The 204,166-nt window shown below is 48.6% G+C and overlaps 2 protein-coding genes and 2 long non-coding RNA genes across 26 annotated transcripts; 1 reads left to right on the plus strand and 3 right to left on the minus strand.

Annotated features, from left to right (window-relative positions):
* The first annotated feature begins 3,165 nt into the window (after positions 1-3,165).
* Positions 3,166-163,507, plus strand: EVL (Enah/Vasp-like). 14 transcript variants are annotated; one of them, XM_070593209.1, is made up of 15 exons: positions 36,761-36,982; positions 47,305-47,425; positions 100,181-100,349; positions 108,529-108,706; positions 141,824-141,887; positions 145,184-145,245; positions 146,952-147,181; positions 147,974-148,095; positions 151,615-151,675; positions 154,939-155,002; positions 156,793-156,859; positions 156,955-157,017; positions 160,496-160,562; positions 161,000-161,057; positions 163,006-163,507. In XM_070593209.1, exons 3-15 carry the CDS (start codon positions 100,215-100,217, stop codon positions 163,041-163,043), a joined length of 1,209 nt encoding a protein of 402 aa, XP_070449310.1. In that variant the 5' UTR covers positions 36,761-36,982; positions 47,305-47,425; positions 100,181-100,214; the 3' UTR covers positions 163,044-163,507. The 14 variants fall into 14 exon arrangements, with proteins under 14 accessions (XP_070449309.1, XP_070449315.1, XP_070449312.1 ...); XM_070593210.1 differs by lacking the exon at positions 36,761-36,982 and adding an exon at positions 43,938-45,876; XM_070593208.1 differs by lacking the exons at positions 36,761-36,982; positions 47,305-47,425 and adding an exon at positions 3,166-3,409.
* LOC139079285 (uncharacterized) lies at positions 54,089-81,876 on the minus strand. 3 transcript variants are annotated; one of them, XR_011532768.1, is made up of 3 exons: positions 81,606-81,876; positions 62,200-62,338; positions 54,089-54,670 (listed from the first exon to the last, which is right to left on the minus strand). It is a non-coding gene; the product is annotated as an uncharacterized lncRNA (long non-coding RNA). The 3 variants fall into 3 exon arrangements; XR_011532766.1 differs by lacking the exon at positions 62,200-62,338; XR_011532767.1 differs by lacking the exon at positions 81,606-81,876 and having other exon boundaries at positions 62,200-63,190.
* Positions 163,203-183,924, minus strand: DEGS2 (delta 4-desaturase, sphingolipid 2). 5 transcript variants are annotated; one of them, XM_070593221.1, is made up of 5 exons: positions 183,860-183,918; positions 175,011-175,121; positions 173,304-173,595; positions 167,787-168,529; positions 163,203-166,313 (listed from the first exon to the last, which is right to left on the minus strand). In XM_070593221.1, the coding sequence occupies exons 4-5, from the start codon at positions 168,501-168,503 to the stop codon at positions 166,167-166,169; spliced, it is 864 nt and encodes a 287-aa protein (XP_070449322.1). In that variant the 5' UTR covers positions 168,504-168,529; positions 173,304-173,595; positions 175,011-175,121; positions 183,860-183,918; the 3' UTR covers positions 163,203-166,166. The 5 variants fall into 5 exon arrangements, with proteins under 5 accessions (XP_070449322.1, XP_070449319.1, XP_070449318.1 ...); XM_070593218.1 differs by lacking the exon at positions 173,304-173,595 and having other exon boundaries at positions 183,860-183,924; XM_070593217.1 differs by lacking the exons at positions 173,304-173,595; positions 183,860-183,918 and adding an exon at positions 181,774-181,885.
* A 223-nt stretch (positions 183,925-184,147) lies between these two features.
* Positions 184,148-201,804, minus strand: LOC139079284 (uncharacterized). Of its 4 annotated transcripts, XR_011532763.1 has the most exons (6): positions 201,521-201,785; positions 201,065-201,318; positions 189,736-189,882; positions 186,142-186,472; positions 184,922-185,061; positions 184,148-184,462 (listed from the first exon to the last, which is right to left on the minus strand). It is a non-coding gene; the product is annotated as an uncharacterized lncRNA (long non-coding RNA). The 4 variants fall into 4 exon arrangements; XR_011532764.1 differs by lacking the exons at positions 184,148-184,462; positions 184,922-185,061; positions 186,142-186,472 and adding an exon at positions 188,618-189,427 and having other exon boundaries at positions 201,598-201,766; XR_011532762.1 differs by lacking the exons at positions 184,148-184,462; positions 184,922-185,061; positions 186,142-186,472; positions 189,736-189,882 and adding an exon at positions 199,292-200,278 and having other exon boundaries at positions 201,521-201,804.
* Between the last annotated feature and the right edge of the window lie 2,362 nt (positions 201,805-204,166).

Genomic DNA, 204,166 nt, shown 5'->3' on the forward strand with positions numbered 1-204,166 from the left:
TTTCTTTTGATGATTTGTGGTGAGTCAGGTTTGTTTTGGCAAAGCCCAGTAATGGAGGAGATGGTCCATGAGGCTGGTTCCCCAGCAGTAACCCCGGGCTGGAAAAATGTCAAGAAACAGGGAGGGAACCTGGGGGAACACGAATGGTCCTGGGATGTGGAGTCTGCAGAAACGCGTGTTCATCCAGCTTTTCATCCACTCACCTTTGTGACCTCTCCGGGCCTCAGTTTCACCCTCTGGACAAGGAGTTTAGACAAGACGCCCTTGAGAACTTCCTAGCTCTCTTACATGTCTGTGGCTCGACGACTAGCCTGGGCTCAACAGACAGCAGAAACTCCATCTTTCCTGCCTCCCCCACAAGTGAGAAATCCAGTCCAGGAGGGCCTCGGAGCTGGCCCAGGGTAGTCAGCGTGGCCACCGGTCCCACACCCACACACACCAGGTGTCACAGTCACTGAGCTCAGGGAGCAATCTTTTCGAATCCAAGGAATGGTAACCTCCTGAAACAAATCATTTGAGGGTCACAGGTTCAAAAAATGTTAATTTTCTTTTTATCAGAAGAATGGAAAATGTGAATTTATGTACTTTTAAGGAATGCAGTCTTTATTCACTAGATGGGAAACATGCTAAATAGACTGGTTTCAAAAGATGCACAGCAGGGGGCCGGCCCGATGGCGCAGCAGTTAAGTGTGCACGTTCTGCTTCGGCAGCCCCGGGTTCACCAGCCCGGATCCCAGGTGTGGACATGGCACCGCTTGGCAAGCCATGCTGTGGTAGGCGTCCCACATATAAAGTAGAGGAAGATGGGCACGATGTTAGCTCAGGACCAGTCTTCCTCAGCAAAAAGAGGAGGATTGGCGGCAGATGTTAGCTCAGGGCTAATCTTCCTCAAAAAAAAAAAAAAAAAAGATGCACGGTGAAGGGAAAGGGGAGGAGAGGCGAGAGCACGAGCACTGGAGAAGGGCAGACAGGCTCTTTCTCAGGAGTCTCCTCTGTGTTGATCCTCAGCAGTGCACGAACACGGATTCAGGAGTCCCGCCTGTGGGTGAGAAATGGAGGCTCAGAGAGGTCAGGGCTGCTGGGTTAAAACGTGCAGCTCTGCCTTTCCCAAGCATCCTTGAGCTGTTAGACAAAGACCAGGGCCCATTCCTGGAGAAGCAGGGCTTAGTTTTAGGGCACAAGTAGCCCCTACCTGTCCCTCTCAGCCCCTCTCGCTGCTCATGAAGCCCTCTGAGGAACAAACATCGGATGCAAGAAACGACCTCTCCCGGAGCCGGACACAGTTGATGTCATGAATTCCCTGGCTGATGTTAAGCCACTTTCCCTTTCTCAATGTTCCATGCCCCTACCCTTTACCTAGAGAAGGATTTGCAGATCCTTTCCAGCATCTGTATTCTCTGATCCTCCTCAAAGGAACTCGAATGTCCTTGTTGTTCTAGGGGATTGGTGGTTAGCAGGAAAGGTTGGTAGCGGGTATGTGGCCGTCACCTTTATATTTCCCCACGAACCTTCTTCCAGTTACAAGACTAACACCTTGTCAGACTCCAAGGCAGCAGAGAAAGTGCCCAATCTGGAGTTCAGAGTGGGCCACATGCTTCCATAAACCAGGCTGAGAACAAACAGGCCAATAGCCCTGGGGCTCTTCGGATAGTCAGATATGCACCGACCGGGGGGTAACACTGCCTCTGCAGAGCACACCTGGACGTCTCCAAGTGGCCTGGGGCTTGTCTATTTCAGTAATTTTCAGGGAATAACAAGTCTCTTCTGTAGCAGAGCCAATCTTGACCCTGGGAATAGAGGACAAATAAGGTTAGGAGGGGCTGAAACCCTCTGGAGCTGTTAACAGGACTACAGGGGACCAAGGTGCCCTTTTGTTTGAAGACTCCTGCTCAAACAGCGGATAGAAAGTGGAAATGTGACAACCAGTCTCTGAGCATCTCTGATGACAAGTGGATGGTGAGGGAGGGGAGAGGGGACAGGCAGGGGGATAAACCGGCAGAGACCCAACCTGCAATCGGTGAGGATGATGTTCCACTGCAGCAAACTCGAATGGAAGGCGCTGGGATTCTGAGTCAGAAAACCCCTGGCATGAGAACTGGCTCCACCACTTCCTGTATTTTGGGCAAAACCACGTAACTCACAAAGCCTCTTCTCAGTCGGGGCCAGGAGTAAAACAGCCGCCCTCCACTGCCCTCCTGCTCTACGCCAGACACCGCCAAACGCTTGATACGCTCTTGTTCAGACCCAATTGTTTAAGAGGTAGATGTGATTTCAACGTTGCTGTGATAGAGTGAAAAGGAGCATTAGCGGTGACACTGAGAAAACACAATGAACTGTGTGTCTGCTTTAGGAAGGATGGGGGTTTAACAAGCAGAGACAGCTGGACGACCTAGTGTTGTCACTGTGATTTTTCACAAGATGCGGTTTTGGGGCGCCAGAGGCGGCCCTTGTTGGGCTGGGGAAGGACCTTCAGGTACTATCAAAAAGCTGCGACTCCAGATCCCAGCCTTGGCTCTTTATTTACAAAAAGAAGGGTCAGCCGTTGGTGACCCCGACGCCCCTCGGATCGGGTGGCCCGCTGCGTCCGAGCAGGCGGAGCACACAGCAGGGCGGGGAAATGGGGATCTTCGGGCCACTGCACAAGGACGCCGGCGCACTAAGCAGCCTTTGTGAGTGCGTGGGGCGACCCGAGCGGGCAGGGGGCGCAGCGCTCCACGTGCCGACCCGACGCCCCGCCCCTTTAGACCCCGCCCCACCCACGGCCCCACCCCTCACCGCTCGCCCGTCCTCCGAAGCCCCGCCCCTCGCGGCCCGCCCCGCCCCCGCAGCCGCCGGCGCCCCTCTCCCGGAGGCGCGGGCTGTGGGGCCCCGCGCCTTTTGTGTCTGGCTCGGACCGCCGCGCGCGTTCTCCCCTCAGCCGCCGCGGGCGGAGGGACGCGCGCGCGCCCACTCCCCTCAGCGGGCGGAGGACGCACCGCCTCAGTCTCGGCCCGCGGGCTGAGCTCCCCTGCGCGCACCCTCCGGTCCCGCCCTCGGCGGACCCGGAGCCGCCCGCGCCCGCCCGGGGGCCACCGCCCCCAGTCTCGGGAGGGCGCGCGCTCCCCCCACCCACGGCGGGCCGGGCCCCGGCGGCGCTCGCCCCCTCCCCGCCCTCCGGCGGCGCGCGCACACGCCGGCCCGGGCACGCGCCCGCCAAGATGGCAGGGGCCGGGGCCCAGCTGTCAGGCGCCGCCGCCGCCGCCGGCCGTCCCCGCAGCTAGCGGCCCCGACGCCCGCCCCGAGAAGATGAGCCCCCGCCGCCCGCCGCAGCCCAGCGAGACGCGGAGCCGCCGCGCGCGGGGCCGGCTCCCCCGCTAACGCCCGCGCCGCGCCCCCGGCCCCGCGCGCCCGCCCCGGCAGCGACAATGAGGTGAGTCGGCGGGCGCCGCGCGGGACGGCGTCTGGGGGCTCGGGGGCGCCGGGAGGGCCGCGGCCGGGTGGGCGGCGTTCCGGAGCCGCGCGGGGGCGGCCTTTGCCCCCGGCGGGAGGCGCTCGGCGGGGGCGGGGGTCTGCGGCGGGGGAGTCCGACCCCCGCGGGCATCAGTGGCGGCGTCCGGCCGCGCGGTGGCCCAAGCTGCGGGGGCGGCGCTCGGTGCCTTCCAGCCGCGGGGGGTCCGGCGCGAAGCCCCTCGCCCTCCCTCCCGGGCTCCCCGTCGGCCGGGGCTCGGAGCCCGCTTTCGCCTTCCGCGCGGCGGGAGTTTCCTTCCACCCGGAGCCGCTCCCCTTCCCGGCCCCTTTTCTTTTCTTCTTGCACGCCCGTGGAGTGCAAGACCCCAAGTCACTGCGCATTGATTTATCGCCCACCCCGGGGCGGGAGGTATCTGCTGGTCCTCCGGTCAGGAAATAAAACACTGCCAGCGCCCAGGAGCCCGGAGTTCCTTCGCCCGAGGTAGCCCCATCCTGACTTTTGGGGGAATAATCGTTTCCGTGCCTTTTTTTTCTGTAATTTAACCTTCTAAACACATATCCCATAAAAACTTCAGGGTCTGTAGTTTCATTTTGCCTGATTATGGAAGTTTACATAAATGAAATAATACGATATATATTCTTTTGTGTCTGGCATCTTTCACTCAAGCGGCTTTGAGGGTCATCCGGTCTGTTCTAACTGTTCATTTTTATTGGTCTGTAGTATGAATATCCACGGTTTATCCAGTCCACGGTCCCGTAGACGTTTGAGTTGTTTCTGGCTTTTGGCTATTAATAATAACGCTGTTATGAGTATTCTTATGTCTCCTGGTGCATTCCTTTCTGTTGGGAAGATACCGAGCAGTGGCATTTCTAGGTCAAAAGACATGCATATCTTCAGCCTTAGTCGATAATGCCAAGTTTCCGAAGTGTTTGTACCAAAGTACACTTCTCCCAGCAAGTGTATGAGAGTTCTTGTGCTCCACATCCTTGTCAACACTTGGTCTTGTCAGTCTTCAATTTTAGCCATTCTGGTGACCGTAAAATGGTGTCCCATCGTGTTTTTAAATTGCAGTTTCTTGTTGACTATTGAGGTTGAACATCTTTTCATGTTTTTTGAGATCCTCTTTGATGAAGTGCCTGTGCAGATGTCTTGCCCAGTTTTCCTTTGGGATTTAGCTGTGTTTCTCTTCCTAATTTGTAGGACTTCTCTTCCAAAGTCAAGAAGATAGTTTCCTATAAGGTCTAGAAGTCTTACTGCTTTGCCTTTCAAATTAAGCTCTATAGTCCATTTGGAATTGATTTTTGTATAACTTGTGAAAAAGGGGTCAAATTTCATTTTTACCAGGACCATTTATTCAGCACTGTTTATCAAAAAGGTCTTTTCCCCAAGGCTCTGCAGTGCCACCTTTGTCATCTTCCAGTTTTCTGTTTAGGGTCATGTTTTTCCACCTGAAGAACACCCTTTAGTATTCCATTGGTCCAGGTTAGCTGGTGACAAATTCTTAACAGTGTTTGTTTGCAAATGTCATTATTGAGCCTTCATTTTTTAAAAACAACTTTATGGAGATATAATTCGCATATCATAAAGTTTACCCATTTAAAATGTACAGGTCAATGGTTTTTAGTATTTTCACAGAGTTACGCAACCATTACCACAACCCAATTTTAGAACATTTTCCTCCATTTTTGAAGGGTCTTTTTGGTAGTTACAGAATTCTTGGTTTGCCATTGTTTTCTTTTAGCACTTTAAAGATGTCTTATTATCTCTAACTTGGATTGTTTCTGTTGAGAAGTCGCTTGTCAGTCTGTTGTTCCTTTGAAAGTACGATCATGCTCCACTGATGATGCTTTGGTCAACGACGGACTGACTATACGACGGTGGCCCCATAAGGCTAGTGCCATCTAGCCTTGGTGTGTAATAGCCTCTACCATCTAGGTTTGTGTAAGTACACTGGGTGATACTTGGACGGTGACGAAATTACCTGATGATGCATTTCTTACAACTTCTTCCAGTCATCAAGCAACGCATGGCTGTAGTCTTTTTCTCTGACTGCTTTTAAGGTGTTCTCTTTGTCTTTGGTTTTCAGCAGTTTTTCTATGCTGTCTCTAGGTTTTTTTTGTCTTTTCTTTTGCTTATACAGGCATACCTCAGAGATTCTGCAGATTTGATTCCAGACCACCACAAAAAAGCGAATATCCCAATACGAGTCACATGAATTTTTTAGTTTCCCAGTACATATAAAAGTTATAGTTACACTATACTGTAGTCTATTAAGTATGCAATAGTGTTATGTCTAAAAAAATGTACATACCTTAGTTAAAAAATACTTTATTGCTAAAAAATGATAACCATCACCTCAGCCTTCAGTGAGTCATAGTCTTTTTGTTGGTGGAGAGTCTTGTAGAAAACACAATTATTTGGGAAGCGCAGTAAAGCAAGTGCAGTAAAAGGATGTATGCCTGTAATTGGGATGCTTAGGGCGTCTTGAATCTGTGGCTTCATGTCTTTCATTAGTTTTGCAAGTCATCAGCCGTTTGTACTTCAAATATTGCTTCTGGCCCATTCTCTCTCACTTTTCTTTCTGGGACTACAATTATACATATTAGATCATTTTGTTATATCCTGTGTCTCTTAACTTTTCTTCTGTGTTTTCTGTTTGTCTCTCTGTGCTTCGTTCTGGATATCTCCTCACTCATCTTGTTCTCTTCTGCTATAAATAATTTGCTGTTACACCTATTGAGTTTTTAATTTCAGTTATTATATATTTTTTTGATTTCTTTAATTTCCATTTGGTTGTCTTTTTTATAGTTTCCAGTTATCTGCCAAAATTATTAATCTTGTCTTTTATTTCCTTGAATATAGTATTATAATTATCTTAAAGTTTGTCTGATTATGACAATATTCATGAATCATTTCCAATGTCTGTTTCTCTTGGTTTTCATTCCTATTGTCTCCTTAAATGCCTGCTTGTTTTGTGTGTATGTGTGCTGGACCTCATATTTGCAAAGTTGTTTGTAGAAATGATTTGAGGCCTGAGATGTTGTTTTTCTCTTCCAGAGATAATTCACATTTGTTTAGTCAGGCAAATGGGGCACTTACAATCTGGAGTCACTTCAGTGGAGTCTCGGGCGTTGAGACGTTTCTAAGAGGAGCTGCAGTCCTTGTGGGAGCCAGCCTGTTGTGTTCCGCTCTGTTCCTTGTGTTCAGCTCTTCACCAGCCCCACCTCTCCCCAACCCAGCACAAGCTTTCAGCGTGCCCTTTGGAACTGGCAAACACACCCAGGGAAGAGTAGCCCCAAATACTGAGCTTCCCGTCCTGAGCCTCTCACATGCCTTCCTCCCCCAAGCCTCCAAGCAGATGTTTATTAGGTCTTTTCCCTGCTTTTCTAGTTCTCTTCAGCTGGAAGATTGTTCTGGTTTACTTAGTCCATGGTTACTGGAAGCAAAAATCCCTGATGTATGCATGTTAGGGGCAGTTTGAGTCCATATTCAATTCTGAAGGAGATTTAAGCTGCCAGGTTACAGAAGTGGTGGAGAATAATAACACCTGTTTTCTTGTGTTATGTCATAACTATGTTAGATTGTCTCAGTTTGTGAAATGCTCTTAGAATCAAGATAATTTTCAGAATATATCTTTATTTCCTCTTAATATATAACTAATTGAAAAAGTGACAGTTTAGTTCAGAGCGTTATTGTGAAGCAGGTGCTTTCCTCTCTTCTTTCCATATTCATTTCTTTCTCTTGATATCTTTGTTAAAAATTATTCTCTATCTGGTCCTCTTGAATAGAACATTGAATTTTTTGATCAATAAAAGCATAATAGCAGTCTCAGATCCCATTCTTTTGGATCAGATAAAAAGGCATGAATGTACAAATGAAAGTTCTTAGATGATTTTTCCAAAATGAATCATTCAGTTATTTTTTTCTATAAGTCATTTGTTTTTTACAAAGGTTTTTTTAAAACGCTGCTGACCATTTAACAAGGTTCTCTGTCGCAGACTGTTTGTAGTTAAACATTTCTATGTGCATGTTTGCATGTACTTCCTGTGCTTGGCTTTTGCAGATGGACCTAAATGAGTCAAGGGGATCTATTCATTACCTCTGTCATCAACTCACTCGATTTGGATATTTATAAGCAATTTGGTTCATCCATGAAAAACACTTTCTGTTTTGTTCATTCGTGAATTTTTTAAACGAAAAATAATGCATCATTTTTCTTCCTAGGTAATCTCGTGGGAGCACTTAGAAGTGACCTATTGATAAAGGTCTGAAATGTAGTCTCCAGCTGTCCCCCTTAAGGAGTCTCTCGGAGGGACATAAGGCTGGCAATGCATTCCAACAAATAAACTGAACATCTGAGGCCCATGTCCACATATTTTAGCAGAAAAGCCCTGTTGAATCAAATTACTTGGATAACTAAGGCTGTGTCTGAGTTTTTCTGTATTCTCTAGACTACTGCCTGAATTATTACCCCTTTCCTAACAGACCTTCTGTATTTTCCTGTCTTCATTCAGAAATCATTTTTTGAGTGCATACTGTTGCCTGACAGTGGATGAAGTAGGTGAGGAGGTGCAGGGGACCAGACCTTTCCCTCCCGCAAATAGCTCTCATCCCTAAAGATTTACAGAAATCTACTAGATCGCTTGCTGCATCCTTTTTTCTACTTCAAACAAACAAACAAAAGAAAACACCTATATACACAATATACTATATATTTCTGTTTATATATTTTAGTCATTTATCTGTTGGGGATGTTCTCTTATGTGAATTTCCCTATCTGCCTTTTATCTTTTAAAGATTTGATGTATAGAAGTTTAAGATTTTTATGTCATTAAGTCATTTTCTATGTGACTTTTACATCATTTCTTATATTTAAAATAGCATTCTTCCAGAAGTTTGGTAAGAATTAAGTTGTTTTTCTGTTTTATATATAAAATTTGTTAACAGTTCATCCTTCAAATTGTCTGGAATAGGAGGTGAAGATCAAAATTACATTTTTCTTCAGAATTGCTGATCAGATACTTGACTATATCAGTAGCTATATGGCAGAGATATCAGGAATGTTTTCTAAGTTGGATGGCAGTACAAATATCTGGATCCCAAAGTCCTCTCCAGGGGTGCATGATTGTAGCTAATCACTTCTGAATGTGGATCAGCTCCAATCCTCAGAAAGCTTGCCTTCCCCCACCAGGGCCAGCCTTATATGTGTAAGGCATGGCCAGTCTAGCATCTTGCAGTCTGGTTATGTGCCAAGGAACCACCTCGTCTGGGCCAAGGGCACTTTATCAGTCTTGGAGTGATACAGAATGCAGTGTGATTACAGGGTACGGTATAAGATACAGAGACACAAACACAGTCCTTGTTTGTCACCGTTACCCTGCACTAAGGTAACACATTTGGGTCCAAGTACTTATCTGAACTTAGTGCTATGGAATGGGGACAAGGGAGCATTTCTCCAGTTGTCTTTAGAAGTCATGCTAGGGAGACAGCTGTAGGGCTTCTGTGTGTCTATCTTTCTAGGCTCTCTTCTGCTGTTCCATCTGCCTGGTTTTAGGCCAGTGCCATTACCATATTTATATTTACCTTGTGGATGATGATTTTTAATATGAGCGACATCATCCTTTTGTTAAAGTAATGTCGTTTTGAATTTTGCTGGTTTGGTAGTTTTGTTTGTATCTAGTTATATAAGCGTAAGAAATTTAAACTTAGTTTTCTAATTGTACATAAATAAGCTGCGTGAAAATAAATTAAATCAGCATTGTTTCACATAGAGATTTTTTCCCTTTAAAGGAAATCTCTACACTCCCCGAGTTTGAACTTAGAATAGAGTATCAGCTTGATGACTCCGAGTTGTTAAATGGCTGTGTCCTCAGTGCTGCATAATGTGATGATAGCTTGGAAAAGAGCGCCTCCAGCGACATCAGAGTGCCTGGAAAGGGCAGTGGTCCCCTCAGCTAACAGCTGTAGGTAGAGTTTTCTCTTTCCTAACCTGGAAGCAGAAGAGCCCCATAGAAATAATTTCTAGTGGCAATTTTCTCTTACTTTTTAGAAATTGTGTTTTCTGATTTAAATATATGTATTTAATATGGAGAATTTAAAAACATAGAAAAGTATAAAGAAGACAATAAGAATAAGCATTGATCTTGCAGTTTAGGGATAACCACATTAAATGTGGGGTGTCATTTCTTTATCTTTTTCATATGTAAGTGTAACATTTTCACAAAATTGATATTATACTGTATATTTGTATTGGACATTTTATGTTTACCATGTATATATTTCTCCTTTGTTAAATATTCATTGAAAATGTTTTAAATAACTGAATAATAGTCTATCAGATGATATGTCATAAGTTATTTACCGGTACCCCAATTTTGGAACAGTTAGCTTGTTTCTAGTATTTCATCATTGTAAATAACACGATGTCTGTGCACATAAATCTCAGGGTGCATCTCTGATTATTTCCTTAAGATAAATTAGCAAAACAGTGTTATTACTGCTACGAAAGGGTATAAACATTTAAAGACTATCAGTACATATTATCAGAATGTTAATTTTAAACAAACAGATAAAGTTAATGAAAGGAAGTTTAATCTTGGTCTCAACTTGGAGGTTCTCTCCCAAAAGCAAAGGGCTAGGAAAGGAATCAGAAGTAAGTGGTGTGGTTCCATCTGTACACCAGTTGGGGGAGCCCTGGCCCCAATCCCTCTCTTGGAAGGGTGTAGGAAGGCGGGCTCAGTCTTTGTCTTTAAGGCCGTGTGAAAGACATCTTCTCCTCCTCAGTTTAGAGTTACCGTAGGTATGTGAATGGACTTTTTTTTTTAATTGTGAATCGGGCCCATTTTGCCCCTGTATTCTGAGCAGCCTGGATTTTAGAGCTAGGCCGACCTGGCTTCGGCCTCAGAGCCACTCTTTAACAGCTGACGGACTTGCAGCAAACTACTTAACCTTCATGAGCCTCCATTTTTCTCAGATATAAATGAGGACAGTCCTACTTCCTTCTCAGGATTCTGTGAGGATCAAATGGGAATACATAAAAAGTTCTTAGCGTATGGTGTTCACCAAGGGTTATTTACCTCCCCCACCCCAATTTGTTACATCTAAGAGGAAGATAAACCCTGGAAAGTCTGGGACAATTTGTTTTCAAATATTCAGCCCTTTTGTCAGATCACTATATAACTTATCTACTATATGTGATAATTTTTTGGTTTAGAAACAACAGTTGCTATTGATGCTTCAGCTTGTGAAAAAGATTCAGAGACATTCTCTATAAAAGACAGAAAATGGAACTTTTGAAATATAGACCAAATAGGAGGTATGTTTTTTGGAGGTAGAGGAGGTAATTATACCAGAAAATTAAAATTAAGAAATATTTACTGCAGTTGAACACATTTAGCTGTGAAATTCATGGAAGCCATAGCAGAAAGGGCAACGCGCACTGACACGTGCCTCTCGTTGTGTAGTACAACAGAGACATGCCTGTGTAGAGCACTGAAGACGTGTTTTCTGAGTATCTTAGTGACAGTGGACAACTTGCCTTACACAGTTTGGTTTTGGAAGCCTCTTGCCTACCTTCTCCAGTGCTTTCCCCCTTGTGATGTATTTGCTGTGGGCCCCTTCCTTAAAACCTGCCAGCAACCTTAAACCTTATCTGGGTCCTGCTCTCCACTGTGGGCTGTCTTTGTGGAGCTGTGTCTATTGCTCTGATCTTCTCTTCTCCCTTCTCTCTCAGAGCATCCTTAAGTAAGAAAAGATCTGATAGGCTAATTCAGGAGTTGACCAAAACTACTTCCTTTGCCTCTTCACTTTGCTAACTTCTTAGCCTTTGAATCTTAATTTAAATGTCACTTCCTCAGAGAGGCATTCCTTGACCCCTACTCTGTTATTTGCCTCCATGGCATCCCCTGTTTCCTCTTCTGTAACTCTTTTATTTGTAATTACTTACATTTTTCCTCCTGTACTTCGTAAAGGATTATGCCTGTTTTGATCTCTGTTGGATCCCTAGAGCCTACTGCTGTGCCTGGCCCTTGGTAAATGCTTAATAAATATTGACACTGCCACCTATACCTAAAATGCGTGGTAAATTACGGCGGTCATTCCGTCTTGGCATGGGTCCTTCCAAGTACAACATTCCAAGCCCCACCCCCAGCAGCTGGAGCTGGCATCCAAGATGAAAGCTATTTCATTATGTGCTTAGGGAATTCATGCATTACTGGGGTGACAGTGCTTTGAGTTATCTTACGTGGCACATTTGTTATATTCATGATTTATGACTGTTGGTGTTGACCTTGATCACCTGGCTGAAGTAGTGTTTGTCAGGTTTCATTATTGTAAAGTTACTCTTTAGTTCCCCTTTTCATACTGCCCTCTTTTCAAGAAAGTCACTCTGCACAGCCCACACTTACGGAGTAAGGAGTTATGCCCCTCCTGATGAATGCTTTTAAAATTGTTATAATTAAGCATTTATTTTTATGTATATTAAAAAAAAATAAGTGGATCGAATCCATGGTATTTTAACTGGTTTCCCCAGAAAGCTGTACCTTAGACAAAGGCTCATGCAAGAGGAGTTTTGGAGGGCAGTGTTACCTCTGGGAGCAGGAGTGAGGGGGGGAGTGAGGAGCAAGGAGGGGGAGCCAGTGCAAACATTCATGTTGGTTATGCTCCTGCTATAAGCCAGCTAACTGGCTGCTCCGTGGCACAGGACTGACATTTGGGGGGAGAAGGAGAGAAGCATATACCCTTAGCTGCTGTCTTCACTTGACAAAGGATCGCCTCGCCAGGAATCGCCCCTGCACCTAGAGTTGTTCAGGCGTGGGTAAGAGGGGATGCTCCGGGCACCCCCTGGGGCAGCAGCAGAGCACCCTGAAGCAGGGGGCAGGAAGCAGGTCAGAGCCTGAGCAAAACTGGTTGCCTCCAGGGTGGCTGGAGTAAGAAACAGAGAAGGCTGGCGGAGCTGAAATGTTGCAGAAGAGGTGCTCCGAGCACGTGATTTTGTGGATATTGTTACTAGATAGAAAGTAAATAGATTTCTTTTTTTTCAGTCTTTTCACTCATTGCTTCTTGATTTTCAGTCATAGCTGGAAAGTCTTCTGTGCTCTCAGCTTGAATTCGCTTATGGTTTTTCTCATACTTGTGTAGTTTCTTTTTTTTTTCTTTTTACTTGTTCAAACCTTTAAATCTCTGATCCATTTGGAATGAAATATATGGTTTGAGGACTGGAGCCAATCTTATCCTCTTCCATATAGTTTTTCAGTTATCCAAATACTGCTTATTAAAAATTCCATTTTCTCCTGGTGTTTTGAGATGTCTTCTTTCACCATATTTAATTAATTTGACCTATTTCTTGATTTTCTATTATGTTCCATTGGTCTGTATTTATTCATATGCCAATACCTCACTTTCAGTTAAAGCGGCTCTGTAATATGTTTTAATATTTAGTAGGGCTAATACTTTGTTATTGCTCTAGAGAGTTGATTTTAAAGAAGAGCACTCATGTTAAACAGACATGACAAAAACCATGAATGACCAAAGTTTGGGAAATAGTGCTTTAACCCAAAGGACTGTATCCAGAATGGCATGATTTAGGCATCTGTACGCCCCTTGGGGACAATTCTCATTTATGACATGACACATATGGCTTTTGAATGTGAATCCAAGGAGGCCTGAGTGAGGCCACAGGTCACTCACAGGCCATATGACTTGAGGATGGGATTGTTAGCACAGTTGAAGCACCCGCTACCCCCAGTCACCCTCCCTCCAAATTATGATGAAACCACAGTTTACTTTGGAGCTTTTGACTGGTAAAAAATACTCATTTATAAAACCCTAGAAAGTTAGATTCATAAACGTAGACATTCTCTAGGTCCAGAGGTTGTTAACCCTCACTGGGTGTCAGAATCACTTGAAAAGGCCCTCTTCTCCGCCCTCCTCCCGGTGCCAGGGCCCTACCTCAGAAATCCCCGTAGTCTGGAGGAAGGTGTTCTGTTGTTGGTGTGTTGTTTTAAGTCTTGAGGTTAAGTGTGCAGCCAGAGTTGAGAACTGCCGGCCTGGTCCTGAGGACCGGAGCAGGGCTGGATTATTGGGCACTGTAGTCCCACCCCCAGCAGTGTCCCTGAATGCAGGAAGTGCTGAATAAATGTTGGCCGAAGGATGCATGAGTCCCTCATTCCTCAGATGAGAAAACAGACAGACTCCAGAGGTCACCTGCCTAGGGCTCACAGGGAGTGGAGTAATAGGAACATGAAGCTCAGGGTTCTTGTCTCCTAGTTCTTGTCTTTTTTTCCCACTCTCCTCCATCTATATTTTCCTCTGTAGTATAGGCAAAAGTAGGCAGGAGCATTTGCTGTCTTGACTCACGTGTTGTCCATTTTTATGACCTTCATCCCAGCTCCTTCTACTCAGTACAGGAAACACTTGGGCATGAGCCTTAGACTTTGTAGTAATGAGATTGGACTGGATGAAATTTCAGCCTGTGTTCAGTGTCAGCCCACTTCTAGGTGGGGAGTGGAGAGGGACAGAGGAGAGGGAGGCAAGGGCACAGGGAACCACCATTCCTGTGTATTTGCTGGGCGCCGGCGCCGAGCCTAGGCGTTTACAGCCGTCTTGTTTTATAAAGGGAGCTCTACACCCCCAATTCCACAGTGAAGCCTGTTAGAGTTTAGATTAGAATGGATAATGACATTACTTTTGATTAATCCTTTATTTTAATTAGGGTTTTATGGTTTTCTGTTAGTCAGCAGTAATTCCAAATCTGTTTTCCCACACCCTAAACTGCTTCATCCAGTCTTAATTTGGGTAGTCCCCTGGGAAAGACTCACATTTCAAAACTGCAAAAGTTGTGGAGACCAACTAGAAAAAACTTAAATGAAATTATGAGTGATTTATGTTAGAAAGTTCCCCTCTGTCTCAGTTTAAACAAAAGTCGTGGTGAGTTGTGTTGGATTTGGGGGTTCTGCTTCTGGCAGTGCTTTGTCAGGTTGTTTGGACCAGTCCTGCTAAGAAGAAGAGAAGGTGAAAGTTAAAAACGAAAATCAATTTGAGGGCATAGCAGAGCTAGGTGGCAGAAGGGATTTGCAGAGCCACGATTTGGGAGAGGATGGACAAGCAAGCCTCACATTTGGCACTGTTTCTTCCCTTGAAGTAGTTGTCATTGCTGAAATTGTCAACGGAGAAGATAATTAGAGCTCTAGGCAGATTCATGGGACTCGGAAGATAAAAATTGGTGTTCAGAGCATGACAAGGAGGAGGAGCCCTAACAAATAACTCAGGTTTTTCTTAAAGGCTCTGCTTAGGGAGAGGGGTGAAACAGAAATAGACTGGTCCTCTCGGGAACTGAAGTACTGCTTTACTCTTCTCAATATCTGATTATATTAAGGTAACCTGGGGTCGTTTGTACCCCTGACCCACCTGCCTGTCGGAAGCAAAAGTAAATCCTCTCTGAATTATCTATAGTTTTCAGATACAGTGAATGGCACTCAATCAGAAATTATCACATGTATGAGAAGATAAGACTTAACCAAAAGCCAAGAGAAAACATAGACAATAGAACAAACATAATGAAATCATCAGACTTGGATTTTGAAAGAACTATGATTAGTCTGTTCAAGGAAATAAATCGTGTGCACCTTTCCTTGTTCATCATGGCTGTCCCAGCTCAGAGGCTAACTCAGGCTCCAGACAAGAGGGTTTATTGTTTGTCTGTGGTGGACAGGTGTCTGCCACTTGTCCTCGGCTGTATTTGCATGCTTGCAAACATCTTTGCTTAATCCCATACTAGGTAGCTTTGAGGATGGGACGGGAGAGAAATTGGACTGATGGTCACAGGCTTTTAGAACTTAGAGCTAGAAGACCCCCCTGGAGGTCAGCACTTTGACCTTAAGCTTTTTATCGTTGACAGGGGTATACATTGTGATTGATTTAGGCCATCTAAACACATGTGGATCTTGTTTATACCATAAAGGTGGTGTCAATTAATGTAAACATGATTTCTGTAAATGTGAGTACTTTAAAAATATTTTAAATTTACTATAGTAAATATAATTTTTTTAAAGTATAGGCTTCTCTGTATTATACATACGTAACTTCTCCTTATTTATCTCTTTTCATGTATCATATCTGCTTAAATTTTTACTTGAAAGATGTATATTGTGACCTACCATATGCAAGACAGTGGGGTTAGGGATAGGGCTACAGACACAAGTGAGAGTCGGGCCTTAAGGAATATAGAGCCAAGAAGGGGAGCATGTGGCAGAAAGTGCCAGAAAAGAGGTATGAGGAGTGCAATTTTTATTGATTGATTGATTTTTATTATTATTTTTGCATTTGCAGTGGGCCTAGGGGAACTGGCAGAATTTTGCCTAGGCTACGTGATATTATCTTCTGTTCTGGTTCTTCCCTTTTGTAGTTCTTTGAACTGGTTTATTCTTTCTTCCAAATTGGCTTTTCAGTTGCTTGAAGACAATGGTCTTCAGAAAATCTTGCCTTATCTTAGTTATATGTCCTCAGTTCTTCCAGTTACTTATGATTTAGCTCTAATAAGTGTCCTTTTTGAGGCCTTCCTTTCACTGACCTGCTGAAGTCCCATTAGCAATTTAAACATTTAAATTCTTTAACTTTGGCTTGAACACAGAAGGATGTTGTGCCCGGCACACAAATAAAATCCTTTATGCACAATAGAAACATACCATACCTCTGAGCCTATGTGCCCGTAGACAGGTCAAAATCAAATGTATCCACTGGTACTGCTTCCTTGTGCCAGCTGAGATTTCTAACGGAGCAGCTTTAGGGTACTGTGTATAAACACTTCTTTTCCTGAGAAGAAGGAAAATGCTCTCCTTGATTTGTGTCACTATGCAAAATAGAACTGTAAGCAACAGACTGAATCAGCTAAAGAAAGAGTCCCAAATAGAAGAGCAGCACTAGAAAGAGAGCCAGCTGGTCCCTTCACAAGAGCAAAGAGTGCCATGCTTCAGAGTGTCCAATTCTGTGGATGAGGAGGCAGCATGATTGTGAATCTCACAGATGGATAATCATTCACCAAATATTTATTGACTTTGCTGTGCTGTTCCTGGGCTGTGAGTAGAAGACGTGGTTCTCTGTACATGTAGCTTAGTCCCAAGGAGATAGAGCACAGGTACCTCAAGTTCAACATGTCTAAAACGGGGCTCACTACTGCTACACTTATGAGCAATTGATTTTTGACCAGGATGCCAAGACAATTCAATGGAGGAAAAATAGCCTTTGCAACAAATGCTGGGACAACTGAATGTCCACAAACAAAAGAACAAGGTTGAACCCCTGCCTCACACCATATACAAGAGTTAACTCAAAATCGATTATGAGCTTAAATGTAAGAACTAAAACTTTAAAAATCTTATAGGAGAAAATATAAGAGTAAAGCTTAATGGCTTTGGGTTAGGCAGTAGTTTCTTAGAAATGACACCAAAACACACATGATAAAAGAAAAAAAGTAGGTAAATTGGATTTCATCAAAATTGAAAACTTAGGTGCTACAAACCATGCTATTAGGAAAGTGACAAGACAACCCACAGAAGGGAGGAAAATATTTGCACATCATATATCTGATAAGGGACATATCTAGAATATGTAAAGAGTTAGAACTCAATAATGGAAAGACAAGTAACCAAGTTTAAAAATGGGCTAATATCTAAATGGACGCTTCACCATAGAAGATATACAAATGGCCAGTAAGCACATGGAAAGGTGCTTAGCATCATTAGACATGAGGAAATGCCAACCAAAACCACAATGAGATACCACTTCACACATTAGGATGGTTAGAATAAAAAAGACGGATAATAACTAATGCTAGTGAGGATGTGGATACCTTTACACATTGGGTAAGTGGCTATGTGGATAAATCTCATATTGGAGCCCTCTTACATTGCTGGAGAGAATGTAAAAGAGTGCAGTCACTTTGGAAAACAGTTTGGCAGTTCTTCAAAATGTTAAACATAGAGTTTCCCTGTGTCTCAGCATTTCCACTCCCAGGCATATACTCGAGAGAAATTAAAACATACATCCATACAAAATTTATTCACAAATGTTCATAGGAGCATTATTCATAATAGCCAAACAGTGGAAACAACCCAGATGTCTATGCACTGATGAATGGATCAACAAAATGCAGTGTGTCCATACAGTGGAATATTATTCAGCAATGAAAAGGAATGAAGTACCGATACTGATACAATGTGGATGAGCCTGGAAAACGTGATGCTAAGTGTATGAAACCAGTTACTAAAGACCACATATATGATTCCATTCATATGGAGTGTTCAGAAAGGGCAAATCTGTAGAGACAGAAAGTAGATTAGTAGTGAGAATGAGGAGTGGCTGCTAATGGGTCTAAGGCTTCTTTTGGGGATCATGAGAACATTCTAAAATTAGATTGCAGTGTTGGGCATAGCATGTTGTGTATATACTAAAAAAACATTGACGTATAGTTTAAATGGGTGAATTTTATTAAATAAAAATCAGTTTCTCAGTAAGTATGTTTTTTAAAAAAAACAACTGAACTCACTGCTTTCCTTCCCAGACTTGTCTCCTTCCAGAATCCTCATTCTCAGTGTGGTGTCCTCTGTGATCCAAAATAGAAACTTGGAAGCTTGATGGAGTCATTCAGTTCCCTCTCGTCACATCCAGGTGGACATGTCATTATCATTTCTTCCTGCTTAAAATCTCTTTGTCCCCTTCTCTCCAGAGCCATGATACTGATCTAAGTCAGGTCTTCATCATTATTAAAATGCCATAATTACATTACACTTTTGTTCTCTACCTCTTAAAATGTCTCCTCTGCACTTTGTTAAATTGTTAATAATCGAATCTGAGTTAGTAGTCCCTTCCTTAGTTTCTTCAGGATATTTCTATGTCTTTCTGGATAAAGTCATGACTCCCTAGCATAGTATGTAAAGTTATTCGTGAACTGGCCTCTCTCTGCCTCTCCATATTGATTTCCTCTGTTCTCCATATTATAAGAAACTTCCCCACATGCGTTTTTTTCATATGATATTCCTCCTGATTGTAATGCCACATTTCAGATTATCAGCAGCCACATGTAGCAGTTGACTGCCATGTTAGCACAGATTATAGAACACTTCCATCATTGCATCATAAGCACTCAGTAAATATTTGTTGAACGAATGAATGTAATCATAGCTATTATTTATGACAGGCATTGACCCAACTTCTGGTTTAATATTTTCAGTGGTAAGGTGTTCCTTGGGTTATGAGGCAGCAATTGGATTACTAAACCAGCCCTAGCTATCTCTTCATCCTTTTTGTTACACTTACCTGATATTTGCTTCTCTGAAATTTCTACTGATTGATTCAAGTTTTACATCGTCCATAACAGCACCCATGTTATTAGCATATGGCAGTCATTTCCTCGAAGTCTACTCTGCCCTAGGTTAAACACTTTGCTCACTTGAGCCTTGAATAACATAGTCAACGGACTCCAGTTTATCAGTGGTTCCTACAAATCGTTGACTCCAGATACAGTATCACCAGTGCTTTATCAACTCTAAAATTAAGGGCTTTATCAGCTTTCTTTCTGATATGTACATTTCAAGTTGTGCAGCTGTAATTGTTTTAAGTTTCTGCACCTGGCACAAAGTTCAGTGCCAGTAACAAGCCAAAAGAATTATTCATTGAATGTATGTTGTATTTAAGACTTTTAAAGATTTTTTGGAGAGCAGTATTTCCTGTCACTGAGTTTGTGATCAAATTCTAATCATTCTTGTCTGAAATTGTTTCTTGCTTCACTGCTGTTAAGGCACTTCTCTTTTTTGAATCATAAAACTATTTGATCATTGTAGAAAATTTAAGGAATGTGGATAAGCAAGAATAAGCAGAAAAGTACTCGTTACCATATCATCCAGAGACAGCCACTGTTAACTTTCTACTCTGTATCCTTCTTTTCCTATGGCCACATGTTAAAAAAAATGTATATGTCACACATTTGTACTATGCATACAGCTTTGTAACCTTTTTACTATACTGATACGTCATGTTTAATGACATATTTGTGTCATTAAATATTTTAGAGCTTAACTTTTTTCAACATTTTATTGTGCAAATTTTCAGACTCAGAAAAATTGAATTATCCAGTAAATACATATATACCCACTACCTTTTCACTGTATTTGCTTTGTTACTTCTCTAGCCACATATCCATCTCTCTCTCCTTCCATCAATTTATTTTGTGTTTTTAAGATTTTAATTTTTGTGTGTGTGTATGAGTAAGATCTGCCCTAAGCTAACATCCATTGCCACTCTTTTTTTGCTTAAGGAAGATTAGCCCTGAGCTAACATCTGTGCCAGTCTTCCTCTACTTTGTATGTGGGACACTCCCACAGCATGGCTGATGAGTGGAGTACGTCCGCACCCAGGATCTGAACCTGTGAACTCCAGGCTGCTGAAGTGGAGGATGTGGAACTTGAACCACTTGGCCACAGGGCTGGCCCCAAGAGTTTAATTTTTTAATAACTCTATGTCATTGACTGGAGGTATCTAAGTTGTTTAACCAGTCCTTATTGTTGGATATTTAGCTTTTTTTCCATTTAAATTGTGGTTTTTTTTCATTGTTGTTTTGAGATTTCATTGCATAGTCTGTTTATAAGTCATTTATCAGATATGTGATTTGCAATATTTTCTCTCAGTGTGTAGCTTGCCCTTTCATTTTCTTAGAGTGTCTTGAGGCACATGTATTTTTAATTTTGATGAACTCCAGCTTACCAATATTTTCTTTTATGGATCATTCTTTGCCTACCTCAAGATCAGAGAGATTTTTCTCCTATGTTTTCTTCTAGAAGGTTTATGGTTTTAACTCTTACACTTAGTCTGTGATCCATTTTGAGTTCATTCTTGTGTATGGTGTGAGGTAAGGGTCTAAGTTCATTTTTTGCATGTAGATTTCCAGTTATTTCAGCATGATTCATTGAAAAGACTGTCCTTTCCCCACTGAGTTGTCTTAGCACCTTTGTTGAAAATCGTTTGACTATCTACTCATTCTTTTTTTTCCTTTGCTGAGGAAGATTTGCCCTGAGCTAACATCTGTGCCAGTCTTCCTCTATTTTGTATGTGGGTTGCCGCTACAGCATGGCTGCCGATGAGTGGTGTAGGTCTGCACCTGGGAACTGAACTGGGCCCACGGAAGCAGAACGTCCCAGACTTAACCACTGGGCCACAGGGCTGGCCCTGCACTCATTCATTTTTAGCTTGCTACAGCATAGAATAAATCTCTCATTTCTGTTTCATTCTGCTTTGCCTCTCTTCCTGATGGCTTCAGTCATACCAAGCCTTTTGGAAACAGTCCACTTCCCATGGTGGGTCTCATCTGGATTGTTGATGATGGGTGGCAGAGGTATGAGAGTTGTAAAGAATCGAGAAAATACGAGTGGGAGGGTTCGCTGCTTCTTGCCCCTTCTCCCTTCCACCGAGGTTGGTTATTTGCCTAGGAAAGTAAGTGATGACTATATAACGATATCTAATTGGTGAAAGTCTCACAAGAACAGCAATTGAATAAACGCTTTGGCTATGAAAAAACATCTTCTGGCATGTGGTAGGATATTAGCAAAGCTAAGAAAACTTCCGTAAGGCTAAACGTTAGTTTGTCCCATACTTTCTCTTTTGAAGTCAGCTTTCTCTGGGAAATAATTTAATCCCTTTCTATAGTTTGTGAAAATGTGATAAAATGTGAGCTCTGAGTTCAAAAGTGCAGCTTGGTAAGAAGATCTGAACTCTGTTTCTTTATTAATGTGCTTAATAGTCATAACAACAACAATAGCTTGTATTCAGGAGTATTTTTCACGTCAGGCACTGTTCTAACCGCTTAACACGCATTGCTCATCGAATCTTTGCAGGAAGCCCAGAAGTAGTTGCTATTACTGCTCTCTTTTAATGGGGAGAGGCCTAAGGCACAGAGGGACAAGTGACTTGCCTGTTTGGTTGGAAATCACGGGCCCCAGCAGGTCCCAGGCTGTGGCGTCACAGTACCATGTTGCTCACAGCCTCACAGCACTGGGGTTCCAGGTAAACCTGTTTAACCTGCACTCTAGGCCTTCAGTTTATGCTCGATGTTCCTCGTCTTTGTTAGCATGTTCACTTTTTTCATCACTTGTAAACATAGTTGTTTGCCTAAGTAAACTCCTTTGCTGTTTCTTGTATGGCTAACATAGATATCTGGCTTCTCATTGAGAACTTCAAGCTTTCAGGAAGTTAGGAAGCCAGAAGAAAAGGATAATGTGGATGTTTAGTCGGCACAATTGAGTCTCTTTTGTCCATTGTTATTCTTGCCGAAAGGGCAGGGCGATGGCTGTCCTGTGCATGTGAGTGAGCGTGTGGGCTCATCTTCATGTAGTAAAGGTCAGGAGACTGGGGTGTTTTACTGCCACAGTTGGGCACGAGGTATTTGCTCAATGTCCGTTGACCAGGATGCAGGATTTTGATTCTGGGAGAGGAAGGGATTAGGACCAGGAGGGTACTGGGAATGGAGATGAGAGTAATGGAGATAGATTTGAAGTCAGTCATTTGAGGAAGCGAGTGAAGAGAGCGCTGGGCTTGGATTCAGGGCAGAGAGGGTCTAGGCTTGGCTCTGCCTGAGCTCACTGGTGATACTGGTAAATCACTAACCTCCTCTCAGCCTCATCGTTACCCTCTGTTTGTGAAAGGAGGGGATTGACCTCAGTGATGTCTAAGAACCCTTCCGCTTTGGTAGTCTCTGGTTCTGTGCCTCTTTGACTCAGGAGAACAGACCTTTTTGGGGTGTGAAACATCCAAAATTAGGGCAGAACAAGTCACGCGGGGCCATAAACATAAATATCTCCTTTTCTTGGTTGTTTGTGTTAGGGAGAAGTGATCCTGATGTAGGCAAACTCCAAACTCTCCTCCCTGGTGTCAGCCTCTGGCCCTCCTCTTGATTAAGTAGGGTTGAAGGTGCAGCTTTACCTTCCTCTCTCCTCACCTTTCCCAAAGGAAAATACTACTTACAGTTCCCTTTCTCTCATCAAGCATGGTTTTTGGGAATGTGAAACTTGACTTTGATGGAGTTCACTTAACCTCTTGGATCCATCGTTTGCCCTCTGCAAAATAGGGAGAGTAATGCCTGCTTGGCCTACCATGGCAGGTGATTCTTTGGCTGAAGAAAGCAACGCTTTTATGAGAGGTGCTTTTAAAGGATTCTGTAAATGTTATATATTATCAACATGCTACACAGTGGGACCATAGATGTGCCAGTTATGTAAGGGTGTCAGCTGGTGGCACCTCAGATCAGTTAGCACTTTCTCTTAAACAGTGAGAAGAAGCAGGAGTTGCTGTCTTTATCATTGGGAGAACAAAACGGAGATCACAGGCACCCAGCTCATGTGCTACCTCGCTCATCCTGTGCTGTGCAGTCAGAACAACGGGCTGAACCAGACCAGGGTTTCTTGGGAAGCAGTGAGTCAGTCAGATCGAGGTAAACTTTATTTCCAGGTAGACAGGGACTAGGCTCTTCTGGGAAAGCTCAGTAAATTGTTACTAATTAATAAAATCTGCATGTTTGTCAGAATTTAGAGGCTACCTAAGTTTAGTTTATTGGAGCCAAGAGGCTATAAAATAAACTGCCCCCAAAAATTCCCATAATAATCATAGTAAGTTTTCTTTTTTCTTTTCTCTTTTTGTTTTTTTTTAAAGATTGGCCCTAAGCTAACATCTGATGCCAGACTTTTTTTTTTTTCCTTCTTCTTCTTCTTCCCAAAGCCCCCCAGTACATGATTGTATATTCTAGTTGCAGGTCATTCTGGTTCTGCTGTGTGGGATGCTGCCTCAGCATGGCTTGATGAGCAGTGCTAGGTCTGTGCCACGGATCCGAACCGGCAAAACCCCAGACCGCCGAAGGGGAGCGTGGGAACTTAACCACTCGGCCACAGGGCCGGCCCCTAAGTTTTCTTATTTATACTATACAACAAGCTTTTACCTAATTATCTGATCATCCCAAGAGGTAGGTGAGCATGATTCTCGTTTTCTAGGTGAGAAAACTGAGGCTCAGAGAAACAGCTCATCCACCGTCACACAGTTTGTCATGGGCAAACCTGGAACCGGGGGAAAGAACTCGTTTTTATTGAACTTCTCCTAAATGCAAACTGCTTTCATATTTACTATCTCATTTAATTCATATGATAGTCATATGAATTGGTACAGTCCCATTGTATGGATGAGGAAACTGGAGGTCAGGGGGGTTAAAAATAAATTGTTCAAGTTAACAGCTAGGAAGTTGCAGAGCTGATGTTTAAATCCAGCTGTGTTTGCCTCCAGAACTCAATACTGCTGCACTGTATTGCGTCTCAATTCATATGTTCCTCCATTCATGCAACAAATGTCTGTTACATGCCTCGCAGCGTTCCAGGCCGAGGAGCTGACTCTCCCCAGCTTCGCCTTTCTATTTCCTGTGGATCTCTAATTTGAGATATTGCCTATCACATTAATGCTATTGGAATAGAGAGTGTCGTCTTATTGTCCAATTGTCTGTATGCTGGGAAGGTATGTATAAAATTGTGTTATTGTTTTTATAAAAATCATACCCATTCATTATAAAAATTAAGCAACAGAGAAAAGTACAAAAAAATAAAGTGCAAATGACTAGAGATGTCAATCCCCTGGAGATAAGCAGTTGATAGCACTTTGGCTAGTATGCTTCCAGACATCTCTTTATGCACATAGATACACACACGCATAATAATAATGGAACAGCTGTGTTTACCAAGCTGTTCCACAGTGGCTCTGGGTTGAACAGCTTCACATGCATCATATCATTTGACTTTCACCAAAACCCTATGAGATAATAGTGTTACCCCATTTTACTCAGAAGGAAACTGATGTTTAGAACAGTGAAGTAATTTGTCCGAAGTCAAGTAATGGTGAGCTCTCTGAATCTAAAGACCAAGCTTGTAACTACTGTGCTATGTTGTATAAAATATATGTGGTTTGCCTAAATGAGAATACACTGTGTATACTTTTCTATAACTTACTTCTCTGTTTGATTTGTGGAGGTGTTTATTCAACAATAATTCATAAATTGTAATAATCCTCTAATATGTTTTTACTCAGTAATGGTAATGCCTCTGCAATCAGTGAAGGTCTGTGTTTATAATGACTCTTTGTAAATACTATACTTTATTTGACCAATCCCTTGTTGGTAGATATTTAGTTATTTCCAGTTTTTTGCTGTTTTGTCATACAGGAATAAACATCTTTGTGCCCTTTCTTTTGGTTTTAACTTGTTGTCTATAGTGGTTAAGGGTACAGACTCGAGTCAGGCAGCCTACGTCTGAGTATGATTAGCCGGCCACTTTTGGACTGTAATGTTGGGCAAATTATTTTATCTCTCTGTTCCTCAGGTTCCTCATCTGTAAAATGGGAGAAATAATAGAACCTAACTCCGTGCCGCTTCCCCGGGATTCAGTTAACTGACCCCCGTAAAGTAGGTGGGGCAGTGGCTGGGACACAGTTGCTGCTCCGTAAGTGTCAGCCCCTCCCTGTGGGGTGGGGGGTGGTGGGGATAGGAGTTCACTTGAAGTGCCACGGATCACGTCTGGGGAGATGTCTGGGTCCCTCCAGCTTACGGTGAAGAGGGGAGCACCTTCAGAGGGTGACTCTCTTGCCCTGTGAGGCCATCGGCATGAAAGTTTCTGTTTTCTGGGATCAGCAAATGCACTCGGGGCAAAAAGGGGCTGCTGCGCTCATTTGCCTTTTTAGACTCTTTTTTTTCTCTTCCATTTTAGCCTAGAAATTCCTTACTGTCTTGACAGCAATTTGATGCCTTTAGAGGTGTTGTTTGTTTCTCAGCTGTTTTTCCTGGCTTTTGTGGTTATTTTCACTAGAAGCGTTCATCTCTAAAAGCTTATTCACCATTACTGGCAATGGGAAGTGGCTCTGACTCTCTCTTTAAATTTCAGTGCTGATCTGTAAGCTTTAGTCACATCGTGGCACTCCTGGAAGACGATAATACTTGTGTGGCACACTCAGGAATTGGATGTAGCTGCTTGCGGTGAGAGTGACTGGCTTCGGGGGCTGGGGCTCTGGCCTCACAGACAGTGGGGGCTCTGGATGCCAGCTCACCTTGCCTAGTGGAGACACACCAACTGGGGAGCACAGCTTGAGTGGATGCAGTTGTGAAGAGAGCTAAAGCTCCAGCTAAAGGGACCAGATGCTTTCTAGAGAGAGACCGCAACACTGACAACTTTTCCTCTCTCTTCTGCCCTCCCAGTAGTACATATAGAGCTGTCTTTCTCCACCTCGGCACCATTGACATTTTGGGCCAGATAACTCTTTGTTGTGGGGGACTGCCTGCACACAGTAGGATGTTTAGCATCATCCCTGGCCTCTACCACCAGATGCCAGTAGCACTCTCCCCCCCCCCCCCCCCACATTATGACAGCTAAAATTATCTACAAGACAGTGCCGAATGTCCCCTGGGGGCAGAATCACCCCCCAGCTGAGAATCGCTGGTGTTAGAGCAGTCAGTGGTTCTCGAACTTTGGCATGCATCAGAATTCCCTGGAGAGCTTATGAAAACACAGGTTGCTGGATTCCTCCCGAAGTCTCTAATTCAGTTAGTCTGGGGAGGGGGCTGAGAATTTTCAATATGACGAGCTCCCAGGTGATGCTGATTTGGCTGGTGGACGACCCTACTTTTTTTTAGATTGGCCCTGAGCTAACATCTGCTGCCAGTCTTTTTTTTTCCCTTCTTCTTCTCCTCTCCAAAGCCCCCCAGTACACAGTTATATATTCTAGTTGTCGGTCCTTCTGGCTCTGCTATGTGGGACACCACCTCATTGTGGCCTGATGAGCAGTGCTAGGTCAGTGCCCAGGACCTGAACCAGCAAAACCCCAGGCCACCAAAGCTGAGTGCGTGAACTTAACCACTCGACCACAGGGCCGGCCCCTACAGGACCCTTCTTTTGAGAGCCACTGGTGTAAAGGAAAAGCACTTAAATTAGAAATCAGGAGACTTCAGTTCCAATTCCATCTCTGAGTGTGGTGTGACCCTTGGCAAGGTGCTATGTTTTCTCTTTCTGTGGTCAAAATGAGGAGATTGGACTGACATTTTTCTTAGGTCACTTACCACGTTAATGAAATCTGTGAAACCCTTCAAAATCCATATTCTTCTGATGTAAAACAGTGATTCTCCAGGTTTGGCTCATTCAATGTCTGTGTCCTTTTGCGCTCTTTTCTCTTTCCTTCTTTTATTCAGTATCTCCTATGGGGTCCAAGTAAGGTACTGTCAGAGGAGAGAAGAATGGTTTGAGAATGAGCCTTAGAAGATAATCAAGTCCTCGTTTTTTTCGTGTTAGCAAGAATATGTCTTTAAACAGAGAACTGCAGTTCCGATTTAGTCAACTACCTAATAAATCCTAGCTCAGCAGTAGCAATCCATGGGAAGGTCTCAGTCAGTGTGTCCTCATCCCTGTTGATTTAAACACCGGGTTCTAGGCTGGGTGTCGGAGCTTTCTGTAGGAAGGAATATAAACACCATTGCAAGACTCATGCAAATGGACCTCTTGGAAACTAAGAAGCAGTGCTATTTTGGATGAGGAAAAACACCACCTTGTACATTTTAGTGGAAAATCAGAAATAGAGAAAGCCTGATTAACATAAATAAAATGTGAGAAAGAAAAACTAGCTTCTTGAGAGAACAAAATACATTTATCTAAAGCAAGACTCCTCAAATTACAAGTCTCTTAGGGATGTCTCTCTGCAGTTTCTTTATCATTATCTCTGCCTGCCTTCTAACTCCTTCTCCAGTCAGAACATGTGTTAAATGGCTCTCCTTTTTCGTGCTTGTAGATTAGGAAGGGGTGGCATGGTCAGGATTGGTGCCTCGACACCAGACCTTCGGTACTCAAAACATAGGAACGCTACTGTCTTTGAGGCAGCCTGGGTGCCTTCAGACCTGTGTGCTTTGATTTTAGGTGTGCATACTTATACCCTTCCTTTGCTTCTCTGCCTTCAGAATAAGATACCCTCATCCCTGCCCTGCCAGCTGGAAATTCCCACAGTCTTCATTCATTTGGTCTCTACTGTGGTCTGAATGTCTGTGTCCCCCCAAAATTCACATGTTGGAATCCTGACTCCCTATGTGTTGGTGTTAGGAGGTGGGGCCGTTGGGAGGTGGTTAGGTTACGTGGGTGGAACCCTCATGAATGGGATTAGTGCTCTTATAAAAGAGACCCCACAGAGCTCCCTAGTCCTTTCCACCATGTGAGGTTACGATGAGAAGTCTGTGACCTGGAAGAAAGCCCTCTCCTGACCATGCTGGTACCCTGATCTCAGACTTCCAGCCTCCAGAACTGTTAGAAATAACTGTTTATAAGCCACCTAGTCTGTGGTATGTTAGTATACGACGGCCTGAACAGACTAAGACAGTCTCCATTTCTGAAGGGTCCCACTGGACCAGTCCCCAGAAATTCCCTTCCTCGCTTAGCTTCTTGAAAGACATTTAACATGCCAAAGCCTTTGGAATCCATTCATTCTTTCAGTTCTTTGGAACATTTAATTAGTTAATTTGTTTGTTTATTCATTCCAATTCCCTAGCCTCTGTGGAAAATACAGATATGAACAAGACATTTTCTGGTTCATTAGGTTTCTTTGACTTCATATTATTGTGCCGGTTAGTGTGGGTTGGGTTTATATGGGTCGTTGTAGTGGGTTTGGTTTGTGACTTCCAAGCACTGTTCTATTGGAAAGAAAAGGATGATGGGAGTGGGTTTGTGAAGCTGGGGAGTTAGAGTTAATCATGGTAACTGCCTCAGAATAGCCAGAGCCTAGGGGAAGGGCTCTGTGAATCAGCACCTATGAATCAGATGTTCTTTTTTCATCTTTAAGAGACCCACAAGTGTGATAGTGACAATTCAGAGAAGCACTGAAGGCTGGAAATTCTGGAAAACAGGGCCCCCAAATTTCAGGATGATTTGACCTAAGAAGACTAAGCAGTAATTTAGAATAGACTTCAAGCATTTGAAGATTTCACAAATTAAGAGGATGTAAATGAGGCAGAAGCAAAAATGGACCAGATAGGAAAGAACTCCCTATCAGCCAGTGCACCAGAACGGATAATGAGCTATACTTAGGTATTTTAAGGATATTTGAGGAAAATTATCTAAAACTGGGAAAAATGGCAGAATGATTATTGAGTGTCCTTTCAGTGTCAGTCAAGAGCATTGTCTAGCAAGCCCATCTAAGGGATGTCTGACATTCTTGGAGAAGACTGACTTTTATAAAGTTAGATGTTAACCTGTAGAAAATTGCTAAGTTACAAACGACTTTTGTCCAGTAGAGATCTAAATGATTTCTGTTAAGTAGAAAAAATAACTTCAACGGTTATGTTTTAGTTGCTCTGGACATTGACCAGTTTTGTACCTAACTTTCTGCAAGGTTATTACAGCATTCTTTTTTTCCACTGTCTCTGTATTTGTATGTTTCTTGTATTACCGTTGAACCAGCTTTGCTGTCCTAATGGTCCCCTCATTAATGAGCTAAATCAGTCCTTGACACATACATACTGTGTATTTGTATGAGGGTTGTGTTTTTAGCTTTTTGAAAATTATACTTTGTCAGAACTGAGTACATATTGAGGGGCATCTTAGGTGGCTTACCCGGGAGTGGGGTTTGACTATTGACTTCCAAGTTGTTCAGCCCTGAATTCCCACAGTTATAAGTGTTTATCTAAATTCTTTTGGTCACTTGGATGGTAAGTTGCCTTTATGGATCATCTCATTATATGGTCTGGATGACTGTTTAAAACTCCTGCCTTGTTAAGATCTCAGATGGCACAGAGTGGAAAAGTATCATTTCTTTTGTGGTTAATAATAGTACTATTATTTATTTATACAGCACTTATAGTTTATAAAACACTGGCACACCTACTGTTGTATTTGATCCTCTTGATTTTTTTGTTCGGGAGCAGGACAGGAATTATTACCCACATTCTGTAAGTGAGTAAGCTGAGACTCTGACAGGTAAAGTGACTTGCCAGAGGGCACTCAGCTGGTAAGGAGTGGAGCTAGGACCACAGCCCAGCTGTTCGCACTCCAAGCTCGTGGGCAACCGCGTGACGGAACCAGGATTCAAGAGGATCTTGATAAGAATAGTGAGTTGAAGTGGGAAAAAACCTGAATGCTAACAGAGTAATCCCGTGCCACAGCTTCAGACACCTTGCATATTGATTTATCATTCCTGCCTCTCATTTTAGCTTTTTGAGTTTATGTGGTCTGTTCCTAATTGTTGGCATGCCTGACCTGTCTGTGAATCTTCTTTCACCTCCCTCTCCTCTCAGGGATAGAGCAGTGCTTGTCACACAGCAGGTGCCTGGTCAATATTTCTGGATTGAAGATAGGAATTTGTTTTACGTGCTTTTATCTTCTTGATTCTTCTCTATTCCTAGTAGGACTTTCTTGGCAAATTTCTGTCTATCTGGGTGACATTGGAGCAGCTGCACTTGCTCATTCAAAAGGATAATCTGCCCTTTTATTTGATGCTTTCACCGGAAAGCGGACTGATGACTTAATCCAATTTCGTCTTTTTATGAAATCTCTCTAGATCTACAAACCGCTGATTCGTTAACTCAGCAGATATTTATTGAGTAAATCTGGGTGCCAGGCCCTGGGACAGAACAGTAAGGATGAGGCAAGAGCCTTCCTGTCGTGGAGGTTACACTTCCTTTGGCTCCTGGTCCTGCTGGTTCATAGTATTTCTGTTGAAATATTTTCAGTCTTTGCTCTGCTTCATTATTAATCTCATGAAACAACTGAGTTATGAGAAAGACTCTCTCTACAACATGCCTAAAAACCATCAACTTCTCTCCATTGGCTGCTGCCATCCAAGTCCACACCCAGCATCCCTTACCTGGCCTGCAGCAGCAGCTTCTCCCCACTTCCGTTTTTCTTCTAAAGAATGAAAATCAGGTCATGTTACTCCCTTGCCTCAAACTCTCCAGTGGCTTCCCTGGCTAGTAAAGCACTGCTTTCCTCTTGGTCTTCATCTCCCTCCCCTCTCATCCTTACTTCCCCATTTCAGCCACGTACCGCTGTATGAGAGACAAGTGCCAGGGTGTCTCCTCCCACTTTGGGCCTTTCTACCAACTCTTTCCTCTGCCTGCAGTGATCTTGCCCTGATATTTGCACACCTGTCCCTACTTGTCATTCAAATCTCAGCTTAAGTACCACTACCTGTGAGGGGCCTCTTCTCAGTAGCCCCCAGTCACTCTGGTACATTGCCTTGTTTTATCATCTTTTCTTATTCTTTCATTTTTCTGACTCCCTTCATTAGAACGTGACCACCGTGCCTCTGGGGGCTTTAGCTTACTCGCTTCTCTCTGCAGCACCTAGAATAGGGTCTAACACACAGCAGCTTTCAGGTGTTTGTTGAGTGAATGCAAGGATAATTTTCAGTAAGCTGGTACAGATATTTAGAGAGTGCTTATTTGGTGAGAGAGATTGATACAGACAGGAATGCAAAAGTAATACCAATAAACTCCTACTTTTGAGTAGTGGTAGACTGAAAAATGTATTGTAAATGTGTTTGCTTTATGGTAGAATTTTTTGGGGGTAGCTTTTAGTTTAAATAGAATTCCCAAAATGGAGGTAAGGAATGGCTTTATTTAAAACTTTTGTTTTAAAGTTAAATGTCACTGTAGAAGTTCAGTTGAATTATGTAATTTGGGGGAAAGAATTGGTTCAAAATGTAGGACTCACACATTTCCTTTTGATTCAAGATGTGGATTTTTTTGTTTGTTTTAAAATTTTTGGAAAGGTTAATTCAGCTGGAATAAAAGTGCATTCAGTGAATTCAAAAGTTTTTGACCAAAGACCTTACTATATGCCTAAGAGTGTGCTGTGCCTTATGAAGCCTTAGAAAGGACTAAAAACAAGCCCACTGCTAGTGCGCTACCCACAATTTCAAAATGGAATTTGGGATGGTGGTCCACAGTTATGAGGGGTTTCTCTTGAAGCTGTGATTGCATGGCGAGCGTGGTGTTTTTACTTAGAGTGTATGTGTATTTCTGATGGGGGTTATGAGGAGCTCAACTCCTCGGGTCTCCTCTTGCCAGCCCCCCTCAGTCCCTGTCCGCAGCGACTCTCGTCTGGTCAGAGGCCTAAGGCATGTAACGGACAAAGGTGACTCCTCAGTACAAGATGATATATGAGATTTTTGAAAGCAGCTATTGATTATCATAGGAATTCCAGAGTTTTAGAGATGACTGCAGGCTGGTTTTGGTCAGGAGGGGAACTCCGTGGGATTTTGAAACATGTGGGATAACATTAGCCACAATTGATTGTGATTGATGTGTGCCTGGCATTTCATGTCTGCAGTATCCCTACAGAGGTGCTATCGTCCCATTTTAAGATTAGGAGACTGAGGCTTAGATGGGTAAGCATTTGCCCAAGGCTTCTCAGGTGGGTAGTAGAACTGGATTCAAAACCGTGCGTTCCTTAACTGTTGTGAGAAAAGGCAGAAGGCACTGTGGACACGCATGAGTAAGCGTGCGGGGTCAGTGAGGAGACCACCCTGGGTCCGGGTTGGCGAGTGTGGGAGGTGTATGGAGGAGCTTTATGCCATGCTGGGTTGCTGAGACTTCATTCTGCAGACAGTGAAAAGGACCTGTTGGTTTGTAAACGAAGGTGCTAGGGCAGGTGACTGTGTGGGAAGGGAGTAGGACAGGCAGGGAGGTCAGGCAGAGGGGAAGAGAGTCTTAATTAGGGTGCTGGAGGGCAGACTAAGAAGAACTGGGCCCCAGAGGACGCTCTCGACTGCGTCTTGTTGCCACTCAGCCCCCTGCTCATTGGAAAAATCCGCGACTGGGCCATGAGAAAAGAATCATATTTTTAGTCATGACCATAACTGATTTCCATTTATGTCTCCTATTTGGTCTCCACACAGCACAGCAGTGAATATGCGCGTCCATAAATGTCAGAAGAACATTCCTGTTTCCTTGATTGGAACTTTAGACTTGGTTCTGTAGCACATTCATCATGGCTGTGTGCCTATAACCAAAAAAAGTAGGAGAGGAAACCTTGGTTGTGAGGCCTCAAACCCAAGGACATCAGGGCCTTAAACTCACAGATTGTCAGTCTTCAAAGGAACTGTGATGAGGATTCAGTACCAACAAATCATAAGTTCACTTTCTTGGGAAATTGTTTCATGTGGAAAGACATGTTGCTTGCACAACTAAGGTACATGTTAAGCTAAGGACACTGGTTTCAAATATTCTTCTCATTTAGCTTTCCCAAATTGTCAGGGGCCTGGGGACACCTCTTGTTAATGATCGTGTTCTTATTCAGTATCTCCACATTTGTTTCTCTGGAGAAGCCTCGGGCAGCTTCATGTCCAGTAACTGCAGTAGGACAGTGTTCTGTCATGACAGCAGGCCCAGTCAGGAGGCTGCTGTTCTTAGGATGAGGCTCGAGAGGACGTGAGTCCAGATTAAGTAGGCTGAGTGTGATGGTGTGTAGCTCAGAGAGCCCCTCCAGATGTCAGCTCTGGTGGGCTGCCGGGTCATTTAGGCCAGGTGTTTGCACCTGGGCCTGTCCCTGGTGCAGGGAGGGGATGGCCTAGCAGCAGGGACTCCTGGGCTCTTTCACTCCTTCTTCAACCAGAACCGTCTACTTTCAGCAGTTTTATGTTGCATGTAAGTGATATAGAAAAGAAACAAAAGGCTAAAAAATTAACATCTCACTATTCCTTCATGTTTCAAAAGGAACGTAAGTCCTGGAGTAGGAACGTGTTTTGTCTGAGCCTTGAGTCGTTGGTAGATGACCTGGGATGACTTTTTAAACATTGTGTGGTCACAGAAGGGCCATTCAGGAGAGGAGTGGAGCAGTCAGGAGCCACAGACCCTCACTTGTGTCCTTACTCCTGCCACTTTGGTGTTATCATTGCTCAAGTGGTCAAGTGGCAGTTCCCAGCCTTTGAAGCAGACTGCATTCCCTGTCTGGTCCCAAGGCCGTGTGACAGCTCAGGTCTCTACCCCTTACTTCCTGGGACACCTGAGGCTCTGTCAGCCCTTTGTGGTCTCTTGCCTGGCCATGAACTCTGGGGATTAGCCAGGGCCAGCTGGATGAAAGAAGCCCAGAGTGTCGCTGTGTCCCAGCCCCGTCTCTGGCCTCAGGCTGCCTGACAGTCTGTGGGATAAGTCCTCCTCTAGAGACAGCCTGAGTCAGTTGGTATTGGGCCACCAAGAGGGCACAGGGGTTAAAACGTTGGCGTTAAACTGTTCCAATCAAGAAAACTGGCATTAAACGGTCGGAGGCATTGCTCTGCCTCTTAATAGCAAGATGACCTTGGGCAAGTTACTTAACGACTTTGGCCTCTGTTTTTTTACGAGTAATTTGGGGAATCTCATAAAGTTATGTCTAAAGTATACTTGGTGCCTGGAGATTTTTCACCATTTCTATCAACTCTGCTTTCTACCAGAACCTATGAATTGCCCTGAAAGATTTAACCAGCTCTCCAAGAGGAGATTCTTGAGTCACTTGTGGAAAATAGACACTAAGTCCAGAGGTTCTCCATCCCACTGGGCCTCTGTCACACTGGACCTGCCTGGTGGCCAGGGTAAAGCACGTCAGGCCAGTTCCCAGCATGCCAAATGGCTAGGAGTTAAGACCTCTGCTGCTCTCTCCATACCTTGCAACGAGTGCCAGGAATGTAGGTTTCGACCTTTGGACCATCCAACAAATCCGTCAAGTAGTTATGGAGTGTCTGCTATTTCCTAGTCCTGTCCTTCACGCTGGCAAGGACTGGTAATGGGATGCTCTGGGATCTCCCTTCCCTCGAGAAGCTTGCATCTGCTTGAAACCAACTGCCCCTACCCCATCCATCTATGACTATAACTAGGTAGTAAAAACAGCATATAATTGTATTTGTTGTGAGCGAATTGTTCTTCCTAAGGCTTGGGCAATCTCTACCATTTTTTTTTTTAACTTAGGATTTAGGACAGTGATTTTATACATACATCCATACATATTATGTATGTGTGTTTGCATGCATGTGTGTGTGCACGCACACACACACACATACCCACACCCACACCCCTTGTCCTGAGAATCGCAGGACAGAACTATCTGGCCCCGCTTCCCCCCCCAAAAAAAATTGAGCTACGAATAAACAGGCAGAACACTTCAGTGAGGAGAGTGGCCTTACCATAAAGAAGAGCCATCCAGCCGTCAGTGCTGTCACTGGAGACCACCTTGTGAAGTAATAAAGATGATGAAGAGTGTTTCTATAACTTTATATACTTGATCCACGGGTCCTACCTTGTTGGGTCCCCACAACTGTCCTGTTTGAGAGAGGCATGGGCAGAGTGAGCATTATTCCAGTTTTACATAAGGGAATCCAGGCCTCAGAGAACTTAAATAGCTTGCCAGTGATCACAGAGTTGGTAAGTGACAGATCTGAGACCTAAATTCGGGTTATTTAGTGACTGTGACTCGCCCATGTTTTCTGTTGTATCACGATTCTGCCAAGAAGCTGCTGTCACTGGAGGGTCTCAGGCAGAGACTTGTCAGGAATATTGTGGGAGGCATTCTGGATCAGCTTGGTTGATGATTGCTCTATGGTTTGAGGGACCACAGGACTCCTCAGACTATCTTCCTCACTAGTCAGTCTGCCTCTGGTGGCTGTTATCACTTCGTTTCTTTGAGTCAAGCTCTGGACTCTCACTTCTTTTCAAGGTAGAGATAACGTATGAAGAGGGGTGCATCCATCCCAGGGCATCTTCGCGTGAGCACGAGAACTAGATCGCTTTTCTCTCTGATGGAAAGCGGAGGCAGAAGGCAGTTCATTCAGCAAGCCTTTATTGAATAACTCCACTTTGTCAAGCTCTGTTACCACACACTGGGAATACAGAAATTAAGCTCACACAGACCCTGCCCTTGAGGGCCTCGTAAATGTGTGGGGCAGGCAGAATGCTGTAATGCGGTACAGTTGGCAGCAGAGAGAGCCGCTGGGTGTCCTGGGGATAGTTCAGGCTCCTGGGGACAGAGCAGCCGAGGGAACAGTGTGGGCCACATAAAGGGTGCAGGTCATGTAGAGAGCAAGGAATAATCTGGGCCAGTTAGGCTATGGACCAAAGAAAGGAGGTCCTGGCATATTTTGGGGACTGAGAATGGGTGAATTTTTGGGTTTGTGAATGGGAGAAAGAGTTGGAGAAATAGGGGTTTGTATACTGGGCTGAGACATTTTTTCTTAATCCTGTGGGCACTGAGGAACTAGTGCAGGGTTACAATAAGGGGACATCAAAATCAGATCTAGAAAAATGGCTCTGGCAGATTTTTAGAGAAAGGATAGAACAAGAAAGACCAGGTACTAATACAGGAAACTCACTGAGAAATGTTGAAGGCTTGAGCCAAGGCGTGGGCCTGGGGGTGGGGAAAGGGTCAGATTCAAAGAAACCTTTTTGAGGTAGAATCAGAATTAGTGACTGCTTATACTTGTGGTGTGAGGGAGAGGAAAGTCAAGAGTGACTCACAGGTTTTTATTGGAGATCTGTCTCTCTTATTTTCTAAAGATTTGCAGTCCACATGCTGAAGGTTCTCCTTAATGGCAGCTTTCAGAGTACAGCCTCAGTTTTTTTGCCAGATCTTGCCAGCTTGGGCTTTACAAACTAGTAAACATTTCTCTTTTATTGGCTGACATCTCGTTTCCTTTTTCTTAACTTCTGTTCTGAAATTATTATGGCAATTTTTGTACTTCAAGGAATTGATAAGAGCCTGGTACATATTAGACAATAAATGAATAATCAAATCAATGAGATACTCATCACGGTTGACCTACAGGGTCGTGTTGTTAGTGGTCAAGTAGTGGGCATAAAATGTGACTTCTGTGATTCTAAAGCAGCTTATGCATTTGTGCTAAAATAATGTGTGGTAGTGAAAGGGTAAAATACAGAATTCTGAAGAATTTTCAGTAAAATGTAGCCCGGTATCACTCTACACTATGTTCATTGACCACGCTGGTCCTACCTGATCATTATAGCAGCAACAGCCACAGGAAGGTAAGGCATTTGGGTAGATCGCAGTGGAACAGGTTGCATTCTCATTCCTGTAAGCTTTTGCCCCCCACCCCCAACCTGCGCAATTCGGGGATGAGGGGGTGGATGTGTTAGGTGATTTACCCAGGATCCCAGGCATGCCCAGGGTTCGACTGATTTCTTTGGACTAATCCAGCTCCCAGCCTGGAGCCTAAGCATACACTGCATTAATCAGACTTGCTGGAATGATCACATGGTTTTCTAGCTGCCTCCCCTGTTAGCTGCCGCTTGTCAGCAGCTGGCGGAGCTGGAGGCTGCAGGCCCCTGTCTGCAGAAAGCCTTTTACTTCAGAATATTGGGGGGGGGGGGGGGGGTTGTGGAAACCCCGCCTCCTTTTTCTGCACTTTGCACCATCTGACTGACTAAATGGTTGTCCTCCAAACCAAAAAGGCTACCAGACAATCTAAGGCAATTGTCTTTGACTAGGTCATGTTTGCATTTGAAGAATTCAGGTATGTTCTGGGTTTCCTACATCAGTCTGCTGCTGGGTTTTTGTTCTCGCTGGGTTTTTGCTGTGTAATGACAGCTTAGGCTCTGGCTGGTTCTCGCAAAAAAAGGATTCTTCTCTGCATTTGGTGGGGTTTTCTCCCGGCCGTGGGGTGGGAGGTGCAGAGGTGCTGCAGGTCTAGGGTGTTTACTGCATGCACGAGTGCAGCGTGGGTAATTGATTTGATGTGTGTGAATTCGCCGAGAACCCCACCTTGTGCCTCATTTGCGCTGCTGTTGCTGGTGTAAGTTCTGAATACAGAATAGCAACTGTTTATCCAGAATGAGTCTCTTGCTATCTTTTGTTTTTCTTCCTTTGTCAAACTCATGGAGCCTGCTGCTCTTTTAAAAAATGCTAATTCTAGCAGCGAAGGTGAAAAATTCTGCAAGTCTGTCTGGTGAGTTGAGGTTTGCTTTTCCTCATTGTTAATAGTGATCTCATGGCTGGGCAGTTTTCTGGGAAGTGCCCTAATAATGTTTTGTTAACGGGGTCCTTCTTTGCTTTTGTAAGCTTTTCAGCTGCTGTAATTATTAATGCTCCAAATTAGAGTCTTTTGTGAATCTTATTGCTTCTCGTTCCTCCATCTCTTCTCCGGGAATCTGTCTGTGGGTATGAATGTGGGAGGGGATGTTCCGGCAGAGATAGTTTCTAAGAAATGAAAATAAAGGAGGTGGAATGGAGGGTTATCTGATCATTCTTGAGCCTATTTCTACCTCTCTGGAATGTAGGGAAGAAAGTATAAATATGTGTGTGTCTGTTTCTAACCTCTGATGGGTTCTCATGTCTCAAATGGAATTTCTGTGTATTTTAGAACTGAGCATAAATACTATATTGATGGGCGAAGAAGTGATTGTCTGGGAACCTCTTTATGCCTTTTTCGTTCCCTCCAAATGTTGCTGCAATAGACATTAAAATGATACTAGAATGACCACCTTTCGTTATGTGTAAGAGGAGGCTAGAGACCTTTCAATCAAAATCAAGAGGGTAGATGAGAGGATCATCAGATTTCCACAAAGAAAGCGGAGCTACAAAGGGTGTCCCCCGCCTGTTCTGTAAACTTGGGGCTTTGCATCCAGGAAGTTATCCTTTGTTTAAGAGCATGTCTCTGCATTATTTCTAACGGATTGAACTTGTGAAGAGGACATTCTTTCCATGTGGCAACATGCTCTGATGACATGGGGCCTGTGCCCTTACACAGTGACCAGAATTTATTATTTTATGATAGTTCTGTTAGATAAATAACAAGAATTTATTTAATTCTTGACATGTTACAATAGATAGATCCTCAGGGAATGAATCGGGAGTCCTTGGTTCTAGTCCTAGTTTCAAAACTAGCTATTCTGATCCTTGTGAGAGTTGTAGAAGAGTTTTGTAAATTGTAGCAAGTAGTATAATCATGAGGTTCGTATTTTATTTTTAGCATTTATTCTGGATGGAGGCAGCCTTAGCTACCACCTTGAACAGAGCTTGGAGCCTTTCACTGCCTTTTCTATTAGAGAAAAGGGATGTGTGTCCACAAACCCCTTCCCATTGTGGTGGACTCCTAGCCCAGAGTCAGGAGCTGGGTCTGTGACATGGGAGGGGGTCATAGTAAAGGCCACTACACTGCTGTACCAAGAAAGTAGAGCCATCTGTGGAAAGTAGATCAGAAAGGAGAGGTCCCCCACCCCTGCTTCAAGCTTCTGCCTAAGCTTGCCCTGAAGAGCTTTGCTGGGTATGATTGCATTTTGTGGCTGCAGTATAGACTGACTGCTTTCTTGTACTTTTTTTTTCTCTCTCTTTTTTTGAGGAAGATTAGCCCTGAGCTAACAATCTGCCGCCAATCCTCCTCTTTTTGCTGAGGAAGACTGGCCCTGAGCTAACATCCGTGCCCATCCTCCTCTACTTTATATGTGGGACGCCTACCACAGCATGGCTTGCTGAGTGGTGCCATGTCTGCACCCGGGATCCGAACTGGCAAACCCTGGGCTGCCAAAGCAGAACGTGCAAACTTAACTGCTGCGCCACCGGGCCAGCCCCATGGCTTTCTTCTTTAGGCTTTATGTGTGGGGACCAGGTGATCACAGTGGAGCAGCCCAGGCAGTATAGTTTTTAGCATAGGTCAAGGTGGCTCTCAAGCTGTATCAGGCCACAGAATCACCTGGAATCAGAATCAGGAAAATGAAAATTCAGAAACCTGGGCCCTACTCCCAGAGGTCCATATCCAGAGAATCTGCATTTCTGAGAAGGTCCCAGGGGATTCTGATGCTGCAGGTCTGTGGACCAGACTTTGAGAACCATTGGCTTAGGAAAAGCAGACAGATTGACGTTGAGGTGGATAGTCTGAGGCAAAAGCAAGGTTCAGGTGCAGGTAGGAAAGAAGTCAGGAGCCAGAAACAGCAGGTCAAGTTCAGGCAGGTGGACCAGAGCAGGGCCTGCCCACAGGGAGGTTAAACTATGACTAAGTCAGTCACCACAGCCCTCCTCCTGGGGGCTCTTAGATCAGTGCAAAGCAGGACTAGGACGAGAGTGGGGGGCTTGTTTTATAACCCTGGTTCTGCCGTGTGGTACCTTTGTGGACTTGACAAGTCTCTTGATCTTTGTAGTCTCAGTTTTCTCAGCTGAAACATGGGGATAGTAATTCTTACCAAGAAAATCTTTAATGCTGCTAGAATTAAATGAGATGACGTGAACTTACTTTACAAATTAAAGTACTCTTTCTACATAATATAAAGGAAGGAGAGGACCCTGGGGTGACTCCATCAGCTTATCCACACGTGTTTATAGGCCTCCCGTGTGGATACACACATGGCAGAGAGCACAAGGGCCACATTCATTTGAAAAAGGCAGTCTGATTTTGACAGGAACACGTGTACATGCTGTTCTTGGACTATGAGTTCCTTGAGAGCTTTCATGAATCCTTTGTTTTTAACTTTGTTTCCTTCGTACCTAAAAGTGCTTGACACACAGTAAGACCTTAGTAGGCGGTTGATGCAATTTGACACAGTTCATTTTCATGAAGATTTAACAATGAAGGACAAGCAAGCAAGCTATCTGGCTAGCCCGGTGCAGGCCTGATTTGGTGCCATGGTGCCCACTGAGTGTGCTAGTTCAGAAGAGCATGTGGGAAAGCTGACAGCTGACCTGAGAAAAATGTGAAGTGTCCTCGGCACACCCCAGTTGCAGGAGTGCCAGAGAACTGCCATGGCATTGCATGAGAACTCTCTGTAGATGATCTCACTCTAGAACGTGCTGGTTATGATGATGGCCTGGGGCCTGGTGCCCAAGCCCAGAGATTTGCAGAATCCCCAGAGCCTGAGAGCTTGGAGCAGCCTTTTCCAGCTGGTTCAGGGATCTCTGCCTGCTCTTGGCTAGAAGACTGTGTTGTTCTGATACCGGGCATCTGTCCTAGCTGGCTGTGGTGGTAGACACACTTCACTTGTGGTTTTGCCTTTTTGACAAACACTTCTTAGACGAGACGTATACAGAACTAAGAGTTTAAGTGAACGTTCACCTGTTCTGCACACCGTGGAGCCTGGCCTCCGAGCGCTGCTGGAGGCAGCTTGGTGGGGTACTGTGTAGTTTCCTTCGCCTCTAGACCCCGAGCAGTGACTGCATTCCCTTACCATCCCCAGAATAAAGTTTTAAATGTGGGTTTTTGCTCCATAATCCCTCAAGTGTGAATGGAACTCAAATCAAAAATCGCTGTGTCTCGGGATTCCTGCTACTTATTCTGATTTATTTCTAGAAGGAATGTAGTATACCAACTCCAAGATTTAAAATCCGTGGTTGGAATGTGTCGGTCACGTGAAAGTGGGAAGTTACTGCTTTGAATCTGTTTTGTTTTATTTTATTTTTCTTTTAAACAAAACGTTATCATGGAAAGATTGGGCTCAAACTCCATCTATCTCTTGCTTTATTAATTCACATTTATATCTGGTCCTGGGAAATGTTATAACTTGTTTTGCCCTTTCACTGGAATATTGAAATGTGTTAAAATGAGTGGTATTGGGGAAGACCTGAAGTTCACAAGCCAGGAGAGCCCACCTAAATGTCAAGAGCCCAGGCCAGCTTAGTCCCTCTTGTTCCCAGGGTGCTGTAATCCCTTGAAGAAACAGACGTTTAGGGACCATGACTGTCACGCTGTGGTGAGGAAATCAGTCTCCAGTCTGTAGCACATGGAGGCAGGGCTGGGCAGGGAGGGCAGGCCCAGGTCTCACTCGCTGAGCACCTGCCGGGTACCAGACACTGCTGGTTGCTTTGCCTGTGGTAACTTTAACCCACGTAACATCTTATAAATGAAAACAGAGGCTCAGGGAGACAGACAACCCAAAACGTATACCTCCAACCCAGACCTTTCCCCGAACTCTGGGCCCGTATATCCAACTGCTTGCTTGACGTCCCTATCTGGAAATCCAACAGGCATCTCAAACTTAGCGTGCCTAACACCGTTCTCTTGTTCATTCCTCAGCTGTTCCTTCTACAGTCTTCCACAGCCCGGCAAATGGCAGCTCTTCCTTCTGGTTGCTCTGTCAGCGACTCCTTTCTTTCTCTTGTGCTCCTTCTCTTGTCCATTGAGAGAAGTCCTGGCAGCTCTACCTCAAACTATTCCCAGAGGCCAACCACTTCTCACCATCTCCAGTGCTGCCAGCCCAGTCCAGGCTGCCCCCGTCTTGTACCCTCATCACCACAGTAGCCTTGTAACTGGCCTCAAAGCTGCCTGCCCGCCTGCCCTGTTCCTCTATTCTCACTTCTTCCGCTGTTTTTCTTTTTAAAATATAAAATCAAATCACATCACTCCTGTGTTCAGACCTTCCAATGGCTTCCCATCTCACTGAGCCAGAGCCCACGCTCTGGCCGTGGCTCGCTGGGCCCACTCAGCCTGGCCCTGTCACCGCCCAGATTCCGTCTCCAGCAGCGTCCCCCTACTTTGCACCACTCCAGCCACACTGGCCACGTGCTATTCTTGAGCATGCCGGACGCTCTCCCTCCTCTGAGCTCTGCCTCCCAGATGGCCACGTGGCTTGCTCCCTCATTTCTTCAGGTCTTGGCTCAGCCGTGCCCTGACCTCCTTTTTTAATATACCCCTCCCAACACTGGGCACTCCCTTTCCCACTTAGTCTGCTTTCTTTTTTCACCAAATCATATATCACCATGTACGTACTGTAGATTTTAACTTTGTATTTGTTTATTGTCTCCCTCCAGCAGAATGTAAGTGCCACAAGGGTCAGTTTTTTTAATCTGTTTTTTTTTTCTCTGCTGTATCCCTAGTGCCTTACACATAGTAGGTATCTAATAAATATTTGTTAAATGAATGAATAAAATGAGAACAGAGGCTCAGAGAAGTTAAGTAATTTGCCTGAAGTCACTCAGCAGTTAAAAGGGTCCAGTTAATTTCAGTCCAGTCCATCTTTCCCAGATACTCTGTGCCTGTAGTGCCATCCTGTGAATTGACCTTATGTCTTCTAGCCAGCACAACCTGTCTGAGTCTGTCCTCTGGGCCCAGAGCCTCTTGTAGTGCTTGGCACTTGGCACACCTCCATGTCTGTGGGAATCATGGAGAACAGAAGGGGAGTAGAAGATGTCCCCACCTAGGGTAGAATGGACTGACCCTCCTGCTAAGTCCCACGGCTCTGACGTCCCGTCTCTGTGTAGGACTTACTGCAGTGCGATTGTTTAACACGTGGTTTCTGTCGTGTCTACTGCCCTACTAAAGTGTGAGCTCTTTGAGGTCAGCTCCGGGAGCACACTTAGTCATCTTATATCACTGCCAACCACCAGCACAGTGGCAGCTCAGGAGGGATGATTAAATGTTTACGATACTGATACTGTAGCTGTTGAAGTAATTTGAATTCAATAAGTCACAGCCCCTAACTGAGGAGTTTATGAGCACTCTACCCTTGAGCCCCCAGGGCCTATGAGAATGCACACTGTGTGCGTCTTAAAGGTGATGGTAGGAGCCCCTGGTTGGTGGAAGTGGGCGGAGGATGGAGAACTGAGGGAGAGAAAAACAGCAGGAGGCGGGGAAGGACACGCGAATTTCATTGACTTGACAGTTCCGCCAGTGTTTGTCTGACTAGCCACAAGCAAAATGTGATTTTTGGAAACAAGTAATTTAGCCGTTAAGATAGCAAAGCAGATATATTAAAAATACCAATCTATCCTCCGTTATTAACTAAGTGTTACAGTTATGGTTGAGTTCCACGCAGAGAGGCAGCGTGATGGACCTGCAGCCCAGAGACTTGGCTTCAGTTCCTACGATGTGAGCTTGAAAGGTGTGGCCTTCGTTAAGTCAGTGTTTCTCCAGGCCTCAGCTGCTTTGCTTAGAGGAAAAGGGCTGCTTTGAGGATAACGTGTAGGAAAGAGGTGTATAAATTATAAAATTTTGCTGTAATGTTTGTACTTTATGTTTTGGAATCACTGGAAAGCTTTAGTCAGTTATTATTTAACCAGTTCAGGTACTACTTTCTAAAACAGTTCTGGTTTTCATTCCTCATTCCTCTTTCCTTAGCATAGTAATAGTCTCTTATGTTAAAAGCAACAAAACTAAGAGAGAAGAATTTAACTAGACTTATTACCTAGAAGAATGAGTCCTGGGACGGGATACCAGCCTGGAGCGTATGACTCTTGCCAGCTACTTAGGATAGTTGCAAAAGTATCTTCAACTGTGTAGGTTCTGAAAACTCTGTGTATGTCTTGAACGTCTAAATGTAAGCCACAGGAGAAAATGCAAATAGGTGTAATCCTTAGTTCTGCCTTCAGGAATTTGTTGTCCTCCTAAGGTACTGAACCAACACCAAAGCGTGAGGTGGGGTAGCCAAAGACAAAGCGAGCCCACGTCTAGGTAGATCGATTCCCCAGGGATACAGATAGGGCGCTGTAGGCCAGGAGGAGGACGTGGTTTCGCCACACGCAGGGGGCGGCCTCTCTTGGGGTGGCCTGAGGAGCGGAGGGTTTGGGTGCGTGGACACGTGTGCCGGGCGAGTCCGGAGCTGAGGCATGGGAGCAGGGCCACAGCGTGCTCTCAGCCAGGCCTTGTCTGGCCAAACCTGAGGAGAGGAGACTTCAGGTGATTCTCCGGTTTGTCTTTTCCTTCTGACTGGTGACCCCTCTCTGCCCTGAGGTTCGCTACTGTGCAGAGGTAAACGCTTCACCTCGAGGGAGTCATGGGAAGTAGTATTCATGGGAAACTGCTGGAGGCTCTGCAGTGCTGGCACCTTTGATTTTCCACTCGTGTTGTTAACTGCAGCAAGCTGCTTAGGCTCTTCGTGCTTTAGTTTCCCTGTTACTACCTCCCTCCCAGAGTTACTGTGTTGATTAAATGAGATTACTTATGTAAAGCATCTAGCACGGTGCCTGGCGCTTAGTAGATACTCAGTAAATTAATTCCTTTAATTTCCCTTAAGCAGCAAAGCATTTAATTAGACCCTCATCCTGGATTAGAAACTGCATAGGAGCCAGGAAATAGGCCTGACACACTCTAAGAATGGAGCCCCTTGAACTCCCCGTCTCACCGAGTGTTCAGACTCAGAACGCTAGAAATCAGTCCTTGGAAGATAATCCTGTTTACGCCTGAAACGTTGATGATGTAATGAACCAACATGACGTGACTCATCACCTGGGAGCTTAGGGCTTGGCTTGCTCGACATGGGCATTCACTCCTCTGAGAGGTTAGTTAAGTTCCTTGCAGTTGGTCCGCTGGGCCTTGGAGTGCTTTCTGTCTGAAGCACAGCCGGAGCCCGCCGCCGAGTGTCGACGTTTTCCCCGGTGCCTCCATTCGTAGACCACAGCCCGCTCTTCGTTATTCTGCGTTCCTCTGTGCCATGCCGCTTTATTTCCAGAGCTCTTGAACTAATGTGGACTGCACTGGACAGGTACCATGTGTGAGGTCTCTTCCGTCAGGGGGACGGAGTGAATTACCAGCGAGGACTCAGTGGTGAGCACCCTTCCAGCAGGAAGGAGCTCTTGTAGATATGATGGGATGCATTGTGCGGTGGTTCTGTTGGACTTCAGGAGGTGCTGCTGAAGAGCTTCAACTTCGGGGTCCTGTGCCATGGTCCTCACCTGGGGGAGCCCATCAGTGTCCAAACACAGGTGCCCGGGCTGCTCCTCACACCTGCTAAGTCCAGATATTCAGGGGTGGGACCCAGGCTTGTGCATTTTTTAAGGCTCCACTGATGATTGTGAGGCATACCCCCAGTTAGAGTTTGTGGGGAGAACCTGAGCTTGAGAACCTGGAAACCCTAGTTTTAATGATACCTGTTACTTTAGATAAGTCACTTAACTTCACTGGGACTTGGTTTGTCCACCTAGAAAAGTAGAAATAATATTTTATTTACAGAGATGTGATTCAGAGAGAATGAGGTGATGGCCACGTGGGAACCTTGGAAAGTCAAGAGCCCTGGATGCTGAAAGGTGCTGTTACATGTGCTTCTGAGTTCAGCTGGCGCCTCCTAAGTCAGACTGAATCCAGATGTGTTAAATGGGTGGCTTGTACAGGCTACAACATTTGGTCCGGAACTGAACCTGTGCTGGCTCGTGGTCTTTCTTGGGTTTGCTAACTGCACAGCTGGTCACTTGGGTGTCAGGGGTTTGTTTTGTCCTCGTTTACATGTGAGAGGAGTTGTTTTCACTCCAGTCAGCCAGTTCTGAGCCTGCCAAATGCCAGGATTCATCTCGCTGTGCATTCTTTGAGATCAGCCTGTCCTCCACCTTCATCAGCACAGGAGCTGGAAGGGAGAAGAGAGTGCGTGTTCCCATGCGGAGGCCCTGGAGAAAACATGCAAACTTGGACCTCCTCCATCTTTCAAGATCGCCTCTTGGCCACTGGTGCGCAGGCTGCGCTCAGGGGACGCCAGGGAGAAAACCAAGAGCAGGAAGGTGGGCATCCCCTCCAGGGCTCCGTCCTGGCTGTCCAGAAGTTGTGTTCTGTTCTTCATTTTTCACTGTATGTGGTAGATCAGAAGCTGTGTGTTAAGTCAAGGTAGAGCCTTCTTGACGGAGATGGGTAAAACTCTGTGGTTGGATGTACTTTTATGAGCAGGACATCAAACAAAATTCTGTGATTTAAAGAAGTGTTTGTACCCTGGTGATGAAATTCCTTTTCTTGGAGAGAGGATGCTTTCATAGTCAAACGAACCTTGGAGCACTTCCAAGGCCAGAGTGAAGACAGTGTCCTTTTATTATCTCCCACTCATTGAAGAGTGAGGGAAGCAGAGATTCCTGAGGTAGAAGAAGGTAGACACATTTTGCTGCTGTTGGTAAAATTTTTTGTTTTCCTGGTCTTGGTTGGGACGTTCGTAATAACCAGATTCTGGTGTGAACAAAGTGCAAATCAGCTCGTGCCTGCCCTGACTGGAACCGGAATTCCGCCTGCCTCAGAGAAAGCTGGGAAGTGGGAGGGGTGGGCCCTGGGACTTGGGGGTCGCTCCTTTACGGGTTTGTAATGGAGCTCCGTCCGTTGCCACTCCGGCTCCTTATCGTCTTCTACCAGTGAGGCCCTCCGTGGCCTGACCGCACGCTCTCTCTTGCAGCTCAGTGGCCAGGAATCTTCCCTCTGCTCCAAAACGTTGATTTAGTGACGGATCTGCACATACTGCTTTGCTTCCTCGTCTCTAAACCTTGTTTTCGCCCCATGAAACCCTTCAGAACCCAGCACTGTGCACACTTCCCTCAGGAAACCTTTTCTGACCTATATAGCCCACTTAAATTTCTCTTTTTTTCTGAACTCCCATACAACACTTGAGGTGTAAACACACAATCTAATATTTAATTTTTCTCAATCTCATTTTCTTGACTAGCTTGAGAGTTACTGGAAAGCAGAAACAATGTTTGCTACATCTTCATTCCATCTGTCTCACTTGAACAGAGCTGGAAGCATCGCGGCTTCTCAGCACTTTCTATTTATTCGTTTTTATTACCTTGTCTTTTCCCCCACCTCCTGCCATATGCCAATCATTGTTATGGGCCCTAGAAGGGGAAATAGCAGGAAGGAGGACAGTGGCTGCCTTTTGGATGGCTTTTCATTTCTAAGCCTGAAGGCGTGATTAGGATTTTGAGAGAGTGAGCCCAGTGAGCAGGACTAGCTTTTCAGTGGGCAGAAGGGTCCAGGCAGGGGCCAGCAGGAAGGCCTAGGAGGGCCAGGTGATGGATTTTCAGAGCTGTAGGCATCCACAAAAGGGTTTGAGCTAGTAAAAATGCCTGTCAAGTTTAAAAAGTCCGTACGCATTTAAATGAAAAATTTCTGATTCTTCTAGATTCAGATACAAACAAGCTAACACATGTGCAACTGTACCCACTATATTCCAGGCACGTCTGTTATTACCTCTGACTTTCATGACCGTCCTATGAGCTAGTCATTATTATTACCATTGTACCTGAGAGACAGTTAAGAAGATCACTTCCTCAAAGTCACTCATCTGCCTAATTGGTAAGCTGGAAATTGGGTCTAAGTCTTCTAACTGAAAAGGTAATGCTTGTTGTTGTCATTCCATAGCTGCCTCCAACCCTAATTTTGTAAAACAAGGAAAATCTGTCGGGTATTCTAGTGATATTTATTTGATATGTTTTGTTGAGTAAAGGAATCTATCGCATTTGTTGAACTTTGACTATGAGCATTGTAACCTGCTAAGCACTTTATATGCATAAACTCGTGTACTGCCATCCTCATAAGGATCTTACGAAATAGCTGCTGTTGTTGTCATATCTGTTTCACAGATTTGAAAAAACAGTTCCTGTGCCGGCTTAATAACCTATCTAGCATCACGCAGAGCTGGCATTTGAACCCAAGACCATCTGACTTTGGGACCTGTGCTTTGACTGCTGTCTTAGTCCTACAAGGGCTTCATGGGGAACAAAAGTTATGTGGTCAGCTGTTTGAGAAAAATTGTACACCCACTCCCCTGGAAGAGGACAGTGCCTGGTGGTGTGAAGGCTCTGAGAGGTCTTGCCGGGGCAGGCTGGGCGTGGGGGAGGTGGGAATTTTGCCCCTGAGTTTCTCACATTTATTTGATGTAGGAACTTTATTGCCTAACACTTAATTTTCAGTTTATACTCTGGAAAATACTGCTGTAGTGGAAGAAGAATCTGAGCCTGGGAATTTGAAATGGGGGAAAAAAGAGAAACTTCAGGACAAAATACATAACTGGAAGACGATAAAAGAGCGTAAGATTCGAAGTCTCATTTGAGTGTGAGTTCAGGATCCTGCTTTTATTGGCTGTCTAATCTGGGCCAAATCATTTATTCTTTTTGGGTCTCACTTGCCTTATCTGTAAGGTGGGGTTGTGTGAGGGAAAGTGTGATTATATAGGCAAAAATGCTTTGTAAACACTAAAACTCTTAAGTTGTTGTTTTTAATTGTTATTTACCAAGTTCATTTCTGTCCCAGTACCTAGAACAGCATCTGCCAGCTATTTGAAGGACAATTAACCATTGTTGGATGAATGATTTTCTCTTCTGTGCCTCTGGGTTCTATTCTGATATGTTACAACTGAAGAATTATTTTCTTTCAGTTTTATTGAGATATAATTGACACACTGAAATTTTTTTAAATAACACTTTGTTCCTTGAATTCTCCTTCTACATTGTGTTTTTGCTGGTTTTTATGTTCTTGGAGTTTAATGAAGTCACTCAGTTGGAAAATCAGGAACCATGTTTCTCACATTCACTTTGTTGTACCCCAATTTGGACTGCTAAGACAGTTTATTTTGTGTTTTTCTGACATGTCCCTGGCAGCAAGAAATTCTTGGACAGTTCCAAAATGGTAAATTTCATTCAACAGTGTGCATGTGTTGGGTTTTTTTGTTTTTGTTTTTTTACACTGCTCATTCCTCAGATGTGCCCATCTGTGTGTGTGTGTATTTTTTAAGGAATTTCTAACATTTCACCCTCTTGATGTAGTTACTCTTGATGTTTCCATGATAAGGTCTGGCTCTTTTTAAGGACTGTCAGGAAGAGAAACCTGCAATTTTGCATACCAGGGCAGTTCTTACTGCTGGAGCATGCTGAGAGGTGTGAGGGCCTTCTTTACCTGCTTTAAATAAGCCATTTGGTTTTCAGCATCTGGCCAAAGAGACAGATATGAGTTTGAGATTATTCCAATAGGTAAGACGTTGCACAAAGATCAAGAAATTTAAAAAGAGAGGCAGTCAAATCATTTTCTAGCAACCCATTTGTTTGCTGGAACAGCATTATTCCTAGAAAGATACTGCATTTTGTCCAGCAGCTGATTTGGAGACAAGGGGTTGGATAGAGGGGAACTAGCAGTCCATTCCACAGTAATCTGACCTGGTCTTGTGGTTTATGTGGGCCTAACCCCTCCCCGCTGCTTTGAGGGTAGCACATGACCCAGGCTTAGCCTGGCCAAGGCTCAGTCCTCTGGCTCTGGTGGCTGGTTTAGGGGCAGGTCTGCCATCTAAGAGTTCCCCATGGGACTTGGGCTAGAGCTGCTAGGGAAGATGCCGGGTTTTCCTGGGATCAGGAGCTGTCAGGATCATGAAAGCCTCAAGTCATTGGTAGCCTTCTTTCCACCATAAGGGAAAAGATTATCTGATAATGAAGCCAATGGAAGGGAAGTAGAGTTCAGAGATGGCCAAGGAAACCAAATTCTCTTGGCATCACTGAGCCTGTGCTTCAGGCATTCATGCCCTGCTTAAGCCAGGCTTCTCCATGAGCCTTTATTTTTTTTTTTATTGTGCTATGTGAACTGATAAGTTCCATCTTTTCCCATTAATATCTGTAAGTTACAACCAAAGAATCCCAAATAATACAAAACTGCAAGATAAATAAAAAGTATACTAAAACTCGTATCATTTTTACCTCCAGAGGACGTCACCATCCCAGTCATCTTCCAAATTGTCAGACCACTTTCAAAGTGTTGGATTCCGTGTAGGGGTTTAACAGAGGACTGCGGCCTAGGACGCTCTTATAAACTGAATTGTGTCCTCCCAAATTCATGTATTGAAGCCCTAACCCCTAATGTGACTGTATTTGGAGACAGAGCCTTTAAAGAGGTAATTAAGGTTAAATGGGGTGATAAGGGTGGCGCCCGAATTCAATAGGACTGGTGTCCTTATAAGAAGAGGAAGAGACACCAGGAACGCTCATACTCACAGAAAAGGCCATCTGTGAGCCAAGGTGAGAGGCCTCAGGAGAAACCAGACCTGCTGACACCTTGATATGCGACTTCCAGCCTCTAGAACTAGGAAAATAAATTGCTGCTGCTGAGCCACCCAGTGTAGGGTATGTTGTTATGGCAGCCCTTGCAAACTAATCAGGCACATTTAGAAGAAAGAGGAGCATGGTGAGGGGACTCAAGACCATGTCTGAGGGACAGTCCAGGAAGGCTTGGGGTGTGCTCTTAGAAGAAGAAAAGGCAGTGCTAGAACAGGAAAAGCACATCAGCTATCCTGGTGCAGAGCTCTGGGAGTCAGTTTTTTGGACATAGTATTTTATTTTTCACTTTCCTGAAGCAGATATCTCAGAGCCCCTTGAGGCATCTCCAGTGGGGAAGAGAAGTGATATTTACTGAACACACTCTGTATCCCAGGCAGTGTATAGTAATCTTGTGTTCCTTCAGAGCTAGACCTTAGGGATGCAGCTGGGGTAGCTTCTGTTTATTCAGTTATTAAGTGCCGAGAGCTCTGTTTACAATATATTATTTAATTAACACCGCGCTCAGCAAGTTAGAAATTAGCTCTCTCTTACAGATGAGGAAACAAACCTAGAAAGGGTGAGAACTTGATCGTGGTCACCAGGGTAGTTAGCAGCAGAGCCAGGACTAGAATTCATATCTACGGATTCCTGTTCTGTTGGGTTTCTTCCCTTGCTCTGTAATGAGGGGAAAGTGTAGACCAGGGAAGGCTGGCACAGAAATCAGTCCTGGGAGATGCCCACAAATGGCGAGCTGAAGGCAGCACAAGGGTCCTAGACCCTGGATACCCGCCAGGAGAGCCAGAGGCACTGGCAGCCAGCTCTGTCGGTTTATAAAGTGCCACATTGGCCGTGCCTTGTAGAATTAGGAGGAAAAAAAGAAATTAAAATCTAAAGAAGTTGTGGCAAGTGGAGCAAATTGCTCAGCATGGGCAAAGCAACTATGGCAGGTTTTAGACAAACTGATCGTATCATGCCATTCTCTGGACAGGTTGCTAGCTCTGTTGGGCTGTAAATCCCTGACTTGCAACGTCAAAGAGCAGGAGCCGCGGACCGAGACTGGCAGACCTGCTAAGCCCACACCACCTCCCCTTGTTTAATGCCCACACAGTCTGGACGGCCAGGGCTCTTAGTCCAAATCAGTTACTATCTTAAAATGGCAAATGGGTCTGGGCCCCATTTGCATTTCACTTGTCCTTTTGCACCCTTAAACTTTTTTCTTTTTAATAAGCTAGCTATATTAATTGAAAAGTTAATAACTGCTCACAATAAAAGGCTCAAACAGAATAATGCTGCAGCTTCATTGGGATCCGTAAACATTCTCCAGAGGCCAGAGCTTGAGTGAGTAGCTGTCTGGGACAGTCTTGGGCACAACTTAGGACCCTGTGTAGCCTGGGATTTCATTGTGTGTGTGTGTAATGCTGTAAAGAGACAATATGGCTTTGTTTACTCACAAAGATTAGAAATTAGGTGGCAAGTTTTGGGTTATTTGTTACTCTTATGACTTCGTTTGGGTTCTCTTGAATATATGCTGACTCTCCTAAAAGCAGAATTCCTCCAGAACAGGGACTGTGTCTCATCCAGTCTTTCCCCAGGGAGCCTGGAAGTGATCCCTGCAGATAACAGTTCAGAAAAGAAAATGGGGTCATTAACCAAGACACCAAATAAGCATGAGAGCTGAGGGGAAAAAGGATAGTAAAGAAAAAGAGCGGCGCTTCTCCAAGTTAAACTATGGGGGCAGAGACCTCACAGATAATAAACACTTTTTAAACAAGAGTCCTCATATAACTACCCCATTTCAGTTTTTCCAGCTTTTCTACTATTGGTTAGGATGAAGTTCACTCATTCTCTAATTAAAGCAATCTTTGTCAGGCTTCTTAAAGTGGAACTTGAAATAAAATAAATAACTTGGGTATACAGTATGGATAAAAGAATTAGGTTTATTGAAGTGTTCAATAAACCACATGCAAGGAAGTTCTAAATAAACAACCGTGAGTTCCATCCCCCACCTAAGGGTGGTGAGTGGTTTCCTGGCCTGGACTCCGGCACATCTTAACCCGCTCCGCTCTCTCTGGCTGGTGTGTCCGGGCACTGGCCTCGCTGTTGTTCTTACTGGTTTCTCTCCTATCAGTGTGCTTGCTTCTGGCACTTAGACAACTCGGCAAATGGCTCAGTACATGGTGCTTGTGTTAATAGCAGTTTGCTCCCTTCTACAAATTCTCACAAACTCCTTTTGTTTCTCTGCTTTCTCTCTGCTCCTTGTTTTTGTGCACTTTTTAAATTACCGTGTGCTTTCCTCTTCTGAACTCCTCCTTACTCCTTGTTCATGATATGCTGTGTGTTTACTCCTCTGCCCCTGGCTCCTCTCCCTCTGAGAGCCCCCTCTCTGGTCTGCACTCAGGCGACACCTTCTCTGCATTTGGATTACTTCTCTTTCCCACTATTTTTCCCGTGATTTGACTTTAAGCATTGAGGCAGAGAGAGGGTAGTGTGGCTATTTACCTGCTCCTCAGAAAACTTGCCTGGACCAAACAAAACAAAACAGAACAAAACAAAACCTGACTCCTACACAGTGAACACAGTTCACGCCCAAGAAATTCAGCCTTTAACGGGTGTTCCTGTCCTTTTGCTTTTACATTTCCCCAGTCTGCACCAAAGGGTCTATACATCAGGCAGTGGGATGCCTCCCCTGGAACGCGAGAGACCAAGAGGAGCAGTTTCTGCTCTGCTTCTCCGTGTAGCTGTTCATGACTTGTACTACCTGTGTTGTTAATTTCTTTGGTCCATAAGTAGCTCTGAGAGCTTTCATAAAAGTCACTTCACTGTTGTATGCTTGTTTCTTCCTCTTTCAAATTAGTATGATACTGTAGGCATGGAAGAGCAAATGAAATAATGGGTGTAATAATACATAAAATATCACACTATAATTCATGGTGCTGTTACTACAATAATAATGTATGGATATATCATATGTGGTAGTATGTGCGTTGTCATTGAATATGATTCCTGTTGACAATAAAGGTCCCCTTCCATTGTTCCCTTTAACTCCGAGACTAGGAAAGCAATCAGTAGTAATTAAAAAGAGAAAGTTACGTTTGGTAGAGTGGAGAAGATGCGTTTGAAAGAATATGGAACTTTGTTTCAGAACTCCTAGGTGTAAGATTATGCTCTACCAAGCTGTGGGATGTAGGGCAAGTCCTTCATGCTAGGCTTTCAATGACCTCCTTTTAATATGGTGATTGATAACCTCCCTGTCTGCTTCACAGAAGAGTGGATGAGTAAATGATATAATATATCTGAAAGAACTTTGTAAACTGTAAAGTGTGATGCAAACGTAAAACAAGGCAGAATGTTGGCAGAGGGAAGGCTCGGGGAGGGTGTGCTGTGGTACAAAGACCTGGGTTCAAGGTGGCCTGTCACTTACTAGTTGAGAGGCCTTGAGCCTCTCTCCAAGCTTCAGCTCTCTAGTATTTAAAATGGAAATAATGATAATAAACGTGAAGAGCCCGGTACGCAGCGGTGTTTGGTAAATGTCTTTAAAAAGAGATGACTATTAGATGTACATCCTGATGTGACATTTTCAACTGGGTATTGCCAAAAGGCCTTCACCACAGACGTAGACTCCCTCAATCAGTTAGTCTGACTTAGTGTACTTGCCCGGGTATTATTGGGGAAGTGTTTTTTATTTGTGTGCCAAAATAATACCTGACTCAGAAAATCCTCACTGGAAGTTTTGCTTTTAATTTTCAAAGAATAGAACATTTCTAAGATAGGAATTAATAATATGTCTTTGATGAGGAACATAAAATAGTGAATAATGGTGCCCCATTCTCTAAAGCAGCTCTGTCCAATAGAAACATGGCACGAGCCACAAAAATGAGCCACTGAAGAATTTTAAATATTTAATAGCCCAATTAAGAAGAGTAAAAAAGAACAGATAAAATTAATTTAAATGATGTATTTATTTAAACGATTGTATCCAAAATATAGCTTCAACATGTAATCAGTATAAAAATGATTAATGAGCTCTATTAGCTGACTTTTTTACTGAGTCTTTGAAGTCTGGTATGTCTTTTACATTAACATCACTTCTCTGTTCAGCCTGGCCACATTTCAAGTGCTCCTAGTCACATGTGGCTTGAGGCTGTCGCATAGGACAGTGCAGCTCCGATAAACTGAGAGACAGAAAGTAGCTCAGAGATCTCTATTACATTGTTGCATTTAGCAAATGGACTTCAAGGCGCTGGCCAAATAGAATTTCCAGATTTATGCAGTAGTCCTTGCTCTGTATTAGATTTGCATCGATGCTGAAAGTTTCCGAATACTCTGAATTGCTCTTGCTTTCTCTGTTACTGACGAGAGCCCAGTGGAGATGCTGCCTTCTTTAACCCCTTCATCTGTGGCCTCAGAGAGCTCTGAGCAGAGTGATCATACTGGGGCAGTGGCTTCAGTAGCAATCACTGGGCTCCGGGCAATTCACGTGCTTTTTATGATGAGAAGGTCTCTTTTAGGAGATCAGGAATACCTTTGAGAAATTATCGGAAGTTATTAACACAATCCCCTGAAAAAGTACAGCATGCTTATTAAACTACAACACTGCATCCAATTTCAGGGGGTGTATGGATCCCTGAAGGCAATCTGTGCCCCTCAGGTTCAGAACAGGATGTGTGGTGTGCACCCATTTGTGAGGGAAGAAAGGAGTTAGGGATTCACAACATGCGTGAATGAGTGTACGGTAGTTGGGAAAGAATATGCACAAAACTAGGACCAGTAGTTGCCTCTGGAGGGAGCTAGGATAAGAGGGAGATATTTTACACTCTTGTTAAATATTTTAATTTTTCATCGCATGCAACATTCCTAAACATAGAGATTTTGCTTAAACACACACAACAACGAAAACAACCTGTTGCTCTAGAATCACACATTAAAACTATCCAGAAAGCTTCACCCAAAGGCTGGAGGAAAATAAACATGGGTTGAACACTTTCCGTCAGCCAGGTGCTGGGAAGATAGAAGAATAAAACATGGTGCCTGCCCTCCGAGAGCCCATGGTGTAAAGACAGACCCAGAAGCAAGGCATTGTAGTTACAGTGCGATCCGAGCAGTGCCACAGACACTGGGTGGGGGTGGGGATCTGATGGATAGGCCCCAGCTTCATGAGTCATGAAAAGCTGCGTGCAGAGACAGCCTAAACTGAGTCTTCTCACATCAGCGGGAGGTCACCAAAGCAGACGGCCTTCCCTCCAGCCTGAGTGGAAAGTGAGAGACAGCGTGGAGTGTGCTGCTGATAAGCTCACCAGCATGGTGGCTTTCCCACAGGAGTGGGTATCTTCACAGAGTTTTATGTGGGTGCATGACGTTGTCAGATTTGCATTTTATCTTGATTACTCTTGGAACTAACTCTGTGGAAGATGGGTTTGAAGGAGCTACAACTAGAGGCAGCGAAGCCAGGTAGGAAGCTGTTGAATTAGCCCAGCTGGGAACTGCTAAGGTTTGATCTGGGTTATCAGTTCTTGGCAAATAGATGTAGACAGGGAGGAATAGGAAAGAAATTTCCAGATTGCCTGCCAAAGAAATTGTGGTAGCATTAATTAAAATAGAAACTACTGGAGGAAGAGCTAGGAATAGAGACGATGAAAGAGTGAGTAATGCCAGCCAGCGTGTTAAATGCTGTCACGGGGTGGTGAGCCTCCTACATAAGAGGATGGGAATTAAAGCAGCCTGTGAACTCTTCAGTGGGGAAGGGCAGGGAAGCGAGCGAAAAGAGGGAGACCACCGAGGAGCCATCTCAGCTTGCTCAACCTGAAGGCAGGAGCCAGCAGGAGAGGGCTTTGAGACCCTCTGAGTGTATCCCTTCGCTGTTTATAGGGACACTGAGGCCCAGAGAGGGGACTCACTTGTCCAAGGCTCCTAGAGGACTGACAGGAGAGCCAGAGTCTCATGCCTCCTGGGCCAGGGCTCTTTCCTCCATGACTTAAAACGAGTGTCTCCTAAGCTTAGCTTTATGCAAAATGTTACCACATGGGATTAGCCTGGCACTGTTCATGTTTGCAGGGTAAGAAGCACCCAGCAGAAGTTTTAATTGACAGTTGCTATCCCAAATGCCAGGCTGTACGAGGTGTTTTAAAATAAAAGCAACTCCTCACGTTTGCACTTGCTTTATAGTATACCCATGGCTACCAGGTCCACTATCTCCACATCACTCCTATGGCAAAATAAGGACCCATCACCTCATCTTACAGGAGATGAAATAGGCCAGGTTAGAGAGGGGATGAGATTGGCCTGGAGTCCCACTGCTACTAAGGACAGAGCTAGGACTTTCTAGGCCTTCTGGGTCCAGGGTCAGGCCATTTCTCTATAACGGATTGTGCTTCCCCTGAGTCAACCTTCCTCCATCCAGTAATCCTCCATTTATACAATAAAAGCCGTGTCTAGTCCGTGTTGGGGCCAGGGGCTGCAGAGATAATAAAACAGAGTCCCTACCCAGCTTGCTCAGTGGGTGGTGGAGCAGCCAGTCAGACAGATCATTGAAAAACATCACCTCGGCCATGTCCTATAGAAGCATTGTCCATGGGCTGGCAGGGCAGCGAGAAGAGGGAAGAAGGTAACCTCTGGCATAGCCGGGCAGGGTTTCTCACAGGACATCAGTGCTGCGATCGACAGTGATGGATGTTGCAGGGTGGTCTGCCCCTCCATATTCCCCTCGCAGGGCTCACAGGTATGTCTCTTCTGAATCAATTTGGGCAGGACCTTGATTAAGGACACGTTTACTGGCAGCGAACTCAAGGTTGAGAAAGAGACTGAGGTTGAGTGGGCAATAGTGGTTATGTGTTATTAGCAGGAGCTAAATGTTTTGTGAAGAGCTGGAGTTTGTAAACTCCTTGAGAGTCTGGCAAATGGATCTAGTCACTGTCTAATTGGTGACTTAAAGGCCAGTGACTTTGAGGCATTTCTACTGGAGTGTTGGATGAGTGAACATCCAGAGAAAGCAAAGCCCAGCGAATTTACATGCCTGTTGTTAGTATGGAAAGATTTTAGTGGCGTGTGTCAAAAACATACATTTGTTCATGGAGTCCAGGCCAGGATGATAAGATTAAAAAAAAAATTTTTTTTAACCTTGAACTCTGTTATTAGCTAGATCCAGATTGATGAAATTAAAGTAGAATACAGTGGAAGTTGAAGGGAGTCCCCCAGACTGGGAAATGACTGTCAGAAGGGTGGCAGTCGCTTAGAGGGTGCACATTCAGGGTGGTGTGGAGTGTAATTCCACCCCTCTACTAAAAAGATCGTATTTCAATGTAAGTTAGAGAGAATGATGTCATAGGGAAAACTTTGATTTGGCTTTATAATGGGGAAAAATGTAACTCTTGCAAATGTTGATACTTCACAGTAATTCCTTTCAGTGCAATTTTCTGTAGAACTTCTCCTGACATACCGAGTTGCAGTTCCTTAGACGCAAACTACGGCTAAAAATCCCTGTGCATGAGTGTGTTGGTGTCAGTATAAATGTCTCTTAGTGTTATTAATAAAGCAAGCTCCAGATCTCTCTGACAGCCTTCTCTAACAAATGAAATGTTCTTCTTTTAAATAATCTCTCCCATTCATTGTTTGATTTAACCTTCATAAGAAGAGCAAAAATGAAGAAACTGAGATTCAGACCAGTTGAGACTTAAAATACAGTCATGAGTTGCTTAAATATGGCGACACGTTCTGAGAAGTGTGTTAGGCAATTTTGTCGTCGTGTGAACATCATAGAGTGCACTTACACAAACCCGCACAGTGCGGCCTGCTACACACCTAGGCTATATGGTGCTAGTCTTATGGGACCACCATCGTGTTTGCGGTCCATTGTTGACGGAAATATCCTTATGCGGTTCATGACTGTGGTTTGAGAGAGTCAGTGCTGGGACTGCACAGGTGGCCTGCTAATCCAATTCCTACTGTTAAAGCTCTGGGACGGCGAGTAGTTTTCCTGAGATGCTAGAGCTGATGTGGTTTGTCTCCTAACTCCTGGCTCAGTGCTCATTCCACAATGCCCTGCCACATCTGCAAGGGCTGCCAGCTGCCCCTGGCCACTTGGCACACGTCAGTGCATAATTCATAGGACAGATGTTAGCATGAGAGGGAATTAAAGCAGTCATCAGCAAAATTGCTGGAAACAGCAGTCAGGAAATTTGGACAAGATATTTTTAAGGATTCAGTTTTTTTGGAAATTAATTCATTAACAAAGTATTTATATTTCCTGTCAACCTAGACTAAGGAACTGAGCTACACCAGCTGCCTTCCTAGTAACAGTTTTTGTTGGCCACACTTGAAAGCAGTTTCCTGGCTTCAGGAAAAGAGAATTTTATAAGAGAATGGACTCTGTTTTTAGAGCAGGGAGTGCTCTCAAAAGTGATCTTGTGGATCTCTCACTGTCAGGACAGGCAGTATGCCCAGGGAAGCCAGGTGACTCGCCTGAAGTTAGACACCTGGTCTGGAGAGCAGCCTAGGTCTGCAGCCTCTGCCTCGACGCTTCCGTGCATCAGGAGGGTTTGAGTGCCTGCCCTTCTGCAGGCGCTGTGCCGGCCGTCTCCTGGCTCACATGTTGTCTCCTTTGGCTCACAGAAAAGCCCTTTCAGAGAGACCATTGGCCCCCTCCCTGGCCTGCAAGGGAGCCAAGGAACAGGAGGCTAGTCTCAGGCTGGTGTGAGGCTCCTCCTGCCCAGAAGGGCATTTCCCATTGAGTCCTGCCTCTCCACAAAGCTCTGGGACCTGGGTGAAGCGTTTCACTCTTCTAGGCTTCAGAAAATAAGAATGTTTGTCTTTGCCTCCCCCACCTCACTGGTGTGGCTGTTGTGATGATTGAGAGTGTGAAAGGAGCTTTTTTAGATGCAGATCCCTACAGAAGTGTTAACGGGTCAAGAGTCGGAAGTGTCCTGATGGCCGCCCACTTCTTCCTCTGCTTGTTCTTCCCCCTTTCTCCTTCCGTGCTCTCACTGCTCGAGGTCTGTTGGTGGTGCTCATACACTAGGACTCGGGTATTTCCTCTCGCATCAGTCAAGCTCCTGCCGCAGCCCATCATCCTCCACGCTCCTTCCTTATGCTCCCTGAGGACCCGTGTAGGGGATCACCTGGGAAACTCGTGTGTGGTACCAGGTCACCGGAGGCCTGCTGCTGACTTGCTGTGGCCTTTTGGACTTGTTGCTTCTCCGCTGCAGGCCTCAGTCTCCTTTACAGCAGGCTTCTCCCCTCGGCACAACTAACCTTTGGGGCGGGGTAACCCTTTGTTGGGGTGCTGTTCTGTGCACTGTAGAATGTTGAGCAGCATCCCTGGTCTTACCACTAGGTGCCAGTAGACCCTCTCCCCCTCCCTGGTTGGGAGCCACCACTTGATAATAAAATTCATGCCCACTTTACAGATTGTTTCGAGTATTAAATAAAATAAGGAGAGTGAGATATTTTCTAGAATCTTGTACATTCCTTTTCCTGCCGTAAGTCTCTATTCGTGCCACCTCTTCATAGTCGTCTCTTCCAGCTTGTGTTCTCACGTCACCCTGCACTCTTCATGGTCTTTTGCTGCACTGTGTTCTGTCTGGTTGTCTCTTGAGTGCCAGGACTATATTTTATTTAACCTTATATCCATGGTGTTTAGCATGGTGCCCAACACGTTTGTTAAGTGACTAAACCTATCACCTGGGTACAGTGCTTTTCAGTGTAAAGTACTGTCCCATCCATCATCTCCTCTGATCCTCACCAGCACTCTGTCAGCTAGAAAGGACTGGGCTTATTTCTTCTCTTGCACACACCTGAGAAAGGAAGGTGGGGACTGTAACCCTTGGGTCCTGGCTCTCCTGCACCACACGCCTGCTGGAGGCGCCTGGGGAGGGGACCAGCAATAAACTGAAGTGTTGTCATTTTTCTGCGTGGTGCTGCCCTGAGTCTTTTAGTAAGACTAAATCACTCAGTGATGTTTGTTCTCCCTGTGCGTCTGTGTTTGTGGTTAATCAGGGGGATGAATTATGGAATGAATCAATGAATTCCTGAAATGCTCTGAGGCCACTGTGGACACTGATGATCTTAAGTAGTCTTGACAAATTTTTCCTCCAGCCATATCCTGAATCTCGTGAAAGCCAGGTTTATTTCCAGCCTAATTAGAGTAGTAGGTCACCCAAAAGCCGCTCAGAGCAGAAATAAAATCTTCAGAAGAGACCTGTCTGATTTGATATGATTTTTTTCCCCACCTTGTCATTGAAAAAAAGTGTTGAAATTTCAAATTGTATGGTTCTTTTTTCTTTAAAGGCCTCTGAGACAGTATGCCTGCAAGACTGAAAGCTCAAAGTCAGAAAAACCCAGGAGACAGAATGTATAAGGAGGCACTGAGTTATTTATTTTTCAGCAAACAGGGTGTTGATTAAGAATTTTGACAAACAGTAAAAAGGAGTCCTGGACTAGGCATCAGGAGGCTTGATTTCCATGTTCAGTTTTGCAACCACTATTTTGAGACCTTGGTTAGATCTCTTTCTTTCGCATGATCTCACTCTCTTCATGAGGCCATTAAACCCAAAGACAGAAACAAGTCATTTGTTCAGAATTGTCAGAGTTCTTGGGCCATCTTTGGCAACCATGCAAAGTCACCGTCAAAGCAAGTCTTTTGATCCAATCTCCTACCTAAAGCAGATGTACATTATGCTTACAATTGGCTGGATGGCCAAGGTCAGACCAAAATAGTTTTCCCTGTGGCTTCCCTTGCTGAAAGCAAGAAGCATATCTTGTCCATCTCTGGACTCCCAGCACCTAGCACAAGGCCTGGCTGTAGCCACCAGTCCTAATCATCTCCCTTGGGATCACATCCAAGGATTCTTTCTTTCCAGTGAACTCCCTTTCATAGATCCAGAGCTAGTGTTCATTCTCCTTTCATCTCTCCTGGCCAGAAAGCTCCATTTTTCTCAGCCAGTCCTCATATGTTATGGTTTCTATTTGCTTCATCATCTGTCACTGTCTCAGAATGCTTCCAGTACCTCTCATATTGTGATATCAAAAACTGATCTGAATATTCCTTGTGTAGTCTAGCCTGAAGAGAGAATGGGTTACGTACTGCACAGCCTGTATCACAAAATAAATGAATCAAGTACCCAGTCACTGTTCCTGATTCAGGTTCTGAGTTCTGGTGATGAGATATGTGTGATACCAACAAGCCTGCCTTGTGATTTTTCAGGATGACTTATGGAGATGTTGGACACTTGGGTGGAAAGCCCAGAAATAGGTCCAGACAAATATGTCAGTTGATGTTTGACAAAGGTGCAAAAGCAATTCAATAGAGAAAGTATTGTCTTTTCAAACAAATGGAGTTGGAACAATTAGTCATCAATATGCAAAAAATGAACTTTGACCTAATCCTCACACATTGTACAAAAGTTACCTCAAAGTGGATTCTAAATCTAAATGTAAACTATAAAACTTCTGGAAGAAAACTTGAGATAATCTTCATGACCTGGGGTTAGGCAAAGGATTCACAGATACGACAGCAAAAGCACCATCCATGAAAGAAAAGGTAAATTGGAGTTCATCAAATTAAAATAATTTTGAATTAATCAAAACTGAAAACTGTTACTCTGTGAAAGACTCTTAGGAGAATGAAAAGACAAGAGATAGACGTGGAGAAAATATTTGCAAATCACATAGGACTTGTCTTCAAAATGTATAAAGAACTCTCAAAACTTAACAGTAAGATAGCGCAGTTTTTTTAAATGAGCAAAAGAATAGATATGTCATCAAAGAGGATATACTGATGGCAAACAAGTGCATGAAAAGATATACAGCGTCATTAGTCATTAGAGAAATGCAAATTAAAATTACGAGATATTACCAAGTACTTACTAAAAAGGCTGAAATAAAATATTGACAATGCCAGTGCTGGTGGGATGCAGAGCAACAGCAACGCTCCTACATTGCTAGGAGGAACAAAAATGGTACAGCCACTCCGAAAAACAGTTTGGCAGTTTCTAATAAAATTAAACCTATAACCCAGCGATCTCAATGCTAGATATTTACCCTATAGAAATGGAAACTTACATTCACATAAAAACCTGTGCATGTGTGCATGACTGCTTATAGCAGCTCTATTTATAATGGCCCAAAACTAAACAACGCAGATATTCTTCAACTTAATGCATAAACAGTTGGTGGTACATCCATACAATGGAATACTACTCTGCAAAAAAAGAAAAAAAGAGCAAATTATTTGATAAAGACAGCAAGTTGGGTGAATCTCAAAGGCATTATTATGCTGAGTGCAGGAAGCGTCTTAAAATCATACATACGGTATGGTTCTGTTAGCATGACATTCTACAAAGGAAAACTGTTAAGATGAGAAGAGATCAATGGTTGCTGGGAGTAAGTGGTGGGGGGAGGCTGTGACCACTAGGGGATAGCTAGTGGGAGTTTGGGGGGTGATGGAACTATATCTTCTGATTGTGGCAGTGCTTACGCAGATCAATACAGGTGTTAAAGTCACAGAAATGAAATAAAATCCAAACCAAAAATTCTGAGGAAAAAACAAATAAAAAGCTCCAGTAGTTTTAATAATGAAAAATGGATTCTCATTATTACCTTCGTTTGGATTTATTTGATTTGTAGTTAACCAGATCTAGCTAATGTGTTCCATTTTCTTTAAATGCTCATTAAAACCATTGGAAATCATTGAAAGGAGGCAGTTTAGAAACATCAGAATTCTCAGCATATAGCTTGAGAAGTGAATAGTTCTCACGTTAAGTTCACAGGCTTGCCTTGAAGCCTGAGCATAGTTGAAGTTTATAGGAATTGCCGTGAAACCGGAGAACACGTACACTGCACCTGCTGTGTTCTGGGGGAGCCCTTTTAGTCAGACGTGCCCCCGCTTCATTCTATTTCTTCTCCACTTTCGTTTTTTTTAAAGATTGGCACCTGAGCTAACAACTGTTGCCAATCTTCTTTTTTTTTTTCCTGCTTTGTATCTCCCCAAATCCCCCCTCGTACATAGTTGTATATCTTAGTTGCAGGTCCTAGTTATGGCATGTGGGACGCCACGTCAACGCAGCCTGACGAGCAGTGCCGTGTCCATACCCAGGATCCGAACTGGCAAAACCCCAGGCTGCCACAGTGGAGTGCGCGAACTTAACCACTTGGCCATGGGGTCGGCCCCTTTTCTCCACTTTCTAGAAAGCTAAAATAACTTGAGAGTTGTTGCCCTGGAGAAGGTCCTTTCTACTGAGTGTTGTTTCTGGCGTGAGCCAGATTGGTGGGATGATTTTCTTCAACAGTCTCAAAGTCCCCCTGTTAATTCGTAACCCATTTGAAAGCATTATATTTTCGGTCTGCATTTGGGGCGTTTTTTAATGATAGCTTTATTGAGGTATACTTTACATGCCATAAAATTTAACCACTTAAAGTGTGCACTTCAGTGGTTTTTAGTATATTCAGTCTTGCCACCATCACCACAATGAATTTTAGAACATTTTTGTAACCCCAAAAAGAAACTCTGTACCCATTAGTAGTCACTCCCTGGTTTCTCCCAAAACATTCTCCCTGGGCAACCACCAATGTACTTCTGTCTCAATGTATTTGCCTATTCTGGGCATGTCATATAAATGGAGTCGTATAGTATGTGGTTCTTTGTATCGGGCTTCTTTCACTTGGTCTAATGTTTTTAGGGTTTCTCCATGTTATAGCATGCATGCACCACTTTTTGAGATATTACGTTGCACAAGTCCCTGTCTACAAAGTAGGACTTACTTTAGTCCATACCCCTCAAGGGGACACAGATGTAATGGAAGCAACACTGGAATGTGATCAATGAGTATTATAACCCCCTCCCCAAAGAAATGTTTTCCCCAGTGTTAACAATGGTCATCTTTGGGGAGAGAGGCCCAGGGGAGATGGGAGGGGCCTTAATTTACCTTCTGTATCTCTCTGTAGTTTGAGTTTTCTGCCTTTAAACAAATATAACTTTAAAGCAAGGGATATCTGAATGGGGAGCTAATGCCACCCCACTTTTTTTACTTTGTATTTCTCTGTTTTACAAAATAAGAAGTCGTATATTTTAAAATTTTCACTAGGATTGTTTATTTAACTATCCCCAAAGTTTTTCAGTTTACTTTACATAATTGAGGCTATATTACATGCGTACATGCTCATGATTATTTTTCTAGTATTTAATATTCCTTTAGATCCTTAATCATGTTTTTTTTCCTTAAATTCTATTTATCTGATATTAAGATTCCTAACTTGGTGTTCTTTTTATTTATAATTGCCTTATAGCTTCAAAATTTTAATTTTCAATATGGAAATATCCTTTTAACTGTTTTTTGTAGACTGCATAACTCTGCTTCTTGTTTTTTGTCAAATCCAATAATCCATGTCTCTTGACCATTGATTTTAACCCGTTTATAAGAGGTCATTACTATTACATTAGCACAGCTGTCTTCAAATGGGGCCACGTTTATTCCTGGGGGTACATCAAGACTTCTGCGATGACATTGGCAAGGATAGTTTTAAAGGAATTAGTTTCCTGAGTTCCCGCTTCCATATATATTCCATCCTAATATTGATCTGTCTGAAAGTGTGCCTGTGGTGTGCTGCTTCCCCTTCCTCACATCGCCTTTCACAATTCCTCCTTTCTCGCTGAGTAGATGAAAGGCATGTTGCCTGCCCTTTCCAAATCGTAATTACGAAGATTCATTGCCTCAGGCTATAATAACCTTCAGCACAGCAAACCAAACCGGAATAATTTGAGAATGCATCAGTCCTGAAGGAGAGTCTCCTGAGAGCAAAGAAAGCATCTATAGAGGGTATCGAAGAGGGCAGCTCATATTTCATCTAGGCTCCCAACTCCTGCCAAAGTGTCATGTCTTATCTGTCTAGTTGTCTGGTTAAAAATAAGAATTCAGAAGTGATCTGCTCTCAGTGTGATGTGTATAAGCATGTTTGAGTTGGAAAATTAGTCAAGCTTCTTCTGATGGAAAATAAATCTGATTTGGCGGAATGGTTTGATGGAGCAAACAGGCTCTGCCAGTTAAGTTTTATGGCAGATCTTTTTCATAAATTGAAAGAGTTTAAGTTCACATATTAAATTACATTTATAAATTTAACATATTTAAGCTTACATATTAAATTGAATTTATAAATTTAACATTTATTGCACATATGCCATATATAATATTTCTAAATATTAAATCCTTTGCAACTATCTGAATTCATGAGGCAAAATTATAGATATCACCTTAAAAATATGCTACAGGAGTGATGTCAGCATCATGGCAGAGTGAGCTCTCCCCATAAACTCTGCCCTCTAAGATACAACAAAAAGGACGTTCATATTCCAAGAGGACATCCACACAACACAGAACACGTCTGAGAGACCCACACAGCAGTACGTTGGAAGATGGACGTGCTGGAGCTTGTTTTTTCTAACCACAGCCCCCACCACCACCGAGGAAGTAGAACAAGGTAAGAGAAAGCTTCTCTTCTTCCCAAAGGACAGCAATCCAGGGATTGTGCACAGCTTCCAAGAGGAAAGGGGGGAGGGAGTGGCAGCCCTCCACCAGAACACCATAGATCTCTGAGGCCCCTCACAGCCCAGGGGAAAGCCCCACACAGAGTTGACTAGCTGTCATGGGGGTGTCTTCATCAAGCCAACACCCCAGGAGACCAGATAGTGAAGGCAGAGTGAGAATCCCCCGATTGTGCAGGAGAAATAAAGCACACTTCCTCCCTGCCTGGCACCCCAGCTCAGCACCAGGGAGCTGTGCTGCAGATCACAGCAGGCTGAGAATAAGCAGCTCTTGACCCCCACCCAGTGGTGGCAGGTGGAAGCAGCAATCAAATACTACCACAATGCAGAAGCAGAAATTCACGCCATACACCAGTATGAAAAAGTATATTAAATCTCCAGAACAGAAGGAAAATGACAAGTACCCAGAAATCAATCCTGAAGACACAGAAATCTGTAACCTAAATGACAGAGAATTCAAAATAGCTATCATTAAAAAACTCAACAAGTTAAAAGAAAATACAGATAGTTCAATGAATTCAAGAGCTACTTCACAAAAGAGATTGACCCTATCAAGAAGAACCAATCAGAAATATTGGAGATGAAAAACACAATGGATGAGAAAAATAAGAATATGGATTTCCTGGGCAATAGAGCTGATATTATGGAGGAAAGAATCAGCAATGTTAAGGATAGAAATATAGAAATGCTTCAGATGGAGGAGAGAGAACTAAGACTAAAAAGAAATGAAGAAAGTCTCCAAGAAATATCTGACTCAATTAGGAAATGCAACTTAAGGATTATGGGTATTCCAGAGGGAGAAGAGAAGAAGAATGGAGCAGAAAGCTTGTTCAAAGAAATAATAGCAGAGAACTTCCCAAATCTGGAGAAAGAGATGGAAATCCACATGAAAGAAGCCAACAGCTCCCCCAATTATATCAATGTAAAAAGACCTACTGCAAGGCACATAGTAGTGAAGCTGGCAAAAGTCAATGACAAAGAAAAAATACTAAGGGCAGCAAGGCAGAAAAAAATAACTTACAAAGGAACCCCTGTCAGGCTTTCAGAAAATTTCTCAGCAGAAACCTTACAGGCTAGGAGAGAGTGGAATGATATATTCAAATCTCGAAAGACAGAAACTTTCAACCAAGAATACCCTATCCAGCAAAAATAGACTTCAGATATGATGGAGAAATAAACACTTTCTGAGATAAACAAAAACTAAGGGAATTTATTACCACAAGAACCGCCCCCCCCCCCCACACACACACACAAGGAATCCTCAAGAAGGCCCTCATACCTGAAAAACAAAAAAAGAAGAAGAAGAAAGGAGTTATAAAGTCCTGAGTGAGGAGATAAATAGGTAGACAAAATCAGAAAGTTGTAGCTATCCATTAGTACAGGGTAGTAAATACTCAAGTATAACATTAAAGATAAAGGGAAGGAAAACACCAAAAACAAAGATAATCTTGTCATTTTAACCACAAACTCACAACACAAGATGGAATAAGATGTCACTGAAACTACTTAGGAGGGGAAAAGGAAAGGGACTGAATTGACTTGGTGTAAGGAAATAAGAGGTCATCAGAAAATAGACTGTCTCATCTACAAGATTTTGAATACAAACCTCATGGTAACCACTAAACAAAATGTAGAACAGAGATACAAATAGTAAATAAGGAGAAAACTAAGAAAACAAGCATAAAAAACTACCTAACTGAATTGGTCATACAAAATACACAGGACAAGAAACAGAGGAAATGCAGGAAAACCAGAAAACAAGCAATAAAATGGCAACATTAGGCCCTCATATATCAATAATCACTCTAAATGTAAATGGATTGAATTCTCCAATAAAAAGACACAGAGTGGTGAGATTAATTAAAGAACAAGACCCAATAATATGCTGCCTCCAGGAAACACAGCTCCAATGACAAGCACAGGCTCAGAGTGAAGGGATGCAAGACGATACTCTAAGCTAACGGCAAATAAAAGAAAGCTGGTGTTGCAATACTTATATCAGACAAAGTAGACTTCAAAATAAGACAGATAAAGAGAGACAAAGAGGAGCAGTATATAATGATCAAAGGGACACGCCACCAAGAAGACATAACACTTGTAAATATCTATGTACCCAACACAGAAGCACCAAAGTACGTAGAGCAACCATTAACAAACCTAAAAGGAGAGATTAACAACAACACAAATATAGTAGGGGCCTCAACACTCCACTCACATCAATGGATAGATCCTCCAGACAGAAAGTCAACAAGGAAGCAGTGGAATTAAATGAAAACTAGACTAGATGGATTTGATAGATATATATAGAACACTCCATCCAAAAACAGCAGAATACACATACTTCTCAAGTGTGCACGGAACATTCTCAACATGTTGGGAAACAAGGCAAGCCTCAGTAAATTTAGTAAGATTGAAATAACAAGAAGCACTTTTTCTGACCATAATGCTCTGAAACCAGAAATTAACTACAAGGAAAAAGCTGAGACAGGGACAAAGATGTGGAGACTAAACAACATGCTACTGAACAACCAATGGATCATTGAGGAAATTAAAAGAGAAAATATCTGGAGACAAAATGAAAACATACCATGTCAATTCATATAGGATGCAGCAAAAGCAATACTAAGAGGAAAATTCATTGCAATAGCTTAACAAACAAGAAAAATAAGCAATCTCAAACTACCCCTAGCAGAATTAGAAAAAGAACAAACAAAGCCCAAAGTCAGCAGAAGGAGGGAAATAATAAAACTCAGAGCAAAAATAAATGTAATTGAAACAAAAAAAGTAGAAAGGGTCAGTGAAACAAACAGCTGGTTCTTTAAGAAGGTAAACAAAATTGACAAACCCTTAGCCAGACTTACAAAGAAAAAAAGAGAGAAAGGTCACATAGATAAAATTAGAAATGAAAAGGGAGAAGTTACAATGGATACCACAGAAATACAGGAGATTATAAGAGAATCCTATGAAAAGCTATATGCCAACAAATTGGACACTCTATAAGAAATGGATAAATTCTTAGACTCTTACACCTCCCAAAGCTGAATCAAGAAGAAGTAGATGATCTGAATAGACCAATCATAAGTAAAGAGATTGAAAGAGTAATCAAAAAAATACAAGCCCAGGACCAGATGGCTTCCATGGAGAATTCTACCAAACATTCAAACAGGATTTAATATCCATCCTTCTCAAACTATTCCAAAAAATTAGGGAAGACAGAACACTTCCTAACACATTCTACGAGGCCATCATCACCCTGATACCAAAGTCTGACAAGGACAACACAAAAAAAGGAAAACTACAGGCCAATATCGCTGATGAACATAGATGCAAAAATCCTCAACAAAATATTGGCAACCCAAATACACAATACATCAAGAAGATCATATACCATGATCAAGTGAGATTTATATCAGGGTCACAGCGATGGTTCAGCATCTGCAAATCAATAGTATGATGCACCACGTTAACAAAATGAGGAATAAAAATCACATGATCATCTCAGTAGACACACGGAAAGCATTTGACAAGATCCAACATCCATTTATGATTAAAAGAAAATTCTTAGCAGAATGGGGGATAGAAGGAAAGTACCTCAGTATAATAAAGGCCATATATGACAAACCCACAGCCAACATCATACTCAATGGGGAAAAACTGAACGCCATCCCTCTGAGAACAGGAACAAGACAAGGATTCCCACTCTCACCACTCTTACTCAACATAGTACTGGAGGTTTTGGCCAGAGCAATTAGGCAAGAGAAAGGAATAAAAGCAATCCAAATAGGGAGTGAAGAAGTGAAACTCTCGCAGTTTGCAGACGACATGATCTTATTTATAGAAAACTCTAAAGGATCCAAGTGGAAAACTATTAAACATAATCAACAACTACAGTAAAGTTGCAGGGTACAAAACTAACTTACAAAAATCAGTTGCATTTCTATACTTTAATAAAAACGAACTTACAGAAAGAGAACTCAAGAATACAATTCCATTTACAATCACAACAAAAAGAATAAAGTACCTAGGAATAAATTTAACCCAGGAGGTGAAGGATTTATACAATGAAAACTGTAAGACGTTATTGAAAGAAATAGATGATGATATAAAGAGACGGAAAGAGATTCCATGCACATGGATTAGAAGAATAAACATGTTAAAATGTCCATACTACCCAAAGCAATCTACAGATTCAGGGCAATCCCAATCAGAATCCCAGTGACATTCTTCATGGAAATAGAACAAAGAATCCTAAAATTCATATGGGGCAACAAAAAACCGTGAATAGCGAAAGCAAGCTGGAGGAAAAAAACAAAAGTGGAGGCAGCACAATCTCTGACTTCAAAATGTACTACAAAGCTGTAGTTATCAAAACAGCATGGTACTGGTAGGAAAGCAGGCACACAGATCAATGGAACAGAATTGAAAGCCCAGAAATAAAACCACACAACTATGGACAGCTAATCTTCGACAAAGGTGCCAAGAACATACAATGGAGAAAAGATAATCTCTTCAATAAATGGTGTTGGGAAAACTGGACAGCTACATGCAAAAGAATGAAAGTAGACCATTATCTTATGCCATACACAAAAATAAACTCAAAGTGGATCAAAGACTTGAAGGTAAGACCTGAAACCGTAAAACTTCTGAAAGAAAATATAGGTAGTCCACTCTTTGACATCAGTCTTAAAAGGATCTTTTTGAATACCATGTCTACTCGGACAAGGGAAACAAAAGAAAACATAAGTAAGTGGGGCTTCATCAGGCTAAAGAACTTCTGCAAGGCAAAGGAAACCAGGATCAAAACAAAAAGACAACCCACCAGCTGGGAGAAAATATTTGCAAATCATATATCCGACAAAGGGTTAATCTCCATAATATATAAAGAACTCACACAACTGAACAACGAAAAAACAAACAACCTGATCAAAACATGGGCAGACGATGTAAACAGACATTCTCCAAAGAAGATATACAGATGGCCAGTAAACACATGAAAAGATGTTCAGCATCACTAATCATCAGGTAAATGCAAATCAAAACTACACTAAGATATCACCTTAAACCCATTAAAATGGCTATACTCACCAAGACAAAAAGTAACAAATGTTGGAGAGGTTGTAGAGAAAAGGAAACACTCATACACTGCTGGTGGGAATGCAAACTGGTGCAGCCACTATGGAAAACAGTATGGAAATTTCTCAAAAAACTAAAAATAAAAACACCATATGACCCAGCTATCCCACTACTGGGTATCTACCCAAACAACTTGAAATCAACCATCCAAAGTGACATATGTACCCTTGTGTTCATTGCAGCACTACTCACAATAGCCAAGACATGGAAGCAACCCAAGTACCCATCAACTGATGATTGGATAAAGAAGAGGCGGTATATATACAATGGAATACTACTCAGCCAGAAAAAAGACAAACTCATCCCATTCGGAACAACACGAATGGACCTGGAAGGTATTATGTTAAGCAAAATAAGCCAAACAAAGAAAGACAAACACCATATGATTTCACTCATGTGTGGAAGATAAACAACCACACGGACAAAGAGAACAGTTCAGTGGTTTCCAGGGGGAATGGGGCTGGGGGGTGGATACAAAGGGTGAAAGGGAGCATTTATATGGTGACAGACAAATAATATTGTACAACTGAAATTTCACAATGATGCAAACTATTATTAACTCAATAAAAAAATAGCAACAGGATACATAACTTTTCTAAATATTTCTAGAGTGTACACAAGCAGAAAAATTTGGAAACCAGAGTAATAGCACTTATTTCTGCTATTTTCTATTTTTAATGCTTTTTCTCCTTATTTTTTCCCTCCTGCCCTGCCTTCTGGGCTATATATTAAATTTTCTTCAATTGACTTGAAAACTGTAGGTTCTGTTTTCATTCTCCTGATTGCCACTCCTAACTTATCGTGGCCCATACTTATGCTTATCTTTCATTACCATTTTGTTTTAAGGCTTGTCGGTGTCTATGGCTTCTCTGAGTCCTAAGCTTCTCTTACTTCCTTCTGTTCCTCATAGAGTGATACTCACACACACAAAAGCTAGTGTATCTGTTATTTTTATTCAAAGTTATAGATATACTTTCCTTAAAGATGGTCATCGGGGGCCAGCCCCGTGGCATAGTGGTTGAGTTCATGTGCTCCACCTCCATGGTACAGGCTTCACAAGTTTGAATCCCAGGCACAGACCTAGCACTGCTTGTCACACCACGCTGTGGTGGCATCCCACATAAAACAGAGGATGATTGGCACAGATGTTAGCTCAGCAACAGTCTTCGTCAAGCAAAAAGAGGAAGATTGACAACAGATGTTAGCTCAGGGCCAGTCTTCCTCACACACACACACACACACACACAAAAGTCATTGATTATCATTGCTTATTCATGCATAATTAAACCTCAGCCAATAAGAAACTTTGTTAGATTTTTGCTCCCCCCAAATTTTCTAAACTATTGTTAAAACCATTTTAATCATTTTGCAGTGTACACTTCAGTGGTATTCAGTGCATTCACAATGTTGTGCAGCCATCACCACTATCTAGTTTCAAAATATTTTCATCAGCCCGAAAGGAAACTCCATTCTCATTAAGCAGTCTCTTCCTGTACCTCCCCCCCATTAATTATATTTTTTATGTTTGATGTTTCAACATCTTTGAGGGGCTTTACTGGCTGGAGAAAGACTGCCCCTCCCAAGGCTAGCTAATTCCTATCTACAGTAAACTTGTTGGTGAGCCCACCTTTCATATACAAAGCAACCAGTCCCAAGTCCATACCCCTAACCACCTCCTTTATCTAAGTCTCACAGACCAAGCCGCTGTTTCCCCTGCCCTAAATCAACCCAGGACCAGGAACCACACAACTAGGAACAGCACTGTGCTCCAAAGCCCGCTGGAATTGTTCAAACTAGCCAGTTCTAATCTGTTTACGCTGCCCTGCCTTTCCCACGGAAATCTCAATGAAGGCTGTGGCCTCTGCCTTCCCCTTACTCCTTCCTGCCTCCTGACCAACACTGGTGCTTCCCCAATACCATGCCCCTCATTTCACGGGGAACTGTGAGTAACATTAAACTTTTCTTTTAATGGCGTTGTCGTCACTCAGTCGCCTTTATAGATTAAGACACAGGCACAAATTACCACCACCCCCCTGTCACAGCACTCGCCTGTGTTCTGTCCTATGAATTTGCCTATTCTGGATATTTCATATAAATGAATCATACAATATGTAACCTTTCATGTCTGGTTTTTTTCACTTAGTGTAATGTTTTCAAGATCCATCCATGTTGTAGCATGTATCAGTAAATCCTTTTTACGTTGGAATGGTATTCAATTGTATACTCCCACTTTTCATATCTTGTTACAGTAGTCCCCCCTTATCCACGGGGAATACGTTCCAAGACCCCCCATGGATGCTTGAAACCACAGATAGTCCTAAACTCTATATATATGATATTTTCCTCTGTACATACATGTCTATGATAAGCTTTCATTTATAAATTAGGCACCATAAGGGATTAAAAACAGTAACTAATAATAAAATAGACCAGTTATAACAATGTACTGTAATAAAAGTGATTTGAATGTCGTCTCTCTCAAAGTATCTTTTTGTGCTGTACTCACCTTTCTTCTTGTGATGATGTGAGATGATAAAATGCCTATGTGATGAGATGAAAGGAGGGGAATGGTGTAGGCATTGTGACGTAGCATTGGGCTACTGTTGACCTTCTGAGATAGGTCAGAAGGAGGATTATCTGCTTTCAGACCACAGTTGAACTCAGGTAACTGAAACTGGAAAGTGAAACCTCAGATAAGGGAGACTACTGTATTTCTTCCTACCTACATTTTCTTTTGTGCCAGAATATATCCAGTAAAAGTTCTTCTAAAGAAGGTCTGTACCTGGAAAACTTTCTGAGATCTTGTGTACCTTCTGAAAATATATTTATTTACCACCATATTGAAATAATAGTTTGGCTAGGTATGAAATGTAAGGTTCAAAGTTTTTCCTCCAGCATTCTGAAGATAACATCCTATTGTCTTATTGCAGCTAGGATGTACAAGTCTGGTCTGGTTTTTCTTCTTTTATAGATGAGCTGGTTTTACTTGGAAAGCTTTTTAGAATTCTCTCCTTGATGTTCTTAAATATTATAATCCTTATGTGTACACACATGCACACTTACGTTTTTTACTTATCAATTCTATTTGTCACTCTGTTAGCCTTTTCAGTCTGAGCTTTTACATCTTTCTTGAATTCTGCAGAATTCTCTGTCATTATTTCTCCAAATATTCCAACTCTTTGTCTGTCTTTCTTTCTGAGATGCCTTTTTCACAGAAATTGATACTTCTGCTTCTGTCCTCCCTGTCTCTTTTTCCCTTCCTAATGTGTCTAGGTCAGTTTTTGGCCTGATTTTATGTTTTTCATCTCTCTCTTCTTCTGCTTAGCCTATTTATTGAGTTCTTTATTTCAACAATTATATTTTTTTTTTTTTTTAAAGATTTTATTTTTTTTCCTTTTTCTCCCCAAAGCCCCCCGGTACATAGTTGTGTATTCTTCGTTGTGGGTTCTTCTAGTTGTGGCATGTGGGACGCTGCCTCAGCGTGGTCTGATGAGCAGTGCCATGTCCGCGCCCAGGATTCGAACTAACGAAACACTGGGCCGCCTGCAGCGGAGCGCGCAAACTTAACCACTCGGCCACGGGGCCAGCCCCTCAACAATTATATTTTTATGTAAAAAAAATTGCTTGGTTCTTCTCCCTCATTGCTTATTCCCACCTCATATTTTAAGTATCTTCTCTCTCTCCAATGGCACTTATTATGCTTATTGAGTTTTCAAATTCTGTTTCCCATGGCATAGGCTGTCTAAAGGAAGAACTTACTTCTGCCTGTTTCCTTTACTCTCATGCTACTCTACTACACTACTTCACTTTTGACGCCAAGTATGTAGGTTTTCCACACATCAAGCAGTTCTGTGACTCCAGCTGTGTATATTACAGTTTAACTCAATTCTGATACTATGTAGCTGGAGATAGCCTCAGATCCCGCAGGTGAAAGGCTCAGTCCCACGTGACTGATCCCCACCTCCCACTTCAGATACCAATCGCAAGTCCAGGTTGTACCTGTACTTCTGACCAACTGGCTGTAAATTGGAAGCTCCCATGACCCCTTTCTTGGGTTTGATTAATTTGCTAGAGCAACTTGCAGAATTCAGGAAATCGGTGTACTTGCTAGATTACTGGTTTATTACAAAGGATATTAAAGGATACAACGAACAGCCAGATGAAAAGATAGAAAAAGTGAGGTTTAGAAGGGTCCCAAGCACAGGAGCTTCTATCTTTGTGTTTAGGGTGCACCACCCTCCCAGCACATGGATGCATTCTGGTTCACCTGTCTGGAAGTTCTCCAAACCCTGTTCTTTTGGGATTTTATGAAATCTTCTTTACATGGGCATGATTCTGCTCTCCCTGGAAGTCAGAGGTCAAGACTGGGGCCGAAAGTTCCAACCCTCTAATGGTATGATTCCTTCCCCTGGCGACCAGCCCCCATTCTTAAGGACTTTCCCCGAAGTCACCTCATTAAACTCAGGGGTGGTTGAAAGGGGCTTGTTTTGAAAAACAAAAGACACCCATTTCACTTTTATTACTCTGAAGTTATTTCAGGAAATGAAAACAAAAGACCAAATATTATGACAAAGGATACTTCCATTGCTCTTATGCTTTGGAAATCTAAGGGTTTTGGGAGCTGTGGCCCAGAAACAGGGATAAAGACCAAATATATATTTCTTATCTATCACAGCTTGCTTCGTTTGTTGTCGTTCTTTTATAGTGCTTGCAGTTCTCAGAGGTGCTATAATTTTCCCCTGTAAGTTCATCGTTATTTCCTTGGAACATTCAAGTGCTTTGGCTAGTAATGTCTACTTCTGCTGCAGATGAGTTTGGCAAGGAGCTTGGCTGGGATGGAAGTTCCTCGGGACAGAGCACCGTAGTATTGCAGACTAGGCTCAACCAGTCCCTTTCCAAATGCTGAGATTTGAAAAACAAGGCCATATCTGTACCCTCTCTGTACCTTTAGTAGTTCATACACTTCTTAAGTCCCAGTCTTTTCAGCAGAATAGCTTAACAAATATTCTGAACACCCACTATATACCAAGAATTGTGCTGGGCACAATTGGTTAAAAAGATGAATAAAATATAATAGCCTCTATCTAAAGGACAATGATCTGTGACAACTAAACTGATAATATTGAAAAATACAGAAGTAACAGCAGCAGGAATAATTTTCTCTATCTTAGGGGTTCAGTAAACAGTTCATTGAAGAGGTAATACGTAAATTGGATCTTGAAGAGCAAACCCGCGTTCAACTACAGCTGGTCATGCAGTATTCCTAACAGGTTTTCATGAGTCAGTGATGGTAACTAATTCTGTGTGGCCGTTTCTCCATCCCCATTTTCTCCACTCCTAGGATACAGGATCTACTCAGAACACCCTGCCTTCTTTTTAATACAAATTCTTATGAAAAGCCAGTATTATACAAGCATAATTTTTTCTTATATTTCTTACTCAAAGACCTTTTTATGCTTAAACGTTCCAGGAGAGGGTAGAAGAAAGATTAGTCTGTTTACAGGAAAGGTAGCTAAGATCCACAGAAGTAGGATGACTCTCCCAAGCCACACAGTAAGTCTTTTGACTAGATCTCCTAAGTAGAGTGTCTTTTAGTATAGCTACCTGATTTGTTGTCAACCATTCTGCTTTCCATTGAGATCTAGACACATGGAAAACACCTCTTTCAATCCAAGTCATTATAGTTTTCATTTGTTGAGCATTTGCTATGTTCAAGATCCAGAGCCAGATGCCTTAGCATTTAATATCCTGTGTGAGATTTGGTGCCCTTGTCTTATTCATTCATTCATGTATTCATTCATGCAGTCAACATTTACCATGTACGTACTGCATCCTAAACAGTACTAGGTGCTGAGCTCTGTTCATAGTAACACATTATAAGGCTCTGCCTTAAACAGGACGTTTCTTAACTCTCTTACTAAATTACTCTTCAAGTGTCAAAGCTCCTATCCTATTTTTCTTACATTTTCTGTTGCCCTGACATGATTGATTTAGGAATTGATGCTATACCTGCAGTCCATAGTTATTAATACAGCCAGTCACTTCATTGAACAGATGAGGAGGCCAGGGTCGTGAGTGGGGAAATGAATGCCCAAGGACATAGACCATGTCAATCATAAAGCTTGGGCTAGAACCCATATCTTGTAACACCCTGGCTGGAAATCTCCATGTTTCTTACTCCTCATAATTCTACTCAAGTGCCTTATTAAAGCTAGATGGTAGAATTAAAAGAATGTCCCCAAAAGGTTCACTCTTACCTGTTACCTACTTATTGAAACCAGCAGAAGATGGTAGTAATGTCTGTGAAGGACAAGAGGAAATGAGAGATGGAAGTGAAAGGCCCATTCTCACAGTGAATTCTCACACTCAGGCTAACATCTTCAGGAAATGCTGAGAAAATGAAAAAGAATACCCTTTGGCCCTTTAATAATCATTGTTCACTTCTGCTTCTGGCCATGACAGAGTAATGGTAATGGACTTGCTCTCTTGACAAAAACAACTATGACACTGAACAAAATATATGAAGCACCTGAATATACAAGGGATACTGAAACTCACACAAAATATTAAATTCTTGCTGTTCTCAGGCATTGACAGGCAGGACAGGACTCTGATCTTTGAGTGAAGAAACACACATAAGCGCCACAATGGCTGTGACCTTCTGCCTGGAGTCTCTTTCTGATCTTGGCACAGAATGATAGAGCTCAAGCTAAAAGCTGATTTTAAGGAGCTCAAGAGGCAAATATTGGAATTCCAGGCTGCTGAAATAGCTAGATGGTTGCAAGACAAGGAAATAGAGAAGTGGAAGCCTCATGGTAGGAGCAAGGATAGCAGAGTTTTGTGTAGGGATTCACTTTGGGTTGTTGGCTGAGGGCTGGCTGTGTGTGTATGGATTGAAACTCTCCATGAGGCCTAGCACAGATTGCCTGCTGTAGTGTAAGAACTGAGTGATGATGCCAAAGGCCGTGCAGTGCTGGGAGATGTTGGAGATTCCAGTCAACCTGAATGAAGAGACCTCACTGAGTACCTTAGGCATTCAGTTGAGACCCAGAACAGCCACACCTTATGAGTAAGGACTGCACCCTTGAATAAGGGCCAGTCCCTAGGGCTAAGTTCAAAATGGAAATAGAACTTAAGAAAGAATTAATGCAAGCTCAACAGCACCAAAAGGATCTGCCAATAATTTACCCACCTGCCAGGACAAACTCAATACCTTTAAAGGAAGACAGCATAATCCATATTCTCTACAATGTATCATAACAATGTCTAACATACAATCATCAATTAGTGGACATGTACAAAGTCAGAAGATGTGACCTACACTTAAGGAAAAAAAAGCAATTGATAGACCCTGAGATGACTCTGAAGTTGGAATTAGCAGGCAAGTACTTCAAAGTTGCTATTATAAATATATTCAAAGACTTAAAGGAAAAGATGGATAAAATGAGCAAATAGATGGAGAATCTTGACAGAGAGATGGAAATTATAAAAAATTTACCAAATGGAAATTCTAGTACCACAAATGAAATTTAAGAATTCACTGGATGAGACTAAAAGTGGACCAGAGACTGTGTTAGAAAGGGTTGGTGGACCTGGAGACTGATCAATAGAAATCATCAAATCTGAAAAACAGAGAAAGAATATTGAAAAAAATTAATAGTGACTTGTGGGATAATACCAGGAGGTCTACATATGTGTAATTGGAGTCCCAGAGGGAGAAGAGAAAGAGAATGGAGCAGAAGAATAATGTTTGAAGAAATAATTACCAAAAACGTCCCAAATTTGGTGAAAAACCTTATATCTCTAAGAATCTCAGCAATCCCCTAGCAGGGTAAATACAAAAAAGCCACACCTAAGCCCATCATAGTCACACCGCTGGAAACCAAAGAAAAAGAGAAAATATTAAAAGTGACCAGAGGAAAAATGATATATACAGAGGACAATAGTATGAATGATGGCTGGTTTCTCATCAGAAACCATGGGTGCCAAAAGAAAGTAGAACAACATTTGTTTAAGTACTGAAAGAAAAAAAAATCTCACAATTCTCTATTCAGAAAAAAGTACCTCCAAGTGTGTAGGCAAAATAAAGATATTTTTCAGATGAAAAAAAACTGAGAGAATTTATTGCCAGCATATCTGATATACAAGAAATGCCAATGGAAGTTCCTCAGGCTGAAGAAAAATGATACCAGGAAACTCAGATGTTGAAGAAGGGATGAAGAATACTGGAAAAGATAAATATATGGGTACATATGAAAGACTTTTTTTCATAATTAAGATATAGATGAGTGTATGTGTATGTATGACCATTTAAAACAAAAATATATAACATTGTATTGTGAGTATGTAATATATATGACCACTATACCATAAAGGATGGGAATGAATTTATGCAGTTGCAAAGTTCTTAGATTTTACGTGAAGTAGTAGAATGTTAATTCTAAGTACACTGTAATCCCTAGAAAGAACTCTAAAAAATAGTATAAAGAGATATAGCTAAAAAGACAATAGAGAAATTAAAAAAAGAATTCTAAAAAATATTTAGTTAACCCAAAAGAACAGAAGAAAGGAACAGGGAAACCAAAAACAGATGAGACAAACAGAAAACAAATAGCAACATGGTAGAACCATATCAATAAATTACCTGTAAATGGACTAATACTCCAGTTAAAAGATTGGGATTGTCAGACGATTTTTTCACCATGTGTATGTATATCAAAACATCAAATCATACACCTTGAATATACGCAATTTTTGTGAATTATACCTCAATAAATTTGTTTCATAAACTATAAGTTACAGCACCAATAGAAAACCAGTACAGGATGGAAAAAGATATAGCAGGCAAATAGCCTAAGAAAGCTTGAGTGACTACGTTAACATCAAATAAAGTAAACTTAAAGAGTGTTAATAGAGATAAAGAGGGAGATGTCATACTGATCAAAGAGTCGATTCATCAGGAAGATATAATAGTCATAAAAGTAGATGTACCTAACAAGAGCTTCAAAATACGTGAAATAAAAATTGACAGAATTAAGAAGAGAAATAGACAAATACACAACCACAGTGGGAGATTTTAAACCTTTCTCTGAAAAGTTGATAAGCAATTAGACAAAAACAAATCAACAGCAACAAACCAGTAAAAACATAGAAGATCTGAACAACACTTGAGCTAACTGATATTTTTAGAACATTGCACCCAATTTCAGAATATACACACTTTCCTTTCTTTTGCGCATAGTCATTCACCACGATAAACTGCATGCTAGGCCATAAAACAAGTTTCCATAAATTTTAAAGGATTAAAATCATACCAGGAAAAACAAAAGAAGAAATTATACTAAGTGTGTTCTTTGACCACAGTAGAATTAAATTAGAAGTAAATAACAATAACAGATGTAGGAAAACACCAAATATTTAGAAAGTAAACAAAATACTTCTAAATAATCCATGGAAATCACAAGGAAAAATAGAAAATATTTTGAACTAAAAGAAAATGAAAACCACAATGTGTAAAAATTTGTGGTTTCCACCTAGAGCGGTGCTTAAAGGGAAATGTACATCTTTGAAAGCCATTTAAAATACGTTTTCAACATTCAAAGTGCTTTCAGCTCTCCAGTTGCAACTTATCTTTTTTTTGTACTGTACTCTGTACAGCTATTTTTCACTATATTAATAATAGCATTTTAACACATCTGTTTGCTAACATATCAGTCTCTTCTTTCCTAAACTGTAAAAGGCCTTTAAGGATAAGAACTGCTGCTCTTTTCGATGTTTTCTTTCTAGTTTCTGGCAGAATACATGACATTTTGTGGGTTCTCAGTAAATTTTGAATGAAAGATTGGGAGTGGTTCTTATCTTCATGAGAACTCTGTGGAAACAGGCAAAATAAGGATTATTAGCCCCATCTTACAGTTGAGGAAACTGCAGCCCAGGCTCACCTCATGAACTGTGACAAGCCCAGGTTTCCAGTGTTCCTCAAACATTTTCCTTTCAGGCCCTAAATTGCTGACTGAAATAGCACCATTAGAGAGAAGTGTCTCCCCAGCAGAAGTGCGAAAGTTGACCAGAGTAAACTGTTAAGCCTTTTTCAGCTATTAAAACATCATCATGTAGTCTTTTATTCTCTGGAGGATGAACAAGGATGCTTTTGAGTTCTTGGAGCCTTTTCATAAAGGCCTTTAGGAAACCATCTGAGCTGACCCTCCACTTTCTATAACGGATGAGAAAGCCGAGGCCTAGACCTTTCGAAAGACTTGTAGAGCAACTTGGTGGAGCCGGCCCCACAGCCTGGTCCCCACCCCCAGCCCAGGCTGCCTCTGGCCTTGCAGGAAGCGCTTCAAGGTTTGAGGTTGCCAGCCTTGGGGGTTTCAGGCCGCGCAGTGGCTCTCAGCCACCCACGCTGGTGGGGCTCTGCTCTGTGAGCCTCTTGTTTCTCTATTCTCTACCTAGCTTTCAGTTTTTAAATGGGGTTTGTTTCCCCTTTGTCTCTGGTTTAGCTTCCTTTTCCTGTTTGGTTTTAAGTAGTCTAAAGATCAAGTTGCTGCCATCTCAGGGTCTGTGGTCCTCTGAGCAGCGTAGCCTGGTGGGAGGACAGCACTCACCTCCTCAGGGTTCCGTGTGCTAAAGCCTTTCAGCCATGGCCACGGGGTGAGTATGGGGACCAAAATGGGGACAGAGGGATATCAAGAGGAAACCTAGAATCATAACGGTGTAGAGCTGAAGGGGCCACAGAAATCATCCCAGATACCCTTGTTATACTAGTGAGAGATCAAGGACCCGAGGGCAAAGGACTTACCCAAGGTTGCACAGCAAGTTAGCGGCAGAGCCCACTCACTCTCCATCTGCTGGTCTGTCCATTACACGGGCCTGTGCCTCTCAATGCCTGTGAGATTTAACGGCTTCTGTGTCAAAGCACTGACTCAGAAGTCAAACACCTGTCTCGGATGTGGAGGGGTCTGAACTATGTAAAGGGTTGTGGTTTGGCTTAGAGGTGCTGTGGATGGGTTCTGGCTCTCCTCTCTAGAATGGTCCAAAAACATTCATGTTGTTTTCTCTGAATACTGGGCAAAGAGGAAGAACGGAGGTTCCTTTTATAGTAGAAACTTCACGGACTGTAATAGCAGTGTCTTGCTCTTCTGCTTGGAAGACTTGTGACTGGTGTAGGCCATAGGTCACGTAGACTGTTGCTGTTTAGCCCTTGTGTCAGCTGCAGCCGGCCTCCCTCATGCACCTCTAATTGTGAGTGTTCTTTCCAAAGGTGGGGTTACGTTTTAGACATGACTCCCTTCTGCCCTAGACTCCATGAAAGACTGCAGGTGATAGGACAGAGTTTTGTCCTCCGGGATATTTGGCATTCGCTTGATTGACTCATTACAGCTTTGTGTCTTAGCATAAAATTATAATCCCCCACCTTAAACAGCTTCCAAATTGCTGTTTCACCAATTTTCTTATTTGCTTTTTTCAATCCTGCTATAAAAACCTGTTGGGTAGATCAGGAAGGTGTTCTCTCCTGTTTGGGGATGAGGAAGCCCCACCTCTGAAAGTTGTGGCAGTAGCTCAGCATCGCATGGCTGGGTGAGGAAGGCCTGGAACTGGAACCAACCGGGACGGTTTCGTCCGGTGTTTTTTCCAGGACGCTACACAGGCTCTCTAGAAGCATTTTGTAGTGAGTTATTAAAATTGGCATCACAGTGAGTAGAACTGGTCTGATGCTCCTGGTCAGCAGAAGAGGGCTTTGGTGAGGGAGCATGGCTCTCCCTCGGGGTGGAGTCTTGGCCGCGCTGTTGGAATCACCTCCTCTAGGCCCCAGAGTCTCACAGGGCCAGGGAAACACCCGGTTTTTTTATGCTTGGCTTTGTTCCTGCTCCTGTGCAGCCAGTTTCCTATCATTTTAATAATTTTCCTTTAGCGTTAACGGATTTGTGGAGCACAGCATACTTTCCATTTCAGAGGCGGGTTAACTTCCAAAGTCATTTTGAGTTGTAAATTACACTATGAAAGCTCGGGCAGTTTACTCTATCCTGTCAACTACTGACTGCAGGAACTGGTGCCGAAAGAAAATGGGGAGGAGACAAAGCAGCTGTTTTCAAGGTCTTTGTAAATTGTGGAATCTTGGAAGTTTCCATCTGGAAAGGGCATTAGAGACCGTCTGCAGTAGGACATTGAGGTTAATGGTGCTTCAGGCATCTCACTCTCCTCTTCAACCAAATTAATTCTCTTTTATCTTTTTTAAGTATTCCTCTAGATTTCTTTGAGGAAAAAAAGTTGTATTGTTTGTGATGATTTTGAAGTCTGAAAACTACCTAGCTCTGAGGTACACAGATGAGGATATTAAGGCCCAGAGTCGGGGCAGGACTTGTCTTTGGTGAATTAATGGCTCAAACAAACCCAGAGGCGGGTTTTCTGTGCTTCCCTTGACCGGGGCAAGGCTCTGGCCTCTCACAGGACTGCGGGAGCAGCGGCAGTGGAGCTGCGAGTACCATGCTATAAAAACTAAACTTTTTGGTTTTCTTCATACTGACATAATGGGGATATAATATCTAGATTCCTAAGTCACATGGTGCCTCTGGTGAGGATACAAAGGGTCTTCGTATCGGGAATACCTATCTTAGCCCCAGCTCTGGCCATCCATCAATCAAGAAATGTTTTCTGAGCCTTTAGCTCTGCACCGGGAGCTGGAGTTCTCTTGAGCGCATGGCAGTGTACGGCGTGCTCTCACTGCATTATTTCATTTAATTCTTACAACAATCCTGGAAGTGGCAAGTATTGCTTCCATTGTTCCCTTTTCATAGAGGAAGAAACCAAGGCAGAGAAGGAGTGAGTACTTGATGGGAAACGTACCTTGCCCCCTGACTGCAGCTTTGTCATTTGGCCCTTACACACCAAATTAGAGCTGATCTCTGCCTGGAGACGTGGAGACTCTCAGAAATGGAGAGACCACGAGGCACAAGTGCCACACGGTATAGACAATAAGCAGCGTAGACAGGAAAAGCAACAAGACTTGAGAAGTTGAGGCCATCAGGAAAGACTTCCAGGAGGAAGTGGGATCTGGTAAATTCTGAAGGATGGGGTGATTTTAAAAATGGACTGACCAAGTGTCTCAGCGTCACACAGGGCCTGCTCTAGGTGCCAGGGATACAGAGGTGAACGTGACAGGCAGTCTTGTCCTGGAACTGTGCTGCGAGCAGGGTGAGGAGGGAGAATACAGTCAAGAAATCATAAATAAGAGGTGAGAAAAAGACAGGCTAAAGCAATGCAATAGAGAGTGACTGGGCCACTGCCTTAGCTAATGCTCATAGTGGGGACATTGACTTTGAGACCTCAGTGGTGACAGGGGGCAGCTATGCAAAAATCCGAAGATGAAAACATGAGATGGGGAGCACGCAGGGAGGGACTGCAAGTGTAAAGGCCCCGAGATGGGAACAATTCAGTGGGCTCAAGGGTCAGAAAGAGAACAGGGATCCCGGCTGAAGCTACATGAATAAGGGGAGGGTGAAGGGAGACAAGAGCAGAGAATTAGACAGGCCTTCCCACACGGAGCCTGCGAGCCTGGTGAGGACTGTAGATTTTATTCTTTGTGTCATGGGAAGCCTTTGGAGGGATTCAAGCAAAGAGAAAGACATCTGATAGAGGATAAGAAAAATTACTCTGGCCACTGGGCGGCTAAGGTCTGTAGCATGATGAGAATGGAGGCAGGAGGACCTCCGGGAGGCTGTTGCAGTCGTCCAGTAAGGGGTGGTGGTGGTTTGGACTAGTGATAGCGCAGTGGGTGTAGGTGGGAGGAGTAGCTGGTTTCCAGATGTGCTTTGAAGGTCTAGCCTCCACGACTTCCTGATGGATGCGATGTGACTCTGAAGGAAAGGAATGAATCAAACCTGCGTCAGGTGAACAGTGATTTCCTTTACCACAATGGAGAAGGCTTGCTAGAAGCATCTGGAGTGCTAGCTGGGGATTGGTAGGGTTTTTTGAGCCTGTGCAGAACAGGTTCCCAGTGATTGTAGAACAAGGCTGAACTAAGCAGGCAGCAGCTGATATCAGAGTGCAGCAAGAAAAGCCACATGAAGGAGTGGTATGTCTGAGCCTTTCTGCTGGAGCCAGCCAATGTCAGTCCCTTCCTATGTCTCCGTCTTGTCCTTATCGTGCTTGGTGGTGGTTTTGCTTTGTTTCTAAAGCACTTATCACCTTCTAATGTATTACATAACTTTTTTATTTATTGTTTTTATTCTTTGTCATCTGTCTCCCCCTCTCTGGAATGTCAGTTCCAAGAAGGGAGGGACTTTTGTCTCTTTACTCATCGATGTATCCTCAGTGCCTACAACATTGCTTGGCAATACACATTTATTAAATTGTTGGATTTGCTTAACTCCTTCTGGTTTATAACACTGGAGATGCCTGGGCTACCAAAGTTCCTGCTCAGTGGAGCTTCCTGCCGTGGCATGTTAGAGAAGAGGCCAGAAAAGCAGACATTCCGCCTGCTCTCAGGTAGTGAAGGCTCCGAGGCCCTCTGCACAGTCGATTGATGGCTGCCTGGGCACAGTAATTCCTGCTTATTCCACTGTCCTGCAGATGCTGAATATGTAAAGACAGAAGTCTCCCATAGCCTAGGTCCACCCCACAGTCCCTCCAGCCCCCACCCTTGCCCCTGCGACGGGTTTGCAAGACAGTCTCTAAGAGCAGCTGGTATTTCCTTTGACATATTCTTGTCCTCACAGACGAGTCAGAGAATCCTGGAAGCTTAGAACCGAACAAGCCCTCAGAGAGCATGTTGTCTTCCTACTCTTCCCCTGGCCCGTGTAGCCAGATCATTTGGAGAGCTTCCTGAAATTTCTCTATCTTCGTCTATTACAAAGGATCCAATGTGCCTCCAGTTGGGAAACATTACCGTAATGATTCTAGGTTATTCTCACGAGAGCATGTTGTGTTCCTCAAGTGTCCTGGGGCAGAAAATGCTTGGGAACTGTCCAGTGGCTTCACTGTGGTAACTGAATCCAAAAGGAGAAAAATAACAACAGCTGCGCTGTTTTGGAGTGTTACATGCTCAGCGTTATGCTAATTATATTATATGCTGTCTTTTGTCTTCGTCCTCTGAAGTGTTGCATTGTCCTTCCCATCTTACAGATAAGAAAACAAGGCAGCAAAGTTAGGTTACTCGTTCTAGGTCACACTGGTATCACTTCGCAGAGTTGGGATTTGAAGCCAGATCTCTTGTGTTTTCAAAAGCTAAGCTTAGCTGTGGCCTCTTGAAGGAACTTGCCCAAAATCGCAGAGTCAAGGTTAGAATCAAGGCCTCCTAATCTCTGTTATCCTTTGCAGTCTCTGATTTACACTGTTAATACTGGGAGAAACAGTCCTTTGTCCTCCTGTAGTACCTCATGCTTGTCGCTGTCAAGCTTCTATCCTTCACTGTCTCCCCTCCAGCCTAGAGCACTTTGAGGACAAGACGCGGTGTCACTCATTTCTGTCTGTCCCTGTGCCTAGTAAACGGTGTGCACGTACTCGGATGTGTATTGAGTTGAGCCGAATTGCCACATATGCAGATGATTTAATTGGGGTGTTAGCTGGGGCTCACCCAGGTCTCATTCTCAGGCTGTTGATTTACCCTCGGAGATGAGCATATGGCCCCAATCCTTTGCCCAGCGGATCTCTACTGCTGTCCCGAGGCTGTGTGGGGACCCCTTCCACTGCCACAAGTGATCAGAGTCGCAGACTCAGGGGACACAACATGTATCAGAATGTAAATGTTTTTAAGGTTAGAGGAGCCTGAATGTCCATATGGCCTATCAGATGGCTCCCTAAGAAAAGGGCCACACTGGTGGCCTTGAAAGCAGGTGTGGGAAGTGGGGTGAGACAGGTTCAATCTAAGAAAATCAGACTCTCTCAACAGTTGGTTGGAGTGTTTTTTCCAGTTTCTACTGGACTGCACAGAGAAGTGGGGACCAGCTGTCCAGGCATCTGGGGGGTGGCACTAGAGTGGCGTAAAGGCAAACGTCTTGATTACACGTGTCAGACGTCTGGTCCTCCCAGCAATGTGGACAGAAGAGAGGATGTCTGGGTTTAATGAGTTTAGGCTTCATTTCTTTAATTCCAACCCTCACAAAATGGGGCTCAAAAGTCACCATTTGAGTTTCTGCATGTTAATATATGCAGCTCTAATTTACTGTTTTCATTACTGTAATGTAGCAGTTCTCAAAATGTGGTCAGGAGATCTACCCTTTTAGGGGTCGTAAGTCACAACTATATTTATAATAATGCTGAGACATTATTTGCCTTTTTCACTCTTGTCTCACAAGTGCACGGTGGAATTTTCCAGAGGCTACCTGACGTGTGTTGACATTGTCACTGTGACAAGAAATGATATGTGCCCTTTGTGTATTCTTGTGTTTTAAAAAATTCCCAGTTTTAATTTCAAACATGGTAAATATGGATAGACTTAATCTACATAAACAGAAGCTTTTTGACATCCTCAGTAATTTTTATGGGTATAAAGGGGTCCTGAGACGACGAAAGTTTTTAGGACCACTTCTCTAAAACATTGTTATATGACTGCACTTCAAAAAGCGTGCACAGAACTGGTAAGTGCCCTGTTCAAGATGATGACTCCCACTGATAGAGAGAGGGTCCTGGGACTGGAAGAGGATGCAGGGGCTTCTCTTGAACTAAACAGCTTTGTGAGGTAACTTCACATTTCCTAGACTGAGTAGTGGGATCACGGGAACTGACTTCTTATAGGCATGGAATATTTCATAATAAACATTCTAAGTTTAGAAGACAACATTAAACCTGTTTCAAGCCTGTTCCTATTAAGAAAAAGTATCTGTCACCCTGTGGATGATTTACTGATTTACTAATTGCCAAGGGTTGAAATGCCTCTTGTTAGGCAGCCAACATCATGTGCTGCCTGATGCGGTGAGATAGAATGAGTACCCACGGTCACCAAGGAGTGCTCCTGCTCCTTTCTCTGAATTTAATCACTAGGAAACAATCCAGAACAGGGTCAGCCTGCAAGACAGCCTGAAGCCTTCACACAAAAAAATCAGTATCAGTGAAAAACGAAAAAGTGGCCTCACATTCTAGCTTAAAAGAGAATAAGCAGACAACCCAACCAGATACAGTGCCTGAGTGGATCCTGAATCCATAAAAACCAAAAAAATTGGGGGAGAATTGGGTAGCTTAATACGGGCTCTGTATTAGATTTATTAGTAAATTATTAATTTTCCTAGATGTAATAATGGTATTTAAGTTATATGTTAAAATGTCCTTATTTTAAATAAATGTGTGCTAAAAACCTTAGGACTGAAGTATCACAATATCTGCAATTTACTTTCAAATGGTTCAGAAAAAAATGACATCGAAAGAGAAAATTCATGTGGTAAAAACGCTTTACTGAGCAGAAAGCCCTGTCTTGCAGCAGAAAGTGAGATCTGTACTCTAGTCCCAGCCCTTCCTCATGCTGGCCCTGGGACGTTGGGAAACTTACTTCCTTCTCTAGGCCTGTTTCCTCCATCTAAAAAAAGTGCTCCTGAATGTTTCTCAGCTCTGACAAGGCTGTGATTCTCAGTCTCTCTGTTTCTCAGTCGCTGAATTGGGACATGGTGACAACATCTGTGGTGTGGGTTTCCTCATTCCCCTTGAATACATGTTGAGAGGTGACAGGAGGCCCAGGGTGATGGCTGAAGAGGCTGCGCTCTCCCCTGTGACTTCGCTTTGCCTGAAGTGGTCCACTGCCTCCTGGGCAGGATGACGTATGCCCTTCTCTTGCACCGGTGGCACTTTGTTCACACCTGGAGGCGGCACTCACAGCATTGTGGGCTGTTTGCTTGTGCATGTGTGCCTTCCACTTGAGGACAGAGACCGCATCTTTTCTTCAACAGAGAGTTGCGTTTCTTTTAAGTACTAGGCACGAGAATATATTTGGTACATAGTCTGTCCTCAGTAAATGGGATGTTTTCTCGGTTTATTTTTTAAATGAATGCAGAAAGAGAGATAGAGAAAGCAGAGGTAGCCAGATCTCAGGTGAGTCATGCTTCCCCCCACAAAGAATCCTCAGAGGCTGAGATCCCTGGCAAAGAACTAGGCAAACTCAAAAGCAAGCGTTTGTTCAGAGATATTTACTGAGCAATCACTAGATCCCAGTTACTGGGCTACAGAGATGAATAATATTTTTAACAAACCCACCCCAGAAAAACCTGCCTCATGAGAGGAGAGAGAGAAAATAAACAGACCTTCAGTACAGCGATGAGTATGAGAAATGGTAGGAAGAAAAGTTAAGCTGAGTCTTTCCTGTGGGGGTAGGGAATCACTCTGGCAGGAGGTGACACACGAGGAGTGTACGAGGGCAAAGCAGGACTTGAGACCTGTGGGGGATGATGCCCCACAGTGAGGCCTCCCCTCCAGTGGATGAGCCTCAGCACTGGGGTGCTCCACACAGACAGGGCTGACAGCCTGTGTCCTACCTGGACGCCCAAGGCGATGCTCCAGGCCCCGTTGAGGAACCTGCGACCTTGGTTTTCTCCTTAGAGGTTAAAAGACTAAGAGTAATAACAGCTCTGCATGTGGACACAGAAGATGCTTCATACTGATTCCACCTTAATCCTCACCTCATGCAGATTTGCTCTTATTTGAACCAGCATTTTCCTTATTCAAGATAGTATCTTCAGTGCTAGTCCTGTTTAGTAAACTGCACTCCTGTTTATTTCCTCAGTCTTATTCGAGCTCCAACAAACTTTTTTTTTTTCGGTGAGGAAGATTGGCCCTGAGCTAACATCTGTGCCAATCTTCCTCTGTTTTGTATGTGGGATGCCACCACAGCATGGCTTGAAGAGCAGTGTGAGGTCCACATCCAGTATCCAGGCCACTGAAGCAGAGCACACAAACTTAGCTACTATGCCACTGCGCCGGCCCCTCCAACAGACTTTAAAAGCTAATCAAGAAAGATCATTACCCTCATTTTACACAGCATACACTGCCTTCCCTGAGGTCCCGTGGTTAGCAAATGACAGAGCCAGGCCTGGGCATTGCTCAGACTCTGATCTAGTGCTCCCTTTACTTTCCCACACTGTCTCCATGAGTGACAGCATTAATTAGATGTTCATGAGCTGTGTTTCTGGTATATCTCTGGTCCCTGACAGGCACCAGCCAATCAGACTTTCTCTCTGGCCCTGTCCACCTTGAGAAAGAAAGTGGTCAGAAAAGGGGCAGTCCAGAGACGAACCAAGCTAGCACTGTCACAAGAGCCAATGGAAAAGTGTCAGAAAGGGGACTAAGAGGACAAGCACGAGGGCAAGCCTGTCAGCTCTGGTGGCCAGAAAGTCACTGCTGACCTCAGAGAGATCAGCTGGAGCAGAGTGGTAAGAGGGCCTGGGACCTGGGGAGATGGCGTGGTGGCCTCAGGGAGAGAGGAGTGGAGCGTGTTTGTGAGTGGAGGGCAGAGTTCAATAGGTGAGTTGAGAACACTGAAGGAGTGAGACCCAGAAGCCGCAAGGAGAGGCCTCTAGAGAAAGGAGGAAGAGGACAGGGTCCCAGCCAGTGGTGTCTCTTACTCCCTGGGTGACTCCAAACAAGTTGCTTAATATAAAGGGATAAGTGTAATCACTGCCTCCTAACGACTGTTTTGAGCATCACGTGAAATCACACAGTGTTTGGCCTACAGAAGGCCTACTGCACTAGCAGGAGGTGCGCTTCCGAGAGACTGGAACTTGGCAAAGGCGAGGCCCTGTGTCCTTGTCCCCACTGCTCCTTTCCTTGGTGTCCAGGAGGTAAACACGAGCTCACTCTGTCCTGGAGCACCTGGACAGGTTTTCACAGCCCTTGCTTCTCAGTGTCGGCTGCTCTGCTCCCAGCTGAGAGGCAGCCTTCCAGATGATTCTCAGCCCACTTTTCAAGTTCACTTTTATTGCTTGTATGTTGAAAGTAAACAAGTCAGGACTTTACAAACTGCCTCAGAGACTGGCTCTGTTTCTGCTTGGTTTGGGAACATTTATTTATAGCCACTTCTCTCTGGCCTCCTACTGTTCCCTCACTTACTTATTAATTCCCTCGCCAGCTATTGAGCCCACGCCTGCTGAGGTGGAGGTAACATGCTGCACCGAGGAGGTTAGGCAAGGGATCTTGATGGCTCAGCCCTGGGCCTGTCCTCAGGAGGCTCATGGTCTCAGGAGGAAGATAACCTCTAAATAACTATCACGAAAGCCCGAAAGTGATCAAAGGCACACAGGGCCTCAGAGTGGGGCGGGGGGCAGAGGCAGACATAAGAGGCACATAGAATGCACTGGATACTGGGCACCTTCATATATCTTGTTTCAGTTAATCGCCATAGGAAAATACTTAAGTTTTATTAGCTCTGTTTTACAGACGAGAATTATTCCTCAGAACCCCCCGTACCATCGGGTACCCATTTTGTAGCTGTCTTATCTGTTTTTCCTGTAGACTTTAATCTCCTTAAGGGCAGAGCATGTCACTTTCATTCCCAGAGCCTAGCAGAGTCCCTTCCTCTTAGTAGCTATTAAGTGAATGGGAATGAGTGGATAGATGTTTTCTGAAGGCGGTGACTTGACCTGAGCTTGAGAAAAGATAAGATGCAAACCTATAGGTGTCGGAATGAGAAAGCATCTTAGGCAGAGGAAGCATCTTTCTTCTTTAATTCCTTGAGTAATACCAGAAAGTCATTTTAATTAGCCCAAATATCAGAAGGATGCTTTTGCTCTCAGACCTGGCTTTACCACCAGTCTGCTGGTTGGGCTGTGCAGACAGACTGCCCTTTTCCTTACTGATTTCCGCCAGGCAGGGTGTGGACAGCATCAGTTCCTGGAGAGCAAACAGGGAGGTTTCCTGGGCCAGCAAAGAATCTGCCCTATTGTCTTGGACCTCCAAGGATTAACAGGTGGGAAGGGAACTGTGGCCCAGACCTTTGATCAGCTGAAGGGAAGGAAGCCTGTCTTGAGGAAATAGTCCTTGCCGTGGTGGCACTCACACCCAGCAGAGGGACCTAAAGTGGACAATTGTTGCAGTACCCTGTGGTGGGAGCAGTTATGGTGCTAAGGCACGGATATGCTAACAAGGCTCAGAGGACCATCTCACTCAACCTGGGGCTTCAAGGAGGGCTTTCTGAAGGAGGAACATGAGCCAGCCCTGCGTGGTTAAGATTTGGCACTCTCACCGCTGCAGCCTGGGTTCATTTCCTGGTCGTGGAATCACACCACCCGTCTGTCAGGTAGTTGTCATACTGTGGTGGCAGCTCACATAGAGAACTATACTAACAGCTAGGATACACAACTATGCGCTGAAGCTTAAGGAAAATATTTTTAATAATAATAATAAATAAAGACTGAACGTATATCTGAAGTCTTCAGGATAAATAGGAGTTACTGGTAAGCTGGGCTGGAAAAAGCATCCCAGGCAAAGCTGGAGCAGAGGGGCCATGGAGAAGAGGGCGTGTGGGGGGTCCTGAGTGTCTCCACCAGGCTAAGCCCAGGGTTGGTGGGTCAGCTGTGAACAGGTAAGTGAGGACCAGCATGTGAAGGGCCACAGGTGCCTGCGAAGGAGCTGGCATTGTGTCCTGTAATAATAGTGAATCGCATTCTTCAGCACTGTTGGGTGCCGGGTATGGCTCCAGGTGCTGACACACCTTAAGTCTTAGAGTTCTCACTACAACTCCGTGAAGAAGGTAACGAAAGAAACAGATGAGGACACTGAGGAAAAGAGAAGCTCAGTATTTGTCTGAGGTCACGTGGCTGGTAAGTGGCAGAACTCCCAGCGGGAGAAAGGTGCAGTCAGATTTGCATTTTATAAAGGTCTTTCTGGTGCTGATGGTGAAAGGTGAGTTGTGGGGGCATGAGACTTGAACCTGGAGGCAGGCAGAATAGCCAGGAGCCTGCAGTGGTGGTCTAGATGACAAATGACACAGCAACAAGGAGAGAGAGAAAGGAACAGATCTGAAAGAAGTTTAAGAAGTACAAGAGATGACAGCCATAGACGGTGAGGCGAAAAGAGGTGTCTGGAACGACTTTCCAATGTCAGACCTGGAGACGGGTTAGGGTCCTGCCGTTCCCCGCAGCAGGCAAAAAGAGTTGTCTGGAACGACTTTCCAATGTCAGACCTGGAGACAGGGTAGGGTCCTGCCGTTCCCTGCAGCAGGGAAACTTTCTGTTTCCAGCACGTTGAGTTTGGAGGTCTCTGAGGTATGTCCAGGTGGAAACGTCTGGTAGTGAGAAATACAGCTCCGTAGGTTAGAAGAAAGTTCAAGATCAGAGGTTCAGCATGATAGGATTTGTCAACATGTTGGTGATCGTGTCAACCCCAGCCACAGGTGAAAGAGCCCATGGAGAGATTTGAAAGTCAGTGTTTCTCGAATTTACTTCGTGCACCCTTTGCATCAGAATCAGCAAGAATATGTGTTAAAATCAGAGACCCAAGCCCCACCTGAGACACACTGAATGAGAATCTCCTAAAGAGGGATTTGAGAATCTCTATTTTAATAGACACCTCTCCTGATTCGTCCGATGCGCACAGTTTTGAGAACCATGGGCATGGAGTGAAAAGAAAAGGAACTCTAAGTAGTTCACGTTGGGGAACATCAAGATTTAAGGTGGCTTTAAAGTCTGTTTTGGAGCAAGACCCATTGAAGACACAGTGAAAGCCTACTTTGGAAAAAGCTTGCACTCTCACTTCTGTAAATCGTGTCAGGGGATTCTTAGGCTCTTTAAACCTTTCCATGGACCCCAGTGGAAGAACCCCTGATGTAGGCGGTGAGCACAGCAAAACCTATGAAGGAGGCTGTGAAGGACTCACCAGAGAGAAATGGAGAACCAGGAGAATCAGACTGGGGTCAATCAGGAGAGATTTTCAGAATGAGCGTGTCGTCAGCAGTGTTGAGTTCAGGAAGAGAGATCAAGTGATCTGAGAACTGAAAAGCACCCTCTGGAGTTGGAGAGGGCCGAGTCGATAACCTTGTCTGGAGTGTTCGAGTGTGTATTAGGAACTGAGCCGGGCTCCGCTGGGACTCGGGGAGGGAGTGAGTGGTGAGGAAAGGGAGAAACAAGCAGATAGGAGCTGGAGGGAAGAGAAAAGAGCTGGAGGTGGCAGCTCGTATCAGCTGACATCAGCCAAACTCCCATTCAGTGGGTGTTGATTAGGTGCTTACCCCTGGGATGGTAACTGTGGGGAGAGAGGCGCTCCCAGTCAGGTTACTACTCACCCTGGTCTGCCTGGGACTATCCTGGTTTTAGTGCTGAATGTCCTACCTCCCAGGAAACCCCTCAGTCCCAGGCAACCTGGGTTCCTGGTCCTGCTGGGAGACAGGATCTGACAGTGTGGTGAGTTGTTCTGTCTGAAGGGGGTGACGAAGTCAGGGCATTGGGCTGAGCAGGACCATTGTGCCAGTGCTGCAGGAGAGAGGGAGGCGCTGATCCTCATCTTTCCAGTAAGAGATTCAAGCAACAGAGCATGTGGCTCCTAGGCCAACCCCCAGAGGGGCTGAGGAGGCAGCCCGCGTTTCCCAGGCTGGCCCTGGAGCCGAGGTGCCTTCGCAGGCCGCAGCCCCACTCTGCACAGTAGGCCGCCCTCCGAGCTGTGCTTTCCTGGCTCTGCGATCCCAGGCTGTCGTGAGACAGGAGGCTGACAGTAATCTGTAACGGAGGCTTTTATTTGGCAGCTACTCTCTCCCAGAATAAGTGGAGTAGGATTGTAAGTGGAATATTCCCATGGGTGCACAATCATAAATGACTATTCCCAGTTAGTCATTAATTCCACACACATTTATTGGTGTCTACAGCATTCAAGGAACTGGGTTTACCAAGGGAAAAACAACAGAGACCCCGCCTTCAAGGAGCGCACAGCCTCGTGGGGCAGACAGATGCTAATGCAGATGTTGAGAGCAGGACAAACTGATGAGTGCTGTGCCAAGAGGCAGAAATGAGCAAGGTGCTGCAGGAGCCGGTCTCCTGTCTTACAGGTCTAGGTGCTTTACTTTTCTCAAGCTCAACCCTGGACTCAGTTTTCCAGGAAGCATCTTGTAGTTAGCCCTGTTCCTCTCTCTTCCTTTTCTGGCTTTACATCCTTCTGCCCTTTGTGAATTTACACTGCATCCTTCAAGTTGTTGTAGTAAAGGCCTGGAAGATACGTGTAGGGTGGGAAGCAATTCCACGTTGTGCACAGGGAAGAGCATGGCTGGATGGAGTGTCTGTGTTAGCCTTCAAGAAGTTCAGAAACCTCATTCCCGGGCATGCAGGGAATGGTGAAGCCAGAGTCCGACAGCTGGTGAGGCGGAGTCTGTGCTCGTCCAGAGGCTTCAACAGAGGGAGAGACTGCGGCTGCCTTCACTGTGTGGTGTGCCGCAGGTTTCTTCCCTGTGTGTTAGTTCTCTCTCCAAATGCATGAGTGGTTTCTTATGTCAGGTCCAGGGAGATCCTGATTAGGTTTCACAGGTATATGCAGAAAGTTTGGGGTGTGTTTTGCTTTTTTTCTTTTTAAGTAAGAGATTTCAACAGATACTCAGTAGTGGTCTCTGATGTATCGTCTAAAGGACTGAACTGCGACCAGTGGCAAGGCCTAGACTCGGCCTTGGTCGGGACTGGGCTCTTGGGCAGAGCTGTGAGTACTCAGCGCTGTCTGAGGGACCACCAAGGTTGGACTAGCTTTGTACAGACGAGGAAACTGACCCAGAGTCACACAGTCTTTGTTCTCTAAGCTCCTGACAAAGGGCAGTCCAAAGCTTTGTTAGCTTATGTCTCATGTGCCACTGGGAGGGAAATTACAGGCTTGAATTTTTTACACTGCCCACAAATACCTGTACAAAAGCCCAAATTGACAGTGGAATTGGACTGCTTGTTCTAAAAGAGGCTTCTTCTGCGAGAGAAGCTCTGGCTGTACCTACTGCTCAGAGCAGCTTGTTAGGTCCTCGGGGGAAAACGTCCATCATCCTGGTAGTTCAACACCGTGTAGAAAAAACCAAACAGTGTATTTTGACAGATTTTCCCCGGTAATCAACTGGTTGTTTTGATCATATGAAGGCAGCCTGTCAGAGATGAGCCCTCGTAAGGCTCCGCCTCAGCTTTCCTCTCCAGCTGCGTGTGGCTTGGTGTTCCTTGGAGCCAGAGGACAGTGGGGAGCTCTGAGGCCGTGTCTACACAAGCACAAATTCTATGGGGCCTGTGGCCCATACAGGGGGAGTAGGGAGTCTTTTTTCATTTAGTAAAGGAAATTTTGTGTGTACATGTTCAAAGAAATAGTTCACTCATTCAATAAATTGTATTTTTAAAAAGAAAATATTTGTCTATCAAATTCACTTTCCTCAAACGATAACTGATTTAGACAAACAGCGTTTATGATGCCTGTGGATATGTGTGTAGTACAGAGTTTGCATATTCATCCAGGAAGATGTTGAGAAGACAGTTGAATGAACGGAGCTCAGAGGCAATGTCTAGGCTTGGTAGCTATCGAGATTCTATTAAATCCGAACAAAACAAAAATCCCAAAAGGATAATAAGCAAGATGAATCTTCAGTAGGATAAATGAATATTTTCTTGCTTTTAGGTTTTGTTAGTGATAATAAAATAAGCAGACAGACAAGTGATACTCAAATGGGAAAAAAGAAAACAGGGTTTTTTGGTTAACCACAAGTTCAATTTGAACCTGAAGTGTTAAAAACAACAACTAAAAAAGGAACCTGTGGCAATAATTACAATAAGAAACAGAGTTACTGACATTTAAGCACCCACAGTAGTGGGTGCTTTCTTTCTGTCCTCTCTGTCCGAGCAGCCTTGGGTGGTGTGGCATCCCCAGGTATGCTTCAGCCCCTTTGGGCTTGCAGTTCCTTGCCTACACACTCTGCTTGCCTGCCAGCCTCCGCAGGCTGTAGCCTCCCCCGCCTAGAATCCCACATCCCCTTCCTGAATTCGCTGGGGGCTGAAAGCTCTTCATCTCTGAGCCTACACAGCATTTTCTTCAGAAAGTCTCCCCTGCTTCCTGCAACCCCTCCAGGCAGAGTAAGGGGTGTAGTCATTTGTCCCATTTCCTGAGTAGCTGTGAGCTCACTGAGAGCAGGGACTGTCACATTCATCTCATCACTAAATATTTTCTATCTCACTGGCATCTGTGCCTGTCAGGCTGAAATGGAAGTATCATACCCAGTCGTAGGACCCAGACACTAAGAGAAAATGTGACAAATTGGGACGCGCTAGAAGAGAGCACCTGGGATGGCAAGGAGGCTTGTAGCTTTGTCGTATGAATAATGGATGGAAGGACCAAGATATTCCTTCCGTTGTCCACTGGGCTGTCATAGGCTGTCCAGAGCGCCTTTGTAACTCCGGAGGGCAGGAGTGGAATGTAACAGAACAAGGAGGGAGTACCTCACTACTAAAGCCATTTCACAACGATAGGGGCTGCTTTGGAGAGCAGGAAGTTCCCGTCCCTGGCAGTTTTCGTTCAGAGGCTCAGTGTGCACTTAGGGCTGCTTTCAGAGGCATGCTGTATTGACCTGAGAGGGGATTAGGTCCTCTCTAGAGCTCTTTTTAGCCCCGAGATTCTACAGTGAGCATTTATTAGGCGCCTGCTCTGTGCCGGGTTCTGGAGGCACAGCGGAGAATGAGACAAGCATGCCCCTGCCCTCAGGGAACCTGCGCTATATAACAGTTTGTGCTACTTTGGGTCTTTCAAGAAGCAGACACCAAGACCTTATGGAGGGTGAGAGTGCAAGAGGTCTATCAGGAACATCAGTGAAGGATAGAAGGAGCAGGAGCCGACAGGGAGAGCCTCAGGCCATGATGCAGGTTTGCTGTCTGCGAAGGAGAAAGCGCAGGAAGGACTGAGGAGGAAGTGTCTCTGACCACACAGCGTACAGGCTGAGGAAGGGGCCTCGAGTGGAGGTTTCCCCCATGGAAGAGCCCCACGTCCAGAAGGAATGGGCCGGCGCTGATAGCCCTGCCGTGTTCAGTCATTGCTGGAGCGCAGGCCTGGAGAAGCATGATCTGTTGCAAACCAGTGGGCGTCCAGAGAGGCCGTAGCTGGGACCATTGGTCAGCTCTGCTCCCATAACAGGCTCTCTTGGAGGAGATCTGAAGGGCACACTTCCATGGCTGCTACACAGGATTCTAGAAAGCATCGCCCTATCACACAGTACCTTCCTGGATTTACTCCCCCAGAAACATCCTTCTGTGGTCACATGCCAGCAAGTGGTAAAACTGGGATTTCAGCTCAGATCCCTCTGACTTAATGAAGTCCATGTTTCTTAACTAATACCGTGCTGTGTCTCAGGCTCTCTCCCAGCTCCTGAGACAGCAGCTGGAACACACACCTACTGTCACAGTTAGCAACTTGGTAGCAGTAGCACTAGGTGACACAGCTTAGACCAGAGCTTGATTTGTCGTCGGTGTATGTTGGGATGGAACTAGGATTTGAACCAAGGTCTCTGTGACTCTATGTACAGTTTACTCTAATTTCTACTAGATTTCATGAGAACAGGGCCCCAAAGACTTAGGGCAGAAGCAACTCCTCCAAAGCATATTCTCTTAGAGGATACGTGGTTTCGGGCTCGAAAACTCAGAGTAGGCAAAGCATAGTACTGTTTTGGGTTTTTTTTCTTTTTTCTCCCTGCCAGTATAATATAGCTGTCTTCTGAGAAGACCCGTGCCTGTTTTGATGGTCACTGATTTCCCCTTAAATATTTGTTGAATGAATGATGAACTATGGAAAAAAAAGATGCAGCACAATTGCACAACAAAACCCTTATGATTCACTCCTGGTCCATCTGTCCACAGACAGAACCCTTAACACAAGGCTTGGACAGCTGATGTCAAGCGTACCCTAGCCTCCTAAATCCCAGAGCAGAGCTGAGGGGTCAGCAGCAAGATTGAGACCCAGCAGCATAGGCATTCGGAGTGGGTTTCAGACCCAGCACTGGCACATTAAGTCATTGGCTGGACAATCAAAACGTACGTAGGGATTCAGGTAAAGTAGGTGAGAGAATATGTGTGGAAAGGCTTGTGTATGCGCTATACACAGAATTCTTGTGAAGATTGTAATAATCTGTCCGCTGGATCATCCACCATCCCTGAGTCATCAGAGGGCTGGGTCCAGAGGAAGCTCCACCCTCTGAACACTTTGGAACTGACTACATGGGCCGAGTTGAGGTTTCCAAGTCACTGAGGGCTAATCTCCTAAAAACCACTATTTTCTCACCCGGTGACTATTGACTGGGTATAGGGATCTTTTTCAAATACTTTGTTTACCTGCCTTCTTAAATATGGTAAAGTGAACATGATGTGACTTTTCTCTTGACTGCTGATCTCATCATTATGATTATCTGTTATTGTACATACTTCTGCTACTATATTAATTGGCCCCAAATTGTTGGGCTTCAACTTCTTGTTTCTAATTCTCCAGTTGTGTTTGTATGCCTTCCTTTCTGATAATGGCCGCTCCTCCCTGCTGTTGGTGTGCCTACCTTTAACAACCACATCTTACCTTTTTAATTTGAGAATTCTAATATTCTGGAGACCGAGAAAGTAAACGTTCAAGGTTATTAGGCTGGCGTGTACGTGGAGAGGCCAGTGGGCTCTGAGAGACGTCCTCTGAATACAGTGGCAGGAGTTGTAATGCAGTGATTTTAGTGGTGACTCTTTTCTCTGTGCAGGGACTTACTTTGCTTTTTCCCTGGTTTTCTGTCATAGTCTGAACAGATGAAGTTGCTATCTGCATGTCTTCAGCAAAGTGGGGAGCAGCCATCTCTTTATTTTGATATATATCGCTCTGTTCTCTAGAAGATCACCCAATCATTTTATTGTTGACATAGCTTGTGTGATGCTACCCTATCATAATCTCATAAATTGGGCATTTTCTTGGATGTTGTAAAGAATATTATCTATGTCTTACAAGACATAGTCAGACAGAACTGGTTGGAAATCCCAAATTTAATCACTGAATTATGTGAATTTGTATAAATCTTTCCGAGTCTCTGAGCCACCCTTTCCTCATCTCCAGAATGGGGGTAATAAATAGCTACTACCTAACTTGTGGATCTTAGGTGCTTTATTGCATTGTCTTGTTTAACACAATGTCTAGAATACTGTAGACAGCTGGCAAATTGTAGCTGTAATTCCTTTCTTATTCAAGCGCCTTTTCTCCTGAAGGCAAAGCTGTGAGTCTTTTTCATGCTATCAAAACTTTTTGGCACAAAACCTCTTCTTCACTCCCCAGAGTCTTTAGAGAACGAAAGCTCATCATGTCACAGAGCAGCCCTTCCATAAACACTTGAGAGCTCTGGCAATTAGAAAGTTCCTTTGTGTCAAGTAGCAGTTGGTCTCTGTTTTAGAAAAGGGCAAAGCCAGCTTCCACTCCTTGTAGCTGAGGCTGACGCTTAAGTTTTCTCTTGCTCTGCAGTGAACAGAGTATCTGCCAAGCCCGGGCTTCTGTGATGGTCTACGATGACACCAGTAAGAAATGGGTACCAATCAAACCTGGCCAGCAGGGATTCAGCCGGATCACCATCTACCACAACACTGCCAGCAACACCTTCAGAGTCGTCGGAGTCAAGCTTCAGGATCAGCAGGTGAGTGCTGGAGTAACAGATTGTACCCACGAACCCGCACCACACACACACAAGTATAGTGAAAAGAGGTCAGAAAAAAATAAGGGCAAGATTTAGAGTCAGAAGGTTTGGGTTCAAATTCCAACTCCATATTCTCGTACTCCGAGGTACGAGACCTTGAGCAAACTATCTTTTCTGAGCTTCATCTTCACATCTGTCATATAGAGACAGTAATCCCCACCCTGCCTACCTCACTATAGTGTTGTCGTATTAGAATAAAATAATAGATGTGAAACAGCTTTGAAAAACATATTGTACAAATGTGTTAGTATTCTTCTATGCCTACATATCCATGAGTAATTTGGCTATGAAGATTTTTGGTTCATCAACCCCTTTTGTCTTACTTCGGAGGGAATATCAAGACGATTTGAAGAATTTGGGATCATTTCTCTCCCTAGTAGTACATCCTGGGCTAATCAGATGAGATAATTTGTGAGTCTACCTGGTAAGTACCTGTGCAAACACAAGATAAATCCACCTGTGTCAGGAATAGCCATGCACGCATGACCAAGACGGAGTAGTGTGGTGTGACATGGACGAAAATAGAGATGTGGAGAAAGGAGTTGTGCACTTAACCACAGTGACGTTGGTTAGTGCTTCAGTGCTCTCCCTCCAGCTCTCTTGTTAGAGATTGACAAGGACATTTTTAGCAGGAAAGTTAACAGAGCTGTAGTTTTGGTATTTGTGAAAAACTTCACCTAAATAGCATCTTCTGACATCCTGTGTTGGTGTAGTGTTGGCTAAGTTGAGCAGCAGGTTAGCTGCTATCTCTGCAAGAATCAGCGTGCTAGCATTTAGAAAGGAGAGAACAGAAACTTAAGGCTCTATTTTTAGTATGTTGCTTGTTGAATAGGTTTCTGCGTTAGCCGAAATAGCCCTATTAAGTTTCAGAGTCTTGTGGCTAAAAGGGATATCCCCACTTCAGGACCCCTGGTTAGAAATAGTCTGTCTAACCTGGAACTCTTGGTACCTTCAGGGGGCATCCCTTTCTCTTGCTGATGAGCCTTACTGGTAGGAAGGTTTTTCTAGAAACATTCTAGAAGCTGTTGCCCTGTTCTTCCAATTCATTGATTCTAGCTCTGCGTTTTAGAGACACACTGCCATACATTGCAGGATATAGCACCATTAGCCCCAATTATGGTGACAACCCAAAACATCTCACAAATTTCCATAACCCATGGGCAGAGGCTGGTGTGGCAGGACGACCCTGGTACTTGCCTTTGACATGAGGTTCATTACCTAGTTCAGTTCCTGAATCATAGTGGCTATTCCCTAAGTGATTTCTTTTATTGTGACAAGTTTTCCATTCCCTTCATGCGTCTTGGCTGTGCTCCAGGGCACAGTAGGAAGATAGCATGGTGTGCTGGAGAGGGCATAGGACTGGAAAACTAGATTGCCTGAAACCAACACGCACCTTGTTCTCAGGAGCCTCAGCACCTCACTGCTCCTTCAGAGGAAACTGCATGCTGGGGCTCATTTGGGAGGAAACCTTTTCCCCATGCAGAGAGGGCCTGGCAGCAGTTCTCAGTGACCTCCTGGATAAATTCAAAGAGGCTGTGTTGACTCTAACTTAGAGATTTCCTGGAATCTGACAGAGTAGTTACCAACACAGCCTTCCACTTGGAATTGCGTGTTCAAGAGACAGGCTTCTAGAATGGGACTGAGACTCCCTCCCCAGGTGGATGGGGCATGTTAGCTGGGAACAGGCGAAGTTCTCAGTAAACCACGGCATTGGAGAAAGTGGCAGGAAGCCTGGTCCATGATAACTTTTATGGACCTCAGGAGAAAAGATGATTTTCACGGGTCTGTTTTCCAGTCAGTATGGATTACGAGGCAAATATTTTGAGAGACAGATTCCTGATTTTATGACCAAATAGGAATATCTTATGTGTTAATGCTCTTTATGGCTTGTGGAGCACTTTTCATGTCTATTATTTCAGTTTCCCAATAATCCCACGAAGATAACGGTACAAGAATTATCGCCCCTTTTTGCTAAATAGGTGGATATAAAACCAGGTGAAGGGGCTGGCCCCATGGCATAGTGGTTAAGTTCAGCATGCTCCTCTTTGGTGGCTCAGATTCTATGGGTTCGGATCCCGGACACTGACCTACACCACTCATCAGCCATTCTGTGTCAGTGACCCACATACAAAATAGAGGAAGATTGGCACAGGTGTTAGCTCAGAGCTAATCTTCCTCACCAAGGGAAAACAAAACAAAACAAAACAAAAGTGATCATTTGTGGGGAAGAGGACTGGTAAGTTATAGTATCATTAGACAAGATGTAACCTGAATCTCACGTTGAGGATGGAAAAAAACAGATGATTTTTAGGTGAGAACGAGTTATGGCCACCAGAAATGTTAGCGAGTTCTCAGGCTGAATTAATACAAGTAGAGATCCACAAGGAGGGAGATTATAGTCCTTCTCTGTTCTGCAGTGGTCACACTTCACCAAGAATGTTGGGACCAAACCTGAGTGCTACAAACTGGAATCTCTAAGGAGGAGGGCATCCAAACTGGTGAGAGGTCTGAAAGCTGCATAATAAGTGGAACAATTGAAGGAGTAACGGGATCTTTACTTGGGGAAGAGAAAAACTGAAGGGGGCATGGCCACAGTTTTCAAATCTCTGAAGGGCTGCCGTGTAGAGGAGAAATCTCACTTTTTCTGTATACTCCAGAAAACAGAACTAGGAATACTGCATGAATACTGTAATGAAGAAGATTTGAATGCAGTAAAAGGAAGAACTTTCTTACAAGCATACTGTTGAAAGATGGAATGTATTGCTCTGTGAGCCTATGAGCTAGCTGGCCATTTAGTAAGAATTCTGAGAAGGACATTCCATCATTGGGTGGAGATTTGGGTGAGATGAGACCTCAAAGGCCTTTGCCAACCTGTAGTCTGTGGCTTTTAGATCAAGGTGAGTAAGTGGATCAGGAAGACAGTTCTCCACCATCAGTCTTTTTCTGTAAAGGGCTCTTGAGTATTTTTACTCGGAAGCCTCAGAAACGTGTTGACCAGTATTTGGAGTTGCAAGGCCCTCCTTTAGAAGGACCAGAACAGCACTCCCACTTATTCCTGCACTCCCCAAAATAAGACATGTGCACACTGTCACTGGGGGCTGCTGTGCACAAAGTGTGACCTTTTAAAATAAGCCTATCCTTCAGGAATTGTCCAGATTAGTCCTACCAAAGCTTGGAGAATTACTTTTAAAATAAAGCTAATAAAGACACAGGTTGAAAGTAACAGAGTGGAAAAAGATAAATCTTATTAACACTGACCAACAGAAACTAGTGTAGCTATGTTGATATTATACAAAATAGACTTTAGGGGAGAAGTCTTACTAAAGATAAAGAAGGACCTTTTTAATGATAACAGGAAGATGTAACAATCCTAAATTTGCATGTATCTAATAATATATCTTCAAAATATATAAAGCAAAAACGGACAGATCTAAAGGGAGAAGTAGACACATCCAGAAGCATAGTTGGAGATTCTAACCATACCTCCAAGAAACTGACTGAACAAGCAGATGGAAATAAGTAAAGACATAGAAAATTTTTATAGCATTATTAACCAACTTGACCTAATTTACATTTATAGAAACTGTGGCCAACAACTATAAAGTATATAGTCCTCTCAAGTGTACATTGAACATTTACCAAAATTGACCATGTGCTAGGCCATAAAGCCAGTCGCAGTAAATTAACAAATATTAAAATCATACAGAGTATTTTCTTTGACCACAGAGGAATTAAGCCATACATCAGTAACAGAAGGATAACTAGAAAATCTCCAGATGTTTGGAAATTAAGCAGTACACTACTAAATAAGCCATGGGACCAAAAAAAAAAATCACAATGTAAATTAGTAAGTATTTTGAATGGAAGAATTATGGAAATGCAGTATAGCAAATCTTGGGGGATGCAGCTAAGGCAGTACTTATAGGGAAATTTATAGCTATAAATCCATATTTTAGGCAAAGGATGATTGAAAATCAGTGGTCTAAGTTTCTATCTCAAGCAGTTAGAAAAAACAAAAGCAAATTAAACCCAACAGAAGTAGCAGGAAAAAATGAAAACAAAAACTAAAATCTAATGAAATAGCAGATACACAATAGAGAAAAACAAAATGTTTTGGTTCTTTGAAAAAAGAGTCTAGATAGACCCATACATGTATGGTCACTTGATTTATGACAAAGGCACCCTTGCTTTCGGTGAGGAAAAGATGACCTTTCAACAAATGATCCCAGAATAATCAGATATCAATATGAAAAAAATCTTTTAAAGTTAAGAAATTTTCTTGGGGCCGGCCCAGTGGCTTAGTGGTTAAGCTTGTGTGTTCTGCTTCCGCAGCCTGGGGTTCACAGGTTCAGATCCCAGGTACGGACCTACATACCACTCATCAAGCCTTGCTGAGGTGGCATCACACGTACAAAATAGAGGAAGATTGGCACAGATGTTAGCTCAGAGACAATCTTACTCACCAAAAAAAAAAAAATTTCTTTATCAAAAGACACCATTAAGGGCTGACCCAGTGGCGTAGTGGTTAAGTTCACATGCTCTGCTTTGGCGGCCTGGGGTTTTCAGGTTCAGATCCTGGGCACAGACCTACACACCACTCGTTAAGCCATGCTGTGGCGGCATCCCACATACAAAATAGAGGAAGATTGGCACAGGTGTTAGCCCAAGGCCAATCTTCCTTACCAAAAAAAAAAAAAAAAAAATTAAATACTTATAAATGCAATAACATGGATGAATCTCACAGACAGGATATTGAGTGAAAGAAGCCAGAAACAGAAGAGTACATACCATTGAATCCATTTCTGTGTACTTTGAGAACAGGCAAAAGTAACTGACAAGAGTCAGAAACTGGTGACTAACTGGTGATGAGTCAGAAATGTCGTCCTCTCTGGGGAGCAACATTGGGAAAGGGGTATTAAATGTCTGGTCCACACCCCCAAAGGGACTTGCAGTCATGCGCACGTTCTAAGCAGTGTACACAAAGGAATGGAACCATTAGCTAGGTGCAGAGATTTTATCAGCCCAAAAGGTCTGTCTGGCAGTTAATGAATGCTAGCTACCTGTCGTCAGATGGTCAAGTGACATATCGGCTGGGTGTCATCTGCACATACATCCAAAATACAGTGCGTGAGTTTCCTTTTTTTAGAAGGCAGCTTAGAAGTATCTTTTCAAATAGTAAATATGAGTTTTTAAATGGTCATGTCCATTGATCCAGCAGTTCCACTTACAGGAATATATCCTATAGAAATATGTGTTCGCATGGATATATGCACAAGGATATTCAGTGGAGCATTATTTATAATACTATCTTCATTTTACCTGTGAAGAGGCGAATGTCAGTAACTTGTCCAAAGTTATTCAGCTGCAAAGTGATAAAGCCAGACTTTTAACCCAGAACTATTTGACTCAAAACCCACTGCTCGTTCCTTGTACCTAGTACCATAGTTGTCTTCAGAGCAATCTAGACTGTTGTGGGCTGTGTCTAACTAGCAGACAGCAGCACTTGGTGAGCAGCCCCTATACTCTCGGTATAGACAGAACAGAAATGGCAGTCCCGAGAGCTGCAGTCAGATGAGAGACCAGCCATGTGCAGCAAAGAACCCAGAAAACTTCTAGAACAGGGGTGCAGCCTCTAGAACAGCTCCATCGCACTCTCCCGACCTAATATCTGAAAATCTTCTCCAGAAGTAGGGAATCAGTTCATGAGGCTCCAGGGGTTAGAGCTGGGACCAGAGAGGGAGTTATGGGAAGAAAGATTTCAACTCTTTATACTGGCAATCAGAAGCAGCACAAAGTCCTGGGCTACAGACTTGGCTTCTCAATTCACTTCTGCTGTTAACTGACTGTGTAACTTGGGCAAGTCACTCATCCTCTCTGGGCCTCAGTTTTCCCAAGTGTAGAAAGAAGATTGTGTTAGATATTCTCTGTGGTCTCTTTCAGTTCCTTTCACTGGTTCTTTTGGCCATACTGTTTCCTATTCTGGATAGGCATCAGCCTCCCCCAGTTCCCATGCACCCTAAGTCCCCCTCCAAGAACATCGCCAACCAGAAATTTCAAATTATAGGATTCTAAATCTCGCCTCCCCAGAACATCCCCTCCAGTACCTGCAGATGGTATTCGTGATACCCTGAAGAGTTTCCTTTCGTCTTGCTTCAGGATCCTCAACCATTCGGAGCAGAATGTGGTTTGCCAACTTTCTTCCATTTAAAACATTTCCTTCTGGCTTGCTCCGGTTTGTCAATATCCACTAAAAGGCAGCACCAAAAACAAAAACACTTGAACACAGAACTCCTAATATGGACTTACCACGGCAGAAAGGAACAGGGTCTTAACCCTCATTCTGGCCACTACATGCTGTTAATGTATCCTCCAATCTTAATTGTTTAACCAGAAGTCACTATGCTTCTCATCATGCATGTATGCCATAAAACTTCCAGCCCTTTTTCTGATGATTAAGAGCTAAACCTAGAGAGAGAAGCACCCCAGGAACCTGAGTATAGATGCTGGTCAAAATTTCTGTGTGTCAGTATGTAACAATTAAGTTATGAAACATTCGCATTTCTATAGCTGATTTAGAGCACACATTCTCTTTCTTGCTTGCTCTTTCTCTCTCTTCACTATAGAACAACCCAAACCCACCTTCTGCCTGGCTAAGACTTGGATAGAAGCTGTTCTGGATAGTGCCCATATTTGCTATCCTCTGGCCTTATTTTATCCGACAGCATAGCATTATAGAGCAGTAAAGGAGAGCAATACATCAGCGTTCTCATCTTAGTGCCCCCCCAACTAGCAGAGTGTCTTGGCCACGTCCCTTTGCATCTCTGCATCTTTTCCAGAGCTCACCTTCCTGACGAGAGCGACAGTAAACGGTTATCTCCAACTTCAGATCACAAAACCCTGGAGCCTCAAAGCCAGAGGAGAGCTGAGAAATCATCCTGTACCTCTCCTAGAGCAAAAGTCCCTCCATCACCTCACTAGCAGCAGGCCATTTAGCTTCATCCGGACTCTGCTTGCATGCTTTCATATCTAGGGACCTTAGTGATTCTCAGTTAACACTGTTGACAACCTGCTGTGTGCCAGCAGCTGTGTTAGGTGCTTTCACATGCATAATTTAGTCCTTACAATGCGCTCTGAGGGTGCCGTGCCATAGCCACATCACGTTCTTCCTCATTTTACAGTTAAGAAAACTGATAACTAATGAGTTCCCTGATGTTAGATCATGTGACTCCGAGCAGAGGGGATAGGGACCAAGAATGATGGCTCTAGGCCTCCCACTGCCTTCACTGAGCCCCACTTACTAAGTGTAGTCTTGAAGAACTTTGAAATAATTCTCAGTTAAATGTCTGAAAGAGCCAAGTTTAGAGGTCAGGCGGACCTGGTGTGGAATCCCCTGACTGCGTGTAAGCACCTGAACGTCTGGATTCTATCTTAGTCTTCTCTGTATCTTTCCCTGCTGAGGGAGTCTAGCATTGCTTCCTGGCAGTCAGTTGATGTTTATTGATTGATTAATAATAAAGATATTAATAACACTGTACATCTGTGTGACATTAGCTTTTCCAAGTTATCCTTTTAGCTAATAACCCATTTATTAATACATTCTAAGTACTAGACACTATGCAGAAGGCTATGGGAGGCATAAATATGAATCAGAAAAGACTCTTGCCCTTAAGGATCTTTATATCTAGAAATCTACATTAGATATGTATCGCAGTGTGACCTCTGCAGTAACCCTGTGAGGTCGGTAGAGCCAGGATTATTATCCTGATTTTTTAATTGGAGAAAGTAAGCCTTAGAGAAGTGCAGTGACTGCCTTGGGTGACTCGGCTAGGAGGCAGGACCAGGGCCAGGACCCTGGGGACCTCACCCCCAGCTCAGGTCTCTCATCTGGAGGTTGTGACTACACAGCATTAGTAAAGGAAATAACTGGCTTTCAAACCCTCGTTGTTCTATGGGTCATGCTGAAAAACTGCCTGGTCATGCTTTCCCATTCTTCTGACCCCATCCTACTCTCCCTGTCCTCTTGTAGCCGCAGGGGACACAGTATCCTTGCCGCATAACAGCTCCCTCCTGCTCACCTACCTTTTATTTATTTACACGTGTTTCTCTCTTTCTCCTCTAGGTTGTGATCAATTATTCAATCGTGAAAGGGCTGAAGTACAATCAGGCAACACCAACCTTCCATCAGTGGCGAGACGCCCGCCAGGTCTACGGCTTAAACTTTGCAAGTAAGGAAGAGGCGACCACGTTCTCCAATGCCATGCTATTTGCCCTCAACATCATGAATTCCCAAGAAGGAGGTAAGCGGGGCTTTGTCTCGGCCTGGCGCCAAGATCCTCTCCTGTTCTACCTCTGCCCTCCCGAGGCCCTGGCTCTCAGGATGTCCCGGCCTCGACTGCTGGAGCTGATGATATAGGGGTTCTCAGAGAAACCTCCTGCCTGACTCTAGATTTAAAGAGACGTTAACAATTTGAAGGAGGAGAGAATGATGTTTACATCTTTTTTTGCCCTTTGTGAGATACAGATTTCTACTGATGTGTTCCTAAAGCTGTCTATCCAGATGTGTTTTACGTTTGTCGTCCTGCTTTGTATTCTAGAACACATATTTAGCAGAGCTTGGAGGGAACAAGTGACAGTTTATTCAGTTATTAAGTTATTCATTCATATGTTTAATAAACTTTTACTAAATATTTACAGATGTAAGAAACTGGCCATGCAGAATAGATAAGAAATGGATAGATGGAGTCCTTCCCCTCAAGTCACTTGGTATTTTGGAATAGATTCATAAGCTGCTAATTATACCGTGTTGTGATAATCGCTCTAACAAGGCATGAGCAGGGGACTAAGGAGCACAGAAAGGGAAGGAAGCACCTGCCCATCTGGGCTGCCGAGGGAGGCTTCTCGGGGCTGGTGACATTTGAGCTGGAGTTCTGAAGGGTGAAGAGTTCAAGGCAGAGGTGGGCATGGGCTTCCCAGGCAAAGGGAGCAGCAAGTGCCAAGGACACGGTCATGAAAGCTCGGCACATGCTGGGACAGAGTCCACTGCACTGTTTCTGGGGCCTCGGGTGCAGACAGGAGAGAGGTTGGAAATGGCATTGGAAGGGCAGTGGGCATTGCACAATGAAAGGCTGCAACCTAGAAGACTCTGGGTGGGCTGGATACTCGGTATAGACAGTGCAGGGGTGGCGGGTTGGTGCTAGCAAGAGTTTCTAAGCAGGGCAGTTAAGCACAGAAGCAGAAATACATGTGACTTTTATTGGAAATTTACAGTGTTAGCTTCAGAGGGCGGACGGAGGCTTTCCAGGGCACGGGTGTCTTGATGGCCACGGACATGATCCTGCGCTCTGCTAGAGATCTGACCTTAGTAGAGCATCGTAGTTAAGAACCAGGTTTGGGGTCACAGCGCTCAGTGTGAGTCTTGATTCTGCTACGTTCTAGCTGAGGAACCCTTGGACAAGTTACTTCATTTTTCTGTGGTTCAATTTCCTTATCTATAAACTGGGGGTGACATGGGATTATTTTCACATTTAAATGCTCTAGAATGTAAAATGTTTATCAGCCTGCCTGACACATATTAATCACCCAGTATTAGTATTTGTGAGTATTATTATTCTCATTGCTGCTGCTGCTGCTGCCAGAATTGGAATGGCAAGTGAGGAGACATGGTACTTGAACCTGGAGGGAGATGGCTTTTAAATATCTATTGTGCCTGATATATTGGAGCTTTGGGATCCAATTTAAACCCTAGGAGAATGTTTTTAAGTAGATAAATAACGCGTTTTGAGGATGCTTCCCATAGGTCATACACAGAATGGGTGGGTACTTGTAGAGTGCTTTCCCACCAGGGAAAGGCTCCAAGGTTTGGGGATTTTCTGCTGAGAACTGGGATGTGTAGTGAGGAAGCTGCTCGACCACAGTGGCACTGAGTGACGAGCACAGGGCCCAAAACGTCAAAGGCACCCAATAAATGTTTCTTCGGCTGTCTGTTTTCCACCCAAGAGCCTGAGCTTCACGGTACAGCGAGCTAAGTGTAAGGTTCCCCATCTGACTACCTCACCTGCCCCAGGATGGGAGAGTCAAGCTTTATTTTATCTATGCATATGGATACATCGAGGGACAAAAAAAAAGTTTTAATTTAATCACACAACTAACTCTTTCAAGCAACTGCTTAAATTAAATAAAAACTATTAATTTCTTTATTAAATTCACCATAAAATCACAAGGAAATCAGTTAATCCACTGTTATTTTCCAATAAGAAAACTGTGACCCATTATGAGGAAATAACTGGCTGGTGTCAGGTAGTAACTCAGATTCAGAGCCCTCCCTCCCACATCTCCTTTGGGTTGAATAGATATCTTTGTTGGTGTGGGAGTGAGGGTCCCCATCTGGTTTTGGGTGTGTGGTCATGAGGTGAGAGGGGCCTGATTTCCAGCTTGCATCTGGAGTAGCAGTTGCTCCTCCCAGTTTCTTGGCCGTGGCCTGACCTCCTGCTTCTGCGGGCGTGACCTTTGGTGGAGGGGAGGTCCTGGGCCCACTGAGAATTAAGCGTTTTCTTCACCTGAACTGTAACCTGCCAACACTGCCATGCAGAGAAGGGTGCAGCTCGATGAGCTTTTAGACGTATGCACGCCGTGTCCCCCCACCAGGTCCTGATGGAGGCGGTAGCCCTCCTGCCCCCTCCCCGAGGTCAACGAGGATGTCAGCTTCTGCAACAGCAGAACACTTTTGCCTGTGTTTGAACTTCACGTGAATGGACTCGTGCAGTGTGTGCTTTTGTACCTGATTCTTTCCCTCCACGTTATATTTGAGGCATTCGTCCCCAGAATCAAGTGTCTCCATAGGTGGTTCTTTGTCACTGTGGTGTGCTGCTCCGTGATGTGCTGTGCCTCGTAGATCCAGCCTCTCTGCTCCATAGTTTAGCCTTTAGAGCTCGCAGGCAGCCTCTTGACCACCCATCTCTGTCCACCAGCTATGGCAGAAGCCCTCTTGCTGCCACATAGTTGTGCTGCTTTTCATTAAAGCCTGTCAGTATCGGGCAAGTCCATCCTACTCCCTCGGTGGGAGGCAATGTGCTGTAGTCAAAAAAAGTACTTGTTTGGGGCAGGTGGATCTTATATTAAGTCTTTGCTGTGCCACCTGTGGCCTTGGGGTAATAAACCCTACTTCCTGGGGTGGTTATGAAGATTAAATTTTGAAATGTTTATAAAGCACTTAGCGTATCGTGCCTGGTATGTGATAAGAGCACAAATAATACTGGTTCTTTCCCTTTTGGTCTTGTGAAATGTGGTTACTTTTGTAAATTTCAGTGTCCTTATTTGTAAAACAGGGTCATAAGTCCCACTTACAAAGTTGTGGAGAGCATCCAAGGGCCCGGCGTGGCACCTGGCACTTGTAAATGCTCTCTCACTGCTTCTTCTCTTCTCTGGCGTGTCCTGTTCTGTGGTGGGAATCTGGGGCGCTCAGATCGTGGTGTTTTCTAAGACTCACCGTCTCCTCAGGTTGGGTCTTGCTCGTTGTTTCCCGCCTTCGCTCCTCATGTACGGGCAGACACTAGTGGGGCCTCCTGTGGGGTCTTCCAAACCTGGCAGATACAAGACACTTATATACAAACCTGAAAGCAAATCAGAGAAAATTGTAGATGCCGAGGACGTTGGACTGAATGGTTTCACATCCCCCTCTCTTACCTGATTCTCGCCACAGCCCTGGAGGTGACATCCCAGATAACCTCCCTGTTCCCAAGATCAGGAAGCCAAGGCTCAGAGAGGGAAGTGACTTCCCTGTAATTCCACCTCCAGAGAATCAGCTGCAATCCAAACCCGGAACTTTACTCGTTCACAGTTTGCACTATCTGTGTGCTGAAGACAGGCAGCGAGCTGTACTCCGCGCTCTGTCTTTGTTCCTTCCTGCCTCCCAACCTAGTGGAGGCTACTGTTGAGCCAGGATTCTTGATGTTGTTCTACAGAAAGAATGGGGATAACAGAGAAATATTTTTGCTGCCTAATTTCTACATGGAAGAGAGAGTCAGGCATTTGACCCTTGAAAAATCTGTTTTTCTGACATTGTTCCTTGGCACCCACAAAATCTGTCTGTTTACAGCAGTGAGCTTTGGATACTCATTCTTCAACTTCAGGCCCAACCTGGGGAACCTAAAGTTAATTTAGCAAGTAAAATAGTCGTCCGGGGGCTGGTGACTCCAGTTCCCTGGATCAGGGACAGGAGTGCAGAGCCAGCTTAAGATTCTCCTGGGCCCCACAAGGCTCGGGGTTCAGGGGTTACCTCAGTGGATAGGGACAGTCACTGGGTTATGGGGGCTTTTTCTAGAGAAACTAACATCTGGAGGTTGTTTTGAGGGGCAAGGAGGAGCTGTCTGGTTCCTAATGCATGCCTATCTTCTGAGGAAAGGAGAAGAAAATCGGTGCAAATGCAGGGCTGCAGCCTTCCTATGGTCGCAGCTGGCTGTGTGCATTGCTGGCCCCCTGCTGTTTGCAGGCTTGGCTCACAGACCACGTGGCCCAGCTTTTCTGGGTTCTGGCTGCTGCGTGACAAGGTGTGATGGCCAAGGATGGTGCATATGCTTAGCTGGGAACTCAGAGTGGGGCTTCTTTGGCCAGTTGATTGACAAAGATAATGATTATAGTGATACTAATAATATCTAGACTTTCTCTTCAAAGCCTAGGCTTCTGTTTTTTACCAGGTTCCTTTTCCCATATGCCCCTTCCCTGACCTTCTTAAGGAAAGGCTCCCACTAACCAAACAGCCTCGAGGATGAGGGCCCAGCAGCCACACAAGACCTTGTCTGGCTAAGGAAGTGCTTCCTTATACTCTAAAGTGCTTATAATTTGTCTTTAATTTCCAGTAGGTAGCCAGGCCAGCTACTGTTATACATATTTATTCAGAGAGGGGGTTGAGATTTTAAAAAGTGACACATCTGGGGCTGGCCTGGTGGTATAGCAGTTGGGTTCGCACGTTCTGCTTGGGTGGCCTGGGATTCACCCGTTCGGACCTCCGCACCGCTTGGCAGGCCACACTGTGGCACGCGTCCCACATATAAAGCAGAGGAAGATGGGCACGGATGTTAGCTCAGGGCCACTCTTCCTCAGCAAAAGAAGAGGATTGGCGGCAGATGTTAAGTTAGCTCAGGGCTAATCTTCCTCGAAACAAACAAAAAAAAAAATAGAAATGTTTGTGAGAAAGTAAATCATTAACTGAGAAAGTGTTAGAAAAAAAAAGTGACACATCTGCCAGCATCTTCCAGTGGAACTGAGACTCAAATGTAGGGTTTCTGGTTTAAAATCCATTGGTTTTTTTCTACTACTCTGCACTGCCTCAGTAGGTCAGAGAGGAAGGTCAGGAGGCTAGTGTTCCATAAGCCCAGCCTGCACCCACAGCTCCAGGCGGTCCTCTTACTTTGGGGATCACAGGGTCTTGGGCGTGGCAGTGAGTGGGGCTCGTGGCAGGGTGCAGCCACTTGCAGAAGGATGACCGAGGACACGGGCCTCAGTGTCGGTGGGTCTGCACCATCACAACTCCTGAATTGCTGATGTCAACTCCAGAAAGCACTTACCTAGACTTCCTCTGTCTGCTGTCTTTAGTGGCCAGTTATCAGACGGGGAGGTGGGGGGAGAGGACGGGGCGGAATGTTTACAGGCTGCGCTCCACACCCCAGCCTAACTCGGCTTCCCTCCCCTACGCGTTCTTCTCTTAGCGGGTATCCGCTCACAATTTGGTAGCCTTATAACGGCAATTGCTTCCTCGTGCTTTAACAGGAGTCTGCTTCTGACATAATGTGACATTAAACAGGCCACTTGTCTGTGGGTTTCAGTGTCCCCATCTTTGGGAGGAGGGATATGGACTTGATCAAGATCTCTGCAAGTCCTCCCAGCTCAAATGGCTTATGGTTTGATGTATGTTGTCTGGGCAGGAGTGAATTCTAGTTCACCACTTGCAGATATTGTCACTTGACCGTTGCTAGGAATGGGTAAAACGCTGTGAAGAAGCTAGAACAGCAGAATGTCCTTCTTTACCTCCTGGAGGACCCCAGCACATCTGGAAGCCAGGCTCCCTCATCATCCATAGTTGCTGAGTCAGTCAGTCTTTGTGTGTTATTGAAAAGTAGAAAATACAGACAAGCAGACAAAAATTACCTCTATTCCTCCAACTGCTATTAACACATATACCCTTCCAGACTTTTTTGTGTTCATATGTGAATTCATAGCTATTCCCCAGAAGTAGTCTATAGATTCTGTCTTATAATCTGCTTTTCTCACTTCACTCTATGGTATGAATGTCTTTCCGTGTCAAAGAGGTCAGATCGTCAGGCCGTTTCAGTGAATACCATATAAAGATGTTCCATAATTTAACCAGTCTTCTACGTTTAGACGTGCAGGTTGTCCCATTTCACATTATTATGTTTATGTAGTAGAGGGCTTTTTTGTGTGTTTATTTGTACACATGCTTTGTATCTGATGTGTCCGTCTTTGCTCACCTGTCCAGTTATTTCTTGGGCATATTTATGTGTCCAACAATATATAAATTTTTAAAGCTTTGATATATCTTGCCAAAATGCCTTCCAGAATGAGTGTACTAGTTTATGCTCTGTCCAGCACGCACGACAGTCACCCACTGCCCCAGCCTTCACCAGTCTAGGCATTAGTGCTCTTAATAATCTTAGTAAACTCAAGGGAAGGGAAAATATATCATTTTAATTTGCTTTTTTTTTTTGAGGAACATTAGCCCTGAGCTAACATCTACTGCCAAGCCTCCTCTTTTTGCTGAGGAAGACTGGCCCTGAGCTAGCATCCGTGTCCATCTTCCTCTGCTTTATATGTGGGACACATACCACAGCATGGCTTGCCAAGCGGTGCCATGGCTGCACCGGGGATCCGAACCGGCAAACCCCAGGCAGCTGAAGCAGAACGTGTGCACTTAATCACTGTGCCACTAGGCTGGCCCCATACTTTGCATTTTTGATTACTAGTATGGATGAAGATTTTCGTACACTGGTTGGTGATTTCATTTTTCCCATTGTTTTCAGCAGTAGCTTTAATTAAGTGCAGTACAGCACGGAGGAACGCATGCCTCTTGCACCTTTAGTCACATCTCCGTAATTTCCCACTCCCAGAATGTGTGCGTCCTCTGATGACAAGGGGACCTTGTGTCTCCTTCGGCGAGTGAGTGGAGGCTGTCTGGTGTCATATGGTGTGTTTGAGGTCATGATGGATAATAAATACATGGGCCTCACCAAGCTGCTGTAAGGCAGCATCCACACTATCCGTGTTTTATGAGTTGTCGTTGTTTGTGTTCATCTGCATAGCCAAAGAAGAAAACGCTGGCCTGCGTTCCCGTTCATTCGCTGGACCTTTGCTTCCGCTGGAGGAACTTCTTCACCTTTAGTATCTAGAATCATGTTGGTAGGTCACAGAGAGATTCCTTGGCTGTTCCTTCATTTGGCTTCTTAAAGAAAGGAAGAGGGGTCTTGGAGTTGAAAGACCTCGGATTCTGCCAGAAGCACCAGCTGGAAGGTCGGGCGGTTTCCTCATCAGTGCAGCCCCTACTTACCTTCCTCCTTCTCCTACAGGGTGCTTCTGACCAGGGTATTTCTCTGCTGCCTACTGATCCGGGCACCCACTGTCCTACTGTACCCTACTTTTAGAGATGGACAGGAACCAGAGGGATGGGATTCCATGGCTCTGGGGTTGAGAGGGCTGGAAAGCTTGTAATTTTAAGTTACCCAGGGATTTTTTTTTTAAAAAGAAGAAAGGATACCAAAAGTGACAAGAAGGGCACACAGGGAGCCTTCTGATGAGCTTGCGTTTTTTCCAAAGAATATGGCAACGATAGAATAAGGGCACACAGCCAAGGACAAATCTAGAAAGGGCAGAACCCCGTAGGGGTTGGATGCCAAGCTTTTTCAAATGTCCCCTCCCTTGGAATGTTTTCTTACCATCTTTACTTATCAAAATCCTCCCCAGCCCTGTCCCCTGCTAACTCTCATCTCAGTAATTCTCATCCCACCTTCTCGGCCCCCTCCTCTGGCCTCCTGTGATAGGTGGCTCCTGCCTCTCTCTCTCTCCATTTCTTCTCCATTCTGCTGTCTTGGGTGCTTACCTTTTCTCTCTCCCTGGATGTTGCCTTCTCTGGGAAGATTTCTGGGCCCCCTCGTTGCCCCACCCCAGGTCTGATGAGGTGCCCCTTCTGTGTGCTCCCAGTGCTTCCCTGTCCACATCCACCACTTGTGAAGTTAAAGCCTGGCTGCTAGGAGGGGGGTCACGTCTGACCTGTTCCCCAGCGGACCCACAGCACCCATCGCAGTGCTTGCCGCATCAGCAGCACTCAGAAAGAACTGTTGAGTGCCTAAATATGTGTTCCTGAGAGCAGGAGTCACATGTTAGCCGCTTCTGTATTCACAGCCGCAGGTTGGTTTGTGTGAATTATGTAGGTGTTACACACGTACGTGCGTGTCGTGAGCTTACGCCTCTGTGCCCAGTCTCCTGAGCCGTAAGATGGGATGGTGGTGCTCGTGCCAGGCCTCCCAGGTTGTGGGGAGCATTCACTGTGCTCATCCCCATAAAGTGCCGAGGATGGCTCGTGACACGCTGCGTGCTCGGTAAGTGCACGCTGTCCTTTAAAGCCCACTCTGACCTTTCCAGGTGGCACTGGGCTGGGAGCGAGTGCGCAGGTCGCCTCTGCATTCAGCGGCCTGAAGGACTTCCCTTATCAAGTTCTCCTAGGTGTTAGGGGAGAGTGTTTTGTATCTCCTTCCTCTCTGTCAGACTCTTGGCTGTGACTTCTCACTGTTGATCAGATCCCTGGCTTTGGGACTCCTTTTCTCGTATTTAGTTAATTGGTTGTTAATGTGGATAATACTGTCTCACATTGTGAGTTATTTCCTCCTAACTGGCGAAGTTGGCTACTCGGTTTATTTGTGAAAATTCCACAGCAGTGTGAGGACCTCAGGCAGCAAAGCCCTGGCACCTCTAGCAGGTGCAGCTCCAAGCCGGTGAGAATCTGCCCTCACCTTTCCTTCTCTCCTATTCTTTTCCTTTTTCTTAGACCTCTTTTTATAATTCTTGCAAAGCTGCCATTATGATGGGGATGAAGTGGCTATACATTAAAAATAATAAAAACAGGAGGCCGGCCCCTTGGCCGAGTAGGTAAAGTTCCACACTCCGCTTTGGTGGCCCGGGTTTTGCAGGTTCAGATCCTGGGTGCGGACCTACTCCACTCACCAGCCGTGCTGTGGCAGCGTCCCAGTGCAGGGTAGAGGAGGATGGCACAGGTGTTAGCTCAGGGCTGCTCTTCCTCCAGCAAGACCAGAGGAAGATCGGCAACGGACGTTAGCTCAGGGCGAATCTTCCTCACCACCAACAAATAATAATAATAATAAAAACAATAACAGTAGTAACGGGGATTTTTATTTCAAGCTATCAGGAGTCTGGGTGCCCCTTTGGGAAGGTTTTTCCCTGAATGATTTACTGCAGTAATGTGAAAAAAAAATGGCTATTCCCATTGGAAAATCAAGTGTGTAGAGAAATAATTCCCTCACCGAGCTATATATTTACATTTACTATATATTTATGTTTACTTATATTTAGAAATAAATTTAAAGATGAGAGGGATCTTAGAGCTATTTAGTCCAGTTTTTTTCACCTTTGGAGCTACTTCTCTGGCTGATGGGGAAGGATAGAGAGGAGCTGACCTTGTGGGGGGCTTTGTGGAGCTGCAGGCTCCAGAGAGCACAGACCTTGCCGGTCCTGCTAACACCCAGGCCGCACACTTGCTGTATGCCCTTCTGCCTCTTAGTTTGGGCAGCTGCAGCCAGCACCCTTGGCCCCTGCACATTCACTCCACCGTGATGCTTAGCCTGTTTTATTCAGAATACCTCTGTCGTGCCTGCCCTCCCACTAGACCGCTAGTTCTCCTGTAGTAGGACCGATATGGTCTCAGTCACCTCTGCCTCTCTAGAACTAGTGCAGGGGAGGCACATGGTGGGAACTCAGGAAACGTGTGAGGGCTACATCGACCCTTTTGACCTTCTGAATCTCAGCAACCCTGGAAGGAACAGAGTCCCTGAGTGCTGTTCTTCTGGATGGGAACTTGGGAGGCCTGGCTCTGGTCCTAGCCCCATTGCTCACTGACTATGTGACCTCGATCAGGTCCAGTGACCTTTGTGGGCCTCAGTTCTCTCATCTGCAAGAGGAAGTGCTGGTTGTCCCCCGAGGTCTCCACCAGGCTAGAGGCCGATCGTAGCCCTTTCTTTGTGTTGCCAGGTGAGCTGCCATCTGCTCTGGTGAGGAAAAGGCTGTGGTGGCGAGGAAGTCAGCAGACCCAGATGTTGGGCCTGGCCATGCCACTTAACTACATGTGACCAGGGCAGATCACTTCCTTATCTGAGCCTCGGTTTCTTCATCTGTAAGATGGGGTGGCATGTCCGCCTCACAGCATGAGAGTGCGAGGAGGTGCTGATACAGAAGGGTTCTGAGGTGTTCAGCATGCCGCAGCAGATGTGACAGGCTGCGATGGGGACCAGCAGTAGTGGCTTGGCTAAGTCCCATTCAACTGAGGAAAATACCTCCCCTGCCACAGTGTCTGAAATTCCTGAGAAAATTTGACCCTCTGGGAGTTTCCTTGAGTCTGCGGGAAGAGCCTGGTCTAGAAGCAGGAGTCTGGTTCTTGGCCCGTCAGCCACTACCTTGCGTGTGACTTCAGGCACGTTTTATCTCCTGCATAGGCGCTGGTGTTTACACCCTGAAGGGGCAGGGCTGGACTGGACAAGTAGTTCTCAACAGGGACAGCATGGGAGGGGCGAGGAGCTGTTTGGAGACTCAGACAGAGGGGCCGGGAGTGCTGGGCCTGGTGCAGTGTGCAGGCTGTCCCGCATGGTGAAGTACTGTTTTGCATGTCCCACCAAACACGTGGAAGTGAAAAACTTAATCATCTTAGCCAGAACCTAACTCTGTTTTAAGAAAAAGCACTGTTGTTGTTTTTTTACCAGTTAATATGTGCTGAATTTCCTAGGAATGCGACTACCACATACTTCAAGTTAGAATTGTGCTTTAGTTTGTTTGTAACTTTACTGGGAATTGTTTTCTGTTTTGGAAGCATTGTCACTGTGAGATTTTTCATCATCCACACAACTCCCCTTTGTCAGATCTGTTTGTAGCGGTCGCGTGCACTGAGTCTGCGGGTATGTGCATGCATCTGACCCATTCTGTCTCCCAGTGTAGCTGTGTCTGTGCTTTCTCATGTTGCAGTATGTTATACCATAGATCACTTCTCTCTTATCTCACCTTTATAGTACACTTAAGGCATTATTTTTTTTTCTCATTTATGTAGGTAGGTTATATCTATGAATTTCACTTCAAGATAATACAGGGAACATTACAAAATGTTTGTAAGAAAAAGGGGCCACTGAGTCTAACAGGGTAGACTGGGAGCTCTGTGAAAGTAGACTAGCTCCTTCTCGCATCACATCTCTTGTCCCATTTCATCACCACTTACAGTGCCAGGTGGATAGCACTGTGTCTGCGCCCATCTTACAGCTGAGAAGACTGAGCCCCCGAGGGGGGAAGTGAGGACTCGGCCCACACCACTTACAGACAGGCAGTAAGAGAAGCTGCAATTAGAACGCCTCTTCCTCTCCTCCAGAGAGAAGGAGCTGTCATAGAAGCAATGTGGTACTGAGGGAAGAATGCGCATTTTGGAGCCAGGCTACCTTGGGATGAAGGAAAACAACTCACTCCTCCTGTGTGTCTCCTCTGCTCTTGGGACTTGACTAAACACAGCTTCACTCTGATACACATGGTGTGTTTTCCGCACACTCAGCAATTCTGCGACACCAGCTTGGTGTCCTACAATTTTACTCAATTCTGACCTGTCTGCCTGGAGATAGCATCAGATCCCACAGGTTAAGGGCTCAGTCCCCAAGACTGCCCGCCCAGCCACCTCCCATTTCAGACACCAGTCGCAAGTCCAGATTGTCACCTGTGCTTCTGACAGGCTATAAATTAGAGGTTCCCATGACCCCCTCAGGTTCAATACATTTGCTAGAGTGGTTCACAGAACTCAGGAAGACATTTTGCTTACTTAGATGACTGGCTTATTGTAAAGGTACAATTCCGGAACAGCCAGGTGGGCCACATGCCGAGGGCATGGGCTGGGGGAAGGGCGCAGAGCTCCCCTGCTCTCTGATGCACCACTCTCCACTCTTGGGTTCAGATTCTGCGCTGCTGCTTCTACGCAGTGTGACCCTGAGCAAGGCACTTCATCTTGAAAATAGGTGTCATAATACTATTGATTGTTGAGGGTTATCTGACACAATACCTATGTAAGACCCCTTGTACCTGTAGGTGTCCAGTAAGTGAAGCTTGTCTCCTTCTGGCTGCCCTCCACTGGGCTCCGCTTTTTGTCCTCAGGTCCAGTACTCTTCTTTCAGCTCCTTTAAGTTCTCTCCAAACTTACCACAATCATTGTACAGTCGTCTCCCGTTGTTCCAGGAGAGCAGGGCCCCAAACTGATGGGATCCAGCCACCTGGTAGGAGTGAATTTTTGAGAAAACTTTCTTCCTCAAAGCCTCTGTGGTGTGGAAGACAGATGGTTGAGGCCCAGGTGGGCCTGATGAGTGGGACCCAGAGAAGGAACAGAGCGTACATTTACAGATGACAGAACTGAGACCCAGTAAGGGGAGGGTCACACAGCAGTCAGGGGCAGAGCCGGGGCCTGCACCCAAGGCTTCTCCCGCTATCCCAGACAACCCAGGTTTGATACACCCGTTCCTTCCTAAAAAGGAATTTTCCCTGGGGCCTAGGACCAGGGTGGGACTTTAGGAAGAGCGCTGAGGAACTTGGAAGTCAGTGCTCAGGGAGGCTTGCGTTAGCTTGATTTTGCCCCATTTTTTCCCTTCTGGGTCTCTAATGAAATCCAGTCAGACCTTCCCAGTGTGTAGAACAATCTGCCCTTTCTGGCAAGCTTCTCCACTGTTCTTGCCTTCAGCTCACTCTCCCACAGCCTCACCTTTCTTACTCTCAACTCAGGACAGAGTGGGGAGACCCCAAACCAAACAGAGGGTTCACTTTCAACTCCTGCTAAGACCCCAAGAAACTCTTTCCAGATCAGAAGATCTGGCAACCCCTAACTCATCCCAAAGTCATAGACGTTCCCAGTAGGTCTCTGGGAGTGACGAGGGGAGCTGGCCAAACTTCGTGTTGTGATTGCGCCTGAATGTGTGGGGAAGAGTGGAAGAGAACCCCTTCCCACCACATATTAGGCCTTCCCCGTGAACCACTGGGGTCTGGGGCCACTTCTAGTAGACAGCCATTGTACCCAGAGCTGGAGGAAGGAGCCCCTTTGCCCCAGAATCTTAGGACTTCTGGAGCCATGGAGCCCCCCAGGAGCGGGTACCAGAGTGCATGTGCCCCAGTGCCTGGACTTCTATAGCAGGACTGGCCTCCTGGAACAGTAGTTATCCTGCTAGACGATAGGGTGAAGTTGTGTTCACAGGGTAGAACAGGGTAGTGGCCTGGCTGTTGCAGACAGGCTGTCTGACCTTGGGCAAGACAGCTCTTCCCCAAGTGTCAGTTTCTCCATCTATAAAATGAGGTGGTAATGCCTATCTCAGATGAGGTCATGGGGCGCAGCAAAGCACAGTACTGATGGCAGGAGCTCTGAAGACTGGCTGGCGAGAACAACCTCGACCTGGAAATTCAGTTAGCGCCTCGTGTCCCCAAGCTGGAGTGCAGATCTCCTTTAAAAGCGTTAGCCACAAGATCAGACGTGTGCGTGCCTCAGAGCGTTAGAGCCTGGTGTTGGAGGGGCAGGCAAGGGGTGGCACAGAAGCATGTGTAGTCAAAGGCAACTTCGTCTACAGTTTTTTGGGTTGAATGCAGCAAATTTCACACTGGTTATTTTGAGGAGTTCTAAAGGTCCACCTGGGTATCGGATGCAAGCAGAATAGTTCTGCTTTATCTGTTTTGTCCTTTGGGACTCTGACAGAAAGAAACAGAAGAAAAACCTGGCAGCTTACTGGGAATCCACGTGAGGTGGATGATGTGCTTAGTTTCTTTCCCATGATGAAGTGAACACGTGATGAAGTGCTTAGTCTCATTGGCCTCTCCGAACATAACAGTGTGTCTTTTTCTTACTTGGTTTGCTTGTAATAACATCATTGGTATATTTCAAGATATGACTCTCCTGGTGCTGGATGATAAATGTTTTCCCAGTTTTTCCAGTGTCCCACGTCCTTAATCCATGCCCTGTGCAGCATCAACATTAGCAGGGGAAGCTGTGCAGGCAAGGGGCTCCTACACAGCCCAGCCTTCTCATGAAGAGAGGCCCAGTGCCGTTCCTCACGTTGTTCCACCTCACAGCTACTTAGAGTGGGGCCAGATTTTGCTTCTCATAGACCTTTCTGTTGAAAATTCCCTACGTTTTTCTCCTAAAAATATACCTAGCTGTCTTCATCTGCCTCCTGCTGAGGCCATTGGCACTTTCTGCCCCACCAGAGATAGAACCAGAACAACCAGAAAGTAGACGCAGCATGGCCCCATTTAAAAGGATAGGACAGCTGCTCGGCACGGCCTCATCCCCTCCTGACTGCCCTCTGGTGGCCACTTCCTGAGCACCAGGCAGGCTGGTTCCTCACCAGCCTGGGATTAGTCAGGGCCCTCGACCTCATCGGTGCCAACAGCTACACAGGGCACGCCACCACACGTTCCCCAGAGTGCCCCCTGACGTTGTCCCCTCTCACTTTTCCCCACATTTACAAGCCCCATGCCTCCTCTCACAACGTTGCTACTCAGATGAAGCCTTTTCCAGCCACCATAATGAGATCGCTCCTTCCTCTTACCCCCACATGCTGTCTTTTTGCCTCCATTATAACTTAGGTTGACACCACTTGGCATGTCCTATTGTTCCAGCATGTGAATGCAGTCAGGCTGGGGAGTCAGAAAGTGTCCTGTTTGTCTCTGGACTCTCAAAAACCAGCACAGTGTCTAACTTAACCCTTGCTGTATCCATACCACGTTGGGTGAGCAGACCAAGACTCAGGGGCTTGCTGGGTCTTGGGACTCTCAGCCCAGGCCCCCAGCTCTGTGTTGGGATTGCACTGGGCAGTTTGTACTAATGAAGGGTGTGTTCTGGGCCTGACCCCAGACACACGTGTGACTCCTCGTCTCCTCCCTGGCACCACCTCAACCCCATATACTCATTGTTTCTCCATTGAAGGGTTGTAGCAGGACCTGCCTGATCAGCCTCTTTTCTCCTTCTTCAGTCTATCCTCCTTACTGGCACTTCTAACGTGACCTTTCCACAGAACTCAGGGCAATTTCACAAGCCCCTTCATGGCCTTGCTCCTGCCTCACTTATGTTCTGCTCATACTTTGTGCTCAGGCCACACCAGGCCATGCCGTGCTCTCCACTCCCAGTGCTGTTGCACTTGAGGTCCCTCTGTCTGCTGCTGACCTGCCCTCCTCCACATTACTGTGCTGGGGATCCAGCCCAGCGCCCCAGCAGACCATAGGGCGCCTTCCCTAACTCTGGACACACTGTTGTCCCCCAGTTGGAACTCGTGATTTGCTTGTCTAGACTGTGAGCCCTGGAGGACAGGCACTGTGCTTTCCAAGTCTCCGGCACCCTGAAGAAGGGCTGACCCATCCTAGGTGTTTGGTGAGTGAGCAAGCATGCCTGTTGTTTCCCGTGTCTGTCTGCGTGCCTCATGTAGCCTGGAGCTTCCTGCCATCGCACCATCCTCTGCAGACCAAGACGACGTTCCTGAGCCAGCAACGCTCCCAAGCCTGTGAACCTGGGCACAAGGTGAGGGGTGCTATCTGTGATTGAGGGACATGGCAAATAGAATTGTCTCACACAGAAATCGCACCCGTCACCTTGGCCCGCCTACCACCACTAAACAATGGAGCGCGCCTTCCCCAGCCAGAGGCCTTGTTTCCATGGACCCACAGCTCTCTGTGGCCCCGAGGTGTGCCCGTCAGATGTGGAGTCAGACACATCTGGAATCAAGCACTGCTTGTGCCAAGGGCGTGCCCTTGGGCAAGTTGCTTCACCTTTCAGAGACTCAATTCCTCCACCTGTACAATTGGTTAGCCAGACCTACCTCACAGGGTTGTTGTGAGGATAACGAGATGATGTTTGTACAAGTTCTTTGTCAGCTTTAAATAACTGGAACAATTTGAAGTTACTCTTTTTATTTAATATTTGAAAAGTCTAACAATGTCAGCTCCAGTGGTGATACTCACAGCCCATGCTTTGGGAGACAGAGGGAGGCCAGGCTGCTTGGGCTGGGCTGGTGAGGGGGCGGGGACGGGGCTGGAATCAGGCCTGCAGGATCGAGGGTGGTTGGGGGGGACCTGACAGTAAGGAGGATGGGGGCACAAGCAGATCTTGGTGGTTTGGGACTTCAAATCAAGGTCTGAGAAGAAGGTCTGCCTGAGCCTTGCGGTCTCCCGCTGTGCATTGGCAGTACTGTGTCCCCCTCTTGGGGGTCCCTACTTTCTGAGCATCCCACTAGCCGCCTGCTGTTGCTGTTGTCTTCCTTTCGGAGCTGCTGGTTGGTTTGCAGTTCACATCCTAGAGAAAAAAGACCTCCGTCCACCGGCCCCAGGATCATCTCCCAAACACTAATGGGAAGATTTCTCTGGAGCTTTTAGTTTTCCATAGATATGGCCTAGACACTGCACGCCCAGTTAGGGCTTGAGCTATCAAATGGTCCATTACAGAATGCTGTCTCACCAGTTCCTGCCTGATACACCTCAGCTTGGGGCAATGATGAGCAGCCTGTGGGCAGCACATATGATTGACAGAAATGGCACAGACTACGGGGGCAGGTGACAGAATGTCATGCCCTAGCTTTAGGCTCTGTCACATGTAGCAGTTGTGAAACCTTGAGCAAGCCGTTTCAGCACCTTGAGCCTTAGTTTCCTCATCTTTAAAATGGGTGTAATAACTGCCTACAAAGTTGCTGTGAGGCTCAAACGGTAAAATAGATGAGAGTGTGATTTGTAAGCTGTGAAGCACCATAAGAATACCAGGTGTCATTGTTGTTCCTGGGGCAACCAATCCCAAAACACTGTCCTACTGGCACTGTCAACAGTGGCCAAAGCCATTACTGGTGGGAGGAGAAGCTGTGACACTTCCCTGGGGCTAATGCACATACTCCATAAGGAAAGGAACGTGTCCTCTGTTGTACATGCCCCTCTTCACTGGGTCTTCACAGCATCGTCCTGAGACTGTCAGGGAGACTTAGGAATTGTTGTCCCCACTTGAAGCATGAAGAAGCAGAGGCTCACAGCAGTAAGTGACTTGCCCAAAACCACGCTAGCGAGTGACGGAGTCCTGGTCTCCTAATTTCAAGTCCAGGTCTCTGTCCATTGGACCAGCTTGCCTCTTAAAAGAGACCGTGGTCAGCTGGTGGCCTCCATGCTGTCTGAGTCATAGCCCAGCTTGTTCACGGCTTCATTATTCTGGGCATTTATCCTGGCCCATCTTTATAGCCAAATACCTGAAGTTAGTCAAATGTTCATTAGCATCCATTTTCTTTTTTCTCACTTAGCATGTATAATATCTAGAGAATGATATATCATCCTAAAGAATGTTAATTTCACAAGTCAGCCTTCTGCCAAGTTTAGCTCACACAGGATAAGAACCAGCTCAGATATCTTAATAAGTAACCATTCCAGGGACTCAGAAACCCACGTGCTGAAATTGGGCTAGGACTTGCAGTTTCTAGAGTGGACAGGGTGTGAGCATTTGAGGCCCTGCCCCCCAACTGCTTGTGCTGCCTGCCTTGATTCCTCCATTTATTCACTCAGCAGACGACTGGGTTTTCACAATAGACACCTACTCAATTTGCCTGCTTCTGCGCTTAGCCTGCCATAGTCTGTTCTCCACACAGGAGCAGATTGATCTTTTCAAGTCTAGGTTAGGTCAGGTCAGCCCTTGCTCAAGATATTCCAGGGACTTCCAGTCTTGTTCAGAATAAAATCCAAATCCTTGCCAAGGCCTGCATGGACCACAGGGCCCTGGCTGCCTTCCTGATTCACTTCCCACTCTACCTCACCTATTTCCAGTCGCACTGGCCGCCTCATTGTTTCCCCGAGCATCCCACGCATGCTCCCGGCTCAGGACCTTTGCACCTAACCTCCCTTCTCCCTAAAATGTTCTTACCTCCAAATACCATGGCTCCTTCCCGCACGCCTCTGCTCACGCATGACCTCATCGAAGAGGTGGGACCCACACACCTGCCACTTCAGTTCTCTTCCCTGCTGTGTTCTTCTCACATGTTGTATCTTTGTTGCTTGCCTCTCCTCTCTAGGACCTAAGTTCAGGAGAGCAGTTTGTTGTCCCCACTTTAAGGATGTATCCCCAGTGCCTCGCACAGTGATACATGTGTGATGAACGAATGAATGAATGGACATTTACTGAGCATCTATTCTGGGCTGTGCATCAGCACATAAAGATGAATAAGACATGCTTCCTGCGTTCTTGAAGTGCAGTCAGGTGGGGAAGAGAGACTTGACAGTACAGTGTGGCAAGTGCTATGACAGAGGGAAGTACAGGGCCCACAGGAGCCTAGAGAGGAGGCCTGGAAGGCAGGCTGAGGTGTAGGGACAGAGCTATCAGGAAAGCCTCGGGGGGTGGGCGTGCCTAATCTGCGTCTTAAAGGATAGATAGAAGTTTGCCAGTTAGAAAAGAGAAAGGAACAGTCCGAAGAGAGGCAGCTGCACATGCAAAGACGCAGAGATGTGTTTGAGAGTGACACCGTGCACAGGAGCACTACCCGTCCTGGATGATGTGGGAAGGTGGGTGCGGTGAGGAATAGGCAGGGCCAGGTCTTGAAGGGCAGCCTTTGAGTATAATATTCTAGGCTTAGACCTGCTCTTGGAGCTGTGAGGAAGGAGGCCCAGGCCTTTGTAGCCTCCTCTCTCTGCCAGATAGCTCTTCAGAGGTGAAAAATCACAGCCTGGATATCCCTGCCCTGGAGCCACGGCTCTTAGCAGGGCTTAGAGAGCCTCCCGGCAGAGTCCCAGCTGGCCTGCAGCTTTCTGAGGCCTGAGCGCTGCGGGCTCTGCCTCCCCGCCCGACTGCAGGGCAGCTCCGTGAGTTCTTCCTGAATGGGGTCAGTGATGGTTTGCTCTGGCCAACTGGCTCCATAACCACTGTGCATGGGCAGCACCCCTGCTGTCTCCCGGCTTCAGAGGAACACAGAGTGCTGTTTAGGGTGGCAGAAAGGCATAGCTGAAAGAGTCCTGGCCTGACCCGGCTTTACCACCAATTCGATGAGTGATTCCTGCCTCTGAAACTCCATTTTCTGGTCTGTTACATGAAGTGATAATAACAGCTTGTCAGATTGTTTTGAGAATTAGACACAGTGATGTGGAAGCATAAAGGTAGGCTATTTCTCTTATGCAAGGTGCTCCCAGTCCGGCAGGGGCAGCAGCCTGGGCGCCGGGCAGGGCAGGGCTCAGAGGAGGCGCCTTCTCCGGGAGGATGTTAGGAGGCGCTTCGTGGAAGTCCCTGAGCAGGCCTCAGAGGATGCTGGGGCTCGTGAGGCAGAAATGGGAACATGCTGCTTCACAGGCACAGGAACCACCAGAGAAAGGCAGGAACGAAGCATTTCAGGAAGAAACGTTGCACGTAACCTACTGAAGGACAGCAGAGGTCAGGCAAGAGAGCAGCTGGAGGCTCAGCTCCGAGTGTGAGTCCAGGGGCCTTGGATGCCAGCCAGAGCCTGCTTTCCTGGGGCTAGTGTGTGGTGTAGCCCAAAGAGACCCCCCAGTCTCCAAAGTCCTTGGAAGTCTTGTGCTGTATTGTAAAAACTTACACAGGGGCTGGCCCCGTGGCTGAGTGGTTAAGTTCGTGCGCTCCGCTGCAGGTGGCCCAGTGTTTCGTTGATTCGAATCCTGGGCACGGACATGGCACTGCTCATCAAACCACGCTGAGGCAGCGTCCCATATGCCACAACTAGAAGGACCCACAACGAAGAATATATGACTATGTACTGGGGGACTTTGGGGAGAAAAAGGAAAAAATAAAATCTTAAAAAAAAAAAAAGCTCGCACAGATGTTACATTCTACTCCATGATAGATCTGTACTTATTTCCCTATTTTGAATTATTTCCCATTCAGTAAAACCGATGCCCCGGAAGGGTAGTCAGTGTTCTCCCTGTTTCTCCACACACCCCTAGAGCACACCAAGCTGTTGGGGTTCCCACTCCCAAGTTGGAAGGATCTGCTCGAGGCAGAGGGGCCTATTTTGGGCCTCAGTAGCAGAATGCAGGAGGGGCCAGCTTAGAGAGACAGCCAGCTGCCAGGTTTGACCTCAGGAAGCCGGCACAGCAGAGATCAGCCAAGCCAAGCATAATGAGCAGAGTGTCTTTACGTGATCTGGTCTGGAAATAACTTCCCTCCACTGCCTTCCTCCGTTGAAGTAAAAACTTAAGAATAAATACTGGTTAAAGAAACAAATGCATTTAATTACCTAGTTCTTAGGCTCATAGTGTCAGAATGGGCCATATCAGCCAAGAGTCTAGTTTTATTGATGGAGAGACTAGCTCATAAAGTCAACACTGGCAGAATCAGGGCTCAAATCCAGCTGTTTGCTCAGTTGTGTTTTGGTAGTGCACATCCTTCCTGATTCCCTTATGCAAACCCTGATATTGAAATTTCACTGCTCGCCTCCTGGGGCACCAAGCACCTAGAAATAGAGCTGGCAGCCCGGTCAGGATCTGAGCCGTGCTAGGGGATGTGGGCCCTGCCCACCTGGGAGGATGTGAAATTCCACGGATCCCATCCGACACATTTTCTTCAGTTGGAAGTGACGGAGAGACTGAAGGTTTGGTTCCTACTTCACCTTCAGTTTCTCCAGAGGCTTTTTCCCGACACTTACCACTCTTTTAAGCAGAAGTGGTCCACTGCTGGTGGGCAGGCCTTGAGTTGGGTTTCTGACCAATGGATACCAAGGAGATAGACTGCTCCTGAAGGTCTCTCCTTTGGGCAGCTTTCACACATAACTTGTTGTGGAGGTGACCTCTGAAGAGACAGAGGAAGCTAGTTGTGACAGGGCACGCGATTGGAAGCTGCAGGACCTGCTTCTGGTTCTGACTCTCACTCACTAATTTGACTTAGGCAAGTTTTTAATCTCTGGGCATCCCTGGCCTGATCAGATAATGATAATAGCACTTGTGACCCCTTCATGGGGTGTGTTATGAAAATTTAGTAGAAACAAATACAAAATGTTAATCGCTCAGAATTGCCTAAGTAGGAGAGAAAACGGCAGTGTGGAGTTGTAGTATATCAGACTCTAGGCTGACACTAACATGTCATTGATCCACCCCCAAGACAAACCATGTTCTTGTTATGTTTCGAACAAGAAAGCAGAGTTAAAGAGATTCAGCAACCTGCCCAAGATCAATGAGACAGAGCCAGTACTCAAATTTAGCTCTAAGTGGCTTCAAGTCCACTTGCTCAGAGCAGGGCCTGGCATGCAGTGAGCACTCCATAAGTAGTGGGTGCTGCTGTCACCATCATGGTGCTTCCTCTCTAGTTCAGCCCAAAGGTGGGAAAATTCAGTCCCAAAGAGGGAACGTGACTACCGGCCCAAGGGTCCAAAGCCCGCTAGGATCCATGTGCTAATCATCCAGTGAAGGATTTGGACAGGCAGGGCCGTGTGAGCCCTGTGTCAGGGAGGAAATAGAGGGGGAGTTGAGATGCCAACCTTCAGGTGCCCCTCCTAGGCAGCAGGCCTGGGGGGATCTCAGATTCCTTTGAAGGCCAGTGTTGTACCTTACAAATACCTTTGCATATTTTACATATTTGCATTTTAGTCTGAGGAAGTAAAGAGGGAACAGTCAGTACCCATGAGGAAAGACTCCAAGGGAGACGGTGCCTGACCCAAGTAGGTCACTCCTAGGGAAAAAGGGGACTGGAGGAGGGGCTGGGGGCTGGGCCAGCAAGTCAGAGTGTAGGAGGCCTCAGGTCCCAAAGTAAGGATTTCCCATAGGAACCAATATGTTCCTGACTGGGGAACAACAGGAAGAGCTATGCTTGTGATGTTTCATGTGAAAACCTGAGCTTAAGGGGCCAGGCCGAGGCAGACAGACTAGTTAGGGGCTGCTGGAAAGACCCCCAAGTGAGGGAGCATGAGGCTAGGATCTAGACAGGCCAGAGAAGGTGGACCTGAGAGACAGTTTGCGGGAGACAGCATTTCCTGTCCAGTAGAGGGCAGAGAGCGAGAGAAACCAAAGTCAGACTGGGGAAATGGGCGTTGCTTTTGTGAGAAGATGCTAACTTGGGTTTCCAACACAGGGTTGGAGGTGATGCCGAATTTGGGCACGTCCCACAGATGTTCTCTGCACACTTTATGCCAGGCTCTGTGTGGGGCGAGACGTGGCATTCACTCTCAAGGAGCTCACAGTTCAGTGGACTAAACAGAAACTCAAAAATTGGCAGTGAGCACATTCCTCAGGACACTGAGGTACAGGATACTACAGCGGAGCAGCTGGGGAGAAGAAGAGGAAGCTGCCCACACTGCCACCTGAGGAGCCAGGGAGGGCTCCACAGGGACAGAGACCCACTTAAGCTGGGCTTTATGGCTTTATGGGTCCTGGGGGGTTGCCAGTTAGGGAAGTGCAGACAAGCCTTCCCAGCCTCTGTGCCTACACGCGTGATGGCAGTAAGGGTCCCAGGGGGTTGGAAGAGAGGCATGCTTGCTAGCAGGTTGAAGGACTGATTTCCTGCAGGCCTTGGAGCTAACTGGGCTGAGACAGAAAACAGGAGTGGCAGAGATTGGATAAGAGAGTAAGCAGATGTGATAGCGTGGACAAGAAGGCCAAGGACAGCCAAGCAGGACCACCTGGAGAGAGCCTGGAAGAATGGGTGGCTGAGTTGAACAGTGACTGGGGACTCTTCCTTTGTCTGGTCACCTCTTCCCTTCTGGCTCTGTACCCACCCTGTCCTATCCCATCATCCACAGGGGACAAGAGGAGAGCCACGACAGGAGATTTCTTCTGGCAGACACCTGGTGTCATCAAGGTCCATGAGCTGGCCCCACGAGGGGTCTGGACCCTCCTCCAGGGCCCCAGAGCTTGTTGGAATCAGGTAGACAGGAGGGTTCTGATAGGTTAGCTGGGAAGCCTCATTAAAGATTGAAGCGGTGAAGTCCATTTGACGGCTGGCTGGCATATCGGTTTCCCACTGTGTAAGCCAGGCAGCTGAGGAAGGAGAGGTAAGTCGCCAGGATGCGAGAAGCGCAGCTCCCAGACTGCACCAGGGGCCAGCCCGTAATGGTCAGCAGGGAGTGGACCTGCCACTGCTTCTGCTTCTGCCACTGCGACTGCACCATGGTTTGCAGAGTGAACTGTAGGTGACGGGAGCTCCTCCCTCTCCTTCCTGCTCCTCACGGGCCTCTCCTTTTGCTCCCAGCTGCTCTGGGGTGGGGGCGGGGAGGCATGAGCTCTGGATCCTGGGATGAAGTCCCTGTCCTTGAGCAGTGAGAAGGTTAAGATGCTGTTTGGCACTGAGGCCTTGCAGAAGTGGTGGGCAGAAGCAGCAGCATGCGGACTGGGCATCGGGAGGTATGGGTTCCTGTCCCAGCAGCACCCTTCACTTGAGGACGTGTAGCCTTGGACGAGTCACTCACGCTTTCTGAGCCTCAGTTTCCCCATCTGTAAAATAGGTCTGATAGGCCTCACCCTGGATGGTTGAGCAGATTAATCACAAAAATGATGCAAAGGTACTTTGTCTCACATGCTATAAAGGCGTGACTAATTTTTATTGTTCTTTATTCTGTTTGAGATTCTTTTCAAATGTGTTATGCGTCCCAAAATGAGCTTATTAGAAAAACAGAACAAGTGTTTTACTAGGAAAGTAAGTGGCCCGAGGACCACAGTCTGAGTAGGACCAAGCAGGCTGGTTGGCAGTGTCCTGGCCTAGAAGCCGGGAAACCTAGGTTCTAGCCCTGCTGACCCCGGTTTAGGACATGTCCCTCCCTTTCCCCAGGCCTCAGGACTGCCCTACGCAAGGAGAGGGACAGGGAGGTGGTGCTGCTCACTAGCACCCAGGACGGCCCGGCGGGCCCACTGCTCTCAGTGTCAGAGTGAAAAGGCCGTTCCTCTCCACCCTACCACGTTGGTGCTTAATTGCTAGAGATGGTAGGTGCTTCCGACCGTGTGCCTTGGGCAGTTAGCCCCTCTGACTTGCACTCTCCATGTCTGCACATGCTGACCTTCCAGGTCTACAGGTCATTTAGACACTGGCCTCTTAGACACAGCTTTAACTCTTTGTCACCATGGGGTTGAACCCACAGATGGGGGTGTATTACAGGGTTGTAGTGGGGATAAGTCAGCTGGCTCTGGTGATCTGAGTAAAACAAACTGCTTCACATATCGGCCCGCTGTGAGCCTAAAGTCATTAGCAAGAACAGAGCAGAAAAGGCACTAGAAAATTCACCCAGGGTAACGTTAAGCAAGCAACTAAGCTGGCATGAGAGCAGGGAGGTGGCAGTCAGGACTTGTCTGCTGCTGAGCTGAGTGCAGGAGGCGGGTTAAGTACCACTGCCTTGGCTTCCTCAGTGCGGAGGTTGGGAGGCAGCTGCCTGTCTAAACAGAGCTGAGCGGCAGTGTGCTGGGGTAGACAGAGCTCTGGGCTGGGAGACGTTTGTCCTGGGCACTGGTCCCAGCTCTGCCACCAATTCCTCTGTGACCTTGGCAAGGTGACTCTGAGACCACGACCAGGCCAGGTCTTAGGCCCAGGTCACAGACTCCGTTCCCACCTGGACACTTGCTTGCTGGGCAGTAGGAACCTTGAAACAAGGAAAGGCGTGCTGGGGACTTGGTCCAGGGACAGCTGCACCCCATCTCAAAGTGTCACTCTAAGTCAATCCAAAATGGAGGGACCCTCTGGAGAAAGGAGAAGGAGCTGACCAGAGAGATGGTGGAGGGGAGAGGGGGACTCAGGAGGGCTTGGGACAGTGCCCAGCCCAGACCAGGTGGCTGTCGCTTGTTGGCCATAAATTCCATCAAGCATCACTGAGCAGGTGCTGGATCCTTTGTCTGTGGCACTCCTGGGATCTCAGGTTCCATCTTTTCAGGAGGCCCAGGGGATGCCTTTCCTATAAAGACTAACTGGAAACTTAGTCTGTCCCTCTGTCCCAGAGGAGCTGGGGGCTGGTGTCCCAGAGCCTCATAAATGTTAATGAGTAGGCAGGAAGACGGCCTTTCTCAGGAGGAGGTGTCAGCAAGGCCTCGCCTCCTCTGCCAACCTGAGGCTGTAAAACTTCAAGTGCAGTGCCTGGGACAGGAGCTGTAACAGCCTCTGCCTGCCCTGCACTTGCCACACTCGCGGGGATGAAGTTACAGAGGAGTGCTTGTCCCCTCTGTGGGGACTCTCAGCCATTTATCTGTGTGTTATATGGTAATGCATCCTACTTGTGCGTAATTTGGAAGTTCAAAAAGAGGAAAATAATCCCACAATCCAGAGAGAGCTACTGTTTACATTTTGGTGTATTTCCTCCTTTGCAGAGATTTAGAACTAGATGATCCTTGGTTCCATCCTTCTAACTTTATAGGAAACTGAAGCCCAGAGAGGACAGGGTCTTAACTACTTAGCAGCAGAACTCCAACAAGAACTTGGGTCTCCTGGTTCCAAGTTCGCTCTGAAGGGGATTTGTATAACTGGAACAGTCCAAAAGAGGCCAGCCAGGAAAGAGGAGGGACTGCAAAACAGGAGTGAGGCGCAGTGGGAGGACTGGGGCTGTTTCCTCGGTGAGAACTGGATGGGGAGCGTGAGCACTGTTCTCCACTGTCCCAAGACCCAGCAGGCCATCACCTGAAAGGCCGCCTATCTGGTCCTGATAGGGACCATTGGGAACAGTGCTAGCAAGATGGATTTCAGCCCATGAGGAGGAAGATTTTGTGGCAGGAGATCTGCCCCTACACTGGGACTGCCTCCAGGGTTTCTCCTCACTGGGGCAATTAAGCCCCTTCACACGTATCAGCCCATCACTGCGAGGCTGGGCCCTTCAGGTTCCGTATAGCTTTGTGAGCCTGGGATCTGGATCTTTCTCCAGGGACAGGAACATCTGTTTGCACACTTGATCCAAGTACTGCGTGGACGGGGCACCGAGGCCAGGACAGGCAGGATGGCAGCTGGCAGGCAGACCCACTGTCTCACTTTCCAGGGGCCATTGGGTGCTGAGAGGCAGCCGTGTGGGCGGGGCTCCTGCCGAGAAAGGAGTGCGCCAGGACGCTTTGAACGGCAGTCCTCTGCCTCCTCGCCAAGGCAGCCTCTCAGCACCCGGCGCTTTCTTTTGCTCAGCTCTGCTTGCTCCTCTTGAGGACCCTCCACCCCTCTCCTGCCAGCTCCTCTTCCCCACCCTTCCTTCCTCTGGAGGTGGAGAAGTTCAACAGCCCGTGTCTAACATGTGCTGAAGTCACGGTGAGCCAGCGAGGGGCGTTCGCTTTAGAGTCCTCTGTTCCTGGGTTTAAACGTGGTCTTACTGTTTACCTGCTGAGTGGCCGAGAAGATGTCACTTAAGTTCTCCAACTTTCCAGCTTTCTTATGGATAAAATACAGATCATACCAAGGCTTCCAGGACGAGTGTGAGGATTAAGTATCATTTGTGAAGTCTTTGGCACAGGACCTAGCACATAGCACAGTGACTACTCAGTGACCATGAGTTCTCACTCCTCTTATCGCCTCCCATTGTATTTTCCAAGTACCACCCCTGTTGGGGACCTGCAGTGTCTCACCTGCTCTAATGTCTCAAGGCTTATGAGGCACAGTCCTCAGCAAAGCCACTGACTGTTGCGAGCTGTGAGGTGAGAGCTTCAAGAATATGTCACCTGTCCCAGTCTCAGCACCTGGCTGGAGACCTTCAGACAGTTTGCCTGGGGCCCTATCATTCATTTACTCAATAAATATTAATTATTGACCATATGCCGAGAACTACATTAAGTGCTGGGAATACGGAGGAGAACTCAACAGTCGTGTCCCCAGAGATGACAAGTCCAGCCGCCCTGTTTGCCTGGGCTCTTTTCACTGTCTTTCCTGGTGTGTACGGGTGTACCTAATGTGTCCTAGTGGGCGAGGGGCTCGGCACCAGCGGAGTCCCCATGAGGAGGTGCCCCCTGCACGCCAAACCTGACTTAGGCCCTGCCTGTCCCTGCCCACCTCTCAGCCCCGCAGCAGGTCTAGGGGGAGGGGGCGTCAGCCACATCTGGTGCATTCTCCTGGAAGCCTAATCATGTGCAACCAAGTTTTCACTCCCATCTGCCCTCCCCTGCCCCTTCCTGTTAAACAAGGTCAGCTTTCGCAAAGATGGTCGTGCCTTGTGTTGGAATCCTTTGTCCAAGACAGAGGCTGTAAAGGCCTTTAGAAAGGGTGCAGTACCGGTACTGAATATGCTCTCATCCCACCTGGGAACAGCCCACCTGTGAAGGATGTGGTGACCATTAACACCCGCTCACAGGTGAGGAACTGAGGGGAAGTGGCCTGCCCCAAGTCCTCGGAGTCCCAGGTACAGGTACCGTCAGCCATCTCACCTGCATGTGCCACCACTCAGAGGTGACTTCAGACCTCCTGGCCCCACTTTCTCCCTCAGGCTGGCCAACAGCAGTGCCTCAAGTCAATCATACTCTCCCCTTAGGTCCTTCAGCATCTGCGGTGCAGGGCCAGCTCCCATCTCCTGTGGCTGGCGTCACCTCCATTGCCCCCTCCCAGGTATGCTCATGACTGGAATGTGGCCAGCCTCAGCCCGTCTTTGAGTCTGATTTCCTTCTCTGTGTTCCCTACCTCATGTCTCCCAAGGATAAAAGACCTCCTCCGAGTCACCACCGTGTTTTGTAAGAGTAGATGTTTGATAGGACTTAGACCTGAAGCTGGAAAGTGGGCCTCAGAGACAGTGAGAAGTCAGTTCCTTCCCCAAGAAGCATCATGGTCCAGTGGGACTTAGAGCAGATGAGCCTGGATGCAAGTGTCATTTGGGGTCTTGCCCCCTGTTCCTTGCTCCTCTCTGTGTTCGGACAGGAAGTCCGTCAGGGTATGTGTCACTCTCTGCCCTGGTCTGCCACCAGGGTGTGAGCTCTGATGCCATGGGCCAGACCCACCAAACAACAGTAATTCACAGGCACCCTGCTTCTCCTGACATTTGTTTGATGTTCCACCTTAATTTTCCTTTCCTCTTTCCGTGTGTCTGTAATGTGAATAGGCTCTTGATTTTGACTCTGGCGAAACCTACTTGAAGTGGGTGAGAAAAGGATAAGAGTTGTCTTAGTTGGAGGCTCCCCAGTGGGTGGGCCAGACCTCTACCTCTTGCAAGGTCAGCTGCCAGAATGACAAGCTTGTGACACTAAGGCCAGGATCATGAGCCTCATGGCCTTAGGCAAGTCCCTTTGCCTCTTGGAGTCACCACCACTCATTCTGTGTACCTCCTGGGGCCAGGGTGGGACCTGCCGGGCAGTGAGGGCAGACAGCAGGGGGTCGGCAGAGATGAAAGCGCCCTGGGAACAGGCTGAGGGGCCTCTCCAGCAGCACCAGCAGACCTGGCTGGGGGCGAAGGGCCATTCCCGTGTGCAAGTCCACACGTGGGTTAATGATTAGCGAGAGAGATTTGACTCAGTGGAGAGGTCCACCAAGAATTTGTTCTACATAGTACTAAGAGCTAACACTGTTCAGGGCTTTATGGGTTACCAAGTGCTTTTTCTCACGCAGCTCGCTTATTCCTCACCGCAGCTTTGTGAGCTGCCACTATTAGTATTAGTATTAATTTCGTATTTCTATTTTATAGATGAGGAAACAGGTGGATTTACACAGGCGGCACAGCTAACAGGCGTGGGCAGAGCTCAGGCCAGTCTTCGTCCTCACTCCCGCTGCCTGTTCAGGATTGTCGTACCTTGTGGGGACAAGGCAGTTAAATGTGATCTTCAAACGAGTGTCTCCATACGTTTGCTTTACAAAGAGGGGCACTGCATGACTGCAGAAGGGGACTGCAGAGTCAGCACGCAGCTGCAGGCAGAACCGAGGGTTGTCCTCTGCCAGCGAGCACGTCTGAAGCAGAGTGCCCTGCCACACAGGCTGGCTCAGCAGCCCCATCTCTTGGGTCTGCCCCAAGGCCTCTGGTCGGCAGTGGGTTCCTGGTGCTGGCAGTGAAGTTAGCCGGGAAGTGTCCCTTGGTGAGCCTCCTCTCCAACAAGCGTGAATTGGGGGGTCCCTGGGTTTCTGTGGCTCACCTCTGGTTTTATTCTCATATGAGCCGGTTCGGCCCCATTCCTTCACCTGTGCTTTCCCCATTCTTGGTGATTGCAGGTTCCCTATACCCTTCCCAACTCTGTGCGATAAAATATACCAAGGATCTGATGTGAGCCAGGCCTTGAGCCTGGAGGGAGGAGTAAGAAATGTGGTCTCTGCCCTCAAGAGGCTCAAGATCTCGTAGGGAAGAGAAGACATACCCTCAAATCCCCGTAATATTAGTTAGAAAGTTGCGTTATGAGAGAGGCCCTTGGGTATTAGGCAGGAGGAGCATGAAGACAGGGGAAGACTTCCTAGAAGAGGCAACTGTGGAGTTGGGCCTTGAAGGCCTGGCAGGTGAAGAAGGCGTCCCGGGTGGGTTGATAGCCCACACAGAGACAGAGAGGTGGGAAGCCCTGCCTGTCACCAGGCTTAGGGAGCAGATGCAGAGGGTCCACGTGCAGGAGGGTCCGGGAGGAGCGGCTGCAGGGTGGGCTGGAATCTTACTCGGTGGAGCTTGGACCTAACCTCACAGGGGTCAGGCCTGTGTTTTCCAGAGGTTACGGAGGCTGCGATGTCAGTGTGGAAGACGGACGGGGGGAAGGGGAGACAATGGAAGCAGAAGGTCCCGTTGGTAGACTGAGGCATCCGTCCAGGAGAGAGATGCTCAGGCAGCCACGTAGGAGAGACGAATGAATTCTGTAGGGATCTCAGACACAGCAGCCATAAGACTCAGTGGCTAACGAGACATGGGAGGTGGAGAAGGGGGAGCTGGGGTTCCCACCTACTCCCTCAGCTGGATCCTGAAGGCAGGAGTATGGCTGGCCTGAGGTGTGACTCCATCTTTGCTTCTGATTGCACCATGCAATGAATCATTGGGACTAACTGGACACTGGAACAAATGAGAGTGATGACCAGCCACCCACATGCTCCCACCCTGATATTTCAACGCTGAAGAGGCGCCTAAATGGGCCGCTGCCTGGTATTCCCCAGGGATCCTAGACAGTTCTGAAGGAAAGACCCTCCTCCCTGTCTTTGCCATTGGTGCAGCTGTGGCCGGTGAGTGGACTAGGCCAGGAGTTTGGAGACAGTGGGAATCTCACACCTGCTGCAGATACCCTGCGTGACGCTGGACAGACCCCTTCCCCAAGCCTTAGCTCCCACCTCTAAAACAAAGGGACTTTGCTTCCTAATGTTTAGGACCCTCATAGCTCAAAGCAGACTAACGTTTTCTTAGTTTAAGAAGAATGAAAGGCTTCATGCAACAAGTGTTGTCTCTTTCTGCTCTGTAGAATCTAACAGTCCAGCTCTCTGGTTTTGAAATATGTCTCAAGTGCAGGGGCCAGAGCCCCCTGGGAGCAGCGAGGGCTTCTGTCAGACTTCGCCCACCCTCTGGAGGAACAGTCTGGCTGAGGGGGTGGGGAGGAAGTCCAGCCCAGCAGAATGAGGACCCCAAGTGCAGGGCCGCAGCAGACCACCATGGAGGTAGCTGGCAGCCATCTGGAGTCCTGACACACAGATGGGAAACGAGCCCGGGCCAGGCCGGCAGGTGCAGAGAGACCTCTGCTGCCCTAGCATTGCAAGACCTCGGTCCTGGCCAGGGGACGTGTGGGCTCTCGTTCTCAGACCAGGTGCTAGACAAGGTCTGCAGAATAGGGCTCAGCCCCTGCAAGAAGGACAGAATCCCAATTCAGGAGTGGGCCAGGTCTTAAAACAAAACATAATTCCAGTTGTCTGACCTGGAGCCCAAGGCCCAGGCCGAGCCCAAGGCTGGGGCCCGGCGAGGGGCAGAGCAACTCGGGCCTGAGCCCCAGAACGCTGGGCTGAGACGTCTTGAATCCCTCCTGCCTCAGCCAGGATGCGTGGGCACAGCACACAGCCTTTGGGGGACACGTAACCACTGTGTGCACACCAGGCAGGGCCTGAGAGCACCACCGAGGGCTGCAGCCCCTTGTGCCCATGGCTCCTCTGGCAGCATGCCAGCCTCCCCCTCAGTCTTCATTCTTCAAGCCAGTCTCAGTCGAACACCAGTGTGATTGAATTTAAGGGAGAAAGTGGCATTTTGTAGGTAGTTTGAGTCTGGCTCTGCCACGTGCTGTCTGTGAGGCCCTTGGCAGGTCACTTACCCTTTCTGGGCCATTTCCTTACATGTTACAAGTCCTGTGGGAGCTGTCTTATAGGGTTTGAGAATTTAAATAAATTTAAGTTAAATTAAGAAAAGTGCCCTGGCACCACTGTAAAGTAGCGTTCTCGTATTCTTGCTCTGGTTTCCTGGAACGAGGAGAGAAGGAGCCCTCACACTGGGGCCTTGTGAAACAGGAGAGAGATCCCCTGTTGGGGATTTTTTTTTTAATTGGGAATCTTTATTTTCTTTATTAAACTTTTACACTTTCTAATGTCTATACTGAAAATATATTACATGTTATTTATAGTCAGAAAAACCAATTTTTTAAAAAGAGCAAAATTATTATATGTTAAATAAATAAAGCAAAAAGAATGTGTTTAGAGATAGGGAAAGAAAACTAATCTTTATTTCATGCCTCCCGCATGCCAGGCCACCACGCCAGATACTGACATAAGTCATCTGTGTATGAAGTGCCCAGACATCTTCTCTCCTGCCCGTCCTCTGAGAGCACAAGGGGTGCTGAGCAAGGACAGGGTCAGGCAGGTCCACCCCGGGGAGGACTTCCTCCTCAAGTGCTGGGAGGCCTACTTCTCCCCCCACCAAGCAGCAGGCCCACTGCCCACCATCTGGAGCCTCCCCTTTTCCCACCTGAAACATCCACATTGGGGCCAGGAGCGCAGCAAAGCATAGCTCACTGGAAACTTGGCTGAAGCAGATACTGGGGCCCAGGACAGCGTGTCCTGAAAGCGCCCACTATGGAAGCCAGCTTTGGGCATGAGAAGGGCACTCAAGCACAGAAAAGGGTTCCACCCAGGTTGTGTCACACTTGATGTGGAAACAGGACCTTCAATGGGTGGGTAGATTTGGGACCTCAGTTTCAGAAAGAGCTTGGTCACCTGGAGGTCACAGCTTCCGTTGCTGAGATTATGCTCAGAGGGCCTGCCTGGAAGGCACAGAGGGTCCCGGTGCTGGGCAGGAGGTTGCTCTAGAGTCAGATGATCTGTTTCAGCTTTGAGACTCTGTTACTCTCTATCCCACCGTGCCCCTGATCTGGGGACAACCTGCTAATCCCACAGCTGCTCAAAGCACCTGCGGGAGAGGCCTTCTGCACATCCTGGATTGTGTGTAGGCTGAGTGTTCCTGTCAGCTCATTCCAGAGAGGAGACAAAGCCCCTTCCCCATCGAGTCAGCAAGGCGTGAGCAGCCTGCCCAGAGTCCCTCCCCTGTCACTGCGACTCTGTGCAGTTCCTCAGTGACACCTGAGCTGGCAAAAAGGAACAGTCGGCTCTTTCTCAGGTTGGGGCAAAAGCCTGGATTTTCTTGTAAATGTGGCACAGCACCAGCCCCCGTCTGAACACGGGGTTCACCTGCTCTGGGGCCCACCCTTCAGGGTCCAGGGTGAGGGTGTGGCCTGGAATCTCCATGGGTGCGCTGTCAGTGACAGCCTCTGCCACCTCTGCTTCTGCCTGCTCCTTCCCACCCCACAGCTGCAGGCCCCTAGAGGCGGGAGGAGGGCATCACATGGCAAGGAGGAACATGGGCTGGGGCTCAGACAGCCCGGTGCTAAACCCTGGCTCTGGGACTTACCTGCTCTAAGGGTCACTCCTTTGCTCAAAAGTGGAATAAAATGGATCTACTGGGTTTGGTAATGCGAAGTCCACAGGTGATTTTAGTTAGAACAGCTTCATGAGACGAGGAGAGGCCAGGGCCAGATGTTAGAGGGTTGAGGCGACAGTGGCAGGTGAGGAAGTAGAAACAGCAAGTGCACTTTGAGAGGGAAGGAGAGAGGGGTCGATAGCTGAAAGGGATGTTTTTGAACCATGTCAAAAATGTAATCCCATTTATTGGCTCCGAGAGAAGAGCCATGAGATAAGAGAGAGAGAGGGATGACTGAGTGGACAAGATGGGGACGGGGTCACACGGGACAGAGAGCTAAGCTAGAAAAGTCAGGGCCCGTCTTGTGGGAGCAGGAGGGGCAGAGACGGGTGGCGCCCCAGGAGTGTGCCGGGGCCTGTCCTCTCCGCTAACCACCGTGCTGCTGTGCTTCTCTGCCCGCAGGCCCCTCCACCCAGCGGCAGGTGCAGAATGGCCCCTCTCCTGAGGAGATGGACGTCCAGAGAAGGTAACCCCCCACCCGGCGAGGGCCGGCCTCGGGGCCCGAGGTGCCCTTCAGTGAGCAGAGGACACACCTGTGGCTAGAGCCAGGCCTCCCAAGACACGGGCAGGGGGAGCAGGCCTGACCAGGAGGAGGAGGAAGCAAGTTCACTGCTGCTTTGCTAGAGCAGTGATGGTGTGTGTGGTTCACAGAGATAGAGCACCGCTGACTTCGAGCCAGGCAGCCCTCGTGATAAGCCAGGTAGTATCCTGAGAGCTGTCCGTTCTTACTTAAGTCAGCCCTCCCGAGTGTATCAGGAGGTAGCTGTCAGAACTGGAGGGTTCACTAACGAGGCGAAGGCCGTCCTGCTGGAGATGGGTAGACACGACCCACCCGGGTCTGTCTGGCTGAGGCCTTGGCCTTCACCCCGTCCATGCTGCTCTCCTCACATTCTGTCCGAAGGTCTTGTGAGCTCTGGTGCTGCCGCTCTCTCGCTGGAAGCCTTGGGCAGATCCCATGGCCTCTCTAGGGCCTCCACCCACTGCCTGCTAACCTCCCAGTGAGGTCCAAGCGGGCAGAGACCGTGAGAGCACTCTGTGAGCTGAGCTGCACTTCGATGGCTCGGCCAGGGCCGTGTTGATGTCGTCGTTGGGCCTGCCTGTGCAGGAGGCAGCTCCCCAGGGATATGGGCCATGGGATGACACCCACCCCTTCCGAGGAGCTTCTGCAGGGTTAGAACCAGGGGGTAAGGCCAGTGCTGTTGTGTCCTGAAGTTACAGAAAAGGGCATGGTGGCCAAGGAGGGAGCAGCCTCCCCTGGTCACATTACCAGGAGTGGCAGGGCCAGGGCTTGAACCCCGTCCGCCATCGCCCGGCAGGGGCTCTGACTCTCCGAGAGGCTTTGAAGCCCAGCTCTGTGGGAGCTGCGCTGAGGAGGGACGCCTGGTCAAAGCCATCCTCACCCAGGGTTCCTGAAGAGGGAGTGATTCCAGGGGCCTGTGGCTAGATCAAGTAGAGCCCAGGCTGTGGCTGGGGAGGCACTTGTTCCCACCCCTCACCTAGCTAAGAGGCCCTCTCAGGACGTTCTTTTCTCTACTCCCACCCCACTTTGCGGAATGAAAGCCAAGGGTGAGTGCTCTCTGGGGCGCCTTCTGGCTCTGATGTCTTCGTGACCTTGGGCAAGTTACTGCTCTAGGCCTCACTTTCCCTGTTTGAAGATAACGATGTGAATCCTTGCTCTGCTTATCTCAAGCACAGGAGGTACACGTGTGAATATGCCTCCTAGAGAGTCCTTTTTATTAATTCCCACGTGTTTACTGATCCAGTGGGTCTGGCCTGTCTTGTAGCTTCTCAGGAATACAGGACACTGCAGTTTTTCAAAGGGCTTTTATACGCTTTGTCTCCTTTTAATCCTCACACTAACCCTCAGGGGTTGCTGTTACTGGTACTGCTTCTCACGTGAGCCAGCTGAGGCTCAGAGAATGGAAAGGACTTGCCCAAAGTAGCCAGGAGTTAGAGGCAGAACCAGAACTGGAAGCCTGCTCTGGCCCCAGCTCAGCCCTCTGCCGGGTCCCAGGGCTCCTCCACCCAGAAAAGGGCATGCATGAACCCCACCAGACTCAAGGAATGAATGTACGGGGGCACACAGGTCCCAAACAGATCCTTCAGTTGCTCTCTCAGCATTGGTTAAACACAGCGCTGCATTATCTTAACCCCATCCAAGTCCAGGATGCCCAAGGCTGCTGGCTGCAGAGGGCGGTTCAGTGTTGCCTGCAGTCCACTGTCACAGGCCAGAACGCCCCCTGGGTGTCAGTGTGTGAACTGCAGGAGTCAAACCACGGAACAAGGACGCAAACCACAAACCCTGGTCCCTGCGGGTAACACAGGGGGAGCCCCAGGAGAGAGACAGTTGGTGCTGGGCCGCACAGGAACCTTCCTGTTTTTACAAAAACAGTATCATAAGTTCGCACCTGATTTTTAAATATTTCCAGAAGTCCTCATTTGGCAAGGGTTTCTAAGCATGTGGCTCCTGCTGGGGAGGTTTGAGTTTGGGTGATGTTTTGGCAGTTAGACGGAGAAGCTACTGCAGATGCTGCTGGGAGGTTTTCAAATACCTTTAATGCCAAAGGGGTCTTTGCCAATTGTTTTCGATATCAGGAGTAATCCTTACAAGAACCCATGAAACAGGTGTTCTATGCTTATTTTACAGAGAAGAATCTGAGGCCCAGGAAAGGGAAATGACTTGCCTGTGATCACAAAGCCGTGAATCCCAGAACGGGAACCAGACAGCTCTGTACCTCTAAATGGTCTTTGCAGTCAACTTGGGGTCCCATTTGACCTTCCTCTAAGATGAAAGCAGCTGGACAAGATTCATGTATTTATTCCTTCACAAAGCACTTAGCAGCTGCTGTGTGCCAGACACAGTGCCAGCACCAGAGAAACCCTAGCTCATTGCAGGCCAAGGGTGCAGACACATGGCCTGCAGCCTCACGTCCTTCCCGCCCTCCCTGCCGTGGCAGAGACCACTGCTGGCCTCCAGGACCTCAGACACCCCTCGGCCTCGTGCACCATTAGCAGGCACTTAGAGTTGGCTCCACACCAGTTGAGGCCTTGCTGTGACCCCCCCTGCTCTGGCAACTCAGTCCCTGGTTCTGTGGATGTGTTTATGGGTCGGTGTCTTCACTCGACCAGCCTTTACTAGCACCCTGAGGCCACTCTGCCATAAGGAACTAGGATGTTAGTTCCCACTGGGGTGCTCAGAGCATTGCAGTGCAGCGTGCCAAATGGCCCTCTAAATAGAGGCCAGGCCTGCGCCTAGATCTGTGGTAAAGAGAACGAGGACATGCAGCCGTATGTCCACTTCTGACAACTAACAATGCCTGACAGTTGTTCCAGGGAGCTTAGCCAGGTGCAGTAGGAATGGGTGATCCTGGGGTCGGATCTGCTGAGGCCATTGGCCCCAAAAGCCAGCTGAGCCCATCCAGCCTAGGGAAAAGCTTGGTCACTCAGCCAGACAGTCACCCAAGTCGTGGTGAGGGGCTTCCTGTTCACGAGTGCCTGAGACTCAGAGGGCTGCCCCACTCACCTGTTTGGGGACCTTGAGCCAGTCACGTGCCCCGCCTCTATTAAGTGAGTGCAGCAAGCTCAGCAGTTGGAGCCAGGGGCGGGATGAGAGGAGCTCACTGCCGAGTGCCCAGCCCAGGGTGTGCAGGGGGCTCAGGAAGTGCTGGCAAAACCTGACTCTAAAGCCAGAGCTCTGTGGACACAGCCGCGTTGTTCTCGGCTCTGAGAAGTCAGACCAGCTCTGATATTGTTGCTTTTCAGACAAGTGATGGAGCAGCAGCAGCAGCGTCAGGAATCTCTAGAGAGAAGAACCTCAGCCACAGGTGAGAGCCCCTCCTTCCTGTACCTGTGCCCGGTTGGCAGCCCCTTCACTTGGATGGTGCCAGGGGCACGTTGGGCCCTCTGTGAAGAGCTGTTGGTTGCAAAGGTCTCAAAATGTGGCAGTCACGTCCGATGAAAGGAGGGGAAGAAGAGGACAGAGGAGAAGGTGGAGGGTGAGCTCAGCTTGGTCTGGCCCTGCCCACCACACATTCCCCGAGTACCTGCTGTGTCTCGGGCACCATGCTAAGTGTGGGGACACAGCGATGGACGAGGCAGGTACAGCCCCTGCCCTGGGGAGCCCACTCTTCAGCCAAGGAGACCCTGGATCATCACTGAGCACACGAGCTGACCAAGTGAGGCTCAGAGCTACACAGAGAAGGGCCCAATCAGCCTGGGGTCAGTCCTGAACATTGGCCAGGGCTCAGCACAGTAAAGCAGAAGGGTTGTCTGGAAAATTGCAATGTTGGTTAGTAAGTACAGCACTTTATAACTTACAAAGTGCTTTCATATCCTGTCTTACTTAATTCTCTCAAATGCCCTGGGAAGTAAACAGGTGAATATTATCCTGTTTTACTGATGGGAAAACTGAGCCCTCGCTGGTTGCAGGCACCCCTGCTTATGAGAATGCTGGCTGATACCACCCCCTCTCGGCCTCCTGCTCCAGCGCTGGTCTACCCTCTGCATTTCTAATGTGGGTTTGACCCTGTCACCCCTTCCCAGTCACTCCTGAACAGCCCGACCTCCTTGGCACAGCCTGCAGGGGCACAGGCCTGGTTCCTGCACACCTCCTGCCCAGCTCTCCCCTCCTGGTATCTGCTTTCGGTGCCTCCAGTGCCTGTGAGCCTCCTCTCGTCCTCTTCCTCCTTCCTTGCACTCACTCCCCCTTCACCACTGAACTCCTGCTCTTCCTCGCGTCCCGGTGCAGTCAGTACTTCCCCAAGGAGGGCTTCCACGAACTTCTGGCCAGGTTGGAGCCCTGCTTTGTATGCCAAGATGGCATTGTGTGCCTGCTCTTGGTGGCACTTGTCAGCCTGCCCCAGTAACGATTGTGCGTTCATCTGGGAATGCTCGATTGCTTCCCCACCAGGCCACAAGCACCGTGAACAGAGAGCCTGTGGCCATTTTTCCCTGCACCTGGCACAGTGCTGGGCACACAGTAGAGGCTCAGACATCGTGGGAGGGAGGGCTGGTTGGAGGGATGGACAGGGGGCAGGGGACAGCCCAGCACTCACCATTGCTCCCTAACATATATGCCACAGTCAGCCCTGTGACCCGCAGTTACCTGCCACAGCCCCTAAAGGCCAAGGGTCGGTCACAGCCGCATCTCAGGAACCAACATCTCCCAGTGCCTAGGATGGTGCTAGGTACTGAGAAGGAACAGAGAAGGAAAAAAAGGTACACTTTGTGCCACCAAAGAGCTTCCCCTCCCACTGGAAGACCATGATTGGAGCAAAGGAAAATTAGCTGAGCTCAAGGCATGTTAACCAAGTGTGTAACATTGTGGGTCAAGCCTGGCCCCAGAATTCTGGGGAGACCAGCATAGGGAATGACTGGAACAGTGCCCAGCACATCCCACAGGGGCTTCCTGGAAGAGGCAACCTTGAGCTATTCCTCATCCCTTGGAGGAGCAGGCTGCCCTCTGTCCCTCCTCCCAGGACAGCACCAGCTAGGGGCTAGGGACTGACTGAGCCCCACTGTTGTGTTTCAGGACCCATCCTTCCACCAGGGCACCCCTCATCTGCAGCCAGCGCCCCCCTCTCGTGTAGCGGGCCTCCACCCCCTCCCCCACCCCCTGTCCCACCTCCACCCACAGGGGCTACCCCCCCTCCACCACCCCCACTGCCAGCTGGAGGAGCCCAGGGTGCCAGCCACGACGAGAGCTCCGTGTCAGGACTGGCCGCTGCCCTGGCTGGGGCCAAACTGAGAAGAGTCCAGCGGGTAAGCATCCCCAGGCGCATGTGGATGGGTTGGGGGACCAGTTTCTAACTGCCAAATGGACAGAGCCTTCCCATGTCACCTGCGAGAGACAGAGCAAAGCACCGCCCTCCCCCAACCTAGACAACACCTCTGCTGGTTGTTGTTAGATGAGAAAACACAAGACAGCGCTGTGTAGACCATAAGGTGCTTTCAGTTATATAAATTGCCCTTCTTGAGTAGGGCAAGAAATATTTCCCTCTTTATAGATCAGGAAACTGAGGCACAGATGTTTAAACAACTTGTTCAAGTCACGCAGTTTATCAGTTGCAGAGTTTGGACTCAGGCCCTGGGTCACAAACTTAAGTCCATCTCTCTTTCCACTGTACCAGGTTCTGTCATGGAAATCAATTCCATCAGACTCAGCTTCTCTTCCCCAGCCCTTCCACAGATGTCCTGGAAGGTGGAACTTCTGGCATACACTACGTGTGGCTGTGGTTCTAAGAATACCTCTTCCACAGAATTGCCTCTCCTCCCCCCTCATATCACACCGTCTTGGCATGGACACTGACTATGAGCCAGTAGACCTGGGGAGTGTCTGCCCATGTGTGACCGGCCAGTCCTGGTCTCGCTCTGGACTCTGGTTTTGTTGCCTGTGGGGTTGGGGGAGATTGGACGAGATGACTTCTCCCTCAGGCCTCTTCCAGCGCTGCCAGGATGAGAACACACATCCACATTCACACACATGCCCTTCACCCTCTCCAGTAATGTCCTGCCACAGAGAGCAGACATAAACGCTGCACCCTTTCCCCTTAGCCAGAAGATGCATCTGGAGGCTCCAGTCCCAGCGGGACCTCCAAGTCTGATGCCAACCGGGCAAGCAGTGGGGGTGGAGGAGGAGGCCTCATGGAAGAAATGAACAAACTGCTGGCCAAGAGGTAGGTGTTAGTCTTCCCCAAACTCAGCTCTTGTCCGGAACACCTGTGCCTTAGCATCGTCCAGCAAAGCCATTGTCACCTGGGCTAGCCAAGCAGGGGAACTGCAGATCAACTTCTCCCTTCTTAAGGGGTCACTCTGAGGCATCAGGGCAAAAGGAGTCTCTACTCTAAACCCTCCTTCATTTCTGTATGACAAGTGGTTATTGAAGCATCTTCCACGTGCTGGCCCTGTCCTGAGCAGAGAGAAATTTGGAGATAATGTCAGAGATAAATTCAGAGGGAAAAGAGGAGTATTCCCTGAACTTAAAATCGCACCGTAAACAAGGTGTGGCCCCAGTGCTTGAGCTGCTCGAGCACAGCGTGGTGAATGCAGGCGAGGGGCCAGTCCTACAGGGCCGATAGGGAGGACACAGAAGAAGGAATTAGGAAGGGGCAGGAGCCCAGGGGTCATGACCCCTGAGAGATGGAAGAACAGTTCCATCCACGTCATGGTTGGGCTCTGGGTGCCTCGTCATCCACTTATCCATCCACACTAGCAGGTGTGGCTCTAGCTGGCCCAAAGCCATTAGCCTCTCACTATGGCTCTTGGTTGTTTCCCAACTGAAACCTGAGCAAGTGGAGAAATCAGACAGCTCCTTCTCAGAAGAGTTGCAAAGCTGGGATTTCACTTGTAAATGTGGCCTGGTAGCAGGAATGTGCTGACATAGGCTACCAGTGCCATAGCTCACCTGGGCACCACAGGGCCCAGGAGCCAGCCTCACCTGTCAGAACGCTCCTTCTTGTCCAAGAAAAGCCGTGGCAGGGGCCTTGCTCCAGCAGTGACCCTCCGGCCTTCTCTCACTCTCAGGCTCTTCCCGCTGCCCTCCCAGTCACTAACCCTTGAGTGTGAACTCGCTGTGGGCTGGGGTTTTCACCTCATTAAATCCACACAGCTCTGCGAGGAGGAAGGGGGACACAGAAGCCCACAAAGTGCAGGTGGCTGGTCTGGCGCTTCATGGCAGGACCAGAGCCACTTTTCTTGCCCAGGGCTTCTGTGCACACAGCAAGGGACGGCACAGAGGAGAGCCTACCACAAGCGGCAGAAGGAGCAGTGAGGTTGATCCACAGCACAGGCCTTTCCTGAGCCTCCAGCTGGGCGTGAGCATATGTAGGTAACCAAGGCAGGGGACAAACTTCTGAGCACTTGTCATACAGCAATGACTGGACATGTGCAGGGTGACTGTGGCTGCACAGTGGTGGGAACAGCTCCCTGGTGGAGAGAGCTAGGAGGGCTTCACAGAGGAGGTTCCCCATGTGCTCAGCCTTGAAGGTCGAGACCGATTCTCCAAGCTGAGGTGGGAGAGGAGCACATTCATGCAGAAAGAAGAGCAGAGGTGCAGTGGGCAGTGTTAATGTACCTGGGGAGGCTGAGGTGTCCACTGTGCCTAGAGCAGGGGTCACAGAGGAGATTGACCAGACATCAGGCTGGAATAGGGAGCCTCGTTGTGCAAGCACAGGAGATGCCATCTCAGAGAGGTGAATGGGGCCTCATCATAGGTGGTTTCTCAAAAAGAAAATGTTAACGCTTTCCCCAAGTCCAGAACCAACCCATTAACAATAACAGCTTGGCCTAGGTGGTTGAGACCTAGGGAGAGGAAGTTCCTGAGAACAGGAAAAGGCCAGTGTTGCCAGGAGCCAGGGAGACGGCCAGATGCTGGTAGAGAGTCAAGCCCCTACTGAGAACAAACACACTTTGCACTGCCCAGCAAGGATCAATGAAGCCGCTCTTTGAAACCCCCTTGTGATGGCTGCTGGGCGGAGCTGACCCTGAGAATGCCCTTGCAGACTCTTTAAGGAAGGTTCTTGGGATGTTCTGCTCCTCCCCGAGGGCTGCAGTTGAGTCTTTGTCCCGGCAGTGGAGCACGAGAGGGAAAATCAGTATTGCTGAGAGCAGCTCTGTGATGAGCGCTTTCATGGACGTTTAGCTCGTTGAACCTTCCCAGGACTGGAACGGCCTGGTCTGCTTTGTATTCTTAAAAGATTAAATGCTGGCTCTGGGTAGGAACAGAACATCACGGGGCGCAGTAGCAGTGGGCAGTGGTGAGGAGACTGCTGCAGACCAGAAGAGATGATGGTGGCCTGCACTCGGTGTTGGAAGTGAAGATGGGAAAAGACAGACTTGAAGTCGAATGCAGGTGGAATTGGCTGGGCTTTCCTGTGGTGAGGAAGAAGCTGGTGTTGAGGATGATCCCAGGTTTGTGGGAGGAGCGTTGGTGGGTAGATCTGTGCTTCCTGAGATGAGAAGACTGAAGAAGGAGGCCCCTGTGGGGCTGAGGGAGCTATGGGGGGGCCCGTCACTCGACTGCTGACGGCCAGCCGGCAGCCCTCACCACTCATCAGGCCAACCTCCCTCTCGATGGGCAGCTCACCTCCTGAGTTCTGAGAGTCATATGCTCTGGCAGCTTCACAGAGTTGAAGATCCCCAAAGGCATGTCTTTGGGGAATATTAAGGGTCTGCCTGTGTAGACCTGAGAGTTAGCAAGGTATGGGTGACCTCTGGGGCCAAAAAGTGTGAGTGAGTTTTTAGAGTACATGGAAAGAGACTTCTTGCCTGTAGGGGAAAGGTGTGAATTGACTACAGGCGTCAATTTGCGCTTATTCAGTCTTTCCTTTCTGAGCATGTCCAGGTTATTGGTGGCGTTCCAGATTGGGAAGAGTGTGGCTGGGTAACTGAGCTCCAAGATAGGAGGAGCTTTGGGGCCGGCCTGGTAGCATAGTAGTTAAGTTCATGAGTTCCACTTCAGTGGCCCAGAGTTCATGAGCTTGGATCCTGGGCACAGACCTGCACACTGCTCATCAAGCCGTGCTAGGATGGCGTCCCACATGCAAAATAGAGGAAGATGGGCACAGATGTTAGCTCACGGCCAGTCTTCCTCAAGCAAAAAGGAAGATTGGCAACAGATGTTAGCTCAGGGCAAATCTTCCTCACCAAAAAGAAAAAAAGATAGGAGCTTTAGGGTAAGAGAAAAAGGGTTCTTCTTCCCTCTCACAAGGTGGTGGGGTCTGCTTACTCAATCCAGGCAGCCTGCAGACAGAACATTCCCGCAGCCCTGACCTCTGACAGCCTGCGGCCCAGAGGGGCACCTCTCCCTGTCCCATGTGGCCAGGCCTTGAGTGTCCTGGAAGAATAGCTGCCACCCAGCCAAGCCCAGGCCCTCCCGGAAGCCTAGAGAGGGCACAAACCAACTTCCTCCAGCCTTCAGCTGCTGTAAACAGAGATGGCAGTGTCCCCCAGACTCCATCCTCTCTGCCCAGGCCACTTCTGTGTCCAGGGCCATGGGACAAGCACAGAAGGCCTGGACACTCCCCTGCGCATTGCCATGGACCACATGGGGGCTTGGACAAGTGCTTCCTTCACACAAAGCAAGGGGCAGACCCTACCACTGGGCCGTCTGAGGACCATGCTGTCTCCAGCACAGAGGAGACATCAGTGTGAAAACCTTCAGGAGCTGATGTCTGTCTTCTTCCTCCTTGCATTAGGAGAAAAGCAGCCTCCCAAACAGACAAGCCAGCTGATAAAAAGGAAGATGAAAGCCAAACGGTAAGGGATGCCCACCCATCACCCACCCCTGCAGTGTGAGTAGACCAGGAAGGTTCTCCGGCCTCAAGCCAGGCCTTTGGGCACCGAGGTGCACGTGATGTGGACAAACACATGATAGATACTTCACCAGGTGATTTGTAGGAGAGCAGGGGACATGCCAGGTGGGGAGGTAGGGGGCAGCAGGACAGGAGGGCCTGAGGAGCCCTCAGTTGGCACGCCTGCACTCACCGAGCATCTAGCAGACACTGGTCTGCTCTGGAGCTCGCAGCCTCGCCACAGAGAGTGCACTTGCAGTGGGGAATGTCTGCTGGCAGACCAGGGCAGTTTTTATTTTCAAATTATTTCTGTCCTTAATGACTCCACCTGAGTCCATCAATTCCAGCAGGAGCTGCAAGTGAGCTAGGTGGAGGAACCTGGACTCTGGCTTTTGTCCTTAGTGGGCATCCTGGAGCCTAGTCTGGCCACACTTAGCTCCAAGCATCTGCTTCCACTTAGGGTGGCTAATTCTCTTTTCCTCTGTGTTAAGCTTTCCCTATAAAAATAGACTCCTATTGAAACTGCTAAGTTTAGACCTTAACTACAAATGGCAGACAGGTTACATCTCAGTGGCAGAAGGAGACAGAAATACAAACACCAGGCACCAGTGCATACTTGCTGACTTATCTCCCCCACCAGCAGGGTGAGGCTAACCTGGGGTGACCCTGGGCTCCAGCCCTGCCGGCCTGTTTTCCCTTCCTCTGATCCCCACACCTGGACACATGCGGTCTGCTTGGCCCCACTGGCTAACTCCTCCTCAGCCTCCACTTCTTGGCGTAAACATTACTCCCTGAGAAATAGCCTCTCAGATCCCCAGGCTAGGTAAAGCTCCCCACTGCTTGATCCCTAGCCCCCACCCCGTTCTTCTCCTCGGGCCCTTAGCACATGCATTTTTCTTGTTCAGACTCGCTCATCCCTGCTGGATCCTAAGCCTTGTGAGGGCCAGGCCTGAGGATTCCACTGTCCCTGTGCCTTGCACCGAGTCTGGAGTTCATCCAACTGACTCACCATGAGTTTCTAAAAGTGCAGAGGCCTGTCTGGCCGTGAGCCACAGGATGATCCCAGGTATCAGAAGGCTGAAGGCTGTGGCCTTGTCTCGGCCAGTGGCCTTAGAGCTCCAGCGCTTCTCAGGCCACTGTGGTGCTTCCCAGCCACGGTCCCCACACACCCAGTCTCCCCACTGCAAGGGCTCCAAGAGTAGTGGGTTTCAAGTCCCAGGGACTTCCAGAAGAAACCTTCACCGCTAAATGTGTTCTTTCTTCTGACTCCCACTTTTCTTTCCTTTTTTAGTAGGCCTCCTGGCCACTGCTAGTTCCATTTGCCTTGGTCCCACGCACGGTCAGGAGGCCCTTCCCACACCTGGGACGAGGGTCTCAGGGGAGCGGGGCTAGGAGAGCGCCATACAGCAGAGCAAGCGCAGTGTAGGCAGGCCACTGACGGGCGGCTTTCTTTTTTATACTTTTCAATATTTTCCAAATTCTCTTCATAGAACATGTGCTAGCTTTATAACTAATGGAGAAACAAGCAAACATTATTTAAAAGACGGCAGGAGCCCCGAATGTGGAGTCAGATGGCTCGGGCAGGCGATCTGCCAATTGCTGGCCACGGTCCGATTATGGTACCACTCTAAGGACCAGTTCCACCATGAGGAAATGATGCCCCCACAGTGCACCAGCCCGGCAGCCCGGAGGCCGTATGCCCAGCAGAGCAGGGCAGGTGCAGAGCCCTGTGAGCTCAGACAGCTATACAAAGGTGCTGGGGAGCTGCTGTGGCAGCCTCCTTCCTAGCTTGGAACTGAAGCATGGCTTCCGTTTGTGCAAGGAGGATTCTTATTAATTATTTTTGATTATTTAATAAATGCCATTTTCTTGATAGTATAAAATCTTTCCAAAGTACGCATGCATAATAATGTCAGCTTGTATTACTGTTGGATTATGCGCCTCCATTATTTGAGCATCACCACAGACCTATTTCATGGGCAGAACAGTCATGCATTTGCCAGGCTTCATGGAGCCCCGCCCTGGGCCAGGCACTGTGTGCGTGGGATTCAGAGATGGATAGGACATGGCCACTGTCCTGGAGGGAGAGGACCCAACAAAGAGACTGTCGACAAAGAAAGCACTGAGGGCAGAGAGCAGAGCCCCACGGGCTCTGGGAGTCAAGGGAGAAGTCAACCAGGAGGAGTGGTGTTTGCCCTGAGCTTTAAAACATGAGCTGGAGTTTTCAGGGCAGAGACAGAGCAGAAAGTGGCATAGCAAAGAGGGCAGCATAGGCAAAGGCATGGAGAGGTGGGCTAGTTGGGAGAATGACCCACGTGGGCCCATGGCAGGTGGCGCCAGAGGGATGCTGGGGCTGCCAGGGCCAGGGTTCTGCCTTGCCCACCACTCGAGCCTGCCTCCCACAAGCACTTGGGCGACATCAGGGGCTTTTAGCAGAGGGCTAGTGAGGACAGACCTAGGTTTTAGAACCCTTTGGCCACAACAAGGATGCACCTGAGGGCTGGCTGGAGATAGAGATAGCCTTAGATTCTTACCACTCCCTTCTGTCTTTGTGAAAGAGAAGTGAAGTACGCCTGAGGTCCACTCCCTTCTGTCTTTGTGAAAGAGAAGTGAAGTACGCCTGAGGTCTTCCATACCAGCTCTCTGGGACATAGGCTGTGCCCGTGAGCAGCCCTGACCCAGCCATGCAGCTGGTCTACCTGCACAGCACCCTCTAGGGTCACCCAGACATCTGGTCCTCACACCAGCCAAGAAAGGGGTGACCCAGGCCTGGTGGGGGGAGGTCCCTTAGGTGGGTCCCACCGGGCTAATGCCGTCACAGTGATCAAGGGAGCAGAAGCTCCTTGGTAACAACAGTGCATGCTGTGCACAGCACTGGCACAGCCCAGGAGCTCGGGCCACGTTTGTCGTGCTCCTGGGAAGTCAGCCAGGCGGGGCAGGCTCAATGATGGGTCGGGTCATGTTGGGCCATGAAGAAGACCTGCCTTGCTTTGAGAAGACTGTCTCCCTGCAGCCTTCTTCTTGCCCAAGTCTCAGGCTAGACTAACTCCTCCCCGAGATTTCGAGTTTTCATTTGTTAATATTCATTGTTTTGCTAATTATAAAAGCAATATCTATTCATTAGGAAAATGGGAAAACTGCGGTTTTCTAGATGACCTGGTTGGAGGTATCCTGCCCCAACCAGCCTTCCTAAGCAGACTGATGGCAGAGCCTTTGTTCCCATCTTAGGAAGAGCCGAGCACCTCTCCATCTCCGGGGAGCCGAGCAGCCAGCCAGCCGCCTAATTCGTCAGGTAAGAGGCTCCGTGCTGCCCTGCACCAGCCCCACATCCTAGAGCAGGAGGATGAGCTGATCTGACCACCTCGCTTCACGGAGGAGCAGAGAGGACCAGACGCTATGTTAGCAGGTCTCCCTGCCCTCTTCTGCGGAAGCCCCACTCCTGGGAGCCCTGAACCTCCTTGAGGAGCCAGGGGCAAGCTCAGCTGTGGCCCCCACACTGAGCCCGAGCAGGAGCACGGACGTGCTACAGCGGCTGCCCATGCTGGCAGCCCAGGGGATGACCTGGCCTTGTTGGGGCATCAGAGCTGGCCAGCCGTTGAAGCCCACTGTCCAGCCCTCCCATTTTCCCCACAAGGGAAGGAGCTGGCCTGCCAGCGTGTATGAAGCAGCGGGAGATTGTGCCTGGGGCTCAGGTTGCCGGCTTGGGGCCAGGGCTTTGAAGAGGAATGTTCAAATGTTGTATTCACATCTCCCTGCCCCATGCCAACTATGAGTGCTGTTACAGTGACCACCAGTGAGTCTTGCTCCACCAGAAACACAGTCCCAAATCCCCAAGTCTGAGCTCTAGGACATGGAGATGTGATTAGAAAAGTGCCTTGAGGCTGCACAGTGGGAAGAAGATGCTTGTGTTGGTTGCTCAGTCATTCACAAACATTTGCTCAGCATCTGCTCTGAGCCAGGCCTGTGCTTTTAAGCACCGTGGGGAGAGGCAGAAAGGAACCCGGCTGCCCCCCCACGGGAGGGAGGCTCTCACCAGCTGTTGGCTGTCTCGCTGGGACGGGGCTCCGCACCTGCACAGGCTTCGCGTCCGAAGGCTCTGGTGGCCTGCTTGTGCTCCGTGTCCTCAGACGGCGCTGTCGTGGATTCCTGACTGCATGCAGACCTCACCTCTCAGCGGCTGGGTTAGGTGTCTCCCGCTTTAGGAGTCGCAGCTCATTGTGGTTAAGTGGTTTGCTCAAGGCCACATGCCTGGAGCTTGGATGCTCTCTTGGAGCTCTCTTGCCTGCAGACCCAGCATGTGTCCCCTAGGGTGGCTTTGAAGAGACCTGCCTCAGATGTGCGTTCAGCCTGCCAAGTCTCAGTGCTCAGTTTGGGGCAGTCAGCTTCCCTGCTGCTCTCTGCTCATTTGCAAACTCATTGAATTCAGTTAAGTTCAACAAATCTCTTGAAATAAAATGAAATATAATTTAATGCCACTTAAGTTAAAAAAGAAAAAGGAAAGACAGACCATCTTTCAAGCCCGGGATGGGAAAGAGCCAGCTGCTGTGTGTGTGGGGAAGACCAAGGAGTCAGCGGACAGTGGGTGCTCCTGGGCCCAGGGGCCTGGCCCCAAAAGCAGTGTGCATCTGAGACTGCCTGAGAGTGTCCAGGGTGAGGGGTTTCCTCTGTCTTGCTCAGCCCATTGCTGGGGTCACAGGTTGATTCTAGAAGTCGTAGTGAAGAGGTTCTCTCACCAGTTGGTTCACATTCCAAGGACAGACCCAACCATGGTGAGAGGACTGGAAACCAGGCCACAAGTCAAGGTCAACCGGGTCCAGGGAAAGGGAGCTTGTGTCCTGAGTGGGGGAACACAGGGTGACAGCAGTGCCATCTACAACCCTGCAAGGGCTGCCTGGGCCAAAGGGGTGCTGAGAGTGAGGAGCCAGGTTTCAGCCCCGCTCAAACCAGACCTTCCTGATGGGGGAGCTCTGCACCCTCAGTGTCGGGGGGGGGGGGGTCTTGCTAGGGGTGTTGAGGGCATAGGGGTGGCCACTGAGAGTCCTCTCAGCTCTGAGGCTCTTCATCCATAAAATGAATTGACAGAGGCTGGCCGGAAGCCCTGGGAGCGGAGCAACTCAGTGGAGAAACCCGTGTCCTCGTTACTGACCAGGTGAGCTGCCCTGGGAAGGCCCGAGCTGCGAGTCCAGGGGGGCCAAGGCGGGTGACAGTGCCAATTCACGTGTCTGTTTCATTCCATTGCCGTAGAACCCCGTCTGTGGCAAAGAGCCCTGAAGCTAAGAGCCCCCTTCAGTCGCAGCCTCACTCTAGGTACCGAACAACCCGTCTCTGGGCCTCCTTTGTCCCCTGCCCGTGACTAACACCCCCGGACCCTGTCCCATGTCCTGTCACCTAACAGTTTGCTCTGGGGAAGGGTGTCTGTTCTCCTTTCAGCTCCGGGGGAAGGTCGGGCTGGAGGCCTTCAGGGACGCTGCAGGCCTGCTCCTTCCTCTCCTCTCAGAGGGAGAGCCTGAGGCCTGGGGAGGGAGTGCCCCGTCCAAAGAGATAGTGAAGTGGGGCTGAGACAGAGTCCAGCTCTGGACTCGCTCATGGTGTCACTGGGCAAGCCAGGGGACCTCTCCAGGCCTCCACCCCCACCCCATAAAGAGGTCACTTAACCCCTGCCTCATAGGGCAATCATGGGGACAGCTGTTTGGACAACAGCTGGACACAGGAAGTGCTCACTAGCCATAGCTACACCCGACGGCTCAACTGCTCCTGGGTCTGGCCCGGCACCCTGCCTCCTCTCCTTCCTTGGCACATAGCGCACACAGCCAGTTTTCCCCAGAGATACACTGACCATATTTCCCAAACCAAAAGCTGGTGTGATAACAGGATAGGATCTTTGAAACTGAGGTTGCCCGAAAAGTCAGAGACAAACAGCCACACAGTAAGCAGAGGCCAAGTGTGGCCTGAATTTGCAGGTCTCCAGAAATGGACTAAGCAATGTCTCTATTGCCCACAAATGGAAGGGAGACAGCTCTTACCACAGAGCAGGTGGCATTCGAGTCTGATCTTGCAAAGAGAAGCAGGGTGACAAGCAGAGAGAGCTCTGGCCTGGCCCTGGCAGGAATGGTGATGACAGACACGGGTGAACAGGGATGAGGAGGTCTCGGCGGTCAGCCAGGATTTGTCGAGGGCCTGTGTTCAGCCAGGCTCTGAGCTGGGCCCTGCTGGGCCCTGCCTGCAAGGAGCTCATTTTTCTATTGGAAAGGCCCATCATTAGACACTGGGTTCTGAGAGGTGCTCTGGAGAAGACATAGCAGGGTGACAGTGCCAGGGACAGAGTGACAGTGCCAGGGACAGAGGTGCTTCAGGACGTGGGCTGGGGCAGGCCTCTCTCAGAGGTGGTGTTTGAGTTGACCTGGATGGATTGTGGGGACAGCCTTCCAAGCTGAAGGGACATAAGTGCTGAGGCCCTGAGCAGGTGACCAACCTGGCAAGTTCCAAGAAGAGAAAGCAAGGCCGTCCCCCTGGCCAAGTTCTGAGTGGCCAAGTGCCCTCACAGAGCAAGGATATTGTCAAGGGCATTCCCACTCAGAATGGGGCTCTCCAACTCTGAGACAATCTGTTCTCTGGTTTCACAGATGGCTTCCAAGGGGACGTGTCACAAGGGGCCCTCAGGCTGTGGTGCTGCAGAGCTCACAGAGCGTGTTGGGCTTGTCATCGGGGGGCCGTCAGGTGTGCAGAGGGGCAGAACTGAGGCCATAGGGGTGAAGTGGTTTGCCCAGGTGACCCAGAAAACTGTCACTGGTACAAGAACTCGAGCCTGCAGGACAGGTGTGATGAGCCCAGGGACCTTGGGCTGGACCTTTTTCCCCATTGGGACCCAAAATTACTTACACACTCATTCAGCACCACGTTTTCACCTCTTGAGTTCACCCAGGAGGGGTGTGGGAGCACTTTATTTTTCTTTTTTTTTTAAATCCCGGTTTGTACACTGAACAACTAACATTTCATTTATGTAGCATTCACTGGGGTGTTTTTCCAGATTTATCGAGATTAATTGACATCTGTTGTGTAAGTTTAAGATGTACAACATGGTGATTTGATATATGTATATACTGTAAAATGATTACCACCGTAGTGTTACTTAACACTAGTCATCACATAGTTTCCTTTTTGTGTGTGGTAAGAACTTTCAAGATCTGCTCTCTCAGCTACATTCAAGTCCGTAGTACAGCACGGTTAACTCTAGTCACCGTGCTGTACAGTACACCCCCGAACTCATTCATCTCAAGCCTGGAGGTGTCCGCCCATTGACCACCTTCACCCATTTCCCCACCCCCCCCGCCACAGCCACTGGCAGCCACCAGTCTACTGTTTCTAGGCATTCAGCTTCTTCAGATTCCACGTGTAAGTGAGATCACGCAGTGTTTGTCTTTCTCTGTCTGGCTTATTTCATTTAGTATAATGCCTTCAAGTTCCACCCATGTTGTCAGAAGCAGCAGGATTTCCTCCTTCCTCATGGCTGAATACTATTCCATTGTGTGTCTGCACCACATCTTCTCCATCCATTCATCTGTCTGTGCCTGCTCAGGCTGTTTCCCCACCTTGGCTGTTGTGACAGTGCTGCAGTGAACATGACGGGGCAGGTGTCTCTTCAGGCCAGTGATTTCATCTCCTTCACATGTACACTTGGAAGCAGGGTTGCTGGCTCCTATGAGAGTGGTGTTTTAATTTTTTGAGGACTCTCCATGCTGTTCTCCACACTTGCTGCATCAGCATGTTAGTGTTCATGCTTGTCCTCCTCAGCTGCAGACAGTCCTTGATTTCACCACATGGTCCTAACCTGTACCCCAGATTAGGTGATGCCCTGTGGCCGGGCTGGCCCTGCCAGATTAAGTGTGTGTCCACCAACCATCACTTCGACAGTCCCTCTCACTGGCTTGGTTCACATTACTTCCCTGAACCTGCAGGCTCCAGCCCTTCTCTCCACATGGGCAGAGAAATTGATCCAGAAAGCATGCCCTTTGGCACCGTCGGCCTGTGTTGAAGGCCAGGTGGTTAGACGAGCATTTGCCAAGATTTTCCAGGGTCGATTCATGTGCAAGAGACATGAAATTTCAAACAAGCTAACCTCAGTTCAGAAAATTTCAAAGAAGTACAATCCATGAGACTGAAACCTTGCCCCAAAAGAGCAAAACCACAGCAAGGACGTTTCCTGAAGACGCGGTGATGCACGAGAGCCACTTCCCAGCACCTGGGGCCCTGGTTGTGTGGGAAGTAGGTCCTTGAGGAGGAGGAGTTACTGGACGGTTGTGTGGTGCACATTGTATGTAAGGCTATCATTCCTAGTTTTCCCCCAGCCTCAGTTTAGCCAGGAACGGAGACCCCCACATGGAGGAGTAGCATATCGACGTTGTTTTCTTTCCAGGGGAGGCAGCATGTGCCATGTAACACTGTCTGCTCACATTGCCGCGTCTGTGTGAGAGCTCTCAAATCAGAAGACAGCTCCCCTGCTGGACCCCAAGTCCTGACTCTTGGGTTGGGAAATATGGTCACAGTATCTGTGAGAGAGACCCTCTTGAGGTGGAGACAGGGCATTAGAGTCCTTTTCAAGTAGCTAAAGAGTAGCCAGAGGTCAAAGCAGGAAGCATTTGAAGGACGGAGGGAAGAGGGCAGTGCCCGGCCCCCAAGCAGGGAGGCCCTGTGCACCCCGCTTGCCTATCCACGCTCGGCCCTCCAGCGAGGCTGGCGCCTGCAGGCCCCACCACCCTCTTTACCGCGCCCTGCCATCTGTCCCCAGGATGAAGCCAGCAGGGAGTGTGAACGACGTGGCCCTGGATGCCTTAGATTTAGACCGGATGAAACAGGTGAGTCTGTCCTTTCCTGAGAGGCTGTGGAGCAGCACGAGGCTGGGCACCATCTCAGGTCCGTGTGGGCAGGCCCAGCGAGCCCACGTGGCTGCCACAATTAGGGAGCCAGCAGTGGAGGAGGGGGTGCCCACGTGCAGCATTCGTCCCCACCCCCCGCCATCTCCAGAACGAAGTCTCTGCCCTTCTGGGCACTCCCAGCCTCCTGTGGGACTGTCTCCTCCAGGGCGTCCCTTAGTTTCTCCAGAGTGTGCCTGAGGTGTGGGCGTCAGCAGAACCTGCCAGCGTGTCCCGTCCCCAGTTCACACTCCATCCTTCCCCAGCTTAGGACGTGGTGGGGGTGAGGGCTGAGGTTCTGGAGGGAGGCCCAGGGTGCCCCTGCCCCTTCAGACACACTGCCCCCAGCAAGGCCAGCTTCCCGTCTCTGCTGCCAACAGGAGATCCTCGAGGAGGTGGTCCGAGAGCTCCACAAAGTCAAGGAGGAGATCATCGACGGTGAGTGGAGGGCCCACCCAGGGGTCCTTGAGATCGCGCAGAGCTGCTGTTGTCCGGGGCTGCCAAGCGCTGGAGCCAGGATGGCCTGCGGCTCTGTCCTTGGGTGGCATCCTTCTCCCTCTGGACAGCCCACATCACCCTCTTCGTTGTCTAGCTGAGCAGCTGGGGCTCAGACAAGCTAAGTGACTTGCCTGAGTATACGCACGTCCCTGGTGGCACGACACCTAAATCTTCCCCCCAGGGGGGGCTTCCCGGGGAGGACCCTTGGGGAGCGCACAGAAGGGAGAACAGCCCCGTGCGCTCCAGAGCCAAGAGCAGTCGCCACAGCTTGAGTGACCTGTGTTTCCTTCGGTATCTGGACTTAGAGCGCCTCTTTGATTCTGCCACCTCCAGTCACTGGCTTTGGGGTTATGCGGGTGATTGCTGCCTTCCCAGAGGTTTAGGGAGACCAAGAAGCCACAGAACGACCTTTGGGCCTGACCTAGTCCACAGCCTGCTTGGCCCTGGGCTGGGGGAGCAGCCTCTGGCTCCAGCGGGCGGGGCCTCGTCACAGTGAATCACATCCGTCCTTCCCGTTCCCACCAGAGCCTTTGATGCACCGGCTCAGATCTGGAGCCAGAGGAAAAGGAAAGGTTTGGCCAGGTCTGTGCACTGAGGCACAGCCTGGGCCACCCATCTCCTCCCCAAGCAGAGGCAAGGGATGAGGTCACACCTGGGGCAGGCCTGGCCCCCGGGGCATCAGAGGGGACCTGGGCAGGAGAGGTTTCCATGAACTCACAGGGGTGGGCGCTGGTAGCAGAGGGCTGCCAGGACTCTGGAGAGGGGATGCCAGGGTGGGAGCCTGCCTGAGGGCCCCACAGACCTGGATCCCCCTGCCCAGAGGTGGCTGACCAGGCCACACCCTCTCCTTGTCCCAGCAGAGAGCACTCAGTTCCTGTTTGTCCAGTCTCCCTGCAGGTCTGGGCTGGGCAGATAAGGAGTTAATGAATGAAGAGGGTGAGATAGAGCTGGAGCCAAAAGGGAGTCCCAGAGGCCAACTGTGAACTCTGCTTTAGTGCTGGTGCCCCCATTTGGGGGGCTGCCTACGCCCCCAGGGCTAGACTGGTGTGGGGCCAGCGGCAAGGCTGCCTAGCCAGCCTGTCTGCAGAGGGAACAGGGGGATGGAGGCAGTGGGGGTGATGGGACACCCTTCTCTGGGCTTCAACGTCCCCATCTGCCGAAGGTGCAGCCACAGGTGGAAGCTGCCTAGCGGGTGGGCAGCAGAGTAGGCTGGGGCGGAGGAGGGCGAGCAGGGGCCCAAGAAACTTCCCCTTGTTACTTGAGCCCTCAGCTCTTTCTCCTGGGTTTTGGCTCCAGGCCCAGTGGGGTTTATCTGGGGAAAAGACCAAATCTGGGGGAGAACCCTAAGGGGTGGGGCAGGAAGAAGCTGGAGAGAAGAGCAAGAGAAGCCCCTGCCCCTCCCTGGAGGGGAAAGAGCTCAGGCCAGGGGAGTGGGGGGCAGGAGCCGTCCAGCCTGCTCAAAGCCAGGGGCCTCCTGCTGCTGCCGGCAGGGGAGCGGCTCCCAGGTCCTCCAGGCAGAACCAGGATGCCCCTGTCCAGACCTTTCCAGGGCTCCTGATGCCCGCCAGCCCCTCACCACCTCTGAGGCTGTGGGCAGGTCACACTCCCCTAACCTCAGCTCATTCTCTAAGGGTGGGGGCGGGGCGGGGGGAGGCAGGACCACCCTCAAGGGACTCTGCTGGCTCAAGAAATGGTAGATTAGAGACCCACAGGGGCTTTGCTGTCACCCCAAAGACTGGGGTGGGAGCCTGGGCAGGGCTCTCAGGAGATGGAGCAGAGCAGACACCAGAAAGGACCTCACCAGAAGTGTGGGGGCAGGGCCCTGCGGAGGAGCATGTGGGCTTGTCCCTGCTGCGCCTGAGCCTCCCTCTCCTGTCCTGTCCCTCAGCCATCAGGCAGGAGCTGAGTGGGATCAGCACCTCGTAGTGCGCCCGGCCCCTGCCGCCACCGCCCGAGACGCCAGTCTACCCCGCGGCGGGGGACAGTGAGGAGCCCAGCCGGCCCAGGCCTCCAGCACACATGAGCACGCACTGAAGCTAGGATGTGCTTCATTTAAAAGTCTTAACCTGTGATAAAATATTAAAATGAGGAAAAAAGTTCAGTTCCTGGATTTTTTTAAATTCTACCTGACACAGAACACCAGGTCTACTTTTTTTGTATTTTATATTTGCCTATTTAAGTGTACATTTCTTTTGTTTTATAGAGAAGACACCCCCAAATCACACTTCATTAGATGGCTTCCCAGTTTCCTCCTAGGTGACGCTGTTAGCACCTTGGCTGGCAGTGGCGAGCTGTCCACACGCAGCTCCTCCCCAGCATCCTGGTGGTGAGGGTCTGTCCACGCCCCGCGGTGTCTGTGTCCACATCGTAATAAACGCTTACTGTCCACACCCCCGGCTCCAGCTCTCACTCTCTCACACCGGCTCCTGGTCGACCCTGGTGGGGAGGCCCCTTTCTGAGGAAGGGCCCACGACAGTGGTGGCTGAGAATAGTAGGAGCAAGATGGGGCCTTGGACAGGTGGCTGGGCGGAATTCAGACACAGGGAGGGGCGGGGAGGGTGAGCAGGGCATCTCAGGCACTTCCGGCCGGGGCTCCTGGGGAAGGCCTCAGGTCCTACCTCAGGGAGCCACCCCCACAGACTCCCCCAGGGAGAGAGGCCCTGAGTGGTGCCCATGCCTGGAACATCTAAGGGACGCCTTGTGCGTTCTGACTGGCAGGGAGGATGTGCCTGTTCACCCACCACTGCACAGATGGGCTGCATCTCGGGCTCCGCAAGTGGGGTGGGAATGAAGGCAGGCTTTGCCTTCCGCTCTGCCCCACAAAGTCTCCTCCTGCATCCTCCAGGGAGGACACGGTCCCCGTCTCCAGGGCAGCAGGGGCGCCTGAATGCCCACCCGAGTCATTTCTCAGAGCGTGCAAGTTCCCCATCACAGCCAGAGAGGGTCTGACTCAGCCTCAGCCACTGCTACCCCTGGGCCAGGAGCCAGGCCCCAGCCAGTGGGTGGGCCTTGAAATGCTGGGACCATCCCACAGCCACAGCAGACACAACAGTGTGCCCAACCATCCTCTGGAAGCCATAGGAGGGAGGGAGGAAGCATGGGCCCCATCTGGCTAATGACAGGGGCACTACTGTTTTCTGACCCAGCTGTGGACATACTTCATCTCATTGAGTGCTCCCAACCAACCCAAGAAGACGGGAAAAGGACTGGTCTGCCGCTAGGAAGTGAGCAGCCCGAGGCTCAGATCTCACTGGTTTCCCCAGGTCCCGTGGCGGTGTTAACCCAGAGCCAGCAGATTCCACAGCTCCAGGAGCTGCTCTCCTGCTGCCTTCCACCTCCCAGGGTCCAGGAATCCTGTAGTCTCAGAGCCTGGGGGTGGGGGAGCTGGCAGGTGGTGACAAGGCACTCCCCCTACCCAGGCAGCCTCCTCCTCAGGAGAACTCTGCCGGGCCCCTGCCCCGGGCCGGCCTCCGGCTTGTGGTGAGGCTGGGATGTGCCCCTCTGCCCTGTCTGCAGATAAGCGCCCTGGCGGACACAGAAGAGCCCGGGGGCTCAGCTGCGGTAGGAGCGGGTTCTCGGGGGGCTCCCCAAGGCCTGGGTTAGCTTGTGTGCACAAGGAGGGGCTGCCTGCCGAGGCTCAAGTACTCCCAGGCTGAACTTCACTTCCCTGCACGGCAAGCCCAGGGTCCAGGGACCTCTTCCCCAGGCCATCTCAGTGGTCAGACCGTTCGGAGACAGGGGCGCCAGGCACTACATGAGGCCACTCCCAGCCCAGGGCAGGAAGTCCTTGCTCAGCGCCTGCCGGGTGTCAGGCACTGGGCAGACAGAGGATGCAACGGGCCTTCCTGCCAGCCCTCCCTTTCCTGGGTCAGCTAAGACAGCCCCCACCTCTGGGGGGATGGTCCTCGGCCTCCCAGCCTCACACCCACGGGCTCCCTTTCCCTGGGGCTGCTGCAGGGGCTGCCGTGGGAGCTGCAGGGCCTCGCCCCCACACTTCTGGGGCAGGGCCCCACCCACGCACCCTTCCTGCTGCCTGCCTGCCTGCTTCTGGGAGACCAGGACCCCACCCCACCCTAGTGCAGCCCCCTAGGGCCAGGGAGCTGACGAGAAGGATGCCTCCCTAGGCCGCAGCTGTGCCATCGGCCTCCTGCCCTCCAGCTGTAGTTCACTTGGGCAGCCACTTGTGCGTCCAACCACCTGTCCACCCACCGTCTGTCTGGCCTGTGGCGCCTGTTCGGTGAGAATCTCCTCAAGTCGCACGTCTAGGGCGGTGGAGGAGGCAGACCCTGTGGTGTCCAGCTTGAACTCTCGGGGCTCGGGGAAGGCTTCTCGCAGGGGTGAGGGCTCAAGGTGAGGCAGCAGCCGGCGACATGGGCCGAGGGGAGGCGGTGGAGGGGGGGGCTGGTACTGAGGGGCTTCAGGGCCACGTGAGCCTCCAGGGCCTTCTGCTGTCTGCACCCCCAGAGGCTGGCCGCCCACAACGACAAGGCCCCCAGGGAATGCTGCCTAAGCACCAAAGTGTGTGAGCAAAGCAGTGCCCAAGCAGTGGGCAGCAGAGGTACGACCAGGGGCTGCCAGAGGGGGAGGCTGGTGAGGCCTCCAGGGCCGGCCGGGGGCCATTCTCTGAGGCCCAGGTGGAGCCGAGACCAGCCACGGAAACACACTCCGTGCGTGTGGAAACACACCAATGCTGATTTATTCGAGGGCATGGGAAGCCCCGCTCCACGGATGCCCCTGGGGCAGGGCCCCGCCTCGCCCCGGGAGGCCCGGAAACAGAGGGCGCAACCCCAGGTCGGCAGCGCAGTGCAGCGTCCAGTGCAGACCCAGCTCCTCCAGGCATGGCCCCGAGCAGCAGCCCAGGGTGCGGGAACCAAAGGCAGCCAAACCAGTTCTGGGCACTAGCCAAGGAAGGGACAGTGACAGCCAGCTCTGCAGCAGGTGGGCAGGGTGGGGCGAGCCGCAGGCCCGGCTCCCACCTCAGCACTGAGGCACCGGCAGGAGGGCCGAGGCGTGGCAGGTCCATCCAGTCCGGGCGCCAGCAGGCCGGGCTCACAGGCGGTCCTCTGCCAGCTTGCACACCCGCTTCACCCTGGCGTATGGCCCTAGGGAGTCCTCGAACACAAAATCCCAGAGCACCTTCACCCACGAGTGATGCTGCGGCAGGTGGTCGTAGTACTCGGGCGCGATCTTCCGCACCTGCAGAGAGGGCCAGCAGGTCAGGGGCCGTGAGCATGTGTGCACGTCCATGTGCACGCACAAGCACACGTGTGAGCGCACAGGCACACATGAGCATGAGCACACGCCCTGTCCCTGTGTCCGGCTCAGCCAGGCAGGAGGCTGGTGTGCTGCCTGAAGACAGAGGGGCCGTTGGCCCCGGGCACCTGCCCCATGGGGGTGAGGAGCTATGCACCTCCCCGCCCGGAGCCCTCGCTGCCCAGAGTTTCGGATCCAGGAGGCCGAGGGGCCCACGAGGCGACCTGCAGGGAGCCTTGACTGCTTGGGAGAAGTAAAGGCTCACAGCCAAGAGCAGGGGCTTCCGTGACAGCTTGAGGACTCTGGCTTTGCCACTTCCTGAGACAAGTACCTGCCCTCTCTGAGCCTCTGCCTTCCCATCTGTGAAATGGGGACAAGGGTAATGTGGGCACCTGTGCACGGGTTGTGGCAGGGCTCGAGTGAGACGGTGCCCTTAGCAGGGGGGAGGGGAGGGGAAGAGAGGGGGCTGCACAGCCAGGGCTGGACACACGGGCTGTGGGACCCCAGAGTCACAAACACCTGCAACCCCAGGCAAGTGCTCACATATAACCATGTGCACCAACACGTGTACACACGGGAGCACACTCGGGCACCCGTGCAAACACCGGCACACACAGGCATGCACACGCCCATGCACATGGGCCACTGACCATGCATGCACACACACGTGCACTCACACCTCAGGGACACATGCACACACAGGCAGGCACACACCCAGACTTGCACACTGACACCCCACCCCTGCTCCCTCGGGTCTCCTCAGCTCTCTCTAGCCCCCAGGGCCCGGCTGGAACTCCTCCTCCTCCCCCGCCCCCTTTCTGCAGACGTTCTCCAAGCCCAGGTCTCCCAGACAGAGGCGCCAGTCCTAGAGGCTTCCACTCTGTGGCAGCTCAGGCCACCCTCTTGGTCACACAGGGCAAGGCCCGCCCTGTCCTCTCTGTGCCACAAGGGAGCCCCTGGAAGGTCACAGAGCAGCGACAAGTAGCAGGGAGAGGGAGTCGGGAGCCAGGAAGGAGAAGGGCTTCACGTGTAGTATGGACACTGCTGCCCCATTTTACAGAAGAGGAAGCCAAGGCACAGAGAGGGCAAGGGGCTTGCCCGAGGACACACACCCAGTACGTATCATAGCTGTATTCAAACAGGTTTTCATTAAAACAAACGGCCTAAACTAAAATGCTCCTCCAGCCTCTGCCCTCCCTGAATTCACCACCTTATTCTGCAGCCCAGCACTCACCTGTACCGTGTGACCTTTCCCATTGCCATGAGGACCACAGCTCAGAATGTGGCCATCCCACGATCAGCATGAAAGGAAAAGGAGGCCAGAGCACGGCCCAGCGCCCTCTGCACACCTCCCCACCTCCTAAGGCCCCCGTGCGCCCCTCGCCCACTGCAGCCCTGCCAGCCGTGGCCACATACCAGGGGCAGGTTGCAGCCCGGGATGCTGGGGAAGTCATGATGCTCCATGTGGTAGCCCACGTTGAAGGTGATCCAGTTGAGGGGCCCGTAGTAGGAGTAGGTCTCGTGGCCCTTGAGGAACATGTAGTGCTCAGCCACAAAGTGGCCCGAGATGGGGTGCAGGCCCAGGCCCAGCAGCGAGCTGGCCAGCAGGTAGACCATGGGCTTGACTCCCCCGAGGGCGAAGATGGTGGCATCAGCCGCCAGCTGCACCAGGGCGTTGAGCACCTCCATGCGGGTCACGGCCTTGGGGTTCACGCAGAGCGGCCGCAGCGAGTAGAAGAAGGGCTGCAGCGCCAGCCAGAGCAGCTTGCGGGCCGGCGTGCAGAAGAGCCAGCCCTCGAGGCGCGTGGGCACGTCCACGTCCAGCCCGTCGCCGCCCAGGTAGCGGTGGTGGTCCACGTGGTACTTCTTGAAGGAGGCCGCGTAGGGCACACCCATGGGCAGGTTGGCAAAGATGGCGAACCAGCGGTTGTGGGAGGCGCGCGCCGTGCCGAAGGCGGCGTTGTGCGAGATGTCGTGGATGGCCAGCGTCAGCGAGTGGTTCACACAGCCCCCGAAGGCGTAGGCCCAGAAGAGCAGCCAGCGCCACGCCAGCCCCCGCACCAGCCAGCAGGCCAGCAGCTGCACTAGCACCATCCCCAGCACTGTCCACTTGAGGTGAGGGTCCGGCCGCATCAGGGCCTTGATGGCTGGGTACTTGGCTGCAGGCGGGACCAGGATAGAGAGGTGTGAGGGGGACGCTGGCCGCAGGGGCCGCCCGAGGCCTGCTCCCCTCCCTCCCTCCCCCCTTCCTTCCTTCCTCTTTCCTTCCTGCCATCTTCCCTCCCTCCCTCCTTCTACCACCCATTAAGCCCCCAGGCAGTGACACAGAGATAAACTTGCTCCTCGAGGATCCCTAAGACCTCTGGGGCCTAGGAACAGGCAGACCTGCCTCCCCGCCATGGGGGGGCACCCCTCTGGGGAGGCCTCCCAGAGGGGGGATGTTTGCCACCAGCCGAAATAAAGAGCAGGTGGCGGGCCGGCCCCGTGGCCGAGTGGTTAAGTTCACACACTCGGCTTCGGCGGCCCAGGGTCTCGCCGGTTCGGATCCTGGGCGCCGACAGAGCACAGCTCATCAGGCCACGCTGAGGTGGCATCCCACATAGCACAACCCAGAGGACCTACGACTAAAATACACAACCATGTACCAGGGGCCTTTCAGAAGGAGAAGAGGGGGAAAAAAGAAAGAAGGTTGGCAACAGATGATAGCTCAGAGCCGATCTTAAAAACATTAAAAATAAATAAATGAAGAGCAGGTGTCACCCCCGGGTCACAGAAACATAATGCTGGAGATCCAAGCAGCTCCACGAGCAGCAGGTTAGATGCACGCATCGAGGCAGGTGCGCATTCCGTGCAGCCCGAGACTGATCGGGGGGCGATTGGACGCCCCACACTCGTCAGACTTGGGGGGCAAGGGAGGCCGGCGGGGAGAACACGCAGGGCTCCGCTCTGAGTGCACCGGTTCAGAAAACAAACCAGATCCGAAGGAAACAGGATACAATGTTGGACACGTTTATTTCGGGTGGTGGGTGCTTCTTACACTCTCTCTACTTTCCTGTATTTTGTTTTATTACAGGAAAGGGAAAAACAATGAGAGTGGAAGTTGGCCAAGCAGGGGAGGGCCAGGGAGCAGCCAGACCCCGCAAACCTCAACAAGAGCGGGTGGGGTGGGCGCCCTCAGCGCAGAACAGCTGTGCCCCCTCAGGGCAGGAGAGTGGTGCCTTCCAGAAACCTCTGTGGTTGGCTGGGCCAGGCAGAAGGTGGGTGAGGAGGCTGGCGCTGCGTCCAGGAGCAAGGAGGGACAAGGCCAGGGATCATCACATGCTCAGGGTGACAGACACCCCCAGGTCTGCTCTATCCCCTGGTTTCCCAGTCAGGACAGACAGCCCTCAGGGAGGGAGCCAGCACTGTGATGCACAGATGGGGAAACTGATGCCGGCAAGGGCAGGGGCTTGTCCCAGGACACCCTCCGTCATCTGTGTCCATCTGCAGTGCCTTCAGTGTCCACCCTTCCTGCCCAGTGAGCCGCCGCCCAGCCTCGTGCTCGCCCTCCTCAGACTGGCCCATGAAGGGTCCCCAGGGCTGCGGCAGAGGCTGGGTCCCGACTGGAGTTGGCCAGGCCAAGGTCAGATCCTGCCTGGCTCTTTCCTCCACGTGACCCAGGAAGTCGCTGCCCCTTTGTGCTCAGAATGAGAAGATGTGACAGCTCAGTTCAGCCACCCAAGGCCCCCTCGGCTAGGCCCCACCCCCTTCCTCCCAGCCCCAAGAACTTTGTGTCAGAGACACCCAGCAGTGGAACAGGCTGCTTCAGAGGTGGTGAGCTACCTGTCCCTAGGGGTATGCAAAGAGAATCACAACATGGGGAAAGGGATTCTGCCCCAGTTGGAGGGGAGACTCAGGCTCAAAATCCTGCTGCCCAAGCTGCCACGCCACAAGCCTGTCTCGGAGTCAGTCTCAATCTCACTGTGTGGCCATGGTGCATTCCCACCCTCTCTGGGCCTCGGTGTCCAAGAGTAAGATAGCAAGGGTGTGATGTGCTTCACAGGGTGTTTGTCCCCACTGAATCGTCCTGCTGGAGATGCTGTGGGAGAGTTGGGGTTCCCACATCCTTGAACCACGGGCCACGACTACCCAGGAAGAGCCAACAGAATCCCCGGGCAGCTTTTCCACCCCTGCTGTCTACACACCAGCGCTGCCACCAAGCCCTTGCCTCATCTGGCAGCTATGGGTGTCTTGGCTCCAACCAAGTGAGCAGTGGCTCCACACAGTCCCCCGGACAGCCTGTGAGTGGCCGATGTGGGGTCTGAACTCCACACAGCGGCAGGGGCGAGCAGAACCAGAACTCCCCTGACACACACACACACACAAATATACACACACTTTGACCTCAGGAGCTCTCTCCCGGAAGCCGGCCAAGGACACCACCCAACAGATCCACGAGCATGGTGGTCACGGTGTGCGGATGAAAGAAAACCTCAGAAAGCATGAGCAAGCCCAGCAACAGGGTAACAAACCTCAGCCCCATGAACAGGGGCCACAGGGGACCACAGGGGCAACAGCATCCCCGGGGGGCTGGGAGGGAGCAGCGTCAGAGCAAGTTCAAATCCTAGCTCTGGACAAGGGTTTAATGTCCAGAATCTATAAAGATCTCCTACAACTCAACAACAAAAAGACAAACAACCCAATTTAAAAATGGGGAAAGGATTTGAAAAATAGACATTGCTCCAAAGATGTACAACTGGCCAATAAGCACATGAAAAGATGGTCAACACCATCAGTCACTAGGGAAATGTAAATCAAAACCACAGTGAGGGACGGGCTCAGTGGCGTAGTGGTTAAGTTCATGCGCTCCACTTCGACACCCAGGATTTGGTGGTTCGGGTCCTGGGCGTGGACCTACACACCGCTCATCAAGCCATGCTGTGGCAGCATCCCACATACACAAATAAAGGAAGATTGTCACAGATGTTAGCTCAGGGCCAATCTTCCTCAGGAAAAAAAACCCACAGTGAGACACCCCGTCACACCCACTAGGACCGCTAGATTCAAACAACAGCAAATAACAAGTGCTGACAAGGAGGCAGAAAAATTGGAACCCTTGTCTGTCCACTGCTGACAGGGACGCAAAATGGTGCAGCTGCTGTGGAAAGCAATTTGGCAGTTCCTCAAAGAGTTAAACACAGAATTAGCAAATGACCCTGCAGTTCCATTCCTGCCTAAATATACACCCAAATGAATTCAAATCAGGGACACAGATTCTTGTACACCAGTGTTCCTAGAACTAGTCACAATAGCCCACAGGTGGAAACCACCCACGTGTCCATCAGTTGATGAATGGAAAACAAAATGTGGTCTAGCCACACAAACAATGATTATTCAACCTTAAAAAGGAATGAAACTTGCAGTTATAAGCTAAGTGCTGGGGATGTCATGTACAGCATGGTGACTATAGCTAATAATACTGTATCGTATATTTGAAAGTTGCTAAGAGAGTAGATCTTAAAAGTTCTCATCACAAGAAAAAACTTTGGGCCGCCTCATGGCCGAGTGGGTAAGTTCGCGCGCTCTGATTTGGGGGCCTGGGGTTCGCGGGTTCAGATCCTGGGCACGGACATGGCCCCGCTCATCAGGCCATGCTTGGCAGGTGTCCCACATGCCACAACTAGAGGGACCTACAACTAGAATATAAAACTATGTACTGGGGGGTTTTGGGGAGAAGAAGAAGAAGAAAAAAAAGATTGGTGACAAATGTTAGCTCAGGGACAATCTTAAAAAAAAAAGAAAAAAAATTTTGTAACTGTATGTGGTGACGGATGTTAACCAGACTCACTGTGGTGATCATTTTGCAACATAAACAGATATCGAATCATTATGCTGTACACCTGAAACTCATATAACGTTATATGTTAATTATACCTCAATTACAAAAACACTCTTATTTGGATTTTCCACCTTCTCTGTTTCACGATTCCAACTCCCTTAATTCTACTCCCTGGAATTGATTCCCGAATAATCTACCAGCACCGAAAAAAAAAAGAATGAAGCACTCACACGAGCTACAACACGGATGAACCTCGAAAACGTTAAGCTACATGAAACCAGCCAGTCACAAAAGGCCACGTATTGTCTGATCCCACCCATATGAAATGTCTGGCACAGAGACAGAAAGTAGAGGGCAGCAGGGGCTGGCGAGGGGCCCCCGAAAGGAGTGTGGAGTTTCCGTGTGGCGTGATGAAAGCTTTCGGAAATAGTAGCGATGGCTGCCCCACACTGTGATGTAATTAATGCCGCCAAAGCACACACCAAAACAGGGCTAAATGGCTAATTTTATGTTACATATGTTTTATCACAATAAAAAAATGTTTAAAAAAATCCCAGCTCCAGGCAGGGGACCTCAGCTCCACGGCTCCTTCATCTCTGAACCATAAACCAGGCCAGCGGGAGGATTAACGGCCAAGGCTCGGAGAGCGCGGGCTGCGCGCAGACGGATGCCAGGCCCAGGCTTGACGGATGAGTCCACACAAGCACCGGGGAGGAGGCGAGCTTTAAGAGGCAGCCCCCAGGAGGCCAACCGCAGACTGCAGATGGTTTACTGCTGCGGAAAAGAGCCAGCACGGCTGGAGGGTGGTGGAGACAATGGGGATGGAGCAGCGTGGGCTCATTAACTACTCTCCTCCGGCCTGCCCACGTGGCCTGATGCAGCCGCTGGTGTTGGGCCTGAGCCACGGGAGGCGACCTGAGGGAGGGGCACGAAGGCCCCGTGGCCGTAAACCAGGAGAGCCGATCACGGGGTGGAGGGAGAGACTGGCAGCCGTGGTGGGCAGCTAATGGCCCCTCAAAGATGTCCAGTCCTAATGGCAAGGCCTGTGCGCTCGTGAGAGTCTGGGGCAAGGAGAACCAAGGCTGCACGTGGCATTCAGGCTGCCGTCAGCTGACCTGACAACAGGAGGAGGTCCTGGATTCTCCAGGCAGCCCAGCATCATCCCAGGTCCACCAGTGGAAGAGCAGGCAGGAGAGGAGGCAGGCAGGGTGGCCCGGGGAGGACTCCATCGCCACTCCCGGCTGCAGATGCAGGAGGGGCCTGGAGCCCGGGGCGGAGCAGGCAGCCTCCAGAAACTGGCAGGACCAGGAAACAGATCCTCCCACTGGGGCCTCCAGCTGGAGCTTGGCCCTGCCGACACCTTGACCGTCGCCCAGGGAGGCCGTGTCAGACTTCGGACCTCCACAACTGTAGGATTTGAAGTGTGTTGTTCCAAGCCCCTAAGTTTTCGGTGAATTGTCACCGCAGCCCTAGGAAACTCCCACAGCAACTGGACCCGGGACAAGAAAACAGCCGGGGCTCTAGCAGCCCGGAAAACACACCAGCCTGTTCCTCCTGCCCCATCCCTCCACTGGCCCGTGCCAGGCACTGGGCACGGTGGGGACTCATGCCCAGCCCGGCTCCTCCAGGGCCCCGCTACCTGCCAGCCCTGGCCCAGGTGGATGAGCTGGCATGGTGCTGCTCGGCCAGCATCATCCTGCCAGGTAGGGCAAGAGACACAAAAGGACCCAGGTCTGGGGGTGGGGGCTGACATGTGAGCCCCATTCGAGAGGGGGTGCAGGAGAAGGCCTTAGCCCAGCTTGTCCCTGCCCCAAAAGGGGTCCGAGTGAGCAGCGACACTTCAGAGGGTGGGCCTCAGGGTTGCCTGGGAAGATGGGTGCTTCCAGGGAGTGGCTGGGGGCCTGGGGGTGGGAGCTGCAGTGAGGTGGAGCCAGCAAAGGAAGAGGTGTCTTCCTGTAGCCAGGACGAGAGGATGTGCTGGCACCCAGCCGTCAGGGATGCTCACGACCACAACCCAGTGCCTGGGAAATCGCGTGCAAAGTCCTGAGAACCTTTGCATACCTGGAGGTTGGGCTGGGACCGCAGGCCACAGGGCTCCACCAGCCTCCCTGCTCGGGCAACCGGGGACCAGGCCCTTGCCTGCTGAGGCATATTTGAGAGCTGAGCCAGGTGGCTGGACGCCACCAGCCCCCATGGGGCAGGCCTCCCCTGCTTCCCCTTGGAAGGAGGCCAAGCCTGGGGAAGGAGGCCAGGGCAGGCCACACCTGCACCAGGTGAGCACAGACTGGCAAGCTCTGGGGCACCGGGTCCAGGACCCCAGCTCCTGGGATCCAGGCCAGCACACAAGCCACTCCCTGCCCTCCAGAGGCAGGAGAATTAACAGAGCCCGGCAGTTGTGACCTTGGACTGTGGGCCCCAGGTGCCCCATACATTGATCAAAGATAATAAGTCCTACCTGTGGGGTAGGATATGGGGGCTCAAAGGAGAACACCCCTGGCAGTCCCTTCCACCCCTGCCCCGCCCACCTTCAGGGAGCCCAGTGCCCCTTCCTCCTTCACGACAGGTTCCCAAGGACTCAGCTGCCCCCAGCTCGGCACAGCCGCAACAGGGCCTGGGGTGCCTGGTCCCCAGCCTGTCACTCAGGCTGACGGAGCAGGCCAGGGCCAGTTGTGGCCGCCCCACCTCCCCAGCCTCGGTCCCTGCATCTGGGAGGTAGGCTGTGGTGAGGCTGCGGTGACAGCTCTGAGCCCTGGGAGCTGTTTTTTATTGTCGCTATTAAATACAGTTTTCTGATTTGAGAGTGAAAACGTCCCATTTCTGACCTCTAGGGCTGTGGGTGCAGGTCTTGGAGGCTGATCTGGCCCCGGGCTTGCTGTGACCTACAAGAACAGGCCCCGTGTTCCCAGGCATGAAGGTCACTGGGCGAGGCCATCCTGCTGGAAGCAACGACAAAGGGAGCTGACATACAAGCTGGACTCCAGGTAGCATGTGGCGAGCCCTCAGAGGGTCCAAGCACGTGAGCCCCGGGTCACCTCCACTCGCAGAGGCCCCTTCTGGACCACAGTGCAGGCAGGCGGGGCCCCAACAAGCAGCGCCGGCCGAGCACGGCCACCAGGGAGGCCTTGGCTGAAGGTGTGTGCGGGCAAGACCCCATAAGGGCTCAGGGACAGTGCCAGGGAGCTGGGAGTCCCGTGGGTTCCAGAGGTGGCATGGGCTGGGAGAGCTCACTGAACACCCCGGGCCTTCAGTGGTGACCCCAGGGACGGACCCCCCTAAGAGCAAGCCGGCCCAGCAGCCCATCGCCCTCCTGCGGAGGACTCAACCCTTGCCCAAGGCAAACAGCCAACATTTAACTTCTCAATTCCCCAGCTCCCGGGTCCCTGGGGAGGTGGGAGGCCTGGGGACCTCCTGGGGGAAGATGCTCAGGGCACCAGTAGCCACACAGACAGGAAGCTGAGGTCACCAGGCACAGTGAGGATCTGGGGTAACTGGAGCCATGGGCTTGGGGGTGTCCACCTGCGGGGGTCAAGGAGGGTCACAGACAGGAAGACGGGACAGGCACCCGCTGGGCTTAGCAAGGTCACAGGGCCTCAGCAGGAGCCGTCTCAGATGGCCAGGGGCAGCGTAGCGGCTAGGTGAGGAGCTGAGGGGTGGATGTGGTGAGTGCAGGCGTGGGGGGAGGGGGGCCGGCTGCGGTGTCAGGAAGAGAGACAGACGCCAGAGGACAGCAGAAGCAGGGGACAGGGATGCCGGGCGGGGGTCATGGAGAAGGCAACGGGTGCTGGCTCAACAGGAGGGGGCCTCTTCCAGGGGCTCAGGGAAGAGAGACAGGGATGAGGAGAGACACTAGGCTCCACGGCCTTGGGCTCCATCTTCTCTGGGCCCCGGGGGGATCCCAGCTGACCTCGGGCGGACCTGCCCACTCAGACCTCCAGCTCAGAGGACAGGAGTAGCTGGACTAGGACAGGCATGCCTCGAAGGCCCTCTGTCCGTGGGGCAGCCTGGAGCCCAGCCTCCTGGAACCAAAGACAAATAGACCCATGCAAATGCTCTTCCAGCAGCGGCCCCGGGCAGGGTCCACGGCAGCTGGGCCACTGGCCATGAGCAGCAGCCATCATTGCTAGAATTCACACTGTCCAGGCATGACACAGAAAGGAGGGTGTGAGGGCCAGGGAGGCCCAGAAGGGGTCCAGAAAGAAGGCAGGGCAAGGTCAACAGGGCTGAGAATGGACCTCAGACTCAGGGCCTACAGGAAGTGAGCCAGGGCCCAGGCATGGACAGGGACATCAGCAGGTGTCACATGCCCAGCGTCTGACACACACTTACTCATGCAGGCTTCACCACCCTGCCCAGCAGGGGACCATGCCCTCATCTTGGAGATGAGGAAACAGGTTGATTTCCACTGGCCCCTCCAGAGAGAGGGAAGACACTCACTCTTCCCGCAGGCTGCCTCAGCCCCCAGAGGCACTGGCTCCAGAGCTGGGCCACCTAGGGGCAAAGCGCCAAGAGAAAACCCTGGGTCCCAGGTCAGGAGAGCCACACTGCAGCCTGGCTCAGCCAAAGTACTGTGTGCCCTTGGGCAAGCCCCTGTCCCTCTCTGGGCTGGCTTCCTTACTCACCATCTCTAAGGTGCTGGCTCTGACAGCCCTGGGGCTGTGAGCCCACGGAGATGGAGTGTGGGAGGGGGAGGCGGCAGGAGGTGCTGGCGTGTTGGGAAACTTGGCTCCCGCAGAACTGTACATGTACATGCAGTTCATATATTTACATGCATGACACACTTGTTCCTGAGGACGCAGAGAGCAGAGCAGGAGGACACGCCTGCTGGAAGGGAGGGCAGCCTGACCCCAACGCCCCCCCACCAGTCCCACAGAACAGTCTTCCGGTGGATACTTGGTTATTCCCAGAACTTCTCTCAACAAATTCTGCTGAGCCAGCAAGAGGGCAGGAAGACGGGAGAAAGGCAGCTGCGGCGGGAGGCTGCTGGGCGGCGAAGGAGGTCCCCGGGCCGGCGCCCGGCTGGCCATGACGTCACTTCTCTCTGGCCTCCAGCAGGGCTGCCAGGAGCACATGGGCTTCGTCCCTTCCACCCTGGACCCGTCCCTGCACCCGCCCTGGTCCTATCCAGGGCTGGGTCCTCCTACCACCGCCCCAGAGGCCAAATGCCGGCGCACGACAGTCTCGCTGGATATGGGGGATGTCCCTGTCATCGCCTTTCATCACCCAAGTGACCCAAGTCTCAGATCCTCCATCCCACACATCAGCTCCCTGCTGCCCACCTGCTTCCCAGCTCCCACTTGACCCTGGCCCCCCACAGGCTACTGGGGAGCCCAGGAGCCCAGCACTCCACCCCTTGGCTCTCCTGCCCACAGCGGAGTGCCTTCACCCCACAGCCCCTGCCAACAGGGGCACCAGTTCCCTTCACGCCCCCTTTCCTCACAGCCCGGGCCCTAACGCCAAGCCCAGAGCTGAAACGCGAGCCCATCCCTGTCTGGTCAGTGTGGAAGGGACCGTGGGGAGCCGCTTCGCCATCGAAAATGCGGGAAGTGGCCCAAAGTGCCTTCAGGAGTCACTGTGCTCGGCCTCCTCGCTGCCTCTTGCTAAAGCTGCTTTTGGTTCATTGATAAATATTTGCTGAAGGTCTGTGGCCAGCCGGGCCCCGGACCACAGAGAGGGAGGGGCACCCGGCAAGTGCGGGCGGGGGTGTCACCCCTGCTGGCCTGGACCCGGCGCCGCTGGAACGTGCCGCGAGGGACACACACAGAGTCCGTCACAGTCGACCTGCAAGTGGGAGGAGAAGGGCTGCCTGCGAGAATAAGGGCGGGGCTGCAGGGTGACCACAGGGCTCTGAGGAGCTCTCTCGATGATGAAAATACTCTCAAACTGGATTAGGTACCTTTACTAAAAATCAACGGGCTGCACCTTTATACAAGTGAATTTTATGGTACATAAATCCTGCCTCATAAAACCTGGTAGAAATTAAAGAACATGGGGGAAGGAATGCCAGGTGGAAGGCCCAGCACACGCATCCACACAGGGCTGGACTGAAGAAGGCCCCGGGGACACGTGAGCTGGCAGCCGCACAGGAGTCGTGTGGCAGGGACTGAGGACGCCCTGCGGCCATGGTCAGGGCCCCACAGAGAAGAGGAAGCAATGGGGGCGAGGGCCAGAGCAGGCCGGGTGAGTGAGCTCGGCCACCAACCTAACCTCCCAGGGGCCTGCGGTGCACAGAAGCTGTAACCGGCCACAAGTCGAAAAGAAAGAAGTCCTCCTCCAAGAGACAAGGGCCAGACGGGGAAGATACTTGTGGTGAACACAGGGCTCCTAGCTGTAATATGTAAAAATCTCTTAGGAATCAAGAAAAAGGATGGCTCCGATGGACAAAGGAGCCGAGGACATGAGGAGAAAATTCACAAAAGAAGGAGGAGCAAAATCAAAGAAGTACTCAACCTCACCATCCAGCTCAGAAATGCCAATTCAGATGGGATGTGTCCCGACTCCCCCAACCAATGGTGAGAGTTAAGCTGCACAAGCTGCGCGCGCGTGCAGAGCAGCGTGACAGGTCCCTGGCCCCGAGGGAGGCAGGGAGGGAGGGAGGGAGGGAACCCGGCGGCGTTCCTGGTGGGCACTGGACTAGAGACGGCAAAACCCATGCAGCTGCCCACTACCTCCCGGGCTCCCTCCCCTGGGAGCTGCTGTGGGCCCGCCTGGGGAACGGCCTCGGGGGAGGTGGGTGTGGGCCTGGCCCTGCCCTCAGGAGACTCAAACAACTGAAGCGATCACCCCACACATTAATAGAGTCACAGATGGGACAAAGGCCAGGAGGTCAAAGTGCACGGCACCCCGCAGGAGGACCAGGGAGGGGGTGCCTAGGGGGAAGGTAAGCAGTGGCATGGCAAGCAGCCCCCATCTCCGTGCTCAGCGATGCTTGTTGGTAGCTTGAAATTGGCCACGATGGAAATATTTATAGAAATAGGCAAATGCCAATTTGCAAATCAGGGCTTTCTGTCCAAGTGTTTATGAGTGTCAAACAATAAACAATTGAGAATCAATTATTTATGTTTACCAGGATACTGTGTGTGTGTGTGTGTTCTTACAGAGTGTTTCTGAGAAAAGGACATTTAGGCTGAGACCTGAAGGGTGCATAGGAGTTTGGTAGATGAATAGTAGGGGAAAAGAATTCAAGCAGAGGGAACAGCATTTGCAAAAGCCATGAAGTAAAAAATCGACAGATGGGGGAGCACTCCACAAAATGGCTAGAGGTCAAAAAGGAAAGAGAAAGGGCAAAGGGCAGGGGCCAGAGCATGGGGGTGCCTAACACGCCAGGGCAGAGACGGGATTTTAGGAAGGGAAGCCCTTGGAGGAGTCGAGCGAGGGAGGACACAACAGGTCAAATACAGTCCAGGAGTGACCTCTTAGGGATCACCTGTTGTCTGTGCTGCCGTGCACCTGTGTACCCCAGACGCCTCCATCCTCCCCACCCAGCGCAGGGTCACAGAGTGCCTTCCCTTTCTTGGAGAGCTGTTTGTCTCTGTCCTTACCAGGTGATGCTATGGGGCTCGCCCATCACAGCCCCCTGCCCACTGGCCAATCCCAGGACTCGCAGCACTGGCCGAGGTGGGCTGGCTCCAGGGGAGGGCGTGCTCCTTGGGGCAGGAGGCAAGGAGCGCCTCTTTCCTCGGTGGAGTCTCAGAGCTGGGCGGACACCGGCCTGGTGCTGCCTGAGGCCTGCCTGGTGGAGGAAGACGAGGGCCACATGCTGACTGCAGTGGGGATGAGGAGCACAGGGAGACTGGCCTTGCGGCCCGCCGACATCCCTGCGGCTGGGCGAGGAGCGTCCACAAGCTCCCCTGAGAGCTTCGGACAGTTCTGTTCTGGATTTTACACCGAGAGAGCCCCGGCCAGGGCCTCGCCTAAACAAATGAGCCACCAGCTGCCAAGAGTCTGACTTCCTTGTTTTCCTTTGGTTATTTGAATTTCTTTTTTTACCAGGTGTGTGCCCTGCTTTTATAAGTGAAAAATAAATAAGTAAAACAAAACAGAGACAAAATCACAAAGCTATTTGTTTTTGAAAAGAGAGATCCAAAGCCTGCTTCTTAAGCCGCTGGCCACACCCGGCAGACTCTGATCTCCTATGGGACCAGTCCTGTGGCTCGGTGCCTGCCTCCCAGTACAGGGAGCCGCAGCCCCGGACTCGCGGACTACTGGGGGGCAGTGGGACCCCATGTGCCCTGGGAAGCATGTCCCCATCCAGGCAGGAGCTGAGAGATGGACTTTGGTCCTGCCCAAACAGCACTGCAGCCACCTTCCTGAGTTCTGACTCTGAGATTAGGATCTTTATTGAGCATCCGATGGCCCCCAGGAGGTTGGCATGGGCTGAGAAGCCACCTGGGTGGGGCCGGAGCACATCCTCGAGCAGGTGTCTGCCTGAGCACCAAGCTGGCCTCTGTGGCCTCTGAGCTGTGTGACCCTAGGCCAATCACTTCCCCTCTCTGAGCCCCACTCTGCTGCCTCTTCTGTAAAGACCTACAGGATTTCTCTCGGGCTGGGAATGGCACAGGCATCAGGGAAGCAGAGATGGGAAGGGACTCCCTGTCTTTGGGGAGAACACAGGCCTGAGTGTGAGAAGGAAGAACATCGCAGCTAACATTGATTGAGTGCTGGGCTTGGCGCATATCACTACCTCATTTAATCCACACAGCAACTCCGTAAGCAAAGCATTGGCATTAACCCCTTTTAACTCAACCAAGCCTCAATTTCCTCATCTCTTTATTGACTTGCCCAGCGTCACGTGACTAATGAGTGAGTGCTGAGATCCTTGCCAGGAGCCAAGTTCCAGCCCTCTGCAGACTGCCCCAGAGAGATAAGAAGGCCGTGGGCTGGCGCCACGGAGGGGAATCCCAGAGGAGCGCCCTCACCCAACCCAGGCCAGGGTCCATGAGGGCGGCTGGGGTCCACAAGGGCAGCCAGGGGGGCTTCCCGCAGGAGGTGGCACTGAGCAAGAGCAAGCCGGGCAGAGCGGGAAGGAAGGACATCCAGGCAGAGGAACAGCTTGTGCAAATGCCTGGGAGCAAGAGGGAACGGCACATTCCACATTCTTGAGCTCAAAACTGGACCCGTGCGGAGGCATCCCTGGCAGCCAGTGGAAGCCGCGACTGAGCAAAGCTCCCTGAAGAGTCAGCCTCGAGAAGCTGTGCTGTCCCCGCCCTGGCCCGTCGCCTCCCTGTGCTCCAAGTCTCCCAGCCTCGCCAGCCACCCCTCCAGGAAGCTGCCTGGGTTGGTTCCAGGGCCTGTGGCTTCTCTCTTTAGAGAGAGAACCTTCTCCCTGTCCTGGAGTGCTGGGTACCACACTGGGCACATCCCTTCCAAGACCACCTTTCATCCTCCTACCTACCCTGCCAGAAAAGACCGCACCCGCTGTGCAGACTGGGAAACTGAGGCTGCTGCCCAGAGTGTGGGGATCCCTCCAGGCCTCTCCATGGGCCAGGATATGTCTCTAGGCCTTCTCCACCTGGGGCCAGGTGCCCAGGGGGGCTGTGAGGGGACGTGGGGGGACAGCCAGGGGAGGGGAAGGAAATACAGCCCTACCTTGGACCTGCTGGGGGGCAGCAGCCAACACGCCTGCCCTCTGGGGGGAGGGAGGACCAGATGATCGCCAAGACCCCTCTGAGCCACCCCCAGGAAGTTCCCAGCTCTGGGGGAGACGATGCTGCCACTGCTGAGACCTCAGACAGTTACTGCTCACCTCACAGAAGAAAACCTCGGAAGTCACAAACCCACCCGGAGGGGCCTCCAGCCCTTGAACCCCCAGCCACAGCAGGGTATGGTCATGCGCTAACCACTCAGCGCATCTTGTGTCCGAAAGGTTTAAAAGTAATGGGCTGGATCTTTCCATAGTCTTGAGGTGGGGCAGGAAGACACCAAAGGGAAAACTCTAACAAAAAAAAACAATCGATTGGAACGCATTAAAAAAAAAAAAAAAAGCTGCTGCAATAGCAAGACAAATTATAAAGGGGAAAAATATCCGCGACATCTAAGACAAAGGGTTAAAAGAGCTATACAAAGAGCTCTGACACTGGGCAAGCAAAAGACCAACCCAAGAGAAAAAAGAAAAGGTTAAAATGGCCAATGAAACATTGAAACCAATCAGCGAATAAATGCAGATTAAGCCCACAATAAAAGAGTATTGCTTCATTAGTCTGATCGGTAAAGATTAAAAGGTTTAATCTGTAGGTTTAATCGCCAGGTGTAGGCGAGGGTGTGGGGAAACCGGGACCGTTCCTGGGGACGGGGAGCGCGTCCAGCCTGCTGGAAGCAGGCCTGGCGCTGCGGGGACGACCCGGTGGCGTCCGGTAAAGGCTTTTCTGGAGGTGGGCGCCCTTTAACCCGAACTCCGGGTAAGGGACGGTCCTGGGTCAAGACGGAGCCGCTGGCATCAATGACGGTGAATCCGCAGGACGGGCGCCCATGTACAAAAGGCGACCTCGCGGGGCACTAAGCCACACAGAGGAGCGGCCACCGTGTATTCACCATAAAATATAGGACAGGCGGACGGGATGGTCTGGGACAATCTTTGTTTTTAAGAAAAGTTGTCTCTCCTTCGCGTTCGCGTCCTCGGAGGCGCTCATTCCGCCCTGAGCTCGGGCGACCGCGGGACCCAGGAGCTCCGCGCACAGGCGCGGGGGGCGCGCGGGCGGCGCATCCCGGACACACCGTGCCCCGGAGCCGACCCTGCGCCGCCGCGGTCCGCGCCCCGGGAGTGGCTCACGTCCCACAGCCGGGATGGAGCAGCTGAGAGGCGCTCCCCGGCGCGCGGATCCGGGCTCGGATCCTCGGGTCCCGGATCCCAGGACCGAGGCAGAGACGCAGAGGAGTTTCAGACCGGGAGCGAGGGACCCTCGGGGACGCGGACCGGCGACGCTGGGGAGGGGAGTGGCGCTCCCGCCCTCCTTCGAGCAGGGGTAGGGAGAGCCTGCTGGGCATCCGGGCCCCGCAAGAGCCACCGCGTGGCTCGGGCTGGCCCACCACTCCAGACGGCCCCGCGGGGCTGTCCCCTCCCGCCGCGGGGCCCGTGCTCACCGAGCATCTCCTTGCGCCGCTGCGTGTGCGGCTGGTCGGTGTAGACCCACTCGAAGTCGCTGCGGCCCGCGCTGTTGCCCATGGTGGGGCGGGGAGCGCGGCACCGGCGCACGGCGGGCTAGGCTCCACTGCACCTGCCCAGCCGCGCCGCCCGAGCCGAGTTCGGGGCCGGGGCGGGGCCTCCGGGGGCGGGGCCAGGTGCGCGGGGCCTGGGGCCTCGGGGCGTCGCCGGCGCCCTGACCTGGGCGGTCGCGGGGGCTCTCGGAGCCTCCGTCCCCTGGTGGGGAAAAGGGGACGATTCCGCGCGAGTCCCCGGGGCCGGGTTGTGCGCGGACGCCGTGTGCACTCAGCCACCCTCCCCGCCCCGCTCTCCGCGGCCGGTCGTCGGATTCACGGAGGCCCCACCGCGGCTGAGCGCCACTTCTCTCCGCGGCCCAGACCTGCTCGCGCTCCTGCCGCCCCCGCCCCACCGACTAGCCGGTGTGCGCAGAGCTGGGGGAGCGTCGGAAGGATGGAGATTAAATGGCTGTGACAGGGCCAGTAAACAGAAGGTGCTCAAGAAAGATTTGCCAGGGCAATTATCCCTTCTACCCACCTCTTTCACAGTTACACAGAGGGCGGATGATGTGCCTGTGACAACCTCGTGGAGGTGTCAGCCCCACCTCTGCCTTCAGGGAAATTGAGGAACACAGGGACACAGACGGAAGAGGCCTATTATGACTCAGGTTGATACGTGCCATGACAGAGGGAGGCCCTGGGACAGCTAAGGTCCAGTAGAGGGGTCTTTTGCATTAGGCCTTGAAGGATGAGTAGGAGTTCAACTGCTAAAAAGGGAGGAGGGCGTTGGTGATAGAGGGAACAGAAGACACAAACGCTCAGAACCTTGGAAGAACCTGGACATTGTTGGAATGGAGAGTCTGGTCCGGGGGAGTGGGGCACCGGGCTCCTCATTTTCATCTTCTCAGGACATTGTCTCTTCTTCCTCTCCCTCCTTTGGCACTTTGGAGGGTGTACCTGGTGGACCCGAGGACTGGAGCCTGGCCTGTGCTGGGAGCCGCCTGGGTAGCAGACTGGCCTGGCAGCCAAAGCCACCACAAGGCAGGCAGGGAATCATGGGGAGCTTCTCTCCAGGAGAAGTCCGTGGTCACGGGTGTTGTACTCTTGGCAGGCCTCGCTCCACCCAGGGCCAAAGGTAGGCCTAGCAGAGAAGAAAGGTGACTGTGTGGGCATCCGGTGACCTCCAGCCGCCTGCCCCTGGGTGAGATGTGGGAAATGAGTGGACACAGAGGCTGGATTCCTGCCGGACAGGGAGACCCTCACAGCCTAGCATTGCCACCACCCCATTCAGCACCCAACAGGGTCATGGGGCCCCGCATGCACACTCCAGAAACAGAGCTCAGTACTCTCCCCGGCACAACCTCCTCTAATCCCAGGCAGAGGGACCCTCAGAAGTCATCCCACCAGCCACCACTGTACAGATGGGGAAACTGAGGCTCAGAGATGAAAAGGACCTTGAAATAAGCAGCGAACCTTCTTTTTGACTTGAAAAGCCAAAGCCAGAGTGCTGGCCCCCACCTTGAGCTCAGTGCGACCCGGGTCCCAGCTCTAGCCTCCGGGACACCACCGTCCCTGCCACTCCCTCCACCCAGACACCTACCCCAGGGCTCCGCCAGTTGAAACCAGCACAATGCTTTCATTTTACAGATGAGAAAATTGTCTGCTTGGACCATAGAAACTCAGCTCCAAGATGGGGAGCTTGCTTCCAGCACACGGCACAGCCCCACCACGTCCCCAGTCCTAGAAACGGAAGAGAAGACATCCTCGTCTGTAACGTGGTGTCCTGGGTGGGATCCCCGACTAGAAACAGGGCATTAGGTAAAAACTAAGGGAATCTGAATAAAGTATAGACCTGAATTAGTAATAGTGTATTAATATTGGTTCATTCTTGTAACAAATGCACCATACTGTTATAAGATATTAAAATAAAGGAAATTGAATGTGGAAGCTATATGAACTATGAATACTATTTTCACAATTTTTCTGTAAATTTAAAACTGTTGTTAAAAATAAAGTTTATTTTGGGGCCAGCGTGGTGGCATGGTGGTTAAGTTCGGCCCGCTCCACTTTGATGGCCCCAGTTCGGGGGTTTGGATCCTGGATGCAGACCTGGCACCGCTCATCAAGCATCCCACATAAAATAGAGGAAGATGGGCACAGATGTTAGCTCAGGGCCAATCTTCCTGAGCAAATGAATAAATAAAGAATAAAGTTTATTTTTAAAAGGAAGTATTTTTTTAAACACATATATATGTGTAGAGCTGTCGTTAAATTCCTAACAGAACTGGAAAACAGGGACTCTGGTGGATGGAAGCCGAGGAAGCTGACGGGGGCTCCTGCACACCTTCCAGGCCCGACTTCGCTGGGCTGGGTGCCAGCCCTGGTGGGGTTCCCTGACTCTCAGGAGGGCCCTTGGTCAGAGGGCTCTGGTGTCTGTGAGGAGCAGGGAGCACCTGCGCCCACAAGTCCTAACTGTGTTTGCTTCCCCAGCAGAAAGTCCTCTTTGCCCCATGTTTGCAGAAAACAGGCCAGAATGCATTCCATCCAGCCCTTCCCAGCCCGCCCTGGAGCCAGCTGCCTGACAGCCCGTGACCCAGCGTCGGCCAGCATCAGAGGGCAGTGACCCCACCAAAGACGGGCGCCCACCCCAGGAAAGAGTAGGACTTCCCACCCAGCAAAACAGCCATTGGAGACGGCAGAAGCGGACTGAGGAATGAGAGTGACATCTCCCAAGGGACTCCAAAGGCTATTTCATCCATTAAAATAAACAAATAAGCAAACCAGAGATGAACGTTTATAAACTGCTTGTTAAAAAACAACCTTCATGCGGCCTGCCCGGTGGCACAGCAGTTAAATGCACATGTTCCGCTTCGGTGGCCCAGGGTTCGGCGGTTCAGATCCTGGGTGTGGATATGGCACTGCTTGGCAAGCCATGCTGTGGTAGGCATGCCACGTATAAAGTAGAGGAAGATGGGCACGGAGGTTAGCTCAGGGCCAGTCTTCCTCAGCAAAAAGAGGAGGATTGGCAGCAGTTAGCTCAGGACTAATCTTCCTCAAAAAAAAACACCAGCCCTCGACTGGGATGGAAGCACATGAAAGAAACTCGACTTGGAAGGAGGTGCAGAGTCCCAGCATCCGTCTAACAAGATTTCTAGAATAGAGAAAATGGAGGAGAGGTGACATTTAGCTCTACGCCACCTTGTTTTCTTCACAGAAGTCATCTCTCGCTGACACTATAATTATAATATAATTACATGTGAGTATGATTATCCCTATCTGAAATAAACTTTTATAGCCTATATTTATTTACTTGCTTGTCTGTCCCCCCGCCGAGCGTGTGTTGTTCTTCTGGGTTCACCCCTGGTAACCCTAACGGCTAGACCAGGAGATGCCCTCCATAATGACTTGCTAAATGGAAGAAGGAATGAGTCACGTTAAACAAGTAATAAATGAGGGTTCCCCAGACCAGAAGAAAGACACGAGTCTTCAGACCAGGCTCAAATGTGTCAACAAGATTAAAACTTGCTTCGACCACTTTGGAAAACCCTATGGCAATATCTCCTGAAGCTCCACATACATTGGCCTTACAATCCAGGAATTTCACACTTCAGCCCAAAGAAATGAAAATATATATATCCACCAAAGACATGCGCGGGAGGATCCGAGGCAGCGTCATTCCCCAGAGCCTAATGCTGGAGACACCCCCAGCTCCAGCCACGGGAGACCAGGCAGACACCTCGTGCTGGATCCGCACGCTGGAATGACGTAGAGCGATCCAACAGGAGGGACCGATACACACACCCAGACGGCGTGTTACTCGTGCCTTTTTATTTTCCATATTTCTGAGGCTGTGACGTCTTTCGGTGTCGCTGACCCTGCAGAGCCTGTCCCTCCCGGTGCTGGCCATTTCATAGGGACAGTAAATGCCTAGCCTGGGAGCACACCTTTCACATGCAAACTCACCAATCCTGAGGCCACATCTGCCTCTGCCACTGCCTTCTCCAGCCGCTGTCCCACTCAGGGCCCACATTCCCCTGCCCGGGTCAGCCCAGGGCTGGGTACCTGCCAACTCGACAGGTAGCTGGAATGAACTTGTTCCAACCAGCCAATCGTAAGCCTGCTTCCCCTGACTCACAGCTCCTCCCCCGTGGGACCACAGCTCCTGCAGAGCCTCCCCTCACTCCCTCTGCCCCTGGCTGACCTGGTGCTGCCCCACGTGGCCCTGCTGGGCGTGCTGTGCCCTGCCTCCTAAGAACCATACAGAACAAGCCATCTGGCCAATGGCAGTTGTCTCCTGATCGCTTGGCCTCACCATACCTGAATAATAATAAAACCTACGTTTTAAAACCCTCAGTACAGCAAGCAGGTGGTTTGGCATCAAACTAGAAGGATAAGCCACTGGATGGCTCTCGCCTCACTGACTGGTTCCACCAGACGCCAGTGGCAGACCGGGAGGGTGCCGCTGCCTGCTGGCACCGCTTGCCCTTGGCGTGATGGCTGCTGGTGCGTTTGCCAGGTGCGGCTGTGGATCCCCATTTAGAACTCCAAAGCCGAGGCCTCCTCGAGTGCTGGTCTGAGCCGTCACTCGCCTGGATCCCAGGAGGACGTGCTCGGGCATCTGTTTTTCTTGGTGGACTAGCCACGTTTAGGAAAGGCACCTCCAAAGGAAGACGAGTGTGACTTCCCTCCAAGTGTGGTGGCCGGGCCGGACCAGGCAGCGCTGACCGTGTCCCAGGCACACCGAGGTGCCACGCTCTCTACCTTTCGGCCTGCCCCGGGGAGCCGAGGGAGTGCTCCTCAGAGGAGCCCGTGAGCCATGAACCCCACATGAGTCGGGGCGGGGGCCGCCACCTCAGAGGCTGTGGCACCCTGAGGTGCTGTGGCAAGGGTTGAAACTGTTGTGTGTTTGCCTTGCTGCCTTCTGGATTCTTCCCCTGACCCAGTAGGGTAGGAGGGGTCACATCCTTGCAGATCTTGGGGAAGGAGAAGAAAGGGGGAAAGAAGGGAGAAGAGGAGGAGAAGAAGGGGGAGGTGGGAGGAGGGGAAGGCGGGGGAGGAGGAGGGTGAGAATGGGGAGGGGAAAGAAGGGAACGAGGAGGAGGGAGAGACAGGAAGAAGGGGCCATCCCAGGTCTCGGCTGCTGCCTAGAGGCAGGCACTGGGCCCCGTCTCCCTGCTCCCTTTTCCCTATCAGCCCAAGATGGGAGCTAAAAGCCTGAAACAGGAAAAAAGGGGGGGAGGAAAACTCCCCCTAGATACAGGGGAAGAAAGCAAAAGGCGAATAAATATATTATCCATTTTTCAATATTTTTAATACAGCTACAAAATATATAATAAATAAATTTTACATATATTAAAACAAAGGTCCATAAATTGACCTAATTGGAAATCCAAAGTTTATATGCTAAAAATCAACATAACAAATTATATGTATAATAATTATACATAACAAATATACAACAGAATTTATCTATATACAAAAATAATTTATATAACAAAAAGATTTTTAAATGTGCCAGTTGGCTTGGGTGCACGTAGGTGCTAAATTATTTGCTAAGATGCACCCATTGACAAACTTCACGGCCTTAATCAACACTGGGGCTCAAAGGAGAGTCACAGCTGGGGATCCCACTAGACGTAAACATCGTAGTCCCTATCACCTTGGGAAGTCACTAAATATAAAACAGAGGGAAAACAGACAGACCTCACTCGAACCGCAGCCTTGCCTAATTTCCCATAGTCATAGTACTCTTTGTCCAAAAATATCCCACATCAGGCAAAGATGCGCTAACACAAAGAATAATAAATTAAAATTAAAGTAAGTTTTTGGCATTGACAAACTGGCTTGATTAACTGGACCCCCAGTTAAAATAGTTAATATAAGGGGCCGGCCTGGTGGTGCAGTGGTTAAGTTCGCACGTTCCGCTTCTCAGCGGGCGGGGTTCACCGGTTGGGATCCCAGGTGCAGACATGGCACCGCTTGGCACACCATGCTGTGGTAGGCGTCCCACATATAAAGTAGAGGAAGATGGGCATGGATGTTAGTTCAGGGCCAGTCTTCCTCAGCAAAAAGAGGAGGACTGGCAGTAGTCAGCCCAGGGCTAATCCTCCTCAAAAAAAAAAAAAAAGTTAATATGGCCCAATGTAAGTGAAACAGGGCCTCCGGGGAGTAACACTTACATGAAACCTGACTAATAAAGCGGTGGTTATCCCTACGGCGCCTCCTGGTGGACCCACTGCAACAGTAATGCTGTCGTCCGATCCACTCAGACCCCCACGCCCAGCATCCAATGCTGTTACGATCACTACCTCCACCCAGCCTCCACCCCAGTACACATTTTGCTCTTATAGATTTGGCGAATACATTCCATTTAGTGCCTGTTTCAACAGGTTCTCAGCTGAAGCTTGCCTTTACCTCCGAAGGGACACACACAGCTCTGCCAGGCTGCCCGTGGGGCACTGCGACAGCTACGCCCTCACACGCCATCTCTGCAGATGGGATCTTCACTGCAGCCGCCGTCCTCCAAGAGCACGGGGATGGCACTGCGCTGATGACATCCTCCTGCAAGGAGATTTATCTCACACGCTCATTAAGGATATACAAGTCCAACATCTTTTAGTCCTTTTTGGGTTCTACTGGCACCATATTCCTCATTTACAAATTTTACTTAACCTCACTGAAGCTGCCACTTACAAATCAGCCCATCTTAAAAGCCTCTAGAATCTGGGGCTGGCCCGGTGGCGCAGTGGTTAAGTGCGCACGTTCTGCTTCAGCGGCCCAGGGTTCACCGGTTCAGATCCTGGGTTCAGACATGGCACCACTCAGCAAGCCATGCTGTGGCAGGTGCCCACATATAAAGTAGAGGAAGATGGGCACAGATGTTAGCTCAGGGCCAGTCTTCCTCGGCAAAAAGAGGAGGATTGGCAGCAGATGTTAGCTCAGGGCTGATCTTCCTCAAAAAAAAAAAAAAAAAAAAGCCTCTAGAATCTGTCCAAATTAAACCCAACAGGCCCTCCCATCAATGCCTGAGACTCCCTCACTGTAGAGGCTTCGGCAACCTCCCCTCCCGCCCGTGGAGGCTCTGGACCACCGAGGATGGGGGATCTGCCCCTTCTCGTTACTTATGAGGGCTTTAATAACAGCTCCCTCACCCTTATAAAGTTTCTATCTCGCTCTCATCCCATAAGGGCTGGAGGCCAGAGTGAGGGCACACATTCTCCTGGGACACATTAACGGTAGCTGGGCCCACGGGCCAGGCAGCTGCTCATCTGATGGGGACCCACTTGAGCCTAAACTTACTTACACACACACACACACACACAGGAAACATAAAGCCCGTCAAGAGTGGCACACACCATTCTGTTGACTACGGGGCTCATTACTGTTGGCCTGGGAGCTTTCATTGGTTTGTAATCAGAGGCTGAACCCTCCAAGGGAGCCATCGTTTCAAACAGGCATCAAGTTTGGCTAAGACGAGGCTCACAACCCAACGACCTTGCCACTTTCCCACCAACGAAACCAACAACTGAGGCGAAGGGCCCAGAGTAATTGGCCTGATTGGAAGGCCCACCTGTAGGCTCAAGTTGGTGTCCCAGCTCAGCCTTGTCACAACACCAGTCACAAGAACCAGACCCACATTGGCCTGAGTGGGGACCCTCTTGGAAAGTGTACCCCAGGCCCACATCCCAGATGACATCACCCTGGCTTGGGAGCTCATTGCCAGAGATGACATCTCTTCCTGCACCAGAGACAGCTTCACCCTGGCCCCAGTAACACCCATGGACGGCCTCTGCCGAGGCACGAAGTGGACGTGGACATGGATTGCTTTTCTTCCCTTGAGAGCAGGGATCTATTACGTTTTTGAGCTCACTGCCTGTTTGGTCGTGATCCTGGCACGCTCCTTGCTCCCTGCTGAGACGTACACACCCACACCCCCAAGCCTAAGGGAATCTGATGGAAGTTACTACTGTCTGTGCCAGGCTGAAAACTAATGGAGCTATTGCTCTCCCCCAGGGGCACCTGCCTCTGAGCGGGGGACCCCTCCGCTATCTTATACTTTCGACACACTCTACAAGTCTGAGATATTGTTATTGGAGACTGGAAATTTCAGATCTGTTTTCTTGGGTAATGCCATATAATGAGAAATTGAGTCACGGGCCAGCCTAGAAGCACTCCTAACATTTCCACTGGTGTCCCTCCTTTCTAGTCTCTGAAAAATGTTTTCGATGCTGTTCATGGAAACAGGCCCTGCTCTCTAACGTCACCTCAAAGATGCCTTAACATGATGTCAAGGCAGCAGAGGACCAATTGTATTCAACGTGCCTTTTTATTTTATGCAATTCTGACGCTATGACGTCTCCGGGCCTTGGTGACCACAAAGAGACTGCCCCGCCCAGGGCTAACCAGTTCCTAGAGATGGTAAATGGCTAGTGTGGGAGAGTGCCTTCCAGACGCGAACGAGCCAATCCAGAGCCCACGCACCACAATACCAAAGAGCTACAAAGTTGGGGGCTTCATGTTACTAGATTTTAAGACAATGCATCATGAGTGAAAAAACAGATGCAAAGATCAATGGAACAGAATAGAAAGCCCAGAAATAGACCCACACAGCTAGAGTCAACAGGTCTTTGCCAGCAGAGCAAAGGCAATTCAGTGGAGAACGGAGAGTGGCTTCAGCAGACGGTGCTGGTACCGCAGGATGCCCACATGCAAAAGAATAAATGAGCTAGACACAGACCTGACACAAACACTCACTCAAATGGGTCATAGGGCCAGCCCAGTGGCACAGCGGTTAAGTTTGCACGTTCTGCTTCAGTGGCCGGGGGTTCGCCGATTTGGATCTCAAGTGTGGACCTGCATACCGCTTGGCAAGCGATGCTGTGGCAGACGTCCCACATATAAAGTAGAGGAAGATGGGCATGGGTGTTAGCTCAGGGCCAGTCTTCCTCAGCAAAAAGAGGAGGATTGGCGGTAGATGTTAGCTCAGGGCTAATCTTCCTCAAAAAAAGAAAAAAAGGATCATAGACGTAAAATGCAAAATGATAAAACTTCTTGAAGAAAACATAGGAGAAAAATCTTCATGACCTTGAATTTGGTGATGAGTTTTTAAATACAATACCAACAGTACAATCCATGAAAGAGAAAAAACTATAGTTTCAACTTTATTATTTAAAACTTTTGCCCTGTAAAAGACACTGTTAAAAGAATGAAAAGACAAACTGTTACCGAAACCAAAGTGGGTTCCCTCCTGCTGAGTTCAATCAGACCGTTCACCAGAAGCAGTCGTCTCACAAAGTGAGGTGTATGCAGCAAATAGGAGAAGATGCGGAATCATTTCCCAAGTCATGGCGTCCCCAAACAAAGGGAGGCAGGGACATTTTATTTCAGGTGGGGAATGAATATTCAAAAGGGAGAGAAGGGTATTTGCTTGCACAGGCTCAGGTGAAAAACTGGCTTCCACATACACTGCAGGTAGGGGAAGAAGGCCTGAGCTCCTCCTGGAGAGGTCTTAGGATTAAAAATAAGCAAAGGTCATAGGCGGAGCTCTCATGGTGAGGTGTGGTCTGGTTCAGGGAGATTGGTGATTGTGTCTCCTTAACATAACAAAAGGAAAAGGGGCCGCCCCGTGGCTGAGTGGTTAAGTTCACGTGCTCTGCTTCGGTGGCCCAGGGTTTTGCTGGTTCGGATCCTGGGCGCGGACGTGGCACTGCTCATGAAGCCATGCTGAGGTGGCATCCCACATAGCACAAGTAGGGGCACTCACAACTAGAATATAAAACTATGTACTGGGGGGCTTTGGGGAGAAGGAGAAGAAAAAAAAAGAAGATTGGCAACAGTTGTTAGCTCAGGTGCCAATTTTTTTTTTTTTTAAAGTATCTTTGTTTAAAAAAAAAAAATTTGGAAATTCTTCCAAACCCACTCTTGAGTTCCTCGGGGCAATTAGTCAGTGACAAAGCCACAGACTGGGAGAAAACATCTGCAAAACACATATCTGTTAAAGGATTTGTATCCAAAATATATAAACAATTCTTAAAAGTCAACAGTAACAAAACAAATAACCCAATTAACAAATAGGCCAAAGATCTGAACAGACACATCACCATGGAAGACATACCGATGACAAAGAAGGATAGGAAAGATGCTCAACATCATTTGTCCTCAGGGAAATGCAACTTAGAACAATAATGAGATAGCACTACATGCCTATCAGAATGGCTAAAATCCAAAACACTGACAACACCAAGTGCTGACAAGGATGTGGAGCAACAGGAACTCTCATTCGTTGCTGGTGGGAATGCAAAATGCTACAGTCACTTTGGAAGACAGTTCAACAGTTTCTTTAAAAAACTAAACATAGTCTTAACATACAATCCAATACTTGCACTCCTAGGTGTTTACCTAACTGATTATAAAACTTACGTCTACACAAGAACCTGCATGGGAATGTTTACAGCAGCTTTATTTATGATTACCTAAAACTGGAAGCAACCAAGACGGCCTTCAATTGGTGAATGGATAAACGGTGCTACAGCCATTCAGTGGAATGGTGTTCAGAGATACAAAGAAATGAGCTAACAAGCCATGAAAGACATGGACGAATCTTACATGCATACAACTAAGTGAAAGAAGCCAGACTGAAAATGCTACGTATGGTAAGATTCCAACTGTGTAACATTTTGGAAAAGGCAAAGCTATCAAGACTATAAAGAGAACAGTGTTGCCAGGGGTGCTGGGGGTGGGGAAGCAGAAGGGAATTTTTAAGGAGGTGAAATTATTGTGTATGAGGCTATAATCATGAATATAAGACATAAGCATTTGTCAAAACTTATGGAACTTGATGTCACAAAGAGCGACCCTTAATGTATGGAAAACTTTTAAAAAGCATTTAGGAGTCAAGGATCCTAGCAGGGCCAGCCTGGTGGCCCAGTGGTTAAGTTTGCATGTTCCACTTTGGCAGCCCAGGGTTCGCCGGTTCAGATCCCAGGTGCAGACCTGCACACTGCTTGTCAAGCCATGCTGTGGTAGGCATCCCACATATAAAGTGGAGGAAGATGGGCAGGGATGTTAGCTCAGGGCCAGTCTTCCTCAGCAAAAACAAACAGGAGGATTGGCAGCAGATGTTAGCTCAGGGCTGATCTTCCTCAAAAAAAAAAAAGGATCCTAGGGTTGAATGCAGAAAGTGAGAAACGAATCTAATTGTGTTAGAAACGTAGGAAACAACCTCACTGAGGAGCAGGGGAGAATGAGGCGCTGACCTAAGTAACTTTGGAAATGAGTAGAGGCTACAGGACCAAAGGCAAGAGGACTTACTCTAGTTGATAAGGTTGTTTCCCACAGGAGCACGAGTTCACAATTCTGTAACCACTGCGCGTGTGCCGCAATTGAAGAAGTGGGTAAACAAGTAGCAGATGGTGGGAGGCAGGTTTCTGACTGTTGCAGCGGGAGATTACAGATAAGCAAGGGGAAGAGGCTACAATGTTCCCTGTGGTAATGGATTCGAGTGGAAGAGATCAATATAAACTTATGTTTGCCTTGATATAGATACAAAGAGTTACATGTAGAAACGATGCGGGCTCAGTGAGCCAAGGAGCAGAAAGAAAGCTTTCTTGGACTCTCAAGGTCTGGCACTAGTGTTGTTTTATTCAGAGCACAGCATGGGGTAGCATGGGGACAGGACCCATGGGCAGTAAGAGCTGCAATGTGTTGACGGTTAAAGCTAAATTTATAAGGCACAGGTATGTGAGTTATTTCTTTACAAGACAAAGGAAAGATCATGTAAAAAAGTCATTAAAATGGTGTCAGTGTAGGTGGGGTCCAGTTATCGGGGGGGTCCTATAACTTTAGATAAGGATCAGATCGGATTAAGTCAGGACATCCTATGCTCCCGGAGGATGATACAGATCAGTATGTAGGGCAGGTCACCTTGGGCTTCTCCCTGGGGCAGCCCTGATCCTCATCATCAACAGTTGCAGATGTGCACACACAGGGGTTAGCAGACACACATCTAACTCCTTGCTTTGTCCCCTGAGAGCACCTGAAAGCAGGCAGATCCAGTAGCTGTGGTCACATGCAATCTGGATTTCTCCCTGGAGAAAGCCCTTCTCCAGCAAAAGGAACTGTTACCAAAACCGAAGGGGGTCCCTCCTAGCGAGTTAAATCAGACTCTCCGCCAGAAGTAGTTGTCTATCATCTCCAGAGTCATGGCGTCCCCAGACAACGGGAAGCAGGGACATTTATTTGGGATGGGGGATGAATATTCAAAAGGGAGAGGTGGGTATCCTCTTGCGCAGGCTCAGTTGGAAAACACGCTTCCGCGTACACTTCAGGTTACGATAAGAGGCCTAAGCTCCTCCTGGAGAGACCTTAGCATTAACAACAAGGCCTCTCGTGGTGAGGCTTGCTGTGGTCAGGGAGGCTGGTGATGGCATCTCCTTAAAATAACCAAAGGGAAAAAAACAATTTGGAAAAATAGTTAAATGCTTCCAAACCCATCCTTGAGTTTCTGGGGCAATTAGTCAGTGACAGAACCAGGGCTCCTTGGAGAAATGGCAGATTCTAGGACTGGGGCAGGGAATATACAAAGGGAGCCTGGAGGCTCTCGTAGCCCCAGAAAGTAAGGAAGTCCTCAGTACACATACACACAGACACAGACACACACACACACACACACAGACATACACACACACAGATAGACACAGACACACACACACACACAGACAGACATACACACACACAGATAGACACACACACACACACACACACACACAGGGGTATGTCAAAGGACACAAGGGCCAACGGAAAGAGCTCCCAATGGCCAGAACAATTTGAGCAACCAAACAAACAAAGTAGCACCAGATTATAGTCCAAAGTATAAAATAGATATCCACGAGTCCACACTGATATAAATAAATGAGTAAATAACTACAGGGAGGAGAAGAGAGAAACCTCCCAGCAGAAGAATTCCACACCCTTTGTGCAGAGGCCCATCCCTCAGGGGGCTGCCCAGCCCCCCACTCCTCAGTGGGGGCTGCACAGTGACTCCTTCCAAAGAGGACTCAGGGGCGGGGGGGCCACTTTCCAGCGGAGAAACCTGACCAACACACCTCAACCTGGCGGTCAAGGTCAATGTCAACAAGGACAGTCATGTCGACCGGACATACCCTTGGTACTGTACGGGAGGAAGACATTTCCTCTACCCTCTCTGGGTTCGTCTGGCCGGAGAATGAATTAAATTCACATGAGACAGAATAACAGGAGAAAATTTTAAAAAGCTTTATAACATGTATACATGGGAGAGGCTCAGGCAAGCTGAACAACTCGCCAAAATGGCTGAAGCCCCCATCTTAAATATCATATCCAGCTAAAGACAAAGGAGGATGTTGGGGGTGGGGGGAGTCAGTTACAGGAGGTTACCAGACAAGTACAATAAACAAACACAGATTTAAGTCCTTGCCTTTGGCACTGATTAAGAGTTTCTAAAGATAAGGTCATCCCCCCTTCTTCCTGGTACAGAGAGGGAGACATCTTTACAGATGGAGATTTCCTTTACAATGTAAATGTCTCCTAACAAAGGGCAAGCAAGTTCCACTCCTCAGAGCCTCCTTCCCGTCTGCAGTTTATTAAAAGTAACCAGCCCCAAATAATCCTTGTGCCAAAGAGACATATCTTGGGGTGGCCAATGCCAGTCCCCCACAGTACAATGTTCTAAGGACGGCCTCTGTGGCAGTCCTCCCCAAAACCCGTAACTCGACTCATCAGGAGAAAAACATCAGACAAATCCCAGTTGAGAAATATTATACAAAATACCCAGCCAGTCCTCTGAAAAACTGCCAAGATCATCACAAACAAGGCAAGTCAGAGCAACTGTCACAGCCCAGAGGAGCCTGAGAAGCTATGACGACTGAACGTCCTGTGGAGGCCTGGACGGGATCTTGGGACAGAAAAAGGACATTAGGGGAAAACTGAGGAAATCCAAATAAAGAATGGAGTCTAGTTAGTAACAGTGTATCAGTGTTTATCACTTTTCACAGATCTACCGCACTAACTGAGATGTTAATAAAAGGGGAAACGGGCACTCAGTATGCAAGAACTCTCCGTATTATCTTCGCAGTAACTGTGTAAATCTAAAACTGTTCTCAAATTCTAAAAGATTATTTTTAAAAAGTATGCAAAAGTACCCAACTGTATGTTCCCATTCACAGGCAGTCCAAAAACAGGCAAAGCTAATCGTTTCCTCCGGGGATGGAAGGGGGCCTGGAAGCAGTGGTCTGCATCTGCACTGAGGTGGTGGTTACGTGAGCGGAGACAAACGTAAAAGCTCCTCGAGCCGTATGCTTAAGATGTGTGTGTTTTATATGCGTCACACTTTAATTAAAAAGTGAACACAAAATGAAACAATAACAACAAAAAAGCCAGACATCACCCTCTAGGAACACCGTAGAGAAATTTCTGAGCACCCAAAGAGAAAAATCCCAAAAGCCTCCAAGAAGAGACAGGAAATAAATTACCTGCAAAAGAACAAGTCAGCCTGGCCACAGACTTCTCACCGGTGACGCTGTGCGCAGGAAGATGGTGGCGCAGGCCCTCACGCCCAGCCCACGCTGGCCTCTCTCCCAGGACAATCTGCCCCCAGTCTGTCCCAGTGAGCCCAGACCAGGCCAGCGCTGGCCCATCTGCCTGAGTGCGCTCCTCCAGCCACATCCCACAATCACCCCCACTGCCTCCCTGTATTCACAAATCTCTTATCCTGCATGCCGTCCCATCTCTCTCTAGATCCCTCATGCCAAGGCCGAGGGCCACCTCCCAGAAGCTTCCCTGATTTGTCTGCCTGAGCCAGAGGATCATCTCTCTTCCACTCTCTCCCAGTGACACAGGTCACTACGTCTGTGGTCTTGGTCTTCCCGTTCTGCCCGAGGGGCAGACAGCCTCTGGACACAGACAGAGGATGTGGGATCTGGCATCTGACATCCCAGCTCTGCCTCTCACCCACTGGGTGAACTAGGGCAAGCCACTTCATCTCTGAGCTTTAGCTTCCTCACTTGCAAAGTGGGGGTAGCCACCCTCCTTCCCAGGGTGGTTGTGCGCAAGAGCGTTTGTGGGAAACACCCAAGACCTTGCCTGGCACATAGTAGGCCCTCAATCAATGGCCGTGGCCAGGTGGGAGACCCAGTCCACCGAGACAGGGCGTGCACAGGGACCCGGAGGGAGCCATCAGCTGCCCAGTGATGCCCACGTTCACGAACTCCCCTCCTGGGGCCCCAGAGCCAGGCCTGAGATTTAGTTCATGACCCTCTTTGATTAAGTAATTTTCAAATATGTGGCTTAAGGACAAAATAAAAACCGGTTGGAGAAGTCTGCGCTGTTTCTGGGGAGGAATTCCAACCGCATGCGGCACACAAACCACCCCAGTCGGGTGTGGACGTCTGCAGCATGGGACGCGGGGCTGCTGTGTCTCGGTTTGACGCGACTTCAAGCCCACTTATGTAGGACAAGAGTGGAGCTGCCCCATCTAAGAGTGAGGTTGTCCACGCCGAGGAAGCCGTGCCAGGAAGCCGTCGTTGACATTCGTCATTTGTTGTCCGTAAGCACACAGGAGCGCAGGTGACAGGTGCTGCTGGGGTCTTCTCCACAAGAACTGTGGCAGAGCAACTGTGGCCAGGGAATAGCTGGACTTTAAAGACCAAGAGCTCATGAGAACTTACTGAGAGCGTTCGGTGCGGGCAAGGCGACCTTTCGCTGATCTAAACAGCTCTCCAAAAACCCTGGGATATTCGCTGCTGCCCTGGCAAGGTGACTCCTTGCTAGCATGGTGAAAACCGTGCTGCACCCCGTGAAGATGATCTTGCCCACCAACACCAGCCTTTGTTCCCCAGCAACGTGCTCTACCAACAAGGGACTTACACTTTGCAATGGCAGCTGGATGTCAGCTCTAAGTCGACTTGTCCAAGAATCAGCTCAGAGAAAGGGACACCTCAAGTAAATTTGGACTTTATTTCTTTCCTCTCCCCTTTGCCTGGAACAAGAGTGTAATTAGTCGATCATTGGTTTGGAGTATACAATTTCTTTCTTTTTCTTTTTTTGCTGAGGAAGATTTGCCCTAAGGTAACATCTGTGCCAATCTTCCTCTATTTTGTGAGCGAGCTGCTGCCACAGTGTGGCTGCTGACAAGTGGTGTAGGTCTGTGCCCAGGAACCAAACCCAGACTGCCGAAGTGGAGCGTGCCAAACTTAACCACTAGGCCGCAGGGCCAGCCCCTTTTTATTTCTTTATTGCCTTATTAAGAGACATTATCCTGTATGCTACTGGCTTGTGAAATTGTTATAATCCCAGTGAACTTGTGTTAAATAAATTATCGGCAAAGACAATCTCACAGCATAACCTGTCCACAGACAAAACAGGTACCAGCCTCACGGGTGGGGGCCAACCCCAAACCAGAAGCCAGGTTCTTCTCCAGATCATGCCAGTGCCACCCCGGGTCAACAGCACCAGTTCCTGCCCTTCTGCAAGCTGGGAGCCCTCACTCTCCCATCTGACCGTGGGGAAACAGACTCGCAGAGAGCAGAGGCAGGAGCTCCAGCCCAGGCCTGTCTGGCTCGTGCACACTCCACGAGGACATCCACGTCCACGGAACTGAGGATTCCAAACCAAGGCTCTGGAATGTCCTTGGTCTCCAGGGCCAGGTCCTCAGCCCAGACCCAGGTGAGACAGTGTGGCAGCCAAGCACAGGGGCAGCCCAGGGTTGGCACACTGCAGACTCAGTCTCCTCCTGTCTCCGTCCTCATCTGTCTGTGGGTCCTGTCGGGATTCACCTGTGTGAGACTGGCTCCTGAACCCGACAGCCTGCAGTGACACATTCTGAAGCTCAGAACTCGTGCAGCGTGCAAGGCCACCAAGTGCCTTCACCCAATGGAAACACCTTCAGAGCTGGTGCGCGGAGCTGGTCCACAGACAGAGGAAGCTGAGGAGGGGAATGCTGGCAGGGAGACAGGAAGATGCGCAGCCCCCTCGCCCCAACACACACACTCACACACCTCGGGAGTCAGTGTCAACCAGTCAAAGCCCCGGCCCTGCTGTGGTTAGGGTCACCCCCATCAGGGGAGAGTGAATTTGAAGAGAACTCCCCAGCACTCAACAGATCGTGGGGTAATGTGGAACCCAGGCAGAGTAACAGGTCACCCACATGTTCACGGAAAACCCCCGGCGTGAGAGAGCCCTCTCCATAGGGGTCTCTGGGGGGGGGGGTCTATTTTAGTTGGTTGTAACTGCATTTTCAGGGGATAGTCAATGCTTGTGGCCCACACAAATCCAGAGAGCCCCAAAGGCCTCAGACACCTCCCTCAAGAAGGTCAAGGGTCCTGTCCAGCAGCTGGCCTCAGACTTCTCTCCTTGGCTTTGCTCTCACGCCCAGGGCATCTTCCTGGATCTTGAGGGGTGGATGCTACCCCATTTCCACACCCCAGGGCAACCCATCACCACCAGCCAAACAGCCCTGGCAATGTGTCATCAGCCATGAAGTGTTTAGACACGGGCCACCCTGCACCTAGCAACTTCAGTTCCGCCACGCCCCACGGCGAGGGAGACAGACCGGTAACACGACATGCCTTTGATGGGGCGGCAGGAGGAGGGCCGGAAAAGGAGGTGGGGTTTCTTATAGCAAAACCCGTAAAAATCAAATGCGCCTTGATTCATCTCTAGAAACTCTGTCTGCATAAATACACCCACACCACAGAATATTCTGACCAACCTCTTTACGTAATCAGCGTTCCCACGTGTCCGCGTGTTCCTGTGAGTCTGGGTGCACGTGTGTCTGCGTACATATGCGTGTGCGTCCGTATACGTCTGCGAGCCTGAGTATCCGTGTGTGAGCGAATGTTCTGGAGGAGGCCTGGGAGGATGCTCCCGAACCGGAGGCCGGGATTCCTTCGCGAGGCAAGGCTGTGGGACGAGGGTGGTTATTTTAATGCTTCTGCCCTGTTTGAGTTTTACCAGCGTGGGTCACTGAAAAGCATAAAAGAAGTCGAATTTAATGTTCTCAAAATCCGTGGACCCCTCGGGGCCAGCATCCCCGCCTCGCGCCCCCTGCCGGCCGGGAGGTCCACCCGCGCCCGCGCCCGCGCCAGCCGGCTCCCCAGGCCGCGGGGCCTCTGCTCGCGGTGACCGTCCCGGGAGCACCGCGGGCCGAGCCCGTCCCGGTCCCCACCCGGGGCTCTCGTGGGGCAGGGATGTGCATGTAGCCGGTGGGAACCGCGGCGCGCGCCGCCCGAGGCCCCATCCCACCCTCCCGCCGGCGACGGCCCGAGATGCGCGCCCGCAGAGGGTCGGGAACCCAGGGCCAGCGTCCCAACGTGGGGAGGAGAAACTCGCTCTTGAAGTCCTTATCTTAACCCCTCTCCCGCCGCCCTATCTGTCCCCTTTCTGGGGAGAGGGGGCGCAACCGGCCCCTCCCTGGGCCCCGCTCAGGGCTCTGCGCACGCGCGCAGCACTAGTCACGCCCCGGCCCGGGCCGGAGGAGGTGCAGAGCTGCTGGGATCCCCCCAGAGGTTAACGGCCTGGTGGCCCGGGCCCGGCGGTGGGAGGAGCCCTGAAGGTGTGGGTTCGGGCCTCCAAGGACGACGAAGAGGGAGAGGAAGGGCGAGATTCCCAGCGGAGGGCGCCGCCGAACAGAGGCCTGGCCGTGGGGAGGGGCGCCTGCTGCGGCCCGGGCTGCGGCTGAGAAAGGGCAATCGCCAGGGGCTCGGAGGGCGCCAGAGGTGCTGGGGGAGAGGCGCCTGGATGAGGTGCAGACGCAAGAGAGGACCGTTAACGGCCCTGTCAAACGAATCCGTTCAAGAATTAATCCTCCTTGAACATTTCTTCCTGGGGCCCTGCTCCAGGGGCCGGCTCGGCAGGGCCTGGGTCAGCGACCCCTGCACCTCCGAAAAAAGCAAGGGCAAACCCGGGACTACAGCTGAGGCCTTGCAACAAAGTGCATGCAGCAAGTTGGTCACTAGTTGAACCAGGGGAGGCGGTCAAGCCTCTCGGTGACCCTGCCAGAGAAACCGTGGTTGTCCTCTGGGAGGGTGGGGTGCAAGAAGGGCCTGCTCCAGGAGGCGAGAACAGAGAACATGACTAATATCACCGGGGCTAATCCTTGTGTTGACTTAACCACCCCGCAGCCCTAGCAGCCTGGCTCGTTGGCTCCAGTCTGCCTCCCAGGCCCTGATCACAGCTTTCAAACCCCCTTCACTGACTCACTGCGCCCCACCCCGCCCTGTTCATCCATCTGCCACAGGGAGGATTTACAGAAAGCCAGCGCAGGGTCACCCAGAGAGGGGAAGGGAGAGCCTAGAGCTGGGTCCTGCACTGCCCCAAAAGAGTCTCAGGGTTTGTGGGTACCACCTCTGAGCAGGGTCCCTGACCAGCTTGCACCAAGCCTCTCTCCTGAATGTTCCTCTCACACATGTAGCCCCATTGTTGGCCTTCGAACACCTTCACCGGCTCTGCCTTTGCTCAGTCAGTCCCGTCTGCCTGGCATGCCCGCACTTAGCCTGGCAAAAGTCCCACTCACCCTTCAAAGGCCACTACCTGGTGAAGTTCTCCAGACCCCTCCCTGAACATGGCTCTCCTTGGCCCTGGCAGGTCGGCTTATCCCAGGGTCCTTGGTGCCAAGTCAGGGCACGCAGCAGGTGTCTAATAGGTGCAGGCCTGGTGCATTCCTCACTGAATACAGACTCAGCCTGCAGTCCCAGCCTCAGTTTCTCACCTGTGAAATGGATGCTGGGGAGAGCAGCCAGGGCCTGTGGTTCCAGGAGTGACCTGGTGCACACTTTGGGACCAGTGGGAACCCACCCCTAGGGATCACCCCCCCTCCCCCAGGGCAAAGGCAGTCACCCAGAGATTTCTACTTGGGGGCTCTGGAGCAGGCTCAGGGGATGTTTTCTCCCTTTGAGACCAAGCCTAGGGGTGCCTCGCAAGTCTCACTTCCTGGGTGCCCACCCCAGACCACAGAGGACAAGAGCTGGAACCCATTTGGCAGGTGGAGATGCCGAGGCTGGGTGGGGAGCAGGCACCCGCCCTGGGTGGACCTGGGAGGAGCGGAGGCACAGGGCCCGGTGACCCCAGGGATGGACCACAGCCACCTGCCTGAGGTGACCTCAGGATGCTGCCAGGGGCATTTATAAACAGCCAAGCCAAACCGCAGATGCCAGTGACCCGTAAACTGAGCTCCTCGGCCTTCTCGGCTGCCCCAGTTTCCCCTTCAGTGCCTTTTCAACAATGGCTTCGACTCAGGTCACAGTCTAGTATAAAAAAAAAGCTGAACGGGTCAAGTTCCCTCAACCAAGACTCACTGTTAATTAATCACTTGCCACATGCCAGGCCCCAGGGGGAGGGGATACAAATATTATTATGATTGTTGTTGCAATAATACAGGGACAAATAATATATATTGATGTTCTGTGAAAGAAGCCACACCCAAGAGAGCACACACTGTGTAATTCTATTTATATAAAGCTCAGAACACAGACCAAATTAATCTGCGATGGTCGAAGTCTAAAGAGTGCCCTTGGAGGGGGCTTCCCAAGAGCTGAAATGTGCTGTAACTCGGTCTGCGTGGAGCCAGCGTGGACGTATGGAAAAATCCCTCTGGTTGCTCACATAAGATTTTGCGCTTTCATGTAAATACACCAATGAAATTAATATAATAACATACCGCTGGTACTAATGATAGTTCCCTGTTGTGAGCCCCTTTCCTGCAGGCAGGCAGGGCTGTCTGCCACCGTGTCCCCAGTGTCAAGTGCAGGGCTGCCACGTGCTGGGTACCCAGGCCCTGGGGGGTGACTCTCGCCATCCATCCTCACAACCACAA

The sequence above is a fragment of the Equus przewalskii genome, chromosome 25, assembly GCF_037783145.1.
Source record: "Equus przewalskii isolate Varuska chromosome 25, EquPr2, whole genome shotgun sequence".
Taxonomy (NCBI): Eukaryota; Metazoa; Chordata; class Mammalia; order Perissodactyla; family Equidae; genus Equus; species Equus przewalskii.

Coding starts and splice junctions, on each gene's coding strand:
- EVL (XM_070593206.1), top strand. CDS start 37,344: ATGGAGCCTGCTGCTCTTTTAAAAAATGCTAATTCTAGCAGCGAAGGT. Junction 108,707..141,823: donor CATGAATTCCCAAGAAGGAG/GTAAGCGGGGCT, acceptor CTCTGCCCGCAG/GCCCCTCCACCCAGCGGCAG. Junction 160,563..160,999: donor ATTTAGACCGGATGAAACAG/GTGAGTCTGTCC, acceptor TGCTGCCAACAG/GAGATCCTCGAGGAGGTGGT.
- DEGS2 (XM_070593218.1), bottom strand. CDS start 175,098: ATGCCTGGGAACACGGGGCCTGTTCTTGTAGGTCACAGCAAGCCCGGG. Junction 168,530..175,010: donor CTGCACCCACAGCCCTAGAG/GTCAGAAATGGG, acceptor TCCCGCCTGCAG/CCAAGTACCCAGCCATCAAG. Junction 166,314..167,786: donor CGGGCTGCAACCTGCCCCTG/GTATGTGGCCAC, acceptor CCCTCTCTGCAG/GTGCGGAAGATCGCGCCCGA.